At 26.7% G+C, this 288358-nt stretch overlaps 6 protein-coding genes across 11 annotated transcripts in view; 2 read left to right on the top strand and 4 right to left on the bottom strand.

Annotated features, from left to right (window-relative positions):
• LOC129608241 (uncharacterized) overlaps positions 1–21605 on the bottom strand; it is a 43730-nt gene extending 22125 nt beyond the window's left edge. For 2 of the 6 annotated variants that reach the window (XM_055519619.1, XM_055519618.1), the window contains exons 1-2: positions 21523–21605; positions 20785–21235 (exon numbers count right to left, since the gene is read on the bottom strand). The gene's annotated coding sequence lies outside the window, so the exon portion shown is untranslated. The remainder of the gene's footprint in view (positions 1–20784; positions 21236–21522) is intronic. The other 4 variants (XM_055519614.1, XM_055519615.1, XM_055519616.1 and 1 more) reach the window with 2 other exon arrangements.
• A 20797-nt stretch (positions 21606–42402) lies between these two features.
• LOC129608532 (lipase member H-A-like) lies at positions 42403–45516 on the top strand. The gene is made up of 8 exons (XM_055520092.1): positions 42403–42437; positions 43916–43979; positions 44037–44289; positions 44355–44512; positions 44623–44730; positions 44899–45008; positions 45088–45253; positions 45330–45516. The coding sequence occupies exons 1-8, from the start codon at positions 42428–42430 to the stop codon at positions 45439–45441; spliced, it is 981 nt and encodes a 326-aa protein (XP_055376067.1). The 5' UTR covers positions 42403–42427; the 3' UTR covers positions 45442–45516.
• A 4319-nt stretch (positions 45517–49835) lies between these two features.
• Positions 49836–52006, top strand: LOC129608246 (medium-chain acyl-CoA ligase ACSF2, mitochondrial). The gene is made up of 3 exons (XM_055519624.1): positions 49836–51330; positions 51408–51549; positions 51635–52006. Exons 1-3 carry the CDS (start codon positions 49940–49942, stop codon positions 51863–51865), a joined length of 1764 nt encoding a protein of 587 aa, XP_055375599.1. The 5' UTR covers positions 49836–49939; the 3' UTR covers positions 51866–52006.
• Positions 52007–57364: 5358 nt separating this feature from the next.
• On the bottom strand, positions 57365–235571 carry LOC129608434 (putative mediator of RNA polymerase II transcription subunit 26). The gene is made up of 9 exons (XM_055519928.1): positions 235460–235571; positions 204596–204649; positions 203828–203962; positions 162935–163069; positions 76488–76750; positions 72311–72682; positions 60479–60674; positions 59621–60404; positions 57365–59556 (listed from the first exon to the last, which is right to left on the bottom strand). The coding sequence occupies exons 1-9, from the start codon at positions 235569–235571 to the stop codon at positions 58044–58046; spliced, it is 3564 nt and encodes a 1187-aa protein (XP_055375903.1). The 3' UTR covers positions 57365–58043.
• Positions 63932–68549, bottom strand: LOC129608573 (pyruvate carboxylase, mitochondrial-like). Its single transcript, XM_055520195.1, has 2 exons — positions 68543–68549; positions 63932–67445 (listed from the first exon to the last, which is right to left on the bottom strand). The coding sequence occupies exons 1-2, from the start codon at positions 68547–68549 to the stop codon at positions 63976–63978; spliced, it is 3477 nt and encodes a 1158-aa protein (XP_055376170.1). The 3' UTR covers positions 63932–63975.
• A 50854-nt stretch (positions 235572–286425) lies between the features above and the next one.
• LOC129608531 (integumentary mucin C.1-like) lies at positions 286426–287397 on the bottom strand. The gene is made up of 2 exons (XM_055520091.1): positions 287300–287397; positions 286426–287240 (listed from the first exon to the last, which is right to left on the bottom strand). The coding sequence occupies exons 1-2, from the start codon at positions 287348–287350 to the stop codon at positions 286554–286556; spliced, it is 738 nt and encodes a 245-aa protein (XP_055376066.1). The 5' UTR covers positions 287351–287397; the 3' UTR covers positions 286426–286553.
• Positions 287398–288358: the final 961 nt, after the last annotated feature.

Genomic DNA, 288358 nt, shown 5'->3' with positions numbered 1-288358 from the left:
GTTTGTAACCACTTGATGGAGTCATTTTCGGTATAGACATCTATATATATTCTTCCTCAGCGTAAAATTTTACGTTTATTTAGACGACTAGTAAGTCCGACTATCCGTCCGCTCGATCACACGATAACTCAAAAAGGAATAAAGCGAAAATGACCAAACTTTCACAAGTTGCTTCTTTTGTGTCAAGGACGGACCCTATTGTTACTCGATCAATTTGGCCAACGGATTCGGGTAGCTGCCATATAGCTTAAATAGTTTATTTTTAATATTTGAAGAACTAATAAAGAAATAAATATGAACCTTTGTATAATTGTGTTCAGTTACATTCTACATATGTTCTAAAAATTTTAATGGGATGTTTGTATCGATTCTGATACGACTCAAAAAGCAAATTCTATATATATGGAAATATATTTAAGCTAGTTTCATGAAACTCGGCAGTCGCGTATCCAATTATAAGTCAGACATATCCGTGAAGTTTCTATAGAATCGTTTCACAGGTTTGAGTAATTGCTATACTGTTATATAAAAGGTGCAGGGTATTATTCAATCGGCTATACAAAATTCATGTCGGTCGTACCAATTATCAATGTTCGAATTAGTTAATGCGCTTTTCATCAAAAGTGTTTAAAGAAAAATTTATTCTCCGTTATATACTCGTAACATAAAGACATTCAACATTAAATTATCATATAAGTTTTCAAAGAAAATCTTGATATTAATTATATTGAAATTTTTATATACATACATAAGTATGTAAATTTTCTAGTGGGTATTTTAATTAAATTTGGAACTTTTACCATTTTGATCGGAGTAGATACTCGTTTATTGTGTTTTTATGAAATTTTTAGTGTTTACATTTTGTTTTGCTTTTTTGTTGATTTATTTAAAATTTCTGAACACGCGAACTTTAGAAACAAACAAAAACGATAATTAAAGTTAATTAACATGAAAATTGAATGAAACAAAATGGTTATGTAAAAATATGTAAAAAAGGAAAAAGTAAAAATTCTAATTATCAAAACTTTTTGAAACAAACTACCTGTTTCATTCGTTCTTGTATTGAAGTAATTTTGGTAAGTTTTATGATGGGAAGATTTCCTGAAATAATTAAATTTTAATAAATTATCCAGAAAAAAATTGTGTATCAATACAATGTTAGTCTATATCTTAAATATCATGTTTGAGTTATTTCCGCGTCTTCAAAATTGCAATAAATATTTATTATAACGCAATTCAGCAATTAAAACTTCTAAGCTGAATACTGTATTAATACCGTACTTTGGGAATATGGAAGTCAGGGTATCTTACTTGATTTAACAAATAATTTTCGTAAAATATAATAAGTACCACTAAGTGGCTATGCTTACTATAAAAACGAAGTTTTACCATATTAAAAACAGTATTATGATTTCACTATGGATGATCTTTATAGCCCGCTTTTATTGAGCGACAAAAAATTGAACGGATTAACCGATAGAAAAACTTAAAAAATTAACCAACTATTCTTTGAAAATTACGTTTGATACTGCCGAAATAAATTTAAATTTTTATTTAATTTCTGCAAAGCTATACATTTAAATTTTTTTTGCTAATAACACCTATAATTATTTAAATTAATTACCGAAAATACAAGTTTTGTTTTTTTTTTTAATTTTAACTACAAGATTATCATATAATATGTTTATATAAATATTCTATATACTTAATTATTTTTATTATGGATGGTATTACAAATCTTCAATTTTGTTTGAAATCTTATACAAAAATTATTGTTTCAGCAATTCAAGACTAATATAATAATTAAACTTAACAATTACATCAAGATGGCATTTTTATTGTGCTATTAAATAATTCAGCAATTAATAGCTTTATAAGCTGAATTGTGTTTTAATAGCTTATCACTACAATTTTAAAATTTAGGATATAAAATATTATTTAAATAAGAAATAGAATTGACGAGAAATTTTCATCATATTAAAGAATCCGTAAACAAATTGCAAATTATTTGCAAATTACTTTCCGATAAAATGCTTAACATTGTATACATTAATAAGAAATTTGCTGAATTAGTAAGTTTAATGACTATCCTAAGGTACGATTCATCATTATCATTTATTTATCCCAATTAAATTTTACAAAAATTAAAAAATACCTTTTAAACATTTAAAATCAGGATGACCTTCAACAATTTTTTTGCAAAATGTTTTTTTTTTTCAAACAAATTTTTTATAATATAAAAATTATAAATACACAAACTCATAAGTTATTTTGCTATACATCACTCCTCAAAAAACAACACACAAAAAAATTAAGCCTAAATTTTAAAATGGCAATTGTAATTCTAAAAAAAAAAGAAAAAAATCACAATAAATATTATGTCAGAGTATTGTTGATTTTTTTAAGCATTATCGCTGATAATTTTTTTGAAATTTTTGACCGTGAACCTTTAAAAATGTCTATTAATGTATGAATTGATGAAAAATAAGAATTTTTTTTTAAAAATAAAACAAAAATAAAAAATTAGAACAAAGTTATTGTTCTCTTTTTAAGCACTTTTTCAAAAAAAAATTTTGATAAAAAAATGCTTATTAGTTTCACAATGGCCGTCCACACGTTCGTCTGTCTCCGTGTCTGTTTATGAAACTTCTACACCCTTTAAAAAGAAAGCTGAATTTTTTTATACAAATATGACCTTTGGTGGAAGCTTATATCTGTAGGAGAAAATTTTTACCTAATTCTCTCCCCATCTAAAAGCTTTAGACTCTTAAAATACAAACGCCATTTTCCGGTGCCTGATATTTCCGAAACTACAAGATTTTCAAAATTTCTATGTGAGGTAAAAAGACTATGTTAGTAAAGAGTATACCTATTTGTTTTAGCTTATTTACTGTCGAATTTTAGACTAATATCACTTCTTTCAATGTTTTCCTTTTGGTCACCCCTAATATATGCAATAATTTCATACATTTTGCAATATGAGAAAAAATAATTTAAATAATGTCGTAGACTGTTTTTAAAAGCAGTATTTTTCCTTGTCAAAGAGAAAAATGCTTTCTTACAAGCGACTGATTTGATCCAACTTTAACGTTCTTTTAACAATTTTTAGTTTATTCAAAGTTATCTGGTTCTATATTAATGTTTTTAGTGTTAATTACAATATATTTTGTCTGATTTTGTTTTACAATAAAAGTTCAAGGTACTTTTGTGAATAAAATTTATGATTCCGCAACTTTTGTTTTTCAATCAAATTTAAAAAATCTCACGAATTTCATTTAAATTAATTTTATTTTTTTAACTTTAATAAATTAATCTTTTTTTGTATTTAATCCGTATAGTGTTAATTAAATTTGTAGATAATTCCAAAAAATTTTAAAATATAATTTTGGTCGATTTTTTCATAATACATATTTAAAAGTGGTTTTTATTGAGAGGGAAAATGTGCTAAATAATTTTGTTTCATTTCATTGTTCCTCTTTAAGAGTAAATGAAATAAAGGAAAAACAATTCATTTAAAAAATTATTTTTGATTAATGTATATGATAGACAAAAATAAATAAAAACTTCAAATGATTCTGGCATATAAGTTGAATACATAAGACCGATGTTCTCCAAATTATAGTCTTATGATCTTTCAATAAAGTGTTTCAACTGGTGATCTTCAGCATTTTCATGCAATAATACAAAATTTCACGAAGATATTTGCAAAAACAATGTTGTGATAAGAAAATACCAAGGTCAATTAAAGGTCAGATGTGACATTAGTCGTTTGTTTTCGAAATGAATGTAGAATTTTGTTGAAACTTATATGGACAATTTCGGTTTACCAGAACATTGCGCTAGAAAATATAGTTGTTTATATATTCGTTTTCGACACCTTCAAACCTTTATATTAAAAGAAATATTTTAAAAATTTTAAAGATTTTTTTTTAAGAGAGATTACAAAATTTGACTAGAAATTTTTGAACTTAACACATTTCTTGAAATTTTCGAAAACCTTCTTTCACGTTTTATTTAGTCACGTCAGTTATTAAACAATTGATTTGATCAATATGCTTTCCTCGGATACTTTTAATTTACAATGTACCTCCTCTTGCGAACTTTTTAATTAGCTCTGTTCAAAATGGCATGAAAAAAACAAAATTTTGTAATAATAAGTATCAATTTCTTTTATTAATTATAATTTTTACGATAGTCACGAATTTTTTTTTATAAAATTTACCCATTTATGATAAATTGTTGCTGAATGATTTTATTAATACATATAAAAAAATGTAGAATATTTTTTTTTTCTAAAGACTCTTGAATTCACAATTTGAACCAAAAAAAGTACAAAATGAAATCAAAAGTTCAAATAATCATAATGATCAATTCAAATGTCAATTATTATTAGGTTTTGGAAAAAGGTTTATATTAGCAAACAAAAAATTATTTTTTTTTCAAATTGAACAACAATTTGCTTAAACATTTTATGTATCCCCACTTAATACTGAAGTCAAAATTATCTATTTGAATATGTTCGTAATTTTTTATTATATTAAATTATTATTGATTGTGATCTTGTTGTCATTCTAAATCTAGAGTGTAGGTATATAAAAAATAATTCTAAATCAGACGTCATGTAAATTCGCCATTGGATAATATTATTGGCGAGTACATATATATATATACGAGTATATTATGTGGAATAGAATTTTTTAATAAAAAAATAAGTCATACTTATATTTTATTTTAAATTCTATAAATGATTACCTCATTTAAAGAAGTAGGACATTGTGGCACATAAAGCTGACTTTATAAAGATAATCTTTGTGAATAATATGGAAAGCAAATTAGTCCATAAAGAAGAGATTAAAATTCAATTCGTTTTTTTTTTTGCATTTGCATAGTATGTATATACAAAATAGAATTGTTGTTTGTTCTGATTCATGTCATAAGAATCGAATATATAAAGTTATCATTTATTTCAATTTTATTTCATATTTGAATGAAATGCCAATGAATTATTTCAAATTCAATTTTAAAAACGGTCCCTACCAACCCCAATTTATGCCACATATGATAATTAAGTCCGCAATGGACTTAGATAATCTTTTTATGGGCGATTTCCGTACTGTTCTTGCTGAATAAAATAAAGATGATGAGAACAGCCCACTTCATTCCTAATAATACGTTTTAAATTAAATTTCCTGCCGCTTACTTCCCGGAAGAGCCGTTCCGATAAAGGTTTTAAAATTTTGAGCTTCGTGTTCTCATTAATTGCGTTAAATGCACAAAGTCCTACGATGGACGAAGTTCATTATTGTTTCACTTGTACTCATATAGAGCCTCGAAATCAAAATACTTACATCTAAGTGTTAAGATGAAATATTTCTAAATATATTATGAAATACTTTGTATAAGGTATACAAAAAAATATCTTAAATATTGCTCACTTGCGGGTATTCATAATAATTACAAAAAATATCTTAAAGCACAGCAAGCAATCACTGTGTGATTTTAAATTCATTTTAATGATAAAGTTATTACTACTTAGTAAAATTGTGATCAAGTTGATATTATTATTATTATTCTTTATATTTATTTGATTTTCTTAATCAAAACTACAATTTCATAATAATTTTTTATTTTTTTACAAAACAAAAATTTTATCTCTTAGTTTCAATAAATTTACTAAATTTCGTAATCATTTAAATTGAAGCAAAAAAACAAACCGGCAAGAGAACCACAAAACCATACAAAAAAAACTGAAAAATCAAATTAATTTAATATCAAGACGACCTCATATTTATTCATAACATATAACAATTTAAATAAATTGTAGGTAAGATTTGAAGCTTTCGGTAAGTAAATATATTATTTAAATTTTAACAATGTATAACATTTTAGCTCTAACATGAATAAAAACGCTTAATTGAACCAATAATATATAAAAAATATAAAAAATATTATAAATAAAGGTTCGAAACAATTTACCGAAAGGTGAAATTTTTATAAATTCGATAATTTATTTAATATGTTTATTAATTGGTAAAAATCATTGATTTATTGACATTGAATCAAGGTTGAATCTGCAGCGAATGTCATCATTCTATAAATTTAGTTTTCGAACTGTGCGGGGGGGGGGGGGAAGAAAATATGAAAAATTTCACTTTCACTGTGACATATTTTGCTTTAAGAAGAGATATCTTCAGTGTATATCAGGAAAACATGAGAGCCGATCACATTGGCTATAATTTGTTGTTATATAAGTCATAATTTTGTTGCCTTGTCATTTTGTATGGGAATATTATTCCTATTTATAAAAAATTAATAACATAAAATTTAAATTTTTAATTATTTAAAATTTATTTTATCAACCAATAATAAAATGTTAATAAAATTTTTACTAAGAAAATGAATTATTCAAAATTATAAAAAAAAATATTTAATAGATTTAAATTCCAGAAGAAAACATTTTTATATTTTAATTTAATTTAAAATTACCCATAAATTAAATTTACTCAACTAAAAGACTATAATAAGCAAAATAATAATAATTTTTATAATTTATGAGCATATTTCTGATCGTAGTTTTGATTTGAGCTTTATTGAATTTAATAATCATTTATATTTTATATTTTATAAAAGAGCGTCAAAAGTTCTTTGTAAACTTTGTTATCTTATTTTTTTTACAAATATTTTGTTTAATTTATACAAAATATAAAATTCGTATTCAAATTAGAGTTACTGAACATTGTTTAACATTATAAAATACAGTGAATATTATTATACAGTTTAGTTTTTACAGTTACATATACATATATTGTATATCATTGAAGAAAAGAACCAAAGAATTACTCTTTTTAACGATTTTTTATAAAAATTGGACTAATTGATTTACTGGGCTTAATCATTGATCACCCGAGTCCACATGTATTTTTTAAAGTTAATTTATTAACGCTAAATATTATTTACTTGTTATTCCAAAAATTAAGAAAAAATTAAGAAAATTCACAAAAATAGAATTTAGGAATTTATATATAAGAACATCACAATCCATGGTCGTCCCAAAAATACGCTGTCATTTGTTTTTTCAGCTTTTATTGCTGAAAAACGGCAAATAAGACTTAACTTAAATTTATTATTTACTAAAGTACAATTATTAACATAACTTTTTTGATGATTAATTTCTCTCTTCTATTAAAAGTACGCGTGTACCCTTTCCATTGTTTTTCTTCGGCAAACTAGAATCAACAAAAACATTTCGAACATCTATTTTTACATAATTTATTTTGCCTTAAATAATTTACTTTCTAAGATGATTTCACCATCAAGATAGAAAGTAATTAATTATAACAATATAAAAATTTCACATTGTTAATTAATTATAACAATATGAAAAAAAAAAATTAATCTAAACCGAGGTAATAATAAATGTTATCTTCCAAATAAATAATATCGCAGATTAGCGGCTTAAAGTTTATATTGAAATGGGAATGGAACCGAGGAAAGCTGACATTTCATTTCTTACTAAAAGTAAGAATCTGGGTTAAAAGTATTTTAAGCACAAATTTTACCTTTGACTCTCAAAGAAGATTGCAAAAATAAAGTATTGTACTATTAATGTGCTTGTAAAAAATGAGTTGTAAAGCTGTATAGAATATACTGTATGGAGGCTTAAACTCGTTGATGTTAACATAATCTTGAATTCTGTTTTTGAACTAATGTTATAGTGGAATGCCGGATAAAGTGACAATCGAAAAACAATTTCAGTTCGAAAGATGTCTATGAAAAGAATTAAACTTTAATTATTATGAGGAAATACGAACTTGGCGTACGTACTACTTTTAATTAATGAACAAGTCTATTTCGGAAAATGCTTTTTAAATGTTCATCAACACATAGACATGTACGTAAATACATAAGATATAACAGTAACAACTATATACTGTTGTATTTCGTCATATGTATAAAATATAGCATGTATATAACGAGCCCATTAATCAGTCAATCTCATATATGGGTGGACAAAAACTGATAATTCCCTAATATAAAATCTCATTTTTTATGAGAAATATAATGAGATCAGAAGTTTATAATAAATCTTGTATATTTTTTGTTTATTCCATATACGTTCATAAATACTAAAAAATATTATTTGGCTAATAAATACATATGTACCTATAAAGAAACAAAATGATCATATATATATATACGAGTATAATATGATCATTCTATCAAAACCATTTTTGGCAATGATGTAAACTTTATATAGGTACCTACAAAACAAAAACAAATTGGGAACCGCCAAACACACTCGAAATTTCTACCCAAGTAAATATATGTACATTTATACCATATTATTGTACTGATAGTGTTTCGTTAGTATGTGCTTTTTAGAGTGGATCGTTCTTGTATGACAGAAAAAGAAGCCGTATATAATTTTCAAATGGACCAATTTGATAAAAATGTATACATACATGGAAAACAAACACATATATTTTTGTTCCGTAATTTATTTCCTGCCTCCAGTTTTTTTCCTTAATATTGAATTTTATGAATGGATGGCGCCCAGTTACATCAATATCACGTCAAGCCCTGGTATCCCGAAGGACGAAGAAGTATGGAGAGACAAAGGGAGACATGAAGAGGAAGATAAACTGACGCAAAAGAGAAAAACTTGTAGAGGCCATGTTGAAGCCTTATACTCCCTAGGGGAATAATACAGACCGAAAAAAAAATTAGTAAAAACAGTATGCAGAAGATGAAATCCACCTGCCATATCAAATATAAAATATAAGTTATATAATAGGTGTTAAGCAAAAGTCTAGTGGCATAACCAAATTAAAAAAAATTTACATCGGTCCACTCTAGCGTGCATGTATATATACAGGTGGTAGATGATTGTACTTCGAATGAACCAAAACTACACGATAAAAGAAGAAAAAAAAGCAGCTTTGTTTATTTTTTCTGTTTTTGTCTTTTAAAATTAATTTTCAGCTTTAATTTTTAAAACTAGTTTAGAAAAAAAAACAAAATCAAAAATAATAGTCATTTTTCCATATAAATTAACTCTTATACGAAAAAAAAAAACAAATATGAAAAATTAAAGCTGTGACATTATAAAAAATTTGTTGTTGAATATTCAAAATGAAATTCAATGACTTTTTTGTTAATTGCTGTCATAAAATTATAATAAAAAGTAAATAAAATATTTATAATTTGTTTACAATAAGCCGGTAACAGAATATAAGTTAAAACAATTGAGAAAGCTACATACCTACATAAATAACTGCCGCATCTACATTAATACATACTTGTTAATAATGTATACTGAATAGTAATAGTGTAATCGTAAACGAATATATGTACAGACAAACCTAATGTTGTAGTGATAAAATTATCAGACCCACGTGATTTCGAAAAGTTTAAAGAATCTTCACGTTTTCTTTTTCTCTTGCTTTTATAGGTACAATTAATGTTATTAATAAATTATTTAAACTATACTTTTGACATGAAGAAGAAATTAGAATATTGCCTGTATAGGGCTGCAAAAAGGAAGCCCTATACAGGCAATATATATTGAAATCTGGGTCGGAGTCGAAATTCAATAATTCCGTAATAATACTTAATTCAGCAAATCACACTTATAAGCTGAATTAATACCGTATTACTACATTTTTTAAGTCAAGGAAAGTCAGCATTGTCGTAGTTGTGAAATTTTCTGTTACGATACTTGTTATCAACAGCAACATCAAGAGATCTTGTAATATTTTTTAAATTAAGTTTATAATTTTTGCAATTATATAGCTGACATGCACAGAATTTATTGTTTTGCAATAACATCTATACGGATAACATGAAATGTTAAAAGCCACTTCTACAAAAACTTTTTTTTATGATAAACCAATTTAAAACAATATTCGATTGTTAACCTACATACTTATATATGATTATAAAATAAAGTAAATCGATTTTACGTTTCTATTTACGTTTTGTTTTCCAAATTATGCAGTAACGAGTATATGAGAACACCATACTCTCAAATATTCTTATGTTTGTTTAAAAGCATTTCTTGCAAATAAACACATTCCAATAGACATTTTATTGCTTCTATAACAATTCATAAATATTGTTATTGATATGTTATTGATTCGTGTTGATATGTTATGAGTGAACACACATTAACATAGGCATACATATATTTATGAATATATTATATATGTATATTACGATATCCAAATTGTCAATCAATTTAAAGTACTTAATAATTTTACTATACAAATAAGTGTATTAGAAAAAAAGATTGAAGTTGTCCCGGAAATGCAATTTAACTTAAACATATACTTTGCGTCCTTTCAGGAGAATATAACAACTCTGAACTACATCGGAGTAGGGAGTAGTTTGAAAATGGAATAGCTGTTTCTTCGGAAAGCCTTCGATATAAGAGTGAAAACTAACCCATTAATTTAAAAATTCAAGATTTTGCATTTACCTTCTAAGTACATGAAAAGTTAAGCCATCTACTGGAAAAAATGTACTTTTTTGATACACAGCTAAAGGCATATAATACATTTACAGTATTATATGCCTTTAAATGGAGCTCTGTAATACTTGTATGATACTATAAATAATTATAGTTATGGGAAAAAAATTTCTTGTTACAGTTTTAAGGTCGTTTTTCCAATATAAATTTTTTAATAGATTCGCCAATAATTTTAATGGTTGTTATACATTTTTTAAAAACTATAATTATTATTAATTAATTATTAACTAAAGTAGCCCACTAAAATTTAACTACACATAAATATGCAAGTATGTATATGCAAGTATGTATATGCAAGTATGTACATATATTTTGAATTGAATAAGTAAAATTTTATTTATACTTTAAATGAATGGAGTAGAATAATTAAATTCAATCTCGTTTGAATGAACTTCAAGATAATTAATACTAGCATCGTGGGCGACATATGTATATATATGCACTTGCTCAATACGCATATCAGATACGATTTTGATCAGATTTGATTAAAAAAATGTTTTGAAAAACTTTAAACGCATTTTCTGGCTAAACTAGAAGAGATAGAGCGATTTTAAGTGTTTTTTGTGATCACTGGGACTCTACAGATTCTGCCAATATATGATAATAGACTGTAGCAAAAATACTTTTGGAGATATTTAAAAAAATGTTTTGAAAAACTTTAAACGCGTTTTCTGACTAAACTAGAAGAGATAGAGCGATTTTAAATGTTTTTTGTGATCGCTGGGAGTCTACAGGTTCTGCCAATATATGATAATCGGCTGTAGCAAAAATATTTTTGGAGATATTTAAAAAAATGTTTTGAAAAGCTTTAAACGTGTTTTCTGGCTAAACTAGAAGAGATAGAGCAATTTTAAGTGTTTTTTGTGATCACTGGGAGTCTACAGATTCTGCCAATATATGATGATAGGCTATAGCAAAAATATCTTTGGAGATATTTAAAAAAATGTTTTGAAAAACTTTAAACGCGTTTTCTGACTAAACTAGAAGAGATAGAGCGATTTTAAATGATTTTTGTGATCGCTGTCAGTCAACAGATTCTGCCAATATATGATAATAGGCTGTAGCAAAAATATTTTTGGAGATATTTAAAAAAATGTTTTGAAAAACTTTAAACGTGTTTTCTGGCTAAACTAGAAGAGATAGAGCGATTTTAAGTGTTTTTTGTGATCGCTGGGAGTCTACAGGTTCTGCCAATATATGATAATCGGCTATAGCAAAAATATTTTTGGAGATATTTAAAAAAAATTTTGAAAAACTTTAAACGCGTTTTCTGACTAAACTAGAAGAGATAGAGCGATTCTAAGTGTTTTCTTGGATCACTTGGAGTCTACAGATTCTGCCAATATATGATAATGGGCTGTAGCAATAATATTTTTGGAGATATTTAAAAAAATGTTTTGAAAAACTTTAAACGCGTTTTCTGACTAAACTAGAAGAGATAGAGCGATTCTAAGTGTTTTTTGTGATCACTGGGAGTCTACAGATTCTGCCAATAGATGATAATACGCTTAGCAAAAATATTTTTGGAGATATTTAAAAAAATGTTTTGAAAAACTTTAAACGCGTTTTCTGGCTAAACTAGAAGAGATAGAGCGAATTTAAGTGTTTTTTGTGATCACTGGGAGTCTACAGATTCTGCCAATATATGATAATAGGCTGTAGCAAAAATATTTTTGGAGATATTTAAAAAAATGTTTTGAAAAATTTTGAACGCGTTTCCTGACTAAACTAGAAGAGATAGAGCGATTCTAAGTGTTTTTTGTGATCACTGGGAGTTACAGATTCAGCCAATATATAATAATAGGCTGTAGCCTTTAAAACGCGTTTAAAGTTTTTCAAAACATTTTTTTAAATATCTCCGAAAATATTTCTGGCTAAACTAGAAGAGATAGAGCGATTCTAAGTGTTTTTTGTGATCACTGGGAGTCTACAGATTCTGAAAATATATGATAATAGGCTGTAGGAAAAATATTTTTGGAGATATTTAAAAAAATGTTTTGAAAAACTTTAAACGCGTTTTCTGGCTAAACTAGAAGAGATAGAACGATTTTAAGTGTTTTTTGTGATCACTGGGACTCTACAGATTCTGCCAATATATGATAATAGACTGTAGCTAAAATACTTTTGGAGATATTTAAAAAAATGTTTTGAAAAACCTTAAACGCGTTTTCCGGCTAAACTAGAAGAGATAGAGCGATTTTAAGTGTTTTTTGTGATCGCTGGGAGTCTACAGGTTCTGCCAATATATGATAATCGGCTATAGCAAAAATATTTTTGGAGATATTTAAAAAAAATTTTGAAAAACTTTAAACGCGTTTTCTGGCTAAACTAGAAGAGATAGAGCGATTTTAAGTGTTTTTTGTGATCGCTGGGAGTCTACAGGTTCTGCCAATATATGATAATGGGCTGTAGCAAAAATACTTTTGGAGATATTTAAAAAAATCTTCTGAAAAACTTTAAACACGTTTTCTGACTAAACTAGAAGAGATAGAGCGATTTTAAATGTTTTTTGTGATCGCTGGGAGTCTACAGGTTCTGCCAATATATGATAATGGGCTGTAGCAAAAATACTTTTGGAGATATTTAAAAAAATCTTTTGAAAAACTTTAAACGCAATTTCTGGCTACACTTGAAGAGATAGAGCGATTTTAAGTGTTTTTTGTGATCACTGGAGTTCTACAGATTCTGCCAATATATGATAATAGGCTGTAGCAAAAATATTTTTGGAGATATTTAAAAAAATGTTTTAAAAAACTTTAAACGCGTTTTCCGGCTAAACTAGAAGAGAAAGAACGATTTTAAGTGTTTTTTGTGATCGCTGGGAGTCTACAGATTCTGCCAATATATGATAATCGGCTGTAGCAAAAATATTTTTGGAGATATTTAAAAAAATGTTTTGAAAAGCTTTAAACGTGTTTTCTGGCTAAACTAGAAGAGATAGAGCAATTTTAAGTGTTTTTTGTGATCGCTGGGAGTCTACAGATTCTGCCAATATATGATGATAGGCTATAGCAAAAATATCTTTGGAGATATTTAAAAAAATGTTTTGAAAAACTTTAAACGCGTTTTCTGACTAAACTAGAAGAGATAGAGCGATTTTAAATGATTTTTGTGATCGCTGTCAGTCAACAGATTCTGCCAATATATGATAATAGGCTGTAGCAAAAATATTTTTGGAGATATTTAAAAAAATGTTTTGAAAAACTTTAAACGTGTTTTCTGGCTAAACTAGAAGAGATAGAGCGATTTTAAGTGTTTTTTGTGATCGCTGGGAGTCTACAGGTTCTGCCAATATATGATAATCGGCTATAGCAAAAATATTTTTGGAGATATTTAAAAAAAATTTTGAAAAACTTTAAACGCGTTTTCTGACTAAACTAGAAGAGATAGAGCGATTCTAAGTGTTTTCTTGGATCACTTGGAGTCTACAGATTCTGCCAATATATGATAATGGGCTGTAGCAATAATATTTTTGGAGATATTTAAAAAAATGTTTTGAAAAACTTTAAACGCGTTTTCTGACTAAACTAGAAGAGATAGAGCGATTTTAAATGATTTTTGTGATCGCTGTCAGTCAACAGATTCTGCCAATATATGATAATAGGCTGTAGCAAAAATATTTTTGGAGATATTTAAAAAAATGTTTTGAAAAACTTTAAACGTGTTTTCTGGCTAAACTAGAAGAGATAGAGCGATTTTAAGTGTTTTTTGTGATCGCTGGGAGTCTACAGGTTCTGCCAATGTATGATAATCGGCTATAGCAAAAATATTTTTGGAGATATTTAAAAAAAATTTTGAAAAACTTTAAACGCGTTTTCTGACTAAACTAGAAGAGATAGAGCGATTCTAAGTGTTTTCTTGGATCACTTGGAGTCTACAGATTCTGCCAATATATGATAATGGGCTGTAGCAATAATATTTTTGGAGATATTTAAAAAAATGTTTTGAAAAACTTTAAACGCGTTTTCTGACTAAACTAGAAGAGATAGAGCGAATTTAAGTGTTTTTTGTGATCACTGGGAGTCTACAGATTCTGCCAATATATGATAATAGGCTGTAGCAAAAATATTTTTGGAGATATTTAAAAAAATGTTTTGAAAAACTTTAAACGCGTTTTCTGACTAAACTAGAAGAGATAGAGCGAATTTAAGTGTTTTTTGTGATCACTGGGAGTCTACAGATTCTGCCAATATATGATAATAGGCTGTAGCAAAAATATTTTTGGAGATATTTAAAAAAATGTTTTGAAAAACTTTAAACGCGTTTTCTGACTAAACTAGAAGAGATAGAGCGAATTTAAGTGTTTTTTGTGATCACTGGGAGTCTACAGATTCTGCCAATATATGATAATAGACTGTAGCAAAAATACTTTTGGAGATATTTAAAAAAATGTTTTGAAAAACTTTAAACGCGTTTTCTGACTAAACTAGAAGAGATAGAGCGAATTTAAGTGTTTTTTGTGATCACTGGGAGTCTACAGATTCTGCCAATATATGATAATAGGCTGTAGCAAAAATATTTTTGGAGATATTTAAAAAAATGTTTTGAAAAACTTTAAACGTGTTTTCTGGCTAAACTAGAAGAGATAGAGCGATTTTAAGTGTTTTTTGTGATCGCTGGGAGTCTACAGGTTCTGCCAATGTATGATAATCGGCTATAGCAAAAATATTTTTGGAGATATTTAAAAAAAATTTTGAAAAACTTTAAACGCGTTTTCTGACTAAACTAGAAGAGATAGAGCGATTCTAAGTGTTTTCTTGGATCACTTGGAGTCTACAGATTCTGCCAATATATGATAATGGGCTGTAGCAATAATATTTTTGGAGATATTTAAAAAAATGTTTTGAAAAACTTTAAACGCGTTTTCTGACTAAACTAGAAGAGATAGAGCGATTCTAAGTGTTTTTTGTGATCACTGGGAGTTACAGATTCAGCCAATATATAATAATAGGCTGTAGCCTTTAAAACGCGTTTAAAGTTTTTCAAAACATTTTTTTAAATATCTCCGAAAATATTTCTGGCTAAACTAGAAGAGATAGAGCGATTCTAAGTGTTTTTTGTGATCACTGGGAGTCTACAGATTCTGAAAATATATGATAATAGGCTGTAGGAAAAATATTTTTGGAGATATTTAAAAAAATGTTTTGAAAAACTTTAAACGCGTTTTCTGGCTAAACTAGAAGAGATAGAACGATTTTAAGTGTTTTTTGTGATCACTGGGAGTCTACAGATTCTGCTAATATATGATAATAGGCTGTAGCAAAAATATTTTTGGAGATATTTAAAATAAAGTTGGGTCAAACCAATGGTTTGTATTGTAGCACTTTTCCCTTCAATAAGTGAAAATTCTGCTTTTAAATACAGTCTATGTATACCTATCACACTATTAAAATTATTTTCATTCATACACAAAACTCTTTCTAGGATTGCATATATTTAGGATGAACGATTTATGCAGTCTTTGAAATAAAGCAAAAATTAATATAAAAAGGGGTTAACATAATGCTCGATTTTAAGGGTTAATTGTGTGAGTTAAGGAAAATAATTATATTTTTTAATGTCATGGAATTTACCGTTAGCTTTTTGCGTTTATAGAAATTTGAAAAAACGTACGATTTCGGAAATATAAGGTGTCAAAAATTCAAATTTTACAAATTTCAAGGGGCGATAACTTGAGAGGGGGTGGAGATGGAAAAAAATTTTCTTCTAACGAAATAAACTATTTTTTAATGTCTATAAGCCAATAAAATTTCAAGCTTCTACAGGCTGGGGTCTAGAAGAAAAATGACATCAAAAATTTGGAAAAAAAGGACTTTAGATAACGGTAAATTTGAACGGCCATTTTGTTTTTCTAAATTTTGACTATAGCATACCGCGCTAGGGGAAGCAAGCCACTGCCTTTCTGCGTTTGCAAAATTTCAAAAATGCTTATGGTTTCATTGCAACAAAAAGTTAAAAAAGGCCATTTTTAAGGTTTTGGGGGGTATAACTTCTAGAGGGGGGGAGATAGGTAAAAATTTTGTTCTACGGAAGTAAGTTTCTAGTAAAGATCTATGTACATATAAAATTTCAGCTTTCTATCTTCAAGGGTGTAGAAGTTTTGTAAACAAAAAAAGTGTCCACGGACGGACGGACGGACGGACGGACGGACGGACGGACGGACGGACAGAGTGAAACTAATAAGCACTTTTTTCAAAATTTTTTTTGGAAAAGTGCTAAAAATGTTTTGAAAAACTTTAAACGTGTTTTCTGGCTAAACTAGAAGAGATAGAGCGATTCTAAGTGTTTTCTTGGATCACTTGGAGTCTACAGATTCTGCCAATATATGATAATAGGCTGTAGCAATAATATTTTTGGAGATATTTAAAAAAATGTTTTGAAAAACTTTAAACGCAATTTCTGGCTACACTTTAAGAGATAGCGATTTTAAGTGTTTTTTGTGATCACTGGGAGTCAACAGATTCTGCCAATATATGATAATAGGCTGTAGCAAAAATATTTTTGGAGATATTTAGAAAAATGTTTTAAAAAACTTTAAACGCGTTTTCCGGCTAAACTAGAAGAGATAGAACGATTTTAAGTGTTTTTTGTGATCACTGGGAGTCTACAGATTCTGCCAATATATGATAATGGGCTGTAGCAAAAATACTTTTGGAGATATTTAAAAAATGTTTTGAAAAACTTTAAACGCGTTTTCTGGCTAAACTAGAAGAGATAGAGCGATTTTAAGTGTTTTTTGTGATCACTGGGGGTCTACAGATTCTGCCAATATATGATAATAGGCTGTAGCAAAAATATTTTTGGATATAGATATATAATAAATACTAATCCATTAAAATTATTATCATTGATTTGGCGCCAGGTAAATTATTTCGATATCGCTGAATTTCAAATGCACTAGAAAATATTTTATTCATAGTTTTTCAGGTGATTGAGTACTCTATATTCGTGCTGAGAAATTAGAGAAGGAGAATATTAATTTTTCGAGAGATATTTAAAAAAGGTAAGTCATGTACATGTAAAAAACTAAAACATAGTTAAATAATTAATAGAAATTATTTCATTATCACTTCAACTCATTTGAAATTATTAACACTGACCACTGATCTAAAATAAATGAAGTGAAACAATAAAAACACCGAATACACTATATTGACCAGAGATAACTAAAAATGGTATCAGATATTTCGCCGAGACAATAGGAATTAATAGATTTCCAGACTCAATTAGGAAAAGCATGCTATAGTGTTTTTTACTATAAATATATGGAAAATTGGTAACCTTTTTACAGTGAATATTTTTTGAGCAAAGTGTGATATTATCATACAGATTTAAAAGATTTTAAGTCGTTGAACAAGTACAACGATGAGTCTGTTTTCATTCACTTTACTAGAAATACTGATCACAAACATTTTAAACCTTAAAGAGTTATCAGGTTTTTCAATTATTATTTAGACGAATATTAGCGGTTCACCTAAACACACCCTTAAAAATCATAAGCAAATATTTAACTGGTTTGGTCGAAGTATGCGTATGACTTCGCCAATATTAGCTGAAAAATTAAAACTTAAAACCTGCCTAACTATATATTTAAATATACGTGCAGAGCAAAAGTATAAATGTATTTTGAGTGTAATTTAAAAAATTTAAATTTTTTTAATCTTTTAATAAAAAAAATAAGCAAAAACCGAAAATAATTTTTGACAGGTACGCTTACATAATTTTCAATAATCTTAATGTCTAATCATTTATGAGTAGGTGTCATTTTGAAATTTAACAATATTATTGCATTGAATTCAACTATTATTAAAAAATTGAGCATAGGTAAGCAGGTATATAAAACATTAACTTAAACCAGTTTTTATTTAAAGAAAATTTGGATTTTATTTAAAATCCAGTTTAAAGATTTTTAATTTAAGGTTGCTTAAATGTATACATGTGAATTTAAAATATGTAAGTATTTTTTGTAATTTAATTTTATTAAAATTTTATAATAATGTTGTGCATGGAACATGTGAAAACTTTAATTAATAAAGGGTTAACTTCAAAGTGTTATACGAAAATTCCCTCTTAAGGAAGTTGATAACTGAATTGCTTATAATTTCAATTCTTAACCAACTTTTATTAAAACAATAAAAAAAAATATTTATAAAATTTGTAAATTATAGCAATTGTTTACAATATTATCCTACCGGTGATTGTCAGAACTATTTATATAATTTTATTTAAATTGAAATATAACCTTTACTGGATCATAAGCTGTAAATGAACGGTATAAAAGTGAAAATTTATAAAGAAAAATGGAAGGAATTTTGTAATTTAGCATATTTTTTCTTGAAAATATTTAATTTTCGGAATATATCGCGCATTACACAATAATTATAATACTAGAACACCATTTTAAACGCACAAGATTAAAAAAATGCAAGAAATAAAAGTTTTTTTTTTAAATTTTCATTAAAATTTCTCTGAAGTCCACAACCGGTATTGGTATTACTACATATAAGTAAAAATAAGTTAATAAATCATATACACTTACACACCCGTATATGTAAGAGAAGAGGTGTGTATTCTAACGCCTTCAGTTTAATAGAAAAGAAAATAATATGAATTTTTTCTCCGAAATCAAGTTTTAAAATTTTTAAATTAATATTTTTTTTTATTTACAACTATTCGTAACCAGTTTATTTTAGTAAATGATATTTCAAAAAAAAAAACTAAATAGGAAAAGTTGAATATTTTATTAATGTGGGCATCAATATGCAATTACATGAGCAAATTTTAATGCAAAGGTGGCAAAAATATTTATTTAAGAAATATATTGAAATTTATAAGTAATTTACTTAGTGTCTTATTAGGAAAAATTTATTAAATTTTGAATACCTACATTGAATTTTTTGTTATTCAAAATCTTCTATCGAATCCTTTAGTTAAGTTTTAAATTAGAAAGAAAATAAGAATTGTATATTAGGTGTTATAGTTATTCAAAAACGACGCCCTTTTTAAAATTTAAATGTTAATTATTCAAGGATATTGAAAATTTCTACTAGTACTTATATATAGGATAGCCAATACAATAAGCAAACTGCAAAAACTACTCCATGTATGCAGACATATATAAAATAACAGTCCTATATAATTAGTATTGAAAATTTAAATATTGCAAGGACGCTGAAAATTATAATACAATTGAAAATTTATGTATACAACTATCGTTTACAATTTGAAGAATAAAAAATCTATTATACACTGTGATTGCTTATATGTTGTTGCTAGTTACATTTTCATAAGTAGATACGACAGAAACAAGGATTTTAAATACTTATACTCGTAAAAAAAACTTCAAATTTATTGTTTTCGTTTCTATTTAATAAAAGTTGTAAATTATAGCAAAATTGACAGTTTGTTTTAAGTGTATAATATTAAATTGCTTCAAATAATCACAGTTTTACGTATACGTCTGCATAAATGAAGACCAAATGGCCTGTTTTATTAAGTTTCTTTGATAATTCTACAAATGTGATTGCCATAAATTAAGGCAACAACTAATTTATTAAGTGTAGTTCATCAAATATATTTAAAAGAAGTGTTGTACTTAGAAAATATAATATTCATTGGTCTCTTTTTTCAATTAAGTATAATTTTTGTTATATGCTACATGTTACACATTCTTATCCGGTCATAACCGTTATACGAGCATATTAAGTTTTTATATGTAAATAATCATCAAGAATAACAGATTTTTAAATATTTGACAAATAAAATTTTATTATCTCATATAATAACAATTATTGAATACACGCCTTCATTTGAGATTAATTACACTTTATTCATTTTAATCATAAATGAACTTTCCCACACATTAACACACAATCACAATATAGAATTTTATAATAATTAAACCGGTAAGTATTGCTTAAATTATTTGAATAATTTACTTAAAATGTTGCTATATTTGAAGAGATAGAGAAAGAAAGAGTGCCCATTACCCATATATTGAGAAAAATTAACTGAAAATGAAGATCTGTCATAGTTCAACCGTACATATACATATATGTATTCAAACATTAACTTTATTAAAATCTATAAATAAATAATTGTAGAACTAAGTGCACAACACTAAAATTAGTGCTCGGAGTGGTGTTCAAAATTCAATCTAATAACATTGCCACATACTCTACATTATTAAAGAAACAAAACCCACAATTAAACCATTTTAAAAAAAATTAGAAATAGAATTTTGTACTCGTACTTACCACAAAATTTCAATTGAAAATATCCTTTAATTCTTAGTTTTAAAAATTTAGTGGGAATATTAATTTTAGTAATTTGGAAGATGATTTAAATTTCTTTTTACTTTTATAATACTCTTAATGTACTCACATACAAAAAAAATTTTTCTTAAATTTAATTTAAATTTAATTTTTTTTTCTCTTTCTCTTTTTTTTTTTTTAGAAAACTTTGATTACAACTCAAAGTCCACCTTTTGTAATATTTATTTTCGCACTTAAATATTCTTCTTATATTGCAATTATTATTTTTTTATTTTTAGTGTTTTTAATATTTAATAACTAATTCGTTATTTAAAATTAATTAGAATTGGATTATAAAGGGGGCAGATTTTAAAACGAGTGAAGAAAAAATTATTTTTAACACAAAAAATAACAGAATAAGTAACAGAAACAAAAAACACAAAATTAGAAATTACTGTAAGAGAAAAAAGAAAACCGTTATTAATTTTTAATAAGAATTTTTCATTTCTTAATATTTAAATTAGAAAAATAAGTAATTATTGTTAAATTTTTTGAATCTGAATTATTTTAGAATGTGTTCACTTAATATTTGAGCGTATAAGATTATAATCAAAATTATTTTATGAAAAATTTTAATATTATTCCAGAGTATAACGGTAACAAAAATAAATTAATAAACAAACAAACAATAATTTTATTAAAGAATTTTATTAAACAACAGTTAGAAAATTTTAATTTTACTTTTTTCAATAGGGTATGTACTTTATAGAATTGTTAAAACTGAAAACAAAAAAAAAATTATTTCGCTTTAAAAAAAATTAATCGCGTGTAATTCAGAAAACAAAAACACGTCTGATCTGATTAACGTTAAAAATTCAACTGAAAATAATAAAATTTCAATTCAAAGCATAAATGGTAAAATAAAATTTTTTTTTTCTAATTTCTCTACGTTTATACACAACACATATGTTTTTATTGTTGTTATTGTTTTTGTAGGTTACTTTACTAATACGTGAGTAAAAAAGTTGCCAACAATAAAATAATATTATTTCTCATTTTATAAAACATTTTAAGCTAAGAATTAAAAATTTTGTTATAAGAAAAACGTAGAAAAACAATGAAAGCTATACTGAAAATTTTATGAAAAACTCAAAAAGCTTTCGGTTCATATAAAAATCGGCTCGGCGGCTAACTATGATAAATAAAGAATTCAAACTGTATGTTTTATAATAAGTCGACTGTTTTCACTCACGGCTTTCAAAGGTCTTATTTTTCTTATATACCAGATATATTGGTATAGTTTAAATGACGTATTGTATTAATTGTATTATAGTTATACTTAGTATTGTATATTATTTTTCAAAGTTAAATTACTTACACATCGAATATCGAATAAACTTAATTAATAAAATCAAGTCGAAGGAAAAATTTAATTTATATAACAATAAAAAGCTCTTTTCATATCCAATTTAAGTCGCCTCCACAATTTTTTTTCTTGTTTTGTTTTTTTTTCATTTTTTCTCAATAGGTGGATTCACAATAATGTTACTTGTATAATAGCTAATATTTTTGGTACCGTGACTAATATTTTTTTTTAAAAAAAAATTTTAAGTGTTTCCGATTAACTAAAAATAAGACGGTTTGGTAAATTTAAAAGGATTAGCATAACTTATATTCTAGAATTTACGTTAGCAAATCAATTTTAATATAAGAATACTTGTATATGTTGATGTACGCAAAATATACAAGTTGATTTATTGAAAAACCTTTAATTTCCACCCACAAAAATTTAATTTATGTAGTAAAAATACTGTAAATTGGAATTAAACGGAAATTTTTTTTTAATTTCATGCATGAATATTTATTCAAAATTGTAATTTTCTTTTTTTCTTAAAACATAACGTTAACAATATAATCATTTATAATTAACCGTATACACACACACATCTATACTTCAATTTCTTATGTTAACAATATACATGCACATAGTTTATTTTTTGCTGTAATTTTAATTATGCAATGACGTCATTATTTACATATGGTTCACAAATACATTCGTATAATTCTGCAATAGTTGATTGTAAATTAAGAAAGTAAGGTAGATCATATGTTTATTTTTTACTATTTTTACACACTTTTGTTTTTTAGTTTTAAATTTTTATTATAATTTGAAAAAAATTTTATTTGCTTAATTTATGTGTACACATAATGTTGTTTACATACTATATATTCAAATTGCAATGATTTTGAATTGTATTGCGTGATTAAGATTGTATTACAAGAAAAGTAACAATTAAAATCATTGTAAAAATTGCCGACGATTTATTGGTTTTACTTTAATTAATGCATGTATACATGTTTGTTGTTCATATATTGTAAATTGTAATAGATTAATATGAAATTATTATTCTAGAATATTTGATTTATACACACAATTATTTTGTAAATATATGGAAATTATCGATCTATTGTTATGAATACTGTTTAACATTTTACATAAGAAAAAAAAATTTTCGGATCTCCATAAAAATTTTATGAAATGTCTTATAATTTGACATTTGTTCCTTCTTTTTGGAAAAGGTGAAGATTTTAGAAAAGGGTTGCTTCTATTTTTATGTGAACATATTACTTTGTGATTACCGCAGATTGGTAAATCACTTCCTCTTCACAGTGCTGTTTTTTTCAATATTAAGTAACAACACTACTTCAGTAAGAAAAGCCTGAATTTTCGGTCTCGTCAACTAAATTCATTAAATGAATATTGAATTTCAATATAATCAACGGTTATCCGAACTTTGCTTTGGACTTTGATACAAAGAAATATTATTTAAAACTATTTTTATTTATTATAAGACAAGACTAAATTTTACTTTTTTTCGTAGTAAATTTCTTAGTGTATACGTAGATTTGTATAGCCTTTGTATACGAGTTCTACAAAAATATACCTACGCTTGAAATAGTAACCCAATTAAATGTTATACCCGTCATATACATATACAATTAAACAATAATTTTATGTAAATTTACAGTTTTATAAATTATAATTTTAAAATTTAAATGCTTTGTATAATTGCGTGTTTAAAAAGTTTTCTTTTTTCCTAGTAAAATTAATTATAAAAAAAGGTAAAGAATGAACGTGTATAAATAGAACACACATATGTAACAAATACAAAAATTCTCTCCCTCTATCAAATTATGAAATATGAAAGTCAATTATAATTATGTAGTTTTCAAGTACTTTCTTGACAGTAATAAATGACATTATCTGCAATAGTGTTTTACAAAATAATGAACTATATGTGTTGCTTTATTGAATGTGTGTAATGAAAGTAAAAATACTGTATATAGAGGGTAAGAAAATAATTTCAAGATAAATAACAAAAGTCAAGGTGAAGCAAAAGTCTTTAAAATTTGAAAGCTGAAGCTTAGTTGAATAACACACATTGGTGTGTAGATATCGTGATATATTAGATTCTAGATATCATAATATATCGTGTTATTGCATACTTCTGGGCAGAATAAAAATGGAAGAAGAAAATTAATGGTTGAATTATACAACTGATTAGAGCCTTTAGAATATATAACTAAGCTTTTGTTTAAGAAATCATATGGCCCTAGTTCACTTTTCAAGTTATTCAAGTAATAAGTAAATTTTTGTCCATCTCTTACGACCAAAGGATCGTCCAGACGTGTAGGGATTATCATTGATAAGTGCGTGCGGTCAACTTGGAAATAGCGATCACATCCGTCAGCCTCTAGTTGCAAATTTAGTATCCTCCGGAATAATAAAAAGTTTCTCAGAAGGTTGTGTAAGCTCAGCGTTTCGAACTACATCACACTGTCTTGTGTGTCAAGGTAGAATGAACCTGCAAAAAACCCTATTAATCGATACTTACATAATCTTATATGATTTTATGTGATGAATACTGATTTAATATAATCTCTTATATTAGATGGAATAAAGTGAAAATTAGTTGAATACACAATTATACAAAAATATTATATTTCATTTAAAATATTATTAACATCATTGATTAACCACAAAAACTTTTTATAATTAATAAAAGTTATATTAGGTTAATAATTATATATTTGTTATACATTCGTGCATTTATTTTATATATGAAAAATAATAGGGTTATAATTTAATGTGTGGTTATTTTCAGTTCATTTTGAAAAAAAAAACCTTGATAAATGATAGAGAACTATGTAGGTATATTAGACTTTGATGAACATAGCGTGTATGTATGTATGTAAGAAAATATTATGGTTTAAAATTTGTACATAGTTTAACAGCAACAATAGCAACACTAGTTCTCCCAATGACGTTAACTGATTCATTTAACAAATCTTATAATTTACCTATAAGAGAATGAGAGTGTTATATTCCTAAAATACTACTCTAAAGAATTTTGTAATATAATAATTACATAATCGTTTCTAAAATATTGATATGAGGGCTTTTTAATTATTGTAATTTATTTAAATATGTTTTAGTCATTTTAAAAAATATATTTTTTTTTAAATTCTCGGCTTATCAGGGATGACACAATTTTTAATTTAATTTAATTTAAATTTCTTCATCGCATGCACTATGTAACAGCTATACTATATGTATGTATACACATTACTCTCTTATTTTCTCTTACTACACACTTATACTATTAATAATGTTGAGATAAAAATTTATTTTAAAAACTTACTTAACAGTACTTTTATCAACATTGTTTATGGCAATGGCATTCTTGAATTTTGTTTTTTGCTATTTTGGTTTTTTTTTTTCAAAACAAAAATACAATTATCAATTGTTTTAATACAAAAATTTTTTATACAATAAGGAAATAATAAATTTTTATTTTAATTAAATCTTGACAAATATTAAATAATACAATTGAAAGAAATTTTTAATAAGTACAATAATATGAAAAATTTTTCATTTGGAAATTTCTAATTTAAAAAAAAATCAATTCGAACTTTAATGCTGAAAGAGCCACGATTCTTCAAAAAATTGTTACTAGGGACTGTATGAATACATGTGTCAACTGTCACATAACTCATTTAAAATGTTCGTACAAAAATGACGGCGTTGTCAAGCAACAAACACTTGAATTAAGTTCGGTTAATATTAATCTTATATAAAATTTGAATGCCCAAAACTTTATTGTAGTTCATGCTGTTCAAATTCAACTCTTCACTCAATTACCTCCGAAAGTAATCGAATTGTGACTTACGTTTGTACACAGATTATTCCACCGATATTCACTTATTTTGTTCTCACCTGGTTTGAGGCACAGAATGAAAATTTTAAAATCTGTGATTTTATAAAATACAGAAATCTATAATATTTTTTTTTTTTTAAATTTCTAAATTTGAACTAGACGTTCGAAAATTTTAATTTTCGACTTAAGCGCATTTTTCTTGAAACCACAGAATTAAAGACGATAATTTTGTTGCATAATAATCTTATTATTATACTAAAATATTGAAATTTTCAAAATTTAAATTTAAATGAAAATTTCTAGAAGGGAAGATTCCAAATATTCTGAACTGAAAAAAAAATACAGTATGTTTATAGACTTATTCAATTTTCTAAATTTCTAGTTTTAGAATAGTCCGTGTACAATTTTATATAAAGATGTTATTCAATTTTAAAATAATAAAAAATAATAAAAAATTAACACCTTAAAATTAATTTGTTTAGAGTTATGTAAACTGATAATAATCTTGTGAATTAAAAGATTGTCAAAATATGGAAAAATTAACAAATAAAAAACTAAAATTGAAAAAAAAAATATAAATTAATTAATACCTTTAAAGGTAATTAATTTATTTTTGTATTTTTTTGTTTTATTGTTTTTTTTGTGTGTAGAAATTTTTATTTAATATCAGAAAAAAAGATCGCCATATAATAATGATCATAGATTAAAATGATTTTGTCACTAAAAGGAAATCATTAAATGTTATCGTTGTGTGTTTTCGACATAACCTATAAAGTAAAAGTTTTGATGCCATCCTCTTTTAACAATATTAAAAACACCTTAGATATGGTCAACATATAACCGTCCAAATATTTCAATTTTCTGCATTTTATTTACAATTTCGAATATGAACATTTATTTTGTACACTCATCTTAAATTTTAAGGAAATCCAGTTATTGGCTTCGCACTTCCATGAAAAGATAATTGGTTTTTAATTTTGTGTGGCGGCACTTCATTTGTCACATAAACATACATATAAAATTTCGAAAAATTTTATTTTTGTCTTTTATAATATGATTTAAAATATAAAATTGGTTTGCAAGACAAAAGCCCTGTCGCTGAGATTAACTTATTATAAAAGTTTATCACTTTCTTACTTCCAAAAAATAAACTTCATCACCTCAATTCATGAAAATCGGATCAGCTGATCTTGAGACGCCGAAGTGCACACACAACACACTGTTGAGCATCTCACTAAAAATAGTTTCTTCGCACTGATCTGATAATAAAATATACATTGAAAAATCTTATAAAGTTTGATGTGAAAACAATAAGGTATTTAATGTACGCGATATGGTCGGGTATAAACAACATTTGAGATGTCGTATATATATGTCGTACATAAAATTCGTAACACTAGTTAACAATTTTTCACTTAATATTTTGTAATTTTATTCTCTTATTCTTTATTTTTCTTTGAATTAAATTGTATAACAATACCAAATATTAACCATAAAAACGAATTAAATTGCGTAGGTAAAGGTCACATTGTATTGTTTTTCTATTGAAATCTAATTTTTTAATTTAATATTTTCTTTCCAGTTTTTTCTTCTTTTTTTTTGGAAATTGACAACAAAATATTCACAGTGGGTAAACTGTATGTATTTCATTTCTATAATCTATTTTTTAATTCTAAAAATTTTATTATATATGTATACTTTGTACAATTCAATTTAAACACAAAGCTTCAAGTTTAAATTTGTCAACAAAAGTATTTATGAATTCTACATATTTATATAACAGTTTAAAAATATTACTTAAATTGTATAAAAAAAATCAAAATTTAAAAATTTCTACTTAAATTGTAAAGGAAATTTCGAATTCTTTACTTTCAGGTATAAAAATTGATTAACCTGAGGTTAATTTTATTAATTTGAGGTTGATTTTTACATTGTTAGGGATCAATATTTCATGCTGAAACATGCTTTTGATACAAACATGAAATCTAATCATCTCGCCCGGTGGAGAGTAGCAACCACAATGTGCCAGCGACCCCGGTGGAAGCCCCGCGACTTTAAATGACTGTTATGCTGTAATTTGTCAGTGGTCTAGGTAGAGATCAAAATCACAAAAGACCCTATGGCTCGACAAATGAGCTCCACTCGAGAGCGTATAATACTGATGGTCTCCTTCTAGAGAAGTAGCCACTCCAAGAGCGAGTATAATACTCTAAATGTATAACACACCCCTCTATACACATATGTGAATACAAGATTAATTATTAATTAAATTAAGAGAGGGGAGGCGACAGCCCCAACGCTGCCACACAGCACTGGGCCAGTGGAAGGTCCATCGGCGTCACTCCACAGCACATCATCCCCAGCAGATCACTCACAGACACCTGTGAGGGATCTCCTTCCCTCCTTCGCTCCCTCCTTCGCATCAGCAACCCAACTAGTTGATCACCTCAACATCTTGGCATCCCCGGCAAGTATCCCATGAGGGATACCACCCAGTCTCCTGACCATCTTTCCCAATAAACAGTACCCGTCAAAATGCCTACCGCAATTCTGAGATCCCCCTGTCCAAAGCTAGCATCTCCCTCGATTTTGCACCGCTTCTTTTCGGCCATAGTACCCTTGTACTTGCACAAGTCCGCCCGCCACACCAAAGCAAGCCTCCCCTTCTTCTAGTTTCCTTATGTATACTGTTCTCCCAATCCCCTATAGACGGAATCCCCCTCGGCGCCCAAATCGTCGGCCATCACGTTCCTTTCAACACCTCCTTGTCCCGGAACCCAGCACAAGGTCACCCTACATAGCCCACATAAACCGCACCAATCTAGATTTAACGGTGCAGAGTTCAGCAGCCCAAGAGCCGTCTTGCTATCCACATAAATGGTGATCGCCCCAGCGTAATCTCTACTGCGTTGAAGCTATCTGTTGTCCGGCAGCCTAACATATAGCTTCAACCCTATCTTCTCACAGAATACTCCTGCACCGGTTCCTCGAGATATCTTAGAACCATCAGCGTACACAGAGAAACACATCCTCCCTCAGCTCATCGAAGTGAATACATAAGTGAATACAAAGCACCAAATTGTGGAAAAAACATTGAAAAATAGAAAAATTTAATCATGAACTTGGCAACATATTTTTTTTCTTTTATTTTTTTTTTAATTCCAATTATTGTTCCATTCCGATTCGATTTCTTATATAAATAAGAAAGTGTAGTTTAAAACAAAATGGAAAATGAGTAGTTTTTTTTCATTATTTTATCGTATCTATATTATATTTGGTAAAATATGCTTTTTCTAAAGCATGGGAATAGATATGGAAATTCTTTCCACCTTTCATTTTTTTTGACCATTCCTTTAAAGATTTTATTGAATGAAATATTTTTTAAGTTCACTATTATCTGTTATCGATGAGAACATCATGTTGGGGTAGTTGGAATTCGAATGAAAAGATATAAGAGCCTAGGCAGGATTGCAGACTCATTTAAAAATTCCGTTTGATTTGAGCACGATTAATTGTTAATAATTTAAATTTTCTTGATTTTAAATCATATATAATCGTAATAACTGGTAGGTACATATATAAAAACTGTACTGGGGGAGATATGTGAAAGTCTTCACGCTTTCGCACAAAGTTCAATTGTTACTTACAGAACTTAATTGAATTGCATATACGTTTTGTAAAGTGACAGATTCGGACATGAAACAGATGAGAGTGAAACTGATATAGATCGTTTTTTCTCAAATATTTTGTGAATGTGCGAAAAAAGGCAAAAATATAAAATGTTCGAGAGAAAACAGTGGGTTTACAATATAATTCGTTTCAATCGGATTGATTATTATATGAAAAATTGAATTAAATAATTAAGATTTTAAATTTTCTTATTTTATTCTTAAAATTTTGAATCTTAATTATATTTTTATTCTTTCTTTAAAATTCTGAATGGCAATAATTTTTCTAGCATTTTTAATTGTTTAATATAAAAGAAAAAATTGCTCATAAAATTCTCATTTTAAAATCTTACTTTGATGTCATCTATTCAAATTGGTTATTGATGTATGACGTAATATTTATTTGCAAGAAACTATATTGAATTCCATAACAGAGAAAAAAAGAAAAGAAAACAAGCAGAAAGAGGCAGACAACAATTTATTTTTACTTGTTTATCCGAAATTGGTAATTAAACGAGGTTTTGGGTAAGTTTTACTTTGATGTTTATTGTGAATTTTCACTTTAAGGATGATTAAAAGTTTTATTTCTTCTTTTCTTTTATTTTTACATTTTAATAAAAAGAAAAAAAAATTTCCTGATCCAAAGAAAATTCAAGACAAGTCTTATTAAATCACCTTATATGTACATAACTGAATACAAAATTGCAATGTAAAATGCAATAAAAAATTGCGGAGGACGTCATCAACAATTGCAATGCGTGCCACACGCAATTAATAAAAATAGAAAAAAAGGAGAGAAGGCGGTAAGATCTTATTTTATTTTAACATGAACTGCAACTTTGTCACTATATATGGCATATGAATGTTATATGGATAAATATTGAAAATGTTTGCATAACATTTTTCATCTTCAATGCAAAATTGCATCATGTATTCAAAGAAATCAAAATATTTTTAAATGCAATTGTTGTATAATAAATTCAAAAATAATTTTATGCTTTCAATAAAAAAGAGAAACCTTAGAATATACTAATATCAAAAGGTATGATTTGTTCTTGAAATGAACGAAAAAACAACAAGTTTTCATTCAATCACATAGCGTCGGTAAACGATCTAGCGCAAAAATATCAAAAAATATAATGTCAAACAAACTCGACCGGAATCACTAACCCCCCTTCTTAGTCCACGTTGAGGACTTCTATACTTTAGACACAATCTCTTATATATCTACAATATTATCTCTTATATAAAATATTAAGAAAATTTTAAAATTTTTTTAAAAGAAAAGGTCAATAAAATGACTTCATTTTTTTTTATTTATTACCTTTTTTACATAAATTAATCCTAGATTAATAATTTATATCGAGCATTTTTTGTGTAGATGTACAATTTATGCCATAAAACTTTTATATATGCAAACCATTTGAACTCATTTTATGAAATAAACATTAATTATGTACAAGGTGTTTTGAAATTATTCATACAAATAATATTGTATAAATATTTGACCTCCACCATGGATTGGAATCGTACAAATTATTTGTAGAGTGTATAGATCAAAATATTTTCTGAAATATTTCTTTTCTCGGGTTACAGTTATTGACAAAGGCAGCAACTGTACTCAACTATATAATTTTAACGTTTTATTTCATTTTTCATAAGACTACCACTAAGTACAAGCGATCTATGATTCACCATTACTGTTTTAACTGATTCGAATTTTCAATACTATAGTATTGAATAATTTAAGCGTGTATATTTGGAACTACACACGTATAAGATCATATTATTGTTTCAAAGTTAAAACCTGAAATGAATACCACTGTGCAGCTCATTGCGTGCGTTTATTTTAGGATTGACATCTGATGGGTCTGATGTTTGTAGTTTGTTCTATGAGCAACTAAAATTTAATAATAATTTTATTTAATATAAAACATTCTGCACTGTATAAATTATTTATCATGCATATATTTTTGCAAATAGTTTAATTTACGTTTTTAATGGCGAACTTTTATAGACTTATATGGTAAAACAAGATTTTGTTAAAAAGTTTGTATTTGTGTTTTAACTTCATTAGTCTTGTTCTACTATTAAAAACAACTCACAAACAAACAATAAAAAATATAAGATTATTGTTCTTGAAATTTTGAACTTAGAATGATTCATTTTTTTTTATTATCAAAAGAAGAGAGGCCAAAAAGAAAAATAGAGAAAATATAATAGCCATTAATAGATTCGAGTCGCGTCTACGTAGGCGTATAACATTCTATGAACATAACACTATCACGCCTATTGGTGAAAATAAACACTATATTTGACAAGTGTATGTGTTACCAATTATAATATATATACTATGAGAAATAAACAATGTTTAAATTAAATTCTAAATTATTTTATTTACAAAGCAGATTAATAACAATATTTTATTAACAGAAATAATTTCTATAAGCTACTATTTAATTAAAATTGTGAAAATTGCCATATTTATAAAATTTAATAGTATTATTTTTTTTAGATATTAAAATAAATTCTGTAAAAAAAAGAAAAAAAATAACCTTTTGGTCATATTTAATTAAAAAAATTTATAATTTTTTGCCATATGCATTTAAGGTGAAATGATGATATAACTTTGAAATATCATTAATAAATATTTACGATATATAATTCATTTTAAAATTTATGTATTTTTAATTATTTTTCAATAAATTAATATTTGGACTTTAAATAATTGCATAATACTTCAAAACAACAAGGAGAGTTTTAGTGAACTGTAGGCTTATAGGCCACGTATTATATTTTAATTTAATGTGAATCACTTGAATATTAATTAGAAGTAAAATTAAATCATATTTTAGTTAAATTAGACCACTGATGACACGTTCCGATGAGATCTCCGAAGAAAGGAATAGGCATTTTTTTCATTTATTTATTTTAGTGCTTATATCAAGATCTTTCTCTTGACGCTGCAAAGGCATAAGAGAGCATCACAAGTGCTCTCTTATTAATAATTTTTTTCTTAAACCTATCAAATATTAATTATATCACTTTATTGCGTTAGATTCCAAAAATATCTCCAAACAAAAATTGTAGACCTTTTCCAAAAACTGAAGTTTAAACAGGATTGTAGAAAAGTTGTAGAGTTTTTGAAAACAAAAGCGCAATATCAATCTACCTGCTGTGTAAAAACAAGCATTTATACGAAATTTAAAGTCACTGGATCTTTCCATCCTCAACTAAGTGCTTCAACAATAAAAATCTATTTACCCTAAGGAAAAAATAATACGAGTAACATGTTATTTGCCAATCTATGCGAACGTTTTGTTACCCTTATATTAAAATGTTTCCGAGAAGAAAAGAATTTTTTATTCACCTTATCCTTCACTATCTTGTGTTTAAGTAACTAGAATTTATTTTGTTATAACTGTTTATTCAACTAAAATTAAATAAGAATTTATTTCTATTCCGTTTTGTTACTAAAAATTGGAATTCTACTTATTCATTACATTTCACCACTCATAAATTCACCACGACTTACACGCGCCTCCTAAACATATGCAAATTTATAAATAGTGAAGCGCATTCTTAATGAAACAAATTCAATGAGCACTTAAATTCTTTACTACTCGGCTATTGTGCTTTTTATCAAAAGCGAGGTGATTTTTCTTTGTATGGAAAATTTTGGATGAAAAAATGAGATTTTTCAGAATAAGAAATCTAAAATTTGTATAAATATTTTCTTGTTTGCAGATTTTATTTTTTTGTAGATTTGAAATACAATATGTTGCTAACATTTTCATTTGATTAGAATATTTTAAGTGTCACACTTTAATTCAATAATTAATGAATGTGTGTATATTAGAATCTATGTCAACTTGCATATATGTTGAATTATTTCGTTTCTTGTATTGACACTATTTCACAATTTCCGATAGGTTTTTTTTCATAATTAAATGTAGAAGTTTTTCATTTCGCACTAATCACAACAAATATTGCACTTTGATATTAGAAAAACAATTTTTAAATCATGAGAATTTTAATTCAAAAAATCAAACTAATTTTTTCTTAATCACATATCGTTTCAGCTAATTATAGGGAGGATTACATAATTTAGATAAAACAAAAAACTATAAAGCAGTTTAGTATAGATTCGGTATTTCATGACATCATAGCCATTCAAAACCAAGTATTGAGCAATAGTGAATGAACAAGTTTTGGAACAGAGACAATAAATTGTGCAAATAGCTAACTGTAGGCTATTTTGGAAAACATTCGTATACGAGATTATCATAGAGTTTCCACGTCTAACATTATATTTTTTTGTTCGGTCACAAGGTTTGAACGCATTTTTCATTCTAAATACTCAAAAAATCCATTGCCATTTTTATTTATTTTAAAATAGAAACATGCAAATAATGAACGCATTCTTAAATTCAAATAAAAATTTTTAAAACACATACCGTATATGTCCGAATAAATTAAAGAACAAGAAATAAACATTTTTTTTTTGATTCATGCGAATCTCTTCACACATTTTTATTTACATAATGTACTTAGCACTTAACTATGAGTTTAGGCTATAAAATTTTGAGTTTCATAATTTTGTGTATACACACTTGATTTTTCTTTAATTATAATCACATTTTCAAACTAAAAATAATTATAAAAGTTTAACAATTTTTTTTCGATTGCAAAATCTTAAAAACAAAACTTTTATGAAGTTCATTATCGCAACACCTGTTAATTTAATAAAATAATTGCAATTATATTCGGTTCTTTTCTTTATTATGGTTTTATTTATTATGCACCATGCACGCTTATAAAGCAATGAAGCATTAAATTATAAAAATCTATTAAATATATATGTATATATATATATATAAATTATATTTTATTCTTTAATTTAAATTGATTTCGTTCAAAAGCTTTTCCTACATAAGTTTATAGCACATTGATATCAGTTAAATCAGTTAAAGGTGCACATTGATTTCAGTTAAAGATTAGTAAAAATATCGGCTAATATTAAATTACAAACTTAAGTAAAAACAGCTTTTTGGATAATTTTTTCCAAAAATCCGATTATAAGGAACTTTCTTTGTATACTGCGGTCAACAAACGACTGAAAGTATAAGTTTGCATACTTACCGAATACATTCTTCAATTATTTCAAAATTCTGGGCGCTTTGAAACATTTTTTTTTTTTGTTTTTTGTTCTACTAGGTGAAAAAATCTCGATAGACGAAGAAGGACGGCTCTATCTGCCGTTTTCCTCAGACAGTGGGGGAGCGTGACTACTACCCTAAAAAATCATCTAAATTCTGAACGGATAAAACTGGTCCTACAGACCAACTATTACCTCTGCGCTAACTTGGTTCTTCTGTGTAGGAATTAAATACCTTCCATAAGGAAATTGGTATTTCGTGTTAAATCGAATGGTCTTGTTCGTTTAAGTCTTTCTGTCATAACGCCATTGTCTAGCAGCCGAGCTGCTTCCATATTTACATGCTGTTCTAGACGAGCCCTATGCTTTGTAGCACAACTCCTAATTTCATCCACAACCAAAGGAATTCCTAAGTCCCTGTGGATATCACTGTTACGTATATACCATGGCGCATTTACCATGCCCCGTAGAGCTTTATTCTGGAAGGTTTGAATTCTGTTAATGTGAGTCTTCTTGGCACAACCCCACAGCTGAATGCCATATCGCCATATTGGTTTAATGATTTGGTTATAAATTAAGATCTTATTACCAATTGTCAAATTGGACTTACGACCTAGGAGCCAATAATTTTCTCTATATTTATTTTCTAATTTTATGTGTTTCTTCTTTATCTTTCCACCTTAGCTTGACATCTAAAGTCATTCCTAGGTATTTTGCTGAGTGATGGATCGCTATGTTCGTTCCATTTACGTTAATTTGTGGTGGATTCACTATTTTCCGATTGGTGAAGTTTATGTGAACCGATTTTGCTTCATTCAACTTCACCCTCCAATCTCTAGTCCACTGGCTTATTTTGTTAATTGCCTCCTGTAATTTTTTTGTCGAATCGTCAATGTACGCTCCTACTGCCAATATTGCAGTATCGTCAGCAAAAGTGGCTATCGTAGCATTTTCTATTTGTGGCAAATCACTCGTATAAAGCAGGTACAAGGTTGGGCCCAATATACTGCCTTGAGGCACACCTGCCTTTATTTCTCTTAGCGTGGAGTATTCAGCATCTTGTTTAATTCTAAATAATCTATCAGCTAAGTAAGATTTCAAAATTTCTACAAATGGCGATGGTAACATTTGCCCTAATTTAAGTATAAGGCCCCTGTGCCACACCTTGTCGAATGCCTGTGCTACGTCCAGAAACATGGAAGAGCAGATTTCCTTATTTTCCAAGCTTTTTTCTATAATATTGGTTATTCTATGGACCTGATCTATTGTAGAGTGGTTTCTTCTAAAACCTTTCAATGCTTTGAAACATTAAAAACAATTCTGCTAAAATTGGAAGCTGGTTGGTTGGTCCCATTCAATTATAATATTACTTGCAAAACTTGTTTTAACACTACCGTAATTACAGGCCAGTTGATATGATTTGAACAGTTTGAATTACATATTTAGTATGTCGATCATGAAGTAGCCGACACGCATACAAAGATTTAAGTTGTAAAATTCAATAATTATCAATTTCGTGCAAGTATTCCAGCTATAAGTAATCAATTTCACGTTTTGTCTACCAATACTATCTATAAGTGAGTAGTTCTATTTAATTTGTAATACTAACAATAGCTTTTGTTTTAAAGCAACGGTGAGTAGTCGGCGAAACCGGTTATGAATTCTTATATATCGTTTTTAGTAAAACTATGTATGTCTACACAATATACATTAATAATAAATCGTGTTTTATATAACATTGAAGATTTATAGAAGATCAATAAGCGAAATATAAGTAAAGGAAAAAATAACTAGAAAAAAAAAAATTAAATTAAACTCGTTACGATATTGGCCAAAATATGGTAACTTGATGGTTAAAGAAAAAAATATTGTACTAAATTTACAAGTTTAAATTTTATGCTTTTGCCTTAAAGTTATTGCACTTTTTAGATTTTATTCTTGACACGAATTCTACATTTTTTTATATTTTTTACACCATACAACAACTTCTTGAAAAATGAAGATTTTTCATTATTTTGAGTCCATAATATTTGTTTAACATTGCTATTAGATGGGGGCTTTATGGTTCTTATAATTTTAAAAATCGCTATAGTCAAACAATATTCCACTTATTGCAATTTTTCATTTCATACGATTTGAAATAATAATTATTTTTCGAAAATAATTTCATATCTTCATTTTAAATAACAAATTTTTATACACTTGCATTAATTTTATTGTCAAGTTTAATTTATTTAGCCCAAATTATTATCGAAGTAGCAACTTACGTTAATTTCACACCACGGTTAGTTTAATACTAGTTAATTGAAAGCTAATATCGATAAGCATTTCTTTCAAAAATCTTTAATTACACGAATCATAATATTTTTTTAGACTTTCCTAAGGTTTTGATACGATTTCTTGGGTGGAGGTAGGAGGATTGAAAACTCCGCCAGCGATCTCCGTAGAACCTTCTACAATATAGGGAAGGAGGAGACGGTGGGTTATCTTCTTTGTTCAGTTTAAAAAGAGCTCAGGGTGGCTCTAGTGAGTGTAGGGATATGGTCAGCCAGCGGTATCACAAAGGGCCTATCTGGCCTAGGTGTCTCCTGGAATAACCGATTACAATATTTATTACTGACTGATATTTCTTTTTATACTGTGCATTGCCATTTACAGGGCAGCTTTATTTCATTGAGGAATTTTATACACCTTTTACTATTTTATCGGCAGAAAATTTTCGAACACTGGCTCCTACTTTGGTTCCTAGGGATGATTCTACTTTGAATAGCTAAAAATTTATTTACGAAAATCAAAAGCTATTAGCTCATAAGTGCCTTTCCAAAATTTCAATATTGGTTCAAATGGAATTGAATTCATCTTTTAATTCAATTTTTACTCTTATGTTTAATTTAGAGTTAGAATTTAATATAAAACCTCTTTGAAGTGTTTTAACATTTTTCAATGGGCGTATTTTCGGCTACCTCTGGGGGTGCGACATTTAAAAATTATGCTATTTATTCAATTTGCTTTGTATATTTATGCACAGGTAGATTTCAACTCTAATTTTTTATATTTTATTTTTGTTTTTTTAATTTATCATTAAAATATTTCAGCTTATATATACGAGTAAGAACAAATTCAATAGCATTGACTTAATTTTTCCAAAAAAAAAAATTATTTTGTAAATTGATTGACAGTGGCCAGTTATAATTTATGTATGTATACATTTAATTTCGAATAAATTGAAAGTAGAACGAATTTAGAATTCAAATTTAAGAAGAGTTGAATACAAAGAATTCTATGGCATTTTAGTTTTACATAAAAACTAACAGAAGTTCGAATTTTACAAAAAGTGAGCTTCTTATCAAAAAAGAAGAAATTAAATCCAAGATAGTTTTTATAAAGATTTATTACAACATCAATTTCAATATTCTTAAACCGGAATATTATACAATTTTCCAGTTCCATTGAAACTTGCTATATTTTCCAAATGTGTGTATTGTATTTAACAAGGGCGGTATTGTAAACAAACCAAATCTCATATTGAAGTTGCACTCTTAACAGAAATGCACTCCTCTATTGCATTTCGGTCTACCAGTTCCAATTACTTTGTTTAAGCTATTTCTTTATCTTCCTTTATTTTATACTTTAGCTTCTTTTACAAAAAAATCGATCAATTTTTGAAAAATTTCAGATTCCACTTATTGGGCGATTAACACAAAACTGTCTTTTATGTTTTTGATCTGGAGCCACACGCGAGTTTACTTTACATTTTCGAACGATCTAAATAAATAATCAATATAAATTTAATTGGTTAAACTTTAGCTCCTTTCTGTTAATGGCATCAAACTTTTTAATAAAATCAGGTCCAGAAAATTTAAACCTTAGCTATTTTCTTTTAGGTATAAGCATTTGGCATGAATACTGAACGTTCTAGTATTACATTTACTTCCATAATTCTTGAAAACATCTTATTCGTTCTTGGTTATGTGCTAGCCGTATATTAGATTTTTTTTTTGTTTTCAGAAGCTTTTCAAAAATTGAAGGTAACAATAAATTTTGCAAGAAGATTGAACTGATTTTGTACCAAAAGATTTTTAACACTTGAATAGTTCATTAATTCTATGTAATTAATATAAAAAAGAGACAAAGTACACAATAATTCCAATTAATCTTGTATGAAAAATCTAAAATAATTTTAGGATTATAATTTTTGTGTATTTTAATTGCATAAAATAAAGTTCCAATAAAGAAATTTGGTATGCTGCAAAAAGAAATATAAAATCAAAATTACGAAATTCTTCATAACCTTAACACCTTAATTTCGATTTCATATACTTTGCATAGCGTACTAAATTGAAATTTTTTTTATAATAAATAATTTTTTAATTAAAAATTTTTTAGAAATAACCTATTGGATTTTGTATTGTGTATTAAGAAATTTGCAAAATTAGAGAAGGGCAGGCATTTTAGTTGCATACATAAGCCGCCAAACTTAATTCCTTATACTCGTACAATAAATCATTTAAATTTGCCGCTATATAATTTTTGGTTATAAAATTTGCTTAAATAATTTTACATTCTTGCTTTATATAAGAAATTTGTTTATGAGCTTAAATGTTACAAGATTCTTTAAAGATTTCACTTTTAAATAGAAAATTCGCTAATTACTATTATTAGTTCATTAACTTACTCGTTACTATAGTTCATTAGCTTACTCGTATGAGCCTTCAAATTGATTTATATAGGAAAAAGTTTTTTTAATTATTGATGCCACTTAGTTAATATTTTATGTATTTGGTATTTTGTTAAATAATATTTAGGAATTTACAAATTTCTCGTTAGGCTTTCAAGTATCAACAGCAACCATCAAAATTTTTCGCTCTCAATACAGATATGCGAAATTACGCTTTATCGAAACAATACAAATTACTTTTTCGTGTATTTCCTACAAAATTGTCTGTGTGTGCATTTAGATTTGTTTGTCTGTGCGTTGGTGCATTTCCTACGAATTAGTCTGTGCGATTTAGTTAACTTCTACACCAGGTAAGAAAGAAACTGGAAGTATCTTTGGCAGCAACCTTTATATCTCCATAGAACAAAATTTTTCTGCCATTTTGCTTCATTAAAGTTGTTTGCCAATACAGTCAATGTAATAATATTTACGATAATTTGTCTATTTCTGTGCTGTCAAAAAGATCACAACTATACTTTTCTACTGCAAAACAGGATACAGGCATCCGTTACAAATGGTACAATGGGCGCTGAAATTAACCCATTATATCTGAGACCCATTTTGCTTTCTCAAATTTTTTACATCGCTTTTCTCTTAGGCGGTTAGCTGTATGAGTGTAATGGTGTAATATAATAAGTGTAAACAGTTTGAAAAAATAAATAAATACTTTATTTTGTCGGGTTAACGCTTACTTTCAACTCCTATTCTTCCAAAATTAGAGAAATTTCAATTTTTGAATTTTTATTTTCTCGGAACCGTAGCTTTTTTCAAATTTCCAAGCCCATATAAGCAAATGCTACTGTATTCTTGTTCAAAATTGCATTTTAAATAGTTTTGATACATTCTCCGTCCGTCTGCTCATTTACGAACAGAAAGCAATTTATAGCGCAGCACATATACGCGAGTACTAACGTATGTTACAAGTAACTAAAATCAACTTGTTTTAATTTGTTTGAATTTAAGCAAACTAATTTACATCACATATGCCAAGTCATAGATTTCATCTCGTTCAAAGTTTGAATTTATATAAAAAGAAATAATTTTTTTATTTTAAATTTAAATGCATTTCACACAAAATGAGAGTGAAGAAAAAAAATGCCGGAAACAAAATAAATAGACATTTGGAGCGTGAAAAATAAATATGAAGCGTTGTAGTTCAAATTTTTAAATGTACACTATGTAAAGGTTTGTTTGACACCAAAATATTTTAAACTTTGAACTGCAAACTCATGTTTCTATCCAGCACTCATTCACTTTTTTATAACTTTGTGGTCATTTCTTTTATACTCTTAATGCGATTTCGTGTGAAATTTTTTTCTAAATAATAAAAAAATGTTTTTATAATCGGAACAAAATGCTCAGCTCACTTTCAATTTCGTTTTGAATTTTGTATACCTTAATTTTTACAACTGTATATAAATAATTAAAATAATTATAGTTTTTTATTTTAAATATTATTTTTGTTTAAAATACAAATTAAAACATTTAATTTTTTTATTATTTTGTGTATTTGCTGTTATTAAGCCACCCATAATCTGAATGATTTTAAAATGTGTAATGAAATTTAATGATGCATAAATAAAACTTTGTATAGAAAATTAAAAAATTTAATAACAAAAGGGGGATACTTGATTTCTGACTCCATTCGTGATTTTAAATGAAAATTGATAGACCATTAATGATATTTTCTGTGCTATATATGGGACGTTCGGTAGTAAGAAGATTGTTGATGGAAATGTACACCCCAATAATGTGGACCTAGAATCAACTTCATTAATAATATCTAGATGTTTAACTGACAAAGCCTCCTGGGAGTCCAATTTATAACCTAACCAATGATTACTGTTTATACATTTCTTCAGATCGTACCGTTCCTCTTTTTTTATATATAACTTTTGTCTCTACTTGACCGTCTAAATATTTTAGTATATTCTCTCTTGTTACCATCAGAATCCACTTATTCTCGTTTCATAGCTCTGGTGTTGTCAGCTTGAGACCCATCAAATTGCTTCCAAATATCATTATTCTACGTCTCCTATATTCAACTCGAGAAAATAATTTACAGTGAAAGACAATGTTTTATATAATACAGTGTCTACATTCGGAACTCCTTAGTTTTTCCATATTGTGTAGGCAAGCAAAAAAAAAAAAATCATAACTAGACGAGAAGTAATACCTGCCGTAACTAATTATATATTCAACCGAAATATTAAAGCACATGTGTATAATCATTGCTCCAGTATGTTTCTATACAATATCTGTACCGTCTTCAATTGTAGCTATTTATCTAAAGTTATTTTTAAGCGGGATAATAATTTTACGCAAGAATATTTTAAAAGTTTTGAAATAAAGAGTCTTCCTTAAAAACGGTACTTTTAAAAAAATTGTCCCGCCTCACAAGCCGCATACCAAAGCAAATTAATCTTTACTGCTATTAATAATTAAATATCCTCTAATTGTACTGATTAACTTTTTTAATGCTAAAATAATATTTGAAGTTTTTGGTAAAAAAAAACCAAAAACTTTAAATATTATTTTAGGTTTTCAATTTAATGTTCAACGTAATTTTGCACTGCAACTGCAGTAAAATCAAAAAGTAAAGAAAAAAGCTTCCCCTACATTTAATAACGGTTTATGCTAAAATTTTAATTTTATTTATTTTTAATGTTGTTTCTCTATTTTTTTAGTTTTTGGTAATTCTTGCTTGGTTAATTTTTATTTAGAACCTATTCAACAGTTAACATTCAACTTTCGTTCTATCAAGTACAAATTTAATAGCGATTGATTTTTTTTTTGGTTTTTGATTTTTATTAATGGTTTAATTTTTTGCTTTTTTCAAAGTAAATTAAAAACTATGATTAAATTTTATTCTCTTTTAATTATTATGATTGCGTGTAAGTGTTTATTTTTTGTGGTTGTTGGTAAAATTAATGGCGTTATAATAAAAAAGATATGTGAATATTTAATTTAAATATAATTTGAATAACTATAATTATATTTAATCTTATAAAAGTATATAAAAAGTTACTTAAAATATAACATGTAACTAGAATAACAGGAATAAAGTTTTGTGTATATTAAATATTAATTTATAAGTATTTCTGATATTAATTTGAATAGATAGAAATAAAAAAGTGTGCAATATTTGTATAATACTCGTATTTATGTAAATTTAAATATTATGTAAATAATATAAGAATAATCTAGTTTTGTGGAGTTGCTTCAACAATCTGAAAAAACTGGTTGTTAATAACAAAACCACTCTTATGTGTGCCTCTGGACATACAGGAATACCTGAAAATGAGGAGGCCGATTATCTGGCCAATGTGGAGAGCCGCGCTTCAGAGCTTTGGCGCTTCCGTGCGGAGCTGTCGCGGTCGAAAGACTTATTTGGCCGACGAATGGCGGGCATTCCTGACATTGTAAGGCTGAACCGCTCTTCACTAACGGTTCCATTGTTGGTTTGTGACTGGGCATGGGTCCTTTAACTCATATTTACAAAAAATTGGCGAATCAAATACGCAGCGATGTAGATTCTGCAACTGGTGGACGAAGAACTCCACTAATGTCCTATTTGATTGTAATGGCTTGGCCCGCTCTAGGTACAGATTTCTCTAGGCCTTGGACTTAGATTCTCATGAATCGTTGTGTTTGGCGGGCCTGTTATAATTTATCGGGGCCGTGAATCTCGAGTTCTAATGATCTGGTGTGGAGATACATGGCAGAGGTGCTGATTAAATTCGCCCCATACAAAATATAACATAACAAGCTCAATTTGGAACGAAATGTGTACTTGTAATAGGTTCACTGCCAAGTGTTGAATTTCCGTACTTTTTTTTGGTTTAAATAAAAACTATACTCGTATACAGTTCATTTAAAAATCGCTAGATGTCTCAAAGATCAAAATGAAATGTATAGATGGTTCGTGTAAATATAAAGGGAGGAGAACAGTACTTAAGCTAATAAATTAAAATAAATTAAATTAAAAATTATTAATATGTTATGCAGCATAATTGACAAACGGAAAAGAAGCTTCAACGGAAAAAATTTTCTATACGAAAGTGGATCTTAGAATATAAGTGAAAATTTTGCATAGAATTTTCGTAATTTACAAAAATTTAATTTCATGCATAGAATAAATTCTTATGATAATCCTAAAAAAAAACAACCTACATATTTAAAAAATAATGTCATACAGCAAATCTAATTGCGAAAATATTTCAATGATTTAAGCAAATAATTTAAACAATTCATAAAATTTATTGAAAAATTAATTAATTTGTCATCAAATTTCTATGTTTAATTCAAAATAGTTTGTCAACTTCTAAAAATTTAAATAAATTTTTCATTTTCTTATGTATTTTTTTTTTAGCATTTACAACAACAAATGGTCAATATGTCAACTTAACAGCAATAAAATTTGTTTATTATTATGGGTAAGTGTCAAAATTATTATGAAATGTCAAAGTTAATTGTTTATTAAAATTTTGAAGACCTGAAACAAGTGACAATGAAACTTATAGTATTGAAGAGAACTGGAAAATTTTAAATCATCCATTTTTTAATAATAGTAAAAGAACAACATGTTATATACACGGTTATACTGAAAGTCAATCAGCTGAAAGTGTTCAAACAATTATAAAAGCATATTTAACACAAATCAATGAATTTAATTTGATTACATTGGATTGGAAAAAATTGGCTAGTGGACGGTATATTAGTGATGCTGTTAAAAATGCTTTAATAGTAATTGAATCAAAAATAAATTATTTTTTTAATAAGAAAAAATTTAAAATTAATTTAATTTTCAGTTAGGTGATTTATTAGGTGAAGTCTTTATTAGATTCTTTAAGAATGGTATGAATTTAGAAAAATTTCATTTTATTGGTCATTCATTGGGTGCACAATTAGCAGGTCTTATAGGTAGAAGTATACAAAGAAATTCAGATGGAGAAATTAAAATTCCAAGGTAAGACTTTTGTAAACTTTTTGTAGTGTGTATAGTTTTTTCGTTTTTAGCACATTTGCAAAAAAAAATTTGAAAAAAAAGTGCTTATTATTCATATTTTAAAATTTTAGAATAACCGGATTAGATCCTGCTTTCCCAGGCTTTTATATATTTCCATTACGAAAGGCTCTTAATGCTGATGACGGAGATTTTGTTGACATTATTCATACAGATGGATTGTAAGTAAATTAAATTCAAATTATTTGTAAATGTTGTCTTACCATAATTTTGCGATTTTTCTCAAAATTTCCTTCTTATTTCATTAAATAAATTAAAATAAAATTTCATTTTATTTTATTTTATTTAATGAAATTCGATTTTCTTTACTGAATTATTTTTTTACTCAGAATATATGGGGCTCCACTTAGCATTGGAACTGTTGATTTTTGGCCTAATCGTGGTAGTTTTACACAACCTAGCTGCCCTAAAAGAAACTTTAAAATATTAAGCGAAAATGGTAAATTAAATAAAAAAAAATATAATTGGATAAAGGTGAGTAAAGCAAATTAAAAAAATTAATTTTTTCCTATTTGTAGATGTGTGTAGTCATCATCAAGCATGGAAATTTTGGGCTGAAAGTGTTACGAATTTATATAATGTTGAATTTTTTGCTGCAAAAGCTTTATCATGGCAGGATTTTCGTATTCGATCACAATTTATGAAATTACCATTAGCTAAAATGGGAATAAATTGTCCAAAAAAGTATTTTTTTTTTCCCAAATTAACATTTAGATTTTATCAAATTTTAAACAATATTTAAGAAAAATTTATATTTTAGTATTTCTGGAAAATATTATTTGCAAACAAATCCAAAATCACCATTTGCTAGAGGCTTAGATGGCGCCATCTATAATAATAAGCTACAAAATAAAATAAAAAAACTTAATTAATATTATTAAAATTAAATTATATAGAATTTAAGTGATTATTTTAATATTTCGATTTTATTTGCTAATAATTGTAAATTTAATTAATGCAGTTTAAAACATGAATAATTCAATAATTTAGATTTAAGTAAAAAATTTTTTAATTTTAAAATTTTGTACACAGCCATAGCAATTATAATGCAAGTATGTTAAGAAAATAAATTAAGTAGAATTAAGTTTACTTTATAAAATTTATGAAATTTATTTTAGTAAATAGATTTTTATACTAAAGTTTCAATTATAATAATATTAATCACTTCTGAAATAAAAAATTTATTTATTTACTAAATTTAATTTTCAAAAGTATATTGTATTAGTGAAAACATTATTGAATTGTTCAAAATATATAATAATATTATTAAGTATGGACATGAAGTATTTTTAAAATACATAACAAATTTTTTACATGAAAGTCATCATTCCAATTACGAAATTGAAATTTCAGAATACTACATTATAAACTTACGAACGTCTAAAATCTATATAAGCAACTTGACTACACATATTATAAATTCTTATTAGTTTAAGCAAAAAATTATTAATAAGGAAAGTATTATTTAATTCTGTAAAATACACAATTCGCAGTACCTAAACTACAATAAGAATTGTGGTCAAGTATAAAATCTTGTAATAGAGAAATCGTAAGTTTCATCCCAGATGAAATTAGGCTTATAAAAAAATATATTTAAGAATAAATTTTGTAATTTCATATGTGCTTTAGAATAATGCGGGTAGCTAAATATCACTATATGCGGATAGCATTACTCCCAAGTAATGCGGAAAGTGCACACGAAAAATTTATGCATAGAAAAATTCAATTTATTTCAATTATACAAAAAAATAAAAAATAAAAACAGAAACATTTTTATAACAAAAGAGCTCTTGTCATTCAGAATTACGAAATCAATTATTTTATCGCTTCAAAATAAATCACATGAATATTATAATTAAATTTATCGCTTAACTCTCTGAACTCTCTAGTAATTCGAGAGGAGAATATTTAATAATACAATTCGAGAGCCGATAAAACTGAAAATATTAAACGCCGAATCTCTCAATCGTAAATTTTAATCAAAACTGCTTTTTGTTCGATTCACAAATTAATTTTGAATTCATTTGCTTATTACTTATTTAGACTTATAGACGGCTATTATACTTAGACGACTAAATATCGTTATTATCTACTATACTGTGTATTTAATTATCACTATAAAATTTGCTAGAATTTATTTCACTTTTAAAACTTTGTAATTTCTGTCAATATATAGGCATTAGTTTAGGTTCAATTGTAGTAATAGGGCATTATTTTATTTCTATTAATGGATAATAATGGCATTAATTTAATTTTATTAAAAAAAAATTTTGAAAATGAGACCACACTATTAATATTACCTTACATCATGGCTATTCTACTTTGGGTTCACACATTATTATGATCTGCATATATTACACTCTGTCAAAATCCATACGTCAAATTACATACATGTCTTTACGATGTAAGCGACAATTTTTTTTGACATTAGTTTTTGTTACTGGAAAAATTACAATACTAATAACAAAAAAAATAAGTAAATTTGAGTATAAATAAAATTCACAAAAGTTTTCCTTCATTGACTGTGAAGCTGAATAACTTCATGTTAAGGTTAACAATAGCCGAATTTCATTAGGCTATCATAAAAATTGTCAACCTATGTGAACGTATGGTATGTGTACTGTGTGGTACTTGATTTTGTTACTTTCTAGTTATAAAATTCATAAATCAAGTAAAATCGTAAACTAAATGATAAAATTAATTATTTCAATTAAATGATAAAAAAAATTAATTAAATTAAAATGATTACCTTAGTAATAAATAGTAATAAAAATATTCTATAAATAATAGAAGGTCTTGTATATACTTTGTTGTACACCTCTTTACAATAATAATAATAAGTATGCACATAGATAATTTTGTGAAATTTTTCCAAACCCAAATATCTCAAAAATTACAATATTTTGGTATATCGATTTCAAAATTGAAAAATTGAAAAAGAGTTTAAAATTCAATATGAGAGCTTTAAGATTTTATTTTTTAGTTATATAGAAAATTTTCGCGCAATTTTAATACATTATTAAATTTTAATAGTTGAATATGCTCGTTCTTTTCAAAATTAAATTTCTCAATAAATGCATTTTTTTAATTTACTAAACTTTTCAAATGATTAAAACTTATTTGTGTTTTAACATTGTAATTAATATTTGAATATAAAATTGATTTCTGAATTAAATTTCAAAAGCTTTATTGTAATTTGAGATTCAAACGAGTTCCCCAAAAACGAGTTGTGAAACATTTTTGCGTTTAATATCGGAGTAAAATGTCTATCACTATTTTATTAACAAATTTTAATTTATGTCTGAAGTTTCGATGTCTGAACTTGTCTCAGTGTTTGCGCCTTAATTTCTCAATAATGTATGTATACTACACACAAAATTTTCACATTTTCAAGATAATTTTTTGCAATTCTAAATTTGTGAGTGAATTTCATTTACTGTTCATTTCAATTCAAAAATTTCCATTCATTTCATAAAAGAAATAATATAATTGGGCGTGTCTTGCGAAGAAATTCGGCACAGGCAGCCACATTCAATAATTACATTCTGTGGTCAATATCAGAATATTGGACTAAACCGAATTTTATATTTCAAATTTTAATTAAAAATTCACAATATTTACAAAATACAAAATTTCTTTACTCGTGCAATGTAAGCGTGTTCAAGAAAATTATAATTTTTTCTCATTTAATATTAATCGCTTCTTATCGAACTGGTAGAAAATTCTGTGCAATTCAAATAAATACGAATTTGAATTTTAGTAAAAGCTTCTCTGATATAAAAAATTTAAAACAAAATATCTCCAAAAATAAATGATAAGAACATGACTTGAAAATTTTCATAAGATATCTTAAAGCATGTATGTAAAAATATAATATGAATAAATACACATACATATATAATATATATATACATATTATATTACTGGAACTATAAATAAATTAGTTTTATAAAATAAGAAAAACTTGAATATTTAAGTCTAAGGTTTAACTTAAATACTTTTTCAAAGCTAGCTATATTAATTCTCTTTTAAAAAAGAATTTCTCAGCCCAATAAACAAAAATCATAATTAAGATTTCAAAATAATAATGAGAGCACTTTCCCTACACCCTTTTATTATTAACATTATTTTTTAAATTAAAATTATTATATTTGAGTATTGAAAATGTTTGACTTACAATTGCTCTAAAATTAGTGTTGCCATCTTGTATTTATTGTTTATATACATATCTTTAGATAATGATAAACTTTGTATAGTAATTAAACAATGGAAATAAACTAAGCACAGTAATAAATGCCGTGATTGATTATTTAAATAATTTTATTTAATTACATTTATTCAAAAAATTTTATTTAAAATCAAATTGAATTCATTGTAATTATATATGAGCAAAAATATTTAGTTCTTGCAACCTTAATAATATTGTAAATCAGTAAGTTGATAATTTTGAAATTAATCTGTTTCAAATATTTCAAAAAAGAAAATGAAATTTCATTCTAAATAAGTGCGTATACAAAATTTCAATCACAATTCAAATAATTATTATATACCTACCTGCTTAATTATTAATAGTACAGCCATTAAACTTACATATAAAATAAATTGTAATTTAAATTGACAACTTTGAAATTCACAATTTCAATATTAAAACATGCATTTGCTTACCATAATGCAATTATAATGTAATGATTCCAAATTCATAATTTACTATAAATTGAATTTTCTATTCAAAATTCTCAATAATCGTAGTATAAGTAATTATTTATTTAGCTATATTTTAGAATAAGTCAAAATATGAAGCTTATTGTCAAACCCTTCTTTAAATTTTAATTCTCTATGTTATAATTATTAGATTTATTTAACCGTAACCTCTCGTCCTACCTTTGTCAACTGCAGAAAAATTTGTAATTAATTGTTTTTTACAAATATACATGTGTAGTTTAATGTATATAGTAAGTAAATTACCGTAATCAAGACTCGTATCATAATTAGATAACAATTTTCAATGTTATAACAATATGGGTACTATTATTTCTACATGCACAATCTATACGAGTATATAAAACGCATTTTGTCTATCCGGGTAAAAGAGAATTATATTTTATGCTCACAAAATTTGCGATACATTATTGTATATATATATATGTTAGTACGTATGTAATGTGTTTATCTTTCAAAAAAATAATCATTATCATAAATACTCGCACTCAAATATAAAATTTTCAATTACCTAATTTAGTATAATGTAAGTTGTTCTAGAGTACAGTACGAATTGTTAAAAGTGAAATAATAATTCTCGCAATTTCAATATACTTTTATTTTTGTTACTCCAAAGGATACACATACATACATAAATATAAAATTAACAATATGTGGATAACAAAATGCAAAATAATCAAAAATTTATTTAATATCAATAAAGTCTCACGAGCATACTGCAGTAGTACTAGTAGTAGAAAACCCGCATATTATCAAGGTATAAGTTCAGATCCCTTAACATATCGTACACTTGGACAAGAATTTGAACGTTCAGTTGAAAAAAATTATGATAAAGAAGCTTTTGTTGCATGTTCAGAAAATAAAAGAATAACATATGGAGAAACATTATATCAAGCTGATCTTTTAGCATCAAAATTATTAAATTTAGATTTAAAACCCGGTGATCATATTGGTTTATGGGCACCAAATACAGTACAATGGTTTATAACATTTTTAGCGGCAGCAAGAGCTAATTTAGTAATAGCATGTATTAATCCAGCACTTCAAGCTAACGAAATTAAATATTCATTGAATAAAGCTAAATGTAAAGTTGTTTTAGCACAAGATGAATATAAAACACAAAAATATTATGATATATTAAAAAATATAATACCAGAATTAGAAACACATAACAGTACAAAAGAATTAAATTCAAAAAATTTACCTCATCTAAAATCAGTTATTATTGATACAAATAAAGAATTGAATGGAATAATTAAATTTAACGATTTATTAAAAGATCCTATTGATGAAGATATACAAAATATTAAAAAAATATCCAATATGGCTGAACCAGATAGTCCTTTAAATATTCAGTTTACATCGGGAACAACTGGTCAACCTAAAGCAGCTCTTTTAACAAATTTTAATTTTGTTAATTCAGCTTTAATTTATGGAAAAAGAATTGGTATTGCAGATAATACCAAATATCATCATCGTTTATTATTATTGGCACCATTATTTCATGCTTTCGGATTAACAAATTTTATGGGAAGTGTAATGTATGGGGCGACTTTAGTAATTCCATCTCCTACATATAATCCTGTAGAATCTATTAGAATGATTGAAAAAGAAAAATGTACAACATTTTTAGGAACTCCAACAATGTTAATTGATGGGCTAGTTGCAAAAAATCAACATAATTTTGATACAAGTACCTTAAAAACTGTAGCTACTGGTGGTTCAACATGCACTCCACAATTATATAAAGATATTAAATCTGTTTTTAATTTAGAACATTTAAATATCGTATACGGTTTAAGTGAAGCTACAGCAGCAGATTTTGCATCATATGGTGGTGAAGATGAAACCCTATTAGAAAATACTGTTGGAAAAATTTATGATCATTTGGAAGCTAAGGTAATTAATGAAGATGGAAAAACAGTTAATTTCGGAGAATCAGGTGAATTATGTATGAGAGGTTTTGCTATCATGAAAGAATATTTTGATGATGAAATAAAAACCAAAGAAATTATTTCAAATGATGGTTGGCTAAAAACTGGGTACGTACACCTAATTATTCTAAATTTTTTAAATATTTTAAAGTGAAAGAAACTAAGAAAACATTTTTATTCTATAGTGATCAATTTATATTGTACGATAACGGTTATGGTACTATAGTGGGTCGTAAGAAAGATATGATTATAAGAGGTGGTGAAAATATTTATCCAAAAGAAATCGAAGATTTTATGGATACACATCCAAATGTCTTAGAATCACAGGTATTTACTTTTCATTAATTCATTTAAACATTTTTTGGCATATAAATCATATTTAATTATTTTATTTTTCACTTATTCTATAAAGGTTGTTGGAGTATCTGACAAGCGATTAGGTGAAGAAATTTGTCTCTTTTTACGAATGAAACCTGATTGTCCAAATTTAACAATTGATGATGTCCGGGAGTTTTGTAAAGGAAATATTGCCCATTTTAAAATTCCAAAATATCTAAAAATATTAAAAGAATTTCCAAAAACAACCTCAGGAAAAATTCAAAAATTCAAACTGAAAGAAATGACAAAGGAATGGGAAAAATAATTTTAAGAATTAAGTATAATTATATTGTAACATTGTAATGTGACCCTGTAAAATTTACTATAATTATTATTATTGCAAAAATAAATTTATTATTGTATTTCATTTTGATAAATAAAAAAAAAAATAATATTTTAAGGTAAATGGGTATATTTTAATTGAAAACTAACCATTTTATTTGATAATTTTACAAAAAATTTAAAGATTCTTATAACACAGAACTTGTAGAATTTGGTTGATGTTAATTTACATGTATCTATTTTAATGTTATAACTAGGATCGTAACCCGTTTTCGTTACTGTACAAAATTAAAAATGAGAAAACTGCGCGATGTTTGTGTTCATTAATAAATGCTGCTAACATAATTTGCTTATAAATAAGGCTAACTTTTTGCAATATAACGAAATTAGTATGAGTAGTGCAGTTAAATCATATGAACTGTTTTGATTTTATAGAATATTTAAAAATATATTGCAATATTTATTCAATAATTTTTTTTGCAGTATTACTTGTCGCAGTTATTTTTTTGCAGTATTGCATTTATGAAAATCTCTAATATTTTAAAGATGAGTTGATAAGCACTGCAAAAATTTCAAAATATTAATCAAAATTAAAATTACATTTGAAATTATTTAAGATATTCAATACAGTTCCAGTATTCTGGACTATTCCTATATTTAAAATGAAAATTTAAAATATTTTTAAATAAAAACACCTGATAAATTCTTGCAACAATCAACTGCTATATTTTTTGATATTTTTTTTTTCTGTTTTTGATTTATGAATTTTTCTGTATATATTTTTATATATATATATATTATTAATTCATAGATATCTCTATCTTATTTATATATATGCTTTTAATATATTATATTTTTTTTTAAATTATCACATTACTAAAATTAATAATTCTTAAAATTAAAATTAAAATATTATTTACGTAATAGAAAAAAATAATGTAAAAATAAAGTTATATAATATTTGTAATTTAATTAATTTAAAACAAAAAAAAAAACTAAGAAGATTAATTACGAATAATTTATAAAATTATAAAATTAAATTTTTATATTTAACAAAATTTCGATTTTATTTTATTTCTTTTTTTTATTTAATTTATAATTTTTTGAAGTTAAAAATAGGAGTTTTTTTTTGTTCCCCTTTTTGAATTTTTTTTTTTTATTTTTAAATTAAATTGTGTTGTTTCTTTTTTAATATTTTATATTTAATTTTATTTTTTTTACATAATTGTTTTATTTTAATTATATTTTTTACATTGTTACAATTAATTATAGATAGACGGTCTACATTTCTACTAAAGTAAAATTTATGCATTTTTAACTGTTATACAATATAATAGTTATATTTAGTTTTCTTTTTATTTTGATTTTATTTTAAAAATAATCAAATTTAAGTTATAAGTAAAAATTACAGAAAATTTGAAAAGAGAACATTTTTTTTGTTTTTCATTTTGGGAAATTTATTTAAGAAAAAAATAATTTTTTATTAAATAATTTATTTTATAATTTTCATATTTTTATTTCATTTTATAGTGATTATTTTTACTTTTTGTCAATATATTTCAAATTGTGAAGATGAAACACTACAAATATTAATAATATAATTTAGAAATTTTTTTTTCCATATTATATAAATTTTTTTATTCAATATATTTTGAAAATTATTTAAAATTTAATTCATAATTTATATAAGAAAATATTAATTAATTTAAAATAGGTTTGTATATTCATGTTATACAATGTCTAATAATGAATTTTAATTTTTTTATAAAATGACATTTAAGAACAATTAAGAAAACTAAGAAGAAACAAAAAGTAATTCTGAAAAACAAGTTCTAATTGTTGGAATTACAAAGCTTTCAAAATTTAATTTGCAAATTAAATTTAGACGTTTTAAAGCTTTTCAGTTCTAATCTTAAGAGCTTCAGTTTCAGAAATACCTAAACACATTAAAATAAAAATTTAAATATTTTTTAATTTAATTAATGTATATAAAAAACTTAATACGCCGTATGTTTTAAAATAATTAAATAAAAAGATAGTTATATTATAGACATAGACGGGAAATAGACAATTAAAAATGTTTTTATTTTGATTTATTTATTTAATAATATAAAAAAAAAATATCAATTATTTGAAACTACCATACAATTATTTTCTTATAATAAACAATTTTCTTTAACAATAAACAAATATTTATTTTTTAATTTTCCCAAAAAAGAAATTTTATGAAATCTGTAAATCATGTAATCTAATAAAATTCATTGCAGACAATTTTGTTGCCTTCCTCTTATTCAACTTTAAATTATAATAAAATGATAGAGTTTATTTAATTAAAATAATTCAAACATAAATAATATTAAGAAGATAATTTAGGACAAGAATTTAACCATTAAAAAATCCAATTTTTTTTTTTGTGGAGACATTCAAAAGGTCGGATAAAGATAAATAGAGCACAATCACTACATCACTAACAATTTTAAAAATTAAATAAAATAAACTAAATTAATCAAACTGTTTTAGATCTAGTTGTTTATTCGGTCCTTCAAAGAATTAACGCTTGCAAAGAATTAAAATTTAAATTAAATAAAAATAAATTAAATTAAATTTTGAAACTTAACAAGCATATATTTGATTTAAAATAAAATCATTTCAGATTTGTGATCTGAATCTTCTTTATCATAAAAATATTTTATTTGAATTTCTTTAATAAAAAATGAACAATTTTACACAAAAATAATTGAGATTAAAAACTTTCTGGAAAATTGATTTAGTAGTAATTTTTTCAAAATAAAAATTAAATTTAAATTAAGAAAAGAAAGGAAGGACAACTAATATTTTCGTATTTTTTAAAAAGAATTTTGGGTGTTTTTCATAAACGCCCCAATAATTTAGATTTCATTTTTCTTAAATGAAATTTTCAATTTTTATTAGATTTTCTGTGTATTTTGTTATTTTTAAATAAAATTTATGAATCACAAAAAAAAAAAGAACTAAATTTATGTATTTTTATATTTTACCAATTAAATTTTCATTTTTTTTTTAATTTTTTGAAAAATACAAGTAATTTTATTAATTTTTTCTTGTTTTTCTTCTCTTTTCTTTTATTGTTTTATTCTTATACATTTATTTATTTATTTCTTTTTTCAATATTTATTTAAGAGTAATATTATCTTGTTTTTTTTTTTAATGGTAGTTTTTATAATTTTTGTATTTTTTTTTTTGCATGTACTTTTTATATTTTCTTTTGTTGCAATGATAGTTTAATTATTGTTATTAAATCTAATATTACAAATTTATTTTTTAAGTTAAATTTATCCCTTTTTTTGCATTTTACTTTTTACTTTTTTTTTTTGAAATTCATTAATTGTAATTGTCGTATAAATATATGTTTTTTTTTTTTATTTAATTTTAATTTATATTTAATATATATTAATTATTATTAAATTTACAAAATTTTTGACGTTACGACAAGAGTGTGTATGTTTTTTTTTTGTTGTTTTTTCATAAATTTATATTTCTTTAATAAAATTTAATTTTTAAATTTAATTGATAATGAACTTGTTTTTGTATATTCATAATATTTATTATATAATTTATTTATGCAGTTTTAAATTTTTATTTGTTTTGATTTGTTAATTTTTATTATTTTTTGTTGTGTGTGTTTATTTTTTTCACTTTTTATAATATATTTCTAAAATCTAATCATTTTGCAAGCAATTTGAGCTCAGTTTAATTTATTTTTATTTACAAAATCAAGAAAAAAAAATACATATTTTGGTTATTTATTTTTTTTTTTCTTTTAAAATAAATTTATAATATAATTTTTAATATATTTTCCAATTATATATTTATAAATCGTTAGATTTATGAATTTCTTGAAATTTTCATATTTTTGTGTGTGTACGTGGATTTTAAGTGGCTAAATTTTATTTTTCTTTTATACTCATAATAAATATATTGTAAATTATGTATATTTTATTTTCTAAATAAAATATAGAATCATGTTTAAATGTGTTGAAAATTTTATCTTAAATTTGTTTTTCCCTCTAATATTAAATATTATTTAATTTAAATTCATGTTATTTTTTTATTGTTTGAAATAAGTGCGAAAAATATATTGGTATTTATGTATACATATATGTATAATAATAATAATGAATGAAAAAAATCAAAATTTATATTTCTTTAGCTTATTTGTTTTTATTATTTAATTATATTTATAAGACTTTATTTTCCATTTATTTATTTATTATTCAAAATTTAAATTTAAATTCAATACAATATCAATTAATTCTAAAAACATGTATATAATAATTAAAAATTTTATTTTTATATATATATATACTCTATGTGTATAATATATTCTATGCATTTTCAAAACATAAAATAGTTTTTTTTCTTTCAATTATAATATATTTATTGTTAAGTAATTTTATTTTTACATATAGCGAATTGTAAATTAATTCGAAATTTTTCATTTTTTTAAAAAGATTTTTACTACAATATTTGATTCCATTTTCAAATAAATTCATTGTTTGTATTCTTGTAAATATTTGTAAATTATTGAATGTTAAGATTTACAAGAATTTAATTCAAAAAAAAAATTTTTGTAATTTAAATTAAAAAAAAAAAAGAGTTTCAATTTGAATAAAATTAATAAATTTTATAACATAAAGAATTTATAGTAAATTAATAATTCTATAATAGCTATTTTAAATAAAAAAAGAAATTTTTTAAAAATTTTAACATTGTTATGATAAAAATATGTAATTTATATTTTTATTATTTTGGTTTTATTCATTTAATATTAAAGCAATTTTATATATTTAATTATTTATGTGTTTAATTTTCAAGTTTACATTATTACATGTATTTTGTAAATTATGAATATTTTTATTTTTATTTCCTATCGCACCATAATTTTGTTTTGTTTTTTAATACATTTCAATACTATTTCTTAATTTGATTTCATTTTTGTTTTTGTTTTTAAAAAATTAAATTGATTCAGTCAATTTTTTAGCTTATTTTCTTACTATTGATCCGTTAGTATTTTTTTTTTTGTGTAATTAATTTCAAGAAAAGAAAATATAAAACTAATTGGAAAAAACAAATAAACTATAAAATATAAGTTTAAATAAAATTTAATTATAAATCATTGTTTTGTAATAAAAACTCGGATAGAAATATAAATATAAAGTTTTTCTATGAAGTTATTTAAATTAATTAAGCATTTTTGGAATTAATATTATAATATTATTTACCCTGTATATGAAGAACATTTATAAATTTTCTTAAGTGAAAAAATTAATATATAATACATTTAAATGTTTTCTAAATTTATTTTAATATACATATATCATTTGCTTTTTTTTTTAATTTATTTAAATAAAAATTTTACATTTAATTTTTCTTTTATTTTTATTAATATTTTTTAATCACAAATGAATTAACATTTTTATTATTTTCTTCTTCTTTTTTGTGTAATTTCAGAAATTTTTCCTTTTCGAGATTTTTAAATCGTATTTGAAAATTTTGTTTAACAAAATTTTCTTAACAAAATTAAAGAAAAAATATTGACAATTTTTTTTTCCAAATTACTTATTGTGAGAGTTCATTGTAATGTTAGAGATATTAGAGCACAATATTTTATATTTACTGGGGGTATCATCAATTTTTTTTTTTTTTTTTTAGACAAAAACATTTAAGTTTTATTAGTCTAATAATAAGAACTTATTATTATTTTTATTTATTCACATTATTAATTATTTTCATTATTTATACTTATTTTATAAAAAAAACAAAAAAAACAAAATCTATATCTGATGATGATAGTTTGAAATTTTGATTATTGAACGAATTTAATCAAAAAAATATATTTTTTTACTTATAAAAGTTTTCAATTCAGGATTTCAAAATATTTTGCTTATTTTATAAAGTTTATAATATTTTATTGATTAAATTTCGCTGATTATTCTATTTTCAATTAATTATTAAAAACTATCTTCGTCTTCAATATCATCATCATCGTTATCATCTGGATCACAAATATAATCATGTTCATTCTCATGACTTTCATTGTCATCATTATTATCATTATCAACATCATTAATGTGATTATTATGAGCAATATTTAAATCAAGTTCATTATAAATATATTCATGTCATACTATAGATTCTGGTGGAAATGGTTCAGCATCAGATGACCAACTAACTTCCATTGGTGTACCATCAAGACTATTTGCAAATTTATCAATTAATAATGCTTCTTCAATTGCTAAAGAATTTTCATCCAATTTGTTTTGATTACGATGATGGTGGTGATGATGGTGATGATGATGATGATTGTCAGATGAATTTGAACTTGATGAATTAGTATCACTACTTATCGATTGACTTTGTGATGGACTTTCATCTGAAGATCCAGAACAACTTTCATCTTCTGAATTTGTACCGGATACCATTGCTTCACCAGCTGATTCTTGTATTTGTGGTTGAGATTTTTTGAGCGATTTTAAATCTTGTACAGATGAATGTGATGGCATTACATTTGAAGAAGATTGTCTCATTTCTAAACGTTCATTCGTCGTTAGTGCCAATGTATCACATGTTATTAAGTGTCTAGAACTTTTACGGCTAAAAATATCTCCTGGCTTTGAAGAATTAATATCATTGTTGCAACTAACACCGTTATTAATTACAGGAGAACTTGTAGCACCAACAGCAATACCAACTTCTTCTTCATCATCATCATCTTCTTCTTCATTTTCATGTGAATATGATTTTGTAATTTGTTTCAAAACATTTGAAGTTGTTCCTTTAGGCGGAGAGTGTGATAGTTTTTGAAATTTTGACGTGTGACGCGCGTATGGTGAACTTGAACAAATTGGTTCTTTCCACGAGCTTAGTGAATCACATTTCTTTGAAGATGATCCATGTGAAGTTTGTTTTGATTGCTTCTTTTGATCACACCCTTTAATATTAATTGATTTTGAACGCACTCTTGGTGAAGATATTGTGCCATATTCACTTTCACTGTTGGAATGTTGCCGCTGATGTGGTATTGTTTGGTTTTGGGGATTCAACATGGTCGCTGAAGCTGATTGTTGCAATGGATTAATACCAGGATTATTTCCGGAATTTAATATATTATTACTAGTACCACTACCATTAACTGAAGGTTGCCCAGCTGGCAGCGATAATTGCCTCTTAGCGTTTTGAAGTTTTTCATTAAAGCTAGATCTAAAAGATCCAGCGCGTTTTACCATACGTGACGCTACCACTTCTGGTAATTCATCATCCATTTGTAAGACCCATGATACAGAATCACTTTTCTTTACAACCCCTTTAATTATTGGAGAACCAGGAGGTGATTCATCTTCTTCTTCAAAAGTTAATCCTGTCATTGGACATCCATTCGCTCTCAACGACGTGTTGGTAGTTGAATTAAGACTAGAATTTTGACTCAAATCTGCGTTATCTTGACTTAATAATAATGAACCTTTTGAGCTTGACATATATTCTGTTTTAGAAAGTTCTGCAACAAATGCATTGAATTTTTCTGAATTTTGTTTAAGGCGATATTGTAATTCTTCATTATGGAGTAGTACCCTGGTACGGTTTTTAGCTTCTTGGGCGCATGTTTCTTGTAAATGTTTGATTTTAGATAGCAATTCCCTAAAAAAAAAGATAAAAACATTAATTTTCTGTATTAATAAGTTTTTTTAACAAGAGCACTCACTGTTTTTCTTCATCTTTAGCTCTTAATTGAATTTGCAAATCTTCTAGTCTTGATTCCATTCCTGAATATTTAATTTTTAATGCCTCAAATTCTTCGGTTGCTCTCAATAACTCTTGATTTTTCTTTCTTAATTCACAAATATCATTTAATTTAATATCCATAACACTTCTTAAACTTTCAACTTCATTCTCTAACATTTGTACTCTGTTACTATTACTATTTGATGACATAGATAATGACATTACTGTTGAACAGCCATTAGCATTACCATGTGCAGTTTTTGGTGATTTAATTTTAATATCATCATTACTACTATTTGATGATGAATTTGTATTATTTAATGATACCAATAAATTTTGATTTCTAATTATTGTTAATTCATTTTGTGATAAATTAAATTTTTCTTCAAGTTCACGTTCTCTTTGTTCAGATTCGAGACGCATAATTTCTAATTGTTTTGTAAGTAATGATATTTTATCATTTAAGTCACGTTCACGTTGTACACCACTTTGTAAACGTTTAGCATAATTATCTTCACTGTCTTGTATACGATCTCGTAATTCATTTTCATTTGCTGTTAAAATTTCAATACGTTTTAATAAATCATTTTCATTTGATCGTGATCTTTGTAAATCCTTTTCTAATTGTTGAATTTTTAATTCAGATTGCTGTTGAAATAATTCCAATTTTTTCTTATTCTCTTCATCTTTATTTAATAACTCAGATTTTAACATAGAAATACGTTCATTTGCATTGGTTTGGAAATCAATTAAAGATGTTTCAACTAAAATTTAAAAATAAATTAAAATTAAATTTAGATTTATGTATATCAAAATATATTTTTTAAGATATTGTTACCTTTGGTTAATTCACATCTATGTAATGCCTGCAATTCTTGTTCTCTGGTCATATAATAATGTTCTTTATCGAGCAACTGATCTTGTAAATCATGACAAGTTGTTCTAGCATCATCCAATAATGATTGTGTTTGTAATAGAGTTTTTTGCGCTTGCTGGTAATCATTTTTGATTGAAGGACAAGTAAAAGCGTCAAGCTAAAAACAAAAATTTATTTTATAAATTAGAATGTATTAATTTTTCAATCTAATTAGAAAGAAATTGCATACTACTTAAGACTAGTATTCACTTTAAAATAGTAAGATATTTTTGACTAAATAGGAAGGAATTTTAATTTCGAATTTCCCGGTTACTAAATTAAGAATGATTATTGTCAATGTTTTAACGGAATTGCACGATTTTGGGTTGGGAATTGATAACTAATTTTTCGATATTAAGGTAAAAATTACGCACTTATTTGAGTTGTTTGCAAATTTGTTTCTTTAACCAGCAAAATTTTCAAATATTCAACTAGTCCTGACTTACCATTATTAAAATTAGATTTTGTATAAAATAAACTTTCATAAATAAATTTGTGATTTAAAATAATTTTATTTATTTGTCTGGTATAAAAATTGAAACTTACTTAGATTATGTGAAATTTTCTATAAAACCCAAATGGAAATCAAAGTAATTCATGAACAAATTCTAACAAATAAATTGTAAGAACCTCAAATTCGAAATTGTATGGGTAATTTACACCTTCCTACCTAACTTAATAATAAAGAATAATTTTACAATATACTCAAAATGAAGAATAACAATTTATTTGAAAAGAAGATAATAAAAGCAAACTAAAACTATAATAAAATTTTTGTATTCAAAATAATAAAACGTAAGGATCTAAAATAAATGCATTTTAACAGAAAATTTTTGAGTCCCTTTAAAATTTTCAATAGATTAGATTTTAAGAAAAGGTAAAGGTATTTCCAGGTAATAAAAATTAGATAAAAATTGATATTCACAATTTCGTGTTTAAACAAAATTGGAATTTTTTTTCTTAAGTATAAAATTTGGATTTAGAATTTCCTGGTTATAAATTCTTAACAAAGCATCAGATAAAATTATTAATTGCACGCAGTCAAGCCAAACATCCCATTATTTCTAATTCAGATTGTTTTTGGAATAACTACAAAACTACATGACAGAATGAAGCTGCCGAAACAATTAGCGTGCAGCGTAAAAAATTTCATTTGAACTGCAATTTCCAATAGGCAATAAGTAGTTACTAATATGCTAGCCTTAAATTAAACCTGCTTTATTTAAATACATTTTTTTGACAGTTTGGACATTTTTTTCGCAAAATTATCAATATGAGGTTAAACCTACATTTTTGAAAACACTGTTATTTGTAATTTCATTTTTGACACAAAGTTTTAGAAGAAACCCTGTTTCATTTAAAATATGAATTTTTTTGAATAATTACCTCCCAAGGATCTATATCCATTAAACAGGGAACACTTGATAAATCCATTTTTGATATTAACTATTAACAAAAATTCTTGATAACTTCTCTTGATCTTGTCTTCACTAAGATTTCAAAGTTAAGCTTTATTAGCCTTTATCGGGCTTAATCACAAAATAATTCTTTTATATTTTTAATTATTCGTATTACAGATTTTTTTCAATAAATTAAATTTAAAATTTTCCGTAATTTCGTTGTTCCGTAATAAGTAATCCTTTATAAAATTAAATTTGCTCTACACGGTTCGACGATAAAATCAAAACTGATTTGTTTTTCCGTTTTGAAAAAAATTTAAAATTAAAATTTTCGTAGATTTACTAAATTTTACCTACAAAATTATTATTATTTAAAATTTTAAATAAAATATTTTTATTGTAAAGAATTTTATGGTAGGAAAATTTTCACAAAAACCTTCGAGTAGGTATACAAAATTTTTACTATGAAAATATGCAATACTTTAAAACCATAAGGTAATTTTTAATAAACAGGTAGATAAATAGTAAAATTATAATATTCCTTAAAGGTAATAAAAAAAAATTTTTTGTTTTTATAAAATCCGCTTTATTTATGCGCTTTGCATTTGAAATTCTAAATAAGGTTTAGGTACAAACACAATTGTTAAGAAATTTTGAAAATTATACTTTTCAATAAAATTGCCACGAATTCCTTAATACATGCATATCTGATTATAACAAATACTTTTATAAGTACCTATACTTATAACAGATTGGTATTTTAAAAATAAAATAATAATTTGGTATTAAATTTTACTAGGGATATAGAAAATATTTTCCTTTCATTTCTTCTTTTGATATTTTTAAGCAACCTGTTTTACATTTAATAAAATAATTTATGTGAAAGTTACAAAACAATGCAAAACAAAATTTTAATTTTAACGTTATTAAAAAATTCAAAGTTTTTACAAACACATACATGAGTAGTAATTGTAAATGTATATTGTTTAAATTGTACCATACAATCATGAAATTATTTACGGTAAATTGATTAGCAATTGAAAATTGGCGCAATGAAATAATATCAAATTAGAAAATTAGAGAAATAATTGAGAATTTAAATCGATGGACTTAAATTTTGAAAGTATTCTTAGTCTCTATCAAAATTACATCTGAAAATTGAAATTGTTTTTATAACGTGGAATTATGGAATCTCGTTCTATAAATAAGTTTATCGGGCTTTAGATATAAGAATACACCAATGTTTTGAAACGTGCATTTGTTCACTTCCAAAATATTCCAATTTTTCTCAACCGTAGAAATTAGGAAGCGTTTGTATATTGCACGATTTACACAACATACACTATTCAATCTACAACTAGAAACGTTATTTCGAAATAATTGAATATTTCGTCTTACAATTAAAAAAAAAGAGATAAAATTTGAATATCATTAATTTGGGGTTTATTTCATGCCATCACTTCTTAAGTGGAATAGTGAGAGCTCGAAATTTACATGTACTTTTAGAGATTTAAAAGCAAAAATATTTGAAAGAAACATTTCAGAACTATGTAATGCTTTTTAAAAACTTATAAAAAGGAAATTTTATATTTAAAAAAAAAATATTAAAATTTTTAACCACTAATAAAGGCGTAACGTCAACACCCCAGTTTACCGTTTTCTTTTTCAATTTCAATATAAAATTTTTCCAATTTTATTCTTAATCCTTTCATATTTGTTTTCGTAACAGTTTTCAAATATTTACGAATTATAATTGACATAAGAATAACAATTAAGATCGGACGGACCAAATTTTTAAAATCGTTTGAGTATAATTATTTCGTGCCTATAAAATTTCAAACGTTTAATTTCAGGGTCTAAAAGAGAAACTGTAAGTTTATCTAAATATTTAATAGTCAACTGGTTGTGATCAATAAAATTTCATAAATAATTTTAAAAATTATTAGCAATTTATATTTTTTTAATGTGTTTTCGTTTTGACATTTTGTACAGACGCTTCACATATTACGACACTTTCAATTATTGTTCATAGATGGCAAGTAAATCATCACCTTCAACTTTCATACCATTTACAACTTCAATACTTTTAATAATACCATCTTTTGGTGCTTGAACAATTGTTTCCATTTTCATAGCTGACAAAATGATTATTGTTTGACCTTTTTGAACTTTATCACCCGGTTTTATTTGTATATCTAAAATTGTACCAGGCATTGGTGCACCAATTTCATTTGTATTTGTTTTAGATGCTTTTGGATGAATTTTTAAATTAACAGCAACTTTCGTATCTGATATGAAAACAGATCTTAATTGACCATTCATTTCAAAAAAAATTTCACGTTCACCGTTTTCCGTTAAATCATTACCAATTGCAACAACTTTTATATGTATATTTTTACCAATTTCCAGCATAACATCAATTTCTTCTCCAATATTTGGTCCAGTAAAAAAAACTCTTGTATTTAATTTTGTAACGGGACCATATTTATTTTTAAAACTAAGATAATCTTTTGTAACATCTGGATAGAGCGCGGCTGACATTACATCAAAATCATTTATTTCGGTGAAAGAATCTTTTAGTTGATTTTTAAGTTCATCGAAATTTAATGATTTCATATTTTGACCGGGACGTCCTTCAATTCGTTCTATATCTTTTAAAACATTTGATCTAAATGGTTCTGGAAATCCTCCATGTGGTACACCTAAGTATCCCTGTAAAAATTCAATAACTGATTTTGGAAAAGATAATTCTTTGGCTCTATTAAGAACATCATCATAACTTAATTTATTTTGAACCATAAATTGAGCCAAATCACCAACCACTTTAGACGATGGTGTGACCTTGATAATATCACCTAAAATTAAATTTGCTTCTCTATATGCATTTTTAATTTGTTCAAATTGTTGCCCTAATCCAAGAGAGAATGCTTGAAATTGTAAATTTGTATATTGTCCACCTGGTATTTCATGCATGTATACATCAGCATTGCCTGATTTCATTGTTGATGTGCACTCGAAAGGAGCATATAATGTACGAGTTTGCTCCCAATAAGCTGAATATTGCGATATATCATTTAAATTAATTTTAGGATCTACATTAGTTCCTTGTAATGAAGCTACAATTGCTCCCATGCTCGGTTGTGATGTCATTCCAGACATTGAATCTATTGCCACGTCAACAATATCAGCCCCGGATTCTGCACAAATCAAAAGTGTAGCAACACCAAGACCAGCAGTATCATGTGTATGAACGTGAATCGGAATATTGGGGTATTTTTCTCGGAGTGTACATATAAGTATTTTTGCTGCTTCTGGTTTTAATAAGCCAGCCATATCTTTAATCGCAAGTATATGAGTGCCCGCTTTGATAAGATCATCAGCTAAATTCATGTAATATTTCAAATCATATTTAGTTTTTGTTGGATCACTTATATCTCCCGTATATGATATTGCAGCTTCGATTACACCACCAGCTTTTCCAACAGCTTCCATTCCTAAAATAATATTAGGAAGATAATTTAAACTATCAAAAATACGAAATATATCCATCCCAGCTTGAACAGCTAAATCACAAAACTTAAAAACTACATTATCTGGATAATTTGTGTACCCAACAGTATTAGCTCCACGTAAAAGCATTTGAAATGGTATATTCGGTATTAAGTTTCGCATTTCAACCAATCTTTCCCATGGACATTCGTGCAGAAAACGCAATGATACATCAAAAGTTGCACCACCCCAATTTTCTAAAGCATAAAGATTATAAAATTTGTGTGCTACAAATGGACATATATTTAAAATGTCGTATGTTCGAACTCTGGTTGCTAAAAGGGATTGATGAGCATCTCGAAATGTTGTGTCCATTAACATAAGATTCGGATTACAACGAATTCTTCTTGCGAAACCCTCTGGACCTTCACATAATAATGTATCCCGAAAACCTTTCGGTGGACAAGCATCATTTTCTTGTTTCTTACCAACGCAATTTAATATTTGTGGTATATCTGGAGTAATATTCGCTGGCAATAAATTCGTAGATAACGGGGTTTGTGGTCCATTTATTAAAATCATTGCTATATATGTTAATAATTTCTGAGCACGATTCTGTGAAACATCAAATATAAAAAGTTCTGGATGTGATTCAATAAAATTTGTGTTTACAATTTCATTCAAAAATTTTTTGTGTTTAAGAACATTCAATAGAAATGGAATATTTGTTTTAACACCTCTTACACGAAATTCAGTTAAAGCACGACATAATTTTGCTGCAGTACTTTTTAAATTTCCAGAGTGAGCAATCACTTTACATAACAAAGAATCATAAAATGTTGTAATTATTGCACCCGGGTATGTTGAAGTTCCATCTAATCTTATTCCCATACCTTCACCAGTTCTATAAACAGATATTCGACCAGAATTTGGTTGAAAATCTTTGGTAGGATCTTCAGTTGTAACACGACATTGTATAGCAAAGCCCCAAGTATTAATTTTATCTTGAGTTAAACAAAGATCAGATAATGAGCATCCTTCTGCTATTCGAATTTGTGATTGAACTAAATCAACTCCAGTTATTTCCTCAGTTATTGTATGTTCAACTTGTAATCTTGCATTGACTTCTATAAAATAGAAATTATTATTCTTATCTAATAAGAATTCTACAGTTCCGGCATTCTCATAATTAACGTGTTTTGTTAGACTAACAGCTGCTTCAGTAATTTTATCACGTGTAATTTTCGATAAATTCGGTGCTGGTGCTATTTCAATAACTTTTTGATGACGTCTTTGCACCGAACAATCTCTTTCATATAAATGTACTATATTGCCATATTTATCACCTAAGATTTGTACTTCAATATGTCGAGGATTTTCGATTAATTTTTCAATAAACATTGCACCATTACCAAATGCTGTTTTCGCTTCAGAGCTTGCTAATTCAAATAATTCCGATATATTTTCCATATCACGAACAATTCTCATGCCACGACCACCACCTCCATATGCAGCTTTTAAAATTATTGGTAGATTATGTTTTTCACAGAATTCAATGCATTCTTCTTTTTTTGTAATCGGCTTGTCAGTACCCGGTATTATAGGTATATTTGCTTTAACTGCTGCAAAACGTGCTTCTACTTTATCACCCATTTGCTTAACAACATTTTGTGGTGGTCCTATAAAACGTATATCATTTTTTGTCAATTCCTTAACAAAGTCAGATCTTTCTGACAAAAAACCATAACCAGGATGTACTGCATCAATACAATTTTCTTTACATATACGAATTATTTCTGGAATATTTAAATATGCTTCAACTGGACTCATTCCTTTACCAATTAAATACGCTTCATCTGCTTTAGAACGATGCATATGCATTCTATCTTGTTCCGAATAAATTGCAACTGATCTAATACCGAGCTCAGAACATGCTCGAAATACTCGTATTGCTATTTCACCACGATTTGCAACTAAAATCGATTTAATCGGTTTAATTTCTGATTTATTTCGTTTTGATAATTGCAATATTTTTTGATTAAAAGTCCTATGTAAAAACGTCAAAGTGAGGTGCTTGTTTCGTAGAAGAAGCATTTCGAATTCTTCTTAAATATTTGAATTTAAAAAAATTTTTCAAAATAATTTAAAAATTGTTAAGACTTTAAAATTACAAATTCTTGTCAATCATTTTTTTTTTTTCAAAACTTTGACTCACAAAAATTTAATAGCTCTAAGAATCCTATTTGATTTCAATGAAGCGCAAAAACTAATTCACAATATTTTTTTGATTTCTCTATTACAGCTAAGAATTAGTTACCATAGAATATCGCTCAAATTATTAATCAAATTTTTCATCATAAAAGATATCGAAAATCTTTTTCTTGGCGGCAAATTAATTTTTATTTAAAATTAATTTGAAACATAAAAAAATTGAAAAGAATTAAAATTGTACTTAGATTTTAATCAAAAATAAAAAGAAACAGTGTTTTTAGATGTCATACAACTTGTCACACATATTTTATATCACACTCATCCAACAACATACAAAAGTCTTTCAAAACTCTGCCAAATAATTTGATTGTAAAGGTTAAAATTAAAATTATTTGGCAATAATTACAATTGAGTTATAAAAAAATCATAAAATAATTCAATGTTTTAATTTTTCTAAAATTCGTTGCGTAGATTAAAAGCCAAAATTATTCTTAATTTCGAATAAAATTATTTTTGTTACGCTAATTAATTAAGTAATACTAAAAAACGCTTTTCGTTGTTCTTTTTTCGACCAATTTAATAGGAATAAATATTATATAATATTAAAACAAATCAACCAATTGGTGGAGTGGGAAAGGAAGTAATGGAGTAGTTTTCCGAAAACCGAAATTAAATGTTTTCGAAAATTGTTTTACAATTTATGAATTCTAACGGCAAAAACAATACTTTCTACTTTGACTCTTTTCACTTCTCTGTCAAACACTTGAGTTTAAACTCACTTTTAGTAATTCATATTTCAAACAAAGCAAATTGAGTGTACATACATAAGTATATTAATTTTAAGAGAAATAATTGAGAATAAAATTAAAGTAAATTGAGAACTCACTTTCCATATATGTACATACGAGTATTTTTGGTTGACAATTGCTGTAAATTTCATCACAAATATCAAAATATTTAAAATGAATAGGGAGAAATTCTTATTGCGTGTGTGAACTGAACGCGTTCAGTTATAATTGCAATAAAATCATTTATACGAATCAATTTTATGGCACATGTGTAACAACATTAATAGGTCCAATGGTAAATTTACCACGAATGATTTCCCAATTGCAAACATATACTTTTATTTTGTTATTTATTACTCAAGAAATCTCATTAATTCATATTTTTAATAATTTAATTAAATGAACACAGAATATTCTCCACAGAATATTATAAAAAATTTTTGTATTATTCTTTTTGGAATACCAAGAAAAAAAAAACAAATACAGAAAACATTAAATTTTTTTTGTATAAACAATTTTAAGAAAAAAAAAAAATAAAAAATCCAAGGACACTACACTTCATGTATCTAAAAATCTGAAATTACATTCGTAACAAACATATTTTCATACTTTGTTATAAATTTCTATTTATGTATTTTCGAAATTTTACTTAGAACTATTAGGTAATTTGCGAAAAATTTGTCGACAAGCAGCAGTATTCAAATTTATTTTGAGATTTTACAAAATCACTTAATGACAGCATATGATTGAATAAACACGATCAAATCTACTTATTCACGTTCAAAGCTCACAAACCTAAAAATCTCGCGTATACGAATCAGACTTAAAGGCTGACGACATTTAAAAGTTTTCTCATATTTATTGTGCTTTTTTCTAAAGAAGAATACTAAAAAGAAGGGCAATATTTTGAGCCCAATATTAATAAAATTTCAATGTGCACAAATATTCATTTTTGTTTTCAAAAAGAAAAATAAATAACCCAAAACATGTACGGCAGAATTTAGGCGTACAATATGGTCACACAAAAATATGTACATATATATAAGTATATAGGGGCATGTGCATTATTGCGAACAATTTGAGTAATCAGTGAACGTTAATAATGTTTTCATTTTTTTACTTAATTTTAGTGATATGAACGTTAGTAGCAAATGTATATATACACAAAACTAACAATACAACAACAATTCTTTTATATAGAATAGCACAGCTGATAATATTATACATTTGAAGTGCAAAAGGCAAGTGATAAATCATAACCTCAAGTTATCCTCGAGAATTCACACGTATTCGCATTTTGTTTTTAATTCGAAAATTTTTTAAACTAATCTCGTAAATTTCAATTCGAGTTTTTGATTTTATTGCGATACTGAAAAATTGAAAATTTTCGGTAAAAAAAATGCTCATTGTTAGGTGGGTACCTTAATAAATTTTTTTTTATTGTACTTTTACTCTCAAAAACTTTTTCCTTTTGACTTATCGTGTATACATATTTGTTGTTTTTTTTTCTTTTTTAATAATATTTTTCAAGTGGCGCCGTGCCGAAAATCGCAAATATATAATAAAAAGCAAAAAAATATAACAATTCTTCTCACTCTTTTTCAAAAATTGTCCTTTTCTCTCTTTCTCATTTATATTTCCAAAATTATTAACACTTTGGCTATCATAACGCTCGTGATAAACATCTTACGAGTAGGTTCCTGTAAGGCAATTTAAAATTTGAAAAACAAAAAAAAATAAATAAAAATTGTAAAAAAATTGCGCGTTCTCTTTCTTCTTCAATATTAAAAATTTTATTATAAAAATTTTTTCAATATAAGTAAAACGTGAAAAGTTAAAATAAGTTATAAAATAAGGAGAATAAAATGGATTCCAATTGTAAATAAAGGAAAAGAGTTTATGACTGTAACGATATTCAAAAATATTAAAAATATCCTGTCGCAATTTATACTAGAAACCGGTTTTATACACTTAATTATGCTCAAATACTAATTGAATTTGATAATTTTATGGAAAATTAATACCGGCTTAATATTCATGAAATTTGTATATTTTTTTACAAAAATACCGGAGTATACGATAACAATTCATAAAAGTAGGTAAGGATTATAGAAAAAGGATATCTAATTTGAACATTGTCGGTAAATAAGATTATTACAGCTTTGATCTGGAATTTTTTATCAAAATTTAAAAACTAATTAACTGAACATAAACGTACCAATTGCATTAAACAGTCTGGAAAACGGATTAAGTATTATACTATTTATACTAGCATAAAATAATATAAAAATATCGAATTCAAAATTTATTTATTATTACTCTTCGCGATTCGAAAGCAAGTATTAGTAATTATTTTTATTCTAATATACTCCTACGAAGATTTTAGTTAGTATGAAGATTTTAGAAACGTTTGTTGTGAGACATAAGATACAAGTACAACTTATCCTAAGAAGAGAATCGCAATTTTAATCACTTTCTGTTAATTACACGAATTCATAAAGAATATGATGAGTTTCGAAGGGTTTTTACAGTGAGTGGTTTGTGTTCAAGGTTACTTTTTTAATTGTCGTAAATTTTTATTACAAACCACCAAATAATTATATTTTCCATTATACATACATTATTTTAAATTAATTCACTAAATTTAATTAACCATTCTGATTTTTGTTCATTTTTAAAAAATTCAACATTCTGTAATAAATTCCAATGTGAAAAATTTCCTTAAGCTAAAAAATCTTTTTTTTTATTTGTTTTTCTACCATTTCTGGTGCATTTTTTTAATGGTGAAAAAAATTGTTTTTTTTTTTTTTGGCATTTTATCAAAGTTATCACGTATTTCAATAAATTTAATTTTACAACCAGCCAAATGTTATTGCTGTTGCACAATCGCCGCTATACTAAATTAACAAAATATCTTCCCGTTTTTATTACAACTGTGATTTGATTTCATCAGATAAACAGTTACAATCACACCACGACCATTCAGTCAATGATAAAATATTTTAAAAGCTTGTTATTTTTTTTTTTTTTTGAAAATTAATAAGACTGTGGAGAATTAAGTATAAACGATGTGAAAATTTGATAACTTTTTGCAGGAAGAAAAAGTAAATTGTGATGTTTGTGAGGGAGAAAATAATATTTTGTATAGGAATAACAGTGAAAAACATTAGATTTATTCTCATTTTAGCATACAATGGAAAAAGGAGAGGCAATTGCACACTGCAATGAAATGTGCTATTATTTCCCTCAAATTTTGCGAGGATAAAATGCCAGTGATTTGCAAAAAGTATAGCAAAATTTCAAAAATTTGCGAAATAGTTATGATATGAATAAATATATCGAAATCTGAAAGTTCGTAAAATTGCCGTGTAGGAAAAAAATTCACTTCAACAATTACAAAAAAAACTGGTTTTAAGTGCTTTTTATGGCAGAAAACATAAACCATGGTCCTCCTACAGCTTTGGCCAAAATTAAAAAATTGAATTGCAATTAGGAAAAACTTGCGATTTTACGTATTTGCAGAACTGTAACTTTACAGGTAGGGCGATATGCAAAAATAAGTTTTTCAAAAGATTTTTTGAAAGCTTATTAGACAAAAATATGGAAATATTAAAGAATATTGCGTTCAAAACTAATTCCATGAAAAATTAATTTCCATGGATGAATTATGGCATACCACAATTCAGTCTTCTTAATATTCTAAAAATATTATACACACATCACCTATATATAAATATAACAATTAAATAAGTAAATATAACAATAGTAAGTAAATATAACAATTTAAAACTAAAATTAATTTCTGATTTCTTGTTTTTCTAACTTTTTGCTTGTTTTGTTTTTTTTTTTTTCATTTTCTTACTTACATCATAGACTAAGTACTGCAGAAGTACTCCAAGTGCTTCAATACTTTTATTGCCTTCTGGTATACTTAAATCCAATAAAGATGCTTTACAACTATTTTGTGCTGTTGTTGTTGTTGTAACGCCATGATGTTGATTTTGTTCTTGTTCAAGATGATCTTGTTGTTGTTGTTTTTCATTTTCCTCTTGTTCATCTTGGTCTTGATGTAATTGTTGTTCTTGCTGCTGCTGTTGTTGTTGCTGCTGTTGTTGCTGCAGTTGCTGCAGTTGCTGCTGTTGTTGGTGATGTCTCTGCTGTTGTTTTGGATAATGTTGTGATTGTAAAATTTTTGCATTTTGTTGACCAGGTTGATGATGTTGAGATTGCAGGTGTTTCTAAAAACAAAAAAGAAATTAAAAAAATTTTAGTTGCAAGAAAGAAAATATCTACCGATTATCATACTAAGACTACCAAACCTGCTTTAATTAAATTTTTAAAAATTCACTTAAAATTCTCTTGGCTTTCTTATATAAGTAGTTTAGCCAGTAATCGCGTTAAACGATGTTCAAGATTTTTCATATTAAATATTAAAATTTTTTTACCTTTAATAAACAAGGATATTACATAATAAACGTGTGGCTGGAAAAATTCTTCCTAACGAATAGGATATGAAAAATAATTTCATACATAATAGTAAAACCAAAAAAAAAAAAAACAAGAACCGGAAAATACCTAGAAACCAAGTATCAGGAAATAAAAGAAACAATGAAAGAATAAAAAGGACTTTTGTATAATCCTTACAATTTAATAATAGGTTACAACAATTCTACAAGTGAATGCAGCGTAGTTGAAAATAGATTTTAAGAACTTAGGTAAATAAGGATATGAAGTGTTTAATTATAATTGTTGTTTGACTTTGTTCATTAAAATTTGTAGTTGAACAAGAATACGGAAGAAAAAAATAGGTTACCAAATTTCAAATGTTCCTTAACTATTATGGATGCAAAAATTATAATTACATTGGTAAATTGCGAGGTAAATTTTGTACTTAAGTTTTTTTTTAATTTATAAGTTATTTTTAGAGTGATTTTAATTTTTTTTTTCATATTCTAAAAACAAGGTAAGTTCTTTTTAAGATTTAAAAAAAAATGCAATTTCAGGGAATATATTTGAAACGAGAGAAAAATTCATTAGATTTGTGCTTTCTTTTGGCTAACACGGAAGAAGTTTATAGTAAATTGAACCTAATTTCTTCTTCATTCTTGGTGAAAACAAAATTTAGCCGATTAAACTATACTAAGTATATAACTGAAATTTTAAAATAGGCATGAAATAGTGTTGCCACTTTGAACAAAAACTGTTAGAAACGAGGATTATAATTATAAAATTATGGTTGCTTGGCTCTTATTTGCTTTTTGATTTGGTTCGCATGTGACCAATTAGTTTTTCAGTAATTTTATCATAAAGACCCTTTTTATTCAAATTTTACTAATTTCTATAAAAATATTTATTTATTACTTTAGTCTAATAGAAGATCATGAGAAAACAAACACAAGCAAAGAGTTATTGTAGAGAAATGAATAAATTTTTATTAATAAACAACAGATTTTATTAAAATGTACAAAATTTTAAGAAATTTAGGTTAATTTTGATAAAATACAATTATAGCATTTACGTTTGAAAACTTTTTGAAGCTCTTAATTCTGTTCTTCTCATTGTTTTACGTAATGCCACCTATAAAATATGAAATGTATATATACTACGTATAAATTCTCAGTATTTCTCATCATTTTTATTATGAACTTAAAAAGAAATGACAGTCAAAGAGAATTCAAAATTTTACTCCAAACAGTGATTCAAACGACAAAGAAGTTGCACTGCATATAAAAGGAATAGCAAAAGAATTCTTCAAAATTTGCAAATCGTTTGACACCAAAGAATCTTTTATTTTCATTAATTGAGCTTACCGGAAGTTTATAAATCTTTGTCTGAACCAGAAGGCAATAAAATCTTTGTTGTCTTAAAAATGTGTGCAATGTAAAAAGAAAAAATAACAAAAAAAAAATTCAATTATGAATAACAAACGCAGACTTTAGAAAAATTTTTAAATGACAAGACAACAATTTCATTAGCCGTTCCTAATGAACAAATCCTAATATCCGGCAAAAGGAAATTTTCTTTCTCTTTTCTTTGCTTTCATTTTTAATATTTATTTATGAAAATTTCGCCAGGAAAACCGTAATTAAATTAAAAAAGAAAAACAGTTAGAGCTTGAAATAACTACCTAATCCTTTCTTAAGGTAAAAAAAAGCAAAAAAAAAAAACAACCATAAAAATAATTTTCTCCTTAAAAACTTTTGTAATAATAATTTTTTTGTTTCCTTGCTGCCACTGCTGCTGCTACAACAAACCTTCAGGGAATTTTTAATAATCCAATTTTTTCTCTCGCTATTTTTATAATATTGTTACTATTTATGACATTAAAGAGGAAATTTTTTAATTTTGTTTGTTTGTTTTTGTTGTTTTTCTGGTATATTTGTATAAGATAATTAGAATGAATTTGTTAAAAAATATAACAAAATATTTTGGTATCACGGTTCTATAAAAGGCGAGGGATTAACTTAAATTACAAAACAGAGAAAAAACAAAAAATGAAATAAAAATAAACGGAAGGATTATAAAAAGAAAAGGATATTTGAATATTAATTTTTGAAATAAGTATAGAGAAAAACAAAAGAAAAAAGTTCTAAATTTGAATTTTTTTATTTTTCGACAGTAAAATTAAAATTTTAATTGCAGTCTATTCTGAAAAGGGTTTTTCAGTGGAAGAGTTTTTAAGAGTTTACATAAATTTAAGTGCTTTAAGAATAAATGCTTTATGAAGTAAACTGCAACAGTAAAGTTTTCTCGTAAAGATTCAATAGATAAATAAAATGCTGAAAGTTTTCTGTTTTTTGTTTGAAAGCTATCAGACAGTTACAAAATTACTGCAACCTAATAATCTTCAATAATCGGGGTTGTTTGTTTCTATACAGCCGCGAATTTCATATAAGGGCATTGAGTAATGCGAATGTTAATAGATGAATAATAAATCTTAATAGAAACCTGCATAATGATTATAATTTTATTAAAATTCAAAATGCTTTAATCAGTTCACACACGACCTGCACTCTAAGACCGTTCTGGATGTAGATACCTCAGATTCTAAAGCCGCTACGCGGTCTGGCGATATGCGAAAATACTGACCATCTCTGCCTGAAACACACTGCAGTGGTCCAGTAGACGGAAGAAGAGCTCAACATCTAACTGATCAGAATAGACTCCCCCACCTACAGTGTTGACAAGCTCAAATCCGTCCGTGTAAAAATGGACGGACCCGCCCTCGAAACCGCCTCCATGCAAGCAGGTCTGCCTCGGCGAAATCGAAGTACCAAAGTTGCTGGTGAATGAGAGCACAGGAGGAACAGGATCAAGTGTCCTCAGTCCGCAAGAACGGAAGCATCTGCCCTTGTGCCACATGTTCACTGAGATGCGGCCATGGGTCATACTGTGAATCCCGTAGCCTTCTGCAGGCCCAGTATGTCTAATGGCGGCAAATGGAAGAGAATCTCAAGAGCCTGAGTTGAGGTGGAGCATTACACTCCACCGATACCGACCATTGCCATTCTTTGAAGTTTGCTTATCAGTTTAAGGTTCGCAGCTGTACGGAGCGCTGGCCATCATACCAGAGCACCATACATTAGAATCGGTCTGACCACCGTGGTGTATAGCCAATAGACCATGTTAGGTTTAAGGTCCCACCTCTTACCGATGCCCCTTTTACATGAGCAAAACGCAATAGTTGCTTTCCTTACTCTCTCCATAATGATGGACTTCCAGTTCAGATTTGAATCAAGAATAAGACCGAGGAACCTGGCCCTCTGCTAAGGGTTAAACGAATACCATTGAGTTGTGGTGGAGTTATGCTCGGTACCTTGTATTTCCTACTAAAATTCACCAGCACAATCTTTTGTGGGTTTGTAGTCAAACCACAGCCAAGAGCCCAGTCACAGATGAGGTTTGGAGCTTCCTGAAGTTATTAATTACAAATTTTGTATTTTAGAACACTAGCAGTTTCAAACTGGCCTAAACAAACATTTTAACTGATTAGCTATAATACTAAGAATTTGTGAATATAACTAGCATATTTTTTGCTTTTACCTTTTGTAAATTATTTGGTGAACCATGATTTGATGTTGTTGTTGAATTTGTTGTTGAATTAATGTTTCCATTACGTAATTTTGTACCAGCTGTTGGTGAATTACCATTACAAACTGATAATGGTGTATTTGTTGCAACAATTACTGTTGAATTATTATCTTTTATACGATTTGAGCTAACAGTACCATTAATAGCGTTACTACCATTCTTTAAATTACCATTTTGATGTTGTTGTTGTTGTTGACTCAAAAGCCGATTATGATCTAAAATAAAAAAGGAAGAAAAAAACAAAAAATTAAATTAAAAAGATTACTCATTCACTGTTTTTTATTTTATTAAAGAGAGAACAAAAATTAATAATTTAGAAACATTTTCTTTTTTTTATATTTTGTTAAGAATATTTTCTCGGTGATGTTGCTTCGGATCTTAAACTTTAACCTTTTTTTTCTCTATCTCTTTGCTTGTTGTTAATCATTCCATTTGAACTAAAACCTTTGAATTACCAATTTTTTCTTAGTCTCTTTGATCTTTTTTATTTATTAAACGTTAATTATTTTAAATGTTTTCATATTTTTTAAAATGTTTACATGTTTTTTCTTTGTGTTAATAAAATATTAAAAATGGCAACGAAGTATGATGAGATGATAAAAGCAAAGTAATATGGAAAGAGCAAAAAAAAAAAGGGAGAGATAAATTTGACATTTCTTGTTATAAAAGGATGAAACTGTGTTAAAAATGTTACATGAATTGTGACAATTAGGATAATAAATGGTATTAAATTATTAAAAATATGAATATATATGTTGTTGGTGTAAACCTATTGAGAATTAATAACTTTCAAAAAATTTCATGAAATGTCGTAAAAATGGCTACACTTTTTTTAACAGGGTTTTTTTTCTTAAAGCATAAAGCCTAATTTCAATGAGCCAAGAACAGAGTAATTGTCATATATTTATTTAAAAAAATCGGTATAATCTCGATATTTTGAATAGATTTATGCGCGATTATCACCCTTGCTACCGCAATACTAGGTAAATATACCGTAATTCCCTTGAATTCTTAATATTCATTGAAATTTTTCTAAAATTTTTCGACCTGTTTCTGGCAAAGGCAAACAATTATCTGAAAGAACGTTCTTTTCCCATTCACCTTATTTAAAATATCAATTAAACTTTGCTAAAAGTAGCCACTTTATTAAATTTCTATTTTAATTTCCTTTTTGGAATTTACAAATACGCACGATTTTCTCACATATTGCATAGATTTTTACCGGCCATCACCTTCTTTTGAAAAACATTAAAAATTTTTTTATTTTTTTTTTATTTCTTATTTTAAATCTATAATTTTAGAATAATTTCAAAGTCGTCGTCATTATCATCATCATCGATTTTATTATCATCAAAATCAACATAATCAGCATAATTCTAACAAACACAACAGCACAATGCCATGATCTAATTTTTCGTTCATACCGGAAAATTAAATTTTAATGAAGTAAAAGAAACAGTGTACTTATTCACAAAAATGTAAAAAATATTAAAAACCAAAAAAATTTAGTGATTGAAGGAAAGCATATGGTGGTGTACAAATAGAAAAACATTAAATTTTTCATCATGAAAAGATTTTCCTTCGAAAAAGATTTTTCATTTGGGGATTTTTTTGTTGCGTTGCTCTTTTTATAATGAACATGATTTGCGAACTTGTAAAAATATACAATCCAATTAGTTTCCCATACAAAAATACTATAAAACGAGAAAAGAATTTTCAAGGATAACACAAAATAGGTGAAAAAATTACTTTACAAATTTACAATGTTATAAAGCAAGAAAAGCATGACGATTAATGAGAAAAGAGAAGAAGGGGCTACAAAAATAAATTGAAATGAAAATTGATTTATAACAAACGGTAAAATATATGGTAGGTATGATAAATGAAAAAGGCGTTCAGCACCGGCCGCCATATTTCAAGAGAGGGAAGTTGAAAACAAAAGTAAGTTATGTTAAATTTTTAACTGTTAATTGCTGATTTTTATGAGAGAAAATTCAATTAACTTTATGTGAAGATGAGCTGGAAAAAATTTTAGCATTATTAATTAAGACAGCCTGTTAAATTGATTTTCTTTTAGTGGAATGAAATTTTTTTAGTAAGAACTCGCATTAGGGGACGGGGTATTATTGCGTAAAAGTATTACGGAACACGACCACCGCAGTCAATTTTATTGTAGCCCCCAATATCTCACTTAATGGTAAATAGATAGTATTGGAGCAGTAATTGAGTATAAGAAGAGTAGTAATCAAATACATCTCAAAGATATTCGTCAGGCAGTTTGATGCAAGCTATTCAACATTGATAAAGTTTTGTCCAAACCATCCAAGCCCTCTGATGGCAAAAGAAAGATAGTACCACTGTATATGTATGGCCGTCTTCTCACCATGCCGGAAGAATCTTTACAAAAGAGAGCCCAGTTTGAGCAGATTATATTTCACCACGAAATGCCCCTAATCGCAAACAGTCAATAGAAAGGAGCTGACCCAAATAAACGTTACTCTGTTTGCTAAAAGTATTAAGGTTTACAGTTTAAAACTTCAAATTTTAAAATTTATTTTATTTTATTCTCACCTTTAAGAAAAAATAAAATAAAAATAATTTTAAATTTTTTAAACGGAATATACTTTAAATATGCTTTAAATGAACTTTGACAAGATTTAATTGCTTGTTTCCGTTGAATGAACAATTTCTGTTCAAAATTAATTACGCATTTATTTGAAAAAAGAAAAATTAATTAAATCTGGCATAAATCAAAAATTTCGAAAATTGTAACTTGACATGAAACAAACATTAATTTGACGTTATTAATATTGAAATGAATAATAAACGGTACAAGAGGAAAATGGAACAAAATTACGTCAAAAAGTTGAATGCTGGAGACGACAAAATGTTATCCGTATTGATTTCGATTTCTGAAATGTAAAAAGTTCAAGTTCATTGAGAAGTTCAAGTGCACAATATTATGTAATTAGAGTAATTAAAAATTGATTTCAACATTACAAATTTACTTCTGGCGTTTTCTACTTAAGTATATCAAGTATGTAATTGAATGTGTAGAAAAACGACATTGGAAAAAATGAGAACAAGGAAAAAGTGAAACAAATGATTAAAATGAAATGATTTTTCGCCGGCATATTAAAGAATCAGGTGTGCATTTCAAGTACCCCATAAAAGTTAACTTCAAAAAGCATTACAAGTGACTTAAAATGTAAAAAAAAAATTAAATTTAATTTTAAATTAATTTTCGTGATTCAAAAACTTGAAATTGCTTTTTTCCTCTTCAAAAAATATTTGAAATATTTCTTAATAGCGAAATTCATAATTTATGCTAAGCTAAAACAAAAAATTTTCATTAAAATTTTTCCCATTCATTCATTTGTTCCTTAAATTTTTGTATTAAAAATGCAACCACCGTCAAAAAATTTATTGTGCTTATTCCTGTAACATTTTAATACAACATAACAACCATCATCATTTCAATTACATATAAAAATTGTAAAAGGATATCATGATTTCAATAAACTTTTATTTTTTTCATTAAAGTTGCATGTTACAAAATAGAAAATCAAATGATTTCTTCTTTGACCGTACAATAGTGTACTAAAATTCACATTTTCCCAATCCATTTCTATAATTCTTTAAAACTCTTTTTATTAATTTTGATCTTTATACATACATTATAGTGCTAACAAAAAGAAAGAGGGCAAAGCATAGAAAAATTAAAAAACGGAAAAGGATCATGGCTATGGTTCGTACGTAATGGGCAATCTGGAATATTACTCGTATTGTAGTGGCACATTCAATGATTGAGTCACTAAAATAAATTTGAAATAGCTTTAATATTTTTATAAAATTTTTAAGATATGTTAATTTAATTTCAAATTGCAAAATTGCCGAAATGGAATGAAGAATTTGTAGTATAGAAGTTGAAGTTGAAGAGTAGGAATCGAGAAATCAGAATCGAAGTAGATTAATTAGTCATAGTCAAAAATTCGAATTGTAAATGAGTCAAATGTTCAAATTTTTTTTTTTCTTTCCAAAGTCTGTTGATGTCGGAGTCAAGAACTCATATCAAGCTCAAAAAATATATACATAAATCGAGACCGAACTAAAATTTAAGATCGTAATCGTGGCTATTTAAAATTGAAAAGCTTAGACTGTGTGAAAAAGTGTTTTCTATTTAATACCATGGAATTTGAATTTTATAAAACGTATGCTAACTCTTACATACTGAACTTTCAAAACCTTGGTGTATATAGACATATTGTAGTAATTCCAATTATCTAACTTTTTTCGATCGCCCTTTTTATTTATGTTTGGTTTTTTGACCCTTGTTGAAATCTTTTCTTTATTCCAATTTCTCTCTCTTTTTTTTTTGTTTTTGTTCTCTATATTATAGTTCGTAATTTTATATCGAAAGGGAACCACTAGTTACATTATATAAAAATTGTAATTTTCACTCTGTTCTTTAAACTATTAAGCACTCAATTTCTTTTTAAAAAATATTTGAATTATAAATTCTGCAAATATTTAAAAATTTAATAAGCAATCGTAATAAAGTTTAAGATGAATGAATTTTAATGACTTTCGAAATTATAATTTAATTTTTATAACAATTTTGTGTTGAGAAATATTTGTAATTTGTTTATTGTATGGATGCAAGTCCATCCCGCATTATATCTCGCGTAAATTTTCATTGTAATTTGCTTTCAAATTAGTATAACACACCTAAGTATAATTACAAATTGATTAATTTACTGTTCTATTTATATTAACATCGATGAGCACATTAAAAATAAAAGAGAGAATAAATAATGTAAAATTGAGATTAATTTATGCAAGTTACTTCCATGACAATGAAATAGTTTTACAGCAACACATTAGTGGCATATATAGTAATTATACAAGTAGTTAACAAGTTTACCATGGAATAATCATTGAAAATTATGCATAAAAATTTTAAAAAAATTTTAATTTCTATTTATTGAAAGTATTAAAAATTTTATATTAAAAATAAAAAGTATTAAAAATGTGAAATTAATCACAGAAACAAAAATCAGCAGTGTAGAAACGTGATTACTTTATAACACTCACAGTGGGTTTAAAAATTAGACTGTTATCGCCATAAATGCATTAAAATATTCTTTTAGCATTTCATTAACAGCTTATGTAAGTTAAGATCTTTGAAGACAAAATAAGAAATAAATTCAAAGAAAATAATTTTGTTTTTAAGCTTTTACAAGATTTTAAAGTGATATCAATCTGTTTCCATAGAGTAAAACCCACACATAAATTTCTATAGAATTTGAAAAAACAAAAAACACAAATTTTTTAGTATTGATTTTAATTCTAGAATTTTAAATGTAAGCAATGTAAGTATTTTAAATCGCAAATGTTTTAAACATATTTGAGTTCACATATAAAAAAAACCAATCGAAAAACAAAAAATTTTTTGACCCAGATTACCATACAAAGTTATTATCACCTTTACGCGAATAACAATTTTTTACTACAGCTTAATTTTTCTTTCGAATGTTACGTTAATTGTACAAATGCGTAAAAACTTATAATTTATGCTTTGTGTTGTGTTTTGTGGATCGCATAACATAAACAAAAACAAATAAAACTTAATAAACATAAATAGTAATTCCTTGCATTTTTGGATTAGGTAGACTGAATGTCTTTCTATCTTAATCTAACATATAAATTGATATATAAATTTAAAATTGAAATTGTCAGAGGAGGCTTAAGAGAATATATCAGATCACGCATAGAATCGATTTTTAAATATTCAGGTTAAGTATGACGAATGAAGTCGGTGTTGGCAGACATTATATAATTGCGTTGCATACGATTCAATCACACCAAAAAAAAAACAAAGAAGGAGATCGGAAAAAAACAAGAAATTCTCATCGGATATGCAGTAACGGTATTTACTTATGCGGGATTTCACAGGACCCGATTAAAAAAAAAGGTCTTCGAGCAATATTTTTTGATACTTCAGAACGAACCTAAAGTCACGTTGATCAAATTTTCAAAAATTTCTTGAAAGAAAACCTGAAGGCGTCTTCATTGGAAATCCATAAAACTATATTTGGTGACGTTCGATCAAACTTGGAATTCTCGAATTATTCTTGAGCCTTCCTCACTGATGTCTACTATCCAGTTAAACAACATACAACTTGGCTCTGATTTTGCACGTAAAATGATATCATCACAATCACTTTCAAAAATTTTCTTACAAAATTCATTCTACTTCATACAGTTTTTCAATCTCAAGTGGCTATCGGTTATTAAACATTAAATTCTACATAGATGTTCCATTTAAAAATTATAACATCTTACAACTTTTCTTATTTTATTTTTTAGTTATTGCAATAACTAAATTTAAATACACGTGAAATTACAACTTTCCGTAACACAATTAATGCTTTCGAATCTATACTCGTATCATTGCAATCCTATGCAAATTTCTTGTACATTGGAAAAAAATTAAACTATCATCTACTTGAACTTTAAACTTCTAAACTTTGCTTACATTATACATTTAAATATATAATATGTGATATATACATTAATACATTCATACTTAATTATTTAAAAAGTGTCTCTCATTTAGAGATAGCATTAAAATTACTTGCAATTGCATCACTAGTTTACAGAAACACACGTGCACAATTGTAAGCCTCTGTATATAGTACACAAAATAATCAGATTTTAATTAAAATTCTAAATTTGGGTGTAATTTCTTAAAAAATATTTTTTTTTAAATTCATTCACATTGCAAGTATATATTTTACATTCACTTGGCAGTGTGTATTAGTTGCATTTTATTGTATATAGAAATAACTTGCGTAAGCTATTTTTTTTTTTTTATTAAAGGCGACACATTTGCAATAAAATAGAGACCAATACGAAAAGTACGAATATGTTTTAAAAAATTCAGTCAGCTTCTATACAATACATTTTCATTAAACTTATTACAATTTACGAGTATGTATCTTGAAATGCAATCTAAAAATCAAGAAATAAAATTGCATTAAGTAGAAAAAGAATGTAATTATTTAGAACTCGCCGAGCAATACTCAATATTGTAAGCTGATTCAATTTGCAATAGTTTTCTATATTACAGAACACCCTTATTGCTATACTCTTAATTCAATTCCATCTCCGTAGCGCACAATAGATTGTAGATTGCAAAGAAGGGGTAATAGTGCTCCGAGAATTCTTCACCCTGCCCGCAAAAACCTGCATACATCTTCAATTCCTAGGCCGAGCCTTCTAAGGTGAGCTCTAAGGTGACAATGCCCCATCAAGACCCCGGGGAGAATTCTTACCTGATTCCTGCCGAGCCCCATTATTTTCTTAGAGTAGCGATTTTTCAATCATATTACTTCTCTCTTCATACTTGTATTAATTCGTTGCCTCCCATATTACTTATATAAACTATTATTTTATTTCTCTTGTTTAATATAAGAGAATTTTGTCCAAGAATAAGTTTTATATGAAAGAGTTTCACTGTATTATTCTATTAAAAATTAAAAATATATAACAATAAACTAAACAATTCGAGAGGAAAATCGTGTAAGTAAGTAAGTATAAGTGGAAAAAAACAAAAATCATTTTAAAGGTTTCACCATATATGAGAGGTCGGTTTGGTCGGTCAATAGAATATTAACAAATTAAGTAAAATAAAATAGTTCCAATCAATGAATTTAATTAAAAACGAAAATAGAAATGAAAAAACGAATAAACGATGGCGCCCTTATATAGCGATTATAGGAAATTATTTTAGTGATTGTATGTTAATGGGATTTTTTCCATATTTGTTATCATTTTTGTTACTTCTCATTACAAAAGATAGATATATACAAAGATACATTTATAATTAAATACCCTTTCGAAAAAGATGTTTGCACATTTTTTTAATACTTGTTGTAACAGAGATAAAAACAAATTGCATATTTTTAGGCGCAAACTATTCAAATGCAATATTTTAAGTGTTTTCAATCCAAAAATGCCTCGATTAAGTTCATTAAATAATTTAATAGATCTGTATTTTTCGTTTTCTATAGCTAAAACGTAGCAGGGAGTGGATGGAACAGTTGATATTCTAATTACCAAAACTGTTACTAACTGGCAAAGTGGAATAATTTTACAGTAAATTTAAAAATTTATTTTTTTTCATCTTACTAAATGGTTTTTCCTAATATTTCGCGGTCAGATCTTAAATTAATCACTATTGTCCAAGATAAATCCCTTAAGGTTATGGTATATTATTCAAAAGTATTGAGGATTTTACTATAGAATCGTATAAATTTCAAAATTAGTTTTATTCTTAAAACTACAAAATATTTTAATAATAACCCATCAGTTCGCAAGAGTTATTTTGTGTAAAAGTGTTAAGTTTTGTATAGTTGTTAAAAAAAGAAACTTTGTATTTCCATAATATTACTAAAATAAACAAATTTGCTTTAATTATTCTCCAAAAATAGCATGTTACAACTATTCATGTAATATTCAAATATACTAATATCAAGTGTAACCTTTAGAGGCACCAAAAAAACAAAATGAAACTTAACGCAACATTATAAAAATAACTTTAAAATTTAAATATATGCACTTATCAAAATATACTTATTCCATGCAGAGAGTGCGAAGCCGTCATCGTAATATTAAAACTCACCTGAAAAAAAAAATTATAGTTAGTTATAAAATGTAAATTGACCATATATGAAATTTTTTTATTTAAAATTAAAATTATGGTTATTTAATCATTAAATGTAAGCCATTAAAATTTATTTGAGAACCCTAGTGATGATAGGAATTTTAATTAAGATCGTAAATTTTCTAAATTTAATTTTTTTTCATATATAGTATTATAAAGGAAGCGTAATTATTTAATTGTTTTTAAAGATTTTGTCATATAAATTACCAAAAAAAAATTATAAAGTTTTCAATATTTTTAAAAGCACCTACATTGATGCTTCTATATGCTTACGATAAACAACTTATCTTATAAAAGTATAGCCCTACATAATTTAATACAGCATTATTTTATTACATATTCATTTGATTTTGTTAAAATATTATACACCTATATAGTAAATATCAGGGTCAACAACATGACATACAACTTTTTGTAGAATTTTGTTGGCGTTGGTGAATATCGGTTGCCAAGGAAAACCATTATCTTGTAATGATAAAGAGAAATATGTATATCAAATTATTTACGGGAAGATAAACAGGATTTGATTGGCATAAATTAAAACAATAAACCCCAAAATGTATGTAAAAAATTAGTCAAATAATAGGTGCGTCCTACGGGGTTCTCAAAAAATGCGCCTCATCCCCCCCCCCCCTCCAATTTTAAAGCCATGAGCATTGCGCATAATAAATGCGCTCATATTATCCGGCGCTCTTTGTATATGCTTATTTTGTATATATAGTAAATTTGATGACGGATTGAGCGAAAACGTATAAGAAAATTCATTTTATGGTTCATCTCAAAGTGCAAATAATTGGAGAATATCAGGCGCATAATATTTTGAGGGGATTGAATAATAAAATTTTTCTAATCGTATATATTCCACCTTTAAATGATTTATATTTCTACACACATCTATTATACCAAATTTAATATCAAGTAGTTCAAAACCCTGAAACAGATTATAAAAATTTCATTTAATTTTATCCTTGCATTCATGAAAATTAACATAAGAAAAGCATTTTCAAAAAGCGTCCACTTACAACAACAAAAAAATTTATTATCTTTTTGAAAAGGTGGTGTTATGTGCACTTTTAAATTTCATATACAAGTGAAAATAATTATTGGCATTGTTTTGAAATAATAAAAATATTTTTATAAGCATTTTATAACACAAACATACTTATACATGTACACCTGTCAAACACCATCATCTTTCATATAATACAATTTACCTGTTCTTTAAAAATAAAATCATATAGATACATGTGTACTGTGTGCATACTCGTATGTGTTTTATTATCTATACAGTATTAGACATTGTGTCTGTTTATCCAAAATATTTCTTTATATATAAGTACACCATATTTCACTACAAAGTGTGACGTCTTATAATTGGGAAAAACCCAAAATCTTGGGTTTTTTCCGACATATCTCAAAAATGAAATTCTTCATTTTGTTTACAATGCAATTGGCTAGTAATGCATTTCTTTTGCATATAAATGAAGTGTTGTGTGTAAAATCCTTTAAATTACGTATGTAACAAAATGCATTAAATACAAAAAATTTTATTATCATTTTTCAAAACGAGCTCTTTATACTTCTTAAGTGTGTCTATACATTTACATATTTACGTGCATTACAAATATTTTGAAAAGTTATAATTTATGGTATCGCCCCATAAAAGAAAAAGTCAAGAGTTTTTAACATGAAAAATCGTAAAAAATAATTAGGTCAAAAATTTATATAAATATGTAAATATTTTTATATACCGCCCGATGTTCGTATGTTATTGAAACGGTTCAATAAGGAAAAGAGGAGACTATAGAAACCTGTTTATAATCATAGTTTATTTTTATGGTATACTGTACAGATGAGTTAAACAAATGAGCAAAATTAACCTACTAGCCCCTGACCGTATTACCGAAGAGACCTCCTAAAAAGTACCAATGACAATTTATTTCATATTTTCATACAACATAATAGTTGAAAAGCGTTCGAAAGCTCTACAATTTTTGCTTACAGAATATTTTGAAAATCAATCGTGCAAGACCATCCCTGAGTGTGTTGTAACAACGGTTTGTTCTTTCTATATTTGGCTCTTTCGTATTTATTTTTTTCAACTCCTTCGTTCATTATAGTATTCATCGCTCCCGTATATCTTTCGTATCAATTACAGTCGTACTTAATGCAAATACTTTATCAACATAATCAGCTTTACAAATGTAAACGTAATTAAACTATTAACTAGTTATATAACTTATAGAACACATTCTAAAATATAAAATTCCACTCACATCCAACTCCACCCTTTATACTTTTAAAAAAATTGTACAATTAAGATTTTACTCTAAATACTTTAGTGTACCACAAATATATACGTACCTACTCTTGTATATGAAATTATGTAGAAATATATGAGTATATGTATGTATGTATGTATGTACATTGCAAAACAATTTCTTTTAATTAATTTTACCGGAGATATTCAATTAGAATTCATAATGACGTCATTTAATATAAAAGAAAAATAATAAACCCTAGCCATCATAGAACATAAAAGTACGTGACAATTATGAGGTAAAAAAAAAAAATTAATAAAAAAAAAATTATTTTATATTGCATTTTAAGGGAATAAAAAAAAATAAATAAAAATAAAATTATTTACAGAACTTAAGGTGAGTATTTGCAATCTAGGCAAATACCTTTTTCTTTTCCTTTTTCAGTGTCCGGTCCATATAAATTCGTTTTTTCAATTATTGGGTTTATTGAAGGGGTTTTTTTTATGTTTAAGTGTTTTAAATGGAAAGAGAGAATAATTTTTCTTTATTGTTTTTCTTTAAAGTTTTTCAAGATGCTCTCATCCTACTTTACATACTTATTTACATAACCACACTTTAAAATTTCATATTTTGTAAATAAATTTAAATTTGTTGAAGAATAACAAAAATAAAAAAAATTAAACAACAATTTGAAATTTTTACTTTAATGTTCCGAAATTATTGGAAAGATTACACATTCGTTTTATATCGAAATTTTAGGTACTTATTTGAGTAAATAGAACTCTCTCTCTCTCTCTCTCTCAATCATTCGATTTGCAACTGCAACAGGAAATTTACATAATTCCTTCTCTCGAATAGCATTCAATTCAAACGAGCCTCTGTTTTTCTCCTAAATAATTGTAAGAGTTTGAAATGAAAATATTAAATACAAGCGGGCTCTGCGCTCTTCAATTAACTTTATAATACCCGTAAGAGATTTAAGAGCATTAGTATATAAGGTCGTTCGAAATTGTGTGGCAATTATAATTTTAAAGAGATGATGAAGTCCCGATACTCAACAATTCAATTTTACATTTTATCACTTTTAAAACATAATAATTAAATTGTTCTTTTAAATTTTCGATACTTTATAGTAACACACATTATAATAGACGTAAATACTACTATATTGTTATTATAAAAATTAAATCTATTTACATTTTCTCTAAGTATGTATTATGTACATATACCACAATAATATTTCATTAAGATTCATGTCACGTTCCCGTAATTTACAGTATTTTGTCGTATAAATTGTACATTTTGCTACTATACCTCTTTATATACATAATATTATCTTAGCTATAAATACAATGTATATTCTGAATATTATACATGTATATGAGTAGCAAAAGTAACTAGAAAAAGGAATAAGTATACTAGAATGTGCAGCATTTACGGGTACTACAAGTATGTATATACATATATATCATACTTACTATGTATATAATTTTCATAAAATCTGCATTTAAGATGAAGGCAAAATTAACCTTTAATTCTTCATCTATTATTCATGTTTAGAATTTATTTTGGTGATACGATCGCTTTTTTTTCTTACTATTTTATATTTTTTGGGATTTTGTAAATATACTTAAGGTTTATAAGTTCGTTTCATAGGCATAGCTTCACTACATAAACAATATATAGTAGGTTTGCCAAAATATTTTCAAATTGGTCTATATTGGGCCACTATACTCGTATACATTTTAGATAATATGAAAATATTATGAAACTAGAATTGTTTCTTTTTTTAGTGTAAGAGAAAATTAGGGGCCCTTTTGTGGTTGAAAATATAGAAAGTAACCCTATTTTAGATTGTAAAGTTGGTTGCCATTTTTGGACATTTTATTTTTTTCTCTTTTTTTATCTTTTTAATAATATTATGAAAATCTTGTCCGCCCATAAAAAAAATTAAATATGTAAAGAGTATAATTGTTGTTATTTTGTTTTGTTTTTTTATTATTATTTTCTATATTTCAAGGATATTTTCTATATTATGAATATTTCATGCAGAATAAATTCAGTAATTTTATTTTTTTCTCTTTCAATGTCTATTTGTTCTACTTATATACTTATTTAAGACGAGACACATATTTAATATTTTATATTAAATTTTAGGTTATAGAAGGGCATTTTTAATAAACTTTAAAAGTAAAATAGAAAAAAAAAATATCAAACTAAATTGGTCTGCACCCTTTTCATATATATACTAACAATTCTATTGTAATTTCAGAAATTTTGAAATCATAAACTTCTTGGAATATAAAAAATATTTGCATAAAAATCACGTCATATTGTTTTCTGACCTATAAAGTTTATGTAGATTATTTGATTTTAGTTAACTATCTATCAAAGTGACATCTGTAGGCATTTAAAATAGAATTTTGGATACATACATAAATATATCTGGTATATATTATTTTGTATATCAAGGTAATAAAATTGTTATACTTATATAAAAATTTTCTTTACATGTATATATATATGTATATAATACATATATGCCGGATACTTATATATATATATAAGTTATATATCCATATATATTTAACTTATATATATATAAGTAACTTATATATAACTTATATATATATATCCGGCTTGATATATATATATATATATATATATATATATATATATATATATTATATATATATATATATATATATATATATATATATATATATATATATATATATATATATATTATATATATATATTATATATATATATATGTATATATAAGTTATATATCCATATATATATAATATATATATATATATATATATATATATATCCGGCTGGATATATATATACATAAATTATTTAAATTGACAAAATACTAAATGAAAATTCGGTGTACAAACATTAAATATTGTTGCAATTATAACAATATTTCCTAAATTTATTACAATAATGTCAAAGACAATATTTGACAGATGATATCGAATATTATTCATTAATATTCGACAATTATATTTCATCATAAAAATTAATTTCACTTGCGTTCTACGAGTAGTTCTAAAATAACTCAAGTTACATCAAATTTGAGCTTATATTCTGCAGTATTCGTTGGTAAGACAAAATTATTTTATTGGTGCATACATACATACATAATAAAATATAAAATTAGAATATAACGGTTATATGTATATAAATTATATAAAGCGTTCAACCTTATTAAGAAAAAACTTCAAAAAAATAACACCATAAAACAGAAATATGTAGGTTAATGGATCATTGAAAATGGAAATATGTTGTGATTTCCAAATATTTTCCCAAAATCAACTAAAAATGAAAGGAAAAACATGCGTTTTGCGGAATTACATAAAAATTTTATCATTTTACATATTGTACACATAGTTTTATAATTGGGAAGGTATTGTTTTCATGCAAAATTTCATATAAATGAAAACATTTTGACAGATAAAAGCGAATTCAATTTTTAATTTTATGGCAACATAACATGACAGTATTATTTCAGATTAAATACCCATCGATGTCAGCGATTCTCTCTAAATAGTTGAATATTCTAGCTTCTTAGCTCGATAAACTGAAAATTGTTTTCTCTTTTATAGATAAAATTAATTTTGTCAATAACTGAATACCGTATCGTACACACTATGTAACATTTTTAAAGAATATAAAAATTTTATTTTCAGTAAATTTTTACTTCTACATCATTCACATCATAATCCAATTATTTGGCTAATTTCCAAAATAATTTTTAACAAAAATTAATAAAATTCCAAATTGTGAAGTCACCATTATGGTAATGTTGTGTATTGTGTATACTGCATAGTACAATACTTTAATGATCGTAATATATAAAACATAAAGGGGCAAAAAGAAAATTATGATTGCAAACTAAAATCAAAAACTTTTGAAATAAATTAAAAATAAATGAATATTTTCTTTTTTGCGAAATTGGAGCAAATTCTTTTGTATAACTAAAAACAAAAAGTATTTTGATGGTGGCTCATTAAAAAAAAGTCTCAAACATAAATTTATTATGTTTGAAAATATATTTTCAGAATGACATTCGCTATCGCACGATACTCACGCACAAGTTATAATAGATTTGCGATTATGTAGACTAATGCACAGGTAAATTATACTATTTATAGGTATGTATGTCTCTAAATTTATCTACATAAATGTATATTAATAAAATAAAATAAAATACGATGATAATCACTACAAAAATATCACAGAAATAAAAGAAGAAAAAATAATAATAAATGACATTAATTATAAGTATCGTCCTCCTATCTTGAATGTTAAGGCCATCTTTGGTCTGATAAATTTACTAAATTTGCATGAGAATAAAAAAATTAATTTTCACATGTACCTCTATGTATATTTCTTAGGCGATTTTAAAGCGATAGCAACGCGACGACGACAGTAGTCACAAACAGCTGTTTTTGCCAAAAATAAGATTTTATTTTTGTTGTTGTTTTGCTTTATGTTGTGCTTGTAATTATTGTTATTTAAATATTTTATTAAGGGGTTCAACCAAAAATAGCAATGTATTTTTTTAGGATTTTGTATTTTCTTGTTGATTAAGAGACAAAAAAAAAGAAGAAAAAAATATTGTCAACGAATATAGAAAACGCGAAATAAAATAAATGCTCCAATAAACTTGAGTTATTATTGTTGTCTGTGAATATATTATCATATGTATACATACATATGTACAATCTTATATTTATATAGTTTCGTGTACAAAACCGTTATGGAAATCTTATGTATACATACATATTCTTTTTAAGACTATTTATCAAAAGCAGGAATCATAAGAACTTATAATTAAAACTATTTTAATTTTAGGATTGTGAAAACTTTCATCGAGTTTCTGGAAGAATCCACAGCCAACTAAGTATAGACTTTTTGCCTGCTTGACAATAAAGTGTATTGGCAAATAAGTGAAGTTTTGGGAATTTTACACGGTTCATTTAGTTTTTACATGGGATGTGCAGTACATGGGTTGAAAAACTTTTGAAATAGAAGTGTTATTATTTTGAAGTTCCTTGTCGCAAAATGTCTTCACAAATTTTGAATCAAAGGTGTAAAATAAAAACAAAGAACAAACACTTCAAAGATGATAAAAGTTATTAAATCTCAAAAAAGAAACTCTCTACCTATCCCATTCTATGTCATTCAATACATAAATTTTCCTAAACATTTTGCTAATATTTTTCAAATTTTTAAATTTTTTACACAAATAATAATTATTTTAGGCATATTTTCAGGTGGTTAGTAAAATAAAGTTTATAATATTTATGAGAAATATAATTTTACTAACCCACAGAAAAAAAATCAAAATCAACAAATTTATGTCTTGTTTGATTTAAAGTAAATCTCCATTTATAATCTATTCAGAATTTGATAATGAAAAATAATTTGTGTAGGTTGAAATTTTATCACATTCACACAAATTTTTATTTGTAATAGCGATGAACGAACGAAAATTTAGACATGTGATTTTATGCTCTCAAATTTCGCGGCTAAATTAAAAAAAAAACATATTTTTTATTTACTAATATGTATAATAAAAAATAGTCTTAAGTAAATAATTTTTTAAACGAAAAAATTTTTTACTTAATGATTTGAAATATTTAGTTAATTTTTTTTTCATTCAAATTCTTAGAAATTTCTAGTGCTTCCTACGTAAAAAAAAAAAAATTGTTTATTGAAAACCGAAAATCAAAATTATGCGCCGAAAATATGGATTACAATTAATCCTTTGTCAAAATGATTGAAATCGATTACAGGCAATTATGACTTTGCAAAATACATTGGTTGCCTATTCAATTCACATTACCTTATAAAATTTTACGTGAACTTAAACACACGGATATTCCCATGAGAGTGATTTTCTTAATTAGGAATGAGTTTGATTTGAATATGGATTTAAGAAACACCTTAAAAAAAAATTCATAATAGATCAAATGAGACCGGATAATAATAATTAATGATTGATATTTCATTACATAATAAAGAAAATAATACTGGGTGGCGTTTTACTTAGTTAAGAGAGTAAATTATTTCAACACTATGTTACTATTGAAATTCAATCAAGGTGCTCACATAAAATTGCAAAAATCTTAATAAACTCACATAAGACACAAGAAGATCAATTTGTAGTTAAAAATTTGACATTCAACAAAATCACGTTTTTGGATGAGGTGCTCTAAAAAAAAAAAAACAAATCCTTGGTGAATTTATACGAGTTTAGGTATGAAACTGCATGATATTGTCAAGGCATTGCAATATTATACAGTACTAAAATATGAAATTAATAGCCGATTACATTTTTAAGTTAATAATATTAGGTAAATATTGATTATTTTGGAATGTAATGTTCGGGCGCCATTCCATGGAAAGTTAAACTGAGTAGTTTTAACCTATCGTTTATCAATTTAAGTCGATCGCAACGAATCGACTATAAAATCGCAAGAAATAAATAGAAGGAAATAATAATAATTTGCTAACTCCTAATAAGTCAAATAATATCTAGTGCATAAAATCCGTAAAATATAAAATATTAGTGCAAATTTTCAATTTAAAGTATTCTTACCGTATTCATTGAAAAGATTTTCAATTAAAAATTCATTAGAAATGTCATCGTCACAATTGTCATAATTAAAACTTTCTTCAAGAGTATTTTCTGCTTCTTTGACATATTCATTTTTAAATTCGTCTACGTTATCTTCATTTTGTTGGTCTCCAGTGGTGGCTTCATTCGCCATCCTTGCTGTTTCCATATTTGTTTCATCTTCTTTTTTTTCCATTAATCCTTTTCTATTTGCTTCTATTAATATATTTTGTTCATTACATTTTTCTTTTTCTTCATTCAATTCAATGTTTTCTTCAATATCATATTGTTCACTTGAATTCTCTATTAAAATATTTTCATGTTCCAATGATGAAGTAGAATTGCCAATATTAATATTTTGTTCGCTTTCTTTAATCTCTTCATTTAATTCCATTTTTTCTGGATCACATTCTTTAAGATCGACAACTTCTTCATTTTTTACATTAATTTTGCTTCCATTTTTGTCTGCCTCTATATTTTTTACATTAAGCTTTTCCTCTTCATCTATACTTTTTCTATAATTTTTTTCTTTATTTTGTTCTAGTTTGTTGATATTTAAGTTTTCACTGTCCGTTGTTATTGCGTCTTCTTTTGCTTTTATCATTGCACAAGTCTCCGTTTCGTTTTCTTCCTCCTCTTCTTCTTCTCCTTCTTCTTCCGATTCTTTGTTTTCGGTTTTCTTTGCGCATTCTAACTTTTTTTCCCATTCTGACTCTTTATATTTGACTAGAATTTCATCTTTATTACTTATATCTTTATTTCTATCTACAATATTATTATTTATTTCATTATTTATTAAATTTTTAATTTCCTCATTTATTTTTTTATCACTGCTATTACAATTTTCAATTTCATTTTCACTGTCATTATCATAATTTTTAGTTAAAGAATTACTTTCATCACTAAATGAATTTCTCTTTACACCTTCACAATCACTGTTATCGTCGGTGTTGTTGTTGTCGTCATTGTCGTTGTTGTCATTTTCGTATTTTATTTTTTTATGGCGATAACGACAAACGTAATGACTGCGTTCAAAATTTCTTGGTCTATATTTGATTTTGTTATCCTTAAGAAAACGATTGTTTGTTAGTATTGATAAAGAACAAGAAATTATTTTTTGCTTTTTTCTTCTTCGTTTTTGATAACATTTTCTATTAACATTTCTATAACATTTAACTGTATATCTATGAAATCTACTTTGTTTTGTGATATCTTTAGAAAATGATAACGGTTTCTTATAATATTTCAATTTTTTTTCAATTGAATTTTTCCTCCATTTTAATTTTTGTTGTCTTAAATTTATTTGTTGTTCTTGTTGTTCTTGCCATCTTTGTAATTTTACTTTTAATACAATTGGACGTTTCTTTTCCAAATGAATATTTTTAAATATCTTGAATCGCCGGCGGAAATTATGAATTCTTGAAGAGCACAATTTCACATCTTCAACATTTTTTGAAGATTTTGTTTTATAATTTTGATTTACCAAACTTTTACCAGTACGGCACATATTCTCGGCTATGTTATCCATAAATTTGTTTTATCGTATTGAAAATTAAAATAGTCCACTTTCAATTTAAACATTTTCAGATTTTGTTTTTTTTAGAACAGAAACATTAAAAGCACTTGTAAATTAATTGATTGGAAATTGATTTAGATTGTTGAATTGAATTTCATTAAAAAATTTAAAAAATTATTTTTTAAGTAAGCACCAACGCTATTAATATTAAATCTGTTTTAAAAATTTAAAATTGAAAATATTTCTAAGTGAAATTAATTACTGATATTTTATAAATTTTCAATTCAGTCGCACGTAAAATTTTATTTAACTTTAATGGCACACAAAAATTATTTTTAATGTTCTATTGCTAATCGTAATTCGTAATTATATTTCTTTGCCAAAAAAAAAAAAACTTATGTACATATGTGTGCGACCTTGAAGTTTTCCTAAAACTTTTAAAGATGATTTCATCTTTTATGTAACAGTACCTACATAGTATACATTAAGTGCTCATGTACACATACGTTGTAAACACAACGTGTCTTCTATAACCATAAACGTTGAGTAAACATCCGATGTAAATTGTTTTATTTTCGAAGAGTTAATTAATAATGAGTTTTACAAAATAAAAAGAAAAGCCGAAAAAAAACATGCAAAAGAATTCTTGTTTTTCTTTATACATAATGTTTAAATAAATAAAATGATAAAAATTAACTAAATAAGAATTTATGTATGTACAAATGTACATAACATAAAAAAATAAGAATTTTCAATTAATATTCACTAAATGTTTTTCTTAAAAAAAGCGGTAGCATAAAAAAATGCCTACAATTTTAGTACACTACGCAACAAAATTAAATAAGTACTTATAGAAAAATTAAAAGAACTCTGAGAATATTTCCAAAAAGAGAAAAAGTAATGGCCAGAAAATATTCAAACTTTTAGTCTTTATCCGATATCGTTGGAAAGTTCTGTAACTTTTATTCAGAATCAAGTTTGAGAATTAGTTCTTTTTGGAGCAATAAATTCAGAAGCGCTTAAAATGAATAATTATGTAATTGCCTTACTATCATCGCCTTGCCGTCAGAGACTCACTGTCACTGCAATAGAAAAAGCACATATGTCACCATCCTCTTAAAATTCTAGATTAAAATTCCACAGTAAAAATGGAATCTTTCAAAATTTTCTCTTCTTCTTTACACTAAATCCTAACACTAAAATCTGTGTTGCCAATTAAAATGAATTCCGAAATTTTCTAACTTAAGTTTTTTTCCACTAGATATCGTGTCATTGTATTGTCTTTTTTTTTTGTTCCCTTAAGGTACTAATAAAATTTTATGTGTTTTAATAAAAAAAAAAAATTAAAGCAAAAACAAAGCTTTTAACATATTGTATTTTTTAATTATCATTACCATATTCATTTATTTTTACAATGTATTTTATAAATTTATATACTTACACACATATATGTGTACTATAGACATGTAATTAATAGAAAGAGCACGTATGAAAGTAATTTTTTAATGATTTTACAACAAAAAATATTTATACATGGAGTAAAAATATAAAAGCCCTGAATGTAATTCACATCATTTTGATTTTTCCCCTTCCTGCATGTACATATACGTTCATCGCAGTTCCACAACCCCTTTTTTCCAAAAATGATAAAAAAAAAAAGCCAACGTAGTTAATTTTGATGTAATTTTAATTCTTAAAGTAAATGTTGATTTTATATGCGGTAAGACGTTTTTTATGTAAATTTAATTTTTAAAAATTTTATTTAATTTTTTCATTTTTTATATTTTTTATTTTCTGAAATCCAGCAGACAATGTTTATTTAGCAGACCAGGTAAACTAATGGAAATAGACACTGAAAGTTACGGCAGATAGCAAGTATGCACGGATAACATTTTGTACAAGTTTTAATAAAAATTTGTGGTACTTGCCAGTGTAGCGTTTTGCATTAATGGGAAGTTATACTTAGTCTTTATTTTTTGTAATGTCATTAAACATTTTTAAAAAAATTCTACTTTTTTTTTGTAATAATGCTTTTCAATTTAATGAATTGCCAGGATACATTTGTTTTTTTTAACAATGTTAAAAAAGATGTATGGGATAAAAAGGAAATTTTTATTTTTTATTTTCATTATAAATATTTAAATTGTATAACGAAAAACTATGTGAATTACGATTATGTCAAGAATGTGGCCAAAAATAACAGTAAGTAACGAACATTCGAACGCAATTGCAAACATTAAAAGCAACATGGCATTTCTCATTTTTTGTTTTTTTTTGTAAATTAAAATGACATTTTTAATTGATTTTATAAATTTGACACAATATTTCTGTACAAGTATACAAACATGACTGTTACAGTTACAGTTTTTATTTTCATTATTTTATGAAAATTATTATTAAAAAAACAACTAAGAAAAACTGAGTTAAAAAACTTTTTGAGTAATTTTTGACAAGTTAAATAAATGCGATCCGTATTTAACTTAATATTCTAAATTACACTCAATATAAGTAATACGAATATTTACTGAAGCAAAAATTTTAAGTCATAATATTTAAATATTTAATAATATGGCATAAACAAACAAACTTTCATTAAAAGTTTTTTAAAAACACAAAACTTGACAACACAACCTTTAAATACTTATAAAAATGTAAACAAATTAAAATATTGAAAAGATTTGTATTTGAGTCTTTAGAGTTTGACAACCGAAAAGTGACAATTAATTCAATGTACGAGAAATTACTATTGTCAATAATTGAGGTATGTAAGATTAATAAAATTTTATTGCTGACCTTTGTTTTAAGAATTTAAAATATTTTCAGATTAAATTTAACACAAAGAAAACAAAGAAAAAAAATTTTAATTTTAGATTATTTTTAAATATTAAATTTTTATTTATAATTTACACATTAAATTTTATCACATAAAATTGGTCTACAGCACGAAAATAAGATGAGCGAGCAAAAATTGTCATTATTTTTCAAAATATGCATTGGATATCTGTGTATCACTATTCACAAAAATATGAAATTTTTGAACAATTTATAGTTGACTTATAAGAAGTAGTTAAAATTACTCTTTCCTAAACTTCCATATATTCTCACCATGAAACTTTTGTAAACACTTGTTTAAAAAGTGTGGTGTGATTTATTATTAATAAAGATTAATTCCTAATTTATAAATAAATTAATCTTATTAATAATATTGGTAACCATTTATAAAATGGTAGCTCATTTTAATAACAAATCCTCACTAAAAATGGAAACTGGAATGTGAATCACATAAACATACATTTGAAATAAATTTTAGAACTTCTGTCTTATTTTTAGTTTTAAAAATCACCACCGCCCGTTTTTGGAAATTTCTGAATTAAACAACAAATTTAAATTTAAATTACATAGCAATATTAATATGACAAATATATCATGTTCTAATCAATATAATTATTTACTTCCGAAATAAGCGCCAAAAAAAAATTGTCAAAAAAAAAGAATTAAATATGGTCAGACAGAATTTTATGAATAATATTTTAAATGGTTTATTACTAACTATAGAGTATAGTTTTTAAAGCAATTCTGAATGATCTAACTAAATAAAATTTAAGTAATGAAAAATTTTTTGTCTGTATTAGTACAGTTGCTGAGGTTATTTAAGAGTGTCTTTTATATCGCCGTACAGCAATGCTCAACACATTTAGAGCTTTACCCTTTAATTAACACCTTCTTTTCAACGAGTTAAGGAACGAAATCTTAGGAAAGAAAGTTTGAAAGTATGTGTCAAATTTTTAATATTTTAAATGTTTATATTAAATTGACGTAATAAAGAAACATCTGGGCATCTAGCGTATTAAGTAAAAACTAAAAATTAACGAAATCTTTACGAAACTTACACCATCTTGTTGACAATGTTAAAAAAAAACGAGAACAACACAATAACAAACGACAAAATAAGTAAATAAAACAAAAGTTGATAACCATTTATCACATTACTCAAATTTCTTTCTCATTTCAAAATAATATCAGATCTCATTTCTACTTCGATTTCAATTATAGTTGTCATACATCATTCAGTTTTTCAATTAAAAAAATGAGTTGGCAACATTAAATTTGACAGCGCAGTAATTTGAAATTTACATAAAAAGACTATTTATAATTTTGATATTTTTTTGTCTCTAATAATTAGAATATTACACAATAATAACGATGAAAAAATAAAATTCCACCCACAATAGAAAATAATCATTTTTTTATAAAGAATTAAAGAATTCTTTAATTCAAGAGAAAATTTTTTGTGGTTAATGATTTCATCTTTTCTAGTTTTTGTTCTCTTCTATACATTCTTTCATTTCGTTGTAAATGAAAGTGAACATAAATTACTGTCATTTTATTGTTCAAATATTTTTAAAATTATTTTTATTCTAAAGCATAGCTGTTTTGTCATTAAAATTTGAATTAAATTTTAAAAAAATTCTAATTCCACTCAATTATACATAAGAATTTTTAAATTTATTATTCCAATAAAAAGTGTTGCCATTTTCCAAAATAAATTTGTCTTGCACAATGCTATTACTACTATTTTACATTTACACAATGGAAAATTGAGTCAGCCCATAAGTCTAAGTACAGACATAAGACAAAGATTTTCTCTTTCTCTGAATCTCTGCTACTATTCAACGTAGCTCGAAATGAAATAGTAAATGAAGCCATCACAATACACCCTGAGGAATAAGATGGAGAAAAAATGCTCGCCTCGAAAGCCTTGAATATGCAGACGATTTTGCCCTGTTGGCCCAATCACTTATTGACATGCAGGAAAAAATAGAAGACAAAGTCACTTACAATTAAAAGTACAAAAATTGTGAGCCATTCATGATTAACGAGATCTCGATTGCGAATGTAACAAGATTCAATATCATTACTACCAGTAGAGGGGTAGAAGAAGACATAGGTAATAAAATTAAATTGGGTATATCAGAATCTTCAATTCTTGCATCAAAACAGTTCTAATTTTTCTTCTATATAGCAGTGAAACCTGGCACAGAAGCGAGATTTAATAACACTGACATGTCGACTGAGCAATAAGGAGTCAGCAAGTGTGCAAATAAGAAAAAAGAGGTGGCAATTGCTGGGGACACACTTTGCAGACGCCAACAGAAGGAATTGCCCTATAGGCTCTACAATGAGAAGACTTCGAGTAAGCGAAAAACAATACAAAAGAAATAAAATATTGTGGCAAAACATGTCACAAGTAAGGCAACTAATAAACAATAGAGTACGATAGAGAGTCTATGTGGAAGTCCTATGCTACCAAAGGAGGTGACACTTAAAGTGATTTAATACAAAATATTTGCCTAACACTTTAAATTAGTCTTATACACACCTAGAATGTCGTACATTTAAACTATCATAAATTTTAACATGGAATACAGAAGTATCTTAAGAAATATATGAAATAAAGTTTTCAACAGTTTGTGGTAGGTATAAAATGAGAAAAAAAATAAACAAATAATATTTTACAATGAAATATTTTAGCGCATAGTTCTGTTGCATATTAGCGTACTAAATAATATTTAAATTAATAATTTATTCATAATGCCCAATAATGTTGAAGGAATGCACAGCAAAAATAAATGCAATAATTAGATTATTCAACTCAGTTATTATGCAGTCATATACAATATGAAATTAAAATATAATTAAATACAATTAATGGTCTAGTTTAAAAAAAGGTCGAATATTTAAAAAAATTTTTTAATTAATAAATTGCAATTTTGTAAACATATTGATCTAAATTATAATCACGTATTATAATCGAGTCCAGCATTTTTATTGCTAATGAAGTACGAACGTGTTTTTAAATTTTACGAACCCATGGTTTATAGAAACTCTCCTATTCTTCAAAATGTAATAGTTACATAAATGCAATTTATAAAACTATTACAAGAATTTTTTAAATTCGCTTTTATTTATATCGTAAAATTACAGAAAAGATTTGATTTTTGTAATATTTATTACGAAAATCAAATATTAAAGAAAAAATATTTTTTCGAAAGACACAAAAAAAAATCTTTCAACTCATCATTTTGGTCAATTTGACATTTGAAGACCTTTTTCAATCATTTTAAACAATTCATTTCTTGGGGTCCAATTGAATTAATTTATCAAAAAAAAAATCCAGTTTTTTCTTCATTATACTACACAGCTTCCAAATATTTTACTTGCGCTCCTCCATTCTGCGTTTCTCACACCAAGTACTGTTCCGTTTTATTTTCTTTTTTTGTAAGATTTTTAATTAAAAATTCGTTTTAGCTCATCTGCTCTCTGGCAAGATAATAAAAGAAAATATTAATTATGATGTCATAATTGAAATAAAAATAAAATCAACATTTTCTTAATCATAACTTTATTATCATTGTCATCATTCAGCCTGGAACAACATTATCTTTGTTGTTACAATCAAATATGATTTTCATGTTAATCAATTCGGACTAAACTAATAGCACATTTCCAGGATTAAAACACTACTTTTAAAAATAATTAAAAGAAACCCCGACAAATTCAGGAAAATATTTATCGAAAACTGAAATATCGCAAATTTAATATTAATATTACAATGTTCGCCTATGAAAAGTAGAAGTGGAAATTGCTGTTTTTTCTTATGGCATTAACAAAATTTAAAAAAATACAATTATTGTATAGTTTCGACTTAATAATTTGTTAAAAAATTACGGTATTTTTAGGATTTTCAAGGCAAATAACTTCTAAGGCTGAAGCTGGATAAAAATTGAAATAAATTCAAAATGCCACCACAATTCTGTTGTAAACAAAGTTCAACAAACGGGCGGACAAAATAAAAATTATAACTACATCTTGCTTTTGTTGAAAATGTGTTAAAAACAAATTTTTATGTGATGAAATTTAATATACAAAATAACAGACATATTTAGGATTGTTTTAGTATCAAGGTCCATTTATAATGTTTTTTTATTTCTTATAATGTCCTAATAAAAATACCAAACAAAAGTACAACAATAGAAAAAATTTATGGGTACAAAAGATTGAAATGTTAAATAAATTCTTGTATATTATACGAATTTCGATCAAAACTCTCGGCAAGTGAAAAAAATTTAATAAGTGAATCGAATTTTTGGTAATTAAAAAAATATAAAAGAAATGAAAAAATACCATTAAATTTGATTGAAAATTACAAAAGAAAATAAACAAAGCATAAAAAGTACCCACACGCGTTTTTGCTTTGTTTATAGCCCTACAATAAAAATTGAAATTTCGCTAATTTAAAAAGAGTACAAAAATACACGCACTTTAAAAAATATTGGAAATGAATTTATGTAGCTGTTAAGCTGTTCTAATCTACATACAACAAATCATGTATGAAATTAATAATTGTTTGATTTTTTTTTATTATTAAAATTTGGGGCATAAAAATACGAGTATCAAAATAATATTTTTTCTATGTTTCTTAATTATACTCGTTCTAGATGTATAAATTGGGCAGAAATTTAAAATGTCTAATTTCACAGTAATATTAAATTTCACACGAATCATAAAAAAAATTAATTATATTTTTTTTATTATTAATTTTCGTTTCTGGATTAAATTAATTAATTAGAACTTTGTTTTTGTAAATCTACAGTATTCTGTTCTGCCTTAAAAAAAATTCATATGGGAATGCGGAAAAATTATATAAAAAATTAATTTAATTTGATTTTGAAAAGGGGGTTCGAAACTTTGTCATAAATCCTGTAAAAATCCATTATTCGTTCTAGTTTGATTTTATCTGACCGTTTTTGTTAGTTTATCCTACAAAAAATAATTAGGCCAAATTATTTTGCTATGTAAACCATAAGTTTTATGTATCGCCTTTCCCCAACCCCTTCTTTAATATATTATTTTTCAGAGTCCTAATGAGCTAAGATTTTGTTCAAACCATGGATAATATTTTAAATGCGGCAAAATAATTAAATTTTAAACTAAAATTTAATAGTTCAAAGCTTTGCATAGAAATTTGATTCAAGCTTATTCGAACCCTATAATAAACATGTAAAATGTAAATTTTAAAGAAAATCATTAATTTTTAATTAAATAACAGAAATTGAAAAAAACAAGGAAAAGAAAACGCATAATTATTAATCCTTGAACTTTCGTCTAAGTGTACAAACAATTCGAAAATTTTTAATTAACACACGAAATTTATAAACATGTGTGTGTCGCTTAGTCAATTTACCTAATTATTTTTTTTTTTTGGCAATTTTATTAGGGTTAGGGTTAGCATTATTTTGCCAAAATTTATCGAATTTTACTATTTTTAAATTAAATGCAGCTAATAATAAATTAAAAAACTGATTTCGAATTATTTTTTTTTTACTGAATGCGTTCTAAAAAAAAATGTTACAGTTTTAATAGTGTGACCGTCTTACCAGAAATCATTGAAATAACACTTAAGGATTAAGAAATATAGATTACGTTAAACAATGTATTCCAAAATAAGGCTTTATATATAAAAATATTAAAAAATTTGAAAAGGATGTCGTTGTTCTTTAAAATTTTAGCACCTATTTAAGATGCTGAAAACTTGATGCTTAGCTAGAAATTTCGCTAGTTAAATTCAAATATTGTATATTGGTTAAAAAAGAACCATTACTTTGATTCTAAGAACCAGGCTGCTTTCTAAACTAACAGCAACACAAAACTCAAACCATTTATCATGGAATTGAAATCAATTCTGCCTTCATTACAAAACTAATAATTGTCATCTGTTTATAAAAACATAAAATTTTTTTTATTATTGTTACAAAAGGCGTAAAAACTTATGTTTATAATACCCAGAAAAAAATTGATTATGCAATCATTAAAATTTATTTTCTATGCAATTTTCTATAAAAATTTTCAAATAAGAAATAGAATAATGCATTTCTATAAATAATTGAGAAATAAATAGAAAATTTGCCAAAAAAAAATACAATAAAACAAAAAAATTTTAAATAATTATAAAATTTTTTGGCAAAGCATATTTGAAATTATAACATTAGACTAAATAAATTTATATTATTGTAAATAGAGGAGCACAATGTAAATATTTATATTATGGGAGGATACAAATTGCATTCTAGTAGCTGTTATTTAAATTTGATTACTCTAATTTTAACAAATAATTTCAATATTATAATTAAATTCAAAATTTTATTGTATAAGCCATAACAGCGGCCTGACGTTATGAAGTGAATCGGTTTCACATTCCGCTAATTGTGAAAACAAAATGAAAATTCAGCAAAAACAACCTTATAACTGTTTGTCAGTCAGGAAAATTAAGATGCCACATATTCTTATAATTGGTATATTCGCAAACTATTTGCGGTTCTTAGATGGTATATTCGCAAACTAAATTTTAGAACTGGAGACTAGAGGTTCTATTACATTGACATCTTTCGAATAAATCAAAATTGACATACAATTTTATAAGCAAATTTTGATATTAACGAAATGAAGGTACTTAATTTTCTGAATAAACATTTTTTAAACCACGTTTTTGAGAACAACTTGGTCCAAATTATTTAAATATGAGGTATCCATAAATGTCAAAAATAAATTTGTTAATGATTTCATTTTTAAATTTTTTTTCAATTAATTTCACTTAGAAGATTTTTGTTTTCTATAATAATTATGGAGTTTTTTTTTTGTATTGATAAATTGAGACGCCATAAAATTTTTATGAAAAATTTTGACATATTACGTCAAAATATTGGCACTATGTAGGCGCCATTTTTTTATTTTAATTTGTATTTGATTGTTATATTATTGTTTGTTTTTTGTTTTACTTTTATTTAAATAATTTATATTAGCTATTTATATATTAAAATATTTCTAATCACTAATTTATTTTATTTTTTGAATCACAACTTATATTCCATGAAATACATAAATTGCTAACATTTGCAAATATACTGACATAATATTTACTTCTATTTATATTTTTTTAACATATCTATACACTATACAAATAAAATTATGTATACATATATGGATGCTTACAGATTTATATTTATTTTTAATATTTAAAAATAAAATTAAATTTATATTTTTTTTTATAAAAAAAACATATGATTTACGTAAAACGTGAAGGTATATTTTTAATATTCAAAGGTGACTATAGATGACTGTGACTCAAAAATATAAAAACACTTTAATAAATTATTTATTGGATAATAAAATTCTCTTGAATAAAAACAAAAACTGACCGAAATTGAAAATTTTGCGAGAAATAAACGTTTTAAGTAATTCTCTACGTAACGTTTTAATTAAGAACGAAAACGATATAAGAATGGTAGCGTATTTGTCAAAACGATCGATTACAAAAACAAAATAATTGTGTTACGACGATTAATCAATTATCGATTCAATTTTTACGCAACTAACCGCCGCACGGTATACATTTTCTTTTCACTTTCTATTTTTTTCATCTCTGTATCGTAGTCATCATTCATTTACAAATTCCGTCAATCAACTGATTCTTAATTTTAAAATAAAAATTTAAATTCTCATTTTTTTTTTTGTTTTACTCAATTTTTATTTGAAATATCGAACCGTTTTTTTTTTTGTTTAAATTCTCTTGATTTTATCCGCAACGCGCTTCTTAATAAAACTTTTAAACGATCATAACGAAGACGAATACTAAATAAATATTATAAAAAATTCAAAGCACATTATTTTTGTTTAAAGTTTTATGTTTTCTGATCGACATACATATGGACATATACACACGGACATATTGTAATCACATACAGAATACATTAAAATTATTTCAACTCACTTTTAAGTTTATGTTATCAGATTTAAATTTAATTATAGATTTTGCAAATAAATATGTGTGTGAGTACATTCATGTTTCATGTTCAGTTAAAAATAGAATACAAAAAAAAATTATATGTAAAAAGCTTTTAAAACAATCAGCTGTTTAACATGAAAAATCAAAAGAACGCTGTAAAATGCGCGCGAAAATCCCATAAACAAAACAAGTGTCAAAATGTACAAGTGTTTCAATATGAGGTTTTATTCATCTACGATTCAATTTCTTTAAACATAAGCCGAACAAACACATTCACAATGACGTGTAAACAAACTATATAAATAAGGGAGCGTTTAAATTGTCAACACTTAATTTTTTTATTTTATTTTGATTTTTTTAAGTTTTTCTTTTTCTTTGCAATGCAATGCAAAAAAAAAAACTCAAAATGAATAATGAGAAAAAAAGAAAAGAGATGAATAATAACAATAATGAGAGAAAAAAATTACAAGAAAAATTTGAATATTGAACAGAATAACAAAAATAACATGAGAGAATGTTGCTGAGAAAATTCTTATAAGAAATTATTATTGAAAACAACAAAAAATATACGAAATGTTGCTATGCATTTTTGTTTTACTCACGATCACGATTTTTACACAACCATACACCATAGAAAATCAAAGGAATGAAATCGAAATTTTTTTGATTGAAAAATAGTTCGAATAACAAACGTAAAGTTAACAGCATGTAAAAAAAAAAAACAAAAATAAAATTCAATTTGCGGTAAACTAAAATTTTACAAGTTTTCCTCTTAAATAATATTTTTTTAATTGGAAAATGTTGTTTGTATAACAAAAATAAATGGCCGTTTTTTTCCTTTGATTCATTCATAAATTTTCACTATAAAAAATAAATGAATAACAATAATTCACGCCACATACCCACATTTAATTCAATGTGTAATAATTTTTATGAATGGTACATAATATTTAAATTGTATGTACATATTCTCAAACTACGTATATATATATTTATTTATTTATTTAAAGTGAAAAACCTTTAAAATCGAAAACAATAGGAAAATTTTTATATGAGCACTTCAAAATTATGAATAAATTTTAAAATTTTCTAAGTAAATCATTGCTTAACAATATTTTATTGTTATACATTTTACGTAATGACAATGAGATATGAGCAATTGCATATATGTATGTACGTACTTATATCATATATATGTAGGAATTGATTGTGTAAAAATATTATAATAAGTGGTGTTAATGACTTATTAGTGAATTTTATAGTTTTCAAAGTATAATAATCTGTTATAATAATGCTTGCAACCCCGTTTTAATTTGTTAACAAGATGTAAATATGATGTTTTATTTTTTTATTTTTATTTTATCAATCTTTTTTGTTGTTTAATACAATTAAGCCTTAAAAACTAACGAAAAACTAATAATTGTATGCACATTGATAAGTTGAAACTATACAGTAGTGTAAGGCACACTAGTGTTGTATAATTTATAGTGCATTCTTAAACTATGTTCAAATTACATTTTAACTTATCTAAGTTTTTATATTATACGAAATACTAAAATTAGTATAATTCAAATTTTAGCCTAGGGAAAAACAAACAAAACAAAAAACAACTACATAAGTGTTTTTAAAATATAATACTACATTTGTGGGGTTTAAACTAGGGGGGTATTACTTTCTACACTTACATAATGGATAAGTAGAACAGCATAAGTAATTGAAAATTTCTTTACAAATAATATTATCATAAACATCTTTATATTCGCATCCGAAGTACAAAATTGATATTCTTTTCCTAAAAGTCTCAATATCTTCCTTTTCGGAAATTCTTTTAATATGCATATCAATGATGTATTTAGGAATTTGCAATTTAGCCGGATTTATTTTAGAGTAAATTTCATTGAAAACAACCCATTTAAAATCATTGATATCTTCAACTGACAATTTTAGTTTATAATCAAAAGACACTGAATTGTAGCTTCTAGTAATACTACATAGAGGAGGAATAGTAACCTGTTTTTTAAAACTAAAATGAAAAACGTCTGCATTAATTAAAAGTTCCATCAACTCACAACGTATCAAAGATGTACAAAAGAAAAGAACTTTATCTGCATTCACGTCTGGCCCAATATCAACTACTGATCTACCATAAATAAAAATAGATTCCACAAAATTAAGATTGAAAGAAACTGTGATATTTCCGCAACATTTTAATTCTAGAAAAAATAAAAACAAAATTAAGTTAAGGATTCAAAAACATAGTAATTTATTTGCAGTAACCATTCTTTAATAAGTTTCGCAAACTTGCTTAGAGGATTTGAGTTTCTAATATGTTCTGGAAGCTTATTGAAATATTTAATAGACATAGTGCAATAAAACCTCTTAAAATGGGTTTTATTGCACGTCGGCATATTCTTAATTCCAAGATAGTCTTAATTCCAAGCTATTCCTATCCTTGTATAGCTTCAGAAGAGAGTTATATGTAAATAAATGCCTTAATGGAAGAATTTTTAGTACCTGAAATAGAGGCCAACAGCTGAAGTTACTACTCTTGTAGTGAATAACCCGAATAATACATTTTTGTGCTTTAAGTACTGGATCTAACGTGCTATGGTATGTACCACCTCAACTGGTTATCCCATATTTTAATTTTGAGTGAACCAGAGCATGAGTAAACGGTACTGATTCGAGCAGTACCGTTTTAGTGAATAAAATTTTCTGATGCACAGTAATAAATATTTATGTAACTTATCAAAATGTGGTTTCCAATTTAAATTTTTATCAATAATAACACCCAAGTATTTGTAATCATCAACTGATTCAATTTTAAAGCAGCTTGAAGAGCAGGAACCAGTTTCTGTAATAATATGACGGTTTCTATGAATATCACAATTTATGCGTCCACAGTTTGTAGCGTGAAACGCAATGCTTGGGTCATATTTAGTGGATCCTTTGAGGTTAAACACGCATAATTTTGTTTTGTCATGCAACATTATGTTACATTGTTATTATGATGTACATAATAACTCATTTAGTAACTAATTGAAATTCTCATTAGCTTAAATTCGAATTGTTCAAAAGACCATTGAACTTTCAGAGACATTAATATTTAAAAAAAAAAGCTAATTAATAAGCATCACTTACAAATTGTAGCAAAGAACCATATTTTATTTACCATAAAAATTTTTGTTAAAACTCTCACCTGCAAAAACAAGAAAATAAAAATAGTATTAATATTAAATTTTTATATAAGTTATTTATAATATTTATTACTAAAATTAATTTATTTTTATATTTAATCAATTCTCGATGCGGTCTTCACCACCGAAGGAAAAAATTTGAGGGCACGATATCTGATCTTTTATACAATAGTATTTTAGGGGTGATGGAGGGGCGTGGGGTTAAACATAAATCTACCTTGGTTGCCTTCACACAACGTTGGAGCAGGGAACGATTAATGAATCCCACTAATGAATATTTATATTAATTAAAGTGAAACCAAATAAAAACTGCATGTGTAATGACGTCATATCGCCATTTTCTTCTTCAAAAAAACAGTAATTATCTTTTGAATTTTTTTTTAAAAAAAAAGGAGTAATTAATTTTTGTTTTTCATTTCTCTCTATGTAATACACTTACTAACATAGTTATAAACATAAATGCTAACTACAAAATCTCATTTTATAAAGATCTAATTTAAATGTTTTATTTTATGGTACAAGATTATGTACTCGTGTACAATATGAGTGACTCTTATATATTTTGTTGCAAATTACTTTTTTTTTTAATGAAGCAATAAAAAACTTAATAAAAATCTTCATTTAAGTTTCTTCATATTCAAAAATAAATTCAGTTAACTTTAGGATATGCTCTCAATTTTCTTACATTTATAATTTTTCGTCTTAATATGAAATTAAGACGAAATTAATTCGAATTAATTTTCGAATTAATTTTAAGAAAGCGAAGGCCAAGAATATTATATTAAATGTAATTTTTATATTAGGGCGCCATTTACAGTATTTTGTTTGATTATACCTGATGTTTATATTTTAGTGTACATTCTTAATACATGTACAGTTCACTCAAAAAAAATGAGAAAAAGACTCTAATTCAAAGAGCATAACGGGCCATTTTGTTGTAAAGTAAAGACAAAAACTCGGGAGAATTAGTAAAAGTGAAAAGTTTTTCGTATTTATATTTCTAAGCAAATTATAAGCGGATCATGAAAATTATTACTTCTGTACACAAGTTGTTATTATAGTGTGAAATTTAATTTGAATACGAGCATAAAAATGATGCATGCATGTATATTACTTATACGAGTATATACATATATGCCTTTTTTGTGTGGGTACATTTGTTTTCTGTTATACATTTGACATGGCGTTTTTTTTTTTATTTATTTACAGTTTGCTGATTTGAAATCACTATAAACTTAAAATTTATGTTATGCGTTCATGATGAAGAATAAGACATTTTTTGTAAGTCTATTATCATTTTAATTATATAACAACAATAATATTACAGTCGTAAGTATAACAATTATTTCATTGTACTTTTAAATTGCGTGGAAATCATAAATTCATCTCTACTTAAAAACATTAAAAGCAAAAAAAAAAAAATTGTAATAATTACAAAGTAGAACTAATTTTAATTTTATTTTTTTTTTTTTACATTGACTCTAATTAAATAGTTATTATACTATATAGTTAAATTAAGTAAAACAAATATTAGATATAGATTTGTTCAGTTACAATGCATCGTATATAAAATAAAGTTATATCGTCAATTTTATGGAAATAGTCAAATTCAGTGAGAATTCCAGAACTCCTATAATTATAGCTCAGAAATATTTAACATTTTCGTTGTCAATTATTTTCACATATCGTTTGATTTTGGGTAATGCAAAAATTACTGAGAAATTTAAAAGAAACATCTCTTAAATTTCAATTCTCTTTTGCTATCTTATTAAAAAAAAATGGTTCTATTATGCATTCTACTAACGATTGCCATGCCAGTTCAATTGTATTGCAATATGAGAAGAATATTAGTTTATATGTGCAATTGAATACAATTACTGTCTTGCATCAGCTACTGGTATAGTATTCACTCTCTTTATGTCGCATTTATGTCACATTTATCATTTTCTGAAATAACAATAACTTTGAATGAAATTCTTCTCAATTATTATACGTATACCAAAACATTTTAATTTATTTTCACAAAAAAAATCTCTAAAACAGTTTCAAAAAAATGTGTTATACTGTTTGCATACTACTAACACGACACACTCAAATACGAAAAAATATTTTATGCTTCTTATGAGAAATTAAATTGTTTTGAATTGTTTGTTATGCGCGCATAAAACTAAATGACAAAAAATAAATTATTTTGCAGTACATTTTTTTTATTTCAATTTTATTTGAATAAAAAAAAAAACAAAAAAAAACTCTCACAGTCGCATAATAATACTAAAAACTTACATAGAAACTCTTTATTATAATAAAAAATATTTTGCAATATTGGACAATTTTGTGTCCCAGGAAATCTACTTAATGAGTATACGAATATTATACGAATACTCGTATAATAATGCGTATATATATATATATATATATATATATATATATATACATATATATATATAAATATACTTCAATATCGAAGGTGTTTGTTAGCACTTCATTCATATTATGTAGATTTATGCACATAATATAAATCCGAAAAATAATCATTATTTCTTTTAGAAGACATAAGGGACTAGGAAGACAATACAATTCATTTAACTAATTCCAGGATATTAATACAGGTATGAATAATGAATGCTTTTGGATAAATATTACTTTAAGAGTATTTATATGGCTTCTTTTATATTATTACACGTTTTCTCTTATTCTAATACAAATTTATTTTTGTCCATTTTATAAATAATTATCTTTTAACATTTTATATAAATTGTTCAAATATTGCAAGTATATTATGAAGAGCAACATTTTTAAAACGAAGATTGTATTTAGATAAAGTTTCTCTCTCTTCTTTCTGGATTTAATATGAATATTAAGAGTAATAATCGAAATGCTTGTTGTGCTCATTATTGTTAATAAATCAAAATGAAAATATGAGTGAAATATTCATGATCAATGAGCAAAACCAATGCGTTTATGTATAAGAAACGCCCGAATATCTGAGAGTACCCGACAAAATATATAATTTATTCTCCTGTGCTAGAATCTCAAAATTATGTAGGGTTGTGATTGTGCAGAATTTTAAAATTCTGTATATTTCTGTTATTGTTTAAATTCTCAGTTCCTGTTCCTATTTCTGGAGCGACACAAATTTTTTGCAAAATTTAAAAATAGTTGCTTTCCTATTTTCTTAAGAAAATTATTTTAATCAGATTAAAGGTGTTTCAAACTTCAACATAAACTAAGAATTAAGAAAAAATTATAAAAAATTTCTAAAATAAATTTTTAAAAGACTTTATCGTATATAAAAGAAACCTTAAAAGAATTATTCTTTCCTTCATAAAATATTTCAAATTCATTTTAGAGCAGTGACATTTTAACTTTCTAAATTCGACTCTATTTAATATTGTGTGAAAAATATGTACATACATAAATATATGTATCTGAATTCTTCGTTGAACGTAAAATTTTTAAAAAATCAAACATTTCCTTAAATTATTAGCGATTATACTATTCTAGCAATTTCAAATCCAATACTTTAATGTACCTTACAAAATTAATGAAGTGTAAATATTTTGCAATTAACTTCTTTTAATTGTTAAAATCAAAATTTTAATATTTTAGCACAGCAGGATAAAGTTTATAGTATTCAATATTAAGCAATTATAAGATTAAGTTTTAAAATATAGAACAGTTAAATATAATGTGAAACACTTATATAATGGAGTTTTTGTTTTATATACTGTTTTGTACAACAGAATTTCAAAGAAGTGACAAAATAGATTTAAAATATGTAATTTGAGTATTGTTGCTGTAAAATGAACAAACTAGAGATTATTATTACACAGGAGATTAGAGAGATTTTATAATTATAAGAGAAGATACTACTAAACTTCATACAACTACGCTACACAAAATTAATTTTAAAACAATTTTTAAATTATTTCATATTTCTTTTTGTATTTTACTAAAATCATTATTTAAATTTTAATTTTATTAATTTTAATTAAAATATCAGATATTTATTATGAGAGTTTCTAATTATTACCACGCTTCATAGAAGATTATGCACTGTTCAATTTTTGCGGCATTGAGAGGAGCACAAAGTATCACAGAATTGTGGTTGTCGTAAATCAGTTGGCAATGACAAAATTTTTAATTTCAAAATTTAAAATGACAATTACCACCTAGTTGCAATCGCATTGTTCATGGACAAATACTCAGTTTTCTGGAACTTTCCGATTGTTAGTAACGTCGATTTAAATTATCACATTTAAATATAAGCTTGACACTTTGTACAACAGTGCTGTTGTCGCAGTAATGTAAACAGTTCATAATAAAATGTTTTGTTTTATATCAGACACAACATAATCAGACTTAAAATAGTACCTCATTTCGTGTAATTATTAATTAATAATATTGACACTTTTAAATGTTATTCTTTTAATTAAAGTTTGTGCACGATATTTATATGAAGAGCATGTGATTAAATGAACTTTTAAGGATACAAAAACTTTTCAAACTCAACAATTCATATTCCTACAATAACTCATAAGTCTTTATACAATTTACATTTTCAGACGCATGCAATCATACAAATGCATCAAATTGAATTTCGTTTTCATTCATGTTAACTGTGAGTTACAGATATCAGTGTAAAAAGTTACAAAATATTTTATAACAATTTATTTTTATGCCATTTATACGAGTATTTTGTTTTATTTTTTCGCATAACCATTGTTATGTGCATGTATGATAAATATGAATTTTTTTTTTTCGAATTATTGTACAAGCGTGTTGAATGCGATATTTTGTTAAGCTGACATTTTCTTTTGTTTGAAGAAAATTCTCACCCTTTTTATTACATGCAGCTTTTTTTTCTGTTAACAAATCAATGCTGTATGTATACATACCTGCATGTGAAATAATAACTTTTGTTTTAGAGTTTTATCAGTCTTGTCTAGAGGTCTTTGACCATTTAATGCATAATAAAGTAGTAAAACTTAAAGTTTTAATTAAAAACTGAGAAAAATTACAAAATTTAAGAAATATACAAGCTTCTTTTTATACAAGTTTTCGATTTAAACTCCAATTTAATAATAAATGCAACTACATATACAAATTGGTATTCGTAAATTTTGTTAAATGTTGTGTTGGTGTACTCACAAACTAGTTCATTTACTAATCATACTTCGAGCTGTTTAAAGAGTGAGTCAACTTAAGTTGGAATTAAATAAGGTCCTACTGGAATTTGTTACACTTCAATTAATCTATACATAAGGACTTGAACTAGTAACTAGTAAAACTGTCTTATGCTACGTTGTATAAAGAGAGAATCATACTCACATACACAATACTACCAACAAATTTAACAATAAAACAAAAAAAAAATTAAATCTTAAATTTATCTCCAAATTTTGGAGATTTTTTATTATAAAATATTTTTTGTAAGTTTTTTCTTAATTATCGCTTAGATAATTATAAAAATGCTAAAATTTCAGTTTTTTGTAACGTGCATTTGAATTAACTTGTCCGTATAACACATTATGTATAAAAAAATATATAAATATGTATGTGTGTATAGGTATTATTTTCGGTATAATTATACAACAAGGGTATAATTATTATATAAAAAAAAAGATCCTTTCTCATGAATAATTAAATGTTTTTTTTCATGTAATAATAATTTCAGTTTCCACTCATCTTTTTCCATTTAACTACATACGTATGTATATGTGTAAAAGTATAATGTGAATGTATGTGTATTAACACATACAGAAATAATAAAGAGTTAATTATGCGTCGAAACGTTCTAACATTTTTTTTCTTTATTAATATTATGTAGTAGAGGAAGAAAATGAAAATTAGAACAAAAAATTTGCGCTGGGGACAGCATGAAAAAGCATTTTTTGGTGCATTGTGATGGACGGGCTGCTGTACATGCTGTCTCATAGCGGGTATAATGTACAGGGCTACGCTGATGATCTGGTCGTTGTTGTGAGGGGCTAGTACGATAATGTCGTGGCTGACCGAATGCAGGGTGCCCTAAACATCATACGGGACTGGACGCAGGTGGAGGGCCGTGGCATTAACCTGGGAAAGGCAGTCACTGTACCATTTACTAGGCGACGGAAATTTAGTGTGCGCCCGTTGCTCCTGGGGGGCACAAACATTGAGCCTTCCAAGGAGATCAAGTATCTGGGAGTAATCCTAGACCAAGGACTAAACTGGGGGCCACATCTTGATGGAGTCATAGTTAGGGCCACCCGGGCTCTATGGGCTTCGACGAGGCTACATGAAAAAACGTGGGGTCTTAGACCTAAAATGGTCTATTGGACCTACACTACAATTGTTCGACCAATTGTAACTTATTCTTCTGTCATATGGTGGCAGAAGGCTGAGCAGACGACGGCGCGGGCTGCTCTCACTCGATTGCAGCGCTTCGCATGCCTTGGCATACTGGTACCCTGTGAACGTGCCCAACGACCTCGATGGAGGCTCTCCTGGGTTTGGCCCCGCTTCATATTCACCTAAAAGGGGAAGCTATGAAATTGGCACTGCGGATAAGGCAATACAGGGAGCCAAAGCCGGGTGATCTTAGGGGTCATCTAAGCATCATTGCGGAGATCGGTGGCCTATATGACATGGGGATGCCCTTGGACTTTGGTCTGAGGGAGAGGAACATAGTGAGGCCATACGTGGTGGATCTAGCTGAAAGGCCAATCAGGGGCGGGAGGCGGGGCTACAACTTGGCCCTGGAGTAGTCTTCTATACGGATGGATCCAAAACCAATGAAGGGGTGGGCGTGGGTGTGTACGGTGAGGGCGTAAGCATATCACGGGCCCTCGGACGCTGCCCATCGATATTTCAGGCTGAGAGGTATGCCATAGAGTTGTGTACTCTAGAATGTATCAGAAGGAACATAAGAAGGAGCAGGATTTTTATTATGTGGGGCAGTAGGACTGTTCTCGGGGCCCTCTTGTCTGATGTAGTGGGATCGAGGCTGCTGTAGGAATGCATTGTCGTCCTTGGCATCCTGGCCAGGCACAACAAATTGACCTTGAAGTGGGTGCCGGGACACTACGGGGTGGACGGGAACGAGAAAGCTGATGGTCATGCCAGAGAGGAAGCAGCGGCTTCCTTCATTCGGTCGGAGCCATGCTTTGGGGTGCCCAAGACAACGATCTTGGGTACCATCAGTGAATAGGAGGAGCGGGCCAGAGTTGACTGGGACTGGGACTGGGGGTGCAGGATCTGACTTTGCTCAGTCGTCCAAATTTAAGAACATTAGTGAGGGTTTTCACTGGACACTGCCTCACGAGGGTCCACCTGAAAAGGATGGGCAGGGTGGCGGATGAGGTCTGCCGTTTATGTTTGGAGGAGGACGAAACCATGGAGCACTTGCTGTGTGAGTGCGAGGCGGTTGCTCTCACCTGTGGCTGAGGTGCTTCGGGGGGGGAAGGCTTTGTGACCCAAAAGAAAAAAAAAAAAAAAAAAAAAGAAAACAAGTTATAGCCGGAAATGTGCATTTGTTTTTATTTAGTTATAACATCCTGACACCCATAAATTTCATGCGTTATTTTAATTATATTAAATATTTTTCATAACTTTTAATTCTTTAATATATTCGGAACTATCAATCATTGATTCTCCAATATATAAGTGTATAAAATTTTTATTTTTAATATTGTACGTAATAAATTTTAACTTTCACATAAAAATGTGTTTTATTAAATTATTATTAATTATTATTATTTCTGCCATTAAATGTTTTTTTTTGTTGTATGCGTATACCGAAAATGTTATTTAATTTAAAATAAATTAATATTTCCTCATAATTTACAAAAAAAAAAGCAGAAAATCAATATACAACAAGTAATTAAAAAATTTACTCTTTTTTGACTTTAAAATGGAAAACACATTTTATGAATAAAATTTTTTTTTTTAATTAATTTTTATTAATTATTATTGCCATATTTGGTTTTGAAAACACTTTCCTTGTGCATATATTGAACATGTGTGTACATATATGCTATATTATTATTTGTTATACCACATATTTTCCATTAATTCCTTTCATCTTGCCCATAATTATAAAAATGAACAGCGTTAAAAAACGAAAGCAAAACATTGATAATGCATTGTGGGTTCAGAAATATTAAATTAACGCTTTAATATTATAAAAGAAAAATATTCCCGTTTATATAATTTTTCCTAAAAATGAGTTAAGTAAATATTTTTAAAATAAATGTTAAATGGAAATGAAAAAAACAACAACAATTTATTATCAATAGTGGCCAATCGGTAGAGAAAATTTTTACCTTCATACATACTTGTCCGACTTTTTTTTTTTTAATTAATTTAATATTTCACTCTATAAAAAATTAAAAATTTACAAATATTTACGAAAATATACACAAATGCATGTACATATAGAAATTAATATTTTATGTTGAGTACACACAAATATACATAGATGAGTACTTTTCATTTCGGCATTTATGAATTGCAATGAGAAACAAGTGACGTGTTGCGTAATATTTTCTCACATTGTATATATACCTACATACGTGTACTGTTATAAATTTTAAGCGTATTAACAAACAAAATACAATAGTAAGTGTGTGAAAACAAAATATATGTACTTTACATATCAGACTACTACGAAAAAAACGTGTTAACTCAAAAAAATTAAAAAAACAAAATTGTCAGAAAACTATTTTAAAAAACATAAAAGAATAATTTGTACGACAATATGGGTAAATTTTGGGACATGCTTTGAGCCCAGAAAATTAAATTGTTTGACATAATAGACTTTCAGTGTTAGGATTGTGATTTCATTACGGGTTGATATTGTTGACTGATATCTGGAAATTCACTTTTTTCGAATGTAGAGCTTTCAAAGCTTTATTTAAAAATTAGTTTCTTTTTCTTTTTAAAAGCCATATTTATACATGTGAGAGCATCTCATTGCTTTTCGGAATTCTGTAAAATGTTTTTCCTAGTTCCTAATTTATTTTTAGTTGTCGAAATTAATTGCACCCTACTTGCACCCTATTTAACTCACATTTAACTCAAAAAGAAAGAGAGGGAGAAAGAGAGAAGAGAAAACATTGATAGGAAAGAGAATATGAAATGAAGTGCAAATCTTTGAATACGTTAATTGGTATATAAAAATTGCCAAATTTATTATATTAATATCAAATTTTATTTTAATGATTCATTAATTTTAAAAATTATATACGCAATACAAAATAAAATTTCCCCATATATACACACCATAGTACGCTTGTATATGTATACACAATATGTAATTATATTTGTTATATAAGCAAATTAATAAACTAAATAGAAAACGGAATATTACATATAAAAATATCGTCCTATAAAAACTCGATATAATTGCTTCTCATCTTCTTTTACAGCATCAGATTTCATAATAATTATTTCAATCTCATGAAATTATCAATCATATACATATGAGTATATATTAAGTTATATATATACTAATGTTTCAGAATATTGAAAAATAAAAGTCCTTAGGTACTTATGATATTCTAAGAAAAATAATGTAAAATAAATATAATATGAAAAAGTAAAAAAGGAACAAATCAATATTTTTAAAACAAATTTCATATTTAACATAAAACCTGTGTATACAAGTAATATGACAATATTTTACATATAATATACAAATATATATACATACGAGTATATATATGTACATTATATATTACAGCAAATAAACTTGTGTTAAAGAAAATATTGAAATTTCCACTAAATAATTCAAAAAATAAGAAAACATAACCAAACTTTTTCAAATAAAAAAGTAAAGTGGTGACATCTACGAGTATATACATGTGCGACTACATAACTATGCAAATACGGTATATATACAAAAAAAAATTTTTTTGACATGAAAAATTTTTCTTCCCCAAACACATGCTTGCTTTTTTTTTTGTAGAAATTTTATAATTTTTCATAGTTTTTCATTAAATTTAATAAATATAACAAAAAAATTCCAGAATAAATAATAAATTATTTTCCATATTTAGTTTTGTAGGGAACAATTAATGAAAAACTAACCTCCAAAATTTTTTTTAATGACACGTCGACGTTGCATTCTATTTTCTTTTAGAGGAAATTTACTTTTTATTCCTCCAATTGTTGTTGTTAATGATGCTACCGTTGTTGGTGGTGTTGTCGTTGATGTTCTTAATATCGATTTTGTTGTTGCTGTTCCTGTTGTTGTAGTTGATATTATCGAATTATTATTATGAATATTAGAATTTTTTTCCACATATTTTCCATTTAAATTTAAATTTGTTCGTATTATTACAATTTTATTCATTACGATTAATTTTTTTTTTTTTTTTTAATTTATTACTTTTTTTTTATAAATAATTTTAATTATTTATTAGATTTTTTAATAACTTTTTTAATTATTGGTCTACTTGTTCAAAAAAAAAATACACAACCGGAAACTACTGTGTTTCATAACATAGGATAGAATATTTCTCTTGTTTTTTTTTTTTTTGCCTTGTATACATTGAATACACAAATACACGAGTATTCATACATAATATGAATATAGTATGTATGTATGTATATGTGTATTTTAATTTACATATTATTTATTATTGAAAATACATTTTGACATGCAATGAGAGAATTGGTTTAGAAATGAAAATGAAAAAATAATAAAAAACAAAAACTACAAAAAAAAAATTAATGTTGTTATTGCAAATCGATTTTTTTTTTCTTGCTCTCTTTCTCCCTTATATAGTAACACAGAGAAAATTTTCTATAGATTAAAAAATAAAAGGAAATTTTTTGTTATAAGAAAAACAGAAACACGAATATTTGAATTTTTATTGTACATAACACATCAAGCTGTAAAGTTAAACTAACAATGTAAAAGAATTCTAAAAAGTAAAAACAGAGAGAAACAAAAAAACGTGTATGGAAAATTGGAAAATAAAATTATGAGGAAAAAGTCCATAAGACGGCGATAAAAACCCAAATGGTAGAAGTTTTGGTTTTTCTTATTATTCTTTTTTTGAAAACACAAAAATTAGGACACAAAAGAATAAAAGCGTACAAGAAAAAAAAATTTTTTTTATTATTCTCTTTATTAAAATCGATTTTCCCTACATATCCTTTCCTTTTTCTTCGTGTTTCGGTAATATTTCACTTTTGTATAACTATTTTGTTTTTTCTCTATTTTTTATTTTCTGATCATTTTTTTTTGTTATAGTCACAAGAACGCATTATATACGAAAAACTATAATATAACAATATAGAAAAGAAAACTAAAACAAAAAGGATATTTTTTTTTTCTTCTTTTTTATAGTTTTTTTTCTGTTATATATATTTTATTGTTATACAAAATGTAAAAGTAAAATAATTCTAATATTTCCCGCTCAATAGTATGAGAAAATTTTTTGGTTTTTCTCTTATAATTTTTTTTGTATCTATTATACTGCTTATATTTATTTTGTTATATTTTTTATATTACTTTGTTATATATTAATATGAAAGTAATTTGGAAACTATTAAATTATTATTATAAAATGGAAAAACTTTTGTTTTTTGGTTAAAAAATTTTCTAAATTAAAACTTTTCTAACACAATATATTTTTGTTATATCCTTTTTTCACTCTATACATAAAAAATATTGCATTTACCATGAAATATGAAAGATAGGAGAAAATAAAAAGTCAAAAATAATTTACCATAGTATCTCAAACTTATTTTGACATTTAATGTTTTGTTTATAAATTAATTACATACACATAAATAGAATTTTATTAATATAATACACACACACACTAATACAATAATAATTTTTACCCGTTATAACAGTATTAAAATTAAAAACAAAAAGGTAGGTATGAAGTAGAAGAAGAACGCAAAAATTCTGTGATAAAATCAAAAAAGAGAAATGACGACAGCAACACCAACAAGAACCGCATGAATAGCAACAATAATAAAAATATTAACAAAATATTAAAAATGTGTATAACAGTAATATAATGAATAATTTGAATAATGAAAATAAGTAAAAATACTTGAACTAACACACATCAAGATTAAATTTTGTTTGAAAATCTTTATTTTGAAATATAAGTACATACACACACACACTGTTTTAAACAAACTAAGTATAAGAAAGCGCATTAACATATTGTGTGCTTACTGTTAAAAATGACATTTGACTAAATATCAGTTATTCTAAAACTTTGTTTTTTTACAAAATATTATATTGCTACATTGCCTAATAGAATTGCTAATGTATTTGTAAATATATATATGTATAGATTTGCGTTCATATAGCAAATTTGAGAATACACGAGTAAGTATATAGAATCTATTTCGTTTTATAAAAAATTTTGTGGTATTTTAAATGTTTCTATATACAATATTAATGTTGACGTTGACTATTATATGATAAAATATAATATGTACATACTTGCATATCTGTCAATAAGATGAATGACAGTTATAGAAAAATAATATTTTATATGTTAAGAGCATAGATGAACACAAATACATAAACGCATAATATTTATATAGAAGTATAAAATCTATCAAATGTATTTTTTTCCCGCCTAAAATTATGCTATGTGTTTAAAATTGCTATTGATGACTCATTTTTTAATACTACGGTTTTTTTTTTTGATAGTTTGAATAGAGAATAATATAAGAGTTAAATTTTCGTTATAATAATGAGTAAATGAACAAATAATGGGCTAATGAGTACGGTATTTCGGAGTTTAAATTCGGAGTAGAGTTTGAGCTTATATTTAAGGCACTTTTTCTTTCTTTATTTTAAGGCACAGCTTATATATCAAAGCATTTATTAATTAATTATATGTTAAAGAAATTATAAATGTATGCATTTTTATGATATATAGACATAGATTGCATACATTAAGGCGTTTTCTTTTATTTATTTTGTTATACTTTTAAAAAAATAATTAAATGTTTCAAATGAGTTTTTGATATTGCTACTACACGAGTTTGTGTTTAAGTATATCTACGTACATACATACGTAATGTCAAAAAGTTGTTGCCATTAGTTCTTATGTTATCCTTATTTAGATTATAAATTTATTTATAGAATTTCTAAGAAAATAATAAAAAGTATGTAAAATAATTTTTTATTTTTATTGTTATTTTTTTCAGCAATTCTTCTTATTTACTTACACGTTTATCCTTGGACCAAAAAAGAAAAAACAACAAGAAGAATAAAATATTTGAAGAGATGAATCATTCATGCTTTCGGAAAGGAAAGATGCTTCGGATTTAGAGCGCATGTGTAAAAAATAATTTTTTTGTTTTTAATTTCGTATGTACGAGTATAAAATCTTATTTTTTTTTTATTTTTTTGTTATTATTATTTTATTATAATTATTATTTAAGAGGATTTTATTCGTTGAATGGTACACTCACTCATTGTTGAATTCAAACAAAATATAAACAAACACACATATAATTATTTTGTGTTTTAAATAAAAGTTTTCTGTCTTTACTCTAACTTACTTTATGCGAAAAAACAAGTTAAGTGCAAATATATTGATTTTTTCATGTGTTTAGATGAAAGATTACACTTAATACAAGTTTTTTTTAATTGCTTCCAAATTTCAAATGTATGAATTTGAAATTTGGAAGCAATTTGGAATTTAACAAAAAAAAAACTCTCAAAATACTCGTATTGTTAATTAACATTCTATTCAATTATAAAAGTAAGTGCCCCAGAAAAAATTATAATAGAAGAAAACAATTTTCGCGTATAGAGTGAATGTCAAAATAGTGTAACGCGTATGTCAAAATAGAGTAACTTGTATGTCAGGTAAATGTGACGCGTATGTCAAAATAACTCCCATCTTTAAATAACACAGTCCACATGAATGCGTACGCAACAATGTATTGGATTTTTTCGAATCTGACAATTTCCAATGCAACATATGCAACTAATTCTTGCATACATATATAACAGTTTAGGCAGTTATTACGAATTTAATTGTTAGAAGAAACATAATTAAACATAACAAAACTTTTTTAATTTCGTTCGAAATGGAGATAGTTCACTTTTGAAATTAATATATATATATACGCAAATAGTATTATATATATTTCATATAACATTTTGTTGGTATATATAACAGTTATTATAAGTGTTATATATATATAAACAAAATTAAAATGATTTAGGAATAAGATTTTTTTTTCTTTGGTAATAAAATGTCATTACATTTTTATATTAAAATTATTGTTGGTTTTTCGATTTATCCAATAATGTGTTATACGATAATTAAATAGAAAAAAAAAACTTTTATATTAAAAACATCGATGTTAAATGAATGCCATATATATGTATTTGTATATAAGTACATATATATGTGCATATATTGAAATGATGAGAGCATATCCTTTTAAGTAACTCTAAATTTATTGTTATAGTTTTTGCTAATATAAAAATGTACTTGCATACAATATGTTATTTGAATATTACGTAAATGTGTTTTCCATTTTATATTAAGTATGTTTGTATTATAATTTTGTACAGTAGTCCTCATTCTTTATACACACACACGTTACATTATTAATTAAATGACGTGATTATGTGGAAAATATTTTAGTACTTATATACTCAAACGCGTATATATAAAAATGTACTTGGTATATAAAATCAACAACAATATTCTAATATTAATAATTATTATCCTGCATTCATAACAGTAAACTTGATATATATACATATATACTTGATATATATATATATAAAAGTTATATTAAAGTTTAGTTTAGCACACACAAACATAGTATGTATATAGTTACTCCATTATGTAGTCATGTAGCTTTGTAGTTATTATGCAATTCATTTAAAAGATAAAAGTTTAATTTTTATATATTCTATATATATATACATAAATATACGTGTATATACATATAATAATATTAAAGTAATAAACGTCTGTGCATATATAATATGTACATATCTATATTTATACATATATAGAGAGAGATAGAAAGAGAGAGGAGTCAGGAATTTTAGTACCACATATTGGTTATAATAAAGTCATTTCATATGTTATTTATGAAGAGAGATTTAGAACGCATGTGTTATGTGTTATACAATATGTGTATAAGTTAGGTATTTTATACTTACAATTACTTACATATTAATTAAATTTTATGACAGATAATAAAATTTTATTATTAATTAACACAATATGTTTGTTTAGATTTTTTAAATTAATTTGAAGAATAAAAAAATTTCGAAAATTTGTGGTGAAAATTTTTTTTTTCTATGGTCTAATGACTAAATTTGTATATAATACAAAAATTTAAATTTAAATATTAAAATATCATAAACTATATTTTAAATAGGTGATATTTTAAGAGGTGATAATAATTACTGTTATAATAATTTTCGGTTCATTTCAATTAATAAAGTAGTATAAGAGAAGATATAAATTGACCAACTCAATATAGAATTTATAAATTCACAAAAAATTATATAATTCCAATTAACAATGGTATGATTTCTGACCTATTTGAAAAATAATTTTTATTATACATATTTTATATAGCAATTGATTTTTATTATTAATTTTTCTACCAATAACAATTGAAAATCGTACCAGTTAGATTATACGTATAACAGATTATTTTTAATTAACATTTTTGTTATGCTACATAAACTGTTATTGAAAAAAAAAGTAATAAAATCTGAAGGAAATAAAAATTAATTTTGAATATTTTCTAAAGGGAAAAACAGAAAATAGGAAAAACATTATAAAAATTCTGCGTGTTTATGGAAAAATCATAAAAATTATAAAAGATTCGAACTTTGAAAATATTAAAAAAAAACCAAAAAATTTGTTAATTTTTTTTTGTAATGGGTTTTTTTTAACCTTACTTTCTATGTTCTCCTTTTTTTTTGAATTGTAAAAGTTTCCCAATTTTTAGTAATAGAGCCATTCAAAAGAAAATTATTAATTTTGTGTTGCCAGAAACTTTAAAAAAAAATACGATCTACTACAAAAATTAAATTGTACCTAATATCAAAAATTTGTAAAATACTAAAATCTAATAATATTCTCCACAAAATTTTTAATATGAAATTCTCTCCAATTTTTCTTTCCTAATTTAAAAAAAAATTTCTCTGTACTGTAATATTCAATAAGATTTTAAAATTTAATTTTAAGAGTTGCCATAAATTCATTGAAAATTTACGATAATATATGGGAACTTTTTTTAACGAGTTAAGCCGATGACCAGACATTAAAATTTGTTTAGAATTAAAGTAACGCATGATTTAATTTTGATAAACTATTTTGATTAAAGTACGCAAATGCAAAACTACAAAGCTTGGGTTCCAAAATTTTACGCACGATAATGTTTATGGAATTACTGACATTTTGAAATTCATTGCTGAGAATCATATTCATTGTATCGAATTACATTTTTACTTTATAAATTTGTTGAGAGAGAGAGAGAGAGTTTTTGTGGTTAATTTTTAAATTATTTTATAATTTATGGCAAAATCAAATCAATCAATTAGAGAGTCTATATCGTAGAAAGTTTAGTAATCTAAATATCGGAATATGCTACAAAATCAAATATTACGGTATTTTTTTCAAATTATTAATTTTCAAAGAGAGAAATTAAAAAATGTCCCTTTTACTCTCAGAGCTAACACACATACGTGTGTGTAGTAAAATATTTCTTAAATAAGAATTTTTCACATTTATTTAAAGTATAAAAAGAACAAAATTTAATAATAGTGCTAGAATTGATGAAATTGCTCGAAAATCATCTTCTTAGAAGAAAAATATTGTAAGTCCTTACAATTTATTTATACAGTAAGTTATTAACACAGGGTCAACAGTAATATTTATTTTCTCAAATTATTATAATACTTACACATAAGCTTCTGCATTAATTAATTAGTATGTACATTATTATTTATTAGCAAAATATTGTTTAAATATACACATTTAATATTAACAACGTAATTATGGAAATTATTTAGATAATATTTCACATTGCAAATGTTATACATTTTTTATTTTTATTAATTTTGTGATATAAATACTTGAGTTATTTAGTAAATTAAGTACCTACACATAAAGTATAATATTCATAAACCCATCCTTATATAAAATAAATTTTATAATAGACAATGAATTTCTAGTTCATGACACTCATAACATTATATTTTATATACACAAACATATATTTACGTAAATACAGTAAGTATAATTACAAAATTTTATAATTAATCGTGGCATCATAAAAAAATCTTTACGAAGAATTAAGATTTATTATAAATTATGAATTTAATAGACTGTAGTGCTAGTAAGTTTAATTTACGAATAATAAATTTAAAGAGATTACGGTTTAACATGGTTGATTTTAAATTGTATGAAAAAAACAACAGAGAGAATAATTTAACAGCTATTCTACAATAATCTTACAATTTGTACAAAAATAAAATCTCGCATTTTCTCAATAATTTCATTAAAATTATAAGAAAATAAAAAATTAGATTATTGAGAGATCGGATTAGATTATCAGTTGGGAACTATATTTGAACATTTTGCGAATTTGATTCTAAATTACATAAAAATTTAATTAATTTGTATATACAAATTATAACAGTTTATTTTGAAAACAATGGCAACTCTCATTGAAACTGACATTCAAATTTTATTAAAAGGATTGATATTACAATATTCAATATTTATAACAAAATTATAACAATTTGTAATTATAATATGTATAGTCATAATATGTATAACAATATATGATTGTATTACATTATAATATGTATACTACATAAATTGGTGCAATTGGTATGAAAATGATAATTAACCTAATTTAATTTCTTCATATATCAACTCAATAATTCTCAATTTATTTAATGTGTTTTTCGTGTTCCATATCATCTATATTGTTATATTTCTGGTATATTAATTAATTACATGTAAGTATACGAAGCAGAGTGAATTTTGAAAATAAAATTTCCAATTTAAATTGTATTAACCAAGTCAATGCTAATTACAATTAGAAGAAAATTATATTTTTTTTTTTCATTTTTAGTTTTCCATTTAAACTTTATGTTATTTTGTATAATAAGAAAAAAGTATTAATAATTTCTTCCTAATATTAATAGCACGTACACAATAATAAAAGCAATGCGATATATGAATGTACATAAATGTTAAATTCAATTATAGCATATTATTTTATACTATTAAGTAAGTAAGTACTATAACAGTTTGTTTATTATTACTTTTGTGTTTCCTTGTATAATATTAACAGTTTTATCATAAATAATTTACATGGTTCGTGGTTATCTGATTCACAATATTTTTAATTTTTGTGTTTAATGTTATGTTGTAATTCTTTTATTTTAATTGCAGAAAGAGTGAGGGAGACATTTGTTGTAAGGTGAGAACAATAAGCTTTATTTTGTACGTTTATGATTTTGTAGTAGAAAAATGTTTATTGTTATGCTGCTTTGATTATTTTAATGCTTGCTGTACTTCAGAAGCTTAGTAGATTCAGGTCCAATTAATAGGTTTTTAATGAAAACATGCAAAGCTGGAAAATAGAATTAGATCTCTAAAAACCGTTATAAAATGACAGGAATATTAAATTTCATTTATTTTAAGGAATTCCAGACAGGAATATGAAATTTCATATATTTTAAGGAATTCCCATCAGAACCAAATTGTATTGAGAGAAGTAGGAGACTTTGCAACCAAAAACGAATTTGAATTTCACGATTTAATTCACAAAAATTATGTTAATTTTTTTTGAATTACTTACTTGAATTACTGACGACAGTTTAAGTATAATAAAATATGATAAAACTTGCATTAGCAAGACAGTAACATTCATGATGATATTTCCTCATTTTATTTTATTAATTATTAGGAAATATGAGAATGGGAAAATTTAAATTTGTAAAAATTATTAATTTCTTTTGTTTTATCACAATTTTTGTATAATTTTTTTTAAAAAAATATTTTAGTGTTTTCTTGTGCTATATGTAAAACACGACTGAATAATCATTGAGGTTTCTTTAATCTATATTTTTACTTCGTCTTGAAACACAATAATTAACAGTACAGTGTTGTTTAACAATTGATTTTTTTTTCATTTTCTGAAATTTTTATTTATTTGTGAAATTAAAAGAGAAAAATTATGAAAATTTAATATTGCAATTTTTGAATTCAATTTTTAGCAAATTTAAAAAACAAAAGAATTGAATTGAATTTAAATTTTTAAGTATTTTTTCGGTGTTATTCCATTAACTGACATGTTAAAATTAATTTAAAGTAGAGTTTTTAGTATATAGGTATTTAAAATGAATAAATGATAATATATAAAATAATGATTTCCTGATTCAGACATTAATTTTATAAATTTCCGGTAAATTAATGAAAAATCTTTTCTATAATAATTTGAAGAAGGCAAAAAAAAAATTAATTAAGTAGGTTTATAAGTGATTTCTTTCCGTACTTAAATAACTAATAAAATTTGTAGTAGAGGTGAATTTTAAAAATTTAATCACCTAAAATTTTGATTTTCTAAGACACTTAATTTAAAGCAGTAAACGCATAGGAACATGGCAAAGTATCGTTATAAAATCTTATTTAATGCATTAAAGATCCTATATAATATTTTTGATATTTGAACTTTCTTGTCACTTGCTACTATAAAATATGTTTTCACAACTAATTTCTAATTTTTTTTTGATTTTTCAACTCACTATCAAAATTCCCTTCAATCTAATACAGAATTCTACTTATCTCATAAATAAAATTTCATATCTTTCTCTCACTTTCTCTATTCAATTAAAAATCTCACAAAATATTAATTATTGTCGTATTAATTATGATTTGACCACAATTAAAATGGGATCGAATTATTTATGAGAATTTAATACAAAATGCCTTATAGCACAAATTAATAGAGAATGAAAATAGTATAACAGTTATAGAGTACAAAAGTTAAAAACATAAAAAAAAATTCTCTTTGATTTCAATTTTGTCTCTGAAATGTTTCATTTCGTATAAGTTTACGTGAGCAACAAATTATTATATTAAACTTCGTGTTATTGTTACCTTGAACTATATTGTAACACTTACTGTCCTTATAATACTTGAACATAATCTATAGAAGAGAAAAAATAATTACGATATCATTTCCTTACATTAAAGTGCATTTAAACTAAAGAAATTATTATTAAGAATGTAGATGCTACATTTTCACAATCATAAAGCACTTTTTATTAAAAATTTTTATTTGATACAACGCTTGTGAGAAGCGATGCATTTTAAACCTTTAAAACACACTCTTATAATAATTTTTATTGCACATATTTTTAAATTTGTGTTTTCGTTTAATTTTTAAAATTTTACAACTTAACAAATAAAAATCTTAATAATTTTATGGGAAATGTTTACATTGTATGAAAATTATTATATAAATTAATTATTTAAAGACCTCTCTCTTCTCATCAGAAACTAAATCCGTTATATACATAACATCTTATACAACATTATGCATACATAAATTCAACACTCAAATTACATGGCATACTTTCAAATATTCTTATAATACACTTAATATACAATATACATACATATACTTATATACCTATATATTCATAACAGCCCAGGAAAAAAAAAATTTAAGAATACCCAACGGATGAATCACCTTATCCTTATAATATACACACAATTACAAAATCAAATAAAAAAGCCTTAAAAATACACTGAGAAAAAAAAAATACAAAAATAAAAAAAAAAATCTGTTTTGCACTTAGCTTTTAATATGCTCGTACCTCTATTGAATTCATATGTAAGTCAAAAAGAATATATAGGACCTTGAAATATGACATCTTTAGTCGGGGTTCTTATACTATATTCAAAGAAAGAAAAACACACACATACTTTCATATTATACGCACATTAACATTTCTATAATACTGTTATATATACGCATATATATATACATATAAAATATAAATTTTATTGAGGTTGTTGATTATGTTACTTTTTGTTATCCTTGCGAAATAATATTAAAAAAAAATCGTAATAAAAGGAAAGAATGAAAAGAAAAACAAAAAGAATCTCAATAAAGAAAAATAAAGTAAAAAAAACAAAAAGATTAAGATGAAGAAGAAGAAGAAAAGAAGGACAAAACAATAAGATCCTTAATTGCTAAAGTGGTCCGTTCTTCATCTTTTTTTCTCACATTTCTTTCCATAATATAGTTCTCCTACATACTACGTATATTTTAAGGATAACGTCTCATAAAAAATAACATAACGAGTGTGAATCATCATATCCAAGCTGTTATTCATGATTTAATGTCATTTTATTCCGTTATTTTTCATACTGTTTCATTTTTATTCTCTTTTTTTTTCGGTTTTTTTTTTTTTTTGTAATGACATCAGGTTTCTTATATTTATATAAAAGAAAATTCATTTTAAACTTATAAAACTGTTAGACTTTGATGTTATATTTATTGTTATAAAAATTTAAATCGAATAACTTAAAATATTTGATTTTCCAGGAAAATTCTAATACAAAAAAAAAATATTATTGTACAATTAAGGGGACAGTGACATGCTATGGCAAATTAACTTTGCTATATTTGATCGCATATTGGTGACAAGTACAGTTTTTTCAAATGTGAAGTCTATTGGTGACCTAATATGACAGATGACAAAAGTTATTTGACAGATTTCAGTGTTCTAAAGTTTTTTTTTGTTTAAGGCTCCATAGCAATCAGTTTTTTTTTGTTTTTGGTTTAGTTGCAATGAATATGTATTCAGAATTTATTATATTGTGTACTAGTCGAGATTTTTTCACATTTATAACAATTTCACACAATTATAAATGACAACCACAATTACACAACCAAGTGTAATTTGACTGTTCACGCAATATGTACAGTAGCATAACAGTAATTTTTTTTTTTCGAGAGTTCTTGAAGAAATTAAAACAAAAGTGTTTGACATGATACTAAATTTTGAGGAGTTTGACATTCTTACAACTTGTTATAAAGTGGAAAATTATCATAAGAACATTTTTGCAATAAGTTTTTTTTTTTTTTATTTTATTTCACTACAATCCCTTTCCTCCCCCTCTCCTCATTTTCCCGCTCTCTCACTCTATCTGTCATCCTCTCTCTGTAATATTGTCTAAAGGATATTCTGTAAATACCTAAAAAAAAAGTATTAACATTATTATTTCTTTGTTTATTTTTGTTTTTCTTTGTTTTATTTTTGTTGCCCTTGAAAGATAATATAGAATATTTTATAGGTTAAAACAAAGCTACCATAAACAAAGCTAAAAAGAATATGTGAGTGGGTTTTGATGGGTAACGGTGATGATGGTGGACGACGGCTTACGACGAGAGGATAAAAAAGATAGAGAAAATTTTTTTTTCCGTCTTTGCAAAGCAATTTATTGTCTTGTTTTTTTTTCTTATCTGCGTTTCCTTTCTTTTTCTTGTTGTAGCTTTCAATTCTTTTCCGACTTATTTATGTGTATGCTTTGTTGTCTTTTTGTCTCTCTCTATAGAATCCTGAAACGTTATTACGTGTATATATTATGTATTTATGGATATAGAAATTATTTGTGTATACAGAGGGCGGCATAAGCATAAGTCATGTAGTAAATTTTAATTTTTTCTTTATTTACACATACATACTATGCGTATATAACATTTTATGTTTATGGAATCATATTTATAACAGTATATACTAAGTTAAAAAGTTATCCATGAATTTTATTTTGTTTCCAATAATAAAAGTTAAAAAAAAAACAAACAAGAAAAGAAAAATATTTTTGTTAAGAAATTATCGATTAAATTTGAAATATCCTTTTGATATTTTACATACATACGTACATACATATGTATATGCATACACTTGTATATTACATTATTTTAGTATTAGTTAATAATGATGGTAATCAAAAATAAGTTATTGACAACAAGTGTATTAAAATATTGGTTGTTATAACATTTTAAGTTGTTAGAAAAAGAAAAAAAATCTCCTCAACTTACTCAAATAATGAAAAATGTCTTTGAATCACATAAAATTGATAACATAGAATAATGATTTTAATCAGAAGATAAAAAAATTTTATTTAAAAGTTTTGTAAAAATATTTATCATTTTAACTTATTGGCACCTATACGTATTGTGTATTCCACTTTTTCATGGGCATCCCATAAATATTAAAGAAAAATTATATTATGATGACCCATGAAGGCATTTTAAGTTTTATGAGTCTTTAATGTGAGTTCAAATTGTTGTTTTACTCTTTGTTTTATAGAGTTTAAGTGAGTGAAGTTTAGATTCTTAAAATTAGGATCTACATGTGCGGTATTCATGATTTATAACACATAGTTATGATTATTTTTTAACAGTTTACGTCTTTATAGGTATACTTGAATACTTTGTACTCGTAATCGCAATGGTATGCGAAGTATATATGAGAAAATTTTGTAAATCAATTTTATAATCTAAATACTTAATACGAGTATAAATTTTTTTATTTTTACTACATCACTCACAGTAATTTCTCAATGAAATTCAAAATGCAATTGAGAAGTTTTATAATTTTCTTTTATAATTTGCTCAGTAGAGAACTGTTACGTAATATTATTACTGTCACAGTAACTTGAATCGATACTCGGCTAGTATATAGTGACGTAATTTGTTTTAATATGCAATAAGATAGAAAGAGAGAATGAAGAGAGAGTAATTGAAATAAAAATTGTCATAATCACAATACCGTATTGTATGCCATTGCAGTTACTACACTACTATTAACTTTATGCGCTGAGAATAATTAGGGTTTATATTAGGTGAAACTATTTAAATCAAATCAAATTTAAATAAAAATAACAAATTCATAAATTTTATGGGAAATATTTTTAAAAAATTTAAATATCGTCTTAAATTTTTTCAAAAATTTATTTATTTTAATTTATTTTTAATATAGCCATGAATTGAATTGACAAAAAAAAATTTCATATTATTTCTAGAGGTAATTTGTCAAAAATATAATTAAAAAATATTATAAAAATCATAAAATATTTTATTTACTAATTTGTAACCAAGAATGTTCACATAAATCTATGGCAAATTTTAATAGTTTATAATTTAAATTAGCGATAAAATGAGTGCCTATATGACCATTTTTAATAATAATTATGAGATTTAAAACATTTTAAATCATTTATTATATGATGGGCAATAATTTAAAATGACATTTATGTACATACATACATATGTGTATATACAAACGTACAAGATTCCATATACAAGTTTATTGAAATATGGAAAACTTAAGAGACAAAAATTTTCTTGTAAATTATTTTTCTCTTTACAAAGTATTCAAAAGTAATTAATAAGTTTCTACTGAAGAAATATGCACATACACACATGTGTACCAATACAAATTTAAAAAAAAACAAATTCTATATGTACAACAAGTTTTTATTAAAAAAATTCGGATAATAAAAACAATAAAGGCGTTAAGAAAATTAAGAAGAGAAAACTTAAAAAAAAAAACTTTACAAATAAATTTATTGTATAGTGCTATTTTAATTGTTTTTTAAGTAACACGATAATAACACGGAAAAAGTTCGAATTTTATATTGCTCTTTTAACACAGAGAAAATATGTAGTTTAAAAAGTTGGCAATAAGTTAATTTTTAATTAAAAAGACCAATAAAATATAAATTTTGTTTTTCAAAAAGTACAATATTGGTAAATGATTTTTATGAACGGGTGCCAGAATTAACTGAAAACGTCAAGTGTGAGAATTAAATATTCCGAATCTATGGCCCTAGGAATGCGTCAAGGATTGTCTTTCAAGAGGTAAGTGTTATTGACATATATGTGTTGTTTAATCTAGAAAACTGTAATCAGATGAAAGAAGGCATGATTCGATTACTAGAAAGGTTGCAACAAGTGAAGAGTCTGCAACATTTTATAAAAATTTTGAGGTAAGCAAAAATCAGATCACAATTCTTAATAACGTTTTCTCGGATCATTGAAGAAAATTTAAAAAAGTATTTGCGGAACTCGAATTTAGCGACGGAAACCTTTAGCGTCATAGATTCTTAGCCTTTTATTATTAATTGCTTCATTTCTTACAAATAAGCTAAGTAATTAGAAAGGTTATAGTATATAAGGGTATCGAATTTGTAGTATGTTAGAGTATCTAGTAAGAATTTGTGATTACCGCAACATTGTATTTGGGAGTTGCCAATAGGTAATTTTTTTAAACTCTATATATGACATTTTTTCACTCTTTAATATTTTACTTTTTTCTTATGTAAGTTTTTTTTTATGGAAATCTGCCTTTTTTTTACATAATTTTCTTTACTTGTTTCCCTTCCGCAAAAAAAAATCAAAAAGAACAGAAAAAAAATATGAAATTAATGTCGTGGGAGTTCTACTTTTTTTATTTCTCTTGTCTTTATTTTCATATATGCCATATAGTTTTTTTTTTCCTATAAGAATTAAGTAATTTTTATGTCAAAATGGAAAGCTTTCAATTTATTATTTGAGTTCATTATTTTTGCGTTCAAATAGTTTTCTATAAACAAAAAATGTAAAATATGAAATAATCCAGTTAAAACGATCAACTATAAGATATTTTGCCTTATCATGTAATATAAAAGTTTTCGCTACTATATTATAGGTGGCTACCGCCGTTTTTGATGCTACTCTTAGATATAGAGTTGAATTTTGAAAATTACTCTCGAACTTTATGAAAAATTACCCTTTTTTACTCTTCTTACCAATTTTTACTCTCCAGTAAAATATGTGTACGGTATACGTATATGAGGCTATAAAAGCCTCTTATATTCCATTTATTTCAATGATAGAAACTAGAATCAAAACAATTTACAGATGTCAGATTTGACTGCTCATTTTGGATTTGTGATGGTATTTATAACTGATTAATAAATGATGGTAACATTACGGAAAATATATAGTACAAAATTCATGTCTAAACTACATGATAATTGTCATTTTGTTTGGAATCACAAACAGAATAATACAATTTAACTATAAAAATTGTACTTACTTATATTTGTAAGGTTGTAATAAAATGTCGCATCTAAATCGTAGGTATTTAAAAGATTATTTTGTTACAAAAAAAAAAAAATATTTTAGAAATTATTGCATACGTCGCAGTATAAGTATGTATATGTACATATATTTATTTAGATTTAAAAATATTAACATAAAAATTAGGTGGCGTGGCGGTGGAATTCACATTTTTTTTTCTGTTGTTTTTGGTTTTTTATAGTCTCGAAAATGAAATTTATAAAAATTTGTTTACACTAAAAGCTTCTTATGTAATTAATTTTCTTGATATAAACACACTTACTTATATTTATCATCATTTACCTACATATAAATATAATTGTACATATATATATAAGAGAGATTATATGAATAAAATAAAGTAAAGGTTTATAAAAGTGTTGAAATTTATACAAACATTTGTTCTTTAATAAATCAAAGTTGTTTTCTTCATTTTATCGCATATAGACCGGCCATTCACCAAAAAAATTTCCAATTTTATCAATATGAAGAAATGCTTTTAATTATGAAAACTACTCATAAATCTCAAATTTCATATATCAAGAAGATATTATTAAAATAAATTATAAAAAAAAAAAATATAAGGAAAATTATTAAGAAAAAATTACAAAATTTGGTCGCATATTGGAATTGCATACATACTGCAAGTATATAGAGTTAAAGAAGATTCATTAATTTTAAATGACCAAAAGATTTTTGTATTTTTAGATGAGGCCAATATGTACTATGTGAGTTTTATTGTAAGTGATAATTGAAAGCACTTTAACATATTATTTTCTTTGTGTAATTGGAAAAATTCAAGTTAAATAACCTTAAGGAGATTATTTCTGACTTCCGTATTACTACCAATATCGCCTTTAAACCAGATTCAACTTATCGGGATGAATTGCTGAACATTTATTTCAGTTTTAAATTTTAAAAACCAAAGTCATTGCTATACACAATATCGACCTCAAGGTATAATACAAAAGATAAATATAGAACCGTTCACAAATTGAAATTACTAAACTTGAAAACAGTAATTTGATTATGAAAAGGAGCAGTTGAGATTTAGAATATCATTAAATTTGCCAAATTCGGCGAATATAGCGAATTTTTTCATTAAAATCCTATATGATTTTCAATAAGTGTGCAATGATTTCGAAAACCTCATTAACAATTTCAAAAATTTTCATAAAATCTGACAGCAAATTTGTTTAAATCAAACAATAAATTACCCAGAATCACTTTACAAACTTCATTTACTCAAAACTATACCAATTCAGAGTTACTTGGTTTTGTATTTTTCCTTCAAATTAATTTTTATGTATCAAAGTTATTCCCGATGTTTTCAAAAATTGATCTAAAATTAAAGCGTAAAGCAGAAATTTTTTGAAAATCTTAGAGCAGCTGAATTCCCCTTCACATTCATATTAATAATCAATATTTAATTACATTATTAAAATTAAATTTATGATTATGAAAGATCCAAAATAATTTTGTTTTTAAAACACTTTTCTATTTGCTTTTATCACTCGCACACTGTACACTTATAAACGCTTAAAAGCAATTAATTTAAGATAAAATGTATATATATATATACCTAAAATTTTATGTAATAAAAAAATTAACATTACTGTGGTAATGGAACAAAAAAGTTAAAAAATTTGAAGTGAAGTGCAACCATTTTGAAATTGATTGTGGCATTTTAAAATCTTTTAGCAGTTTTAATTAATTAATTATTAAATATATTTTTTTTAATTAAAATCTTTCATTAGTATAAAAATTAAAAGTAAAATATTGAATACAAGTAACTGTAATTTTAATCCCAACCTTGTAAAATAAGGATTACTAAACCTATTAGTTCATTTAAGTATTGAATTACGGGCATATTGGATTATTCAACAAAATTCTATTGGCAGACACTTCGATCTGACACAGTCCTATTTTTATTATTTTGAGGGACTAATGATTATTATAAATAATTTAAGAAAAACTTTGACGCTAATGTGGGACTTTTCTGGTCTGTAGATACCTGTTCAAATTGTACTTATAATGTTTTTTTCGTACGATATTGTCAACTACAAAAAAATGGTTGCGGTACGGGAACCATTTTAATAATTTTCTTTGTGGCCGTCGTTAACAATAATGTGTTAGACCTTTTTGACTGACCTAACAGTGAGTTAACATTCTCTAACATTGAATAATACATAAAATTTAATAAATAAAATTTGATATTAAAATTATATTCGGAAAATTTAATTGTAGATCGAATTTGAATCCAGATATAGTCCGTTCAATTAAAAACTTATATTGCAATATTATCGAAATTAAATTGAAATTATCCATTTCCATGTCAAATGAATCCACCACATTCAACACATATTTTAACATTTATTAATCGCTCTCTTTTCATATAAAAATTTCTAAAACAAGCAAAGGGTTGACATTTTTGAAGAATGAATTGTGCAAGTTTAAATTCCAATTTAGTTTATAAGAACAACTTGTTCAATTAATAATTATATATATACATGCATTATTATACAATAACTGTTAATTCTTACCTTTCTCTTTATTTTTATTGGCACCCAAACGAAATGAATTCCATAAAAAGATTTTTTTACATCTTAATACCGGATTTCTATATAAATCCAAATCACTACTATAAAAATTTGTATGATTCCATGAAAATCTTCTTAATTCTTTTGGTAAATTATCATTTTTATTATTAACATTGTTACTGTTATTATTAGAATTATTATTTGTAATATTTTGATTTACTTGTACATTATTTTTAGTTTTTGTATTTTTAGAATTATTTGTATGAAATTTTTCACGAAATGATTTCAATTCTAAATTATTCATTAAAAAACTATTTGATTTTTGATTTTGAAATAATGAAATAAATTCATTTAATCCCATGTTTATTATTTAGAATTTAAAATAATTTTGATTTCTTAAAAAAAATAAATGAATAAAATTAATATTTGCTCTTCTATATTTAACAATGTTTTCAAATTAAAAACCTACTCAATTATTTCACTCAATCAGTTTTATGTTTCAAATTTTTAAACTCATTCACAATATTCATTTATTTAATTTGACCAGAACCCAATACATATATGCGGCGAGAAGTGTAATTAAATTCAACACCAGTATTTGATTTAGAAATAAAATTCCTTGTTTTTATTTTATTATTCAATAGTTAAATTAAAACTGAAAAAATATTTTAACCTTTAAAAACAAAAATTGTTCAAAAAAGCAAAAAAATTCAAATATTAAGAATAAAATGGATTTTTTTTTAAATCTTCACTTAAAAAATTAAAAAATAAAAAACAAAAATATACTCAATTTATCAATTTAGACTTCCGCAGAGGAACATCTTCTGAACAACAAACAAAAATTTTAAATTTGAATAAAAAAAAGAAATATTTAAAAGATTCCGATAATACTTGTATGAAAAAGAGCAACTCGCACCCACGGTATATTAATCAAATATCCAAATTTAGACTAAAAAAACATCTTAAAATGCGATACACTTAGCATTCTATTATAAAGCACTCATAAAATTATAAATGACAAATTTAAGATTCGGATCAAAATCAAACGAATAAACGCACATAAAATAACCGAATAAATAAATAAACCACTAGATCAAGAAAGCTGTGTGTGTTACCTTCGAGGTAAAAATAACCACTAGACTTACCATCAATACACCATATAACGAATATTAATTCTGTGTTGTTTTTTTTTAATTTTTTTATATCACTCCCTCCATAAAATGCGGTTAGTAAAGTATTTTTGGTGCAGAAAGTAAAGAAACAACAAAAAAAACAAAAATAATAAAAAGAAATTGAATTGCCTACCTGTCAAAAAAAAAAAAAATAACCGTATCAAATTTTATTTTTCTTTTCTTCATAAAATTTTCTTTTTTTCTTCTATTTTAATTTGAAAACTTAAGTTTTTTTTTTTTGTAAAATCAGTGGGTTGAAATGAAATGGAAAAATTAATGTTGTCAATTAAATAGTTTCTGTCAAAATTTTCTTCTAAAACAACTCTATTATTTATTAATAAAAACAAAGCAAATATGAAAGATGAATGTAGTCATGTAGTTTGACACATCGGTTTTCCTGCAAACCTTTTATTCGCTGAAAACATTTCCAACAAAGGGTATTTGATGGGGAAACACTAATTGCTTACATTATTGCTTACACAAATACATGGAACATAAGTACATTAAAATAGATTATAAGAATATATATTGAATAATGAAATAAATCTGTTTTGTAACGGAACTCAAATCAAAAAGGTGTTTAATCTCCACTTACTGTTATAATAAACATACAAATATCCTATATTATGATATAATGTGGGAAATATTTTAACATTTTGCTATAATATATTACTATATGATAATAGCAGTATATGGGAAAATATCCGGCTTACGTGAGTAATGACATAAAAATGACCATACGTGAAGAATGACGTAATCAACAATCATATGTGTGTTTAGTTGTTCCCTGTTCTTTTAGCTTCTTAATTTTGATTCTTAATGAATCTTAAACGTCTAGGTATCATTCTGGATCAAATTTCAAAACATACAAATCTTAGATTCATTAAATGGCATTTTATTATTTTTATCAATGATATTAATTGCCAAATTATTAATAAAGTTATTTTTTTAACAGTAGCAATTTTGATATTGATTTTTAGTTAGAAATTTAGATTTCAAATCGATATGTCAAATTTAATGAAGATAACAGTAAAATAACTTAATATAACCCCGTATAGGTGTCGCACTGACCAAATATTTCAATATTCCTCTAAATTTTTCATTAAAATTATTTGCGTACCTACAATATAATTTTGACAGATTAATTTTTCATTTTCAAAGCAAGTGCACAACATATTTCTAAAACTAAATAGTTAACTGTTATATTTCTATTTTCTATATTTTTCATTGTTATAACTATTATTGAACAAATATCTACACACATACACAAAACAAACTTTATATACAAATATAATTACGAGTATATCTTCTGTCTTTTTCCCGTATGAATTCAAAAACGCGATTTTTCGTTTTTTTTTATTTAAACGATTTTTTTTTCTTTTGTTTTCGTTTTACTCTAAATTTAATACTACACGTATTTCAAAGTTAGTTAAATTTAGCGAATGAAAACTACAATATAAATGAGAAAAAAAAATGTAAAACAATCAGAGTTCATTCAATTTTTAATGAAAAAAAAAAAAAAAACTTTACAATTAACAAAGTTTTTGTAAAAAAAAAAAATTTTTTTTATAGGGTTTAAGATTGACGATAGGAAGGAAGGGTCATTAAAACTACACTGTTCTTATATAAAAACAAAAAAACAATAACATTACTTGCTAATTTTACCGGTATTTTATGGTGTTAATAAAAGGAGTAAGAGCTAGTTTTGTTTCTACCGTTAGTTTTTGTTTTTTCGCTTCTTTATTTTGAAGTTTTAATCAAATTTTGATTTGGATTTCTGGTGCTTTTTTTTTATTTTCATTTTATTTAGAAAAATAATTAATTTAATTATCGATTTAATTTCTTACATATAAATTTTTTAAATGTAATGCTATCACTTCCATTTTGGCAGCTGTTTACTTCAGAATTTGACGTTAACTTTGGCATTTTCATTTGAGTATCAAACGCATGAATTTCCTGTAAGACTTCAGTAATTAATTGCTTTCCAAGTTTACTGATTTTTGCCACTACTTTCTGAACAGACGTTTCAGAAAATCTGATTGATATGTCAAAAAAATTTTAGAAACAATTTTCATTTTATCATTACTGTGAATGCTCAAAAAATAACAAACAGACAGATTCTTTTGTCAAAATTTATTGAAAGGGTTATACACTTTAATGAAATTTATCAAAAGTATAACATTAACTGTACATTATTATTGCATAAAATTTCTAATTTGAAATTAAAGAATAAAAAATGTGTGCATTCATAATCATAAGATTATTTATAAAATATTTAATTAATTAAGAATTTGAGTTTATATACTCTACATGCCTACTCTACTCTACAACTTACATGGTCATGACGTGCAAATAACAAACTATAGCGTATGATACGAAAACGGTTCACACACTCAAATGTACAAGAATATAGTATTGAATAGAATTAAATGTTAAAATGATTTCTTCATTTATTACAGAAATAAAGAATTGCAAATATTTTTTAGATTATAAATAAAATTCATTTGGAAATAAACTTATTTTCTGTATGCAGATTACATTCAATTTATTGTGAAAAAGTGATAATTATGTTTGCAATGTAACGAAACAAAAATTTATCGATTGGAAAAAATTTAAGAAATTATAAGATCAGTTGCTAATTGCAATAAAGAAAATTGACTCTTGAACAAAATGGTAAATTTATTTTGGACTGGAATTCATTGAGTCTGTTAGATCAATCAGGATATTGTAACGATAGAAGAAGAATTGGTGAGAAATTTTGAGTTGACTCTTCCGGCGTAAATCGCCAAGCGATTGCATACAATATGCTACGTCCATATTGCAACTTAAAATTCAAAAAACAAAAAAAAAAATATTTTACTTCTTTTATACAAAAGAAATCCAAAAACTCTTAAAATTAAACGCTATAAAAATAAAAATTTTAATTGTTATATTCACAATAATCGTTACTTTTAATGCAATTTTTAATTATTAAATTTATAACATTTCTATTTAACTAAGACCCATACAACGAAATCTCTCATTTTCTTTACGATTAAAACTGTAACGCTCTAATTAATCAATTCTGAGACTAACAAACATAAAAACATCATTAAATACATTATATACTTAACAATATTTAAAAAAATATCTTAATTACCATAATAAATGAATAAAAAGTCATGTTTTTAAAATAAAAAATAAAAATCTTTTAAATAAAAATCAAGTAGAAACCCATAATTATTAAACGTACACCATTTTTTTATTTCTATTTCTCATCTTTAACTTTCATTTCAGTTCAGAACCAAAAACACCGAATTCGTATAACAATAGCAAGTATAAAAATTTTATAATACAAGTATAACAATAAATAAAAATTTTCTTTAAATATTATCCAGAGGGTATGAATTAAAAGTAGATATACGTACTACTTCGTAGTAAATACGAAGAAGATGAACCTTTAATTATGTCTTCAACGAAACCTATGTTTTAAGTAAATTTTTGAAGACAAAACAAAAATGTTAAATCATAGTTAATTTACATTTAAATAAGATACAATTACAGTTATTATTTATCCACGATGATGGACTTGACCTTTTGTAGTCCCTCCTATACTAGTATTATGCTAGAGAGTTTTTTAAATGAAGATATACTAAAAAAAATAAGAAAAATAGCAAAAGCAAAAATAAAAATATAGCCATAAATGTAGGTAGGTATATGTATATATGTATATAATATGAACAATTATAATTGAAAAAGAGAAAAAAGAAAATGAAATCCAGAAAATTTAGAAGACAACTAAATTATTAAAAAAAAAAAATCTTTTCATTTCACTCGTATTCTCCAAAATGTGACTAACGAGTAGCAATAATGAAGAAAATAATAAGAAAAAAATCTGATGTGATCAGCACATAACCGACCGCATATGTGCCCGTAGTTAAGTGTTGCATTAGATTATGGAAATTCCCTTCATGTAACATTTTCCCTCTTGATTATGTTAATAACCATAACACAAATATTGAATTTTTAAGAATTCCGTCAATTATAGTTCCTGTTATATCATTAAATAAAAAAAATCTACCCTGAGTTAAAATTTGTTGCCGATTCCTGAAAAATTTTGTGGTGGTCACTATTTATATTTCGGGTCTAGCAATAAAAAACAAACATTTATCATTGGAAATGGTTTTATTGTTTTTCAAAATATTCCCCATGAAGATCAATACACTTTTGCATGCGCTGAAACCAATTTTCGTAGCACTTTTTCCACTCCGATTGAGACACCTCCAAAACATGGTTTTTGAACGCATCGACTGCTTCTTCAGGTGTTGAAAATCGTTGTCCACGCATTTTTTTTTTGATGTGAGGGAATAAGAAGAAGTCATTGGGTGCTAAATCAGGACTGTACGGCGGATGACCCATCAATTCGACATTTTGAGTGCTCAAATAGTCCATTGTTTTAGCTGATTTGTGAGAGCTTGCATTGTCATGATGAAGAATGATTCGCCGGCGCTTGTTTGTTTTCCTTATTTCTTCGAAAACTTTCGGCAAACAGATGGTGGTGTACCATTCAGAATTGACCGTCCTACGTTCCACTAAAGGTACTGTGGCCACATGACCGGTTATACCAAAAAAAAACGCGATCATTTGCTTCGATGTGCTTCTTCCACGAACAACTTTTGTTGGATTTGGCTCGTCTTGGAACACCCATACGGTCGATTGCTGTTTCGTTTCGGGCTCACATGCATAGATCCATGATTCATCACCTATGAATATCTTATAAACGTCTTTTGACGCACCGCGATTGAATTTTTTCAACATTTCTTTGCTCCAATCGACACGAGCCTTCTTTTGAGCAATCGTCAAATTTTTTGGGATCCATCGACAACACACCTTTTTCACGGCAAGATGTTCATGCAATATCTTATGTACGCTGGTGGAACTAATGCCCAAGGATGCCTCAATCTCACAGTATGTCACATGCCGGTCCATCATTATCATTTCGCGCACAGCATCGATGGTTTCCGGCAAAACGACCGAAATTGGCCGACCTTCACGAAATTCATCCTGGAGCGAACGGCGTCCGAAACCAAACTCTTGGTACCAGCGATTTACAGTGGTTTTTGATGGTGCTTCATCACCAAAAGTCGAAACAAGTTGATCGAGACACTCTTGTCTCGATAATCCGCGCCGAAAATCGTAAAAAATCATCGCACGAAAATTTTCACGGGACAATTCCATTTTTTGACCGAGATGAATTTTTCAAGTCACTGTAAACAAAACAATTCGCGCTCGAATGACAAAACGTTCTGAGTGAAGTTGTCCTAAAAAATGTCAAACTTTCCAATGGAAGTGTCAGATTGCACCTGGCAGCACTAGTATTGCCAGGACCCGAAATATAAATAGTCACCCTCGTACTTTTTATAATTTTCTCAAAAAGTTAAGGTGAGTTGCGGTATTTTCAAGCGGTGCTAATATATAAAGGAAAATTGACTATTTTCTTAAATTTAGTCAAAAAAGTAAAGATCCAGTTCTAGTTACCTGATATATGCCAAAAATTTGTCAAACCGTCTCATTCTCAAAGTCAACTTAGATACGAATTTTCTTGAAAATTGGTTCAACCGAACTTGCGATACATATATGCACAGATATACTAAATCGCTGATTAAAAGACAGAAGACAAACATGCAGACAGAAAGACAGGCAGATATTTCTATAAAAATAGTTTATTGATGTTTCCCTATCATGGAGAAACACATTTGCTAATTGCTATAGAAAAATCAACATGCGAAATTCGGTGCTAACACATAACCCCCCCTTATTGTATGAATGCGAATGGTAAAAATTAAAAAAAAAGAGAAGAGATCCCTTAGAAAAGATATACCAGTCACCAATTATTATAGGAGAATTCAAAATGAGAAATAAGAGTAATAATACGAAATAAAACAACAGACAACAATAGAATAATATAGGAGCAATGGACAGTAGACAATAAAATAACCTACAACCATATAAAAAAAAAAGTAATGATGAAAGACACAAAAAATTAATTTACCATAACAGCGTTGACCACACCGCAGTGAAAGTAACTTAAAATTGTTAAAATTATTTTGATCAGTTGGAGAATTTTATGCCACTGTTGTTTATTTATCGCTCACAATAATGTCTTTAAAGTAAGTATAGCAATTTTTCTATTTGTATTGTTTGTGATTTGTCTTTGCGAGTGCCTCTATATTTTTATTGTTACTTTTGATTGTCATTTTTCTTAATAAATAATTATGTATGTATGTATATGTATTTGTTATTTTGATATTTCACCTTTAATTTCGGATAACAGAAGGGAAATTCATGAGAATTCCTTATTTCCCTTGGAATAGTAAACAAGTGTTACAAAGATAAATTAGAATTTTTGGTTATAGAAAGTCAACAATAATAATAATTTTTAAATAGGATGAGAACTTCTAAATATGTTAAAAATTAGAAAAGAAATTTAAAATGGTTTAATCGTGAATATAATAGGAAATTTCCATTTTAAAATTTGAAATGTAACAATGAAGCTTATTGTGGGAAGTAAGTAATACAAAAAAAAATGAAAATTTGCAATCACTTGCGCTAGCAACCAAAACTGGAATTTATGGCATTATGGAGCGTCAGGCAGTATGGGAATCCGTAACTATAGCAAATTATTTGCCGAATTTCGCAGCAACCTGTAAGTTTATCGTAAAAATTATTTACTAATTCCATCACATATATTGACTAAATTTAAGTTCGAATAATAAACTATTTTCCAAATCACTGAATTTTACAACTTGCACTGGTCGGTCATTTTACTTTACGATAAAGGCTATGATCGTAAGATTTTTTGTTTTAATTAACTTTTATTATTCTTTCGAACAGAAATTGATCTCATTAAAATGAATACATATTATTATTTCTGACAAAATGTTAAAAATCCAATTGACCTCATCATTTCCCCTATATAATTTTTGCAAAATATCCTTGAAAATAAAATTATTCTCCTTTTATTTGAACAATAATTTTGTCTAAAATATTCTTTTCTTTCTTCTACATTTGAATGAAAATTAAAAAAATGAGGAAATTTCCCCTCCTTGATAATTTACTCAATATTTAGTCACAATTTACCCAACGCTTCCAAAAGAAAATATTTAATACCATTAGGACCTCATCTACTTATTTACGGTCTTGTACTCGTATTTTCTTGAAGGCTATAATCAAAAATTTGTTTAAGTATAAATAATCACAAAAAAAAATAATTACAAGATTTTTTTCACCTATTAATTTAAAAGTTTAACAACAGGTGAAAATCAACAGTAAATCATGATAATATAACAAAACAAAACAAAGAAAACAAACCATAAATATTATAAAAATCTGATTTATGAGACGCAACTAATTGTTAGAAAAAGAAGTCCAATTGACGCCGTACCGCGTTACGCTGTTTTTTTTTTGTTTTTTTTTTACGTTTTCGTAAATTATTTAAAATTTACTTTCATTGGGAGAAAAAAAAATATTAACCGAAAAGTAACATTAAATTACTTTACTTTTTTTTCTTGGAGTGCAAGTTTCACTGTTTCTCTACATATACATAATATACGTATTACGTGAGTGTGTATAAGTACTTTTATGTGTTCATTAAATGCAAATATAGTTTGTGGCAGCAACTGTGTTTCTGTAAAATGTTTTTATTGAAATTTTTACGCATCGATTAAGAAAGGTGATATTCGCAATTAACGATTTAAAATAGTATATAACAGTTTTTATAAAAGTGTATTATGAGAAAATTTGGGCGAATCTCGGAAAATAAATGTAAAGCACATAGAGGAAGAAATTATAGCCAATGCTACCGACAATTTAGAAATTTAAACTTGAATTGAATAAAGAGTAAAATCTCTCTCACGTGAAATCAAGTAAGTGAATTGAGTTAGCTAATTGAGTAACATGGTCTCAAATTAAATAATACAAACATGGAGCATGAGAATAGAATTTCGAGAATAATTTTGATAGTAAAGAATATTAATAAAATTTTATTTATAACCCCTTCCAATTCTGTTCGAAAAATGACATTAATCAAAAATAAGAGATTATTCTTTTTGAGATTTCATTGTAATTTTCAATGGATTTAATGAGATCATTTTATTTATACTGTTATTTTAATATTAAAATTGATTTGAATTGTCTCTCTCTCTCTCTTTTTTAACATTTCACTCAATGTTCATAATAATGAATTCTCCAATTTTTTTTTTACAATATGAAATATCAAACATTTACTCAAAATCGAATGCTCTTTTATTTTACATTTACCCCGATTTCTTTTTTTTAAGATATTGTACGAAAAACATATTGCCATGCAAGTAAAAATGTAACAAAATAAAGTTTACTCATCCTTGAAAATTACAATAATTATAAGTGTATAAAATATATAGTGTATCTGTTTGCTCGGTACATATATAGTAAATTGCAAGGGTGGTTACAGTGTAATGCAAAGCTTTCTCTTGATGAAAGTTATCTTCAAGTTATGTATATTATACATATGTATATGTATATATACCATATTATTTAAATATAAGTTCACTTATACTATTAAATGTAAGATTGAAACTCTTCAAATGAATAAATATCATGCAATATCCGTTGCGTTAAACTGTTATAAAAAAAAAATTCGCTTAATAATATGAAAATTATCTGTGATGAATTTAAAATCCAATTATATACGATATATATATACATGATTTGTAAGTATGTTTATATATACATATATTTAAATTTAATGGGTAATTATGGTAAATTTAAGGTGGAATAAAATTTTATATAAAATTGCATAACATTTTATTATATGAGTATATTATTATTATTATAACTATTATACATTTTCAATATATGTAAATGTTTGAGTATTGCTTTTATTTAAAGTGCATTATCATAACACGAACATAACAATATTGAATAGCAATGTTTCTATATATATATATATATATACATATACGATATATATATCGCTATATATATATACCGATATATACATATATATCTATATATATATACATATAGAAATTTTTGCATACGATTGCATAAATAATTTCATTTGTAGATTATAGTAGATAATATTTATATGTAGATTATTAGTTTAAAGAAATCAAGATATTCTGTAAAAGATTAATATGAATTTAAGATAAGATAAAATTGGATTTAGATGTAAAAATGCTTATAGCTTTGAAATAATATAAGAATATTTTTTAAAATTGCAAAGCATGTATATATATTATATTGTAATATATTCATTCACATATACAAGAGATAAGAATTATACAGTACCATTTGTATTTGATATTGTGCGTTTGGGAAATTTTTCATAAATAAATCATAAAGGTGATTTTCTAGTTAATGTACTATAAAATTATAGTATTGAAATCAATTTTATTAGATATGAATTTTCATCTTCTCCGTACAACATTTCAATATTTTATAAAAAAAGTTTTAAATTCAAAATTAATAAATTTATAAAGAAATTTTATTTAAATTTGAATTTGCAAATATTTTTAATTTATTAATTCAAGAGTAATACTGTGTAGCATTCAAATTGCAAAGAATACAATTTATGTAAAATTGACAATGCTTTTATGTCAGAAATCCAAGTAAATTCACTCTCAACTCTTCTTCAAATTATTTCGTATATAATGTACATTATATTATATTCTGAAGCTCTTCCTGTTATTTTTGTATAACTTCAAAATAGAATGTACAAATTCAAATGAGGGTATATAGATTAAATTACCCTCAAATCTACCCTCAAATGAGTGAATTTATATTCTCGTTTTGTTGTCGAGTGGTAGGTAGATGTTATTGTCACGATAATTATATTCAAATAGCTTAATAGCAACAGAATAATAACATCAAATACGAGTATTACGTCGCATTAAGATTGCAATTTATCAAATTTAATATTTCTGGCTATTAATGAAAAAACAAACTTAGTTATATTTTACGAAAATGTCATAATTAAATTTCTTTTTATAAAAATCTTTGTTTGATTAAAAAATTTTATGTTTTTTTGAGTTTTTTTTTTCGGATTTGTTGATACAAAATTCCCTTTTCAAAAACAAAATTCCCTGCAGTGTTTTCGTGCGGTTTTATTTAAACACAATACCTTTACTCTTGTATACTCTCACTTTCTTTAAAAGAAAACAACAACAAAACAAAATTATAACAGTAATTAAATTGTTACCCATAATAATAACATTTTGTTTTTCTGTTTTTTTTGTTTTTATTTCATTTATTTTATTACTCAATCGATTATTACTACATATATGCGCTCTATTCTCTCATATCTGATAAAATTATTTTCTCAATATAACTGAGAAGAGAAGGGAGAAGAAAAATTTATTGTGTTTTATAAGCACGGTTTACTATTTTTATAATATTAAAAAAGATTTCTACCTGTTCATCATGATTGTATTATATGATCATTATTATCATCAATAACACGATTATTACTATCATCATTATATCATGACAAAAATCATCTCAACTCAATACATGAAAAAAATTTATAAACTCTGATATTAAAAAATAAGTAAAGAAATTTATTAATAATTTTTTTTTTTTTTCATTTGCTCAAATCAATCATTAAATGTAGCGTAAATAAAAGAAAATTTAAAAAATTTTCAATCATTTTTTTTTATTTTAAAATATTATGAAATTCATTCGTTGCTCTCTTTTATTTTAAATATAAAAAGAAGAAGAGAGCAAAAGCGTTGGAGGAAGAACAATTGTCAAATAATATGAATTTTACTATTAATTTATTGAAGTTCGCAAGTGTTCACACGCTTTAATAATTTTCCTATTTTATGTTTTTCTTAAATTTGTTTTGAAAAACTTCACAATAGTTATTAAAATAAAAATTTCAAATAAAAATTAGAAAATCATGGTTTTGATTTGTAATCGGTTTTATTGCAGTTCATTATAACGATCTTTTTTTTGTTTTGCTATACAAAATGCTCTTTTTATAAAACATAATTAAAATTCTAATTTTATTTGTAATTTTATTTAATTTCCATAACACCTTTATTATACAGTAATAAGTATTAGCAATAAGTATTAAGTACAATTACATTTAAATAACATAAAAATTAAAATATTTGTGTTGATTGCAATTTTTCCAAAATTAAAAAAAAATTGCATATTTTTAGGTGCACATTTAAAATCTCAAATTTTCAATATTTTTATGTGTTAATCAAACTTGAATAACAAATTTTAATTAAAACTAGAATTTTAATATATTTTAATGGGAGCCCTTTAAAAATTTTCAAAAATAAATTATTCCAATTTTTTTTTCAAAATGTGCTTAAAAATTTATCATTTATCAAAAACACTTAGGCGTGCAAGAAAATACAATATGGTGTAAGAAAAAACACTCATTTTCTCATTCTTCATTGTTTTGACATATGATCATTTTATTTCAAATTTAAACAACTGACACAAATTACAGAGTGTGTCACAATTTATTACAAATTCTTTTTTGTTTTCTATTTTAATTCACTATTAATTTTTTAAATGTAATTTGTTGTTAATCTGAAAAGTTTTCATAATTTTTTTAATTGCATTAAAATTCTAAAACAATACCAAATTTTTATACCAAAAAAATAAGCAAAAAACTTGTGTAATCTTTTGATGCCACATAAAATCAAAAACTCACTTTTAATTTTTGTTTTATGCCTGATTTGATTTTTTGCAAATTTTTTATGCCTCAATTAATAAACGAAAAAAAATATTTTTACTTTTTCATTTTGATTTCATTTTAATATTTTTCATAATTTTTAATTTTTTTTTTTTTGTTTAACATTTTCTATTAGAATTAAATGATTTGTAAACGCATATCGTGAATTTTATACCATAAAGACCACAGTTTTGCTTGTTTTTTTGTTCCGTACCAGCTTTAGGGAAGAGGGAAATAAAATGATTTTTCGTTTTAGTTTATGAAGTAATAGCCATTGGACAGGATAAATACCGCTACCGGTAACATTATCATAGTAAATTTAAATTATAGTGTTAATCGAATTTCTTTCCGTATATTTTTGTAAATATTGTTATAATTTTGAAATTTCAACGGTATAATATGTATGTTTGTATGTATAGAGGAAATTCAACTAACAAGAAAAGGGAGTTTTTATATGGGAGAATGATTTGATGTGTCAATGTTTTTTATGGTTCCAATAGCTTAAAATAAAAATTTGAATTTTTAATAATATAATAAAATTAATTGAACACATATAACAATATTCACTTTTACTTTTATATGGAATTAAACAATAATTTTCATAGCATTTTCAAAAATTAAATGTTAACCCACAATCAAAAATCAAAATTCACTCTGAATTCCTTAAAAAAATAAAAAATTACAACGGTACTCTTTAAAAAAATAATTCCAAAATTTTCAAGAAATACAAAGTGTTTAATATTAATTTTAAATATTTCAAAATTTCTAACTAAAAATCAAAAGTTTAAAACAAGAAAATTTTCCAAATAAAAAAAAAAAAAATTCATAATAATTAAAATCTCCATTTTTAGGCAAAAATAAAAACTTTCTTGGGCAAAAAAAAAATGAAGGCCGAAAAAAAATGTTGTTTCCCCCATAAAACATGTTTATCTTTTACATAAATTAAACATAAACAGATGAAACATTAAAAAAACTAAAAACAAAATATAATGAAGAAAATTAATTACAAATTTCCAAAAATGAATGGAAGAAAACAGGACAGCGATAGAAAAACAAAACAGAGAAAAAAATAACTACGATATACTAACGTTATTAATTATAAATCTGTCCGAATTCATTCTCCTTCATTCTCTTAACCCTCTCTCCCGCACTTCTCATCTCTTCTGTGTTCTATGAAATTTTATGTTATCAAAAATGACTCACATAACTTTTTTTTGTCTTGTCTTTTTATAAAAAATAGTAATTTGAAATGCACGAAACAAAAAAATTAACAGATAAAAAAAAAAGTAAAATGAAAAAAAGACAAGAAAATTTTTATTTTTTTTCATTTCATTTTTTACTTTCTTTTTTCGTTCGCCTGCAATATTTGAAATACGACAGTCACATCACACGCGTTTTTTAATACAAGTGGCATATACTTTACACACAATCTATCAAAAAATTTTACTGTAATCTGAAAAAACATCAGTAAAACATTATACAAAAACAAAACATAAATTTTAAGTCTATCATACAAAATAAAATTTACCAAAATATGTAAAATGAAAAATTTAAAATTAATCCCAGTCAATTATGAGATATTATTTTTGTTTCAGAGATTCAAACAAAAAAATATTCTAAAATATTTATTAAATGTAGAGTCCTGAATTCCACATTTGTTATTATATAAATGGAGGTGAATTTTATTAATTTGAGGTGAATATTATTAATTTGAGGTGAATAGGATGAATAACTGTTAATGTAATTTACAACACTTTATTTTTCTTTTCGGTCAAGACTCTTGAATTTCGCATTTATTATATGTATATATAATGAGGTGAATATTATGAAATTGAGGTGAATAGGGTGAGTAATCATAAAATTGGTTATTGCAGATTACAACTAATTATATTTTGATTTTCTAGCTTAATCTCATATTTTAAGATTAAAAACGACCGATATAATTATATTCTTAGTTATACAAAATTAAAAACTTTTGCAACTCATTTAAAATTTACTGTTGTAACTGGACAGTTAGAACATGAGCCGAATCAATGAAACATTAGCAGAATCCGAATTAAGAATAGTTTTGCAATTGCAAATTTTTTTCAACCGTCCGAACAGAGAAATGTTTGTTGCGAACATTACAGATTTATTTTGCCTATAATCTAATCAACTGACACATCAACACAGAACTTGCTCTTTGCAAGATCTTCATTTATAAACAATATAACTATCATCTTTTTTTTATCGAAAACAATAAAAATATTCTTAAAAACAAAAATACACAAAAACAAAATACAAAATAGATGGCGTACTGAAGTGAATTTTATGATAAATGTAAAAAAAAATAGCGATTTCTATCATGTTTTCAAAATGACAAGATGTCTGTCTGTCATATCTATTTCATACAAAAAAAAAAAGAATAAAAGAGAAAATTAAAAAAAATTTTTGAATGAATTTTGTACACTTTTAATAATAGTAAAATTTTTTTGGTACTGTCATGACCTCACACAATAAATATTAAATTTATTACTGCTTTTATTGTCTGCTACCATTTTGAAGAATTATTATACAAGTAGTATAAACATAAAAATTTATTAGTTGAGATTTATTCAATTTTGGTTGATTGAATTTTATATAATTTTGCTTCTCTTAAAATGCTGGTATATTTATTATTATAAATAATTTCACTTCTTTGTTTAAAAAATATTCAAATATAATTAAGAAATTTCGAAATAATAAATAGAGAGATAACAAATGTTTTATTGCATTTTTACTGTGATTATATAGTTGAATTTTTATATTGCGAACACGGGGCCCAAAACCGCACTGTCATCTCGCGGCGAACCTCTTGCTTTATGAATTTCAGCCCTATATCTATACGTCAGCTGACGACAGGCGTACCAAGTCAAGGTGGAACAGTATATGCCGATGATTGCGTGGCTAAGGGGGAGGTTAGTCGTTAGTATGCGGGCTCTGGATACCAGGCGTCCTCCAGTTTAAACGAGCCTTTCCATGGTATGCCGGGCTCTGCCATGGGTAAATATACTTTCCTGCGCTACTCGCGGGAACAAAATGGAGGATGTAAACAATAACAACAACAACAGCAACAACAACAACAATACTAAGGACAACATTAATACAAACACAGTTAGTGCGCAAGGGTCTGCGGAACCAGAGCTTCTCTCGACTGACGCAGAGGAGGAATTCCTTTCGAAGAGGAGGAAGGTGGCGCCTCCGATGGAGACTGATAATCGGGATCCTCTTGGACCTATTGTCCAACAAACTGAGGAGGACCTGAAAAGGTTGGACATCAGTGGAAAAAAACAATATTTCTCTGGTGCATCCAAGCGGTGTATCGCGGCTTATATCAGGGATGGCATATCCCCAGAGGAAGCTCGCAGATATGAGAAGGAAAGGTTGGAAAGCTGAAGGCCTGCGGATCGGGTTTTGTGGCCGACCATCTCCAGAAGAGGGAAAGGTCGGAAAGCAACACCCCTGATGCAGGGCCCTCAAAAAAGAGGTCGATGAAGGGCAATGTTGACGGAAAGGTCCCTGGGAACATTCCTCAACAAAACCCGAAAATGACTTCTTATCGGGATGCAGTAGCACAGGTAAAGGTGGCCATCACTCATAAACTGCATTCCGAGGAAAGGCTATCCGAAGTCCAAATGGGGAAAATCAAAGTAGCCATCATGGATGAAATGGATAAAGTTGTGGATTCTCATCTACAGTTCACTGCAGCGTTGCAAAGGGATGGATGGATATCCGTAACATTCAATAATCAAAACACCAGGGAGTGGATAACCAGTGTCTGCAGGAAGATAAAGTCTTGGGACGGTTGCAACATCGTGCTACTGGATGGCAACGACGCCCAAACAGCATGTCTGCGTCACCTACATGCCAAAGGACGAGACAACCGTCAGTCTCTCCAGGGACAAATTCCTAAGCAGGATAGAGAAGAAAAATTCCAGCCTCAAGATGAGTTCCTAGAGGGTGCTGAGGATGGATAAGGAAAAGGACGAGGGCTGCCATCACCTTTTCCGTGGATTCAACTTCTTTTCCATCACCTTTTCCGTGGATTCAACTTCTTCCATATTACCGTTCGGGTTAAAGGAAGAAAATCCTCTCAAGGTGCTGGCGGCAGGGCAGGAAAAAATAACAAACTAGCGCCCACCGCGACAACGACGAGCACTTCAGGCCAACCAAAAGAGCGAAAACTCATTGGAAAGTCAGAAGTCGCTCCGAAAACGGCGGAAACGGAAGGATCATTGACCAACGAGCCGGATACAAGCGTCCCGGGTGAAGCAAAAGGGACCAAGACCATTGGGAAGCCCGGTACTGTTTCGGTATTTGCTGTTGGAGGGGCTAGTGTAGCACCTAGGACGGCAAAAGAAGCTGTGGCAGGGCAGGCGCCCACCTAGATGCGTAAAAAGGCGACAATGAGAAGCAAGGCTCATGTAAAGCCTTTGTTTAAAGGGCCAAAGCCCATAGACAAGAGCCGGAGAAAATGATATGGCTGTGAGGTACATCCAAATAAATCTACAGCATGCTAGGGCATCTACTGATGTTCTAGCTCATAGATTTATGAAGGATCGCCTCGATATCGTCCTTATCTAAGAGCCTTACATAGTGAAGGATCAGGTTAAGGACCTACCTTTGCTATTGTAGCTATTGTATGATAATACATAGTGATGATCGGATTGCCGCCACTGCAGCTCCATATGAAGGAAGCTCGGCTAATGTTGGACCACAGGATTCACAGAGACTTCATTGAGAGCGATCCGATTCTAAGAATAACCATGTCGGATACCTGTCTGCCGCGGTACAACTTCGACCACAAGTAAGGGGTTCTGTTTCCCGATCGATGGCCGATGGATCGGGGTGGCCCGGGACTTGAGTCGGGTTCGAGCGTGTGGTATACGGACGGGTCCAAAACGGAGTCGGGTGTGGGTTCGGGTGTATACGGTGTCCGCCCGGACACGCGTATATATGCAACCCTTGACCAGTATTGCACGGTGTTCCAGGCCGAAATACATGCAATATTGATCTGTCTGAGAATCAGTTTAGAAAGGGGGTATAGAAACCGGACCATCTATGTGTTCTCGGACAGCAGGACTGCACTGTTGGCGCTTCGTTTAGCTCAGGTTACATCCAAGCTGGTCTGGGGCTGCCTTGCTGCACTTATGGAATTGGCATCGGAGAATAGAATCACGCTCACTTGGGCGTCGGGCCATAGTGGCCATGCGGGCAACGAAATTGCCGATGAGCTGGTGCGGAGAGGATCTGGGGCTGACTTTGTGCAGCCGCTGCCTGTCTGTGGTGTGCCTTCTTCCGCCGTGGGGCCAGGCTTGCCTGCCTGCTCGCGGCGGAATGCGGCCGTCACTGGTGGGACACGAAAGGTCGCCGTCATGCGAAGGTGTTCCTTTCAAGAATGGCAATAATAAGTCAAGAATGGCTGCGGTGGCTTGGGGGTTACTCCTGTTCCACTTGGTTCCCTTAAAATCTACAATCTGTATTGCGAGCATAACAAGATTGTCACACAGAAAACTGTTAATCTTGTAAATTACTTTCAACTGTTCTCTCAATTACTCAATTTACTTTCATATAAGTAAAAAACAAATTAAAAATTATATGTATATGAAGTGTTATAAAAGTATAACCATAATTTTTTATAGAACACAAAATTATTATTGAATTTTTCAATTGAATTAAGAATTAATATAAATGTGTGATTCATTCTATTCACTAGGTTTAATATAAAATCTTCATAACGTCGTGCCACAAAAATTTCAGATTGATTAAGTGAAATTTTCCAAAGGTAATACCATCATTCATCAACTTATAATTGTTTTAAGTACTGTCATCTATCTCTACACTTTCCTTTTTTGTTGATTAATTATGAATTTGATTTTATTTTAAAGAATAAATATATTCTTTTTAATTTAATTAAAATCTCAAGTTTATTTAATTTTAACTTTCCTATAATTACACTATTATACAAAGAAAAGTATAAACCTTACCTATTCTACGACAAAGAACAAAATCACTTTACAGAAAATAAATATTTACTTAGCTTCGCGAGATATTAAAATTTTTAGAAATTTTTTTTGGTTTTTAAGCCTAGCTATGTATTTAAGATATTTATAGGCACCGTTTTGTATTTATATATAAAACAAATAAAAATAAATATAAAATTTATTGTTTACTGTTACGGTAAAAAATTTATTAAAAATAAAAATTCCTTTATAATATTTTGTGTAATTTTTTTTTTAAAGAGAAAAATTTTGGAGAAATTTTGAGAAATCAATAATTTAAATAAAGCGATCTTGCAACTTAATTTTTTAAAAACTCTTATTAAATTGAGCTCACCGATGTCTCATATAACAAATAGTTTGTAAGTGGTATAACAATTATAACTGTAGAAACTAAAAAATTTAGTTTGAAAAATTTATTTTTGAAGCTTCTTAGACTTAATATTTTACTTACTTAATACTCTGAAAGTCTGAACATAATAATAAATTGTTAAAATGTAATTAAAAATTTTTTTTTATTTTTTCAATTCAATTAATCAAAATTTTATATGTCTGCAACAATTTCAATACAACCCACGTTATATAAGGAGTCAAAGTTCATGCATTTACTATAAATTATACTAATTAATACTCATAACGAAAATTAAACTCATACAGCACTAGTGTGAGTAAGTCAACAATATCCAGAATCTCCACAACAATGAATAACAATAATAGAACAATAAAACACAACAATGAATAAGTTATCCAATTGTGAATTCATATTGTGAGAGAAAAACTTCGGTGCAAATTTTAAATAAAAATCAAAGTTTATTGACTTAAAAGGAAATTATTTCTATGTGTTATGGTTGGAAGGAGAAAATAAGGATAATTTCTCTTACTCTAATTTTATTGAAAAGCAAAAAAAAAATTCTTTTTTTTTTTTTCCAAATGTTTATAAGAAAATATTTTCGTGTTTTGTAGAATTTTCTCTTTTTTTCATTTCTATTGTATACTCGTATTATGGCAAATGATTCAAGTAATTAATGGAGTCCTTAATTAAGGTATAAAAGAAAAAAGAAAAAGAGAGAAATTGTATATTACATTGAAGTCATTAGTTAAGTTATATTTTAAGAAAGATTTTCCAAGGTTTTACAAATTTTTTCATTTAATAGCAAAAATTGTCAAAAATTATATAAAATATTAATTAGTAAAAATAAAATATTAGAAATAAGTTGTAAACAGTGATTTTAATCTATTATTAATTGATTGTGAATTTGTGTACGTTTTTGAATTCTAATGAAAAATATTAATTATTTAAATGGTAAAGGTGTATATAAGATCAATGAGTAATTATTGAGAGTAAATTCCATTACAATAAATTAATTAATAAATTTAAAATCTCAATCCATTTAAAAATTTAATAAAATAATAAAGGTAGATATTTTTTAAAGACTCCATAATTTAAAGTCTCATTATTATACCAAGTTGAATTAAAGTTGAGTTAAATTAAATTTTACCATAATATATTGAAGAGGCAATTTATAGCTCTTCTCAATAATATTTCTCATTTTTTTCTCAATACAGTAAAATATTCAAAGTATTCTCTGTCATATTCGTGTATAGTAAATTTCAAAATATCAAATAACCTGAATATTATTATTAATGTTGTCATTTCACACATGTTACCTTCTAGCAACTATGTGAATAAATTCAACATGAATAATATTCGCTAATATTTTTGAGAAAAAAAAAAACAAAATTAATAATTAAGAGAACGAATATAATTCGACATTTTTGGTGTTATCACGAAAAGAGAAGAGACAGTACTTGTTAACAGTAACTTAATTCTATATTATATAAACTCTTATACGGGGTATTACTGTATATAGTGACGACAGTAATTTTAGCTTAATGTTATAAAATCAATTTATTATTATTCAAAATGAAAATAATATTAATCGTTCGTGACGATCGTTCTCGCAAAACTCTTCGATTTTTTTTGAATTGTCCAAGTACATACAAAATTTAATATAACAATTTTATTTTATAACCAGTTTATAATCATAAATTTTCGAATTTTAATAAAAATCCTTTTAGAGCAATAAAAATTTATTATCCCATATAAAATTTGAAAAAAAACTTGTTATGGTCAACTTGGTAACACTAAAATATAACAACTAATAATAATTCATTATAAGTTGCAAAAATATTCATAATTTAATATAATTATGCTCGGACACACACAATTTCAATTAATTTTTAAAATCATTTCCTTTTTCTTATTATCCTTAAAATTAATTTTGAAACCATTTGCATAATATCACTCTTTAAAATTTTTGCTTTTATTATACTTTTATAACAGTTATAGTAAAATTATGACATTATGAAATCATAAAAAAATTTTATGTTATATTTCTTTTTGTCTTTTTTTAGCATAATATAAAAAACTTGTTAAAAAGGATCTTAATGAAAAAATGGGTTGTGGACAAAAATATTTTTATACTAAAAATTAAGTGCAATATGGCACTGTAAAGAGAATCAAAATGTTGGTTTAAATTTTATAACAGTAGGTGTTAATTTCTATATTTAATTATAAATTTAGCCTTAATTTTCATTCAAAAATTAAATAAAAAATAATTTCAAATTTTCAACACCTCTCAGAATTCAATACGTGAAATAATAAATAACATTTCTTGATTATGTCACTGTTATAATTATACCCTCATATTTGCTCTGAAAATACTTATACATTTTGTAATTTGCTGTATTTTTAATTCATTTGCTATAATGTAATGATATTAAATTTAATATTTGCTTAAGTGTTATACTGTTAATTTCCTTAAAAATCTCTGTGAATTGAAATTAATTCAAGAAAATATTTAAATTTTAGCAAAATTAATGATATTTGAGTAAAGAATATGAAAATTTAATTTTCTCAAATTATTTCTCAATTACTGTAAATGACTTTTGTTTTACTCTTTCTTTAAATATTAAAATTAACCTTTACCATTAATAATTTTACTCATATATTAGTTATACTAAATATTATTTTATATGGAAATTATTAAATATTTCAAGTTATTTAATCATATTTAAAAAATTACTTAATTTTTCTAACAAAAACAAAATTCTTAAAATTATTTAAAAATTAATGTGAAAAATAAAATGTGAGAGAGAAAATGTTCATATAAGTTTTAATGAATTCAAATATTCAAATTTTTGGGACCATATTAAAAGAATATTTTCTTTTTAAAAAGGATCAAGAGAATTTCTTAAGGTATGTAATTAAAGCATTTAACTAATTTTCTTTTAAAATATAATAACTTTTTTTTTCTTAGAAGAAAATCATTTAATTAAGTGTGAGTTTTAATTAAATCATACGTATTCACATTCACATACTCTTCTAAATATAATTTGAGAGGTAATGAAGAGCATAATATTAACTGATTCTCTTGAAATTTACTTTGTTTCTTTTTCTTAATTCTATGTGAATATCTTAATAATTAAAATATTAACCATATAATCATATTGCATAATTAAAATAATATTGCCTATTAGATATTAAATGAATAATACTAGAGAGAATTGCAGCATGTCAAAAATATTTTAAATACTATTTTGTTTCTGTCTGTATTCTTGGAATAAAAAAATTTACAGTTACTGAATTTAGAATTGAGTTTATGAAAATGTTCAAAAATCAATAGAAAATGTTTATGTTATAGATTAAAAATTGCAAGGAATCACTTATTCTCTAGCTAGCCTTTGAAATAATTCCAAATTTATTGTAGCCTTCATATATCTTGATGACATCGCAAGGAAATAGCTGCTCTCCTCCCACCCACCAAATCAGTTCATATAGCCTTCATATATTTTGTAATAATTTTCTGATTGCTTCATCCATATATTAAGAAAATTGAAAAGACCGTCTTGTCCGGTATTTAACCACCGCAATTTTTTAGCAAGAATTAAATAACTGGTTTCTCCCCACTGACATGGCAACCAGTTTTATGAAACAACAAAAATAATTGTGTAACATGCCTTGTTACAACTCCAACAGAGTCAGAACAGAAAAGTGTTACATCAACTTAGAAAATAGTATTATACTGTCGCAATAATAAATTTCAATTCAATTTAATTGAACACTGACCAGTTGAAAAGTTCATATAGTATGTACTTGACTCCTCATCCCTAACACAATTTCATTAATTTTTTTTAGTTTATATTGCAACCATTATGTATTATTAATGGGAGAGAATCATTAAAAAATATAAAAACAAAATTTATTTGAGAAAAGTAATATGAAAACTAAAATTTTGAATTAAATTTTATAAAAAATAGAATCACATTATGTACCTGAAGAAGAGACTCAAATATACAAAGAGACTTTTGATTTAATCTTAAATTTGACTTAATTCTCCAACTGTTTTATTCTCAAAAATCATAGTAATGATGTGAGAGAAAATAAAATTATTAAATACTAAGCTCAGCTGAGTAGGTAAACTTAAAATTCTCAAATAGGTAGTAAGTTAATGAATTAAAAGAGGGTGCGCCTGCAATATATGCAATTTTTTCAATTTTAAATTTTTATCAGAATTTATTAGATTTGTATTAACAGCAGTTGCAGAATTGCAAATCTTAACAAATAAGATTATTATTTTTTTATTATAACAAGAAATTAATATCTTTAATAAAGACTATTTAAATACTTTTTCTATTAATTTATTATTAAAATTTAACAACCATTAAACTTAACGCACAGTAAACACAAAATGCTTGCCAAATAAATTGCTTGTTTTTCATACAGTTATGAGAGGAGACAAACAGAATGACTAAAAACCAATAATTTTAACGTTTCAATTTTCAAAAAAAAAAAAAAAACGGAGCAAAACTTTTTGACATTTTCAATTTATAGCAATAACAAAAGTTTAGTTTTCTCTTTTCAGAAATGAGGAATAGAGAGGAGTAACTTTCTTTTATACAAAGAAGACATAAATTTTTTTTCAGTAAATATTATGTATGTAACAAAATTGTATATTTTCGCTATGACAATAATAGAAAAATATATATATATTTTTTTGTACATATTAATAAAAATGGCGCCTTTATTCTTAATTTCGATTACGAAGCAAAATATTAAAGATTATTGTTATGAGTAGAAACTTTTGTTTTTTTTATCCTTCATAGATAAAGAAAAATATCTACAATTCATAATTTGGAATTTAAACAATAACATAAAAAAAAAACAAAAGAGAGGGAGAGAGAGAAAGGGTCTTTTCAAGGATTAATAATGATCTAATGTTGAAATCTTGTAAAAATAGAATGTTTTCAGACACTTTCACAAGAGATATTCATGGGTTGAGCTGGTAAAATTCTGTTTTTTTAAATAATTTTTAGAAAGACAACTTCCTGAGAGTTCATTTTATATTTAACGCTCTGATTCTCGTACACAAAACTAGAATTCTTAAATATAAATGCAAGATTTTTGAATATGTTATAGTATTTACCAGAATTCGGTCACAACTATCACTAACACAATTTTGATTTACAGGTTTTTTTGAATACAAATTTAGCTTACAGCTTAACAAATTTAGTTTTCTCAAAACAGTATTAAAATTTTGATTTAAAATAAAATTTCGATTTACCTTTCAATTGTGTTTTATTTAATGATTTTTGTTCTAAAACACGTCTAGGTGTAGCTTTCTTAGGTGGTGGTGAACTTTTATTATTATTATTTTGTGTCAAATTTGTTTGTGAATGAATCGGTGAAATTCGTTTTTCTGTAAAGAGAAAAAAAAACAAATTTAAATACTTTAATTATTTCTTTAATAAAGAAATTTTAATAATTAATACATGGGCTATAATACCAAATTACACACCCAAATTAATAAAAATTCTATTTAATAAATTAAAGATCAAGTAAAGAAGAGTAAAGAAGAAGGTATGCAATATAATTTTAAAATTTAAAATTATTTATTTTAGCCTAAATGTATGCAATATATCTACACAAAAATAATTTATTTGTTTTTTCGCCGTAAAAATTTTTTAACTTCAAATTAAATTGCATATGTTTAGCAACATGTTGCTTCAATATTCGAGTCAAAATTATGCCAAAAAGGAACATACGAGTATTATATTGATAAAAATAATAAAAATATTTATGTAATTTAAGATTCACCAGATTTAAGAGTTATTTTACAATTAGGAGAATGCAAAAATAGACTTATTACATTTGGGGTTAACAGCTGAATAAATATAACAACTCTTGCGAATATCATTTAAGAATCACGAACTACTATTCTTGTTCCATTTACTATTTTAAGCCTTACTCTATAAATTTTTCAGATTATCAAAATTACATTACTTATATGAGCAATATCACCGATGATCAAATTTAAATATGTGCTTACATTTAAAAAAAAAATAATGACAGATGAACATCAGTATAAATGCTACCTTAAATGTACTTTTGGATGTCAAGTTCAGGAAACATATGGACAATTTATTTTTGAGGACTTTAACTTATTTGCTGACAATATTATTTTGATATATTGATAATTTAGCTTTATATATTTGGAATAGTGAAGTGACGAAAAAAATGTAAGTGAAAAATAAAATGCAATCATAATTTTTTGTAATTATTATTGTTCCCCCGGAGATTTTTTTTGGTCTCATCCTTCTCTTTCAATTGTAAATAATTTAATTTTAATATAATTTGATTGCGTATTTTTACTAGCATGATTTAATAATTGCTATGACATGACATTAATTGTCTCTAAATAATAATAGTAATTTAATTGTATTTGAACACCTTTTTGTGTACAAAAACGAATCAATTTTCTAAATTATTGTACAGAATTTTTTTTTTGGAGAACTTAAAAAAAATCTCGTTTTTGCGACAATAATTTTTGATTTGTGTATGTTGTACGCAAACTGGGAGAAAAATAATTTAATTTGAGCTGACCTTTTTGTCTCCATTTCACCGGATGTCAAAGATTATTCAATTATTTTTTTTTTGTCTCTTGCTTCCTAGAAACAAATATTTATTAAAAATATTTAATGTTAATAAGTTGTTGACTTGTTTTTACCCAAAATCTGAATTAAAATCTTAAATGTTGTAAAAATTAATGTGTAAGACACACCAGCTCTTATCACACAGTTTAAATGTCAGTTCTCTTCATAATTCGTTCACTAAGTTAGACTTAAATTTCGTTGTATATGGGTAACAGCTAGCATTAAAATTGCCTTAAATATAGAGGGCGACTCAATGTGCCAACGTGCTTAACATTCAAAGTGATAATTTTAAAATAATTAATAGTTTTAATATTTAAACCCCAAATTATCACTTCCATTGCACTTAAATTGGAAAATACTTATTTTTAAAAACGATTTTCAGTGCCATATTAACCTACACCATTGTGTAAATTCATAATTATTTTGTAATTATTTTAAAATATAAGAAAAAAATTATTGAATTTATTGGTTTCCTGTTCTTTTTTAATAAAGCAATTAAATTTAAATTGCGATAATTAAAATATTTTTTTGACACTGTCCATATTAATTATATTATTAATAATAATTACCAATTTAATAATTTAATTAAATGGGTCTGTATGAAATGATGTTGTTAATTTATTTTAATATTTAAAATCATTCAATTAATTTAATTTTAGGTTTGCTGACAACAATATGACAATTATATTTTAAAATTAAACCGTAAAGAGAATACTGAGGACACATTATGCTTATATGAAATTAAGTAATTCAATTTTCAAGAAATTTATATGTATAAATTTATAATTTTAATTTGAAGCATTTTTGGGCTATTTCAACAATTTCACCTTTATAAAATACTAACAGAAGATTTGCTTCTATTTGAGATCAATGTTGGTATTACTGTCTTTGTGAGCGTTGTGAACTCTCTTTTATTTTCACATTTTCTTCCACATTTAGTGAAAAAATTTAAATTAATAATTTCAAGATTTTAAAAAACTTATAGATTAAAAGTTAATTAAATTTTAAATATCAAAAAATTTTCTTATTAAGCGTAAAATTTTCGTCTTCATATCATTGGAATTACTTGCATAACACAATATGCGTGAACTTTATTATTAAATAATTTTCACTTCCTTGCAAATATTTTGTAATATATCTTGGTATTAAATACTTGTAATACTGTGAATATTGAACAATATTGCTACCAAGATCCTTATCGATTATTGAAAAAGTTCAATATTCCATTAATAAAAAAAAACTACTTCCTTTTAAATAATATTTTATAGTAAAAATACAGTCATGATCAAAATTTATGCGCTTTTCTTCAACGTTGTACTTCTTACTATTTTCATTCAAATTACTTAGGAATAAGTGCGAGAAAGAATTATGGGATACATTTTTAATACAACAACATTTTGCGGTTATAGTAGCTACCTCAAGCCGATAGACATCGGGGTCACAAAGCCCCTCCCGAAGCACTTTAATCGCAGGCGAGCCACCGCCTCCCATTCACATAATGAGTGCTTCATCGTTTCGTCTTCTTCCAGGCAAAAGCGGCTTCGCTTTTCCCATTTTTAAAAGGGCCATCGAGAGGCAATGTCCAATGAGTACACCCACTAATACCTGGCAATTCAGGGCGCGAGAGATCGTTGTCTCTAGCACCCCAAAGATTATCTTCGGTCTAATTAAAAAAAAATGTCGCTCTCCTCCGGGCGAGACTGTAATGTCCTGGCACCAACATCAAAATTATCACATTCCAACTAGCCACTGCGTTAAGGGCATCACAAGAGAGGACTCAAGAACGGCATTACTGTCCGACATAATGAAGATCTTACTCCTACTGAAGTTCCTTCTGATACACGTCAGAGCACACAATTCAAATAGAGTATGTAATTCGGTTTAATAACTGTAAAATATTTTAACTCACAAAGGCATTAATTTCAAATACTTCTCAATAATTAAAGTTTTTTCGGAAAATATTAAGGCATAGCTCATTTGGAATCCAATTCTAAAGCATAATCGATCCTCATTTTAATTTTTTTTCTTCAACTACGGCAACATTGTCACAATAAAAAAAAGTCTCATTAGTTTTACCACGCAATATTACATATGTAATTAATTTTAAAGGTAAGTACCAATTATTTAAAATAATAAAAATGTGTAATTTTTAAATGTATAAAGAAAGTCATCTTTACAAGGAATACCTTGTATATTCAATATTTACACTGCAATTTAATTTTTATGCACTCTTAATAAAATTTTCATTTTATAAGAAAAACTATACTTAGTATTCATAATTATAAACCTGAAGTAGATTTTTCTCTTTTTCCAATACTACGAGAGTATAAACAAATAATAAAATTTCAATAACACTTAAATGCATTACGTATTGTTATTAAAGATTGTATAAAAAGAGTGAACTATATTATTTGCATAAAAGTTAATTACAAAAACATGAAGGAAAGCAAAAAAATGTCACAATGACGGATGCAAAGTAGTTTTGTTGACAATTTAATGATTGATGTTTAAAAACAATTTTCAACAATATTATTAGTACAATTACTGTTATTATTATTATAATTAAATTTTACTATTTCGATAGCTTTCTTCTTTCCAGTTAGTTTAATAGGAACACGATATTGTGACAACATTAAATTGTTTAAACTTCATTAATTTATATAACAGAGTCGCGCGGTATCTTGAAAAAACGGAATTTTGTTTTAATTTTTAATGGAGTTATAAAAATTTGACTTTTCTTCGAAAATTTCTTTTACCAACATACTGGAGCTGGATTAAAAGTCAAGGAATGTAGTTGGGAGGGTAAAACTTTAAAAACCCTATATAGGCTTTACACATAAAATTTTAAGGGTTTTGCAGTTTCAACGTGTACAAATGCATTTTCGATATTCCCCATTCAATTAAAAATGTAATAATATTCTATAAATTTTTTTCTTTTTTTATTCCTACATCGCTCCTGGGTGGAGCATAGAGCTCGTGCACGATTTTGTAGATGACCATGAACACCAATTTCTTACGTCATTGAGTTTACAAAATAGGTGACGGGCCTATAAATACTAAACATTTATTATGTTAAAGGCACTGACTATGCTACATTGGTTCAATAAAGTTGAACTTTCAATTTTAATTCAATTGAAAACCAAAAAATACTTTAATACATAATGTTCTGTACAATTTGCATTCATGCAATAAAAAAAAAGAAAGAAAAAAAAATTAACAATAACTTGTAAATATTTTTTTTCTTTTGCACCTCAAATACATTTATACACACATATATAAATATGAACACATACGGTTTATAATCAATTAACATATTTTTGTGTACTGCAAAATTTGGTCGTAATAAAATAATAATCATTTGTAGCACTTTTTGATAATTAAGTTGTAAAAATATAAATTGTACCTTGCACTGCACATAAAGCTCATATAACCATACGAGTATACATATACATCGGTATATATATATATACTTACATAGTTAAATTTTCTTTAACATAATTTTAATCTAACTGCAAGTAACAGACCATAACATTTTCAAAACATAATATGCATTAATCCAAAATAAACCATTTTTATGATTTGGTTTTCCTCCAGTAATGCAATTATTGATAATAACATTAATAATATATTAGATACTTATGTATATATACCTTTTCTTATAGCATGTTTAAAACCTATTAAATAAATCCGATTAAAATACCCTGATATCGAAATATAATTATTAAATATTGCCTTATTACCATTGAATGCACGTGCAATAATTTTCTTATTACCAATATATTCATAAGCTCTCAGATTTAATGTGTAAATCAACCATAACGAAGTGATTTATTTAATTTTAGTAATTAATAAAAAGAATTTCGTTATTATTTTTGTTTGAGAAAAACCGAATTTAATGTTAAACTGTAAAATATAATTTAAATTATGCATTAAATGTTAATAGAATTTTTAAAGATAAAAGATTTAACATGATAAAAAACTGTAAACATTCTATTTATTCCAATAATTCTAAATAATATTGGGAGTTGGTCCTAAGGGAGTTGGACAACAGTTCCCGAACACTTAGGGACCCATGTCCAAGACAGTTGCGACGCCGAACAAACAGTGCCGGACAGTCGCAGAGAATGTGCACGGCGGTCTAATCACCACCCCCACAAAATCTGCACAGGGGGGAGCCCGACTTCCCCAGCCTATGCAGGTGGTACTTCACTGGGCGTGAAGAAGTTCGCAATAGTGCGAACCCGGCTCCTGCTCATCCCCAGCAACTGTGCGGTGAATCCGCTGGAGCAAGCCGAAAGAAACACTTTCGCATGACGGCACCCCTTCACAGAAAGGCAGCGGCTGCACAAAGTCAACCCCAGATCCCCTCCGCGCCAGCCCATCGACAACTTCGTTGTCCGGATGGTGCGGTTTCTATACTCCCTTTCTAAATTGATTCTCAGACAGATCTCTATTGCATGTAATTCGGACTGGAACAGTGTGCAATACGGGTCGAGGGTTGCATATACACGCGTGTCCGGGCGGACACCGTATACGTCCGAACCCACATCCGACTCCGTTTTGGACCCGTCCGCATACCACACGCTCGAACCTGACCTAAGTACCGGACCACCGCGATCCCACGTCCATCGATCAGGAAACAGAACCCTGTACCTGTGGTCGAAGTTGTACCGCGGCAGACAGGTATTCGACATGGTTATTCTTAGAATCCGATCGCTCTCAATGAAGTCTCTGTGAGTCCTGTGGGCCAACTTTAGCCCTGCCCCGTCCTCGCCAGAGAGAAGTCGGTAAGTCACTAGCCGAGCTTCCTTCAATATATGAAGGTGCAGTGGCGGCAATCCGATCATCACCTCCAATGCAGCGGTGGGAGCCGTCCGCATTGCCCCGGTCACTCCCAGGCAGGCCAGCCTCTGTAGCTTTTCCAGCATGGCCCGCACACCCGCCTGCTGAGCCTTACGGCACCATACAATCGACGCATAGGTAACGTATATAGCCACAGTGCTCCACAGGGGACCTGGGGAACTAGTCCCAGAAATAATTTTAAAATATTGCACAGAGTAATTAGTATTAACAGCATTAATAACGGTAACAGTAGAGCTTATAATGTTTAATTAAGCAAGTTTGAATTGAAAGAAATTAGAAATTCATACATAATATTACTATGGTGAATAAAAATGTGCGGACCTGTCAAATAAATATAGCCACATATATACCTACCAGTATTGCCAACTCTATCTTGCTCAATTTATCAGCCTTAGTTCAAGAATTTTTTCCCTTTCTAGCCCCTGTTATTTATCATATAATTTTCTTTAAAAAATTTTTTATGTATACACATACATCTAGGATTGTACTTAAATAAACTACGTATTTTTCGTTGTTTTCTTTTTTTCCCTTCAAGGCTTCAAATTTCCCTCAAAATGGGAAATTTTCCACGATTTGGCAACAGAAATATCTACATTAAGTACGAGTATTCAACTCAAATTTGAAATGGAAAAATGCCTTTCAAATTTCAAATGGAACTTGAGCTTATTTTATTCATGTGCGCCTACATATGTATGTAAACATACCTATAAAAATAAATTGCCCTATTAATTAAAAAAATAAATAAAATTTTTATAACATTTTATAAATTGAAATTTGTTTATGTGTGTATTGTAATTTAAACAATATAACATTTAAAAAAACAACACAAGTTGTCGGTGATTTCTGCTTAAATATCAACTTTTTCTCTTAGAATAATACCTTAAAATCTCTTAAATTAAATGCACTTTTTCTCACCAAACTTTAAAACTTCAATTAAAATTTTCTCTTTTAAATTTTATCATTCAGCTTAAACAAAAAACTAATGCTTTTCACAGCTTTTTACCACGAGTTCACAGATCACACCTGGCACCACACTACAATATTTAGAGAGACTTAATACACTATCGGAGAGAATACACTATCTTTAAATTAAGAGAGAATATTTTCTTCATTTGCTTTACGATCACCAATATTTACAACACAATTAAAAATGTTTATAAACATTTAATATTCAACATTAAAACAAGTTGACTACTTTTTTCAATTGGATTTTTAATTTTTTATTTTTATTTTATTTTATTACTTATACATAAAATATAGGTTTTAAAAACTCTTTATCTTTTCACTTAGAATTTATTGTAGTTACACATGAAATAATAAAAACCGGTTTACTTTTTTTTTCTTTTAGATTTTAATTCTGTTAAATTTTAGCAGGTTTCTTATTGACTAAAAAACTTATAATTTATATAGTCATAATGAATTTGTTGAGAAAACGTTCAATTTATATTACTGAAAGAAAACTTAATTAACTTTTTTTATATCGTAAATGTGTGTACGTACATATATCATAATATAACCAGCATGTAAAAAATTATTTTTATATGGTTGCGTGTTTACACATCAGTGAAAATACATAGCTTTTAAATGGACGAAATAAAATTATTTACTATTTGGAGATTTTACATTAAAATTTAAAGTTTAAATTGACGTATTGGTGACGTATGTATACCAATTAATATATGAATTGCGAAAGGACATAATATATAGGTGGTAATTATGATATTATTGTTTATTTTGACATACATAAAGTGTTCATCCATTTGTGGGAATAACGGCATAAGAAAAATAAATTTTACTCTTGAGTTAAATATATGGAAGGTGGAATCCCCCGGGGAGGAGGGGAGGTTAATGTAAGACTAAAGAACCCAAGAGCGATGTCGGCGGATACTGTATATTTTTACAGTGTCTGGCAGGTGCAACCATGCCGATAAGGTCGAGTGGGAGGTCTGAAAAAACCAAGAGAATCTCACAACCCAACTATTATGAAGGATGTCGGAAAGGAGTGTTGAAGAGCGTGCTGGGATATCAGCACAAGTGTCGCCCGGCCTTACGATGGGCAGCGAAGGCTTGGCTAAGTAGCCAGTGGGACCATGCTTCAAGGTGGATACAGGCTTTGGGGAACGTAATGCTACTGAATGGAATACCGACGAAGAGATGCGGGCGTTGTCGCGGTCTTTGTCATCCAGGATGATCCTGTGTGAGAAAGATTTTGAGATTAGCTCAGAATTCAACTCACAAGGGGTTAACAAGAGGAGGTCTTACTCGAGCTCTAAGACGGAGGATGGTGGTGACATAACCATCATCAGTAAGACTGACTCCGTTTCGCTGTCGGGAGACGGTGGCATTAGCACCAGGACCGTCAGTGAAGTTGATTTAAGCAGGATTAACCCGTTTACGGGTGAGGAGTCAAGGAACCAGGCACGGGACGCGCGTAACAAGCTACGCAATGCTAGAAGGAGGCTGCAGCGGCTATCGCTCAAAACCCCGGAGGAGCTTAGTCCCTGTGAGATAGAGCAGATGGAGAAAGCGAAGGCGATCCTGGGTTCGAAGAAGATCAGAGAGGTTGCGAAACCAATGATTCCGGAGCTTTACCCTTGGTTGGCTCACCCAACCTGTCGCCATATGTGTGGATCCTGGTTATGGAGGGTTATCTTAGGCTCATGGGGGATAGTGGATGTAGAGTTACTGCCTATGCGGATGATGTGGCAATCCTGGTCTCGGGTAAATACCCGGAAGTACTGAGTGCAATAATGCAGAAGGTCTTGATATACTGGATGGTTGGGCGCGAGGATGCGGTCCTTCTGTGAACCCCGTAAAAACGGAGCTAGTGTTGTTCACGAGGAAAAGGAAGATGCCCAGGTTTGCCTTGCCTAGGATGGCGCGAGTCGAACTGGTTTTTACGCGTTGTGTGCGATACCTGGGCGTGATTATGGATAGTAAGCTGCTGTGGAGGGAAAACATAGAAAAAAGGTTAAGGAGAGCCACGAATGCGTTGTTTGCCTGCAAGGGGGCGGCTGGTAGACGTTGGGATGTGAGTCCTCGACTGGTCTACTGGTTGTATGAGTGTGTGGTTAGGCCTATTCTGACGTATGGGTCATTAGTCTGGTGGCCAGTGGTGCTTCGGGAGAGGGACAGGAGGAAGTTGGATAGGGCGCAGCATATGGTGTGTGTTGGAGTGACAGGTGCATTGCGTACTACACCAACTTTAAGTTTGGAGGTTATTCCCAACCTGGATCCGGTGGATGAGCAGGTGAAAGCGGCGGCTGCGATGAGTGCCTTGAGGTTACAGGCGATGGGCATACTTAAAAACAGGGAATATATACATAGTAGAATTCTGGGAGAATATGGAATGCGACCTATGGACACTAGGCCTGATTTTGTGATGCCATATACCGACTGGAGGATTGATTATGGGGTTGTGGTTCCACAGAGGAAGGGTTGGAGTGTGAGGGGTTATGCACGCATGAGGGGTTATCCATCTACACGGAGGGTTCTAGGACCATGGATGGTACGGGGGCGGGGGTCTTCTCCGAGGAATTGGGGATAGAGCTATCGATTAGGTTGCCTAATGGATGTAGGGTATTCCAGGCAGAGATTTTAGCGGTGCTCAGGGCGGCGAAATTGAGTGCAACAAAACCGGTGGGGGGATGCGAGCTGGCAATTTTTGTGGATAGTAGGGCGGCGATTGGGGCCCTCGCGTCCTATTCGATTGGGTCGGCTTTGGTGGGTGATTTGATGCAGGAGGGCACTTAGGACACTTTGTACTATGTGCAGGGTGACTGTGTGCTGGGTTCCCGGTCACAGCGGGATACGAGGTAATGAGGTGGCAGATCGTCTTGCGTGGGCTGGAGCTGGCGGAGATGCTGACTAGATAGACCCGTTGGTTCGTCTGCCGCTGAGGGCTTATCTTGCCGTCATAGATGGTGTAGGGTGACCAGGGCAATGTGGGTGACGGGCATTGCCTTTTGGGGAAAATGGCAAGGAGGGTTGGGGTTGCTATAACGAATGTATGTCGTGGATGTCGGGATGTGGCAGGGGTGGGGGATGTAGAGCATGCCCTCTGTGCCTGTCCGTTTCTGATGTGGAAGAGAAGGCTTGCCTTGGGGGCTTATTTTTACGATGGCCTGGGAGACCATTCCGGGGTGTCTCTTACGCGTCTTTTGGACTTCGCTAGTGAGGTTGGCTGGTTTGGATAGGGGGTTTTGTGTGTCGGACTGCATGGGGGTTGTTGGGTGTTGGGTTTTTAGGGGTTGCCGATGGGCCTTTTTCTGTTGGCCTAGTGCATGGGCTTTGCGCGGGTATACGGGTGGGGCCCCTATCTCTTTTTTACTTACTTAATTATATGGAGTGACATAAAGGGTTTCAGTCTGCAAGAAATATTGTCAAAATTTAGTTTGACACCATGTCTTTGAAGGTGGATATATGTGTATAAGAGAATACAAGAATTATTTGTGTGAATTCTTAAAATAATAAAAAAAATAATTAAAAATTCTTTAATAATATTGTATAATGGACAAAAAATGTGATATATAATTATGCTAACATTGTTGAATGACAATAAAAAATATTTCGTATATTTGTTTTATATTATAGTGGAAACATAATTCCACTCTGTAGATTAGAAGAAAAACTATAATTAATATTATATAAGTGAAGGATGATACCCAAAAAACCTCCATTATATTCCATTGAAACTATATAATGAAATAATAAATTTTGCCCCGCAAATTACAAGCAACGAAAAAAAATTTATCAAAAATAGTGAGATTAGTGAGAAAAAATTTTCATATGTGTATTCTAGGTTCTATTGGGTAATGATGATGATTCTTTTTCGTTCATGTAATCCGAATTTACTCACATTATGTATATATACTTTTCGTTTATAATTTTGAAAGCAATTGTATAATAACCATGGGAATCTCATCGCACTGAAATTATGTAGAGTGACTCTAAAATCCAATTCTAAAAAACATGGAAAATCGTAAATGTACTCTTTTACCCTCAAATGAATTCATTGTTTTCTTACATTCATAATGCTTCCTTGGAACTGAATTTATCTAACACTCTCATTTACTCTTTTTTATTCTTAATGCTCATTAATGTTCTTAACTTGAACCGATTCTAAGACCATAGTTTCTCAAAATTTTCAATAGCTTCAATATATGTTATTATACCGTTAGTGGTTAGTATATTAACCATTAACATGTCGGAAGTATACCCTAAAGCGCGGAGGTGCAACACACTAATTTTTCTTTGATGTCAATTAATTTTTCGGCATTTTATTCTAATCTCTATTTTTTTCTTTTTTTCGTTCGTAGTGTATATTACAAAAGATCATGGGAGAAGTTTAAATCAAGGTATACCGAATACAAAAATTAGTAAAAAAAAAAAACAAGAACAACAAGATACAAAAAAAACAAAATTCGGCATTTTTTTTCTCTTGTGTTCTGTTGTGATTTGTGAGTGTTTTAAGCGAATTGAAAGTGAGGTCAAGGGAATTATATTTTTTCGTATTCTTTAATGTTATTCTTTACTTTAATTTTATTGCTACATACTTTTATATTATATCTAGTTAAACAATGGCATTATAAACTAGTTAATGAGCTTTTTTTTTACCTTTACTTTTTCTACGTACACTAGTTACACTTGTGTGTTCAAACATTTATGTATACTCATAATATTATTTTAGTTATTCTCACTCACTTCATTAAAATTTAATACTATATTTTTATTGAGAGAGAACGTAAGCGATCCGATCATTGTAATGTTCACGTTATTTAAATTAAGTGTGACCGTGTTAAATTAAATAAAAATAATTGAAATTGATTTTATATTGTTTGTTAAATAAAATTAGTTTTAAATAAAGTGTAAGTATCAAAAAAAAAAAAATATTTTGAACGTAACAAATTATTTGGATTTTTATTGTTTTGTGCTTTTTTATTCAATGATTTTCAATTTTTGACTGGAAATTTAATTAGTTTTTTTTTTTTAATTTAATGTTTGTTTTGGTGATTATTATTCAAAGTTATTATTAGATTTTTATAAATTTTTAATGATTTTTTAATTAGGTTATTTTTAGATCGGAATTAAATTTTTTTTATTAATTTGATTAAAGTTGAAAAATTGAAGTGATTTATTTCAAGTTTGGCGTTTATTTTGTGGTGAGAAATGTTTGCGCTGTATTCGATATTTTTATTTACGTATTATTAAACAGGAAGTTGTTTGCCTATAATTAATAATTAATACCGATAAAATATTTGTCACAATTCATGTAAGACATTAATAAATGGCAATTCCATTCAAATGTTTACATAACATTGGTGACAATTATAAATTAATCATTTAAAAAATTAAATGACCTTGAATTTAAAAGGTATAGTGCTAAAATAAATTTAATGAAATCATACCAATGCAATCATTTACAAACAATATAATGAACATGTGAATCTAATTTACGATAAATTTGAAAAACGAAAACGATCACACTGGATTGGAAAAACTAATAAAATACTTGCTCAAAATCAAGTGTCCACCCGGTTGAATTCACTTTATCAATAACAAGAACCAATAATTAATTTTCATTATAAAAGTATTTTATAGTTGTAAGCGTATTTTTCAAGTTGTATGGTACGCTTTACGCTATGAAATGTTCTCTATTTCAAATTTTTAAATTAGAAATTAAAAATTAAAAAAAAAAATTCCCTGACCTTTTCATTATTTTAATAGTGTCTAAGTGTATATACAATAAAAGTTTTCAAAAACTTTACTATTAATTAATTCGCTCTCTAAGCAAACACAAACGGCTCAATTCATTCACATCATCATTCATTCAAATCACTTGTTAAATTTTCTATTTTTACTATTTTTTTTTATTGTCTTTATTTTTCGCTTTTAACCAAAGAGAGTTATAGAATTTCATTCAGAAAAAAAAAACTTTAAACAAACTTTTTTTACTACATAGAAAATTTTATGGTTTTATAACGTAAATAGAAAAACCTTTTAAAATTATTTTATTGCTTAAAAGATGGGAGTGAATAAATTAAAAAAAAAAAATTTCATGAAATTCTGAAGCTCAAAAAATAGAAAATAATTTTGTTTTTATTTTTAACTAATTGATATTAATTTTTTGTTTTGGAATACAATAGGAATACAACAAAAATTTAATACGTCTTAGTTAGTACCAAATATTTCCGCTATATTGCTTTGTTATCTAGGCTGGTGTAAGGAAAAAAAATACATGTTTGGTTAAAATATGAGTTGTGCGAGGATCTGGGCGGCATTTTTATAAATAATTTTCCAATTCGCCGGCCAGAATTCAAAATGTGTGTGTTGCCATCTTTCATAATTTTGTACGACGAAAAAATTTCTTATAGTAAAATAAGTTTGAATAATTTGACTTATACTCAAAACACGGGCTTTTGACTGAAGTAAGGTCTTTCCTAAAATCCTATTAAATAAAGTTTAGTGGTTATATATAACCAGTAAATTTTAGCTCAAGTTTATCAACAGTATACATGTACCTGGCAACTCTATATTACTGGAAAAGTAATGAACAGTTGACATTTAAAGAACACGGGAAATAGCCGAATTTTTAGAAAACAATATACTCTTTAGCATAGAAATTCTCGCATGCGTCGAGGTTTCTCATTGTCCTATGTAATTTATTTGTACCTACTTGAACTGTTATTAAAAATTTTAATTTTCTATTCAACAGCAGCACCCTCGTTTCCACAAGTCTTCTTAGTTCTTGTGTATCTGGTTAAAATACACCTTTTCAGAGACATAGGACCTATTCAATTCAATGCAATTCATCGTCGTTCTCTGAACGTAAAATTATAAAATACAATCCTTAATATGAAAAAATAATTTTCAAAATCTTTTAAAAAAAACTTTTAAAAAATTAATTTAAAAAAAAAAGTTTTTCTACTTTTATTTTTTTAATTAAAAAAACATTTAAATTTTAAAATTTTTCCGGAGCAAAAAATGTCTACCTTTTCTATATAATTTCTGTTTTTCCTTTTACAGTAAAATTTTAACTTATTAATTATGTAAATTTTTTTTAAATATTCAAGCCATAGTATAAGAGATTTGCACATGAATGGGCTCTTACTAAGGAAACAAAATATACACCCTTACTTATAAAAGAGAAACAGAGAAAAAAAAAATAACAATTAAAATTTCATCACAAATTTTATAATATCACTCTTATTTTATATGTTTTCGCTTGTTCTACAAAAGCACGACATGTAAATTTATGTTTTAACATAAGTTTTATGTATACCTAAGGTAAAGAACAGTAAAACACATTTATATGGTATGAACAACGCATAATACGAGACGAGAAATATTTGCAACTTCGTACAAAACCTAAATCATATGAAAAACTTCAAGTCGATTTACGATCATATACGATCATACACATTTAACCTAATTTAAAATCGTCAAAATAATGAAATTAAAGTGAAATTTTAAAAATATCTTCATCTGAAATTTTTTAATATTTCTTTGATTTGCTAAGAACAGTATAATAACTTCAAAGTTTGATCGAGGTTTGAGAAGATTCAAGTAGAATTTTATATACCAAATCCTTTTGGTCTCTTCATTTTTTTTTAACTTCATAAAATCGTAGCTTAAATAATCAAAATCTTTGACAATATTTTTTTTATAATTATATTGTATGAATTGAAAATTTGAAAATACAAAATTCGGATTACTGAGTATTACAGAATTGAAAATTGACATAATAGATAATTCTATCTATTATGTAGATTTTCGATATTTTTACCGTTTCGGATACTGATGCATACTTACAGTTCAGGCAGACATGTAATTTTTTGTTTTGCAACTGTTTGATTACTTATTTGTATTCCATAAGTTTATATACATACAAACATGCACACATGCAACTGTATGATTGTAAGCAATCAAACAGTTTGTGATTCTTTACAAACTGTTTGATTGCTTAATTTAGTAATTTGAAATAGTTTTGTTGCTTAAGTGGGCGTCTAATCAAACTATAAATGCAAAACTAAAAATTGTACGTCTCCCTAAACCCTTAGCTCAGTTTCCGCAACGTTTATTGATTTTTATTAATATTACCGATTTAAAAACTTAAAATTCAATTACATATCACGTAATAAATTAATCAATATTGAGAGTTGTCAAATTATAAGCTACTTTAAAAGTTGATTTTGAAATACTCTTACTGTTGATTTTAAATTAAAATAAATTTTTTTTTCATATTATTTCGGAACATTTCAAACACAAAAATTGCAAAAATACTTTTCTATTTTAACACTAGTATATTCATACATGTAGGTACATTCATACATTATTTTAATACCTCCTTTTTATCATTTTATTTAAATTGCAGCACAAATGTAATATATAGTGATCACGCAAAACCAATATTGTACATTTGTGCAAGTACTTTTCAGTATGGCATTAGCAATAAGCTCATATAACATGCTCATGCCTTATGTAATGCACAAGCATAGCTAAAATACTCAAATATAATAGAAAGTACAGTTAATATTTCTAAAACATATTTTTAATTTATTTATTGCAAATTCATCAAAAATAAATTTTTAATAAAATATGTAGATATTTAAAATTTACATGTTGTGCATGGTGTAAAAATAGAAATAACATGCATAAATCTGTATGTATGTAAAAATGTGCATGTTTTATAGTTTAAAAAAAAATGAATTCCGTTTAAATTGTGTTTTGCGTGTTGTAAAGCACACACAGCTTGACAAAAATATTTTAAACCTTGCCTTAATTTGTTTTTAAACTCTTTTACTTCTAGATTTTAATAAATTGCAGAGACAACAGAAAAAACAAAAAAAGGAGGAAAAATAATTTAGATTTTACTTTTCTCACACCCACTTTTCTTCACAAGTGTTTTTTTTTTGTACGTGTATTTTTATTACACACTATTTACTAAGTGTCAAAAAATATTGAACTCTAATAAACGTCATGCAACATAAATTTCGAAATTTATGCAGCATTCTATTAAAAGCAGGTTGGAGCAAAAAATTTATGAATATCAAAATACTTCGCGTAATGATTGTTAATCTTGGGTTCCGCGACCGTCTCAAAAATTTCCTACAATGTAAATATATGTAGTTCTTATATAATGAGTTGTTGCGAGCATCATTATGTAATTGTAGAAATTATTATCGCGCCAAAACACAGTGAAGAAAAAAAAATGTCCAATTGAAAAAGAAAAACGAAATTTATGACTCCAAAATTTTTAAATCCATCCCAATATTGAGAAACTGTAATTTTAGGATTATCGGAATTTTCATACAATGCAAAAAATGTAAAAAAAAAAAAACAAAGAGAAAACGTTTTTAATTGCCTGCCGTTCTTTCTACGAACACTGAAACATATCCGATTAATAAATAAGTACCTAAATTTTCAAGACATTAAAAATGGTTTAAGTGTGTCATTAATTTGACATTAAAAAGTCACAATAACTCAGGTTTGTATATCGGCTTATTTTGCGCTCATAATATTAAAAACAGCCAAGAATATTTAAAATTTTAAATCTGATTCGAAAGGCTAAAAAATATTCTCACAAATTTTTGTTGCAATTTTTTAAAAAAATTACAAATTTTTTGCATCCGCTCTAAACTTAAAATTTTCTTCAAACAATTTGTGATTTTTTTCCCTCCATAATTTTAAATTAATAAAGTTGGGTCAAACCAATGGTTTGTATTGTAGCACTTTTCCCTTCAGCAAGTGAAAATTCTGCTTTTAAATACAGTCTATGTATACCTATCAAACTATTAAAATTATTTTCATTCATATACAAAACTATTTCTAGAATTGCATATATTTAGGATGACGCATATATGCAGTGTTTGAAATAAAGCAAAAATTAATATAAAAAGGGCTTAACATAATGCTCGATTTTAAGGTTTAATTATGTGAGTTAAGAAAAATAATTATATTTTTTAATTTCATGGAATTTACCGTTAGCTTTTTATGTTTATAGAAATTTGAAAAAGCTTGCGGTTTCGGAAATATAAGGTGTCAAAAATTCAAATTTTACAAATTTCAAGAGGCCATAACTTGAGAGGGGAAGGAGATGGAAAAAAATTTTCTTCTAACGAAATGAACTATTTGTTAATGTCTAAAAGCCCATAAAATTTCAAGCTTCTACAGGCTGGGGTCTAGAAAATAAACGACATCAAAAATTTGGAAAAAACGGACTTTAGATAACGGTAAATTTGAGCGGCCATTTTGTTTTTCTAAAGTTAACCTTTAGTATACCCCGCTAGGGGAAGTAAGCCACTGCCTTTCTGCGTTTGCAAAATTTGAAAAATCCTTATGGTTTCATTGCACTAAATAGTTAAAGAATGGCATTTTTAGGGTTTTGGGGGGGTATAACTTCTAGAGGGGGGGAGATAGGTAAAAATTTTGTTCCACGAAAATAAGTTTCTAGTAAAAATCTATGTACGTACAAAATTTCAGCTTTCTATCTTCAAGGGTGTAGAAGTTTTGTAAACAGACACACGGACGGACGGACGGACGGACGGACAGAGTGAAACTAATAAGCACTTTTTTTTCAAAAATTTTTTGGAAAAGTGCTAAAAATAAATTTCAAGAACAACTTTTCATTTTATATAACAGTTTTTTTTTTTGTATAACAAGAAATGAATTATTTTATGCAAATATTCAAATTATTTTTGCAAATTTTATGCGCTTTCTGTTAATGTAATTATTATTGCGAAAAAAAAATATACTAAAAGCAGAAAAGAAAAATTAAGAAAAACTGCTAAAACGCCCTCTTACTAAAATAGATTTTTTTCTTGCAATTCTTGCATAATTTTTATACTACAAAAAATTACAAATATTACACATGTTAATGAGAACATTATGATGATGAATATTTGGTGTATATAACATAACATGTTGGAAAGAACTTGGCATGTTGAAAAGAATAAATTCTTTTCATTTTGATTGCCAGGTGTTTAAACTATGTTGTGGTTTTCTATATTACACATTGAATATGGTGTATGTACATTAATAGTGGTGTTGAACTTGGAAAAATAATGATATATATAGAATAAAATGCATAAATTTCTTTTAAAAAAGGAAGAAAACTTTCGTCCCATTAGTCTATATAATGCAAGTCAGTGAATAAGTAATTTATACAAGCAAACATATGCATATTATATACTACAGTGTTAAGCGGTGAAAATTAAGTACTATATAGTGATGATTGATATGTTAATTAAAAAGAGTTTTACCAAAGTTTGAAAGGTGCACGTGAAAAATATTACTTTGTAATATAAGTACAAACTGTTAAGTAATTGTATAATAAAGATGATAAAAAATATATAGAAATTTTTTAAAAGAGAAGAATTATAAAAAATGTAATAATCGGTCGAATTTTTTAGTGTTTAAAATTTTCTATTGAATAAATCATTAAAATACAGAAGATTTTAAAGCATTTTATAAAATTTTAAAGAGAAAATAATGAAAAAAATTGCTCCGAAATGATAATATAAGTTGTACTCTTTTAAAAACATAAAAAACATACTTCAAACGTGCTGCGCTCGAATTAATCTATGCGTGTAAACACAGATCAGCTTGTACTTATTTTGGTGAGTAGTTGAGAAAAATAAAAAAGAGAGAAGAAAAGATACAAATTTATGTATTTCGGTAGATGGCTTTATATATTTGTACGCTAATTAATTGTCAAAATTTTAAAATTTTTGTGTCACTTTTTTAAATTTTTTTTGTATTCAATTTTAGTGTTATCTACAGTATTTTACAGCCATAAAATTTTTAATAATATAGATTTGTTTTTGACTATTGAATGCTCTCAATAAACGAAAATTTTAATCAACATAAATTTCACTTCTTCGCTCTTGAATTATAAAAAAAATGTAAAATTGTTAAAATGCTAATTTGAGTACAAAAACACAAAAGAAAAAAAAGTAGGTTTATTTCTTCGTCATTTAATTGAATTAAAATGATCCAATAAAATTTTTATACCGAAAATTTCATGATTTTTAAATGTACATCAATTTAAACCCATAATTTTACACCCAATTCTATTTTGTAAAATTCCAAACTTCAAAACCTAAAATTTTTATTTCATTTATTTCACAATTATTATCCAATTTTGATGAAAGATCTTTACTAGTAGATATTTTATCTGCAGTAACGATTCTATTACCAATATTACACCGTCCATTCGAATAAAAACTAAAATTCATTCACAATTCATTTTAAAAAACCTAATAGTGAATTGTTATAAAATGTGAGGTTATGTGAAAGTTTCAGAATTCAAAATATTTTCTACACCAATTCTTTCTCTTGCTATATATGTATATGTATATGTACGTATACATAATCGAAACAACTATCATTAATCAAAAACGTAAAATTAATACCTGATTAATATTTTTAAATAACATCTTCCGACTGATGGAATTGAAAGAAAGACGTGATTTTAAAACCATATTTCACATGATAAATAAAAAATTAACATTAGCATTATATTTTGATTCTAATAAAAGAAACAATATGTCAAAAAAAAAAAAATAAAAGAGTAAAGCATAAAAAAAAATATAACAAGAAAAATTGATATTATGACAGTGGTGGTATAAAATGGTAATAATGATGATGGATAATGATTATATCAATGATGATATTGAAAATTGTGATGATGATGATAATATCACCTGTCAAACCAATCAATTGTCTATAAAATTTTTTTTTGTTATTTCTTTTTTTCATATGAAATCTTCAAATATGACATCATGAGAAAAATTTATTCGATCGCGAAATGGAAGGCATCATACATACATCCAATCTATATGGCGTACCTTTAATATTTAAAGGTTACTTTATTATTAAAGTATTAATAAAAATTACATTTTATAGAAATGAAAGAAAAAAATTCAAAGATGATCTGGTCAATTTCAAAAATATTAGTAAAAGAAAATTGGTTTTATTTATAGTCTCTCTATAGATTTTAGAGAAAGTAAGTTATTGTCAAATGAAATGCGTAAATTTGTTTAATAATGATTACGATCAATGTAAACGTTTACAAAATTTTTTTAGTCTAAACGTAATTTATTCCAAACCTTGGCAAAAGAATAGCTGAGTAGTATTTTTAAAATTTGTAATTCCAGCAGAGGGTGGTCGAAGCAAAATGAAAAACAAACGCGCAAAATGATAAACAAAAGAAAAATTATAAACCTGTCTGGATTTTGAACACTGAAGCTCTTCGATATATTACAGTGCACAGTTTATATTGTTATCGCAATTATTCCCTGAGCGACGAACACAACAACTCTGACACATTGATATTTTTCATATTCCTTTTTTAATTTTTCATATTCCTTTTTTAATTTCACATTGATGTTTGAACTTGGATATAAAAAGTCACCAGGAACATTTTAGAGCTAATAAAATCATTTCCATCGGTCCAACTAATTGTCATATTTTTGACATTCTTATACCTATACAATGATTTTTATTTCATGTAAGAAAATATTGACATTCTTTCTGTAGAAACTACGCTCAATCCCTCTATCTTTTCTGTGCTCTTTTCAAACAGAATATATTGTGAATATGATGAAAATTGTATGTTAATTTGCAAAACTTTCCATAGAGACTAATTATAATCTATTAAAGGGTTATGACCTACCATAGAGTAAAATTAAAAATTATAAAAAAAATATAATTTTTGTTTCAATTTACATAATTGAATTTGGATTCGAATTACTTCGATTTATTTAAAAGAGAAATACCCATATCTTAACTAATAATATCTTAACGAATATTTTCAGAAATTCTTGAAATATGCGTATAAACTAAGATGAGTACAATATCAAAAACAATAGCTTAAGCTTCGAATTATTAAGATATTCTAACAAGATAATTTTTTTTTTAAAATTTATTTAGCTTTTACGTAAAAATATTTCGCTCGTGTTAGTTGATTAATAAAGTAAAAAAATTTAATTAGTTCTGATATAAAACGTGTACTAAAAAGATAAAATTAATTGAACAAAAAAAAAATGTAATTAGTTTTACAAAATTGTTTTGGAAATACTTTAAATTTACAATAGGAATGGGATTTCCCACAAATATATAATAAAGTATATGTAATCATACATTTTCAATATATTTGATTTTGTTCACATTTTAAGTTCAATACATAGATGGAACACATAGATGGTCTGGTTTCTATACTTCCTTTCTAAATTGATTCTCAGACAGATCTCTATTGCATGTATTTCGGCCTGGAACACCGTGCATATACACGCGTGGTCAAGGGTTGCCTATACACGCGTGTCCGGGCGGACACCGTATACACCCGAACCCACACCCGACTCCGTTTTGGACCAGTTCGTCCATCCACGTCCATCGATCGGGAAACAGAACCCTGTACTTGTGGTCGAAGTTGCACCGCGGCAGACAGGCATCCGACATGGTTATTCTTAGAATCGGATCGCTCTCAATGAAGCCTCTGTGAGTCCTGCGGGCCAACTTTAGTTCTGCCCTGTCCTCGCCAGAGAGAAGTCGGTAAGTCACTAGCCGAGCTTCTTTCAATATACGGAGTGCAGTGGCGGCTACCTGATCATCACCTCCAATGCGACAGAAACAGAAAGTTTTAGCTAAAATAGTTTTGACCTATGAATTTCGCACATAAATTTAGTCAAAAACTATGATATCAGAGAGTCATTGAATTTACCCGTAGAAAATCTAAAATTAAAACTGAATGATGATAAAAAATAGCAAAAAGAAAACTATTTTTTTTAAAAATCCACTCAATTAAATCAGCCTTTTTTCTTTTATTGTATTCCATTATAACAATAGAAATACTAATACAAATTTATTAAAAGAAAATAGGAATAAAAAAAAGTTCTGATGATGTAAGTGAAGTCGGCATCGCTAGTTATATAAGATGACATTCATCAATTTTGTTGTCGTTTTTTGTTCTGTCACTTTTATTTGTCATATTTATATTTTTTTGTCATTGCAAAAATTCAAAAAGCGGCTTCATTTTTTTCTCTTTACTATAATCGCATGCATAATTTTCTTTTTTTCTCTCTCTTTCCCTCTCTCTATGCTTTTATTCTTTATCAGTTTTAGTAAATTGTTTTTTGATGTCAACTTGACAATTGACTTATATAAATATGTAAATAATTTCTATAAAAATGTAGATTTTCAAGTTTTTTTTCAGCTTCTGTCAAATAGAATTTCATAAATAATTTTATTATTTTTATTATGTTTTACATCATTTTTTCCTTTAATAATATGAAAGTAACAAAGGTCCATATTTTCTACTTCTATTCTATTAATATGCAATCAAAGAGAAAAAAGAGTGAGTGAATTCAATAATTCAAGAGGAATAAAAATGCATACGAAGCGTTTAACATAAACTGTGTTGCCGTTAAGGTTAATTGAAGTTCGTAACCACATTGAATTTAGAATAATTTTTATAAAAACTGAGGAAAGTTTGTAGTTGCCATGATACACTTAAAACTTTATAATTAATTACCTTAACTATTTCGAAAGTCTTGTAAAAGAATAAATAGATGTCGCCACAACCATCTTATTGTTTGAATTTTCGGGCTCTTTCGAAAAATCAAACTGAGAAATTAATAGAAATTTTTACAGATTATAAATTTCAACGCAGTTTTCTTTATTAAATCAATTTAATATTTATGAAAATTCCTTAGTAAAAATTTTGTTCTTTTTTTTTAGGAGCATTGTATAATTTTCTCAATTCATAAACGGTAACACTGATTTTCAAGTATATTATGTAGCTTCATTATGATGAGAGTTTTATTTTCTCCGAGTTTTATTTTTTTTCATTTTTGAATAATTTTAACCGTTTTCTTTTTACTTTTTCCTTTTTTTTATGAAAATACAAACGGGACAAAGATTTTGTCTCATTTTTTTTGCATAAAAAAGAATAATTTTCTTTTATTATGCAAAAACATAGAAGATTTTACACGTTGTCATGTTAAATTGAAGGTATGTTAATGTTGCATATAAATTTCATGCAATTATATTCCGTTTCCATACTCAAAACAAAAAATGTCTATGAATAATCCAAACTCCGACTCAGGGATGAAAAACTGTCAATACACAATGTTCTAATTGTGACAGACTATAGTGTATACTTTTTGTTAGAAAAGCAACCTAATAAAAAATTATTCTTGAAACTTTGAATTCTTACTTAAAAAAAAATTAAAATAAACTGAATCAATGAGGGATGAGAAAGGCTCTTTTCCTCATAATTTCTCTTGTTATTTGAATACTTAATGTTCCTTTTTCTATTTTTAATTTAATGTAAAACTTTTATTATAGCTCATTTTGTGTATGAGTATACATGGATGTACCTCATTTTACTCATCCTCTTTATATACCTGATATTTGGGGTAATTTATTTGAGAATGGTGCGTTTACATTAAAAATTAAAAGAATAAAAGGGAGCGTACCTTAGGGAATTCACGAATTTCTAATGTAACAAAAGGTACATTCTAAGAACTATAAAGAAATTTTATATAGCTATAACCATACTTAGGCAATGTAGGTAATATTTCATTGTATGGTAGGGACGTTTTCATCAATTTCTACTTTGAATACAATTAGTTCATTAAAATCGCCAAAGGTGATTTCTACTCATTAAAGATATCGGTTCATTAGAGGTCGCTTAGTTTTATATTACTTGCAAATTGGTAAAATTTGTAAGAAAAGTTTATTACAGCGCTTTCAATAACAATTGTGCGTTTAATTACAAAAACTTCTAAAATACCGTAATAACTGAACAAATTCGATTTACCAACCTATAGGACATGAATTTCTCTACTTAGCACAAAATCATCATTTTTGTTTGGGTATAAAATTGTGGAATCCCTATAATGTTTGACAGTCTATTTTTATATTTCGAGTGTCCGAAATTTTCATTTGAAAATTATTGAAAACGGTCCCTCCTGCCCGCATATTTCAATTTTTTCCTTCCCTTTCGAAATTTTGATATGAAATGTTTTTAAGTTATTTAATTTTTTTTTAATTTTTTTAACAATTTATTTGAATAATTCGTAAAGTTTATTTAAATAAAATTTTCATTCTTTTATTTTTCTTGTAAAACAAGGTACGAGAAGCAGTCAAAGTTTTTTTATAAATATTTTATAGGTATGTGAGTGTCTATAAGAAAATTCAAAATAATGGAAAAAATTAATAATAAGTTTTAAAAAACATTCTTGGAATTTTTGTTCTAAGCTCCCTTTTTTTTCATATAATAAATTTGGCAAAATCTGAGAGAGGAAAGGCAAATATTAAAAAAAAAATTGGAGGATGACGTAATTATACAAATGATGTTCATTGAATGGGTGGTGGTAGTGGGGGTACTTCTGGTTTAAGTCTTGTTTTTTTTCTGTGTTATCTAAATTTTCTTTTGTCAATAATTAAGTATTTTTTATGTAAATTAATTTTTTTTTATATTTCTTGTTCCTTTGTTAAATTGTCGAATCGTAAAACATTGAAGAACATGTTTTTCTTTGAGTTTGTATTGTCAACAATGAAATCATATTTTTTTCTTTCTTTATTTAAATAGAAAGATGAAGGTAAATTTTAAAAAATCTTAAAAACTTCTTTTCTCAAATATTGTGTGAATCACATTTATTTTATGAATTTTAATTTCATCTTGAATAGAAGAAAAGATTCACATTTTAGAAACCAGAAAATTTTTAAATCTAATATTTCACATTTCAATAAATAAATTTTTAATTGACATAGAGTTAAGACTTAAAAAAAATTTCTAATACTAAAGGCAAATTAAAATATCGTCAAATAAATATTTGTGCGACTCTGAGTAAGAAAACAAAAAAAAAAAATATTGGAAATATGAAATTATTATGAAAAGTAAAAATGGAGTGTCTATTTAAAAAATAGTAAAAGTACTAAAACGTTGTCGTATACGAGAGGTAGCCCCACACATTATCCAATAATTGATCAATACAAATTTCATCTACTATAACACATGCTACAAACTTACAAGTCATTACGAACAACATAGAAGAATAATCTAAACACACAAATTGATTTCGTCTTTTCCCTGTAGCATTTGAAGAGCAATTGCAATATTTTGTTACTGCCTCAATATTTTACAAAATTCGTTGAAATATCAAAAGAGATGGTTTCATCAGATTTCTAAATACTAAATATTATGCTACAATACTAAATATTTATGCTTAAACATCAGTCAAATTCAACAGTGCAAGAGTAACACTCAACAGTGCAACAGTCACACTCAACAATGCAACAGTCACATTCAACAGTGCAACAGTCACATTCGTCTAACAATAGTCTTCATTTCACAGTCAGTAAGAAATATCTGCCGGAGGCGAATGTAGTTATAGTCGTGCTGCACTAATTGATGAAATCTTAAGTCATATTCATAGTCCCTTCGTCTTATATGGTGCGGAAAACAGTAAAATTCAGTTTCTAGAACTATAAATAATAAAATAAAAATTTTGTTGAAAATTGCATATTTACGGACACTTATTCCGACAATATGTTATTCTGATTTTAAAATTTTAAATCAAAATTCTTTGACATCGAAAAATAATTTTATATTAATGAAAAAAAATTAAATATTCAAAGCATAATCAAAAAATATTTTAAATTGATGGTTTCATATGATTAAAAAATAATATTCTGATTTTTTTTATTAAATATTTTGAAAGCTTAATAATAAAATTTATTATAAAAATTCATAAATAATAAGATTATGTAAAATAGTTTTATTAAAATTTTTAAATTTTATTAAAAATTCAAAAAACGTTTTTCAATAAACGTTTTATCTTTTTTTTCATTAATATTTTTAAAAAAATATTGAAAACCAAACCTTTTTGAAAATTTAATTTTAATATAAAAAATTATTAAAAATCAATTTATATTGAAAAATTTATTATTTTTGTGAAGGTCAAGACATTTTCAAGGTCAATTGGATGATTCTTTATTTCCTTTGAATTTATTTTCCTTGTATCCTATAATAGAACACATATACATAAGTAGTATAACCGAAATGGAATGGTTCTCTTGTGCCTCAATATTGAAATTTTACATATTTTTTTGCATATAATTTTTCAAAAATTTTCACATAATTTCAGCATCGTCTGCTCAAGAACTGAACTCAATCAAATTTTGCATATATTTGCATATTTATTACAAGAAACACACAACAATTTTATAATAAATTGAACCTCATCATAAATTCACATAATACAAATAAAATATCAATATGAATTGCATTATTGAGTTCAATACATACAGCAATATTTTAATTTAATAAATATTCCAAAATTAACGGGAATATTTATTTCTCATGCCAAATAATAATTTACAAAGTAATTGAAGAACAGAACAATAATACTTTCTTTAATCACTATTACCTATAGGGCTTGCATTTTGTTTAGTAAAAGGCTAACGTATTTTCCCATTCCAGATTACTGTTCTAAGGATCAAGTAGCTGCGTTGGTGAAGGTGAAGTCCTCCGGGGGCTGGACAGAGTTTATTGTGTGCTCATCCTACCTCCCGGGAGACTGTGCCCCCCCAGACGAACAACTGAAAGATCTAGTGGACTTTTGTGGAAGGAGGAGCTTCCAACTGATAATAGGAAGTGATGCCAATGCCCACTACACCGTCTGGGGAAGCAGTAATATAAACAAAAGAGGTGAGTGCCTACTTGAATTTATATATAGCAATAAATTAATGGCTATGAATGAGGGCAATAGGTCGACATTCATAAATGCAATTAAGGAAGAGGTTCTTGACATCACCCTTTGTACTGAGTTTATCGGCAGTAGGGTTATTGGATGGCATGTCTCAAATGAGACATCCATGTCCGATCATAGGCAGATTAGGTTTGATATCATGGTCTCCGGGGGCCTGGCGGAAGCATTGTATCGGGTGTTTCAATCCACAGATTGGAGTCAATTCGAAACACTCCTCATGGATAGGATTGGATCATGGATTTGTCAGAACGGTGATGCATATCGAACTGGCCAGCGAGACTCTGACGGCGGCTATTACTAGTGCCTACAATGGGAGCTGCCGCGCTGGGTCGAGGCGGAGCAATAGGAAGTGGCCGTGGTGGAATGAAGAGCTTTCAAGGCTTAGACTAAACACCAGAAAGTTATTCAATAAGGCCAAGACGTCGGGTTTATGGGAAGAGTATAAAAAGTCACTCACGAAATACAATAAGGAAATTAGGAAAGCGAAGAGAATTTTGTGGAGGGCGTTTGGCAAAGGCATTGATGAACTCTCCAGCAGTGCGCGCCTTCACATTGTGCTTTCCAAAAAGTATGCTAGCGGGTTGGGCCTAATGGAACGGCCCGATGGCTTCATGACTGAGAACGGAAACCAGACGTTGGAACTTATGGCGTCAACGCACTTTCCTGACTCGGAGATTCTTCGGAGGAATCACCTAAATGCGGTCATTGAACCGAGGGCATCCAGGCCCAGGAGGGATGACTGGCAATGATCCCGTTTGGTCTTCAAGATGGGCAGGATTAAATGGGCTGTTTTCTCTTTCAGGCCTTTCAAATCTCCAGGTGCCGACGGGATATATCTTGCATTTTTGCAGAGGGGTTTGGAGCTATGCGTGGGATTACATCCCTCAGGCATGGAGGATGGCTAAAGTGACGTATATTCCGAAAGCGGGTAAGCGACCAAGCAACCACCCAAGGTCTTTCCGTCCAATCAGCCTTACTTCTTTTTTATTGAAAGCAATGGAAAAAGTGATTGATAGATTTATACGGGATGATGCAGTCGGGAAGGTCTACTGTAATCGCTCTGCAGAGTCTGGTGGGGGTCCTTGAAAACTCACTGAAAGTGCGGGAGGTGGCAGTTGGCTGCTTCCTTGATATAGAGGGAGCTTTTGACAACACCCCATTTCATGTCATCTGTGAGTCGTTGCACAAACGAGGGATTGATGCGACGACGAGCAGATAGGTTAATCGGATGCTACAGGATAGGATTATTAAGTCCACCATAGCTGACGATTCACTCTTCATCTCCACTACAAAAGGGTGTCCGCAGGGCGGAGTTCTTTCGCCCCTACTGTTGTCCATTGTAGTAGATGATCTAATCGCTGCTCTCAGGGGCTCCGAGGCACGTGTCTGGGCATACGCCGACGATGTGGCCTTCATCGTACGAGGAAAATTTGAGAGCATTATTTCAGACCTTCTACAGCAAAAATAAGGTGGTTCGAAGGCGTTGGGTTAAATATAAATTAAAGCAAGAGCACTTTGGTCGCTTGCACCAGACGCAGATGCAGGGATAGATTAACGAGCTCAATTTTGTTTGGTGAACGTATTAGTTACTCTAGGGAGGTGAAGTATCTGGGGGTAACCCTGGATGATCGTCTCTCCTGGAATACCCATATAGATAGAATTATCGGGACGGCTACGGCGGCCTTGTGGACGTGTAGGCGTTTCATCGGTGGGACCTGGGAATCGGTCCCAGGATAGCACTGTGGATATATACGGCTCTTGCGAGGCCCATCGTCACCTACACGTCGATTGTATGGTGCCGTAAGTCTCAGTAAGCGGGTGTGCGGGCCAAGCTGGAAAAGCTACAGAGGCTGGCGTGCCAGGGACTGACCGGGACAATGCGGATGGCTATCCAGTGTATACGGTGTATTCCGGTGTATACGGTGTCCGCATATATACGCAACCCTTGACCCGTACTGCTCGGTGTTCTAAGCCGAAATACATGCAATAGAGATCTGTCTGAAAATCAATTTAGAAAGGGAGTATAGAAACCGCACCATCTGTGTGTTGTGGGACAGCAGGGCTGCACTGCTGACGCTTCGTTCAGCTCAGGTTACATACAAGCTGGTCTGGGACTGCCTTGCTTCACTTGTGGAATTGACATAGGAGAAAAGAGTCACGTTCATTTGGATGCCGGGCCACAATGGCCATGCGGGCAACGAAATTGCCGATGGGCTGGCGCGGAGGGGATCTGGGGCTGACTTTGAGCAGCCGCTGCCTTTCTGCGGTCTGCCTTCTTCCGACGTGGGGGTCAGGCTTGCTTGCCTGCTCGTGGAGACCACTCGGTTCCCTTGAAATCTACAAATCTACAATCTAATCACTATTACAGTTACTCTTTGAGAATTTATTTAAAAAAAAAAATTCAAAATACATACTAAGAGAATCGTGGCACTACTCAAATTTTTCTCTAACATAACAATAACAATTACTTTTATGCCATTTTATTATTGTCGACAATGTTACATTTTAAATTTGTTGAAATAAAATGCCAATTTTTGTTGATGAATTCTTTTTTGTATTTGAAAAATGCTATTCCAAAGTTCAAATGTTATATCAAGAGCAAAGTAAAGAGAAACTAATTCACGTCACGCACGATATTCTAATAATTTTATTCGATTATAATTTATATTTTTTTCCTTACCTTGCTGTACCCCTATACATTAATGTTCTATTGAATTTTTTAGCAAAAAATTTTTTTATTTCTTTAGCAAATTTTGTCATTTTTTTTTATTGCTATTCTTAAAATGAATATGACGAAAACGTGAACAAATTTTTATTTTTAAAATGTCCATGATATTTTGATCAAATATTGAAATATGGTTTTCTTTTTTTTTTTTTAATTTTTCTAAGTAATTTTATGATCTTACTATATTTAATTGTCATTTTTCAAAATAAAAGAGAATTATTGAAGATAAGAGTAGAAAAGAGAAGGGAAACGAGGAGGAAAATAAAAAAAAATCTAACCACGTTTTTGTTGAAAGAGTGAAAGACAATTTGCCTTTTACATTTTTTTTTCTACAAAATTATTTTTTAATTCAACAACAAGATAAGGGGACAACCAAGAGTAATTTACCTTTTATTATTGTAATTATAGCGTGATATATTCTAACTGTTAAATAAGCAGTTATATATATAATCTTGTTGTTTTTAAACATTTCTTGTAAAAAGTGTCAAAAAATGCTGTATGTAGCACTGTTAAATTATAAATTAAATTACATTATTTTGTTTTTTGGCAAAAATTTGACAATTATGCCACTTCCAAAAAAAACAGCTCAATAGGTAATGTAAATAAATTATCGCTTAAAAGTGTACTAATATCAGTCATCAACTCATTATATTGTGAACTCAAAGAAGCGCCACCAGGTGGAAGAAAGAAATCAGTACACAATAGATATTTTACTCACTCTGATACAATTTTTCCCCGTTAATATAAGACGTTTTTTTAAACCAAAATAAAACTGCACACTTTCCTGTCCAAGAGTACGGTTAATTAATATTATTATCGCAATGAGATGGAAATAGGTGATAAGTCGATTTCTGTCTGTCATAACAAAACTCGTCTAATTTTTGTTTAATTTTCAATTAAATTTGATTTTTTAAATTAACTTTTAATGTGCATTGTCAATTAACACGGCAGCCATTTTATGGTTTTTAAAAATTTTTTTGCAATCGCAATGAAGCTAAAAAAAAAATACTAGCAAAATAACTGTTTTTTTTCTGCACTCAATTTCGGGAAAATACCTACATTTACCACCTACATTTTAACCATTATTGATTACATTATATCGATTACTTAAAAGTAATCTCTTTATTTTTTTCCCTATAGATCAATATCAAATTTTATTGAGATCAGTTTTTAATTGTCTTCCATACATTTATCTTTATTATTTCTAATTTTTATTACAAGATTTCCAATTAAAAATGCCAAAAAAAGAATTTAAGTAAAAAATTAATCAAAAAAGTGCTTAATAATGCTAAAAAAGCAACAGTCAGTACAACTTAATCATGCGAATATGTGCAATACCGAAATGAACTGACAAAAAACATAAAAACTAAACTGTAAGCAATAAATAAATCGTGAAATAAAAATTTCTCATAACAATTTATAGTTAAAAAGCATAAATGTACGAACAATAAAAAAAATACCTATTTAATTATTTGTGTAAACCGTTCACACCATACTTCAAAAAGTACTTGTATGCAACTTAAAAAGTAATTACTAAGGTAAAGTATTATGACACAGCATAAGCACTTTTTAAAAGTTCACAAAAGGTGAAAAAAAATCCAATTTAATACCGTATTTTTTTTTTTTGGTTTAATTTGAATTTCGGACACAAGCACTATAGAAAAATTAATAATTTTTAATTCTCACTTTTTAATAATATAAAATTTTTTTTGCTTAAGTTAATGAAAATTTTATTGATATTGGGATAATATATGTATGTGATTATAAGTGTGGCCGTTGAAAATAGAATTTTAAAAATTGTTAATTAGAAGAAAAGTAATATCAAACCGAAATTTTAGCTTCAGGTTACTATTAAATTAAAACTAATCCAGCGATATATTAAAAATTTATATAAGCTTGTGCAAATTTGCCCAAACCATCACCTAAATCTAATGTTATTTAAAAATACACCATACGCCACATAAAAAATGACAGTATTTAATTCAGGTTAAAATTTCGATGTCATCGAAGGAGTTTGATAAGAAATTTGACGTTTCCGCTCCAACTTAATTTGTATGTCATTTTAGTTTAATAATATTCAAAAAAATCCATAAATCAACATTTTAATTATCAATCAAATTGTAAGCAAATGAAATAATATGTAAAATTCTTAAAAAGACCTTGTAAACATTCTTTCAATAAAAAGAACGAAATTCATGGAATAAAGCAACAAAATTAGTACGACAAGTTAAAGCAGTTTCAGGCTTTTTTCAAAGGCACTATATATGCTCTTATGTTTACATGGATACTGTGTTTACGTATAAAATTATACCCATAAATTAAGAGTTGTTTTGGTAAAATAATACCAAATTCGGAAACACATGGATTACATACCTTATAATGTGTTCAATACATACATACACACAATTAAATTACAATTGAGCTACTTTTGCATCAAAATAAACGATAAAATTATTTTATAGGTGACCTTGTCTTATTATTATGCGAAAAGTAAACAAACAAAAAGCAGGCCAAAAATAACGTCAAAATAAAAATGAGATTAAAAAAATGTGACATAAAAGTAACCAAATATAACAAAAATGGTATATGGTATCTCAAAAGTGCGTATAGATGTCGCATAAACCAAAAATGGAAATGAAAATCAAAAATAAACAATAAACTTTTTATTTTATCTTCCTTTTAATTTCATTTTTTATCTTATTTACTATTGTATGCGACGAATCTGAATAAAAGTGCGAACAACAAAATTAATTTTGAGTATAAATTGGATTCTGCTTTCATAAATTTTAATATTTTGATAATCAACCTGTGTAGGTTTCGTACCCTACTATGAACGTACTTAATTTGATTGTCATTATATACAAAAAATCGCGATAATATTTTTGCGTTCCAATTATATTTGCATCACTTGTTTACAATAATACTATGACTATTTTCAATAAAATATTTTTCTTATATTTTATTTTATTTTTATCTTTATTATTATGTTGTCACCTTCACTCTATTTTAACCGCAATCAAAATATTGTCATATGTCACTTTATTTTTACATTTTTTCGTTATATTGTCGCATTGTCGCCTCCAATAGCTGTCTAAACGAATTTATGTACAAACCGCATAATCACAAAACGTGATTGACCGTAAATTAATAAACGATAATTGTGATGATTATTTAATATGGAAGAAATAAAAAAAAAGAGAAAAAGCAATTTCTTCAATCGTATATCGCGCAAAAGTATTACGAAAATGGCATAGAAAACAAGAGAAATTCATCACATTTATTGCATTACGTTGATGTTATTCAATTGTTATTACTTAATTTATGATATACGTACATATACATAGTTGTTTGTGGTTTTATTCCGATATACGGCAAAATTCTATGAAATTTAATTCTTATTTTTATTTTCTGATGTTTTACATACAAGATCATAATTTCTCTTGGTTAATCGTATATAAATTTTTAAGTTTTATTTTATTAAATAGAAAGTCAAGTGCATCAAGTGCAAACATTGTTTTTTTTTTTTTAATGTAGTTCAAAGAACTTTTACGGCTACGCGTCCAATTTCAAAATAAATATAGGAGCGAATTTTTGATCAGTTAAATGAACAATTGTATAAATGGCCGAACCAAACTATTTTCACTACCACTTAAAAAATTTCTTTCACTTCATGGGAAGCGAAAATTTATGCGAACTTTAACACAAGGACCAATGAAAAATCAATTCAATTACCTATAATTTAAATTTTTCAATAATTATAATCTATATTTAAAAAATGAATATTGGAATTTCAGTCCGATTAACATTACACCAATATAAAACAAATATACAAGGATTGCAATTTTGGCATAAATTCCAATATCTTCACACAATCATGCTATATTTGATTGTAAAATAGTATGGGTAGGAAGAAGCTACACTTATATATTGACAACTGACATAACTAAAAAATAAAAAATGAAATTTTCATTAAAATTAATTCGGTTCTGTTAATCTAAATCCTCAAATGTACACACATACTTAATTTTCATCCCTACATATACCTACATGGTAAATAATAATTTATCGCATGAAATATTGGAATAATTTTTTGCTACTGAAATCAAAATGAATTTTATCTGATTTGGGATGATGAAATTCCAAATTTATATAATTGACATTTAAAATATTTTTTTTTTGGATAATAATAATTATAGTTGATGATGATGATAATGATGACATTTATGGATTTCTTTTTTAATAATAAAAATTTTTAATAAAATGTAGTAGATGCAATAATGTAGATGTTTTACAAAATATTTTTATCCTTAGGGAAAAGAAATTCTTTGTAAATAAAAAAAAGAATTTTGAAATTGGAAAATGTTAAAGTTTAAACGAAATTCCCGGGTACACGTGGAATGAATGCAAAAATATTAGAAAATTATTAGCTTGCATTTCAAATTTTTAAAACTAAGAATTTGACAGAAAAATGCCAGTTTTGACATCCAGTATTTGAAGACCAAAAAATGACAGTTTTGACAACCAGTATGAGAGAAGAAGCTACACGAATAATAAATGTGTTTTATTATTTTGCTTTTTAGGACCGGAACTGAAAATGTGTATAGCTACAATTGTATTCAAAAACAAGGCAGTTCGTTTTAGGCACTTATTGCTAAAATGTTAATGTCTCATTTTATTAAGATTTCTGAGAACTCATGAACAGTTTAAATATGAAAGTTACTTTGGGAACTGAATTCACTTTAAATAATTTAATTTCAGTTCTCAAATTTCTTGAATTATAAGTATACATACAGAAATATTTACAATTAATTATAAATGTTATAATTTTAGGTAATAAGCATTTTCAAAACTTATTTTTAAAGAAAAAAAAACAATAACAGTTTTTTCTTCTCTCTATATTCATTCATGAATTCATCAAATTCTGTAGCATCAAAGCCTCAATTTCCAAAATTGGTCATCCATAATTATAAATAAGTCACGATCATTCCGTATACAATAATAAGTAATTATGGAATGAAAATATTAAATAAGATAAAATAATTCGCTCCCATTATAGAAAATTATACTTAAAATTCAATATAAGTTCCAGTTTTATAATAAAATCATTTTTCTATATAGAATTTGTTATAAGAAATTTTAATTTTAAAATTTTCTATATAAGGCAATGAAACAGATTTTTTCTAACTGTAATACAAAATAGATCACGTTTTTCAAAAAAAAAAAAAAAACACAAAAACAAAAGAAGAAATAATTTTCTAATCATATCCGATTGTCATTCTTTTTATGTCAGAGAATTCTCATATTTTTCATTTTACTCTAAAATTATATTGCAATTTCGTAAATTGAATTAAATTTTATACAATAAAATAATCATTTTATTTTAAAAATGATAATAATAATAATAAAAGGAAAATTTAAATAAGTATAACACATAAATAAAAACAAAGCATTTAATTTATTTCAAGACTACAAGAGAGAGAAAGAGAAACAAAGCGATAGAGAGAAAGATGGTATACTTGAAAACTAAGTACAAGTACCAGAGCATATTTTACAATAAATGCGCCCTATACAAAAATATTTCGAAAATAATATTTAAGCTTTTCTTTCGTTCTCTTTCTCTTTCTCTCTTTCTTTCTTTTCAGATTCTCACCAGTCCATATTATAAATTTAAATTTAGAACAATCATTATTTCTGTCCACTAAATTTTTATTTATATTTTCATTTCCAACTTTATAATTTATAATCATTTATTTTTGTAAGAAATTCTTTACTTAATCTTAAAAAAATTTCCAAACTCAAATATAATAAAAGCACATTATTTTCTTTTATTCTATATAAAATGATCTAGAAAAGTATGGACCATGAAAATTGCAATGGATCTTTGTAAAAAACGCTTTTGCCTAAAGCAATTATTTTTATTTTTTCTCTGTAGCAATTGTTTTTTTTTAATGCGAGTTCACTTGAACTTAAAATTTAAAATTTTAAAAGCTATAATCATAAACTTTAATGTATGGAAATAAAATAATTTGAAAAAGAATGGGGATAAGGGATTTATTTAAATCTCTATACAAATATAGAGGTTTTTTATTTTCTTGTTTTGAATTTATCGAGAAATTTTGCTAAATAACAATTATACTATTGCAGTATAATCTAGTCAAATTAAAGCTTTCGGACTTATTAACAAAATTGTAATCGATGGAGAGTGTGGAGACTGGAGACCTATTAAAAAATTAAATTAAATTTAATTAATAAAGTTTACGATTTTCAGTTGAGTGGTTTTACAAATAAAGTTGAATTAGTTTCTAATGGGACATTTAATTCAAAACTGAATCAATTGTTTATTAATTCTGGATATTGATCGGTTCGAGGTACGGAATATCCTAAGTATGGAACCGATCCATATCCTGAATAAGATCGTGATAAATATACAAGAAAGAGTTTCGAATTTAGGCCGAATAAATTGCATAAAATAACCGAATATAACCAAATATTGTGAGTTCGAAAATTAAAATTTTAAAAATAAAGCAGAAATTAAAATTTTCGAATTAGTTTTAAATCCGAATCGATTTTCCCGATTATACATTTCGAAAAATTGTTGTTGAATTTTTTTATAACTTAATCAAAACTAATACAACTGCAAAGTTAAGCGAAATTTCCAATTTTTTTTTTTTTTTTTGCGAAATAGTTTTCATCTACACTAAATTAAATGAAGTGAGATGACAAAAAAGAGGGTAAAAATTTAAATCTGGTGGACAAAAAAACACAAAAAACACAAAAATATAAACTTTTTTTCAGATTTTATTATTTTTTTTTTAATAAATTAAATTAAGCATGAAAAATTTCTGTACATTTTTAATGCCTTGTTTTTTTTTCTTTAGTTCATCACTTAAATTAAAAAAAATTCAACTTTTTTTTCTATTTATGTCTCTATTTTTTGTCCAATTATTTAAAGCAATCACGTTTGATAGAATTTTTAGCGATTCAAATTGATTTAATTGGCACAATAATTTTGCTATAAAAAAGGGACAATCCCTAAAAGTGAATAATGTAAATTTTTTTCTGCATAAAAGAATAAAATTAAATTATGCACTTTAAGTGTTATTTTAGATTTACAAAATATTTGTGCATACATTGAATAAATTCTAGAATCAAAAATCAATTATAAACCTCTTTTGCCTTCACGTTACGTTTCCAATTCTGATACGTAAAATTTGACATATACTCGTATAATAACGAAAAATTTAATACTCGCCTAATACAATGTACATATGTAAGTACATATACATATGTTTTGTGAGATTGCCCATTTTTAATAAAATAATCGATTTTAATTTCCTTGATCATGAATTATTTTATATATTATAATTGAAAAGGTTAAAAAATCTATTATTGTGGGTTCAAATCTAAAATGATGTTTATGTGCGAATATAGAGTTATCATATACAAAAATCATAAAATATTTAAGCATATTGTTTATAGAGGGCGTTATATTTTTACGTAATTCAGTCGATGATTTTTTTTTTTCATATCAATATAAATAAGACAAAACAATGTAAAAAATGATTTTTTAATTTAAATTTTAGATATTTTAAATTGTAATTAATTATTATTTTTATGTTTAAATATTGTATATGAAATATGTATGCTGTGTGTATATTCATGGATCCGTATTCAAATTAAATATACTTAGTTGTAGCCATTTATGTCTTTATTATGTCACCAAATTCAAATTTTATTAAATTTATGACTTTATAATTAAAAAATATAAAGAATATGTGAGTATGAATTCAGACTCAATTTGTGACAGTTAAAAGCATTCTAACTTGCTAAATACAATTATATAATTATAATTTTTTTTACAATTAAAAAATAAAAGTCAAAGGGTGCCGAATTTAACAAAATCACTTAAAATCTAAATATCATAAATAATTCTGTTGAAAATGCCAAACGTATAGAGTACGTTCACTTTACGTAGTAGACTAATACTATGTGTGTACTAAGTATTTACTGTTAGTATATATTGCATTATGAAATTGTTACTAGTCGTTTACTATTGTACTATACTTAATATACATATTATATGTTTGACATTTAAGAGATTTAAGAAAGAGCATTTTCGAATTTAATTGTAATAATATCAATATTTTATATTAATAATTAGTAGTCAATTATTTATTATATTAGTAGTGACATCTGTTATGTAAAAGTGGAGTCATGATTACTAAGTTTTCTGTTTTTCTGAATTTTCGGTATATTTTCTTTGATGAAATTAAAAAATAATAAAATTATTTTATTTAATTAATTTATTTCATGTTAAAAATGTTAAGTGTATCATTTCTTTAAATATTTTAAGTCGAATTTCGTTTTTTCGTAATTTATACAGCCTCAGATAGTCTGAGATCAGGCTTAACTCTACATACTTTCATTAATATAATCAAGTAATTTTTTTCTTACAGTGTTATTTTTTTTTTTTGGTAAATTACATCATAATTTCCATATGCAAATCCAACAAAATTCTTTTCTGAATCAAGTATCTAACTGTAATCACAATTTATTTTATTTAAGTTGACATATTTCATTTGCGAGAGAGAAAAAAAAAACACTTTAAGTCAGCAATTTAATATTTAAATTTATTTTTCTTTTATTAATAAAAATGTTTTGTTTTTTTTTCCATTTATGTATTTTGGTTTTCTATTCGAAAACACAGATTTAATGTGCAAAAACAAAATTTCCATCTCAATTGTAATTTTTTCTCTCTCTTTTTTTTGTATTGTTCTGTTTATTTTCTATTATTACTAAGGTACTTGTATGCAAATAACATGTGAATATTATTTATATAAGATTATATAATTTTTGCTACCATACTCATTTATACCTTATATAGAGAAAACTTTTATGTACCTTATACAAAGAGAAATAAAATTCAATTTAATGAACACTGAATTCCGCGAAAATAAATTTTAAACTCTTACGATAAATCAATAATGAGTATACACTACAATCCAATGACCATTTATGCAACTGTAAATAAATTTTCTCACTCTATTCAATAGCTAATTTACCTGTCAGTTTTTTTTTTTTGTTTGAGCTAAGTAGATAATAAGCAATAAAAAAAAGACGAAATAACAAAGTAAAGAAAGGTGAGCATTTAAAATGTAATTTGCAATACAAAGTTTAAAATGTAAATTTAAAAGCATTAAACTTGTATTGTGATAAAAAAAAGGTTGGGAGAGAGGAAAGAGAGGGATATTTGACATTCATATTGAATTATACTATTAATTTCGAATTCTTTAAAGGAACCGGAATATTTATTCGGAAAATTGATTCAAAGAAATTCCAAAATTATTACAAACTCGATTTTATTTAAAGTTTTTTGAATTTTCTTATTTAATAACTTGTTCTAACTTAAACAGGCAATTTTGAACATCATTTTATTTTGGTTCTCTCCCATCTCTGTACAAATATTTGACAAACGGAATACCAAATTATTAATTATGCTTTTAATTTTTTTTCGTTTCAAATACTTTTATAAAAATATTCGGCTAAATTGCAATTTCGGTAAAATATTTGGGGTATTAAGATATTAATAGTAATTTTAAAAACCTAAGATAAAAGAGGGAGCTCCTGTTTAACAAACAAAATAAAATTTTCGCTTGGAAAATTGCAGTACAACTCGTATACAACCGTTATCATAATACAATAGAGTACAGCAAAAAAAAAAAGTAAATAATATATAAATTAATTTGATAAAGGTTTTTAAAAATGGTAGAAGAACTCTGATAAAAAAAACTCAACTGTGCCTCTGCACCGTTAATACTAAGAAAAATCAATTTAAATTCCTTGCGATTTTTTATGCTTTTGTTGCATATTCTTTACTCCATTTTAGTCGCTCCAACATCAGAAACAATAGAAAAGATAGCATTAAAAATATTTGAAGTATTTTTTCAAATTTAAATAATTTTAAAAAGTTTATTTTTTATTAATAGGTATGGAAAGTGGATATTGTGACAATGAAAACTGTTACAGAATTGCCATGCTTTTATAAACGAATGCAGTTATATTTGGCCTGATTTTTAATAAAGATAACCTTTTCTTTTGTTATATTGTAGTTTTACTATTCAATTTAATTCAAAAAATATTAACTATTGTTTAAATACAGCATTCAATTCATGTGAGATAATTTTTAATACATAGTTCATTATTTTTTATTAAAATAATTGGAAATTAAAAAGGTTTTATTAAATATTATGTGTAGATATTGGGAAAATAAAGTTCATAATAATAAAATGCAGATTCAATGGAGAGATTAGATAATGGTAAATTCATTTATTTTCTATCATCATTATATTATGAGTATATATACGTAGATGGGCATTGTTAAGCCGAGAAAATGCGTTAAAAATTATTATTATTAAATATGGAGGAAAATGCATATATGTATCTATTGTTTTTATTTAATTAGACAATTTACATATTAATTATTTTTACGCTATACAATTCTATTGTTTAAAAAATAAAGTGTATCATTTATTTTAGTGAAGATGGTAATATATACGGGGCGTATATGCACAAGTATGTTACAATGTTAAGAAACTCTTTGTTCCGTCGGATATTTTTCACATAAAATATAAATATTTTATTGTTTACAAGCGATTTTATAATACTTTGAAACTATGTTAACTCTATTTACTTTAAATTAAGTTCCCATTCGTATATTAATTTATGACCTGGGTTAAAATGAAGGTATATAATAAAAGAGATACAGAGAACAATTTATAGTCCGATTCAAAGGAGCATTTATATAGTTTAGGATAATGTGGCCTATTTTAAATCATATTATACGGGTTTGGTTGTACATATACATATGTAAACGAAAGTATAAATGTTCATTATTTTTAAAATTTTCAGAGGTCGCTATGTATTCTCTTTCTATAATTTAGCTTAAAAATAAGTTTAAATATTTTTTAAAACTCTTTCTAAAAATATTTTTTTTTTTTTTATAAAATATGCAAATAGAATAGCCACTGTGCCATTTTAATGTCATATCGAATTTAACAAATGCCGATTTGGATCGAGAAATGAAATTAATTCTTTAATTTTCTAAGTTCTTCTGATAATCTAATTTCATTTAAAACAAATAAATTAAAATAAAAACTTACGTGTTGTATTCGTTGAAATTATTTTCGTTCGATTAACACCATTCGGTGTTGTTACCGGTGTTTGAGTTTTCGGTGGTGGTCCCAAATCTGTTGGTGATATACTTAAATTTCGTACATCACGTTTTTTAGCTGATCCTAAAACAAAATTAAAATTTATTAGTAAAAATTAATTTATAAAGTTTTTCAAATCAAATCAAAAAAAAAAAAAACAAAAACGCTCAAAATTAGCAACATTTATTAAAAATGATCTTCAAAGAATTCTAATATCGTAAATCAAAAAATAAAATAAACAAAATTCAAATTTTATTGACAAACAAAAATGACATATACGATATTAAATTTCTCATTTTTTTTTATTTTGGTATTAATCAAAAAAAAATACTCAATCAAATTCCACAAAAGTTCAATGTTTTCTCATTTAATTTTTTTTTATTCTACTTACAGAAAACAACAAATTATTAAAAATTTTTTGACATAATTAGAAAATTCTGACACTAAAAAAAACTCTCAAAATATAGTGGCGTTGCTTATTTTGGTTAAAAGATGACTAAACATGTATGTATGAATGTATGTATAGAAAATATAGAATTAGAGAGATAGATTAGTCGATTTTTTTTAAATAATGAAATGTGGATGAGATTAATTACATAGTGAATGTTGAAAGAACAAAAAATTTATGAAAAAAAAAAACGATTTGTAAATTTCAAACTTAAAAAAAAAAAAAACTCAAATCATTTTCTTTTGTTTTTTGCTCCCCGCATATTTTACTTATCAAGAGATGATGGAAAAATCCAGGAATCATAAGAAGAAATTTAATTAAATCTACAAAAATAAAATAAAAAGAAAAAAAATCAGAGTTTAAAGACAGAATGAGAAGGAAAAAAAAATCTTGAATTTTAAAATTTATGTTTTGCAATATTTTAAAAAAAAAACTAATATTTTTCTTTAACATTGAAATAATCGAAGCTGTTCTTAAATTCCAGACTTTTTTTTAATTTAAATATTTAAAGACGCTTTTTTATATTTCCAGACCATATAAGCACTCCTCTTTCAAAAACACATTTAAACAATTTTGAATTATTTTGTTTTCAAATACTTTAGCCAACCGGCTTTCATCATCTTAATGCTTTATAAATGAGCCGTAAGTCCTCAGCTATCAATAAGCAGGATTTGTATAAGAACTACTTATATACCCATTTTATGAAAAACAGCAGCTATGAGAGTCGACTTGTTGACCTGCAGAATTTTTTTCTTTTTTTCACTTCTCAAAAGAGAACACAACTGTGTTGCTGTGTAGTCAGGACAACGCTGATAACAAGATAGTCTCCGATCGAATTTATATATTATTGAATTTTTTGATAGGCGGCGGCCGGTTTGCCGTAACCATAATTTTTTCATATCGTATACTTATTTAAAGATGAATAGCTGGAATAGTGAACCGGTTGACCTGCAGAACATCTTCTCTTTTACCATTCCTAAACAAGAGAACAGAATTATACTGTTGCATAGTCGGGACAACACTGACAACCAAATAATCTTCGACCGAATTTATATACAATACTGAATTTTTATTAGGCGGGCGATTAATTTGCCGTAGTTATATTTTCTTTTGAATCGTATGCTTGTTTTTTGACCTACAGAATTTTTTCTCTTTTTGCATTCCTCATAAGATAAAAGAATTATACTGTTGCATACTCGGGACAACACTGACAGCCAGCTAATCTCCGACCAAATTTTCATTTAATACTGAATTTCTAATAGGCGGGCGACTAGTTTATATAGAGTAGCCAAGAGCCATATTGCCTTTCGTATCATATACTCTGATCGGTTATATAGTTCGGGGAATACTGTATTATTCTATAATCGGAACAACACTGACAACCAGATAATCTCCGACCGAATTTTTATTTAATACTGAATTTCTAATAGGCGGGCGACTAGTTTATATAGAGTAGCCAAGAGCCATATTGCCTTTCGTATCATATACTCTGATCGGTTATATAGTTCGGGGAATACTGTATTATTCTATAATCGGAACAACACTGACAACCAGATAACTTCCAATGGAATTAACTGAAATTTTTTATAGATCGAATAAACATATTGATTTTCGTATAGTACACTTATTTAAGGAAAAATAGTTGGAATAGGCGGCCGGTTGACCTGCAAGCGATTTATTTAAAATATAAACCTGAAATTAACAGCGATTAACTATTTAAAATGGTACACAATTCTGGAATTACGTAAGCACGATTATACAACAGAACAAATAAAATGAATGAATAATTTTTCTATATTTTCCTCGAAAAATTACCAAATATTATTCTAGTAGAATTACTTTCCACATGATATCACTGTAATTTAACTAATATTTAAAAATTTAGATACGTGAATTCTAAAATTCTGTTTATTTATAAATTTTAATTGACTTTAACGAAAATCCTTGAAAAAATTTTGAAAAAAAAACTTCGTCGGAAAGAAAAAAAAAACAACTTTTTAGTATCTCTTTCACTCTCTCTCTACCTGCCTCTCTAGCTAAATAATGTTGACAAAAGTATATCTGGGACGGAAAATTTTTTAATTTCATTCAACTATCACGAAAAATATTTATTTTTCTACGTCCGCTCGCCTCATTTCCCCCTCCATTCGTCGCATAGTGTTTTTTTTTTTTGCAAATCTACTTTCCAAAACTTAACTTTAAATTTTTTAAGAAATAAAAATTTTTTTTTTGTGATTTTCTTCAAACATTTTGAATTTAAATTTATTTTTTTTTATTTTCATCCCCATTACAATTTCAGCCTTATTTAGTTTTACCACAATATAAAAAAAAAAACACAATAAAAAAGAATAATAAAGTTTACTTTTTCGTTTCACGTTTCAAGGCTTAATTTTGTGTGAGTGTGTGTATGTGTGTGCTGCTTTCTATACCATTTTAGATACTAAATTTTCTTTTCTCTAATTTCAGGTTTATTTGCTTTCGCACACATCAGAATCACTGATGCGAAAATGAGAACAATGATGTTAAAATATTTTACGTTTTCATTTTCTTTTCTTTTTTGTTCTATCTGTGAATTTTCACAAGGAATTCCGCAAATAAGTATTTAAGTTTTTGTAAAAGAAAATTATTTTATTGTTTCTTCTAATTAGAAGGGAAATTTTTTTTTCTGCTAAAAAAGCTAAAAAACTTGGGATATGTACAGAAAACAAAAATTCCTTTTAAGACGAAAACAAGAAATAAAAAACGTTTTCACTAGAATTTTTCCATGGGTAAAAAGACAAATAATGTAGGTAAACTTTAAAATGAATTTTTCATTGAAATTTGTTAAACAAACTTTTTTTTCGAGAAATGCAATAGTAAAGAAAAGATACGCTGCGAAATAAAGAAAACCGGATATTATTTAGTGCTGTTATTTTTTTATTAAATTTGCATATTAATAGGCGGATTCAACATATTTCGCTAAACAGTTCTGAAATTTTAATTTTGCTAATTTCAAATTATTTTATATTAGAAGACTGCAAATACTCTCCTGATACGACTATCTGATAATAAGGGCAGAAACTAAACGAGTAACTAAAAATTATATAAGGGCAAACACAACAGAAAATATGACCATTCAAGAAATTTTATTAATTAATTATTATTAGAAATAAAAAAATTTATATATAATGGATCCAGCTAATCTTAATTCTGATTATGGCAGGCAGACAATTCTTAAGAGAAACAATTTTTCTAAAAGAAAGACAATTGCCATAGTGACAGAAAGTTTATCATAGAATTTTTGGACAGGCGAGCTCGAGAGACTGTAACCAAAAAGTTTTTTTGGTCTTTAGAAAAAAATTTTGTATAATTCTCTCTTTCTAGCTTCGCAAACCTGATACACATATTAATAGGGTTACCCTCTAATAAACTTGACCACATTTATGGAGGAAACCACTTCATGGAATTTAAAGATGTTGACTATTTCAACCGTAGTCCTTTCATATTGAAAATTGGTGAATTTTGAAAGCATATAGAAATTGAAAAACAAGACTAGAACATGGTTTTTGCAGCACAATATAAAACATCGTATAAAATTATCGAAGGTATACTCGTATTATACTCGTAAACTTATTCGATTAAACATTTAAATTTTTTTGATTATCCAACGGAACTGCTTCTAATAGTTGTTAGCAAAAATTAAACGAGAAATTGAAAACAAATTTCGTATTTTAAAGAGCAGGTCGATTTGGAACGTCATGTTAAGGTATAAAATGTTTTCATTTATTACTGCCTGTGCCTATGATTCCTCTTACCCCTGTTTACATTCAATTTTATTCGCAAATATTATAAAATCTACTTAGCATCAAGTGTGCTACAAAAACATTGGGTTCTTCTTTAAATTACAGTACAACAAAGATAACTTTCTTCAAATACTAGTTTTTTCAACAACTACTCAATTACCTTATATAAGTAATATTCAAAAATATAAAAAGTAAACTTCCTCTATATTTCTATGAAAAAAAAACTTACGTCACAATAAGTTTTCCTATTTTTTTAAAAACTAAAATTATTTTCTAAGTTAAATAGAAACTTTAAATGAGAGAAATTTTTCTCTCTTAAAAAAAAAATAGTGTTCATTTGTCAAAAGAAAATATTTTATTATTTTTAATATTCCGGAGCCCATCTGTTTTCTGTGTTAATTAATTTAACCAAATATTCTCGGATTAAGAACAGTTGAACTAAGTACAATCTGCAAGTGTGTGTAAAACACAATATACTTTAAGAATACCAAATATTTTAATAAGATTAAATAAAAAAAAAATAAAAGAAAAATTAAACAAATTTAACCGGCTATAAAAGTTGCCACCGGCTGCCCCCCGTTTTGAAAATTTAAAAATATCATTGCTAAAATAAAAAGTTGGAAAAAATTTACATTTAAATGACGTCTTCAACTTCTGTTCCTTCTTCTTCTTCTTCTTCTTGTTTTTAGTTCATCTTAAGCTTGACAAAATGAATAAAATAAATTTTTTTTTTCTGGAATTTAGTTTTTCTCTTAAAAAATGCAGTCACGTGAAAAGTATAAAATATTCAAGTTTTTCCTTGCTATTTGTTTCGTTTTTGCTTTTTTTTCGATTTGGACACAAGAATTTCCATTCAAAGTGTGCATTTCCTTAATTTACAAAAAAAAAATAAATAGAGTCAACTCATCATCCATAATACCTTAAACGTTGGTTACACAATCTAAATAGCACAAAGGCTTATATAAGCATTTGCATTTATGTGCATACACACTTGTATATTTTGAGTGAGATTTATTTTTTGCTTCCTTCTGTCAACTTTTAAATTTTTTTTTATCTCTTGCCTCTTTGTTTCCTTTTTAGTTAATTTCCAACTAACCGTTTATTATACGAGTATTTGTTTAAAAATAGTTTTTTGCACAAAAAAAACACACACACAATTGCATATTCACATTCTCTGCACACTGTTAGTTTCCACTGTAATTTTTTGTCATTCATTTTTATTTTCTTAATTCTTGTCTTGCCTTCCACAATTACGTTTACAATTCAGTGGATTGAATATGAAAATTTTAAACGCAACGCGGTTGGTTTTGAAACAAACCAAATATAAACAACCACCGTTGTCTTATTGCATTGTTTAATATCATTTTCTTTCATCTCATCTCTTCTCACAAAGTCTTCTTTTCATCTCCTCCTATGTTTTATTCTGGAAGTCTGACTGAACTGCTCAAAAATTTTTCTGTTTGTTTTATATTGTATTGTATTCTAATTTATAGTTACATAGAAGGTACTTATTTACAACTGCATTCCATACAATAATGAAGGTGATGAGATCATACCAAATTTTGGATTTCAGCAAGAATTCAGTCTGCGGTGCATGCCTGTATCTCAACTGAGCCGTTTTTGACGAAATTTTAGATGTGACTTTATTTTATCTATGGCAGGAATTGACCAACTTTTGGGATATGTAAAACCTAAGAAATTAGTCGGTTTTACATTTTTTAATAATTTTGAAGAGAATGTTCAACAGATTAGCATCAAATCTTATATATAACTTCGTTCGACAATACGAGAAACTACCTGTTTTTAAAACAAACCAGTTGCCAAAAACTGGACGTTTGCTACGAGTCGAATTTACATTTTTGGGCCTATAAGAAGAAATAATTATCCACTTTTCTTGAAATTTAATAGTTGACTTCAGTTTATTATAGGAAGCTATTGATGATCTTTTTAGAGAATTCGGTTGGCATAAAATTAAACTCAAATTCACTCACTAAAAGTTTACTAATATCTTTAAAATTTGAAAGCAGTATTCAAAAGGCATTTTCATAATCTTATACAACATTGTCGCTTAACTCGACATAAGACCTTGCGGTTGACTATGTGTTGACCACGTCAGATTTTTTTTACATTTTATTTTCTCAGATTATTTTCATTGGGGAGGAATGGAGGATGAAGAAAAGTGACATACAGAAGATTTTGAAAAAGTGAAAAAAGGTATATTAAAGCATTCCCAACCTATCCTTTTTCATTATTATTTTATCTGTTTTATAAAACACTATGCATTTTTTCCATATCATAATAAAAATATGTTTGCATTGTATATGTGCAGCATTAGTACTTTACTAAGGTAAATGAATACTTGCTTAAAGACACAAGAGAAAAAAATAAAAATATATTGCAGAATTGTATGGTTGAATAATACTTTGAGTACATAGAAATTTTTTATTATTCTTATACGAACATTTAAAAACGTTATAGAGCCTAAGAATAGCATCATAATATAGAAAACGGTAGCAAAAATTGCCAACTGTTACTTAGTCATACATAGTTTTTAATATCAATGATATTGCATAATATCTAAAAGTTATCAACTTGCACCGGTTCACTTAAAAAAAAAAATTTAATATAGAGTCTGCTAAGGAAAAGCCGCTCCAGTGTTACCAATCGCCCTTAAAAACAAATCTAATGTAGAAGTTTTGAATTTCTGATTGTAATTTATTGCGTTCTACAATGGTGTTCCAAGAAGCTTCAGGAAAAATTATTAACAGTTCAAAGAAATTTTTGTTGGGTGAGAACTTTGAGAATCCTCGATATTATAAAATTAAGTAGCATTCTGCTCCGAATTTTATTATGATTTATTGCAAGACACAGGCGTTTTATGGGATATCTGTATACAAAATCAGTAAATTATTTACTTTGATAATATCTCCTTTCTTCTCTCCCCCTTTTGTTGGGGTGCAAAATTTTTTGAAACAACAAGTTTGAAAATTTACTGGGAGCATATAGGTTGTGTCAACTACAAAATTATTTGAACGTACAATACCATATCAAAACGACATCAACTGGGAAGAGACGAATTTATACCTATATAACGAGTACTAATCCAGGAACATAATGAAACGTTTAAAGAGATGGTAACCTTGTTTTGCCAGTATCAAATGTGTAATAAATTCACATAAAATATCTAACACAAACATTTTTTTTTTGTTTTTTATTTTCCACAACAATAATATCTTTTTTGCAATATCAAAAGATATTAACAAAACAACAATAGCAGCACCATCAACAGCAGCGGCAACAGCACTACCAGTAATGTTTAATTTTAAAACCAGTAAAACAAAATGCAATAAACAAACAAAACAGTAACAACAACAAAAAAAAGCTCATACAAACTGCAATTCACAATTAAATACACAACATTTTTGTTTTATTCAATGAGGTAACATTGATGGTGCTGTTCGTATAGGTACATAAAGGTAATAACTTGGTTTCTAAAGTATAGTTAAGCGCTATGTGAAAAAAAATTACAATAAGGGAAAAATTCTTATACAATTGTATGAGCTTATGTTTGAATTTGTTGGTATTAGCAACAAAAATATTAAAAGAAAAGAAACGTGAGATCTTAAATACAAGATATAGTTGCAAATTGTAATTACAAATAAAGGAGAAACATTGAATCAACAACTGTGCTGCACTATTCTTTAGTTGTTACTTTGTATAGTTTGTTTAACTTTAGTCTATACCTTAGATATACAACTATAAATTCTGGTTAATTGCTACTAATATGAAAATTAAACGAAAAATATTTTTGTATATTTAGTGCAAATTTATATAAAGATTAAGATTTAAAATTGAACGCCGAAGTTGCAAAATTAAAGTCAAAATATTATTGTGGTATTGGTGAAACCTATTTTTTCTTAAATATTGAGACTCAAGTATGCCTAAGGCTAACGTACATTACGGTTACATTGAGAAAATTTAGGAAAATTTAGGAAATTTAGGAAAAACGGTATGGAACAATGTTTAAACGCAACGACTGAAGTTAGAGAGGAGTTTTACGAGCAGTTAGTATCAGTACTGAGCTCCATCCCTAAAGCCGACAATCTAATAATAATAAGGGATTTCAATGCATTCGGGATCAATTCGTTTACAGGTGAGGCGTCAAGGAACCAGGCACGGGACGCGCGTAACAAGCTACACAGTGCTAGTAGGAGGCCGCAGCGGCTATCGCTCAAAACCACGGAGGAGCTTAGTCCTTGGAAGATAGAGCAGATGTAGAAAGCGAAGGCGATCCTGGGTTCGAAGGAGGCCTACGGTGGCTCCTCCGGTTTCATTGGGTTCCGGTGCGCCCAACAGGGCTAGGGAACCCGCTGGAGTTGTAGCGAAAACCGAAGGTAGCTCACCCAACCAAAAGCAAAGCCGAGGTTAGGAGGGACCACTTCCATAAGAGGGGACGCTCCGATGATGGTATCCTCCCGAGTACCTCCAAATGGAGGTAATACAAGTCAACCTCCATCACAATAGGCCACTACTGGCAATGTTGTGGGGTACATGAGCGCTAATGAGATGGAAAGGGGAGAATACCAGGCCTGAGGCTTAAGGACTATGTCCTGTATTACAAAATCGGAGTAAGTAGACAGAGATCTTGTATTTTCCCCAGGAAGGAACTAAAACTTTTTCTTTTGGATAACATTTGTGACGGTGATACAACTGTGGTGAGGTGGGAGAGGAAGAAGAAGGATTTGCCTCTTCTTCTGATCTCATGTTATATGCCCTACGACAGCGAGGCAGAGCCGCCGCCAGAAAAATTCAGAGAGGCTATCAGGATGTGGAGACACGATGTACTGGCTGGGTGTGATGCGAATGCGCACCACACTCTATGAGAAAACGCGGATGTTAATCAGCGAGGTGAGTACTTAGTAGATTTTCTTAGTGGTACTAACCTTTGTGTATGTAATAGGGGTTGCGACCATGTAACAGGGCGTCTCTGCAGTACAAGGAGTATACATTGGCTGCTTTCTTGGATGTTGAGGGTGCTTTCAATAATGTAAAGATTGAGGCTATCGTGGGGGCTCTCGAAAATGTAGGAGTAGAGGAGGGCATAATCAGTAGAGTAACTCTACATCCACTTACTGCGTGATTTACGGATAGTAAGCTGCTGTGGAGGGAAAACATAGAGAATAGGGTAATGAGGGCCACGACTGCGTTGTTTGCCTGCAAGGAGGCGGCTGGTAGACGGTGGTGATTGAGTCCTCGACTGGCCTACTGGTTGTATGAGTGTGTGGTTAGGCCTATTCTGACGTATGGGGCATTGGTCTGGTAGCCAACGGTGCTTCGGGATAGGGAAAGGAGGAAGTTGGAGAGGGCGCAGCGTATGGCGTGTATTGGGGTGACGGGTGCATTGCGTTCTGCACCCACTTTGGGTTTGGAGATTATTCTCGACCTGGATACGGTGGGTGAGCTGGTAAAAGCGGCGGCTGCGGAAAGTGCCTTGAGGTTATAGGCGATGGGCATACTTAAAAACAGGGAATACACACACAGTAGAATTCTGGGAGAATATGGAATGCGGCCTATGGGCATTAGGCCTGATTTTGTGGTGCCATACACCGACTGGAGGGTTGATTATGGGGTTGTGTTTCCATAAAGGGAGGATTGGAGTGTGGGGGGGGTTATGATCGCATGAGGGGTTAACCATCTACATGGATGGTTCTAAGACAATGGATGGTACGGGGGTGGGGGTCTTCTCCGAGGAGTTGAGGACAGAGTTATCGATAAGACTACCTGATGGATGTGGGGTCTTCCAGGCAGAGATTTTGTCGGTGCTCAGGGCGGCTGAATTGGCTGCCACAAAACCGGAGGGGATGCGAGTGGATTTTTGTGGATAGTAAGGCGGCGACTGGGGCCCTCGCGTCCTATTCGGCTGGGTCGGCTTTGGTGGGTCGATGCAGGGGACAATTTGTACTATGTGCCAGGTGACTGTGTGCTGGGTTCCCGGTCATAGCGTGATACGAGGTAATGAGATGGCAGATCGTTTTGCGAGGGCTGGGGCTGGCGGCAATACTGACGTGGTAGACGCGGCGGTTCGTCTACCGCTGATGGGTTATCTTGCAGTCATAGATAGTGAGTGTAGGAGAAGGAGTGTAGGAGAGGAAGATAGACAATGTGGCCTATCACGGACAAAAGGAGGACGAGGATGCTGTTGAGATATAATAGGGCTGGCTTAGCACACTGGTTGGGGTCCTGACGGGGCGTTGCCTTCTGGGGAAAATGGCCAGGAAGCTTGGGGTTGCTATGATGGATGTATATCGTGGGTGTCGAGATGTGGCGGAGGTGGAGGAAGTAGAGCATGTGCTTTGCGTGGGTATACAGGTGGAGCCCCCTTCTCATACCACTACTACTACTACTACTCCTAACTGCGGACATAAAAATCAAATTAGTAGCCAAAAGAGATACGAACAGTAGCAGGTTCAGATGGCTTAACAATCACAAGCTTAAACCAGAAAATACAAAGCAATAATTTTTACCACATAACGAAAGGATAAAAACGAAAGGAGCTCAGAAGATATCAGAATAGAAATCAAAAACAAATGCAAAGCTTCTATCATCAAACTGGTAAATATATAAATTTTTATTATCATTTCTCAATTCTCACCTCATATATTCGTATAAAATTAAATGTGATAATTTAATTCCTTTATTAATTCTGGTAATCATGATAACAATTTCAATCTTTTAAAAGCAAAATCGATTTTAACGCACTAACGTACCCCTTTCCCCTCCGGGCCTGCTTCTTTCCTTTTCTTTCATTTGCGGACCGGCAAAACATTCCTATGATTTTTGATATTTTCATAGTAGAATTAATAACTTTTTCACAAAAATATCAGACTTAAAATTTTTTCACGAAAAATGAAAAATTATAAAAAATTCTGCACTTTAAGGTAGAAAATTTCTCCCCTGTTGCAAATTTTCCTGAATTTTAAACTGTTATATTAAAATTTATGTTTATAGAAAGAGAAAATTTTTATACAACAAATATTTTTTTATTTTGAATTTCTTTGGAAACTTTTACAAATTTTAACTTAATTTTTTTCAGGTTTCTATTTTACAAAACTTTACTAATTTATTAAATCATTTCGCTGTTTTAATTTTTTTTATTATAAACGAATAAAAAAAAATGACTTTTATTGTTCCAAAAAAATATAAAAAAAATTTCATTTTTCTGTGTTACGAACAAAAGAAGCTGGCGGAAGTAATAAAAAAAAACAAAACGAAAACTGTTTCTTATGAGCATTTTAAAAGATTTTTTTTTAATTATTTATACTAAAAAAAAAATAAAAAAAATAATTTTAAAAAAGAAGTCAAACTTCTGTAAAGAAATTTATTTCATAAGTTTTAAGGTTTTTTGTATTTTTAATACAAAATGAAATTTTCAAATGAAAATAAATGTAAAGTTTTTTTTTCAGTGAAGATTTATTGCAAAGACGGCTGACGACTGACGATTGACGACATTATAATTAATTTTTTGGAAAATTGCATTTACAATAATGCAAACATTTTATTTAAATTGGAAAACTTTTCTTTTATAATATGTAAAGGGGTGGGTAATTAGCATTCTTATATAAGGTCTAAAATTAAAAGATATTTCTTAGCCAAATTAAAATTTCTTCAACAACTATTTTGAATAATTGCAAAATGGATGATTTTATTCACAATATCAATATTGTGAATAAAATTTTGCCATCATTTAAAATTTTTCAAAATGTCATACAAAACTAATGATTTTGCAAATGGTTAATGCAAAAATTTACCGTTGAATTCATTCAAAAATAGATTTTTTATTACTTCTTTCTATGTTTCCTACAATTATTGACCCCACCTTTTTTTTCACCTTCCAAATACTTAGTGCGATAAGAACAACAACATCTGAAATATTTTCTAAGAAATCAAAGAGAAACGAGAGTAAAAAATTGTGTCAATAAAGTGGTGGATATTGGCGTTATGCGACACGAACACGACATTTAAAATCATTTATCCTTCATAATTTCGGAAATTTTCCGTTTTATTTGCTAAGTGCAAATTTTTTTTTTACAAAATCAATTTAAATAATTTTTGGAAAAGTTTAAAAGAAAAAATGATTTTAAAATTCAGTGGCTTCAAGCACAAACGACTTAAGTCTGTTTTAGTGATTTCGAGATAAATGCATTTTAAACTTTAAATTAAATTTTGAAAAAAGTTGTGAAGTTTTTTGAACCAATTTTTTTTTTGATTGAAAAATAATTAAAAAAGGAAGCGATTAACTCACAATCTGAAGTAAAACAACTAATAGTATTCTCATAATTATGAAAAAAGTGAGATAGGCGGTTATACAAAATTTATAAAAAGTACTTTGCAAAGCATAACTCGACTTAGGCGATTTGTGAAAAATTACTTTTGCATTTTCGTCAAACTTAAGTCGACTTAAGCTGTTGTTGCAAAACTGAAAATATGGTTTTAGGTGACTTAAGTTATATTGAAAAGGGAAGAAATATGTGTATTATTTCTAAAATATTTGATTTATCACTTTTTTTTCAAATCATTGTCATAAAAAACATAAATTGGGGTAAAAAATGAATAAACTTCGAGTAAAAATTATTTCTAAAAGTTTAAAAACAATTTTTTCATTAAATTTAAGAAAGGTGACAGTATCTTTTATTCTCTCTCGGATTCTCCAACTAAATATGGATGAGTATCTGCTAAATCTCCAGTCTTTATCGTTTTGTAAAATTTGTAAACTAACAGATAAAAAAATTGCATTAAGTACTCTAAGTTTTTCTTTTTTGGGACTAATTTTCTCTTCTTCTTCAATTTGGAGCATGTCTTGAAAATCTAATTAGTTAACACCTCGTCTTAAAATATAAAAAATCTTTGTATAAACTGTTCTTGTAAAATATTTTTGGAAGTCAATTTTTTGAAATCTGTGGCGCGACTCTTTCCACTTAAGAGAATTTCAAAAAGTAATTCAATTACAAAAAGGCTTCATTGTGCAACGGATCTGACAAAGTTGTTACATTATTGTAAAAATGAACACATAAAGTAAACTCTAAAATGAGTTTATGAGTTTTGTGTTTGTTATTTTATTTATGTACTATAGTCCATATGACTTTCTTACTTGTTAATAATGATACTAAATGCGAATTAATTAAAATTTTTAAATTAAAAACAAAGTGAAATCGTGTGTGAGGCATTACAACTACTGTAATGAAAAGTCAAATTTGATAGTGAACTCGAACTCGTATAGAAAATAATAATTCGATACTTGTGAAAATTAAATCTTGGAGACGTATTATTAATTACATATAGAGAATGGTTTGTTCGTCAGTTTTTCTCTAAGTTCTGCCGTAAAAAGTATATAGATCTCCGTAAAAAGTTGTGGCAAAGTAAATTGGTTCAGAATTTGCTCTCCTTTCATAGAGTATATAAGTATTTGATTATCAAATAAACAAAAAATATTGTAAGTTTGCACGACATTTTTATGATAGCTGTCAGCATTTACTTTTCAATTAAGACTCCATACAAATTGACCACGAGTCAGTTTCGAGCGTTCATGTACTTGAGTGCATTGAGGAAGCCCGGTCGCGAAAGATTAAGCGAATTTTTCTAACCGTTCGGCAAATTGTAAAAGGATTTTTCTTAAAAGAATAAAAGTAGAAAGCCTTTCATATTTTTTTATTTCTACAGATATGTTCACATGCCCAATAGGACTCGAAAACTTGCTTTTGAATGTTGTCAATTTTAAAATCAGGATCATTAATACAGTCACCACGATCAAAGTCAATTGCGGTTTTCAAAACTGTATTAACTTCGGTTTTCAAAGTAAGATCTGTTGATACTTGTTTATTTACTATAGAACCAGTTTCGCTAATTTCTATGCTTAAAAACACTTTGAATCCGTTATGTTAATTTCAAATATATTGCAATACATCTAATATCCACCACAATCATTTCAGCTCGCCTAGCAAGTTCCAAAATTTTTAACGTACATTGATTAAGCGTGGATAAAGTTTATATTGGATAATTTTTATATTATTTAACAATTTCCAACATAAGCACATTTAAAAACAATAATAAATAACTGTCTTTGTAAAAAATACTTCCTTCGAAATAACAAAAATATCATAAATATTTGAAAATCGAAGAAATTTGAACTCACGGAAATGAGTAATAAAAAGTATAACAAAATATTGTTATTCCCAGATGTACCAGTTTTATTTATTGAAAAAAAAACCCTTGCAAATTATAATAATTTGAATTTCCTAACAAAATGTGTTTTACTAGTGTATAATAAAAGTGTTGCTTTGTAATACAATAATTAGAATAAAACCTCTTGTCAAACACAAAAATTTGTTCTTCCTAATAACATTTGTTTTACAAGGGCATAATAAAACAACACTTTGTTTAATAATACAATTAGACCACAAAGGCAAAACAATCTACCATCAGGTAGCTAGCCACGTGTCATTTTAACATGGGAACTCCGTCAATTGAAAAAAACATTTGTCGCAGGTAAAACACGAAATGACCTACAAGATTATTTGTTAAATAAAAAAATTCAAATCTTAAACATGGGATATTTGGGTAATTAGAGCATTAATAATGCAGGTAACTTCTGCAGATGTTTTATATTTTGTGTTAAAAAATACAACTATCTTACTTGTCGCTGAATGTAAGATTTAATTTTAACTATAGTTAACAAGTTTTAAACCATGGACATAAAGTACCTACACTATATATCACATAAAATAATATGTTAAGCGTTATAAAGTATTTTTTATTATAAAAAACTAAAAAATATTCTATACTAATTATGTATTATTTCGAACACTAAACGCTTAACTTCGATGTATTGTTCTTATTTGCACGCGTTATAAAAACCTAACTCGACATAAGAAGCCTTTTGGAATATAATTGCATTTGCAATAATCGCCTAACTCGAGATGAGTTTAAAAAACCACCAATTATTATTTTACACAAATCGCTTATGTCGAGTTAGTATTTAAAAAAATTCAAAATTAATTTTGCAACAAAAGCCTAACTCGAGATAAGCGGTTGTAAAAATTCATACAAATAAAAAAAAATGTCACTAATTTTGATTTGCAACAACAGCCTATCTCGAAATAAGTGGTTTGTCAAAAACATAAAAAAGATGTTTTCTGATCTTAACTCGATTTAGGCGATTAGTGCAAGTGCACATTGTTGCCATTTCGAGTTAGGTCATGTGTGAATTCGACAATAACTCCGGCTACAACAGTCGTAGAACCACCAAATTTTGTGAGCATATGAAACTCAAAACGGAGAATTCGCTGGTAAACATATCTCATTTTTGTCTTAACTCGAGTTAGGCGGTTTGTGTTTGAGGCCACTGAATTCCACACAAAAATTAATCGAAAATTTGATAAAGAAAATCAAAAGAAAAATTATTAAATTTTTTTTTTCTTTTTCTTTCCTTGAAGAAAACAACAAAAATTAGATTCAAAAAATTTGTAAGGAGAAAAAAAAAACAACTAAAAAATTTTGCTCTCCAAATTTTTGTTCTCTTGTTTCTCATTATGAAAAATTGAATTTTAAATTAAGGAACAAGAAGAAGAGACCAAGAATACGGAAATATTCTGAAAAAGAATTTTTTTTTGTTCTGTTAAAATTTTCAAAACATTCTTAGAATTTTTATACTCAAAATGCAATTTCCAAATCGGATTGAAAAAAAACATTGTAAAATAATTTATGGACAGCAAATTTTCTCTATAGTAGCCATTTGTTTTTCCTGCTTCTACATTTCGTATATTGCACTATTTTTGAAAATTCCTTATGTGGAAAAAATTCAGTTAATTCTAATATGATTGCAAAGCGAAAATGCAACAAAAAAAACTACAAAAAAAAATAACTAAGCAATTCAATGTGATTGCGAAATTTCTCGCTTTTTGTAAAATTTTTCAAAATTGCGATAATCTCTAAGGACATTGAATATGTGCGAGGATATTCAAATTTTTAAAAAGAATTAAAAAGTTAAATTTTAAGTTTCGAATTTGTGGAATGAAAGAACCATGAATATTGCAAAAGAATGTGGTAAAAAAAATATTTTTTTTTTTGAATAATTTCGAAAATTGATGAAAGATTTTTAGCACATCAGTGTTATTTAAAATTGTAATTCTCTTATATGAAAACTTAAATGTGATTTAAGTAGTTTTCAATTCAAAAAGTTGTGTATGTGCTAATGAACCAACTGTTTGAACATGAGCTATTACTTCTTAAATAAATATTTGGCATAGATCAAGCTTTATTTATAAAATTGTTCACGAACAAGAATTCGAAAGAGAAATCAACCCTTAAGTTGAACGTAAGAGTGTAGATTTTGACCAGGACTCGGCTCCTATTAGGGAATCCAAGAGCTTTCAACTTCTACACTAAAATAAGACTTTTTCGACAAATTTTTTTAAATAATAAAGCAAAAAAAGTCTGATTAAATTATTTTTAAAAAATCAAATTGTTTTAAATTGAAAAAAATTTTTGAGTGTGAAAATTCGAAAATTTAAAATGCTCAATTTCCAACAATTCACAATATTTTAAAACTTTGAAACCAAAACCATTCAAATGAAATTTAATTAACAAAAAAAAATGTTTTCAGCATTTTGGATAAAATTTGAAAAATAAAGTAGGAAAAGAATAAAACTTTCATTAAAATGAGCGAATTTTTTTTTGAGTGCAAAATTTTTTAATGATTCAATGGAAAAATTTTGCTACCAAAATGAGAATTTAATTTAATGAATTAAAACTAATTATAATTTCCAAGTTATCCAAAACTTAAAACTATTTTTTGTAGATGGGGTAACACAAATTTTTGTATGGTGCGGTATAGGTGCATAAACAGTTGAAAATTTTCTATAAAACATGATTGAATCAATCACGCCGAACCGGCTACCCCATTGAAAAACTATTTTTCTCAGTAAACTATTTCTGAACTTATAAATATTATTTGATAAATATTGTATAAATTTGAAGATTTAACTTTTCTATAGTACACACATTTATGTATGTGAGTAATAGGATTTCTCACTAAACCGAAATAAGCATGAAAAAATTTTAAAATGTAAAATGGATTTTAATAATTCAATAATATTATCAAACTTTTATAGAATTTAAATCCGAAAATACTATACTTAAATATTCTTTCGGCATAAAAAAAAAACAGAGGAAATTTCAGAGAAAATATTTTTTTTTAAATATTTAAACACGAAATTTCTATTTTTAACTAAAGGGTAACGCTATAACAAATTTCAATCTTCTTAAAATCAATGTTTTAAAAGTTAGATTATAAAAAATTTTTGAGTATATTTTAATTTTGCTATTTAATAATAATTAACTAATAAATTTTTCTTATCAGGCAGTTAGACTAGTTTTATTCCACTAAGGTCAAATGACCTGTCAATGGTCAATTCCACTAAGGTCAAATGGGAGCCTGTGGTCGTCCAGAACAGGGAGGAAGTTGCAAAGGCGTCTGTTCAGACACCGCTTTCATCAGAAGCAGGAATGCTGGATGGATCGGATCTGGAGGGGGCCCTGCTGGACCTGGACCTCGGCGACGATGCAGAGAAAACGTTTGTGGAGGTTGACGAAAGCCGTAATGCTTCGAATAATCCAGATCAACCTCCATCACTCTAAAGCGGCATCGGCTGCGCTCCTTCTCCTACAAAATGGCGGAGAAAACATAGTTCTGGTCCACGAATCCTGGCTGGCAGGTGGAATGATCTGCGGACTCAGAAAGGCCAACTATCAGCTGTTTTATAGCAACAGCGGCGGAAAGGTAAGATCAAGCATATTAATTAAAAGTAACTTAAATGCTTTTCTGTTGCCTCTTTACAGCAATGAAGATTTGACTGCAGTTAATCTCGAGGTTGGTGGCAGGATCTCCTGGTGGGCCTCAGTATACCTGCCCTATGATTCCCAGGGGATGCTTCCACCTAGCAATCTGAAAGACCTGGTGGAGAAGGCACGGTCTCTTAGCACTGATCTCATCAATGCGAGCGATGCCAACGCACATCACGTGATCTGGATAAATGACGCCTTTCGGGAAGCGTGTCCGTTAACTCGGATAAGAGGCAACAAGAAACCACAATGGTAGCCCGATGGTTTAAACGCCCTTCGTAAAAAATGTAGGACTTTAATAAGGCGAAGTTCACCGGGGCACCATCTGAGTGGTGCGCTTACAGGGATAACCTAAGGAAGTACAAGAAGGAGTTAAGGAGAGCTCAGAGGTCGTCCTGTAGGGAGTTGTGCAGCAGGATTGGAGAGACTGCGGAGGTCTCCAGACATCGTCGGGTCTTGGCAAGTGACCCAGCCGTGCCGAGCTACTTGATAGCTGCTGGCGGCTCCTGGACCAATTCCACTTCGGATTCTGTAGTGTATTTCAGGCCGTGGTGGCCGCAATTGGGGAGGCTCTGCGCTGGCTTGGGTGCAATGTCGTATCGGCTGGTGGCGTCAGTATTTTCACTGACAGCCAGGCCGCGATAAAAGCACTTAGCTCTGAGGTCTCCACGTTTAGAACGGTCCGGGATTGCAGGTCGTCTCTCAACGAGATGGCGGGGCAGTTCGAAATAAACTTGGTCTGGGTCCCTAGACACAGTAGGGTTCCGGGTCACTGCAAGGCGGACGAGCTTGCGAGGCATGGAACTACTCTGGAGATTCCACCTGAAAAGGAGAACTTGGGCATGCCTCTAAGAATTCTGGGGCTGCTGCTGCGCAACGCGGCAGTGGAGCGCAACAACCTTAGATGGCAACTAAAGCTGGATTTACGTCGCATAAGGGATCTGATCTCTCTCAGAAGGGAAGATATCAGTGCTATGGTAGGGGTACTGACGAGCCATTGTCTGATCAGCGAACATGCAAGGAGAATGGGCCGCCCCTCAAACGATCTTTGTAGGAGTTGCTGTGGCGAGGGGGAGGGGGAAACGGTGACCCACCTTCTATGCTCATGTCCAGCACTGGCGAATTCCAGGCAGAGATTCCTTGGGTCTTACTTCCTCGGGCACACTACGGACTTAGCGGATATAAACGTTAGGAATTTGAACCGATTTTTAAAGGGTTCGGGCTTGTTGAGATGAGGAGCGGAAAGGAAGAGATCCAGCGGTACCACAACGGGCCTAGTTGGCCTATGTGTACCCTTCGGGAAGCCGCGACAACCTAACCTAACCTAGCCTAAGGTCAATTGAAATTTAAAAAAGACTCAAAGTGAGAGTAAAATCTTAATCCATGGTTATATTTGTATTACCGCTGTCTCTTTATTGTAAAATAAGTATAAAAACCACAATCTTTCACAACACAATCAGTTAATTTTATTTTGCTCAATAATTTGCTCATTTTTTTACTTAATTTGAGATGAAATATGTCAAACTTTCTCGAAATATCAACTAATTCAGTGTTAATCGTGTTAATATTTCTATTCAAACTGATTCAACAATAATTATTGTATTACAACATAAGTGTAAAAATAAGTTGTAAAAACAAAAAACTAATTCAAAATTTGAAATAGAATGAGCGTATACCACCGTGAGAGATTGAGTGACTTAACTGAATTGGAACTATCACGCGAACAAAATAAGTGACTTTTTAATTTTAAAAAATAAAAAATTAAATGTTTAATAACACTGTTCATAAACCTTTAACTTGACAGTCATATTACAGTTATGACTAAAGCCAATAACAAAGAATAAAAATGTAAACGTTTCCGCTCTTCATCTGCCTTTTCGACTTTTTTTCTCTTTATTCAAATATAATATGCATGAATCGGTTTTTCTTCCCAAGATTTTGTAAAAAAGATTTTTCTTAAATTTTTTTTTTTTCAAAGATTTTTCTAAGAATATTAAATCTAGCATATTGCAATGATTTAAATATTAGATTACGAAAAAAAAACATTAAAATATTCTTTTTATCTATTTTTTTTACACACTAGCATATATGTATGTGCATGTGTTTTCAAACAAACTGAGTACTTATAGTATGATGTAGCAAAAAAAAAAACATTTTCTGCTCTATATAAAAATTAAGATAATTTTGAAAGTTATGAATAAATTTATTGAATACTCGTAGATTACAGAAAAATATTATTAGGAAGTAAGTTGAAAAATATTATCTTTAGGTAGTAAGATACTAAAAATAAAGTAGTGGTGATAATAAAAAAAAATATTTCATATACGAGTAGTAAATTTTACCCTAATAACCCTTTTAGATTTAAACTGAAACAAAAAATCTCAGAAAATTCGATTTCTAGATCGAAGACCTGTGCGAGCTCCACATGGTGAAAAAGTGAAAATAATAATGCACGTTTAAGGAGGGTGTAGACGTGTGCTGTCCTTACCTACAACGGAAGAGAATCTGTGGATATTTTTATTTTTCCGGCAAACAATTACAACAAAAAACAAAATGTTCGAATTTAACGAGAAGAGTAGTTCTCTTACGGAGGAAATCTATCATGGAGCCATTACCGCACTCTATAAACGTTATAATAAATGCCTAATCTTGAACGGAAAAATTTCATGTTCTTGTGTTCGTTCAATTCAATTTTGTCTCTCATACAAATTTTATTTTTTAGTTGATATTTTTTGATATCACAAATAATTTTTCTGAAGACTAATATCAAGACTAATACGGATTCGAACAAATATTTTTAAAATTGTAAAATAATTTTCCATAATAACAGCTTTGAATCACTTATTCAAAAATGATTAAATTTTAGTGTGTTACCCTATACCAGTTCAATTTTTATACATCAGTACTTTTCATTAATTTAAAAAAAAAGAGAAAAAAAACATTTTGTATTCGCTCATAATTCAACACTTTTTTCAAAAAATATTTAATTCATAAAATTAAAATAAAAGCTAAATTCTTTGTAAAAACCTTTACAATATTACCCTCTTAATAAATATTACCCTAATGCACATTCATACATATTTAGGTACGTAACATACAAATATTTAAATATATGTATGTATGTGTGCAGAAATTTTTTTATGTGACAATAAATAATAAATTTAAAAGCAAATAAAGTGAAATTTCTATAATATGAAAGAGAAAATGTTGTATTAAAAAGGATTCAGTTATCCATTCATACACGTTTGTGTTCGTACACGTTCAATTTGCCATACATGCATGTTTGTGTAGCTGTATTACATCAATCCTTATATGTTTTATTATACGTATGTATACAGATATGCTAAAATTGACTAAAAAAATTTACTCCGAAATGTAATTATTTTATGTAAATTTTTATTAAAGGATCTCTGAAAAGAAATATATGAAATGCATTTACGTTATCCTTTTAATACTTTTGGTAACTGTATGAATATACAAAATGTATGAACGTATGTATGAGTACTTGTGTGTAAAAAGTTTTTTTTCAATTTTATTATTTGTTTCGTTTTTCTTTTTTCATTTCCTTTTATTTTCATATGTGGCGATTTCAAAGAATTCCGAAAATTTTTGTATTTAAAATTATACTATGTTGAATTTACAAAGTATAAGGTATAATAAAATCTGAAATTATTACAAAATAGAATTTAATTTTCAGACCCATAGAAGGAAGAAGACAACAATACACAAAAAAATAAACATGTAAAATCCATAAAATTTCAACAACCGAGAATCCCCAATTCAAATATTAAATTTTTGACCATTTTATATGAATATTCAGTGTAATCATACTTAGTATATAGTTGTATGAATATAGATAGCTGTATGATATAGTTGTATGATTATACATATAGGTAATCATACTTAAAACATTTATTATTAGTATGAAGGTATATGTACTTAAAAAAATTATGTAGGCAATTCAAAAAAAAAAAAAAAATAATTATAAGCAAAGAGTTAGGCAAAATTTCATTTGAATTTTAAAAATTACATTTAGAAATTTAAAGTATTTGACATTTTTTTAAAGTTCTTACAGTATTAAAATTTATATATAGTATGGCCATGACTCTTCAATTTCAGTATGTATTATCCATTTATTTAAATGAATTTGTTGAGGTTGAAAGTAAGAAGCTGCAATGCAAAATGGAATGCAATTTGGTATATGAACCCGGCTTTGTTCGGTTGATCAAAGGTTTTGTTGCAACAATTGTTTCTTTAATGGAAGAATCTTCAAAACTATTCAGTATGAGTGCATAATAAATTTGAATTTCACAAGAACAAAGATAAGTTTTCAAAGAATGTTCGGAAACTTCAATGTGAGCACGTGCACTCTTTTTGTTATACAAAAATTATGAGAAATAAAAAAAATAAAACGATAAAATCCAAAATAAGAACAAAGAAATAACCTTCAAATTTAATTCCGTAATCGCCGAAATTTTATTCCATTATTTTTCTACGCCTTGCTCTCTTTTCCTCTCTCTCTCTTACTCTTTTGTACTGTTTCCTTTTTTCCCTCATTTCTTTTTCAACTTAATTCATTGTTTTATCGTAAAAACAATTCTTGTAAAGAGTTTTTTTTTTTTTTATTTTTAATTGCAATACGAAAAACAAAATTTAATTTAAAAGCAACAAAAAAGAAAACACCCCAACGTTATAAATTTGTAAAATTAGAATAACTTTATAATATAACAATTTTTTGCAGTTTTATTCATACAGGATCCTTAAAAACCGGAAATAAATCAAAAAATAAGAGCTGGAGAGACGACGAAACTAGATTTGTATGGGTTTATGCTTTTGTTTATTTTCTCTTTTTTGTTTTACTCAGGATGTGCACTGAGTTTTTTCATTTTATTTTAAATTTTTATTTTGTTATTTATTTAACACATTATTGTACCAATATATTTCCTGCAAAATCTGGATTCTTGAGTCAATTTTGAATTACAGTTTCAGAAATAAGCATTCTATTATGCACACCGGAACTTTAGAAATGTCGCACTTAAACTTGTATATGCTAAAATCCGAACTGGTTGTCTGAATAAAGAAATTTCACATTCCATAAACCAGACAGTTTGAGTACGCGTTTTTGCGAATTTTCAAATCCTTACAGTCCTTTAACATTTTAATAAAAATGGCTGGGTTGCCATAGTTTTTCAAAAATTTTAATTTAACCTTTAATAAAACAGACGGACAACATTGAATTGAAATTATTTTTTCAAAATATTACAATTTTATTTTTCTTAAAAATTATCAACCAGTAAAGGGTTAAAATATAAATTTCAAATTATTACAAAATTGTCTTGTAAGTTTTCATACAATGTGTACAATATTTTTACATTATTTAACAAATAGAATAAAATATTTTTGTATTTAAGGACACTTTAAATAAATTTTAAAACAATTGTAACCAATATTTACGCAACAATATGAAAATTTGTCTAATTTTCTACAATTGTTAAAGAAGACAACATTTTTGTTCCAAAAATTTTTTAACCTTAAAATTTAAATGTTTTCCATAAATTCTTTTTTTCCTCAATTAAATTAAAAATGAATTTTAATTTCTAAAATAAATTTCTTCTTTATTACTTTCCCAATAAAATTATGTATTAATTGTGTACTACAAAAGATGTTAAATGTTGTTAAGTATGTGTAATATTTTAGTAGATTATCTAGCAATGCTAGAAATACAATAATATCTTGTGTCATTCGGAATATTGAGAAAAGAACATTATTCTCTAGAACAAAGTTCACAAAGCTTTCAAAATTTTGAATAACAAGAATCTACTACCGAATCCAATCATACATAACTAAATCGATTTGACTTTATTACAGTTGTAACGTGACTAAACGTGAGCTACCACACAATTTCTTAAGTATAATCACCACTTACATAGTAGAGTAATGCAGCCGAAGAGACTACGAATAAACAAATCGTATACGATGCTATGATACGATGATTAAGAAAGCTGCTCCCATACTCAAATTTGTCTTAATAGAAATTTAAAAAATTTACGGTATTATGAATGTGAGGGTAACAATAGAATTGAATTATGTAACAAGCATCCTTTTGCAAATAAACAAATTTAATTGTTCAAATTTTGTATTAATTTTTTTTTATTATTAAAAAAATTTTTAAAAGTTTTTTATTCACAAGTATGCAATTTATAATTTTGGTATTTAAAAACAATGTAAAACAAAAAAGGAATAAGAGGAGGGAAAATTGAGGTTTAAGAATTTTATTAGAAATATTTTTTCTTCAAACTTCGATTTTTCAATAAAAAAAAACGAAAATTATTAAAATTTCTTTTTAAGGTCATAAAAACCGATAAAGTTAACAAGAAATTGGAATTTTTTTTATCATTTTCCTTATTTTTTATTATTATCCATTAAAAAATATCCTTCCTACTCGTTTTAATATGAAATTGTTTTAGGGGGTGGTGTTGTGGGAGGATTTTGGTAAAAAGTAATGGAAAAAATTTTATTTATAATATTTTTTTTGTTACTGTAGAGTTATGCGTTCACCATTTCAAAGGAATTTTTTTTTTTTAATGAAACATAAAAATTCAATATTTTTTTTTTTTTGGATATTAATCTTGGATATGAAAATATTATTTAGTATATTTTTTTTTTTTAAATATTCTGTGTGTGTAATTTTTCAATTTCATGGTCAATTTTGTAATAAAAACCTTTTTCATTATTATTTCGGAATAAATTGAAATTTCAATTCGATTTCTTTTACTTCTTGAATAGTTGCAAAAGTAGTAGGTTCCAGACTCATTTATCAGAATCGCAAATTAGTTCGAATAATTGTTTTGCATCATTAATTTGGAATTAATTCATAGACTTGACAGCAAAGCATTACAATAATTCTTTAATTGTCCAAATAAATTGTTGATTATGATGATTTTCGTATTTGCTATAATTTACAGCTTATATAAGAAAATGTTGTAAATATTTTGAAACGAAACTGTCTTTGAAATTCTCATAAACGCTTAAAGTGAGCTCTTGAATTCAGTGATCCCGTTCACTGAAGGAATAATAGGAACAATGGTGATCCTGCTCACTGAAGGAATAATAGAAATAATGTAGTGTAGAATAGAATAGTGTAGAAATAAATTCAGCCTGACAATAATCCATCCATGATAAACTCAAGACTGTTGAAACTAGACTAGAATGTTGTTCATAAATTATTGTTCCAGTTAAGTAATAGTCCTACATAACCGTAATTTCAATTGGCTGATGTCACACTTATCTTTCTTACTTAAGTTATAGGTGTTTAAACATCACAATTTTTTCAAAAGTGTTAATTTTCTTATAGAATATTTCACATATTCACATATTCATTCTGAATGCGTCTACTTTCCAATTTATTCAAAGAAAAAACTCTGAGTGCCTCTATTCTCCTATTTTATTTACTTATATAACTACTTGTAAATATTACAACACTACTTATATTATTAAATGTTAAATATTTTAAAGAGAGACTATATTGCAGATGTTATGATTTCCATATAATAAATTTCTCACACTTTAAGTCCCATATTGAATAAATTGTTTTAAAATCGTTTTCTATATACTTACATACTTATTATATATAGAAGTTATAAAAAGCTGGAGCGTGTCCTTGTTCATTTCCATAAATTCCGTATATTTTTATATATGTATACAATTTATAATACATGTATACTCTTATTTGTATATAAACAGATCAATAAAAAGCTGCTAAAGAAGAGTAAAAGCAAGATATAAAAACAAACAATAAAAACATAAGTAAAATAAAAAAAGGAAGACGAAAAATAAACTGATAAACCGCGAACAAGAAAAAAAAATTTTTTTTTGCTTTTCTTTTTTTTGATCCTTTACATAATATTGTAGATATGCGGTTATAAAATATGTCTGGGACGATACTGAAATATTTGATTCAAATATTGGGGAAAAAAATGCTTTTTTTTTTTTGTTACTTTGAATCCAATATGAAAATTTTATCCTTTTTTATGTCCTTTAGAGAAAAAAATAAAATAACACAAAAGAGAATTATGTTTGCTGCAATATGTTAAGCATTGAATACGAGAGAAAAAACAAAAATGGTGGAGAGGCAAATAGAAATGTGACAAAAACAAAAGGCATTCCGTATTTTTTTCTTTTTCGATTCCGTATAGTTCATTGTGGTTTCGTTGAAGGCTTGAATTTCCTGAAAAATAAAAATACTTCAAAGGACTTTTATCGGTAACTTACCCTAACCAATATTTCATGAAATTACCGACAAGTAGTATGAAAATTTAAAAATTTATTTCTAAAATTTCAGTATTTTGAGTGAAAGAATTGATTGTGGTAGCATCAAATTTCACACGTCGAAATATTTAAGTTCTCCGTGAAGAAAACGCTAGACCCAACAAAAACATTTTCATGTAAAACGTTGCGCAGACATCAAAATATTTGGCTGGCCTATTTTTCTCAATACTGCAAGAACTATTGTATAACAGAAAAATAATTAACAGTGAATAAATTTTCCACCTTACGCTCCTGTGTACTTACTGAATCTATTCAATACTAAGTTAAAAATAAGGATTTTGTGAAACCATTTTTATTTTCATTGCGGAGAAAATAAACAATGCCCTAGTATATGCCAAATAGTCCCTTATGTACTGGCCAGAGTTTCGTTACCGAATATAATTGAGGAACTAAAATTGATTCTAGAAATAGGGGTAATAAAAGTTTTAACGGTCAGGTAAGCGGCACGTATCAGTTCTTTACTGAAAATTAAACTTGATATTGAAATTCAATGCATTTGAAAATTGCCAAACACTCACAGGACAGAAAAAGATTTGTCATTTTACATTGCATTCACCATGAAATTGAAATTTTGTGAACTAATTTAAGCCCTGAGAGACTTAAATTTTTCATTACTGCAAGTTCAACCAAAACCTCAAATTAAATTATTGTTAAATTCAAATAATTATAAGCGTCTACCTTTAGATGACTTTGTTGACTTTATATTTTCGGTTAACTGATTTACTTTTTATTTTATTTTTTATTTCATACTATACAGTCAAAGTGATTTTATTGCCAACACTTTGAAGTTTATCATGCATGCTTAAAAAAAATTTTTTTTGCACTCGTTGCATTTAAATTATTTTTTTTTTTTTTTTGTTATTAATTTTTTCTCATATGTTAAATCTCTATTGACTGACGTCAGTGACATAAATTATAGACAAGGTCAGGAAATTTATTGTATACTTTAGTCAGTTTTGAAAAAAACTGAAAATTTTAAATATAACAACAATATAACAGAGAAAAATTATCCTTTTTTATCATCCTTGAGTTGATTACAATTGAACAATACAAAAAAAAAAAAAGTTCGACAATTTTTATTTTGTAAAAAAATATTTTTTTTTTTTGTTTTTCAGTCCGGAACAAATAAAACGAAATTCGGACAAAAAACATTGATTATTTGTAAACCAGCACATTTCCTTCCAAGTGGAAAATAATTTCGCAAAGCGAAAACTCGTAAAGAAGGAAGGACAGAAAATAATTGTTTTCTAAATGAAAACTATTAAAGTTTAGGCTGCTACAAATTATCGTCAAAATTATTTTCGTAAAAATTTGAACAACGATAACGTTTACGATATTCCTTATCGTTTTAGCATCCACGTTATACATAATTATAACATCACTATATAAGTAATTGAAATTTCAAAGATTCCGGAACTTAGTGCATAAATGCTTGCTTCAATTCTCGACAATATTCTTTTGTATATTAAAATTCAGCTTTGTATTTAAAAACTATAGAAGTTTCTGAAAACAAACACACCCAGACGGAAATTATTCAAAGGAGTTTCCGGATTTTTCACTGAAAATTTTGCATAACATCTTCCACACTAGATCAATTTTATCTTTAAGAAAGTATGAACTCTTTTAAATTTATGAATAAGTGAACAAAAATTTATGTGCTCCATAATAAAAAAATATTTTCACTTGTATATAAAAATAATTTTTATTATTTTAAATTTTATTGTAATGAAGGCAACTAATTATTAAATTAGTTTAATTTATTTTTTAATATTTAATTTTAATTAATAAAATGTAATGCGTATTAATTCACAAAAATTTTTTTTGCAAATATCATTTAGAAAGTAGAATTCTCGGTATGAGGTCTCATAGCTGAATGTAAATATGAAAATAGACCTCATGCTATGAATTAGATTGAAAACATTTTAATTATTTTACGATGTACGTAGCCTTCAAGTTTTTATAATTATTTTAAAATATTTGAAGACTATTATTATGAATTTATTATTATGTATTTAGTTTTATTGGGCAAATTATTCCGAAAAAAAAATTTTTGACGATAAATGATTCATTAATTTGATAGTTCGCCAAAATCGTGATACCTTAATTAGATCGTAAACAATTTAATTATCAATTTTATTAATAAGTATATGAATTGAATTACGAAAAAAACTGATTGCAATATTTAGAATATTGTATAACAAAATTTTTTTGATCTGGTTGAATTACGAATTACTAAAAATTTGAACATTATACTGTTTAAGTTACAGAGCACAAAGGTGCGTAACCGCGTCTTATCGGAAAAAAAATAGTTTTTAAATGCTAAACGTCGGGAACTTGTAAAAATCGAAATATGTGGCAATACATTGTGGATTATTTTGAAAAGTACTTTATAGTGTTCAATATTTAAATTAAATTATTATGGCAAGGGGACGATTGTATAAATTTCCAAAGGAGGCTTGATGAATTTCCAGGATGTGTTTGATTTATAACAATTGGTATACATTGGTTTATTTTTGATTATTAAATATTTGCATGAATACATTTTTGCCTTAATATTTGTGTTTTCATATTGGCTTGTATTTTTAAAGATTTTGTTAAAAATTGTGAACAAAAATAATGTTATATCCGATTACTCCGAAAAGTAATACTCTTATTCTCTCAAATTAATAATGGTATTATGATTGCAATTAAAAAAATTAGTAGCTTTTAAAGTACAAACGTTATACATCCAAAATTTAAACTTTTTCATTCAATATTTTTCTTTTTCGGAAAAACTTTTAAGTTAATGGACATTTTTCCGAAAATCCAATATGGAAAACAAAAAGTTACTCATAATTTTGAATAATAATTTTGGAAATGGGAAAATTGTTAAATTTAGAATTTCGATATTCTCTTTAATTATTAAAATTTGCAAATTTATTAAAAAATAATAGACAAACAAAAATTCCACTGATTTTCTCTCTTTAAGCTATTCAATTTATTAACAAAACAAAAAATTAAATTTCAATTAAATTTGAAAAATCAAAGAATTTAATCTCTTTCAAGTACTCAAACCTTCTATATTAAAATATTGTGATAATCGTTTTGAATCAAACGTGTATAGTTTCCAAGAACCCTCAATTAAAAAAAATTTATAAAATGCATACGTAAATCAATAAATTTTTGTTATAATTAACTTTGAAATTAAAAAAAAAAATCCACAAAAGTTTAAATTTTTTTCAAATTTAAAACGAGAGAGAAACTTTCTCTCTTAATAAACATAATCATTTATTTTGAATTAATTTGAATTATAAACGCTAAAACACCTTCTTTGTACCCAACCTGCGGCAATATAATCAAATTAATTCAAAAAAGAAAATCAAAAAATTTAAAAACCTTTCAATTTGCTTTCAGTTCCTTTCAAAGAACACCCCTTTTTTTCAACACAAAATTATGAAATTCTTGTTGCTGCTCTTATACTACATCTCAATTACAAGACTTAAAATGCATCAAAGAGTCAAAAACAAAAAAAAAGAGAGAAAAAGAATGAATAAAATTTATTCAACTCTTGATGAAAACCCTATAATAAATTCATAAGCCCTGTAGGTTACCATAAAAATAACATAAATTTTCAATTGCACCGTTATAATGTATAAAATCATAACAAAATAAAAAATTTCCAAAAAAAAAAATTAGTTTTTTTTTTTCCAGAAAAAAAATCTTTATAATAACATATAATTATTTAAAATAAGTGCATAAAATAATAATCTCGGATCTAAAAAATCTGAAAGAAAAAATCTCAAACATTTTAAATCTTTAAGTACCGAAAAAAGGTACTTTAACGCAATAAAAAAAAAAAAATTGCAGTCTTACCAGATGGCTGAAATTATAAAAATAAATAAATTATGACATTGAAATTCGACCATCAAACATATTTGACACATGTCAGATGTGACTTTTTTTAAGTGTTGATTTTCAAGTGTTGAATGTATTTAAAACTTACATAAGAAATGAAACCCCGTTAACTCTTTTACACTTATGTTCAGAAATTCACTCAATTTGTCATATTTTATAACCTGTATGTAAAAGTAGGATGTAAAAAGTAGGATGAAGAAAGAAATGGAAGTGAAAAGACTCTTCAAAGAAAGATGCAAATTAAAATTCATGCTTCAATTGACATGCTTCAATTCGTGTGTTCTTTCAGAATTTTAAGGGAGACTAAACTTTAATAATATTTGATATTAAACCAGAACTGATTTCTTAATTCTCTATTAAAAAAAGAAAAAAAAATTTATTTTTCATATATTTTACTTTGAAAGCAGAAACTATTTCATTAATTATTTTGAAATCATAAGCCAATCCATAAAATGCAACTATCCCGAAAGTACTGACTATTACAAACGTCAATTTCAAAATTCTCTTAACAAATTTTCTCGAAATGTACGTCACAACAAAGTTACAATAAAGATGATTAGATTAGATAATTTTAAGTATAAATATTTTCCTCTGCTACACAAATATTTTCTCTCATCATATTTATTAGAGGTTACAGTTGTTTTTTTACTATAGCAATGCAGAGTATCTGCTCTCAAAATTAGACACTCAAAATTTTAATATGTTCTCTTATAAATATTTTGAAATTGAGCACAATATTATTTGCAATTAAATTCGCATTTAATAAAAAATTTCATTGCAATTGGCAATTCTAAAAATTATAACAATTTAAATAATATTTTTTTTAAATAACCAAATTCAAGCATCTATAAAAAAAAATTCGTAACAAAAAAAAATAATAATAATAAAATAAAATAATAAAGAACCTCTGCTATGCGCTGCTGTCTCTCTTGTAATTCATTCCAGCTATAATAATAATATGAATGAATGCTTTTATTGTTTAAAATAAAATTACTATATGCTTTCGAATTTACATAGTATATAAACCAGTAAACAAATATGTATGTATGTATGTATGTACACATATATTGTGTACATTTATATACAATGTTATGAAATTCTGATACAAAAATTTATAAGATTTGTTTTTTTTATACATAATAATGTATTTTTTTTTTCCTTTTTGTTATTTCTTATTTTTCAATGAAGAAAACAAAAAATTAAAAAAAAAAATTAAGAAAAAAAAAAACTTACCTTTTACTCGTTTACCAAAACTTCCAAATCTTTCACGTTCAATTACCTGTGTATGAATAAAACGTTCAGATGCTGAACGTGAAAGTTTCTCTTTAGATCCATGAGCGCCCATACCGTTATTCAAATACAAAACATCAAAATAAAAAATTTATAAAAAAAAAAAAATTACGCGAATTACAAAAATTTTTTTGTTCCTTGTTTTTTAGCGATTTTATGTCGCTATTTTTTTTTTTTTGTTTTGAAGGTTTATTTTGGTTTCTACTTAAATATTTTCGCAATTTTTCTTTTAAATTTTTGTTATTTCTTTATTTTATTTCAATATTAAATCCCGATACACTATCCCGATCGATTTAAAACTCAAAAATCTATTAACAAAAAAAAAAATTATTTTTCAACTCATTTTTTTTCTTCATCCTTGTTATATTTTTCATTTTATTTGTGATCTCTTTCATTCAAATGGTAAAAATAAAATTAAAATATTTCACTTTCGCTATAACACTCTGATATTGATTATTGCACTGATTATTGTGTAAACCCCTACAGTTTAAATTTTTTTTAATAAATTAAATATTCAAAAAAAAACAAATAATAAGAAGTTCAAACAGTTTAAACGTGATTTTATGGGTTCCAAAACGTATATATATATGTATGTATATGTAATGACTTATTTTGTATAACAATATTCACAATATTAAATTATGTGATGACATTTCTCGTTTTTTTTCCTCTCTTAAACTCTTTATATAGTCATTTTGATTTTAATAAAGTAAATTTTTTTTCTTAAACTCTTTTAGAGATTATTACGATTGAAATTACAAAGTAACCAAAACAAAACAGAGACAATTAGTATTTTCTTTTATTTACAATACAACATCCTCTCTATATACATACATATGTATATAATTTATGCATGTATATATATGTTACATACACGCGTTCGCATTTCCGTTTTATTTAATTTATACAATAAAAGTTCATCATTATTTTATTACTACAATGCAACTAAGTATACACAACTTTTATAATAAATATGTATGCAATGTAAAATTGACAAGTAAACCGTTCATAAACTTGCATATTATATATTGTTTGCGTATAATAGAATCCCGTTGTTATCTATAATTAAAAATGGCAGGCAACAAACGTCATCAACAACTTTAACATCTCTTGTTCATACATAATATTATATAAATATATTGTGTAAATGCATATGTATAACACATTATATCATGTGTACATCACGATCTTAAATGATATGATAATTTTGTGTATAAGAAGGACAATGAGAGAAAAAAATAAGAGGCAAAAAAATAATAATAATAATAATTTCTATTTACAAAATAAATTATAATAATATTATTATTATTTTTTTTTTTGTTTTTGTTGTTGCACTTTTTCAAATATAATACAATTTAATAACTTTTTTTATTGACATTTTGATGTAATCATAGTTGAATTGAAGAGAAAAATAAATTAAGAAAAAACTGTCAATAACGCCGACGCAATTATTATTGAGATACCCACACATACGCAAAATAAAATAGATGTTCCGTTTTAATATATTTTGACGTCAATGTTTTGATAGCAAAATAATTGTGTATTAAACATTTTTTTTCTTATTTATATTGTATATTATTTTGACATTTCATTGAACGACAACGATGCCGATGGTTTCAATCGAATAAAATTACAAATTATTGTAGCATACATTTTCTTTATGACAAGAAAAAACAAATATTCACTGCTTCTAATGAAAATTCAATGAAAAAAAAATATGAAAACGGCAACATTTATAACATCAAAACAAATAATTTTAAATTTGACATTTGATTAGTGTATTGATTTTTCTTTCACTTTACTGTTTTTAATTTTTCTTGTTTTCTTTTATTTATTAATAATCAAACGGTTCTTTTTTCATTGTATGAGTTTTTTTTAATGTAAAACAGATTCAAAATTATTAAATTTATTACAATTCCCTTATGTATTGTAGAAAGCAATTGTTGGTTGAATTTCAATTTATTTTTTCATTGCAACTGGTTGCAATCAATTTTTTGCACTGATTTACTATAAATTTGCAATTAAAATGACATTTAAAAAAAAAAATTAATGAGATTCAATGATGATTTTAGTTTGCATTTTTTTTGTTTTTGTTTTTCTTATTTTGTTTCCTTTACTTAATGTTTACTGAAAAAAGAGAGAAACACAATATGAAACCAAAGAGAACTGAACAAAAAAAAATGAAAAAAATTGAAATTTTGAAAATGGCATTTGATATGTTATTAGCTTTTTATAATATTTATTTTTTTGTTGTACAAATGTCATTTGGTTGTCAAGTTTTTTATTCATTCTCTTTTTTTTTGTGTGCATTGCGTTTTTGGTGTTAAATTATTGTGACAAGTCTGTTTTTTTTTTCGTTTGTTCTTTGGACATTTTAAATGGACATTTTATTTTAAATATGAGTTCAACTTTATTTGAGATTTTTATATTTTTAATTGAAAACTTTCACTGTTTTTTTATTATTTAAGATAAAAAATATTAAATACGTATTTTAATAAAAATTTTTTGTTTGTCAACAGACCGTTATTGCTTTGATTTTTTTTTCGTATTTTTACTTTAGTGTTCATAGTTGAGTGGTGTCGACAGTTTTGTATTTAACTTTGTTTTGCGTAGGACAACGGAATTTTTAAAAAATTATTATTTTCATTATTATTCTTTTATTTCATTTCACATTTTTTTTTAGGTTAGTTCAGTTATTAAACTGCGATGTTATTTATTTGAATTGCCAATAATTTACTTCAAATACCAATAATATCCAAATAAATAATAATTTTAACTTTAATTAATGAGTTCTGAATTCTTTTAAAATTAATGATCAATTAAAGTAATTTAAAAAAATATTAAAAATATTCAAAATATCAAATTTTTGGATTAAGTTTTAAAAATGTTAAAACTGCTTTGCAAAGTGTTCAATTATTAATAAAATACCTTCGAGTTATGGATACGAACTACATTTTTTAGCGGTACTTCTAAAACTATTTCATTTGAAAAATACTTTAAAATTTAAAATTTTGTAAATCAGCTGTTAAACTAATTATAATCTTAAAAACTTGTAGTCAATTGAAATATACACGTTAATTTATTTCGAATTATCCTTGTCTTATCACTCATTTACTAAACATACACAGTTGCAAATCACTACCAAAGCAAAAAATCATTAACATTTCCAAAAAATAAAATCTACTTTACATATGTCTCCTCTAAAATAAGAAATAGCTATTATAAGAATTCAAAAAATTTTTTTCAACATTTCATGTAACTTTTACATTTATTCCAAAAGAAGACACAAACATTTCTGAAAAATAATTTTCGAATATTCAACGTTTGACATATACGCACGAAAAAGTAAAAGTATTAATAGTGATGCCGTGAATTTTTAATTGCCTAAATTAATAAAATTAATATTATTAAAGAGGCAAGAGAAAAAAAAAACAGTTGGACAATTAAAAATTAATCAAAAATAAATCAAATTTTTTATACATTCAAAATTTGTAACGCAAGAGAAAAGTCAAAGATGAAATTTGAAAGAAAAAAAATAATACCATAAACACACATACTTAATTAATTTTGATTGATTAGTGATATTAATCTTTCAGTATTTAAAAGTATGCCATGAAATTTTAATTTTAACAAAACCTAAACAAAAAATTTATATAAAAAAAATTTTAATTAAAAATTTTTCAATGATTAACAAGTTAAACATTTTGTTAACTCTCTTTTATGGCAAATAATATGAAAATGACAAAAGTATCGTTTACAATTTGATGACAGTTAAATGACATACATTATATACATATGTACTTATGTGTGAATACTTTCATTTTATTTTTAATGAAAAGAAAACAAATTTGTTTTTAATAATTATTTAATGCATGTTCGTAGATGGCTTGTTATTCTTTAGCTGTCATTTTATAGTATCGCTCAAAGATATTTTAATTCACAATAAGATTTTAACAATTTTATTTACTTAAAAAAATGCTTCGCTCCTGATCAGTACGTCAAATGATAATGATCAGTACATTAAATTATCATTAAAGACGGCATGATTTTTAGGATAAAACCAAATATTCCAACAAAACTCATAATTTTTTGTTGTGACTTCGATTAATGTGGAATTTATGCGCGATAATGATAATTTGTTGTTGTTGTGTTGTTGTTCAAATTGCATATTTATTTTTTTCTTAAGTGCATTTTAATGATAACTGTAAAGTATAATGAGGTTTTTTAAAAATATTAAAGCAAAAAAAAGAAATGTGAAAATTATGTTTCAAATAAAATCGAGATCGTGCAAATTTTTTGTTTTTTTAATAAATTCATGCAAAAATTTGATTTGAAAAAAGTAAAAGTGTTAAAATTTCTACTTAATATAAATAAAATGTTACAGTTGATTTGTTGTAGCTGTTTCCTTGGCTGTTTTTCTGTTTTTTTGGTTTTGAAATAAAGATCACGCTAAGCATAAATGCATAAATTAAGGATATTTGAAAGATGCATTTTTTTATTTAAAATTCATGTATGTTATGTATGATTTTTGGTTAAATCTTGTGACTGCCACCCTATCTTAAGTGGTTTTAAATCGGCAACAAAGTATTGGGTTAGACAAAATTATAGAAACGCAATTTAAAATCTTGGAAAATTTGACAATTTTTATTTTACAAGTGAAAATATCACAAATTTTGATTTTTATACGGTTATTATAATATTCAAGATTTATATACGGTTATTATGTTCTAAAGAAATTTTCAAGATCCTGGAAAAAATTTCATGTTCAATGTTCAATTAATTTATAAATTAAGATTAAATTATGATTAAGTACTGGAATACATTAATTGTTATACCTATTGTAACCTTTTGTAACAATTGTTTTCTCTTAATAATTCACAATATAAATCGCGTATACGGTATAAAACGCAAATCGATTACTGCAATTATTTTAGTTGGAGAATTAAATTGAAATTTATATCTAAATTAAAAAAATTTTAATCTTTCCTGTTTTCTAAACAAATTTTAATTTTAATATTTTGATTTTGATTTAAAAGCGAATTAAATATGCGAAATAAATTCGTAACATTTTGAGAAAAAAATTAATTTTTCATTTAATATGACAGTAAACGCCAATTACAATTATTTACAAAACCTGCAGTATTTTTGAATTAAATCGAATAAGAAAATATTCGAGTTATTTTGGAAAAAAAAAATAAAATAAAATTATAAGATCAGATTAGATAAATTTTTTTTTTATAATTTAATAATCAATATTAAAACAAGATTTTTTTTTTGGTAATTGAAAAACATTTGACATTTTATAATGCGGCGATAAGAAGTAAATCAAGTACAAGATGACTATATTTGCATTCATTAAAAATATAAGCTGAAATTAGAAATTTAAGTTTCGAATTAAAATATTGAACACGCAATTAAGTACTTAAAAATTTTTAAAAGTCAGTGAAAATTATCGATGAAACGAGATAGTCAAGTAATTTAAAATACGCGCAATCAAATTGAAACTTTTCTTAATGCGTAACAAAGTTGTAAACAAGTTAATATGAAAATTTGTGAAGAAATGACATTTTTTTTTGTTAATTTTTCTAAGATTTTGTGTTTCGGGAACGGAAAACAAAAAAAATTTTGCAAATATAAAAATATTTGGCTTTGAAATTGCAATCAAAATAAATTGTTGTTTTTAGTTCGCATTTCTATCGCAATTCTATTGAATTTTGAGAAGTGTTTTGAATAAATTTAATTGTATTGTAAAACGATTTAAATATGTGTATATAACCTTGTATGTAAGTAATATTTTGTGTCATCCCTTATTTAATATCATAAGTTAATCTGTCAGGTAAGCTCTGGAACAAACGAAATTTATGTGTTTCAATTTTACAGTTTGCTTGAAGCGCCATCCGCAAGTTAATAAAAAAATTGAAATTTTGTCAAATTTCCTCTTGATATTTTTTTTTTTACATTGTTAACAAGTTTAACATATTTCTAAAATAATTATTACACAATATTTAACATTTTTTAAAAAATCATAATTTAACAACTTCAAAGGAAAGTAAAAACAAAAAAAAACAAGCGTCGAAGTTTATTTACTTAAGAAAATTTTAAATGACATAAAAATCAGGTCAGAACAAAGGAAAATTTCACAGAGAAAAATTTCTTCAAAAATTTTACATTTTATTTTTGTTTTTGTTTTTTCGTTATTTTGCTAAAACGCCAGAAGCTTACATAAAATATTCTAAAAATGTTAATAACAAAATATTTTTTTAAGTGGAAAGAAGAACAAGAATAAGAAATCTTTAGCGTAGTCTTTATGCACAAAAGAAAATCCTTTTTTTTTCTTCAATATTTTTTAAACAAAAATCTTTTTTTTTTCTTATTCTATAAAGTTCTTATGTAGTTAGCGAACAGTATGGTTGGTATACAAGAAATAAATAAAATTTTTAAAAAGTTTTCAATATTTTTTCTATAATGGTGATGAAAATCTACTCCGATGATGGACGCTTACGCTACGATAAACTTAGAAAACTTTTACTATTTTTCAATGTACAAAAGGATAATTTATTGAATAAATTTAATTTTGCATTCAATATGGAGATTACAAAACTTAAATTAAAGTTTTAGACATAAACAGTGATTCTGGAGGTTATGGATACAATTTTATAAAATGGCAAATTGGATAATATAATTTACACATTTTAAACTACTAAAATAAATAATTGATTTGAAAATGTAAGTGGAAAGATATTATAATCTGTATAAAAAATAATTTTAAAAAATTTAGAATTATTGTTTGACATTTCCAATTTTTATTTTAAAGAAAATAATTAATTCACAATATTCTACAACTACAATGCCATTTGACAAATAGAACCTGATGTGTTAAAATTCAATACGTACTTAGTGATGAAGTAACTATAAGAATAGGTGTACCACAAGGCTCTATATTATGTCCAATTTTTTACCTGCTATACTTATATTATGAACATACTAAAAAACAAGTTTATATCAAACTACGAGTATAACATTTATACGGATGACACAAATTTTAATGGCAAAAACCAGATCAATAGAAGAATTAGAAGATATATTAAACAAAGATCAGAAAACCGTTTGCTGCTAGCTAAGTTACAACGAATTGTGTATCAATACCAAAAAAAACTAATTATAGAATATTCAAAACTCCAAAAAAAAAGGTTTAATGATATCACAATTAAGTTTAAAGTTAATTCAATTCAAAATGTTGATAATGTTAAGTACTTAGGAATGATAATTGATGAAAATTTGGCCGCCATATAAAAAAATTGAAGCAAACAATCATCCCTATAAGCATGGCTATAAAAAGATGTGGTGGCATATCAACACATATGCAATTAAACTTGTTTACAATGGCTATATTCTATCAAAAATCAAGTATAACATATGTAGCTGGAGTCATTGCTCTAAATTTCATGTAAAACAAATAGATACAATAATGAATGAAGCACTAAAAACGCTTTTTAAAATTAGAACTAGAACTGGAACCAAAGAATTATATGTGATATATATAAAATATTTTGAATAATAATTTTAAATCAAAATTACTTTTTACAAATAGAGAAAATATTCATAATTAATATACCAGAAACACGAGAAACTTTTATATACCTAAAACTAGGACAACGAAACTATTTAACAGTCTTCCTGCGAGCATTAGAAATAGTAAAAAATTGGATATTTTTAAAAGTAAACTTAAATGACATGTAAAAAATTTTAGAAATTAGAATTGATATTTAAATTTAGAAAAAATGAGGTAGAAAGTTAGTTTCAATTTATTTATAGTCTTACAAAATGGTAAATGTTGAGTAATTTTTTATGAATAACCTTAAATTATAATCGATTTCGTTGAAAAGTTCCGATTATATTTTTTAATTCAAATTTTATTAACATTAGTCTAGTTGAAATTAAATCGAATATTCTTGAGGAAGGATTGAAATTGAAACTTCTCACATTAAATAAATACCATTATACTTTAAATTGAAATCTCATCAGATGTGAGATGAGAACTAATATTTGTATTGCCTCTAACTGTATATATTACATAAACATTAAAACTACTGTTTGTATATTCAAATAGACTAAAATTTATGAGTGCACTAGTTCACAATAATAACCATCATTAATAGTAAAATAAAAGTTAAACGTTTCTTAATTAAATGTCTACTTAATTATTTTATATTGCATAAAACTATAAAAATTTCATTATATCGTTCCAGTTACATAAAATCTACTTTAATACTAAACTCATAGTAATTACATTAAACTACATCAATAAAACAAACTTTCTTAATTTTCAAATAAAAAGAGTAGCTCCCATAAAATACAAAATCTTGAAATTTTAATGAGAAAAATAGAAATATCAATTAAAATTCTTTAAAATTTCGAAAAATTTATTTTCATTTTAGAAATTTGAAAAAGTTATTTGGAAATATTTTACAATGCAATCAACAAAATTAAAAAAAGAGAAATGGCCGTCTCCCCACTCTAAAAAATTTACGCATAAAATATTTTTTTCTAATTTCGAATAAAAATAATGAAAAAAAAAATTAATTTTGTGGCAAAGTTCCAAATGACCGATCAATTGATTTTCAATTTCAATCCTTATCAATTCAATGCACTTTATCAAGTGCATCATAGCAGCCAGTTTTATTTTTAGTGTTCCGTTATCGTGAAATCAATTTATGTAAAATCTTTTTCATTTCCGATTGAATCAATTTTTATCCCTATAATTTATATACATGTATATGCAATAGGCCCCATTAGAAACTAATGGGGCCAAGAATACTTTATGTGTAATATTCTAATAGAAAAAAAAAAACAAAAATGAAAATCATGTAACATTCTTTTTCTTCTAAAACATTAGAAAGTAAATGATTCGCCATTCACTCACAAAATTCTTTCTAAATGTATTGTCAAGTGAATTTTTCGAAAACAAAAAATAAAAACAAAATTTGTCAAAAAATTTAAATATTTTTTTTTTTTTTTGTGTTCCGACTAAAAATAATTGGGCTGCCCTAAAATAAATAAAAACAACGGAGAAAAAAAAATGAATAATAACGAAATGCATGCACATTAAATTTTAAATCAAATAAAAATAAAATAAAATTTGCTATTTTTAAAATTAACAAACTAGAAAAATCAAAAAACCTAAAATTTGATCATTTTAGAGAAGCGCTATCTATGTATATAGCCTACAACATTGTTAGATAATCATAAGTGCACGCACTAGACATTTTAAACGCATTATAAAAAAAATAGAAATTCTTCTACTTTAAATTTTTATAATTTTTTTTTTTTTTTTGTTCCCTGAACTCTGAAATGGGGTACACGATGCGACTAATAAACTTAATGTAATTTGTTGCATAAATTTTTCGGTACACCAACTGAATTTTGTATAACAGTGATTACATTAAATTAAGTACTTAAACCTAAATCATACAAATTTTTTATTAAATAGAGTTCCAGCATTTTTATTAAAAAATCTAAATTACAAAATCAATGTTCTAGATCCATTTTCGAGCAGTAAACTTATATAGTGCCATTGCGTAAAAAATATTAACAATTTTAGTACAAAATAATTAAAATAAAATTTTACAATCTTAAATTTTCATTTTGTTGCAATAAATTTGTAATTAAAAGCTCAAATAGCTTATATAAAATGATGATGACAAAACAATTAAGCAAAGTACTTAATATTAAATATCTTGTATAATTTAAGAGAATTGCATAATTTCAGACATAAAAAGAAATTCCTGAATTGTCTGCATTGCAACTGTACATTTCTCTTATTTTTTTAATTTCCCTCCCACTCTCTTATACAAAAATAAAATTATTATTGTGATTAAATGTAATTTACATTTTTGATATCAAATTTTATTTTAAATAATAAAAATTAACTAAAACAATATTTATTAAATAAGGTCTAAAAGTTTGAATAGTTTTAATGTTCAAAAGAAGACTATGTTCTTTACATAAAATGCCGCAATTTATAATCGGAACAACTTAAAAAATAATCAACTAAGAACCAAAAATATTTCAAAAATTCTATGAAAATAGAATCCTAAAGAAAAATTTATTTTTATTATTTTGGAATTCTTTTAGAATAATAATTTTTCCAAATTTTGTTTAAAAATTAAATTCCATTTTGAAATGACCAAATGGTTCTTAGTTCTACACAAAACAAAGTGTTTCGAAATAACTTAAACTTTGTCATTCGTTCTAATTGTATTTTAAACACTTTTGATTTATTAAAAATAATGACAAATTTATTCAAAGGGGATCATTTAAATTTTTATTTTATATTTTATGATATTTCCATTTTTAAAGAACATAAATTCAAGGAGAAAAAGGGCTATTAGGAATTTCAAATATAAAAAAGAAAAATTGGTATACTAGAATACTAGATGAGTGGATAATTTTTCATAATTTTTTTATTCCACTTTTATTTAAGATTTTTTAATAGTGTATTATTGCTTTGCAACAAATATTAAATATGTATGTACAATGTTTGATTGTTGAGTTGATTGTGATGAATATCTTAAACAAGATTCTAGAAAAAGCTTTACTATTTATGAAGTTATTGATCATAAACAAAAACAAAAAATTGTTAGTTATTATATAACATTTTGATTTCGGTCAAAACAAACTTGTTCGTCCAACTATAAAATTACGAATCAAACATGTTCGATAAATATGTTTTATATTAATACTAACATAAAATATGAATATAATTCATTTAGAACAAAATTATTTTAATCGAAATTCGAACTTAACTGTAGTAGAGATTCTGTTAGAAAGGGAAAAACATGTGTACTTGTATCAGATATTTAATTTATACATTTACTTATTAAGAAATTGGAGGAGTTTTTGCAATATCATTGCCGAACAAGTTCAATATATTATTTATGTAAATCAAATCGACACAAAATATTTGCTTAATGCGAGATCAAGCGGCTGTTATATGAATGTCTTGAAATTCATTACGTCAAACGGCGTGTGGCACGGATAAAATAAGAGGTAAAATTTCTTTTAGTTTTGAGAGTGAACACTATGCAAATGAAATTCATAATTAAACGTATAAGATATTTGATCAGAATGCCCTGTCATAATTTTTCCTATGCTTTTCTTTTCATAATTTTTCATTCTTAAAATTTTCTTAAATTTTTTTTCTATTTTGAATGTTTATTTGGGTTTTTCAATTGTTTCTGCTTTTTTTTTGTTTATATTTTGTTATGTTATTGCATTCTTAGAATGAGAACACCACATGTAAGTATGTGGCCGCATATAAAAAAAAAAAAAAGCAAATTTTATTTTTCATTTTTTTGTTGTTCTTTTGAAAGAAAAAAAATCACCTATCTTCTGTCTGTTCTCTGTTGTTTTTTTGAGGAGAAATGAAGAAGATGAGAGTGTAAATTTTTATGTTCGTTTCATCAAATCAAGCCATTAATTTATTTTACCGCCACCCATCCCATGCATGTTGTCTTTACATATTCATACATACATGCGTGAGTACAATGTTTAAAATATTAGAATTTTTAATTTAATTGCTTTCATTTTTCATAAAGTTTTTTTTTTTAAATACTTTAATATTTTTGTGAAAATGTGAACTGAATGAAATTGAGAAAAAAAAATTGAAATTTTTTTCATGCTCTAAAAAGAGAAAAATTAGAATTTTTTTTTGTTATTTTTTGTTAATAATTTTTTTACATAATAGATGGCGTTCTTCTTCTTTTATAATACAATCATTTTAATTATGATGTAAGAAAAAGAAAAGAATTTCTACTTTAAAATGTGCAATGTTTATGTGTGTTTGTATTGAATGTGTCCAACACATTTATGTTATATATAGGAAGAGAACGGAATCATAAATAAAATTGGACCAATAAAATAAAAAAATAAAATTATCACAATTTTTTGTTTTTTTTTTTTTTTCCTATTTTGAATTTGAATTTAATTTCGACCAGCATTTTTTCCTTATTCTTCGTGTTCTTTTACTATATAGAGAGCATTGCTTGTCTGTTATTCTTAAATTATGGGAATAAGATAAAATGCAAATTGTCACGATTTTAGTTTTTTTTTTTCCTGTGTTCTACATACAAATTTTACGTGTTTATATTTGTATGTATGTATAATATAGAGTATATGTTTGAACCTACATATATGTGTATATAAATTTTATTAAAATAAGGGGAAAAAATAGAAATTTAGTTCAGTAGGTTGTTTTAGTTCCTTATTTTTATTAAAAAGAAAAAATTTATACCTTTTATATTTTATTTTTACAATAAATATTTGTATAATATATGCAACATTTGCTACATACATAAATATATAGGGATATAGGTTTGTGTTAATATCGAACGATCAGAAACCCAATTATTTTATAAGTACTTGTTAAAAAAATAACTGCATAGTTTATAAAAAGAGAACCCCAAAAAAAACTATTTTTTTTTTTTTTGGGAACAATTAGACTATAACGAAAATAGCGAGTATTGAAATAAAAATCAAATATAGTCAAACCACGAACTCATGTTCGGAAATATAGGAAATTTTCATACACTAATACTGTTACATTTTACATCACAAATTTTTTGTTACTCGCATCGCAATAGATTACACGATTCTCTTTAACGTGAACTAATTTGATTGAAAAATAATTATCCGTGTTATGGAGGTTCTACTGTAATAATCAATTAAAATTTAGCCTTAAAAACTGAGACTGTGTTAATAATATTTTAGTCAAATTTCAAATTTATCGATAAATTCAAAATTATAAATGGAAAAACAACGATTAAATATATTTTAGAAGAGAGTTCTGTTTTAAAAAATTAAAAAAATTTTTCATTTTTGGAAAAGAAATAAAATAATTTATCTCTCCCTCTCTCTTAATTTTTTTTTATTCAATTGCCGGAAATTGGAACATTTATTTGAAATGGGAAACCTGGTAAAAATAAAGAACAGGAATTGTAAATATCTAGAATTTTTGAGTGTAACGAATCACAAGTCAAATAAATAAGTTGATTTAATTATATTTATAAATTCAATTTGATTAAATTAAAAAAATCGATAAAGAGGTGAAAGTATAGAAATAATGTGAGTGTGTGTGTAAATTTGTAACATTTTTACAAAAATTTGTACAATACAAAAATTTTTTTAATTTTCAATAAAAATCGCACACTAAGTACACAAAAATATTAATTTAAGAAATCGTTTCCACAAATTACAAATTTTAAATTACAAACAAGATTCAAATCAGTGAAAATACTATTAATTAAGAAATACGGTGAGACTCATCTCATGTTAATTAGTAGGCAACACAGTTTAACTTGACGAGAAAGTTTATTTTTTGATTCATTTGTTAACACCTTTCCAAAATAGCATGATATCCGTTATTATTAAAATGAATACTTCTATTTTTCGCAATAAATTTAAAAATAAAAACAAAAATTTTTTTTGTTTGTATTCTTTACGCTCAAAAATATTTGGAAATTTTCTTAATTTCATGTCATTAATTTTGATTTTCTTTTAAAATTTCTATGTAAAACAAGTAAAGAAAAAAAACACAAACAAGCAGTCAGAAAAAAAAAACTAATTTTTGAATATACAATTAATTAACAGTCGAATTTGTCTGAGTTTCGACACACCTCATATTCACACTATACAAATAAGAATAAAAATTTCATAAAATTTATTCACGTTAAAGAAGATTTACTTTTAAACGAAAACATTCTGTAGCTATTAATATTTGAATTTAAAAAAAAAAATGGAAGATTCTGTGGTGAAGAGAATTGGACTTCGATGCACTTTCTTCCGGAATGATAAGCTATGATCCACAGAAGAAAAGAAGTTTCTGGGTGAATTTGTTTTACCAACAGAAGCGCTGCGAAAAATTTACCCAAAATGAGGTTCTCGTATTATTTGGAAATATAGGTCTTGAAGGTGTAGTCTACGCATTATTTGTGTTCTTGGGGAGGCATAATTGACCTCAATGGTGTACTCTTTTGAGTAGAACGTGCGTGTTCCCTGCCAAACGGATACATTTTTTTTTCTAAATCTTAATAATTTTTATTAAAAAAAAGAACAAAATTCGACGAATAATTCAAATCAAGTTTTCGTTTTTGAATTTTGCATAATATTAAAATTTTTTTATTATCTACGCACACGTATGCTAATAAGTATGTATAGCCATATGAACCGATTCGATACAATTATGACATACGTATGCGGATGTATATGAATTTAGGTATCATCTTCAATTCTTCAAATATAAAACCAAAAGTATATAGGGTTTTTATCACAATATTCAAAACAACTAAACAATATTGTAGAAGCAAAAAACCATTATAAAGCTCTTTTTCATTTAACCTTGAACCTTTATATTTTAAATTGTACACATGTCATATTAAAATATTATAATATTTAAACGTATGTATATGTGTATGTAAAGAATTTTAAAAGAGAATATAAGCTTAAAAAATTCTAAAAAACTGATTTCATTTTTCTTTTTTGTGATTGACAAAAATCTTACATCAAATATGACAAATTAAGTACCTAACGAAATATACTGAAAAAAAATTTCATTTAAAAAAAAAGTTTTTCGTCATCATCACCATCACCATCATCACCATCATCAATGACAGTAAATTTTATAACCGTTCACAGTATATTGAGAGTACATGTATATGTGGTATGTAATTGTTTGTACTTGATGGAGCATAAGGTTTTCTCTTTTAATTCCCAAAAAATATTACTGATTCATATATGGAGTATGGATGCAATAAAACTACGAATATGGTAGCTTTTCTATATTAATATACAATCACGTTATACTCAGAACTTGTTTCAAAGCAATGAGTCGTAATTGAAAATAAGTGGAAGAATAAAGTTAAGAAAATACTCCAATTCTTAAAATCCAAAAATTTCTAATTAATTATCATTTTTATAATAGAATAGTTCATTATTCTTTAAATATAATACAAGTTTTTAAAATAATATTATAATTTAAGGAAAATGTTTTCTCCCTTCCACAATTAAGTGTCATACATTCTAAAAATAAGGTCACGTCATGTGAAACAATAAAAAAAAAAAATTTCAATATTTCTAGATTTACTGTGTGTATGTGTAGAGGTACCTGTATGTATATATGTATATCGGTACTTATACCCCCTACATAGTTAGAATTAATAAAAACTTTGTTATTCTTTTAGATTTCAACTTGCCTTTTATTTCAAATCTGAATGTTTGTCACATATTTTCCTACAACTATTTTAAAATATCCTTTATTAAAATATATTTATTACGATATTTCACACTATCATGACAATCGTTATAAAAACACTATTACTTATCGTGTAACATCTATATTAAAATGTTGTAACTCAAAAAATATATTTCATACAAATTTCAGTAAATCGTGTACTTTATGCTATGCAACTGTTTGGTTTTCGAAGGTTCATGTTATTATTTTGGTTAAATACCACTTTAGTAATTCAAATTTGTAATTGTTTCTGAAGCAATTAAAAAGAAGATAAGCCTACAATATCGTATTAACTGGCAATAAATTTTCTTTCGAAATTTTGTGACAATAATACAAAACTATATTCATTTAGTAAAAAATCTAGATATCGTACAATATTCGAATTCTGCGCATTCAAATTTTTAACCACAAATGAAGTGCATCAAGTAAAATTTGATCTTATTCGAAACTAATCTGAGATGGTTAACCTGCATTGAGACAATTTTTGAACTATATTTTTTTAAGAACAATATTACTGTGATTTCGAATATTTATACCTCAATTTCGAAAAATTTTATGCTAACCACACAACTATTCAAATCAAGCATAAAGATTTTAGTTCGAACCCTCCAAAATTTTCCACAAAATTGTTAAAAACTATGCTAGTTCTTATAAAGACATAAGTTTCTTTTCTCGCCACAGATGACATGATTTTATAAATTGTATGAAAATGAGTTTATTGAGTTACAACAGTTAACTAGCAATTTTTTAATATCCGAATATGTTTAAAAAAAAAAGTGAAAAATTAACACGCGAAAATACTAGTAATCTAAATCTAGTCACAGCTAGCAAAACTACAAACGTACACACAAGCACAGAAATAAATTTATTTTTTTATTCTAAACTTAATGCGGAAACAGAAAAATAATAAACTTTTTATACAAATATATGCATGTATGAATGTGTATATGAGGAGAGTAGCTATTCATATATGTATAATAAAAAACGAAATCAACTTAATGAACACATAAAAAATACACAAAAAAAATTCATTGTTTAAATATAAAGTTTTCTACATTTTCTTTCTAATAATATTCAAAATAGGTACATAGGCAAAGAAGAACTCAGGTAAAATACAGATAAGTTCAAAAACCTCTATATAAAAAGGTCATGAGTTCCTTATGAATTGCACGAATTTTCTTTTTTTTTCTTTTGAAAAAAAAAGGGCGATGAATTCCACTTTTGTGCTTCTATTTTTTCTATTTCATGTATTTCAAAGTAAATAATATGTAAGGATACTAACTTGCACAATATTCATTTTTAGCTAGATAGGTGAATGGAACAATAATAAATGTATATATATATATATAGAAGAAACAATGAAGGTCAGTGTTACCTTTTACGTTATATTAAAAGAGGTTTACCACCTTTATATTTCAAGTACTTTGTATATTGTTAATCACGAATCGTAAACGTATACGTATGTATTTATAAAAAATGAAATAACGGTAATTAATAATGAGTAAATATATATGAAAAGGAATAAGAAATAATAGAGAACTCACCTTTATTTAAAAGAGAGTTTTATGTAATCAGTGTTGTAGGGAATCTTACGTAAAATAATAATAAAATAAAGTGAGTGGGAGTGTAATTGACCAATGACTTCTAAAAAAATTTAAGAGGGTACTATTTATAAATTCAGAGTTATTTTTTAGATTGTCAGCATTCTACTAGATTCGATAGTACGACGTACCCTTAAAAACTTACTTAAAATATAATTTACTTTTCAAATTTCTTGCATATCATGTTAACAAATGGAATGAAAAAAAATGAAAATTCTTTGTCATTGGCAGACAAATAGTCGATTTTGGAAAAATTACTTGTCTTATTAAAAAAATTGACAGATTTTGAGTGATTTTGTTTTAATTACTAACAACATAACACTAAACCCAAAGGCCAAAATTTTCGAAGGTATTTGATGAATTACCCTAAATTTGATTGATTAAGTAATATATTCAACATTCAACTTCACAATTCTCACCTACTCACTTCCGAAATAAAATTCGAAATATGTTTTTCGAAATTCTAATTTTTCTCTCTTTTATCTCTCTATACTCGTATACCAACAATCTTGTATATTGCCTTGTTTACATGAAAGTAATTAAGTGGAATAAGCATATTTTTTCCCTTTATATAATAATTTTGAATGGCCATCTATCTAGCATTGTAATTGAATTGTAATTGTTCTAACCGAGAACAACAAAAACACACAAACACATTTATTTTGGCAATAATCCTAATTGATTTCTATTACAACTCACTTATTATGATTTTAAAGATGAAAAGGAATTAAAAAAAAAAAAGTTAAATGAAATCGAATATTTTTTTTTTTAAAATGAAAATTTTTTTTTTATAATTTCGTAATAGAAAATTTTCGAATTTCCTGGCATAATTTTTTTCTTTATTTAAGAAATTTTTTAACTTTTATGTTTTCATTTTTTTTGTTAATTTGTTTTAATTTGTTTAAAAAGAAAAAACTTTTCCTTTGAAAACCACTTTAAAATTATTTTTAATAATATTTTTCAAAAATTTTAAGAATTTGAGAGTAATCTTAAATTGGATCCGACCCAATCATAATAAATTAAAAGTCTAACAATAATTTTTGTAATTGAGTAACATGAAAGTACTCGTATCGAGAAACTATTTGTAGTAGTGCAGTTGCATAGCATTATAGGCTTAACAGGTATAGGTATAACAGTAGTTGCATATAAATTTCAATTTATGAACTCAATTTTGAATTTTAATTTCTCTCCTTAGTGTAAATATACTGAAACACATATTTATTATTCAAATTCGACAATATTTACGGAATTCCATAAGGAAAAATCAAAATTGCTCACTTCAAGACTACCTTTTGTTATTCTCTATTTTTCTGTAATATTATGATTTTACAAATTGGCTTTAATTAACAGGGAATTTATTATGACACCATTTTAATATCATGATTTTCTCATAAGAGAGTGATTACAAGAAAAAAATACTATTTGTCCGGAATCGGAGAAATTAATTCATGTGGGGTTTAACTTTTTTTCCTCTGTAGTCTGTAGTCTCCATAAATAAGTTTTATAATCATTTAATCGATTAATTGCTCATTTTTATAAAAAAGAATCTTTTTCTTACAATTTGTAAAAGAGAAAAAAATTTCTCATTTAATTTTCTATTGATTCTAAAGAATTATTTGCTCTTTTTGATTGTTCCCTTTTATATTTTTACACAAGTTAATTGCCGAAATTTTATTATGCTCGAATTTAAATACTTGTGCAGAAAATTGAAAAGAATATTGGAAAGTTTCTTAAAACTTTTCTTATCGAAAATACAAGAAGGCTAATTAGACTTAATTTTTGTATTTTCTTTACATATGAGAAAATTATTCTTTTGTTGTTCATATTGAATGAATAATTTTTTGTTGTAATTAAGCAGTTTTATAGTTTCTTGTACAGTATTTTGATTAAAATCAAATATTTTTATAATATTTAAATTTTTTTATAAAGAAAAGGTGTTAAATGTAAAACATGAGCTTTGAAAAAATTACATTGAATTTCAAAATCAATATTTTGTGGGTTATCAAATCAATATTTTGTGGGTAAATGACAGTACTCTACCATCGACGGTTCAGCTGGCAGAGTACCATGCTTAAATGTGTAACATAACTGCGGTTCGAAAGCAAATTAATATTGTTTTTTTATCCAATTTTTCTGCTTTAGAATTAATTTCCCTTTCGCTGTGACCGCGGTTGTGTGCAGAGAAAATTTACTTTCCTCATTAAAAAAATGTACCATATTTGGTTTAAAATAAGTTGGTCACTTAAAATCAATACAAAATATACAATACAATAATTATCATGTAATTAAAATTAATTATTAATTAATGGAGAAGCAAAATAAAAATAAGAATCAATAAAACAAGAGAAAAGTAAAAACACAAAACGCACTCAAATAAATGAAATTGAAATGAATTGGAAAATTATTTGAAAAACTTTTCATTTCATGATCATTTCCAAATCATTTTCTGTTTTTTTTTTTTCTTTTTGTACTTATGAACACTAAAACAGTAAATAGTTTTTTGTTTCATTTTGGCAAATTGCAAACATAATGATTTTAATGTTTTATTTTTTATTTTATTACTTCTTAATTATTATTGCTATTGTAGATTTGTACACAATATAAATAGATATATGTTACATATACAGACACATACCAACGGTAAATTAATTTTTATTGAAATAAGTTGAATTGAAAAGAAAGCAGTGTGTTGTTTCACAAACTCGGACTTTTTCTAATATTTGTACTTTTAATCTAATTAATTTTTTTGAAAAAATTGCAATTTCGGACACTTAAATATTCAAAACTAAATAAGTTTAAATAAATGTATACAGTATATTTTGAAAATTTTGCATAAAAACAGGCGTTATAATACTGTTATTTTTTAAAAAAATGTCGCTCTTAGTACACATAATTTTTAAAAACTTTGGTATATTCAATAATTATTACATATTTTTTTTGGTCTCATTTAAACCATCTCCCGGGGGATCTCACCCCGGGAGATGGTTTAAATGAACCCAAGAGCCACAACCCAACTATTATGAAGGATGTCGGAAAGGAGTGTTGAAGAGCGTGCTTGGATATCAGCGCAAGTGTCGTCCGGACCTACGACGGGCGCCGAGGACTTGGCCCCAGGAGGGGCTAAGTCGCCAGTGGGACCGTGCCTCAAGATGGCAACAGGCCTTGAGGAGCGTAATGCTACTGAATGGAATACCGATGAAGAGATGCGGGCGTAGTCGCGGTCGTCGTCTATTACGATGATCCTGTGTGAGGAGGATTTTAAGATTAGCTCAGAATTCAACTCACAAGGGGTCAACAGGAGGAGGTCTTACTCGATCTCTGGGACGGAGGATGGTGGTGACATAACCATCATCAGTAAGACTGGCTCCGTTTCGCTGTCGGGAGACGGTGGCAATAGCACCAGAACCATCAGTGAAGCTTGCTTCAGCAGGATTAATCCGTTTACGGGTGAAGAGTCAAGGAACCGGGCACGGAACGCACTTAATAAGCTACGCAGTGCTAGAAGGAGACTGCAGCGGCTATCGCTCAAAACCACGGAGGAGCTTAGTCCTTGGGAGATAGAGCAGATGGAGAAAGCGAAAGCGATCCTGGGCTCGAAGAAGATCAGAGAGGTTGCGAAACCCATGATTCCGGAGAGAAGGAGGCCTGCGATGGCTGCTCCGGTTTCATCCAACAGGGCTAGGGAACCCGTTGGGGCTGTAGCGAAAACCGAGGGGAAGATGACTCACCCAATCAAGGGCAAAACCGAGGTTGGGAGGGAGCACTTCCATAAGGAGAGTGGACCTTCCGACAATGGTATCCTCCCGAGCACCACCAAGAAAGCGAAAGGCACAGCTTCACAGAAGGGGGATGTGAGGCATGTTGCCATTGTGGATGAGAGCGACCCGAAGGTCGGTTGGATCATGAGAAATGGCAAAGGATGGAAGAAAGGATCCAGGATGAGCTACTGGAGGTGTTTTCATCTGGCTCAACAGACGAAATCATCTTCGATGGTGCTGGGTGGGATGGAGGCTACAAGGTGGTAGCGTGCTTTAACGTGGCTTCCAAGAAGTTCTTGAAGGAAACACTGCCGAAGCTTGACGGCATCTGGGAGATGACCAAACTACGGGCTATCCCTAGGTCCGATGTTGGTAGGTACCGGAGGCCGAAGGCGTGGCTGTAGATACCCAAACCCTACGTTGCAGCGGAGAAGGTCCTCAGGCTACTGATTGCAAAGAATCGGGAGCTTGGGGCAGAGAACTGGACTGCGGTTAGGGAGGAGCCTCAGAAGGAAACTGGACAACACTTCCTTCTGAGCATAAAAAGAAAATCGGTGCCCTATATAGAGAAAAATGGCGGATTGGTAAGGTTCAGCTTGTCCAAAGTGATGCTTAGGATTGTTGGGGCGGGAAGTTCGGGAGATGGAGGTAATCCAAATCAACCTCATGTACATGAGCGCTAATGGCATCCACATTGCGCTCATTCAGGAGCCGTGGTTAGATGGAAAGGGGTGAATACGGGGTCTGAGGCTTAAGGACTATGTCCTGTATTACAAAATCGGAGTAAGTAGACAGAGATCTTGTATTTTCCCCAGGAAGAAACTAAAACTTTTTCTTTTAGATAACTTTTGTGACGGCGATACAACTGTGGTGAGACACGATGTACTGGTTGGGTGTGATGCAAATGCGCACCACACTCTATGGGGAAGCTCGGATTTAACCTTTGTGTATGTATCTAACCTTCGACCACCATGGTGGTGTAACGAAATTAGTGAACCCAGGAGGAAAGTAAGGAGGCTACATAATTCGGCGAAGCGGAGTAGCAGCCTATCCATGTGGGATGAATATAAGAAGGAACTGAGGGATTTTAAGTACATAATAAGGAAGGCCAAACGGAGGTCTTGTAGGAGCTATTAGAAAATACCAATGAGGTTGCAAGATTAAGGAAACTACTATCGGGGGAGCTCCTGGTACCTGGAACTTTTGTTAAAAGAGATGATGGTACTTTGGCTGGCTCTAGTATAGAAACGTTGGAGGAGCTGATGGGGGTTCACTTTCTAGAATCAATTCCCGAGGGAAAAGGAAAAGCAAAAGCCAAGGGGGTTCCGAGGGGAGGAATGGAGGCTGTACGAGCTTTAGGTAAAGAAATTTTTACGGGGGAGAGGATACAATGGGCTATTAAGTCTTTTGGCCCCTGCAAGTCTCCGGGAACGGATGGGGTGTGGCCTATTATGCTGCGGAGGGCACCGAGAGTGATCATTGATTGGTTGGTGGTAATTTTTCGTAGCTGCCTGTATATGGGGTATGTCCTTAGAGGAGGGAGAGAGGTAAGGACAATTTTTGTGCCGAAGCCTGGTAGGAATGTCATGTCAGCACGAGGGATTTCCGACCAATCAGCTTGTCAGGTTAGGGGAAAAATATATAAGGAATGAGGAAGGAGAGTCGGGTGTGTCAAATGCCTACAGAAGAGGGAGATCTGTGGAGGCGGCGGTCATGCAGGAGTATATATTGGCTGGTTTCTTGGATGTTGAGGGTGCTTTCAATAATGTGAAGGTTGAGGCTATCGTAGGGTGGTGGTGACCGAGTGGGGCTCAAGTAAGACGAGGATGCTGTCGGTAAGGGGCACTCCTCAGGGGGGGTGCTGTCGCCATATCTGTGAGTTCTGGTTATGAGGGGTTATCTTAGGCTCATGGGGGATACTGGATGTAAGGGTAATAATGCAGGGGGTCTTGATAGATTGGATGGTTGGGCACGGGGATGCGGTCTTTCTGTGAACCCGTAAAAACGAAGCTGGTGTTGCTCAAGAGGAAAAGGAAGGTGCCCAGGTTTGCCCTGCCTAGGATGGCGGGAGTCGAACTGGGTTTGATGGATTGTGCGCGATTATGGATAGTAAGCTGTAAGGAAAACATAGAGAATAGGGTAAGAAGGCCTATCCCAACGTGGGGGGCATTGGTCTGGTGGCCAGCGGTGCTTCTTTATAGAGAGAGGAGCAAGTTGGAGAGGGCCAGCGTATGGCGTGTTTTGGGGTGACAAGTGTATTGCGTACTACACCCACTTTGGGTTTGGAGGTTATTCTTGACCTGGATCCGGTGAGAAAGCAGATGAAAGCGGCGGCTGCGAGGAGTGCCTTGAGATTACAGGCGATGGCCTGTAATCTCAATACACCCACAGTAGAATTCTGGGGGAATATGGAATGCTGTCTATGGACATTAGGCCTGATTTTGTGGTGCCATATACCGATTGGAGGGTTGATTATGGGGTTGTGGTTCCACAAAGGGGGGATTGGAGTGTGGGGGGAGGTTATTCACACATGAGGGGTTATCCATCTACACGGATGGTACGGGGGCGGGGGTCTTCTCCGAGGAGTTGGGGATAGAGCTATCGATTAGGCTGCCTGATGGATGTGGAGTCTTCCAGGCAGAGATTTTGGCGGTGCTCAGGGCGGCGGTATTGGCTGCCACAAAACCGGTGGGGGGATGCAAGCTGGCAATTTTTGTGGATAGTAAGGCGGCGATTGGGGCCCTCGCGTCCTATTCGGTTGGGTCGGCTTTGGTGGGTCAATGCAAGGGGGCTTTGTACTATGTGCAGGGTGACTGTGTGCTGGGTTCTCGGCCACAGCGGGATACGAGGTAATGAGATGGCAAATCGTCTTGCGAGGGCTGGGGCTAGCGGAAATGCTGACATGGTAGATGCGCCGGTTCGTTTGCCCCTGAGGGCTTATCTTGCCGTCATAGATGTTGAGTGTAGGAGGAGGAGCGGGTTGTGCGCGGAGGCCCACACGTGTAGGGTGACCAGGGCAATGTGGGCTATCAGTGACGAAAGGGGGACGAGGACGCTGTTGAGATATAATAGGGCTTGGGGTTGCTATGACGGATGTATGTCGGTGACGTCGAGATGTGGCGGAGGTGGAGGATGTGGAGCATGTCCTCTGTGCCTGGCTGTTTCTGATGTGGAAGAGAAGGCGTGTCTTGGGGGCTTATTTTTACGATGGCCTAGGGGACCTTTCCGGGGTGTATCTTTCGCGGCTTTTGGGCTTCGCCAGGGGGGTTGGCTGCTTTGGTCTTTTGTGTTGAACCGCATCGGGGTTGCTGATGGGCCTTTTTTTGTTGGCCTAGTGCATTGGCTTTGCGCGGGTGTACGGGTGAAGCCCCCCCTCTCTTACTTACTTACTTACTTACTTAAACTATCTAATTTTAATTTCATGAAAATATTTCCTGTATCATATTCTATAAACATATTAGAAAAATTGCACACTTTAGGGCGTTTTAAATATTTCGTAAAATTTATTACTACTTCAGTTAAAACACTGACACATTGCAACTATTTTGAGATTTTATAAATGTTTTATCGTTTTTTATGCATTCTTGCAACTTCAATAAAACTTCGCTCTTTTCTCTCCAGTTCTCTCTCACTCTTTTTTGCACATTATTACATTTTCTGCAAAACTTTTTAAAGATTTTCATATTTATTTAAATTAATTTTAATTTCATTAAGAACTTTTTTTAAAAAAAAAATAAAATTTTTTATTTAGTTAATTTTAACATTTTTCAACCACAAGTTTTTCCAAAAATTCGAAATGTAGAATTTTATTTTCTAAAATATTTAATAAAATCATTGAAATTTTTCCTTTCAAAAATTTCTTTCTAGTCCGTATAAAAAAATAACACAAAAGTTTTTCACTCAAAACTTTTCAAATTCACTAAACAAAATTTTTGTTTTTTGTTTTTCTTTTCGAATTCTCCTATTCAAAAAGTTTAATTTCATAAAATCACTGAAAATTTCTAAAAAAAAAATTTTTGATTTGAAAATATTTTTTTCTAGAAAAACTTTTCTTAATTATTTAAAATAAATTTTTAAATTTCTCTAACCCCTTGAAAATGTGACAAGAGATTTTGCTCGTAACGTAATAAGGGAAAAATTTCTGTGGGTAAAAGGCAAAATTACTCAAATTTAATTTCGAGCAAATCTAGTTAAAACAACTGTAAAGTTGTTTTTGCAGAAAGTGTTACAGTATAGTTTACAGTATAGAAAGTTTACAGCGAAGAAAGTTTGCAGTATAACTAAAAGCAAAACTCAAGAGCTCGAGATTAAGTCAAAATACTTTCAATTTTGACTATTTTTCAAGAGTCGGTAAATAATTTTTTTTAGGAATTTTTTCTCACAATGTACGTAATTTGACTTAATCAGAATTGTCCGGAATATAGCAAATTGTGCTGAATCAGTGATTCGAATACAGAATATTTAGATATTGTAATGTCACAATTTAAAGACAAATAAGCTTTAGACAATCTTTACTCATTACCCTATAACTCGTAAGAAAAGTTTTTATTTACGTTAATAATTTAGTGCCGGAGTTATAAAAATGTATAGCTAATTAAAGTTATAAATTACTATTTCAAATTTTTCTGTTATAACTCATTTTTATAAGTTCGATTAATAAAACACCATTTTTCAAATTACATCGTCAGATATTGTCACTATCAAACTATGTACAGTGTTATACGGTATCACTTGTATTTTTCACGAAAACTGTAATATATAATTCACAATAAGTGTTATACAATATTCTCCTTATCTTGTTTAATGTATTTTTAATTATTATACGAACTCATATTATCACATATTCTAAAATATTACATAACTTAATGTAGATCTAATTATCCTGAAATTAAAATGATCCAACCAACCCTATTAGTTTCTAATAATTTGTAATATAATTTTATCTTTTTTTTGTAATATTTTTCTTATCACTTATATTTAGAATGCACACATTAAAAATAAATATTTTCTCAGTTTTTTTATACGTATGTATAACTAAATGAAATACTTAATGTCAGTAATAATTTTCTTAAACTATAATATTATGGTGCGACTATATAAGGAGGGTAAGTGAACTGTAATAACCTCATTTTAAATGTATAAACGTTTAACTTCTAGGCACTACTGATGTTGAAGTGCATTCATTTTAATTTAACACATCGCCTTTTTTTTGCCTTTAATTTTTTATCATTGCTACTATTAAACACGTCGTATAGAGATGCACAATGCGCATATATTAGTGCATGCATATGTGTTTTTTGTTTATAACCCTTTAGCATTTAACTTTGTCACAGGAATGCATACATGAGCAGAGCATATTATTATGCAAAAGAGACTTTTTTTCCAATTTTTCTTTGATTTTTTTTCTTCTCTCTTTTATTTTTATTAAAGTTTTTCCTTTTTTTTCAAAATGCAACCATCGTCATTGACGTGTTTTATATAGAAAAAAATTTTTGTAATTATGGAATAAGTGGAAAATAAGCAAACATGCAACTGAATAATAAGAACGAAAACAATAAGTATAATGTGTGACAAATACAAGAAAAAAAAGGATTGCAATAAAAATGAGTAACGAACTTTCCCTATTACCCTATTTTCAAGGATTAACAATAACAAAAATTTTTCGTTGAAAGAGAAAGAGAAACATGATATGAAGCAAAAAAAAAATTAATTAAAACTTTTCTTTTTCGATTTCTATCGCTCTCTTATTACCCGTATATTATGTTACAAGTGATTTGCCGAATGTATTGAATTTTAATTCTCAATTGTAAGGCATACAATACAACAAGGGGTACAACGTATATAACGCTGCATCTCAGAATCCAATATTTTCAACAAAATATCAAAAGAGAAAAAGAGAGCCAAAGCTTATTAAAAGAAAATATTTTATACTCAGTTCAACAGACGCGAGAAAAATGGAAAAGAACTTCTTTTCAACAAAAATTCTGTTATATACAAATGTATGGCTGTTTAGAAGGCGGAACCATTACCGTAACCGATAAATTAATTTTTGTGACTGCCAATGAATCGATAAATTTGACTCATTTAGTCTATAGTGGCGATCCTTTTCTTCGTACATACATTGGGTCGAATTCTTGGTTTTATTGCACCAATTAAAAAATAAGAATGAAGAAAAGCATTCATCAATGCTCAGATGAACGATGAAAAAATTATGACAATTGATTTTAAAAAAAAAATTTAGAAAATACGGCAATTTGTTGTTCAAACTTAAGTTTAATCATGATAAATTGCTAAGGTATGTCAACTACCAAAGTTGATATATTCTAATGTCAAAAAGTAAGCCAAATATGACAACTCTGTGTTTTTATCCGCTGTGTATTTTTATCCGTTAATTGGCATGATCAACTAAATGCAGACATGCTAAAATAAATCATTTTTCTCCTTTTAATTCTTTAAAGCGTGTTGAATGAAAAAATTGCATTCACCACTTATAATTCCAAAAAAAAAAAAAAGAATTTTTTTGAATGTTATAGAGTGGTAATGTCACCCTTTTGTTCACATTGTTGTATACACATTGTATTAATATGTGTATATGTAAAAATGAAATATGGTGAATAAAATAATGAAAGTGTTAAATGGTAGTTTAAAGTCTTACTTCTCTTTTACCATATTTTTCTTCTTCTTTTTTTTTCTTGTTGAAAGAAAAGGAAAAAAAAACATGTTCAAGTGTTATAAATAGGAAACACTATAACGCTACATACGAGTATATACACTGAAACTTCTTTTAAGTGATTAAAAAATGATTGAAATGAAAAGAAAAAAATTTGGTGTGTTCAAAGGAAAAAAAAGAATAAAAATAAAACTTTGAAAATGAAAGAAAATTCTTTTGAATATGTAGGTGTATAGGTGGATAATTTTGAAGGATAATGACTTTGAAAAATACAAAGAGAATATTTCTTTGTATTTCACTTCGTTTCCATTGTTTTTCTTTTTTTAATTAATATCCATAACGTGATGTCAACAATTCTCAAGTGTTACACATAAAGCATTTTTTTTTTCAAGTGCAATAAATTTCTTTTTGTCAATACACAGTTCTAAGACCCTATTGAATGATTGAGAACAATTCATATGTATATGTGAGTATATCGACTTTAAAATTATAAATTTGAATTATACTTAATAATAGTTATCTGATGGCATAATAGAAATGGAGAGGTGGAAGAGAAGTAGCAAATGAGAATTATTAAAAGAAAATTTAATCTCTTTTTTACGCAATAAAATTTTATATTTAAAAGGCAAAATGTTAAAAATAATAAATGTGATATAATGAACTTGATAATAACTGTTATAAAAACAAACTGTCACGAATAATAATTTATAATATTAAATTTGAAGTTAAAGGTAAATAAACTTTACATGTCAATAATATTGACCAAAATAGTAAGTGAGTGAAGAGAGGAACAATTATTAATATATTATTAACAATATTGAGAGTAGAGAAAGTGAGAAAAATGTTTTATTTTCTCCAATACCCTGTGTTCAATATTGCAGTAATATACGCCTTTAAAACCGATACAACTCATTTCTCTCTCGTAAATGAATGTTCTATAATCTATATAGTTCTCGATAAAGCAACTTCTCCTCTTCTCCTCGTCAAAGAGTTCCTAATTCAATCATGTTTTCTCTCAATAGCCTAATTGTATTAAACAATCTAACTTCATACCTTAGAGATACTGAATATAAGAATGAGAGCGGCATATGTAAATAATGCTCTATCATACACTCACAAATATTTGCTATATATTTCAAATTCAATACTACACTAAAAAAATTTTTGGAGTAATTTCATATTTTTTATCTTAAAAATCGAAATTATTCAAAATTTATGAATTTTTAAAAAGAAATTTAAATGAAAACATTTATTTTTTTTTTAAATTCATTCAATATTCTACAATGTATTCCAAACAGAGCAATAACTAACAACAAAAAAATGGAAAAAAATCGTTTACCCCAAAAGTTTATTCAACTTTAATTAGATGCCATTTTACTATATTTTTCCTATTTTTTTTTCTTTATTTTAAAATTGTAGTCGCCATTGTCATTTTTACTTAATAAAAATTTAATAAAATGAAAAGGAAAAGCAAAAAAAACGAGAATAATTACAAAAAAAAGAAAAAGCACCTTTGATAAATGTTTGTATGCGCAATCATTATAGTGTGAAAAGTTTTGTTAAATTATTCAGCTTTATGTGCCGGATTATATTACACGGAAGTACATATAAGGTATAAGTCCAGGTATACAATAAAATATAATAGAGTCCAAAAAGCACATACAGAGAAAAAAAAATAATAATAAGAAAAAGTAAAATGCTAGAGGAAAGATAATAGACATATGGGAGAAAAAGAAAGGAAAACAACAAAAAAAAAACATCAAATGGACATAAAAGAAATCATCACCCATCGTCATTGGCATTACACTTATAAAGAGATACTAACTATCATCATCATCATCATCAGCACTATCAGCCAAATCATTAATCTTTAATATAATTTTCATCATTATCACATGGAGTCATCATTTTTGATCAATATCATCCTTTCTTTTTAGAATTTTCACAGAATGAATTTTCAAAAAAAAAAAAAATTTTTTTTTTGTTTTTGAATTTCGTTCTTTTCATCGGACCTTTTGGTTAATGGTTAACTTTTTTCTTTTCTTTTTTCATTTCTTTGCCAGATCATGTTGTAAAATAAACCTCCGGTCATATATGCATGAGTATATTTTAATTGGCAATTGGGAAATAATATTGATGTTCAAAATGTTAGTACAACAGAATATGTTCTATACAAAAATTAAGTAAGTATAGATGTTGTTCTATACAAAAATTAAGTAAGTATATAATGGTCACCCTATTAAAAATGGACAATTTTATATATTACTTAGATTATATTAAATTCTTAATTTTTTGTTCTAGTTTCCACTTGCAGAACTTACAATTTAATTTAAGTGATGAGATTCGAAATGTTCCTTTAAGATGCAAGGATTTAAATTATAAATTTCCAGGATAAATGTAATTTCACTTCATCAGGCCTATATACAGATGTAAGGTCATATTAACAAGGAAAACTCGTATTACAAATTTGTTATACATTTTAGTGAAAATTCAAAATTTTGGTATACCCTCATTTCGGGCAAGGAATCTATGTTTCTCGATCATAAGCTCCTTGCTCGGAGTTTAAAATTAAATAAAATTAAATTAAAAAATTAAACTCGAATCCTACAAATTTTGAAATTTTTTTTTCTATTGTGAATTGGATCATTGTTCAAAATTTTTCGTTAATTTGAATGTTTAGAAAATCGTCCAAACTAGGTCATATTTTCAACACAAAATGTGGTTACGAAATTCAAGATTAATTGCAATTTGAAAAGTTACTCAAATTTCAACTCAACATTCGATTATTCGATTTTTTTGTAAAATTTTGAGAAACTCTGGCTTTAATGTAATTTGTTTTTTCTCTTTTTTTTTGCCAAGCAAAAGACTTGTCCCTAAAAGGAATATAATAAAGTTGAAAGAAAATATTGTTGATATGGAGCTCATAATTCTTCTAAAATATAAAATCAATATTTTGTAAATATATGCAGTACATTACACAGCCACTACAACTACACTTGTGAACCACGTTGACCAATATAAAAGTATAACTTCAAAACTATTTATAATTTCTTTCTCTTCTTGTTCTCTTCATTCACAGATTTAATATATAGTTATCAGAATTTATTCAATGTTTTGAAGCCCGCATTTTGAATGCATTTTCAATGATTATAAATGAAAAATGAACTGAGCTTCATTTTCTCTCTCTGCTCACACTCTCAATATGTATTTTTTTTTACTGTAAAAATGGAACAAGAAATTTTTATATGACCGTAGGCAGGGTGCAGATGCTTACATTTTAATACGATATATTTGATTTTTTTTTGTTTTTGTTTTAAATGAACGCTTTTGCCAGATCATTTTTCCTATGGAAACAAAAGAAAATTATATTCTATGTTTTTTTTTCTAAGCTAATAATAATGATTGCAATGTTTTATTTTATTTTTTATACACATGAAACTATAGAAATCTAGAACATTTACCTTTTGTTAGAATTTTCTTTGTTACAAAGTATACAGTTTAACTATTAGGGCACAACTGCATATACATCTTTAAGCACATATATTAAGGATGCCATAATTAGCATCTATCCTAGTCTTTTGTTGGATAAAAATCGTGGCAATAATTTCATACTTTAAAAATTTGTGATGGTGAAAGAGTAATAATTTAATAATAGCTTTCAAAAATTTAATAACCTATAAAAAATTCGAGAATTTATTGGATGCAAGCATTGAATTAAAAAAATCGAACATATTAAATTACAACAAAGTGAGCTCTAATTATTGTTGCTTAATCAATCATTCAAATTAGATGACAATTTATGAACTAGAAGAGAATATTGAGAAACAGCAATGTAGTTTATTTCTCGATACTTTATAAAATTATAAATTTGAAAATGGATTCTGTCGAAAATTTCTAGTATCAATTTAAATTAAATTTGTTAATTATTTTCCCGTCTGAAAGTCAAATAAAACATTTACCCGAGAAGGGTATATGCCATAAACTCCTATAATGTAGAATAAGGATGTCTCCTATACTGTAAAATAAGGATGAATCGCCTGCCGCAACTCTTCACTTAACAAAAATGTATAAGTGAAAGTGTGTAGTCTCTTTCATTTCCTAAAAGAGCGTGCCAATACCCCCACTCTCTCAGCTAAAATTCCTGAAGTAGTTTGTGAGTAAGTAATTTTTTGACTTTTGCGGATTTAATTCCTTAATAAAGGAGGCATTCAAAAGAGAAAAACATAATATTTTAAGAACCTGTTACACAAAAATTTAAGAAATCTAAAACAATATACTTGTTGCTTAAGAAATTTTTAAACGCATGCTAAATATTAACGCAAGTAACCTGATATTTTAAACAAAACCGAATATAATTTTTTGTGAAATTTTCATAAAGTATAAAGTTTCCAGAGGCAAATAATAAAGCTTTCTCTTTCTGTTTCGATTTTTTTTTTATTATAAGTTTATACAGAAAACAAAATAAAAGAAATTTTATATGTTAGCACACATACATATAACATACACTTACGAGCATATTTATAAGAAAATTTAGAGCACCATGAAAAAATTTTCTAAAAGTATACTACAATTTTTCTGTCATCAAAGAGTAATACGATATGGGATTTTCTCTTTTTTCTTTTATTTTAACATATGATATATGTACCTAAATATATGTATATATTCATACATACATACACAGATACAAATAATGCATATAATTTTAATATTATGAAATTAATATTAAGAAATTATTTGACTTCCTCTGTCAATATTTTAAAATAAAAAGTTCCGCTATTTAAATATCTAAAAAGCTGTCATATAATGCTCTCTATTTATTCTGTGAAGTTTACTAAAAAATATACATATATAGATTAAAATATATAGTATATATAAAATATAAGATTATTCAAATTGTCAAAAGAATCAGTAAAATTTTTAAATTTTTCCATTCATAATAATTTCATATTTAATAATTAATTAAATTATGAAGTTTGCGATAATTTTCTCTATTTTAAAGGAGTATAAATTTTAAAATGACAAATATAATTGAAATTAAAAATTATTTCGATTAAATAGTTTTTATATATGTATGGATAGAAAATAAAAGATTTTATTAAAAAAAATTAATGGCGTCCTAATATTTAACATTGTTAATTAAATAGCTCTATGACTGAGAGTGTCGCTTGTAGCAAAACAATTTGTGGTTGTATACGTACGAAATTTCAATATGAATTTTTGTAGAAATTTTATTAAAAATTGTCAATTATAAAATTATTAATAATTAATAATTGGTTAATAAATTAAATATTAATCTAAAGTAAATTGAATTGCAATAAAATTGTACAGCAAGAATCAAAAACCAATACGACGAAATGTAGTAGTCGATTTACTCAAAATCCATTATGCGGAGAAATTTTATGGTGACAATAAGAAAACAAAATTCTAATACCTACAAGAGTTTGAATTAACCTTTTTATAAAGCGTTCTAAAACGCAATTCTCACAAGGAATTGTGAGAATTGCATTTACAGGCAAAAATCCACTCATTACTGGGAACTTGTTAATGGCCAAAAACAAGGTATTGAACTCTATACGTATATACATATATGTAATTTGAATCGAATGAAAGTAGAATTGTGTAGAGAAAAATTCAAATCTAAAAAAGTTAATAAATTTTTTTTAAATGCCGTTTCGAAACTATCATGCAGATTTGTTGTTTGAGAGGATTCTTCTCCGCGGCTAATTTGTAAATTATAAAGTCGATACACATTCCAAAAGTAAATATAGGTACCAAAAATTTCATTTGAACTTTATCTTCGTACTATATTAAAACTACAGAATCATGTTACTATAAAACTTGAAACTCACCGGAAATTGACATCCCTTACAATCATCAAATTCTACATCTAATAAATCTAATTCCATATTAGAAAATTAACCTTAAGAAAATAAAATATACAACTAATCCTAATTAATTTTAATTTATCATACTACACATAAAATATTTAATTATTCATTTTAACTTCAAATGACATTTGAACCTTTTCTTTATTATACAAAGTACACACATATTTTAGGTTCACGTTACCTTGTTAAACCAACCGACCACCCAAAATAATTTTCTCCAAAAAACCGAACACAAAAAAAAACCAAATATTTTAATGAAAATAAATCTTCACTTATCATTAAAACATAAAAATTAGAAAAGAATTTATATTTCCGGAATCAATAATCCTATGTTCGGGGGCCATGAATAATGATCACTAAAACAACACAAAATAAATAACGATACCTAAAGATATTAAATTTCATGTTTCATCAAATCTTTACAAAAACAAAAAAAAAAATAAAAATTTTCAATAAAATTGACAGCCGACATAGAAATTAAGTCAAGATCAAAATCTATAAAAGGGGCCAACAAGAATAATAATAATTTGATTTGTTCTTACCATTTACATATAGATTATGTAACATACCTTCACACAGGCAACGTGTAACATACGGTTACGTTAATGAATTAGATAAGGTATAGAGGAATGTTAATTTTCTCATTTATTACCTTAAAAAAAAAAAATACCAAATTATAAATATTTGACCCTCACCCCAAAAATTAGTATTTGTGCTCCCTATTGCTTCGAAAACAAAAAAACGTATTTAATTTTGAAACAAGAAAAATATTCTGTTCATGTCAAATCTCTCTAAATCTCAAACAATTAACAAATTTGTGTGTAAACTTTTTTATTTTTATTATTCTGTTTTACTGTTGTTGCGCGTTACAACACGTACAACTGAGTATAATCTCTTGTGTATTGTAATATTTTAGTTTACAATCACTTTGGATTCATTTAGAAACAAAAAATAGATTTGCTCTATTTATATCGATAATAGAATTTTCCTTGAGACTTTATTTTTATTTTTCGTTTTTTGTTATTTCAAAATCAACTAAATGAAAAAATTTGTATATGGTTTGCCCGATCAACTGTATAGGCTATTGGATTATTCTCGTAGAAAAATTTTACGTAATAATTGCCAAATAATTTTTGAAATTTTGAAGTATTTGAAGTGGTTCAAAAATTTAGAAGCACTTCAAATAAAACATTATATCGAGCAGGAATCTATAATAATTCAAACATTTGTGAGTCACAATTCACTATCAAACATTGTTTGATTTGATTAATATTTAATGAATGTTTGATTGCAATAAAGTTCGTGGATTTTGTTTGGTAGAAAAAAATTAGGGCAATTCAACTAATTGTCTTTAAACAAAATTCATGAATAGTGTTTGATACCTAAAGTCTGCCTTTTTGAAAACGACTACTGCTTTATGATAGCAATTGAAAAATTTAAACTTTTCTTTCACATATATCTTAAATATGATTTTAATAATAACACCTCTTTATAATATTTCTATGACGAGACTTCATAATATTTCTATGAAATAAACGAGTAGGTTCAACACTCTCAAAATTTGACTTGCAAATACAATTCCACATAAAATTTGCTATTCTCTTTGGATGTCATACATGGAACTGTGCTTTTATAACACACAACGAACTAAAACAATATTTACAATCATACATAATTAAACGTGTAAATGTAAATTGGAAATAATAGAAGCGCGTCGGTGGTTCTCTTCATGTTTATTATTTAATTTTATTGTTATTTTTTTTTTGTTTTGTGTTTCAATATTAGCAGAAAGAACTTATCAAATATATCAATTATATCAAATTCATGTATTACAGCATGTTATAAGTAAAAAATTATGTTGTAACATTCAATGTTGAAATGCTTGATGTATTCTAATAAATATAGAAAATGAAAATGAACACGATATATATACATACATTCATACATATACTTAGAAAAACACCCCCTACAATATTTAAATTTTTTAAAATTATTAAAATTTTTTGAAATTTTTTGTTGGATGGTTGGATATTGCAACATTTGCAACAATTTATTATTTAAAAGTAAAAGAAATGTAAAACTTATAGATTTATGGAATTTATTTAATCGTAATTTTTCACTTTTTACTTAAATTTTTTTTTTGTTCGTAATCTAAAATTCCCGATATGCAAGGCACAATTAACAAAAAAAAAATCATGTTGATAATTCTGGATTATCAAACATTTGGCAGTTCGATCATTTATAGTTCATAACGATCGTTTTGAATGTTAATTTAGTAAAGTGCCATCTGTAGAGAAGAAGAGAAATGAAACAGAGAGTTTAGGCAACTGAAAAACATTAGAAACAATTTCCATTTTATTCTGTTTTCTTGCTCCTCGCTCGCTTGCATTTTTTATTTAAGAAACATACAAAAGTAGTCGTAAGTGCAAACATACAAAATGTATTACATACATATTTCTTCAATAAAAACTGGACTATTAGAAATCTTACTCTTAATTCTTCATACGTTTCCGATGATCGTAATTTAATTCTTTAAAATATTTTTCAATTTCATGGAATTTATTAAAAAATTATTTATAAAAATCATAAATTAATATGTATTTGCTAACAATCACTTATATAATTACATATATCAAAACACGAGATGTTAACTAAGTGCTGCATGATGAAAATGATGATAGATGAGTGGTATGAATGAAGAGGTTATGCTGTAGAGAATTTAATGTTAAAAAAAGAAAAATTGATTTTGATTTTTAAATTGTGATGTTAAATCATTTCCATTTTCCATTTTGTTGATCAATTAAATGGAATACTTAATAATAAAAAAAAAATCCCTGCAATTATTAGCACGATCAAATTTATTAGAATTACGAAAATAATACGTGATGATTACTTTAATAAATTGATGGCTACTGTATTAATAAATGCACTATATTATTTAAGTATACGGTTATGAAAGAAATTCAGAAAATAATTGCAAATTTAATATAAAACAGAAAACTACTATGGTAAATTAAATATTATTTGTACACCAAGGCATTAAACTACGACCTTGATTATCGAATTTATTGCAAGTTTTCGATTAGGATGATTTTAATTGATATTGAACATTAGTTAAATAGCTAAACCGTAAATTCTTTAGAGGCGCAATGGAATTTTTCTACATACAATACAATGAAGTTTCAGAGATGCTACCAAGAAACAAGTTCAAAGAAATAGAAACCCACAAATACAAGTTTCTCGTCTTATATTATTCAACACAATAATTATGACGTTGTCGATTCCATGCCCAAATAGACCTTACGTTATTTGTAATGTTATAAGCAATCACACTTCTTCTATCATACATCCTTAATCATACCATTTCCGATCATACTTTTAAATCATACCATTTTCGATCATATTTTTGTTCGATTATACTTAATCAAACAAATTCTTTAAGAGTACCTTTTCTTTTCTGTAAAATTAATCAAAATTCTTTTTAATAAATTTCAGATTTCAGCGTACCACATGCTATATTCAAACTAAAAAATTTCTCTTAAATGGAAAAATCATATAAATATCTTCAAATATGAGAGGGATACAACATTATTATAGTAACGTAAATAGAAGATGAGGTGTACTCATCGTTTAACGTTATAGAAAGCAATAAAATAAGCAATAATATATTTTTCATGCAGATGCAATTTTTGTTCAATAAAGAAAATTAAAAAAAATAAAAAATTGTTAATAGTAAGTATAATTAGTATTGCAAATTGATATTCTATACTTTTTGAACTATAATTTATTGTAGATTCATTGTTTATCTCGTTTTTCATCAATGTTTGTAAATCCACACACTGATTTATTTGTAAAGGAAAAAGGAAAAAAAATAAATCCATGAAACCGGAAAAATTTGAGAAATTCTAAATAAAAAAAATTTTTTCTTGTTTTTTATAGTTTTTCTGTTTTTCAGATTTTCCACCTTCATTTTGCAATAGTTGCAAATAGAAATTAATATTTTAATATTTATGCAATTTAAATTTTACAAATTTCAATATAATTTCTAATTTTACATTATATTTTTGCGGATCATAAAATTATACGTTTGTAAATCGAAAGTTTATCTATTGTTAATAAAACATTTTTCAATAGTAAGAGTTTATTATTAACCATTTTGTAACATAAGCATTAGGGAAATAAAACAAGGGAATTTTCTGTTATATTTTAATTTATAACATAATTGCTCTGCAATGCAAATAAATGAGTATATTCCAGGAATTCATAATTTGATTTGAAGATAATAATGAAATTGTAAATTGATTAATGAAATTGCAAGAACGTGACTAAAAATTTCAATAAGTTTGACGATTAAATCATTATTTATTAAGTACACATAAACAGTATTAATTGCTAAAAATCGAATTAAAATTATTATTCTTATAGTTGCTTAATGACAAAACGTTATACAGAAATTTAGATATTGAAAATTGGTCTATTTCACTCCACTATATAAGTAATGATTTTTGCCATCCCATGCTGCTTAGTAACATTTTTTTGATTTCCCATTTAATATTTTATAACAATTTGGAAAAATTATGTAAGTGACGAAATTTTTATCATTAATAATTGAAATTTAAAAATTTTGTAGGGATTTACTTGTATACATATATACAAATTTTGGAGCCGAAGGAATGATTTTGAAAATAAATATGAAATTAAAAGTGTATATGAAAGAATGACAAAATAGTTGTAGCATTTCAATTTTATTCAGTTGCAATTTGAACATAATTGAATGGAAGCGATACGCAAAATTAAGCATCTGTCTAACTCTTTGAGCTTCTCAAGAGAGCCCCATACTGCTGCGCAGGATACTGAAAACGAATTCAGCGCTCTGATCGCAACCCGGCTATCCGACATAATCATTATCTCCTATCCCCCTGCATTATAAAAACAACATTTTTTAATTAAGAATTAAAGAATTAATTAAGAATTTAATTCTAAGAATTAATTAAGAATTTTGGTGACACCTTCGGATTAGTTATAAAAATAGAATGTATTCAATTTGATTACTTTAATTTCAAGAATTTTAAATCTCATACACTTAAATTAAATTAAAGAATTGTCTTTTTGTTTGGTTTGATGTAATATCACAAAAATTCAATGGAATGGAAAGAGATCAGCGATATTCGAATGAAAAATCAATTTTCAATTGTATTTCAATTGAAAAGCAAAAAAAAAAACACTATTTATTTAAACTATAAGTAACTAATTGATTAAATCTTATTTATACCTTGATTGTATGTACGTGCAATTGTGGGCGAGTAAAATTTGAATAATAAAACTGTTATACTCGTTTATTTCTTTTTTTTTTTTGATTAACTACTATAGATTATACGATCACGATTTTTCCACCTCTATTACAACAATAGCGAAAAAAAAGCCTGATATTTAAGAAAAATATTTCTTGTTTTATTCAAAACCAATAAAACATAAATTCAGCTGACTATGGCTTACAAAAAAATGTCTGATCTGAATTGATTTAAGATTTAAAATGAAAACACGATTTTCTTTTAAATTTTCATTATACAATTATGAAAAATTTTCATATATGTACGTTTTGATTTATTATTGGAGCACTTATTAATTATTTATTGAACTGCCGCATATCTGCAAGTATAAGAAATTCAATTTAAAAAACCGCCGATTTTAATTTTATTTTTACAAATTTATGGTTCGAATCAATTGAAATTTTTAATTCATTTTTAATTATATTGTATGTATATTGTTATATAAGTATATTTGAATTAAATGGCGCCACTTTTACTAGATTAGGATTGTGATTTAAAGATAATCATTTAAGATTTCATTTTTATAATTATTTTGTATTTATTTCTTTAAGTACTTAACATGTATGTGTATAGTAAGCGGATTTTATATATAAATGACCTTGATGACCATGTTCATGTTCCTATTGTTATAAGAAAAAAATATTGTGCCTCAAATTTTGGAATTGTTTGTTTTTAAATACAATTTTTTAAATAGTCTGAAATTTTGCTTAAGAATTTTTTAAAATAATAAGATTTAAATTAATTAATAACTACATAAATAGTTTACAAGAATGGAAATTTAAAATCCGATTGAGTTTAAGTGTACCGAGTATTACAGTACGAAAGCTTGCTCAAAATAAATTCAAAGCATTCTCATATATGTATGTATAAACTTATAAGTTAAGACAACATTTAGTAGCTTAATGGAATACATGAATATAGTTGAACTTAATTTACATAAATTTTTAAATTAGTTAAGGTCAAATAAATATACATATATAATTAGAGATTTTGTTAGTAAATTTTTTTATTTATAAGTAATTTAAACAAACAAAATTTATATGCGCCATTTTAATGTTTTGATATATTAAGCGCTTGAAAGCTCTCTTTTAAATTATCGCACAAAGCAAAAAGGAAATAACAGTATACATTGTAATATCATTCGAAATAATCATACGCATAGTATCGCACAACACACTCTTCCGTTAACTCAAAAATTCTGCTGCGTTTAGAAAATTGCAAAATATTTAACCCCCAATCTCTTAATTTATATAATATTGTACTTGTACAAAAGATTTATACTCCCACTGCGAGAATACTGTTAGAAACGAAATATCGCATACTAATTCGGTCAAATCAAGAATTTGATTTGGAATATCGAATGTAACAAAGAGAACATATTACTTTGTATAATTAATAATTGACAATTTCCATAACGTGGTCAACACTCTCATACAAAATTTCATTCTTTCATACTGCGAATTGCTCTTGAAAAATTTAGAGCAATTTAATTAATTAATTTAGAACTATTTAAAACAAATAATATTTTAACACTCCATCTACAATATTTAAATTTAAAAACTTTATAATTTTTAAATTTAATATTTTTCCTTTTCTTCTACCTAATAATATGCACAGACATTTAATTATTTTCCTACTGGTTGCATCTCAAATTTCATACTTATAAATTTTAGTTTTAATTTTTGAAAAAACTAAAAAAAAATTTCTCTTAATGACTTTATTCAAAAATATTAATGAAGTTGTTAGAGAAAAATCACTGCTCACTCCTCACCAAAAACTAATTAAATTGGACGCTATATTTGATATGGAAATTTTAATCTCTCATTTAAACGACGCTCTACTCCTCAGAAAACAAAACCCACACGGCATCTGTTATGTCATTAAATTTTAATTCACTTAATAATAATATTAATTATGATATTATATATATACAATAATTTAATATTAGATATTAAATAAATAAATAAATAAATATTAATTTCAGATTAAATACAATTATTTCTTAAAAGACTAAAAAAAAATAAAATAAAAGAAAACTATTTTATAAAAATAACTTTATACAAAACCACAAAGAAAAAATTAATCTTAATAATTTATAAACTGACATGACAACTACTGGTGTGTGTATAGTGTAGTCAAGGTAAATTAAAATATTACCGGTTTATTAAAACAAAAACATAAAAAAATAAATAAAACAAGTGAGTGAAAATCATTTCTTACAGTCGGTTTTGTGTCATAAAATAAAATTGCACTCATAACAATTAAGAGATATTTAATACGTGTACAATAATAGTGCGCTCGCGGTTTTAAGTGTTGTAAATAAAAAAAAAAATATGAACAATACTAGAAAAACTGCCGGTATTAAAAAGAAAATTAATAAAAACTGAAATAATGGCTACTAAATCAGAGGTGTGTTTTATTTAATAAAAAATTTTGTCCATTATAAAAAAAGTTTATTGTAACTTTAATTTACTCTTTTATATACAGTTGTCAAATTCTCATCAGATCAACGAGTACTTAAGTAATTTAATAAATTTTATTTAAAATCTTCTTAATTTTAAAGTTAACAACAAATTTTGTGACTTGATCAATTTAAATTTAGTTTTCGGATGCAGAAACGTATAAGAACAATCAAAAACAATAAATGTACTCATATATTTGATAATAGTTACTGGTTGGTTACTTTTGGATTACGAAGAGTAAAAATTCTGTATTTTATCGCTATATTAAAATTGATTTAGTAAGATTCATATATGATTACTTGTTTTTTATTTTCGGATATTGTTGATATTTTCTGATTAGCATAATCGAATATAATTGACTAAAATTAATATTTTTTATTTTTATATAATAATGTTTCATTACTGTAACTTAAAGATCAAACGTCTTTAAAAATATTGTACCAATTAATTCCAGACAATTATAAGTTTCTAATAAACGTAACTGATATAATAATGTAATCACAAAAATATGATTACTTTGATTAACAATTTGACACAATTTGAATTCTGAATTATTATGAAATTTCATGTGATATAAGGAAATCAAATAAATTTCTTTGCTCTATTTCTTGATTTTATAGCCAAAATTATGTGTTATACATAAGTACTTGCAATAAAATTAGCAATCACATATATTATAACATAAGAGAAATACTTTTATTTCAATTTCTAGTAGACTGTTTTACACTGTTCGACATTTTGAAAACTTTACTATTAATAATATTTTAAACTCACGCACAATTTCACGTACTCTCTCTTTACTCTAAAATCTTTTTCTCATTCTTTGAATTTATGGGAAGAATAGTGTGGCACAAATTATAAAATTTAGTGTAAAACGATGAATTGGAATTCCAAAATTTAAAATCACTAAACACTTAAAATACACATTAGAAGTAGACAGCAGCTATTACAAAGTATGATAAATAATTATTTTGTATAAAAAGAAAAAAGAAAACCGAAAACAAGAATTGTTATTCTTCTCTTATTCTTTTTCTCTTCTGATTCTCATAATCAAAAATATTACTTACAATTGGAAGTTTAATGTGCCGCCGCTATTAAATTTTATTGTTGATGTAATTTATGATTACAAAAATTTAAGTAGGTAGGTAATGACAACCTATACGGAGTTGAGTTTGTAAAGTAAGTAAAGTGTAATGGAAAAAATTTGTGTTGCATTTCTGTATTAACCGCAGCAGTTTTGTTTCTCTTACAGATAAAACCACCTATTTTATTAGTTTCTTTTTTGTTTCATTTGCTGCGTAGTAAAATATTTTTTTTTTCTTTGAAAAATTACTACAAAATCATAGAATTTTAAACAGGTGATCAAAGTGTAAGTTATTTGATGGTTTCTTGATTGCAACTTGGAATTTTAATTTTTACGTTTTTTCTTGTATGTTTCCCTATGTAGATCAATTGTAGAACAAAGCCGAATAATTTGTGCGCTAATAAGAAAATAAAAAAAAAAGAGAGAAACAAGTTTTAAATGCTATGTGAATAATAAGAAGTAGAAAAAAAAACTCAAACAAATGTAGAAAATCAAATGAAACAAGGTGTAGAAATAAAAACAAAATAAATATAAAACGGGAAAATTTAGAAAAATATTGTTAAGATAAAAAAAATTAAAATATAGTAAATGAAAATCAATTAATGTTGCAGTCATCTTATGCTCATTTAAAGATGCTCTGTGGGTAGAAAATTATAAGTAAAGAATGTGCGTATATAAAGGTTAAACAAAACAAAAAGAAAATAATCTTGTAAAGAAAGGTCATAGAAAAGAAGAAAAAATATAAGTAGGTAAAGTAAACTAGTTTATTTACTTACTTAATTTCAAATATAGATGGCAGTAATATAAGTGTGTATAATATGCACATACAGTACACTCGCAGTTTTTAAGAACAAGAGTGAAAACGGCATTTAAAATCTATTTAGTATGGATTGAACCTTTCCCAATAAGTAATTTAATTCCCAATCGTTCGTAAATTATAATTATTCTAAAAACAGGTTTTAATTATATTATGTAAATGGAAATGTCAAAAACGTCTATATTCGAAAAAATTTTCTTAAATTTCTTTATGTTATACGTCACTTTGTTTGACACAAATTGAGAAAATAATTTAGAAATGACATATTGAGTGTCGTCAATTTTAATTCCAGTAGCTAAGAGAGATTGAGCGAAACTAAGCTCATTTTACCATTTTATTAATTGAAAATTTAAGACTTTTGAATTACCCCAGATTACATGACATTATACGTCGATTACATGGCATTCAACAGAATTTTAAAATCAACAACATAAATTTATGACTGCGGCAGTTCCAAATTGAAAATTTTGCAATATATTTGACATTTAGAGCTTATTATATTTTATTTTCGTATTATTTAAGTGACTTTGTTCAAAATAATTGCGAGTTTACTGTAATTTCTTAATGTGAACGTATGTACGTTTACCTGTGCACACATATTTTTTAAATAATATTAAGGTTAATTTTCAATGGTTATCAAATTAAAAAAAAAAAAAACAAGAAAATGTTCTAATTTCTTTTTTTTTTCTCTTCCTAATTTTTTGTATTACGGACATAATTGTGATTATAATTCTTTGGACCCCAATATCTTAGTGTGTCACAAATGAATTTTAAATTTTAATAAAATAAAAACATAGACAGAATAAGCTATCATTTTTTTTTTTTTTTGAAAAAAAATTAACTATTTATTTAACAGATATTGTGCTACTAATATGCAATGTCATGGTTAATTAAAATAAGGTTCACAAGAACAATAAAACAAAAAAAAGAAATCTTAAAAAATTTTAAGGAGAAAAGAAAATATTTAAGATAATAAAGAGCTACTAGAGCCGAGCACATATACGAGTAAGTATTCCAGCGAAACAACAAAATGTCTAAGAGTTCAATATGAGCATCTGACCTGCATCGTTATTTTTTCATAAGAAAAAAAAAATTACAATTGTAAACGAAGCAGATTTCCAAAAATAAAAATAAAAATACATTGAACTTTGAAGCATTCATGGCACCTTTAAGACTCCGGTATGAATTTTATTACATTTTAAGAATATTACAATATTTTAAGATTATTGAACTGAGATGCTTTGTAAGTCATTGTACCTTACGACAATTGTAATTTGGAAGAAATCTTATGAATTATTCTAAATTTTCATTTTTCAATGAAATCAATACAATTGAATTTTGTTATAAATTTGGTTTTAACGTGACTTACTTGAATATTATTTCAAAATATTTTCAGATTATTTATTTCTTATACAATTGCTACAGAATATTAATTAAATTTTTTGAATAGAAAACATTTTTGAATATTCAAATTGTATAATTCTTTTGAATGTAAAATATTTAAAATTCTGAAAAATTTACTACCAAAATAATTCATAAATTTTACAAAATAAAATTTAACAAATTTTGGTATTTGAATATATTTGAATTAATTTGAATAAAAATTTGAAATATTTGTTCAAATTCAAGGCACTTATACGAATATGTAGTACAGTAAACCTTCGCTTAAAGTTGCTTTTGCTACTGAAAATTTATGATTTTAGAACAGAAACTACTCAAAGTGAGATTCATTCCTAATTTCTATATAAGTATATAGAAAAATTTAGCCCTACCATTTTGAGGGATTTATAATTAAATAAGTTTTAGCTAGATTTAAAATTACCTTTACCGAACTTTTCGATATTGAAGCTATTATATGTGAGCGTTTACTGTATTCATTTGTAATACAGCCTATATCACAGAGTAAGTAAAAATATAATGTAGCTATACATAATTAAATGGCACACTTCACTACTCCCCGATTCCACTACGCTCAATGACATAACAGAAAGATTCGAATCAACTTTTACATATTTAATTTCCAAAAAACGGTCACTCATATACGAACATACATTCAAATATTTTGGGAAAATTCTATTTCAGCGAGAGAAAAAGTGTTCTCTTCTCATATGTTATTATTCGAAACTAATGTAAATCGTTCTTTATAATCATAATGAAATGAAATATTTTTAATTTATTTTCTGTAATTATTCATAATAATTCACAATTTCAATCAAATTCACAATTTGCCTGTAACTATCATAATGCTTAATGCTCTTTATTATGTTAGATGTAATCAATATTTTTAATTTTCAAAAAGAGAAAAGAAAAATTTTTTTTTAAATAACTTTGACTTGTTAATGATTTTTCTGTAAATTTATAATTTAACTATAAAATTTAATAAACCTATTATATACCTGAACATTATAATTATGTAAACTTTACTACATTTAATGTTTATGAAGGCTTAAAATACCCGTCTAATCTAAATATGTGAAAAAACCTGGTACGCAGGTTTTTTGAATAAATCTTAACTTGTATTTAAAATATTATTAGTGTTAATCTTATAAGAGATATGAAAATAAGCCAAGAAAGTTTGATTTCATTCGCATAATTTTGCTTGTATGCTCAGTAGAAACAAAATGCATTATAGAAAATTTAGATTATACAATTTTCATGAATTAAAATATTATTGAAATTCTTTATTTCTGGTATTACTATTTAAAAGACATTAAAGGCATCTAATAGACTGAACTAATTTTGGGTAAGTATGCAGTTCTTCTACTCTAACTAAGACATGATCTCGATAATTCATTTTAATTCAAAAAAGTTTTTAAATTTAAAAGTTTGAATAAAAATATTGAATATTATTTAAAAAATAAATAATTTCAATATTTCACCAGATAGAGTTAAAAATTCTCAGAATTCACGAAAATGTGAGAAAATTTGGGAATTTTAAAAATTTTTATTAGTACTAATTCAATAATACTAAAACTTTCCACTTAGTGGGACATTGACGTTGAAATTTATTAACTAAAAAAAGAATTCATAAATTAATTAATAATAAAAAGAATTAATAAAAAAAAATTTTTTTGGAACTCAATCAGATTTACTCAAAACAAAACCAGTTTTGTGATATTCTTTCAAAAAATTAATGTTATTGTGGTTTTCGTGTGTCTTTGTTCCAAAAATATACGATGAACATTGAAAATAATATCTATATAAATTTTTATTTCTTATTTAAGAAAATTTACAATGATTTTCATTCTAAGTTATTTTACAATCAATGTTAATCCTTTTTTTTACTATTTTTTCGAATAATTATTTAAGACTTTACACTTGTAACGAGTTATACGAGTATTTTAAGTGCTTCGGTTTATTCCTAGGTAATTAGTCGATCGTATTCACATAAGTACAATGTTCACAATAAGGTATCGAAAATTCTGATTGTAAATATTTTTCAAATTGGAATTGAATAAATTAAAATAATGAAATAAATTTAATAGCAAATGGTGAACTTTAAAATCACCTGCGCAATATACCGGCAATTATATCATACTCACTGTATAATAAGTATGTAGACAAAATTAACAAATTTTTATGTAAAGAATATTATGTTAATTTCGTTTTTATCTAAATTTAATGTTAATGTTAAATGCTAATGAGAATTTAATTCAAAATTAAACTATAGTCTAAAGTATTTAATTTAAAGTACAATTTATTTAAGTACTTGTAAAAAATAAACTCATAACATAATAATAACAATAAAGTGTGGTTACTTTTGCATGTGGGTCGATTAGTTTTATACTTACTATACAAAATTTGAGTACAAGTAATTGATAACATAATTATATGAATATTTTTCATTTATACATTATTGTAAGCAAACATACTCAAGTGACAATATTGATCTTGTTGTATGCATAGTACTCATTTAGTTACTTATGAGACGTAAGTATAAGTTAGTTAAACCCTCTTAAAGAAACTGCACCCGTTTCTCCTTTCTGCTTATTTAAAAAAATCTAAAAAAATGAAACCCTGTTTCTAAATTAACTGTTTTTTTTTTCTTTTTCTTATAATCTAAACAAATTGCGAAGTACAAGTGCATCAAATTATTAAAATAAAATCATTTTAATCACCATTATATTATAGGAAAACAAATCTATTATAATTGGCCTATTTCTTGATTATAAAAAAAATAACATTGGAACATAATATTTTTCTTTTAATGTATTATTAATGAAAATACTTAGAATAAAATAACTAGAACATCTTATTAAATATAAAATGAAATTAAGTATTTTTTGTTATATTTCTAGTTATTATACAAAAATCCATAAATAGTAACCTAAACTTAAGTACTTATAAAGGAAATATTTGAGAAAAAAAGTGCATTCAGAACTCATCAAGTTTGTAACACACACTTGTAGATGTATATACATTGTATGAGTAAAAATACTTAATATACAAGAGGAGAATACACAAAGTGTAGAATTGGAGAATATTGATGTAGAATTGAAATGTCCATTTAAAGAACTGTCTATTAAATTATCGAACTAGCTTTATTTTTTTTTTTAATTTTAACTGTCATATACGAGTATAACAGTTTTCTGTTTATTTTATTCTCATTGTTAATTTTATAAAAATAAAGAAAATATCGGCAAAATTTGCAAAATCTAACTTAAATTTTATAATAACATAGGTATATTGACGGTAAGAGTATGAACCTAGGTTTTTCAATCACAGGTTAAGTTTTCTTATTATTTGCAACCAGTTTACGATATTTTCAATATTTTTATGGTATAATGACGTTTTTTTTTAATGTTTTTTAAATGTTAACATTCTGTTTTGTTCTTTTTTTTTTTTAATTTTATGCACTACATTAATTTTACTAAACCTCCTATAGGTATCAGAATAAAATCTACTTTGCGTATATTACAAACAAACGAATGTATCAGCTGTACTCGTTAAATAAGAGTAAAAAAAAAATACGCTTCTTATAATTCCATAAAAGCAATAACAGAAAAAAAAATAATGTATGTACAATTTTTACTGTTATAAAAATTTTATAATAAAAACCAATATGTAATTTTGCCTTTTTTATTTTGTTTCTTCTTTTACTTGCGAGCGATGGTGACGGAAAAGAGCAAAGTACTCGTTTACTGAATTTTTTTTTTATTTTATTTTTATGTTTTTTTTTTATTTTCTTCTCATAGAATTTTAATTGAAATTTTCGTAACAAATAACAGAAAACATTATATACTTTATAATTTTTTCCTCCTACCTCTCTTAGCGCTGTTGCGGTCGGTACACAGTTTGCAAATATTGCAAGAATTAATTTTAAAAATTGCAATCGATTATTTTTATTATCGATTTGATGGCAATTTTTCTTAATTTTTTCAATTATTTCGATTTTTTACAAAATTATCATAAATTAATTTATTTAATTCGAAATTTTTTTTGTTTTGAATTAATTTTGTAAATTTTCTCATTTTTTTTTTGAATTTTTTTCAATATTATTATGAGCTTATATACGCTTAAATAACTAATACGTACTTATTATCCACTTAAATTTAACCCTTTTAAAACAATCGTAACCACTTTTAATCAATTCAACATTAAATGTAACTTTTTCTCCAAAAAAAAACAACAACAAAAAAATAAATTCACGTACTCAACCAATTAGGAATGACGTACAAAAATTTTTTTTTAATTTTACTTTTAATTTTTTGCTTATTATTTTTTCTCTCTCAATTATTATGTATTGCAGGAAATATGTAATTGTCGTAAAATACCGTTGTATTATGACAGGTAATTTTTATAAATATTTATATATATGACAATAAATTAAGTTAAATAAAAAAAAAACACGTGCAATGATCGTTTACATCAAAAATTATTTTCTTATTTTTTTTTTATAAATTTTCGTTATCGGGAACAAGAAATCACCTTTATGACATTTACTTTTCTTTCTCTCGTATAATATACGCAAAAATTTTTAAAAGCACAAAAATTTTTAAAAAAATTTATTCCCTTTTCTATATCTCTCTCTCTCTCTATTTTAATTTAAACAATTTATTTTTTATAACAATTATTTCGAAAAAAAAAATAAAATAATTTATTAATTTTAAAATATGCAATTTTAATAAACACAGTTATACACTCATTTAATTGGTGTATAAATTAATAAAATTAAATAAAAATAAAAAAAAAAAATAATTTATTTTTCATTTTATCAGATCAACGTTACACGATTTACCGTTATACAAGTAAAACAGTACGTGTCGCGATCGCGAACTTTTATTAACTAAATAATCAAAACATTTTAAACTTCTAAAGTAAGTATACTATCGTATCGTAAACTATAATTATGTAAGCATGTACATATGTACATATGCGTTTATAAGCAATATAACACTAAAAGAAACAAAAAATTAACCAACACTAGTATGCAACTGCTAAATAGCCAACACAAAAAAAATAATAAAAATCATAAAAAGAAAATAAAAAAAAAAACTCTGCAATAAATTTATACACCACATTTTTTGATTATAAATTGAATAGTTTGGCAGTTCTGTTATAAAAACAAAATATAAAAACTATTGACCATCATCATTTTTATTATACGTATACAATAAAATGTATGAAAAACTTGAAATAACAAGAATTTGTATAACATTATGTTTGTGTTGCGTTAATTTTTAAGAGAATTATTGTTGACTGCTTTTCTCTTTTATTTATTTTCGCAAGCTCCCAAGCTCAACTCAAAAAATAAAGTGCACAAAAGAGAGATTATTGATTGAATTCGAACTTGATAGAACAAACTTTAATAAATGAAGAGGAACTTAGAACTAAACTTGATTAGGAGGCAGATACAGAGCTGCACTCAACAGATGAATGTAATAGCAATAGAATAGGTAAACAATAAATATTTTTACACTATTCAAGAGCAAACAAAAAAATAACCGGTTGTAAGAGAATCGTAAGCACATAATCTAAAACCATTGCCGCAAGAGAAAAAAATTTGTGGTGAAAAAAAAACAATGTTTACAAAAATTAATTAATGAAAGTTTTGTATTTTACTCATTCTCTCTGATACAAAAAAAAACAATTTTTTGTTTTATTCTTATTATCATTATTAGCACTACTTTGTACACCACACTTTGTAAAATTACATTTTCTATATATTATATTAAAATATAGCATAAATTTAGGAGTAAGTGATATTGTAATATAAAAACATAAAATAATGTAGATAAAAAATAATTAGCAAATTACAAAATATTCGATAGAAAAATATTCGCCTTAAAAAATTGAAATTATTCGATACTCGCCTAAACATATGCAATTTATTTTATTCAATGTATAACGTAATTGAAATTGGGTTGTGGAACTTGATAAAATTTACGTAGCATAAATAACGAAATTTTTTAAATTAAAATTTAAAATTGAATAATTTTTAAAACAAAATAATTAATTAATTTTTTTTAAATATAAAAGTAAAAAATAACAATCACTTACTTGTTGAATTTTTGATAATTAATTTTGGTGATCCACCAGATAAACTCAAATCACTTTGTGAACTTTGTTGACTGTCTTTGCTATATGATCGACCACTAAAAAATAAAAATAAATATTTTTTATTAAAATTTTTTGAATTGTATTTTTAAACAAAATAAGTTAAATATGAAATTTAACAAAAGATGTCACTATAATATTTTAATTTTAATCATAATATCTACTATATTGTGCCTCTTTCAGATCCCACTTTTCAATTTGTTATTATCTCTTTTCAATTTGCAGTTTTCAAGTGCTCAAATAAAGCAACAACTTGTTCAATATTGCTCACAATTAAATTAGGAACAATGATACTGTGTCCCTCTAGCTATAATATTGGATTATAGTTTAAGCACAAGGTGTAGCAACAAGGAACAACTTTGAATCTATGATGAATTCATCAATAGACTTCCTCTATATGTATAAAAAATGACAAATGTTTACAAAATAATTTTTGTTACAATAATACAATGGAAATTTGAGTTCAAGACGTACACATAATTTTAACGTCAACATTATTTACTACTTCTACTGACATTACTACATCTACTAACTTAACATATGCAATATTTTATTAAAAAAAAATTATTCAAAATTTTAAAAATTTATTCATTAAAACAATATTCGTCTAATGGTTCTTCTTCATTGAAACATTCATCTTCATCTGGAGGATAAGATGGAGTAGTCCCTTTAGAAGTTGATATAGTTGTTGATGTAGTAAATTTTGTAGTTGTCGTCATATCAGTTGTTGTTTTTGATGTTGTTTCTATTTCTGGCTCCTCTGTACCTTCGGGTAATATAGTTCCCAAATCTTTTAACATATTTGTTAATTCTGCTATAACATTAGTTAATTTTTTAATTGATTCGATTAATTCCAATAAATATTCGAATGGAAATTGAGTAAAAGGTGTAGTAGTTGCAGTTGTAGTATCTGGGATTGTTGAAGTTGTATAAAATGTAGGTCTACCAGTTGGATAAGTTGTTTTATAAATTTCTGGAGTAGTTAGAGATGTTGTTGTTGGTTGAATAGTTGATGAAGAAATTGTTAATTCGGTTGTCGATAATGTAGTTGATGGAGGTTCACATGTAGTTGTAGTTCTTCTTTTCGTTGTTATTGTTCTTCTTGAAATAGTTGGTTTTCTTGTAGTCGTATTTTCAGTTGTTGTTTTTGTTTTGGTAGCAACTGTTGTTGATGTTATAGGTATTAATCTAGTAGTTTTTATAAGCCCCAAATTATATCTAAAAATATCCCATGCTGGAACTCCCATTTTTTGAGAATTTATAAAAAAAATCTAAAAATATTTGAATTTTTTACATTAAAAGGAATTTTTGTAACTTATTAATTATTTACTTTTACTGAAATTAGTAAAAGGAGAATTTGTAGTGAGATAAAATGCTTCATTCCGTAAGTGATTAATTTGCAACTAAAATACAGTTAAGAGAGTAACAGATGTTTTTTAAAATAAAATTAATTTAATAAAAATTGCAGTTTTTAATTTTTGCATTTTATAGTTTTGTTATTTTTTCTTTTGTATTTTTTTTTAAATTAAAGTTGTATTTAAATCTACAATTTGTAAGGTGGTTCCGTTCTTAGTACAGGATGTTTCACAGAGTTGTTATTAATAGGGACTCAATTATGTTCTTCAGTAGCTTCTGACAAGTTTTAAGCAAATTGTAATATCAGTTTCATATATACACTAGTTTTCTCATCTTTGATGATTGTAGATTGTAGATTCTAAGGGAACCAAGTGGAACATGAGTAACCCCTCAAGCCACCGCAGCCACTTTTGACTTATTGTAGCCCCCCCCACTCCCCCGTCTATAATATCCCCGTCCCAACCGCAAACCCGGAGATATCCCTTAGTGAGTTGGACAACAGTTCCCGAACACTTAGGGACCCATGTCCAAGACAATTGCGGCGCCGAGCAGCCAATGCCGGACAGTCGCAGAGAATGTGCACGGTGGTCTCATCGCCACCCCCACAAAATTTGCACAGGGGGAAGCTCGACTCCCCAGCCTATGCAGGTGGTACTTCACTGGGCAGTGCTCCGTGAAGAAATTCGCAATAGTGCGAACCCGGCTCCTGCTCATCCCCAGAAACTCTGCGAAGAATCCGCTGAAGCACGCCGAAAGAAACACTTTCGCATGACGGCACCCTTTCGTGTCCCGCCAGTGACGGCCGCATTCCGCCGCGAGCAGGCAGGCAAGCCTGGCCCCCACGGCGGAAGAAGGCAGACCGCAGAAAGGCAGCGGCTGCACAAAGTCAGCCACAGATCCCTTCCGCGCCAGCTCATCGGCAACTTCGTTGCCCGCATGGCCACTATGGCCCGGAACCCAAATGAGCGTCACTCCTTTCTCCGATGTTAATTCCATAAGTGCAGCAAGGCAGCTCCAGACCAGCTTGGATGTG

The sequence above is a fragment of the Condylostylus longicornis genome, unplaced genomic scaffold (genome assembly GCF_029603195.1).
Source record: "Condylostylus longicornis isolate FDR11 unplaced genomic scaffold, ASM2960319v2 ptg000031l, whole genome shotgun sequence".
Taxonomy (NCBI): domain Eukaryota; kingdom Metazoa; phylum Arthropoda; class Insecta; order Diptera; family Dolichopodidae; genus Condylostylus; species Condylostylus longicornis.
Note: the sequence above shows the minus strand (reverse complement) of the source record. Positions and strands in the feature narration are given on the sequence as shown.

What these genes read in the sequence shown, in the direction of transcription:
- LOC129608532 (XM_055520092.1), top strand. An exon ending in AAATTTGTTTATTATTATGG is followed by an intron (nt 43,980 to 44,036) that starts GTAAGTGTCAAA and finishes AAAATTTTGAAG; the next exon opens with ACCTGAAACAAGTGACAATG. An exon ending in CTGTTAAAAATGCTTTAATA is followed by an intron (nt 44,290 to 44,354) that starts GTAATTGAATCA and finishes TTTAATTTTCAG; the next exon opens with TTAGGTGATTTATTAGGTGA.
- LOC129608246 (XM_055519624.1), top strand. Translation starts at nt 49,940, where the DNA reads ATGTGGATAACAAAATGCAAAATAATCAAAAATTTATTTAATATCAAT. An exon ending in GATGGTTGGCTAAAAACTGG is followed by an intron (nt 51,331 to 51,407) that starts GTACGTACACCT and finishes TTTATTCTATAG; the next exon opens with TGATCAATTTATATTGTACG. An exon ending in CAAATGTCTTAGAATCACAG is followed by an intron (nt 51,550 to 51,634) that starts GTATTTACTTTT and finishes TATTCTATAAAG; the next exon opens with GTTGTTGGAGTATCTGACAA.
- LOC129608434 (XM_055519928.1), bottom strand. Translation starts at nt 235,571, where the DNA reads ATGGGCGCTCATGGATCTAAAGAGAAACTTTCACGTTCAGCATCTGAA. An exon ending in TTTCCATCATCTCTTGATAA is followed by an intron (nt 203,963 to 204,595) that starts GTAAAATATGCG and finishes ATTTTGTTTTAG; the next exon opens with GATCAGCTAAAAAACGTGAT. An exon ending in AAATAAAACACAATTGAAAG is followed by an intron (nt 76,751 to 162,934) that starts GTAAATCGAAAT and finishes TTTTTATTTTAG; the next exon opens with ATCATAATCGGCTTTTGAGT.
- LOC129608531 (XM_055520091.1), bottom strand. Translation starts at nt 287,350, where the DNA reads ATGAAGCATTTTATCTCACTACAAATTCTCCTTTTACTAATTTCAGTA. An exon ending in TTTTACTAATTTCAGTAAAA is followed by an intron (nt 287,241 to 287,299) that starts GTAAATAATTAA and finishes AAATATTTTTAG; the next exon opens with ATTTTTTTTATAAATTCTCA.